Genomic DNA, 288358 nt, shown 5'->3' on the forward strand with positions numbered 1-288358 from the left:
CGGTACCGGTCTTGCTTTGAAAAACTTGGGAATTGCATTCTCTTCTATTTTTATCGAGGCGGTAACGCCTTTAAGAGTTCCCAGTTCTTGTTGAAATACCTCTTTGGCGTTAGCTAAGATTGTTGACAATCGTCCAGGTGTGACGTCGTCATCCTTTTTACCAGCCACAGTCAGTGCCTGAATGGAGTGCCAGTCTAAACTTATCTTTCTGATCCATTCACGTCCCAATAACGGTGGTCCACCATCTTGCAGTATGTACAGATACAATTTCTGTATTTCCTTGCCGTTGTATTCGACAGGCACCCTTATTTTCCCTCTGGGGTATACTTTCTGCCCCGTATACGTCTTCAACACAATGGATGTCTCTTTTAAGGGTATGTGTGAGAATAGCCGCTCGTAGTCTCGTCGATTCATGACGGTCAGGGCTGATCCTGTATCCAATTCCATTTTGACTTGGGACCCTGCTATCGTGAGGGTGACCCAAATGGTTCGGTGATCCTCTTTCGCGATTACGTTGTGAAGTTTGAGACAGCTTAGTCTCTTGTTCCTGGATTCACTATCGCTCTTCTGGTCTTCGGAACTACTGTCCGTCATCTTTTGTACTTTCCTGTACTGTTCCTTAGTAGCCTTTTTGTTGTCGTTAGTCTTCTTCCCAGACCTGCAAACTCGTGCAATGTGTCCCATCTTTCCGCATTGCCTGCATATTTTGTCCTTGGACCAGCAGTCCTTCTGGTCATGGGCTGTTCTGCCGCAGCGATAACATTTTTCAAATCCCCGTGTCATTTCATGGGTGCCGTATTCCTGTGGCTTTTGCAGTATTTCCGCAGCTCCCCTTGCTGCTGCTTCGTACGATACTGCCACGCTGAAAGCCTTATCTAGCGTCAGCTCTTTCTCTGAGAGTAACCTCTTCTGGGTTCCTTCACTCAGGAGTCCACAGACAAATTTGTCCCAAAGGGTGTCTGCCAGTCCTGCTCCGAACTGGCAGTGCTTTGATAGCTTGCGTAGTTCCGTAAGGTAATCAGCATTGCTCTCATCTTTATGCTGATTTCTCTTGTGGAATTTAAATCTTTCTGCTATCACCAGCGGTGTAGGATTTAAGTGTTCCTGTAGGATATCAACAATTTCGTTAAAACTCTTCGCCATCGGTTTGGCTGGAGTGATCAGGTTCCGCAATAGGCCGTACATTCTTGCGCCCATTAAGTTTAGTAGTACCGATGCCTTTTTCTCATCGGCTACTTCGTTTGCCTTGCAATATACTTCGACTCTTTCCACATACGTGGTCCAGTCTTCTATTGCATTATCGAAGGCAGTGATATTGCCAGTCTTCGGCATCTTGGAAATCTAAGATGGTGCCTTCCGTGCTTTGCCTTCTTCCCCGATTGAACAAAATGGCGCCTCCCGTGCTTTGCCTTCTTCCCCGCTGGATTAAGATGGCGCCTTCCACGCTTCCTGTCTTCTCTGCTGCTGCTAGCGCTGTTGCTGGCGTTTTTATGCCTTGATGGCGACGCCCTATGGTCTTCGCGCACTTCCCCCCCCCGTGCTGCTGCTAACGCCGCTCTCCGCGGTCCCCGTGGCAAACTGCAGCTCCTCGCGGCTTTCTGCGCTTCTAATTTCTTTTATTTTCTCGTCGTCAGAGCAAACCCTACGGGACACTTTCCTCCCTCTTCTCGGGTCTGTACGCTGCCCGGCTTCGTAGCACCGGCCGCGCCCTGTGTGCTCCACCCTCTCTCTCTCTCCTCTTCCCGACAACGCTGCTCGGCCCCGTTGAAAAGCCACCTGATCGAGCTCTAGCCCGTCGCAGCCCAAGAAGGATCAGTGTACTACCTGCCACCAGCCCGATTAGCTGGAACACCATAGACAGGATAACCAAGCCCCGCTCTCGACAGCCTCTCCTGCAAATCTTCAAATCCGATGAATCAGAGGCGGTTGCCCACCGTCGACGCCCGTTTCTTCTGTTTGTTTTTTTTTCTTTCTTCCTTCTGGCCTCGACCTCTAACAACTTCGCTTCAGGGATGGATCCCCATGAGGTGGTGCAGAACCGTAGGTAAGTTCGGATCTGCTCGTCGCCAGTATTATGTCCGTGTGTAATTGAGACACGGACTGCAGGAGTTGGTTACAACAGGTGTTTACTGAGTGGAGACAAAACTGAAACTACTATGCAAAGTTACTACACAGGCTTATATACAGGGGTGGTCACTACTGGTACTGCAGTATACAGGGGCTGCAGAATATAGTTCCTTCTGCAAAGTACATACACTACAGTAGTGCAGACTAATATATATCCATTTTAATTAAACCACCTTCTATTGTTGGGTGTATAAGGGCAAAGAACCAATCTGTTGGCAATCAAGCCCACTAAGGTCTGTCTAGGTGTTCTACCATTATCAATGAATGTATGAGAATCTATGTAACCCCAACTTAGGAGAGGCAGTTAAAGAAAGGATGAAAGAAAGAACTTGCATTTATGTAGCATCTTTCATGACTTTAGGACGCCCCAAAGTGTTTACAGCCAATGAAGTACTTTTGAAATGTAGTCACTGTTGTAATATAGGGAAGTAATGTAGATAGCATGGCAGACATCTGCCCTATACCATCTTGGTGGCCACTCATCACCCACCACTACTGGTACTCTTTCATCCCTAGCTAATTGTCACAAAATGTCTGTATCTGTCCTGATACAAGTGTGGGTGGTGATTATTGGTATTGTGGCAGCTTGGTTCTCCTTGTTCTGTGAAGAGCGCAGTTTGAACATTATGAATACAGAGTATGCTTATCCATATGGGCACGCTACTGTCATCACATTACATGCATTATTATATATTTATATATACAATCATTGCGTAAGTGCATATTGATGTAATATATTAAGAAAATCACAGAATATATGATTTATGAATATTTGTGTACACCCCACCAGCCTTTTTAAGCCCAATGCCTTTGAGAGCTTCCTCAAAATTAATCAACTATTCTCTTCTCATATTTTGTGCAAGGTTTCTACTGGCAGTGTATACCACCTGATCGGCTTTGATTATGAGATTTATCATTAAATATAAGAGCTGTGTGGATTGAGACAGGGTAGTTTAGTATGGAAATTCCTCCTTGCAGTATATTCTCTACAATCATGGTGTGCGTAAAGTAATTTCTATTTACACTTGTACTACTTGCCTTGTTCCATCTTATTAACATTTCTCTGTATGAGCGCAGCATTTTTGCTTGCCATTTTAACAGCTGCAATTTGTCAGTATTGTGGTTCCACTTTTATTAGCTATTTGATAGGAGGGAACAATGACATGAATTATGGTAAGTGTATTCATGTAACATGTACATTAATCAGTGAAGTACTCATTATTGTACATTAACTATAGACACAAGCCCTTCAATATAAATTGCTTACCAAAATGTTAGCAACAAGACTTAGCAGGGTTATTAGGAAGGTCATCCACCTCAACTAAGCTTATTCTGCTGACAATACATATTCAACAGAGAACGTATCGTGATTTTATTGCATCCAGATTGCAGTCTTGGCATCTCAGAAATGATTACATCCTTTCTCAGTATCTATACTTCGTCTTTAAACCTGCAATTCTAGCCTGTAAGATTAATTGAACAAAGGCAATATTTATTTCACTGTTCAAAATGCATTTCCAACCTGTGGGTAAGTCATTCACCCTTCAGATGGGTAACAGAAGCTGCACTAGAAGTATTTTTTTACACAAGCTGGTCTGTTATTGTCAGGTAGAACATAATTAGGGCACTGCCACAAATAAAAGAAAAGCTGAACAGATGGGTTTCCCTTGTGCTTCACATTGGGTCGAATTAGACAGCACTATGGAGTAGCCTGATGGATCAGAATGCCACTTGTGATTTCTCATGAGTGGCCAACCTCAACCATGTCATTGTAGGAAGCATTGAGGACAATGCCCCATAACGAGAAAAGGAAAACCAGAGGATTGGTTGCCCTGGCTGGCCTGTGCGCCTCCTAGCGACCAACTGTAGAGTCGTATTGAGCTTCCCTCAGGAAATGTGTGGTAATTGGAGACTGACAGAAAAAAATAAAATTACCAAAAAAAAATAATGTTCTGCTGGTGATATCACTGCATAAATCAGGTATTTTCCAAAACAACTCATTGTGTGATTTTAGAATTAGGGTTAGAAAGCATTCTGCAGTTCATAGAGTTCCTGGAAATGAATGTAAGGACAGTATGAATTTAAATTTCATATAAACAGGAGGTGGAACTAGCATGACTCTTTAATTACAAAAAAAAATTAAAAAAATTATCTGTTAAGTATTATTTTTCCATTTCCTCTCTTGCCATTAGGTCAGTTCTCAGGCTTTCTATCAATCCTGTTTTTTAACCAGCCACTAAGGTAAACAACATCAGTGACCAGTGCTCCAGTTTCCCCACCAGCCTTGCAAGGAGCTCCTAACTTGTGCTTGGTGCCGGCCCATGACAGCATTACTGAAATTGGGAACCTGTGCATGATCAACATGAACCAACATTCATTCAGTGGCGCAACAAATTGGATCTCTAATCTCTCACAAAAAATATTTTTAATTAATTAAGTAATGAGGAGTCATTAAATATGTACAGCAATGAATTCCTGTAGCCGCTATGAATTACATGGTCAGACATGAATTCTGAGAGACATAGGTTTCCAGTACTGAAAGTTATTACTGGACCTATGACCACACCAATGCATTTTATTAATGCTTGATCACTGCTGACAGTACACCTTAAAAGAACATAAGAACAGAAGAAATAGGAGCAGGAGTAGGCCATTCGGCCCCTTGAGCCTGCTCTGCCATTCAATAAGATCATGGCTGATCTTCTACCTCATCTCCACTTTCCTGCACTAGCCCCATATCTCTTGATTTCCTTAATATCCAAAAATCTATCGATCTCTGCCTTGAATATACTCAACAACTGAGCCTCCACAGAGAATTCCAAAGATTCACCACCCTCTGAGTGAAGAAACTTCTCCTCATCTCAGTCCTAAATGGCCGACCCCTTACTCTGAGACTGTGACCCCTGGTTCGAGACTCCCCAGCCAGGGGAAACATCCTCCCTGCATCTATCCTGTCAAGCCCTGTAAGAATTTTGTATGTTTCAATGAGATTACCTCTCATTCTTCTGAACTCTAGAGAATATAGGCCTAGTCTATATTCTCCCATCCCAGGAATCAGTCTGGTGAACCTTCGTTGCACTCCCTCTATGGTAAATATATCCGTCCTTAGCTAAGGAGACCAAAACTGTACACAATACTCCAGGTGTGGTCTCACCAGGGCCCTATATAATTGCAGTAAGACGTCTTTACTGTTATACTTAAATCCTCTTGTAATAAAGGCCAACATACCATTTGCTTTCCTAATTGCTTGCTGTACCTGCATGTTAACTTTCAGTGATTCATGCATAAGGACACCCAGGTCCCTCTGAACACCAACATTTCCCAATCTCTCACTATTTAAAAAATATTCTGCTTTTCTATTTTTCCTACCAAAGTGGATAATTTCACATTTCTCCACATTATACTCCATTTGCTGTGTTCTTGCCCACTCACTTAGCCTATCTATATCCCCTTGAAGCCCCTTTGCATGCTCCTCGCAACTTACATTCCCACCCAGCATTGTATCATCAGCAAATTTGGATATATTATGTTTGGTCCCCTCATCCAAATCATTGATGTAGATTGTGAATAGCTGAGACCCAAGCACTGATCCTTGCGGTACCCCACTAGTTACAGCCTGCCAACCCGAAAATGACCCATTTATTCCTACTCTCTGTTTTCTGTCCATTAACCAATCCTCAATCCATGCTAGTATATTACCCCCAATCCCATGAGCCCTAATTTTGTTTAATAACCTCTTGTGTGGCACCTTATCGAATGTCTGCTGAAAATCCAAATACACCACATCCACTGGTTCCCCACTTATCTATTCTGCTAGTTACAACCTCACAAAACTCTAACAGCTAAATGCTAATTATTTGTAGAAAGAAACTATTTTTAAAATTATCATTTTAATTGTTTTCCCTTCAATTTAGATCTTCTTAAGCCACGCACCATTGTCGAGGCAAGAAATCGGGCAAGTGCTTTACCACCAATGCTCTGCAACCACCATTCTTGACCTAGCTGTTATGTCCGTGTATCTTAATGTTGTGTCCTTCAATAATCAGACAACAGACTGCAGGGAACGATTCAACAGGTGTTTACTGAATGAGGGTTACTCTAGAACGAACTATACAGATCACTACTCAGGGTTTATATACAGGTGTGGTCACTGCCGGTACTACAGTATACAGGAGCTGTAAAAAGTAGTTCTCTCCCTTACATTACATACATTACAATTCCTCCCCTTTTAGATTAACAGTACCATAATACTCATTTAACAATTAACATTTTTAATATACAATGTTATATGAAAATAGTCCATTCATATATTCAGTCTCTGGGGAGGCTTCCTGATTCTTTCTGGATAACGCCTTTCCCGAGTGTCTCACTCTTGGTGCGGAGGCGATTCTAGCACCCTGTCGTCAGTTGAGTCATCAGCTTCCAATGCTATTGTTTCTGAGGTAGATGCGACCTGTACGTTGGGTTCCTCACCAGGTACGTATGGCCGAGACATGGGGTTGACTCGTTCCTGTGACTCTAGGATCTGGTCAGCATGGCGTCTCACAATGTTCTCCGCAACATCCACTGTGTACATTAGTGGCCCCTGCCGTGTGCCTATCGTTCCTGGTTGCCATTTCTCTGTTCGGTAGTCGCGGGCCAAGACTGGTTGCCCTACATTGAAGCTCCTTGTCGGCTTCTCATTGATGTGCTGGAATTGCTTACTCTCAACATCTCTTCGTACATTTGGTCTGAGCAAATCCAGACGAGGTCTCAACCTTCGGTTAAAGAACATCATGGCCGGGGCCTGGTTGGTGACTGCATGTGTCGCATTTCTGTAGGCTAACAGGAAATTGTCCACCTTATGCTGCAGTGGAATGTCGTCATCGCACATGGCCTTTACAACTTTTTTAAAGGTTTGTACAAACCTCTCAGCCAATCTATTTGTGGCTGGATGATACGGGGAGGATGTGTAATGCCTTACCCCATTCCTTTTCATAAATCTTCGAAACTCTTCAGACACAAACTGTGGTCCGTTATCAGAGCAAACCTGCTCTGGCAAGCCGTTCCTGGCAAAAATGGTCCGTAGGACTGCAATAGTTTTCTCCGTGGTGGTGGAGGACATTTTGATCACCTCAGGCCATTTCGAGTGCGCATCCACGGCTATTAAAAACATTGAGTCCATGAATGGACCAGCAAAACCAATATGCACCCGTTGCCATGGAGATGAGGGCCACTCCCATGGGTGTAGAGGGGCATGTGGTGGTGCATTTTGGACCTTCTGGCATCCTGAGCAGCTCTTTGTCAGGTCCTCGATTTGCTCATCGATCCCCGGCCACCACACATAAGCCCTAGCAAGGCTTTTCATTTTCACCCCTCCCAGATGACCTTCGTGAAGCTCATTGAGCACTCTCTCCCTTAATTTGGGTGGAATTACCACTCGGGACCCACACATCAAGGTCCCCTGGCATACTGACAGCTGTTCTCTTCTGGATGAGAATGCTGGCAACAGTGAGTCGCCATGGGCTGGCCATCCCTTCACCGTCAAATCATATACCCGAGACAGTGTCGGGTCATTTCGGGTCTCCTTCTCTATACCAGCGTTAGTTACTGGCAAGCATTCAATTATAGTCGAATGAAATATTTCGACAGGATCCACTGCTGGTGCTTCCTCCGCAGTAGGCAGTGGCAGGCGGGATAGCCCATCAGCGTTTCCATGCTGTTTCGTGCCCTTATACTCGATTTCATATTGGTGCGCCCCTAGAAAAAGGGACCATCTTTGTAGCCGTTGCGCAGTCATCACCGGAACGCCCTTCTTTGGATTAAAGATGGAGACAAGTGGTTGGTGGTCAGTCAGCAAGGTGAACTTCTGCCCATGCAGATAGTGATTGAACTTTTTCACTCCCCACACTAGGCTGAGGGCCTCCCTGTCAATCTGGGCGTAGTTACGCTCGGCTGAGGTTAGTGACCGAGACGCAAAGGCTACTGGCCTCTCCGAGCCGTCCAGGAATTTGTGCGACAGCACCGCTCCAATGCCATAGGGTGATGCATCACACGCCAACCGAATTGGTAGTGCTGGGTTGAAATGAGCCAACACCTCTTTTGATGTGATCAATGCTTTGCTCTTCTGGAAAGCTCGTTTACATTCATCACTCCACTTCCATGGTACCCCCATTTGCAGTAGGGTGTTCAGTGGGTGTAGTACGGTAGACAAATTCGGCAAGAACTTATGGTAGTAGTTCACCAGCCCGAGGAACGACCTCAGTTGTGACACATTTTCCGGTGCTGGAGCCTTGACTACTGCCTCAATCTTTTCAGGGGACTTATGTAACCCCTCTTTATCAATAACGTGACCACAATACGAGATCTGCTTCTGGAAAAACTCGCATTTGTGGCGATTAGCTCGGAGCCCATATTCCTTCAATCTAGTGAGCACCTGCTCCAGGTTGGCGAGGTGATCACTGTCATTTTCGACCGTGACCAGGATGTCGTCCAAATAACACTGGGTCCCTGGAATCCCTTGCAGGACTTGTTCCATTGCCCTTTGCCAAATAGCCGGAGCTGATGCTACCCCGAACACCAGCCGGTTGTATTGGTAGAGACCTTTATGAGTGTTGATCGTGAGGTACTGTTTCGAGGCTTCTTTTACCTCCATTTGCAGGTACGCCTGGGCCAGATCAATCTTAGTGAAGCGTTTCCCTCCAGATAGTGAGGCGAAAATATCTTCAATCCACGGAAGCAGATATTGTACAGTGTGAAGGACTGGGTTCACTGTCACCTTAAAGTCCCCACAGATGCGAACCTTCTTTGGTTCCCCAGGCGTATTACTCAACGACCTCTTCATTACAGGAGCGATGGGTGTAGCCCACTCGCTCCAGTCCACTTTGGACAGTACTCCTGAACGTTCCAAACCTTCCAGCTCTGCTTCGACGGCTGGGCGGATCGCATAAGGTACTGGTCTGGCCTTAAAAAACTTTGGGCTTGCATTTTCCTCTATTTTGATCATCGCTGTTATGCCTTTTAGTGTTCCGAGTCCCTGCTGGAACACTTCTTGTACGTCAGTTAGCATTTTTGACAGTCGTCCAGGTGTGACGTCGTCATCCTTTTTGGCATCTACAGTCAGTGCTTGTATGGAATGCCAATCTAGCTGTATCTTCTGGATCCATTCACGTCCTAGTAGTGGTGGTCCTCCATCTGGCAATACATATAGGTCCATTTTTGGTGTTTCCTTGCCGTTATATATAACGTTCACCCTTATTTTTCCTTTGGGGTAGACCTTTTGCCCCGTGTACGTCTTCAAGACAATCTTTGTATCTCTCAAGGGTATATGTGAGAATAGCCGCTTGTAGTCCCTTCGATTTATGACTGTTAGGGCTGATCCTGTGTCCAATTCCATTTTCACTTGGACTCCTGCTATCTTGAGCATGACCCAGATAGTTTGGTGATCCTCCGTTTTGATCACATTATGTAGTTTCAGACAACCCAGCTCCTTGCTTCCGGAGTCTGTATCACTCTTCTGTTCGTCTGAACTACTCTCCGTCACCTTATGTACCTTCTTGTACTTCTCCTGTGGAGATTTCTTGCTGCTGGTTTTTGTAGTGTATGTAACCTGTACCACCTTAAGAGGATACCTTAAGGTGATGGACTACTTTTTGATGGCTCCTGTACATTGTAGTACCGGTGGTGACCACACCGGTATATAAACCCTGCGGAGCAAAGTGTATCTCAGTTCAGCCCTGACCCTCAATCACTAAAGACCTGTTTACTTACTTCTGTAGTCTGTGTCCTGTTATTCAGTATAACTGCAATTGAAAACACAGACTCAACAGTGGCGACGAGTCTGATCTTACCTAGCGGCAGTTTTGCATCAAAGGAAGCTTCGTCCTCAGAAACGGGCGTCGAACAAGGGCATCCGCCCTCAACATTCTGCTGAGCACTGCATCGCACGGGAGGCCATCGGGAACCCGGGTTGGTTTCTGGCCACGAAGTCAAACATCAGTGAGCATCCCTTCAACGACAGCGGCGGGTAAGCCCGATCGAGCGGCACGGGGGAGAAGTCGGCCGAGTTGTCAGTGGGAGAAGGGGAGGGAAAACAATGAAAAGGGTGGAGAACACGACCGCAGCCAGTGTCAGGGGCCGGACTGCAATCGGGACAGAGACGCGCAGCAGCCAGAAAAGCGTTTGTGGCCACAAGGACCGCGGGAGCGGCGGGGAACAAGAGCGGCAGCGCAGGGGAAAATGAAGGACCGCTGGGAGGCGTGGAAGGCAACAGCGTGGGAATCGCCATTTTGAGTCAGCGGGGGAAGAAGACAAGCGCGGGAAAAGCCGCCAAGCGCGGGAAAAGCCGCCATCTTAAATAGAAAAAAATAAATAATAATAATATCCGAAGGGAAAGGTGAAACTCAGCAAGGATGCCAAAAACGGGAAACATCACCGCTTTTGATAACGATGTGGAAGATTGGGCCACTTATGTGGAATGCATCGAAGTTTACTGTACAACGAATGAGGTACCGGATGATAAGAAAGCACTAACCCTATTAAACTCAATGGGTGCGAAGACGTACGGGTTATTAAGGAACCTTGTAACACCAGACAAACCGGTAGGGAAGAGTTTCGCGGATATTGTTACTATCCTGCAGGAGCATTTAAACCCCACGCCGCTGCTGATAGCGGAACGATTTAAATTCTACAAAAGAATTCAACTTAAAGAAGAAAGCAACGCTGAATTCCTAACAGAACTGCGCAAGTTATCAAAGTACTGCCAGTTCGGAACAGGACTAGCAGATGCACTGAGAGATAAGTTTGTGTGTGGGCTCCTAAGGGAAGGAACCCAGAAGCGACTGCGAGAGGAAAAGGACCTTACGCTGGACAAAGCTTTCAGCATTGCAGCATCCCACGAGGCAGCAGCACGGGGCACTGCAGAGATACAGCAAAGGCCATTGGAATTCAGCACCAATGAAATGGCATTGGGCACAGTAAAGTGCTATCGTTGTGGAAGGACAACACATGACCAGAACCAGTGCTGGTTCAAAGATAAAGAATGCAGGCAATGTGGCAAACTTGGTCACATAGCAAGAGTATGCCGGTCAGGAAAGAAGACCAGCAGCAAAAAGTCACCGCTGGAGAAGTACAAAAAAGTATACAAGGTGACAGAGAACAGTTCGGATGAACAGAAGACGGATTCAGACTCCAGCAGTAAGCAACTGGGTTGTCTGAAAATACATAATGTGGGTAACACAGCAGACCACCAAACTATCTGGGTCATGCTTCGGATAGCAGGAGTCCAAGTAAAGATGGAATTGGACACTGGGCGGCATTAACGGTCATGAATAAGCAAGATTACAAAAGGTTATTCTCGCACATTCCCCTGAGGGATACGGAGATTGTATTGAAAACATACACGGGGCAAATAGTATACCCCAAAGGAAAGATAAAAGTAAACGTGGTCTACAATGGTAGAAAGTCAGAAAATGGACTTGTATGTGTTACCTGATGGAGGTCCGCCACTACTGGGACGGGAATGGGTTGCCGGAGCAAATATGTTCAGACAATGGACCACAGTTCGTGTCAGAAGAATTCCAGAAATTCATGAAAAAGAATGGGGTGAAACACCATACATCTGCCCCATATCATCCGGCTACAAATGGGTTGGCCGAGTGATTTGTACAAACGTTCAAAAAGGCGATAAAGGCCATGAGTGAAGACCATATTCCACTACAACACAAGGTGGACAATTTCCTGATGGCGTATCGAAACGCCACGCATGCAGTGACAAATCAAAGCCCTGCCATAATGTTCTATAACAGAAGGTTGCGGTCCTGGTTGGATTTGTTAAAACCCAATGTGCAATGGGAAGTCAAAAACAAGCAATTCCAGCATGTAAATAACAAGGCCACTCATAGTTTCGAAATAGGACAACCAGTGTTGGCCAGGGACTATAGGGATGATAAATGGCAACCTGGAACAATTCGTGCACGACAAGGACCTTTGATGTACACGGTAGACGTTGGAGAAAATGTAATACGACGCCATGCTGACCAACTTGTGGAATCGAGAACAAGGGTCGACCCCATGTCTACGGCAGAAACACCAGTTGAAGAATTTATTGAGCCTGTAGCATCTACCTCAGACTCGAACGTACATGATGATGTTCAATCCATAGGAGATCAAGTGGATGAGTCACCCCAGCAACGAGAACCAGAGACCCCTGAAAGGCGTTATCCGGGCCGGATCAGGAGGCCTCCTCAGAGACTGAACCGTTGAACAGTTTTGTGTGTAAATTGTATATATGTTATCCATGTAATGTTTAATTTGGGGTGTACACTGTTAAGCTAAAAGGGGAGGAATTGTAGTGTATGTAACCTGTACCACCTTAAGAGGATACCTTAAGGTGATGGACTACTTTTTGATGGCTCCTGTACATTGTAGTACCGGTGGTGACCACACCGGTATATAAACCCTGCGGAGCAAAGTGTATCTCAGTTCAGCCCTGACCCTCAATCACTAAAGACCTATTTACTTACTTCTGTAGTCTGTGTCCTGTTATTCAGTATAACTGCAATTGAAAACACAGACTCAACAGTTTTCTTTCCCGACCTGCAGACTCTTGCTATGTGTCCTACTTTTCCACACTGTCTGCACACTTTGTCCTTGAACCAGCAATCATTATGGTCGTGTGTTGTTCTGCCGCAGCGATAGCACTTCACTGTTCCGTATGACATTTCATTTGTGCCATATTCTTGCGGTCTCCGTTGTATCTCTGCAGCGCCCCGTGCTGCTGCTTCGTGTGATACTGTAATGCTGAAAGCCTTGTCCAGCGTAAGATCCTTTTCTGATAGAAGCCTTTTCTGGGTTCCTTCACTTTGAAGCCCACACACAAACTTGTCCCTTAAAGTATTTGCTAGTCCCATTCCAAACTGGCAGTGTTTCGATAGCTTGCGCAGTTCCGTTAAATACTCAGCATTACTTTCATCTTTATGCTGGTTCCTTTTGTGAAACTTAAATCTTTCTGCTATCAGCAGCGGTGTGGGGTTTAAGTGGTCCTGTAGGATTGACACTATGTTTTCAAAATCCTTTTCTACTGGCTTCTCTGGGGTTACTAGGTTTCGTAGTAAGCCATACGTTTTTGCACCCATTGAATTCAACAATACCAGCGCTTTCTTGTCATCTGGCACTTCATTCGCCTTGCAGTATACTTCTATGCGTTCGACATATGTCGTCCAATCTTCGACTTCATTGTCGAACGCTGTGATACTGCCACTCTTTGGCATTTTTGGGTGTGGTTAGACTGGCTTAAAATGGCATCTCCCGCGCTTTCCTTTCTTCCCTGCTGCGGCTTAAAATGGCGTCTCCCGCGCTGCTGCCAACGCCGCTCTTGGCGGTCCTCGTGGCAAATGGTGACGCCCTGTGGGTTTCGTGCGCTGCTCCTGCGCTGCTGCCAATGCCGCTCTCTGCGGTCCTCGTGGCAATGGCAGCGCCTCGCATTTTCCTGCGCGCCTCTCTCCCCCGTTGACGCTGCTCGGCCCTTGACCACTGGCTGCGCTCTGCTCTCTCTCGTCTCTCTCCCCCGTTGACGCCGCTCGGTCCTGAACACCGGCTGCGCCCTGTGCGCTCTGCCCTCTCTCTCTCCCCCGTCGACGCTGCTCGGCCTTTTTCTGTGCCGCTCGGTTGGGCTCTAGCCCGTCGCTGTCCGGGAAGGGTCTGCGCAGTACCTGTTGCCAGCCTGTTTCGCTGGACCACCGTGACTGGAAAGCCAAGCCTGGCTCTCGACAGCCTCCCCTGCGATGCTCAAATCTCCGCTGGATGACTGGGCGGTTGCCCGTGGTCGACCCCCGTGCTTCTGGACTCGACCTTCTTCCACTGTTCTCCAGGAGCGAATCCCTGGGAGGTGATGCAGAGTTGCAGGTAGGTTCGAACTTGCTCGTCGCCACTGTTACGTCCGTGTAATAATAAGAAAAGGACTGCAGAGAATGGTACAACAGGTGTTTACTCAACGTGGTTCAAACTGCAACTGAAACAACAGATTACTACTCAGCATTATATACAGGTGTGGTCACTGCCGGTACTACAGTATACATGAGCTGTAGAAAGTAGTTCCCCCCTTAAAGGTACATACATTACAGTTACAACCTCAAAAAACTCTAACAGCTAAATGCTAATTATTTGTAGAAAGAAACTATTTTTAAAATTATCATTTTAATTGTTTTCCCTTCAATTTAGATCTTGTTAAGCCATGCACCATTGTCGAGGCAAGAAATCGGGCAAGTGCTTTACCACCAATGCTCTGCAACCGCCATTCTTGATCTAGCCACTAGGAGTAAACAAGAGCAGCCTAGAATTGCCTTCTGAGTTCCTCTCTCCCCTACTTTCCCGGACACCATCTGGCTTCTGAATAGAAAACAGTGAACAGTAAAATAAAGCAGAAAACGATTGTATTAAATAAAATACAGTTAAGTTCTCAAAAGTGCCTTTACTATCAGGTATGCCAGTCATAACTGAGTTCCTGTCCCTGAAGCTGGGTGAGGATTAAAAGACAATTTAATTAGGAAAGCATGGAATGCTTTTGAGTTGTTTCTCTTGAATTTAGATGCAGACACAGAATTCCAAATGATGGCAGAAGACAGCGCATTTTAATTTATCTGCATTGTCATTTTAATTGTCAGTGACAGGTGAAAAGGAACACGTTGCAGATAAAAAGGAACAGGTTGCATAAAAAAGGAAGACGCTGCAGAAAAATCCTGAAGAAAATTTTTAGCACAAGGTAAGCACAAGGAATATTGTGCACTTGGCTCTACCTCAATATTCACACTTAAAAAAAAAAAATCACACATGGGACAGTACAAATCCTTTGTTTTCAGTTTATTTGGCCCTCTGATCATTCTCTGGTTCCTGGCCTGCCTACAGTCGAGAGTGCAAATAGATCGTAAACTTTATGAACCTACTATTAAAGTGACTTTGATGGAATATTGTGTGCAGTTTTGGTCACCTTATCTGAGGAAGGGTGTTCTTGCCATGGAAGGAGTTCAGCGAAGATTCACCAGGCTGATACCTGGGATGGCAGGAATGACGTATGAGGAGAGATTGGGTCGATTGGGCTTGTACTCGCTGGAGTTTAGAAGAATGAGAGGGGATCTTATTGAAACTTATAAAATTCTGACATGACTGGACAGACTAGATGTAGGAAGGATGTTCCCGATGACGGGGGAGTCCAGACCAGGGGTCACAGTCTAAGGATAAGGAGTAGGCCATTTAGGATAGAAATGAGGAGGAATTTCTTCACCCAGAGAGTGGTGAACCTGTGGAATTCTCTACCACAGAAGGCAGTAGAGGCCAATTCATTAAATATATTCAAGAAGGAGTTGGATATATTTCTTAAGGCTAAAGGGATCAAGGGGTATGGGGAGAAAGCAGGGACCGGGTACTGAAATTGGATGATCAGCCATGATCGCATTGAATGGCGGAGCAGGCTCGAGGGGCCGAATGGCCTATTCCTGCTCCTATCTTCTATGTTTCTATGTTTCTATGAATCTGCATGCCCTACCTACCTCCATACTGCCACGGACATCTATAATTGTGGTTATTTTTTTGGAATGGTAAGCATATCAACTGTGTTGTGATTTTACATGAAAGTTATTAGAGGTTGGCATCATAAATATAACATTAAGTTATGATCACAGTTTTGCCGCATCATAACGCATGAATTGCAGTGGCTAGTCTATTTCCATTTATATTGCCTGTGATCTGCAGCATTTGCAGGCTCCTTGTGTAACTCACACTAATTTCAGCGCCTCATGCAGTTTCTTGAATAGGAAATCCACTGTAAAGCTAATCAATGCTGCTAAATTACAAGGCTTGTATAAATCCAACTAGGACCTTTTTGTTCACTTCATTCTTTTTATACCTCAAGGTTACAGGACAATTTATTTTATACCATTGCATTGTCTGTGCCAGTTCAGATAGGTTTCAAGGGGATATTGGGTTCTCCCAATACAGACAATGGAAGCATATTTTAGATATCCTGAGGAGGATGATCAAGATATACTTGGATCTATTCATTCAATTAATTGAGTTTTGAAAACATATTACTCTGCTTTGGTCAGCAAAATGAATCTTTAATAAGCATAAAGCATAGCCTCTAAACTGGTCTGCTACCGATCGCTGTCTGACTTAGGCTGCTAAAAATGATTGCTCTGTTTTTGCAGCAGAGATCATAAATAATTCATTTGTCTAGTCATGGATCAGATGTACATACTCAATTTCTTAGCATGTCCCAGTCTTCTCATTCGAATGAAGTTCACCTGCATAAAGCTGACAGAATACTTTATTTTCTTACCTGAATGTTATCGGGTATCAGTCTACTCATGACGTTTCCCTCTACCTCAAGGTGCAAGGTTCAGGAGGAAATCCTAATCCGCGTGGGTAATGCACCATTTCACGCTCTCGAGCTGCTTTGCTTCTCTTGTGAGCTAACCCTGTTGGAGATTGTGCAACTGCGACCATGCCCTTCAGGATCTCTCTTCCTCCAGCTATGTAATCTCTTACAATTTGCTTCAACATTGCAATGTAACACTACCACAATTTATGCGGCACCACTGACGTAAAAGAACTTCTCAGAACAGTTTACAATGCAGAGAGGTAGCTGCCAACCAGGAAAATTATGATTTTAGAGACCAAAGATAGGGTGAAAGAGATGTGTTTTTTTGGACTAAAAACAGAAAATGCTGCAAATACTCAGCAGGTCAGGCGACATCTGAGGAGAGAGAAAGGGGTGACCTTTCATCAGAACCTCCGATCTGAAACATTGGGCTCGATTTTGCCAAGCCTGAGGAGGTGGGATTGGAGGCATGTGAATTGTTAAAATTGCCCAAAATAGCGGGCGGGCCCAATCCCATCTCCATCCCACCTCTGAGCAATTTCCTCAAATGTGTGTTTTCTGACCCCCTTGTAAGGGGTTTTCCTCTCTGAGATCACCGAGGTTTCTCTCGCCAGAGGCCTCTCTCTCTCTTTTGCACAGTAAAACCTTGAGTGGTTCGACCCACTCGCCCCTTAGATTCTAGACACTGGACTTAGGTGCAGGAACTACAATGCAGAGAAGACTCTGATAGACCAAGTTTAATGAATCAAAATGGAATTTTATTGCATATGGAAAAACAAATCAAATGCAAGCAAATGAGAGGGTACATAGGAGGGAAAAACAAATCATAACAATACAGTACTGACTAAAATAGATACAGGCATTTTGGCCTAGAAATTCAGTTGGCTGCGCCAGCCGTTAGCGCCTTAGGAGGAGTAGATGTCGGGCGCTAGGCGGGTTGCGCCCGGGCGCAGCGCGAACTGCGCCTCGCCCCAACTTCACTAGAGATTTAGCGCCGGCGCAAAGTCTTTGCGCGCGCTCAGCTGCGCGCGCAGATCATGACGTCATTTCCTCGTGCAACGCCCTTTGTGCGCCCCCAACCAGAACTTCAGTCGCGCCGCCCCATTGTGCGCCTGGCGCCCCAGCGACTGTGAAGTGGAACGGTGCTCAGCCGATGCGGGGCGCAAATTAAAGGGCACTCATCCTGCAATATAAAAGGCTGCCATTTTGCAGCACACCTTCTTGCGAAACGGATCTTTGGCGAGAGACCAAGGTAGATAGCTTTCTGCTTTGGCCCAACACTCGGACAAGTACTTCTAGGCTTCAGGCCACAGCTTTCAAAAAGTTTTTGCCTTCATTGACATCTCATTGTTTGCCAGCATATTATGGGGGCTGCAATGGGTGTCAACGCAGGCTTTCTCAATTACATCCAAAGGGCTCACAGACGCCGTGAGAGAGTGGCAGCTCTGGTTAGACGGAGAGGGGGCAACAGGCGTCGGCAAAGGAGGCCTTACCCACCCAGGGTATACCGCCAGCAGTTCTCCTATCTCCAGATGTCTGAGGAGCAGTGTGTTCGGAGGCTGCGATTCAGAAGGGAGGTGATCACAGAGATCTGCCAGCTGCTTGCCGTTGATCTGCAGCCACAGCTGAGGAGCAGGACGTCTCTGTCGGTGGCAGTGAAGGTGACGGTGGCTCTCAACTTTTATGCCACCGGCTCCTTCCAATCCGCTACTGGGGACATTGCCAACATCTCCCAGTTCGCCGTGCATTGCTGCATCCGCCAGGTGACCAATGCCCTTTTCAAAAGGAGACGTCAGTTCATCTCCTTCTCCATGGCCCTTGACAAGCAGCAACAGCGTGCAATGGGCTTTGCAGCATTCGCGAGCTTCCCCATGGTGCAGGGCGCCATTGACTGCACGCATGTGGCTTTGCAGGCACCTCTGGAGAATGCCGAGGATTACCGCAACCGGAAGGGCTACCATTCGCTGAATGTACAGCTGGTGTGTGACCACAGGCAGCTCATCCTAGCTGTCAATGCCCGCTTTCCAGGCAGCAGCCACGATGCCTTCATCCTGCGACAGACTTCTGTGGCAGACATGTTCCAGGCACAGCCTCGCCCACGAGGATGGCTTATCGGGGACAAAGGCTATCCTTTGTGTACCTGGCTGATGACCCCGCTCCGTGCGCCCAGCACCCCTGCTGAAGAGCGATACAACGAGAGCCATCAAGCGACCAGGAACATCATCGAACAAACAATCGGCGTCCTGAAGCAACGGTTCCGCTGTCTCGATCGTTCCGGTAGAGCCCTGCAGTATTCTCCGGAGCGAGTCTCCCATTTCGTGGTCGTTTGCTGCATGCTGCACAACCTGGCTATCCGCAGGACTCAGCCACTGCCACCACAGATTGGAGGACCACCTCAGGAGGAGGAGCAGGAGGAGGAGGAGGAGGACCAGCACAGGAGGGAGGCACAAAGTGCAAGGGCCGCCCGTCGCCGGCTTATTGAACGTCGGTTCTAGGCCCCCTCTCAGGGACTGGCTTGTGCCAATGTCAGCAGATGAATGTAGCCGCTCCACAAGCCCTCAGCCGAGCAGGGCAACCAGGACTTAACCAAAAAACCATGCACACTGCAATTTAACAACAAAAATTTATTGAACACCTCTGCCCTTCCCACATTACATGCTCATGTGGAGAAGCCCCCTCCAAAAACACAAAACTACCAGTCTCGGCCTTACACAAATAAAGAAAGACACCAGTCTCGGCCTTACACAAATAAAGAAAGACACCAGTCTCGGCCTTCATATATCAAAAAACACAACAGCCTCGGCCTTCATATATAAAAAAACCTTCTCGGCCTCATATATAAAAAAAACACATGGCCACACCTTCTACTTTTTCTCCTGCGAGGGTGATCCACCTCGCTTCCGCGAGTGGCCCCTTCCTGCCCTGCAGCTCCTCCTCAATGAGACCCCAGCGACTGCAGCAAGGCTGGGGGAAGGCTGCTGAGGGGCAGGTGGCGAGACGGCAGATGCCCTTGGGGGTCGGCCTGCACCAGCTCTGGCCTTGGAGTGGCCGGCTGCTGACTGCTCCAACTCTGGCTGGGCGGCAGCAGTGTGTCCAGCAGCTCCTGGCAGCTGCAATGGCGGAGTGGCAGTGTCGGCTGCAGGAATGGTGGCAACCTGGCAGATCGCAGGTGCTCGCTGGTCGCCTGACACATTGGCACTCGCACGGGCCAGCACTGCAGCATGCGCAGCAAATAGCTGAAGGACAGACTGCTGGGCTGCTGCTGCGCGGCGAGTGCCCTGGCGATGCCTGGCTGATCCAGCGAGGGTGGCAGCAGTTAGTGCCCATGTGGCCCTGGTCTGTGTCCGCATCACACCAGCCAGCGAATGGACGGCACGACTGAGCACTTGGCTAGAAGCCGACTGTGCTGCCGCGAAGTCCTGCAGACTCCTGGCCTGTGCTGCCGCGATGTCCTGCAGACTGCTGGCCTGTGCTGCATTGATATCCTGCAGACTCCTGGCCTGTGCTGCATTGAACTGTTCCAGACTCCTGGCCTGTGCTGCACTGAATTGTTGCAGACTCCTGGCCTGTGCTGCCCCGAATTCCTGGACACTCCTTGCCAGTGACTCTATGGAGTCAGGCATCCCTCCCACTGCAGCCATGAGCTCAGTGTGCCTGCGCTCAGCCTGGACGGCCATTTCCTCTAGGAGGCGCACCTCCTCTGCGCTCACCGTCGCAGGACTGGAGGCCGCACTCACCCTCTGGGGAGAAGTCCGCCGAGCTTCCCCACCCCTCCCGCGTTGCTGCAGGCCGCTGGGCTCCGGAGCTTCACTCTCCTCCGACCCTTCCCCCCGGCTCCCCTCCAGGGAAGACGTGTCCCCTACATCGCCATGGGCTGGCACGGCTGAGGGTGGCACTGATGGGCCGGCTTCCTCTTCCTCCTCCTCGTCTTCCGAAGGGCTGACAGTGGCAGCTTGAGGGCCCGCCTCCTCACCTGGCGATTCACCATCTGAAAGCAGGAAGGCACAAGAGTAGCTTTAGAGTGAGGACAGGGCAGCAGCGAGGGAGGCATGAGTGGTGCCATTCACCGCATTGGTCGGACAGTGGCAAAGGATGCTGATCTGATGCGCAAGTGGAACGAGAGAGGTCCAAAAGGTGATGCCCTTACCATTGGTGCCCAGAACAGGGTCGGCATCTCCAGTGGCGACGGGGCCAATCAGCCGGCCTCCCATAATGCGCTCCACACGCTGGTCGAGGCCGGAGAGCTCTTTGAGGTCAGGGCGGCCTCCCCCGGTCTCAGTTTGGTTGCGCCGGTTGTGCGCAACCTTGGCCTGCAAGAGAAAGGACGGCCTCTAAGTACAGTGTGTAGCCCTGATCTTGTCTGCACTGCCTCACATGGTCGAATAGCTTGGACAGTGTGTAGCCCTGATCTTGTCTGCAATGTCTCCCATGGTCGAATAGCTTGGACAGTGTGTAGCCCTGATCTTGTCTGCAATGCCTCCCATGGTCGAATAGCTTGGACAGTGTGTAAAGTGCTGAATGTGCAATTGATTTTCATGCCAGGCCCATAGCTGCTGGATGAGGGCTGGCCATTAGGGCTTTCAGGTCCCTTTGCCCATAATGTGAGGTGCACATGCAAGGATGAGGAGGACACTGGAAAGGGTACTCACCCTGACAATCCGAGTGAGGTCGTTGAACTTCTTCCGGCATTGTACAGGAGTCCTGGCAACCACGCTGTTGGAAGACACCCTGTTGGACACCTCCCTCCAGGCTTTCCGGTAGGCGCTGGGCAGCGGCCTTTTGCCTCCTTCTGGGTACAAAACATGGCGCCTGCGCTCCACTGCGCCAACCAGCAGCCTCAGGTCACCATCACTGAAGCGCTGCGCTCTCTCCCTGGCCTTCTCCATAGTCCTGGGCGTTGTACGGGTGAAGCTGAAGTGGTCAGGCCTAGGTTGAGGGCTTCAGTGTGCAGGGCGTGGCAGGCAAACAAATACACCCTCCCCCTTTAAGAGATGACCGGCGCCAGAGTGTCTGCCGTCAATCAAGAACTCGCCGCACCTGCGCTGTGCCCGGCCTCGGGGGTATCGCTCAGCACCGCCGGCTTAGCGTCTAAAGATAGTCATGCATCGCCTGTTTTTGCGCAGCAGCAACCTCTTGGGGCGATGCGACTGAATATCGGCGAACGGGGCGCGACTTTGCGCCGGGCGCAAACTTTAGCGGCCGCCCGACTTTACCGCCCCAAAAGTGGCTATACTGAATTTCTAGGCCCAAGTCACTGAATATATTTAAGAAGGAGACAGATAGATTTCTAGACACAAAAGGCATCAAGGGGTATGGGGAGAGAGCGGGAATATGGTATTAAGATAGAGAATCAGCCATGATCATGTTGAATGGCAGAGCAGGCTCGAAGGGCCGAATGGCATACTCCTGTTCCTATTTTTCTATGTTTCTATGAATAGTTCCATGGGCTCTTTTGCATCCACCTGAGAGAGCAGACAGAGCCTTGGTTTAACATCTCATCCAAAAGATGGCATCGCCGACAGTGCAGCATTCCCTCAGTACTACACTGAAGGGTCAACCTGGGGGTAGCAAGGTAGTAGTAAACTATTGTAATATTATAGTAATAAAGCTACTTAGATGTCAGGAGTGACCTTATTACAATAATATTAACCCAAACTAAAATAAATACTTAAAAGCAATTTTAGTTAAAATCAAGCATTTGAATGTGCTTTGCACAGACTTGTGGCATGGAGAAGTCCATTGAAATGTCCTGTGTAAACGAGTTCAATTACATCCTTCTCCTTTAGAAACACGGTGGCATAGTGGTTAGCACTGTTGCCTCACAGCGCCAGGGACCCGGGTTCAAATCTGGCTTTGGGCGACTGTCTGTGTGGAGTTTGCACATTCTCCCCGTGTCTGCGTGGGTTTCCTCCGGGTACTCCGGTTTCCTCCCACAGTCCAAAGATGTGCAGGTTAGGTTGATTTGGCTATGATAAATTGACCCTTAGTGTTAGGGGATTAAATACGTGGGGTTACGGGGATAGGGTGGGATATGTGTCGGTGCAGGCTCGATGGGCCGAAATGGCCTCTATCTGCACTGTAGATTCTGTGATTCTGTGAATAACTAAAGTTCACTCATTTCTGTTCACCATGATTGCCTGTCCTTCAAACTGACAGCTACGTTGGGGTTTCCTCAGGCTTTGAGGAAGGCCTCAGCTGGAGTATTGTGCACAATTCTGGACACCACACTTTAGGAAGGATGTCAAGGCCCTGGAGAGGGTACAGAGGAGGTTTACCAGGATGATGCCAGGGATGAGGGAATTCAGTTATGTGGAAAGATTGGAGAAGCTGGGATTGTTTTCCTTAGAACAGAGAAGGTTAAGGGAGACCTAATACTGTAGAAGTATTCAAAGTTATGCAGGGTTGTGATAGAGCAAGTAGGGAGAAACTATTTCCTTGACAAGGGGGTCAGTAACCAGAGGTCATAATTGGCAAAAGAGCTAGAGGGGAAATGAGGAGAAATTTCTTCACACAGAGGGTTGTTATGATCTGGAATGCACTACTTGAAAGGGTGGTGGAAGCAGATTCCATAGGAACTTGGCAATTGTACAAAGCAATTATACATGCACTTGAAAAGAACTCATTTGCAGGGTTATGGAGAAAAAGCTGGGAAGTGGGACTAAATTGGACAGCTCTTTCAAAGAGCCGGCACAGGCATGATGGCCTGAATGGCCTCCTTCTGTGCTGTATGAATCTATGATTCTATGACCGGAATCTTTACCTTGGAGCCAGATTTTGTACTCGCGGGGCGCGTAGTGGGTCGGAAACATGATGTCATGAGTGTTGTGTATGTACCTTTAAGAGAGAACTGATTTTATACTGTAGTACTGGCAGTGACCACACCTGTATATAAAGCCATAGCAGGCTTCTGTACTTTCAGTTTTCAGCATACACTCTGTTCAGTAAATACCTGTTATTATTGTTCTCCTGCAGTCCATGTGTTATTGATACGCGGACACTACACTGGCGACGAGCAGGTTCGAACTCACCTGCAGTACTGCATCACCTTACGGGGATCCTTCCCTGAAAAGAAGCTTCTTGGAGGTCGAGGTCAGAGCAAAGAGCGTCGACCGTGGGCAACTGCCCAGTGATCCATCGGAGTTCGGAGAATCGCAGGGGAGGCGCTGGAGAGCTGGGCTTGGTCAAGGTGTTCCAGCAAATCGTGCTGGTAGCAGGTAGTGCGCTGACCCTTCCGGACTGCGGCGGGCTAGAGCTCGATCGAGCGGCTCTGCAAAGGGGCCGTGCAGCGTCGTCAGGAGGAAAAGAGAGAGAGAGAGGGTTGAGCGCACAGGGCGCGGTTGGTGCTCAAGAACCGGGCATAGTAGAGAAAATAAAATGAGGGGAAGGAAAAGAGAGATGCGCCGAAGCCGCGGGGCACCGCCATTACTCTGTAGAATGCTAGGAGCAGCGTTGGCAGCAAGGGGAAGAAGGAAAAGCACGGGAGGCGCCATTTTATTCCATTGGGGAAGAAGGAAAAGCGCGGGAGGCGCCATTTTAATCCATTGGGGAAGAAGGAAAAGCGCGGGAGGCGCCATTTTAAACCACCCAAGATGCCGAAGAGTGGCAGTATCACTGCTTTCGACAACGAAATAGAAGACTGGACCACGTATGTGGAAAGAATTGAAGTGTACTGCAAGGCAAATGAGGTGGCCGATGGAAAGAAGGCGTCGGTATTATTAAATTTGATGGGCGCGAGAACGTACGGCCTATTGCGGAATTTAATTACCCCAGCTAAACCAATGGAGAAAAGTTTTGAAGAGATTGTTAATATCTTACAGGAACACCTAAACCCTACACCGCTGCTGATAGCAGAAAGATTCAAGTTCCATAAAAGAAACCAGCACAAAGATGAGAGCAATGCTGACTATCTTACGGAACTACGCAAGTTATCGAAGCACTGCCAGTTCGGAGCAGGACTGGCAGATACCTTAAGGGATAAGTTTGTCTGCGGGCTCCAGAGTGAAGGATCCCAGAAACGACTACTTTCGGAAAAGGACCTGATGCTAGAACAGGCTTTCAGCGTGGCAGTATCCTACGAAGCAGCAGCACGGGGAGCTGCGGAAATACAACAGAAACCACAAGAATATAGCGCTAACGAAATGGCATATGGAGCAGAAAAGTGCTATCGCTGCGGCAGAACAACCCATGACCAGAAGGACTGCTGGTTTAAGGACAAAGTATGCAGGCAATGTGGGAAAGTGGGACACATAGCAAGAGTCTGCAAGTTGGGAACGAAAACCAACACTAAAAGAACTACTAAGGAAAAGTACAAGAAAGTAAAAAAAATGACAGACAGTAGTTCAGAAGATCAGGAGAGTGATAATGACTCCGGGAGCAGGAGACTAAGTTGTCCAAAGTTACACAACGTGATCGCAAAGGAGGATCACCGAGCCATTTGGGTCACCCTCATGATAGCAGGGTCCCAAGTAAAGATGGAATTGGACACAGGATCAGCCCTAACTGTCATGAATCGACGAGACTATGAGCGGCTATTCTCACACATACCCTTGAAGGACACATCCATTGTATTGAAGACATACACGGGGCAAAAAGTCTACCCCAGAGGAAAAATAAGGGTGCCAGTTAAATACAACGGCAAGGAACCACAGAAACTGTATCTATATATACTACAAGATGGAGGACCACCATTATTGGGACGTGAATGGATCCGAAAAATACAATTGGATTGGCATTCCATTCAGGCACTAACTGTGGCTGACAAAAAGGATGACGATGTCACACCTGGACGACTGTCAAAAATTCTAACTGACGCAAAAGAGGTGTTCCAACAAGGACTTGGGACTCTAAAAGGAGTAACGGCAATGATAAAAATCGAAGATAATGCAAACCCAAAATTTTTTAAGGCCAGACCGGTACCGTACGCGATCTGCCCAGCCATTGAAGCAGAGCTGGAGAGTCTGGAGCATTCGGGTGTGCTGTCCAAGGTGGACTGGAGCGAGTGGGCCACACCCATCGTTCCTGTAATGAAGAAATCATTGAGCAGCACACCTGGGGAGCCGAAGAAGGTTCGCATCTGTGGGGACTTTAAGGTAACTGTGAACCCAGTCCTGCACACAGTACAATATCCACTTCCACGGATAGAAGATATTTTCACCTCACTATCTGGAGGGAAATGCTTTACGAAGATTGATCTGGCCCAGGCGTATCTACAAATGGAGGTGGAAGAAGCATCTAGGAAATACCTCACGATAAACACTCACAAAGGTCTTTACCAGTACAATCGACTGGTATTCGGGGTAGCATCAGCCCCGGCTATTTGGCAGAGGGCGATGGAACAAGTCCTGCAAGGGATCCCGGGGACCCAGTGTTATTTGGACGACATCCTGGTTACGGGCAAAAATGACAGTGAAACACCTTGCCAACCTGGAGCAGGTGCTCACTAGATTACAAGAATATGGGCTACGAGCCAACCGCCCCAAATGCGAGTTCTTCAGGAGACAAATCTCGTATTGTGGCCACATGATTGATGAGGAGGGGTTGCATAAGTCCCCAGACGAGATTGAGGCAGTAGTCAAGGCTCCAGCGCCGGAAAATGTGTCGCAACTGAGGTCGTTCCTCGGGTTGGTGAACTACTACCATAAGTTCTTGCCGAATTTATCTACAATTCTGCACCCACTGAACGCCCTGCTGCAAACTGGAGTAACATGGAAATGGAGTGATGAGTGTAAGCGTGCCTTTCAGAAATGTAAATGCCTAATCACTTCAAAAGAAGTATTGGCCCACTACAATCCAACACTACTGATTCGGTTGGCATGTAATACGCCTCCCTACGGCATTGGAGCGGTGCTGTCACACAAATTCCATGACGGTTCAGAGAGGCCAATAGCCTTTGCATCGCGCTTGTTAACCTCAGCCGAGCGTAACTATGCCCAGATTGACAGGGAGGCCCTCAGTCTGGTGTGGGGGGTGAAGAAGTTCAATCACTATCTGCATGGGCAGAAATTCACCCTACTGACTGATCATCAGCCTCTGGTCTCCATTTTTAACCCAAAGAAGGGTGTTCCGGTGATGACGGCGCAACGGCTGCAAAGATGGTCCCATTTTCTAGGGGCACAGCAATACGACATAGAGTACAAGGGCACGAAACAGCATGGAAATGCTGATGGGCTGTCGCACCTACCGTTGCCTACGGTGGAGGAAGCACCTGCAGTGGACCCTGTTGAGATATTCCATTCGACCATAGTCGAATGTCTACCTGTTACAAACTCAAGTATAGAGAAGGAAACCCGAAATGACCCGACACTCTCTCGGGTCTATGATTTGACAGTGAAGGGATGGCCAGCACATGGCGACTCACTGTTGCCAGCATTCTCGCCAAGGAGAGAACAGCTGTCAGTGTGCCGGGGGACCTTGATGTGTGGATCCCGAGTGGTAATTCCACCCAAGTTGAGAGATAGAGTGCTCAATGAGCTTCATGAGGGTCATCTGGGAGGGGTAAAAATGAAGAGCCTAGCCAGGGCGTTTGTGTGGTGGCTGGGAATCGATAAAGAAATCGAGGATATGACCAAGAGATGCACAGTATGCCAGAAGGTCCAAAACGCTCCACCACAGGCCCCGCTACACCCATGGGAGTGGCCCTCATCTCCATGGCAACGGGTACACATTGATTTTGCTGGTCCATTTATGGACTCAATGTTTTTAATCGCTGTGGATGCACATTCGAAATGGCCAGAGGTCATCAAAATGTCCTCCACCACCACGGAGAAAACTATTGCAGTCCTACGGACCATCTTCACCAGGAATGGCTTGCCAGAACAGATTTGCTCCGACAATGGACCACAGTTTGTGTCCGAGGATTTCCGGAGGTTTCTGAGGAATAATGGGGTAAAACATTACACATCTGCCCCATATCATCCAGCCACAAATGGATTGGCTGAGAGGTTTGTTTAGACCTTCAAAAAGGCAATAAAGGCGATGTATAACGACGACATACCACTACAACACAAGGTGGATAATTTCTTGTTTGCTTACCGGAATGCGACACATGCAGTCACCAACCAAGCTCCAGCCATAATGTTCTTCAACCGAAGGCTAAGATGTCGCCTGGATTTGCTCAAACCAAACATAAGACGGGGCACGGTGGCATAGTGGTTAGCACTGTTGCCTCACAGCGCCAGGGACCCGGGTTCAAATCCGGCCTCGGGCGACTGTCTGTGTGGAGTTTGCACATTCTCCCTGTGTCTGCGTGGGTTTTCTCCGGGTGCTCCGGTTTCCTCCCACAGTCCAAAGATGTGCAGGTTAGGTTGATTTGGCTATGATAAATTGACCCTTAGTGTTAGGGGGTTAAATACGTGGGGTTACGGGGATAGGGTGGGATATGTGTCGGTGCAGGCTCGATGGGCCGAAATGGCCTCTATCTGCACTGTAGATTCTGTGATTCTGTGATTCTGTGAGATGTTGAGGATAAGCAATTCCAGCACATCAATGAGAAGCCAACCAGGAGCTTCAAGATAGGGCAACCAGTCTTGGCCCGCGACTACCGAACAGAAAAATGGCAGCCAGGAACGATATGTACACAGCAGGGACCACTAATGTACACAGTGGACGTTGGAGAGAGCATCGTGAGACGCCATGCTGACCAGATTCTAGAGTCACAGGAACAAGCCAAACCCATACCACGAGCATGCGCACCTGGAAATGAACCTGAAGTACAGATTGCGTCTACCTCAGAATCAGTGGTGTTGGAAGCTGATGAACCAACCAATGACAATGAGCCAGAATCGACTCCACCGCAAGAACAGGATACTCGAGAAAGGCGCTATCCAGTCAGGATCAGGAAGCCTCCTCAAAGACTGAATTTATAAATGATTACTTCAGTTGATGTATATAGTACAGAGAAAATTGTAATTGTAATTAGTTATTATTTAATTGTTAAATGAATGTTATGTACTGTTTATCTAAAAGTGGAGGAATTGTTGTGTATGTACCTTTAAGAGAGAACTGATTTTATACTGTAGTACCGGCAGTGACCACACCTGTATATAAAGCCGTAGCAGGCTTCTGTACTTTCAGTTTTCAGCATACCCTCTGTTCAGTAAATACCTGTTATTATTGTTCTCCTGCAGTCCGTGTGTTATTGATACGCGGACACTACAATGAGCAGCTGGTTGTTCAGTGCGACTTTTACTTAATGGCCCCAATTAAATCAGTCATGCTCATTTCATGGCCCAATTAAAAAGAACGGATCTGATGACGTCATCCAGTGCCGATATTTAAAGCAGCCTTGCACACATCTCATTTGAAGGTTCATGAAGGAGTGTGCAAGGTCATTTCCAGAGCTTTGGCTACTATTACAAAGGTGATAAAAGTGCCGCTCACGGATACACCAAGGCAGAGGGTAACACCAAGATTTAATGATGCATCCCTCGATGTTTTGGTGCAGGCAGTGAGAGCACGCAGGGTGGTCCTCTTCCCTGCTGATAGGCGTAAAAGACCACCCAAAGACACCAAAAGAGCATAGTTGGAGATCGCAGAGGAGGTCAGTGTCAGGGATGTTGTCAGGAGGACATGGATCCAGTGCAGGAAAAGATTCAATGAACTCGTGAGGTCAGGAAAGGTGAATGCAAAGCCACACTCGCCTTCATCCTAATGTGCTGGTCACCACATCCCCATCACTCTGCATTCCCAAGCCTACTCCTGCACGTCACTCCTCACACCAACATACCTTGCACATCCACCCATCCCTCTCACCCTATGCACCTACTCACATCCCCATCTGACGAACCACCACTGACACTCACCCTCATTCTAATGCAAGTAACACCGCAGAAGGAGGTCATTGGCAATGTCATGCCACCCCCTCATAGTCACCCTCTACAGATGTAACCCATCCATTCCTTACACTCATTCCATCACTCTCACTCAAAGTTCTCTTCCTTCCCTCCTTGCAGGAGTAGAGAGCCCACAACAATAGGGAGAGACAGAGAACCGGAGGTGGCCCTCCAATATTCACTCAATTGACTCCAGCAGTGGAGGAGACCCTGGAGATATCTTGCATTGCAGAGCTGCTGGTGGTGGGAGATGGAGAGAGGGTGACATCCCTGCAACCTGGTGACAGAATTACATTTCATACAGCCACATGACATATAGCAGTCACTCATATGGTGACTGATGTCAGCAGCCAGTGAATTTTCGTGTGCATAATGGTAATGTTACCCATTCTCCCCCGTTGCCTCCTCCTCAGTCAGAGCCCCAGATGCTTCCTCAGATCCCAATGGCTGAGTCTGCCCCTGCACAGTTGCAGTAGGAGCAGTCTTTGGCGGGGTCCTCACAGGCTCCAAAACCCAGAGGATGTCCGCCAGAAGTGTCTAACCAGACGCAGCAGGGAAGTGAGCAGGGTGGCTCTAGCTCTGCTGAAGCCACAGGGGTTGCACCTCGTAGAAGCACTCAGAAAAGAAAAAAAACACGATCCTAGATGCAAACGGGTATGCACATGGGTGTATGAACAAGTGTTAGTGTTAAGTTTCAGTTATTTTTATGACACAGATAAATGTATTTCTTTGCACCACTTTCCGGTCTTGTCCATTTTTGCCTGCTACCCGGGAAGTGGCTTTGTCACTTGGAGTGAATGGTGAGACATTACATAACCTCGAGCAATGGGGGTTTGGGTGACAGGGATGGCTTGATCATTGTAGGGATGCTTTATGGTGTTGTTGAGGGGGTGGGGAAACTTAGTACAACATATGGCAACCATATGGGTGCATTGGAGCAAGTTAAGTAAATCTGGCCATGATGAGGCCATCCCTGGCCTCCTGGGCAGCAATGTGCGTCGCTGTTGGTGCCATCTCCACCTCAGGTTCCTTCTCCTCCTCATCATCACCTTCCACCTGCTCCTCTTTCTCCTCCTCTGAAGAGGCTGTGCGTGCTGCGCCTTGCTCCTCCTGCAGCTCCAATCCTCGCTGCTGCGCTCTGTCAAGGCATCTGAAGCGCCTCTTCAGCATGCCTATACTTGCTCTATAACACATCTGGTGGACATGTGGCTCTCATTATAATGCTCCTCGGCCTCAGTACTTGGTGTCCTCAAGGGTGTCATGAGCCATGTCGTCAGTGGATAGCCCTTGTCGCCAAGCAGTCAGTCAGTAAGTCTGTTTGAAGGTTCGAGGAGCTGAGGGAGGATGGACTGGCACAGAACGAAAGAGTCATGACAGCTGCCAAGGAATCTGGCGCACGCATGCATGATGATCTTTTTATGGTTGCAGGCGAGCTGTACATTAAGGGAGTGGAAGCCCTTGTGGTTCACAAACACTCCTGGGTGATGATGGGGTGCCTTGATGGCCACATGTGTACAGTCGATGACGCCCTGCACCTGTGGAAAGTCAGTCAGAGCCACAAAGCCGAGCGCCGCTCAGCAACACTGGCTTCATAAGTGGCAAAGTTGACATAAGTGACTGACTTGTGAAACATGGCATCGGTCACCTGGGTGATGCATCTGTGGGTGGCCGACTGCGAGATCCCGCAAATGTCTACTGCAGATCCCTGGATGGAGCCTGAGGTGAAGAATTTGAGGGCGGAGGTGACTTTGACAGCCACTGGTAAGGCATGTCCACCAGGTCCTCTGGGCAGCAGGTCTTGTTCCAGCGACGACCAGGTGCGATAGCCTGAGCCTCCTGAAGCACTGCTGCTCAGTCATGTCCAGGAAGCTCATCCTCTGCCTGTATACCCTGTGTTGGGGGGTATCACCTGTGGCGTGGTGCAGCCCGGTGCTGACCCCCTCTCTCCTGTGGAGCATCAGGTCGCTGAGGGGAAAGCTGCTGTTGTGGCTGCTGCTGCTGCTGGTGTGGCCGGTGCTATTGGTGCTGGGGCTCATCTTGGTCTGATTCTGAGGTCCAATGTGAGACAGCATAAGCGGCACCCATGCTGATCAAATAAATGGCATGTAAAGTAGAGGTCAGAGGCCCAATCCCTCAATGTTGTGTTAGTGACTAGCAATGTAGTGAGAGTGGCTTCCGAGGTTGCAGAAATGACCTGCAAACTGCTGACAACTAAATCTCTGCACAAAATGGAGTCAGCAAGATCCTTTCCATTAACCAAGTAATCAGGTTTAATGTGGGAGTACTTATGTGTTTTTCCCACCTGTCAATTAATGGACTCACACAATGGCCACTGAGCTTCCGCCTCCCCTTCACAGACGAGGTTCCCGGGCTGCATGATACCCGTGCTCCTGAAGTTAAAGCCAAAAGCTGCTGTTAAAAACCCTCTTAAGGGTCTCTCAACAAGCATTTAATTACTTGAATGAAGTCGCCCGCCTCTCCCGATCGGGTCCATGTAACACCCCCAAATGCGTCCGAGTTAAATGTGGGAGTCGGTGGGATGACGGCGGGTTCCCGACGCACTCACAATTTCGGCGATTTTTCTGCCGGCCCGCCCACAAACCCGCACACTCGGCAATGGGAAAATTCCAGCCTTCGATTCCTCTGAACAGGTTTACCTCTCATGAATTTGAGAATCTCGACCTGTCAAAACCAATCTGCATTGATAGTCATCTTTTTTGCTTCTTAAGCGTGTAACGATCCAATAAATTACTATTACTTAGGAACAGTTTGTAAGTACAGCCGTCCAGGGAGGATATCTGAATGTTGAAGCCAGGCTGCTCTCAGTATTGGAAAACCCAATTTTCCCACCATGATCTCCCTGTCCCTTTTGAACGGTTTCATGAAAAACATATTGGCCCAGAAATTCGGGTCTCCACGGGTGAGTACGCACGGGGTACTCACCCGTAGGCCCAATGGAAGTGCTGGTTTCCTGCATGCACTGCGCATGCGTGGGAAACCGGCACTTCCGTTCCCCTGAAAGAAGGGGTTCAGAGTGTTAGATCCATGATTCTGAGAGTATGATGTTTTTCAATAACTACACGGATGCTGTAACTTAACAATCAACAGGTGTTTACTGGAGTAGGGTAGTCTCAAGACTGGGGGTACAGAGGCATGCTCAAGGCTTATATACAGGTGTGGTCACTGCTGGTACTACAGTATACAGGAGCTGTAAAAGTAGTTCTCTCTTAAAGGTACATACAATACAATTCCTCCCCTTTTAGATTAGCAGTACCCATAATATTCAAATAACAATTAACACTTTAACATGCACATTAAACAACAATAGTCCATTTATAGATTCAGTCTTTGGGGCGGCTTCCTGATCCTTTCGGGATAGCGCCTTTCCTGAGGTTCTTGTTCTTGGTGCGGAGGCGATTCTGGCCCCTTTTCATCGGGTAGTTCATCAGTTTCCACTGCTATTGGTTCTGAGGTAGATGCTACCGGTATGTCGGGTTCATCCCCAGGTACGCGAGACATGGGGTTGACTCGTTCCTGTGACGCTAAGATCTGATCGACGTGGCATCTCACAATGTTCTCCCCGATATCCACTGTGTACATTAATGGCCCCTGCCTTGTGCATATCGTTCCGGGTTGCCATTTCTCTGTTCGGTAGTCACGGGCCAAGACTGGTTGTCCTACGTTGAAGCTCCTTGTCGGCTTCTCATTGATGTGCTGGAATTGTTTATCCTCAACATTTCTTCGCACATTTGGTCTGAGCAAATCCAGACGAGATCTCAACCTTCGGTTAAAGAACATCATGGCCGGGGTCTGGTTGGTAACTGCATGTGTCGCACTTCTGTAGGCTAATAAGAAATTGTCCACCTTATGCTGTAGTGGAATTTTATCGTCGCACATGGCCTTTATCGCCTTTTTAAAGGTTTGTACGAACCTCTCAGCCAATCCATTTGTGGCTGGATGATACGGGGCGGATGTGTAATGCCTTACCCCATTCCTTCTCATAAATTTCTGAAATTCTTCGGACACAAACTGTGGTCCATTATCAGAGCAAATCTGCTCTGGCAAGCCGTTCCTGGCAAATATGGTCCGTAGGACTGCAATAGTTTTCTCTGTAGTGGTTGAGGACATTTTTATCACCTCAGGCCATTTTGAGTGAGCATCCACTGCTATTAAGAACATTGAGTCCATGAATGGACCAGCAAAATCAATATGCACCCGTTGCCATGGAGAGGAGGGCCACTCCCATGGGTGTAGAGGGGCATGTGGTGGTGCATTTTGGACCTTCTGGCATCCTGAGCAGCTCTTGGTTAGGTCCTCGATTTGTTGATCGATTCCCGGTCACCACACATAAGCCCTAGCAAGGCTTTTCATTTTCACCCCTCCCAGATGACCTTCATGAAGCTCATTTAGCACTCTCTCCCTTAACTTGGGTGGAATCACCACTCTGGATCCACACATCACTGTCCCCTGGCATACTGACAGCTGTTCTCTTCTGGATGAGAATGCTGGCAACAGTGAGTCGCCATGTGTTGGCCATCCCCTCACCGTCAAATCATATACCCGAGACAGCGTCGGATCATTGCGGGTCTCCTTCTCTATATCCGCGTTAGTTACTGGCAATCGTTCAATTATTGACGAATAAAATATCTCGATAGGGTCCACTGCTGGTGCTTCCTCCACAGTAGGCAGTGGCAGGCGTGATAGCCCATCAGCGTTTCCATGCTGTTTCGTGCCTTTATATTCTATTTCATATTGATTCGCCCCTAGAAAAAGGGACCATCTTTGTAACCGTTGTGCAGTCATCACCGGAACGCCCTTCTTTGGATTAAGTGGTTGGTGGTCAGTCAGCAAGGTGAACTTCTGCCCATGCAGATAGTGGTTGAATTTTTTTACTCCCCATACTAGGCTGAGGGCCTCCCTGTCAATCTGGGCATAGTTGCGCTCGGCTGAGGTTAGTGACCGAGACGCAAAGGCTACTGGCCTCTCCAACCCGTCTGGGAATTTGTGCGACAGCAGCGCTCCAATACCATAGGGTGATGCATCACATGCCAAACGAATTGGTAGTGCTGGGTTGAAATGGGCCAACACCGCTTTTGATGTGATCAATTCTTTGCACTTCTGGAAAGCTCGTTTACGTTCGTCATTCCACTTCCATGGTACCCCTATTTGCAGTAGGGTGTTCAGTGGGTGTAATACTGTAGACAAATTTGGTAAGAACTTATGGTAGTAGTTCACCAGCCCGAGGAACGACCTCAGTTGTGACACATTTTCCGGTGCTGGAGCCTTGACTACTGCCTCAATCTTTTCAGGGGACTTATGTAACCCCTCTTCATCGATAACGTGGCCACAATACGAGATCTGCCTCTGGAAAAACTCACACTTGTGGCGATTAGCTCATGGCCCATATTCCTTTAATCTAGTGAGCACCTTCTCCAAGTTGGCGAGGTGATCACTGTCATTTTCGCCCGTGACCAGGATGTCGTCCAAATAACACTGGGTCCCTGGAATCCCTCGCAGGACTTGATCCATCGCCCTTTGCCAAATAGCCGGAGCTGATGCTACCCCAAACACCAGCCGGTTGTATTGGTAGAGACCTTTATAAGTGTTGATCGTGAGGTATTGTTTCGAGGCTTCTTCTACCTCCATTTGCAAGTACGCCTGGGCTAGATCAATTTTGGTGAAGCGTTTACCTCCAGATAGCAAGGCGAAAATATCCTCAATTCGTGGAAGCGGATATTATACCGTGTGAAGGACTGGGTTCACTGTCACCTTAAAATCCCCACAGATGCGGACCTTCTTTGGTTCCCCAGGCGTATTACTCAACGACCTCTTCATTACAGGAACGATGGGTGTAGCCCACTCGCTCCAGTCTACTTTGGACAGTACTCCTGCACATTCCAACCCTTCCTGCTCTGCTTCGACGGCTGGTCGGATCGCATAAGGCACTGGCCTGGCCTTAAGAAATTTTGGGCTTGCATTTTCCTCTATTTTAATCGTTGCTGTTATGCCTTTTAGTGTTCCGAGTCCCTCCTGGAGCACTTCTTTTGCGTCAGTTAGCATTTTTGACAGTCGTTCAGGTGTGACGTCGTCATCCTTTTTGGCCTCAACCTTCAGTGCCTGTGTGGAATGCCAATCTAATTGTATCTTCCGGATCCATTCACTTCCTAGTAGTGGTGGTCCTCCATCTGGCAATACATATAGGTCTATTTTAGGTATTTCCTGGCCTTTGTATATCACTTTCACCCTTATTTTTCCTTTGGGGTAGACTTTTTGCCCCGTGTACGTCTTCAAGACAATCTCTGTAGCTTTCAAGGGTATATGTGAAAATAGCCGCTTGTAGTCCCTTTGGTTTATGACTGTTAGGGCTGATCCTGTGTCCAATTCCATTTTCACTTGGACTCCGTCTATCTTGAGTGTAGCCCAGATAGTCTGGTGATCCTCCATTTTGGTTACCTTATGTAGTTTCAGACAACCCAGCTCCTTGCTTCCGGAGTCTGTATCACTTTTCTGTTCATCTGAACTACTGTCCATCACCTTATGTACCTTTTTGTACTTCCCCTGTGGAGATTTCTTGCTGTTGGTTTTCTTCCCAGACCTGCAGACTCTTGCTGTGTGTCCTGCTTTTCCACACTGTCTGCACACTTGGTCCTTGAACCAACAATCCTTCTGGTCGTGTGTTGTTCTGCCGCAGCGATAACACTTCCCTGTTCCATAGGACATTTCATTGGTGCCATATTCTTGCGGCCTCCGTTGTATCTCTGCAGCGCCCCTTGCGGCTGCTTCGTGTGATACTGCCATGCTGAAAGCCTTGTCCAGCGTAAGATCCTTTTCTGATAGAAGCCGTTTCTGGGTTCCTTCACTTTGAAGCCCACACACCAACTTGTCCCTTAACGTATCTGCTAGTCCCACTCCAAACTGGCAGTGTTTCGATAGCTTGCGCAGTTCCGTTAAGTACTCAGCATTGCTTTCGTCTTTATGTTGGTTCCTTTTGTGGAACTTAAATCTTTCTGCTATCAGCAGCGGCGTGGGGTTTAAGTGGTCCTGTAGGATTTCTACTATGCTTTCGGAATTCCTATTCACGGGCTTCTCTGGGGTTATTAGGTTTCGCAGTAACCCATAAGTTTTTGCACCCATGGAATTTAACAAAACCAGTGCTTTCCTAGCATCTGGCACTTCATTTGCCCTGCAGTACACCTCAATACGTTCCACATATGTCACCCAATCTTCGACTTCATTGTCGAACGTAGAGATACTGCCACTCTTCAGCACCCCTGGGTGTGATTTAACTGTCAAAAATGGCGTCTCCCGTGCTCTCCCTTCTTCTCCGCTGGCACAAAATGGCGTCTCCTGTGCTTTCCTTTCTTCCCGCGCTCGCCCTTCTTCTCCGCTGTGGCTTCTAAAAATGGCGTCTCCCGCACTCTTCCTTCTTCTCCGCGGCTCAATGGCGTCTCCCACGCTCTCCCTTCTTCTCCCTGCGGACACTGTTCAGCCCTTGAGCCCTGGCTGTGCTCTGTGCATTTTTTGTCTGTGCGCCTTTCCCATTTCCGCTGCTCGGTCCTGAACCCGGCTGCTGCTTTACCCTCTCTCTCTCCGTTTTGTTTTTCCTCGACGCCGCTCGGTTTTCAACCCCCGGCTGCACCCTGTGCGCTTCACCCTCTCTCTTACCCCGTCGACGCTGCTCGGCTTTTTCTCTGCTGTCGGTCGGCTCCAGCCGCCGCTGTCCGGGAACGGTCTGCGCTGTACCTGTTGTCAGTCTGTTGCTGATCATCGTGGCTGGGGAACCAAGCCCGGCTCTCCACAGCCTCCCCTGCGATGTTCACTCTCTGCCGGACGACTGGGCAGTTGCTCGTGGTCGACGCCCGTGCTTCTGGCCTCGACTTTCTTCCACCGCCCTCCCGGAGCGAATCCTCGAAGGGAAATGCAGAGTTGCAGGTAGATTCGAATCAACGCTCTTCACCACTGTTAGATCCGTGATTCTGAGAGTATGATGTTTTTCAGTAACTACACGGATGCTGTAACTTAACAATCAACAGGTGTTTACTGGAGTAGGGTAGTCTCAAGACTGGGGGTACAGAGGCATGCTCAAGGCTTATATACAGGTGTGGTCACTGCCGGTACTACAGTATACAGGAGCTGTAAAAGTAGTTCTCTCTTAAAGGTACATACACTACACAGAGGTCGAACGCGTGTGCAGGAGAGGCTGCGCGTGCGCATCGAACTTACATTTTTTTTGCAGGTTTTCCCGAGAGGGTAAGTCTCCAGAAGTTAGACATGTAAAAAGCAGTCGCAAGGCCTGCTTTTTACAAGGTAAGTGGTGAATTAATTAAAATTAAAACATTTTTTCCACAGGTTTATTATTTTTAAATACTTTAAATAAAGGTAAGTTTATTTTTAGCCCTGTTAGAAAATAAAATTATTTTTTTCAAAAATTTAAATTATTGTTTAAAATAGTTATTTCATGTAATTTATAGTTTATTTAAAAAATGTGATGTTTTTTTTAAATTTATTTGTAGATTTAGTGATGTTTTGGGGCTTATAGTATTTATAAGTTTGACAGCCCTTCCTGTCAAACTTATGAATGAAGCATTCCCTGCTCCGATTGGCTCCCCATGGCCCACGTGATCCCAGGGGACGCATCGAACTAACTGCGCCCCTGGGATACGCAAGCGCTGTGCGCCGGCAGTTGGAGGAAGTCCAGGATCAAAATTCCACGGGGCCCCACAGCACAACGGACGCGCGCAAGGTAAGTGCAGGTCGGGGGCTTACACCCGCAGGAAGCCCCCGACCCGAATTTCTGTGTTTTTATGGACCAGAGGTATTCCCCTGGATCTAGGCTGTCTGGAGACATTGTTGAGTGTCTGCAATAATACATGACTCAAGAAAACAAAAGGTCCTGGAAGGACGCTAGGAAGATAGCTACCAAGGTAATGCAAAAGATGGAACCACAAATGCTGCAGCTGATTATGTACCCTATGCAAATAGCACATATTTGAATGCGATAGCTAAAGCATTGTAACTGTTGTCATCGGAAGTGAAACCTAGCTTTGTATAGAGACAGATTTACGTGTGCAGGTGTGTCCTAATATGTGCAAATATGTGCTTTTTTAAAAAGGGTGTCATCACATTTGCACAGTGCATGCCAGGATAGTACATGAAATGTAATGCAATATTACTCTGAATGGACCATGTCAATAATGTTATTTTCACAGAGAATTTGACGATGGCAATGGAGGAATTGGTGGTCTGCAGTGAGAACCAGAGCAGCACGGTACCTAGAACACCCAGCCTTCAGCACTGACACTTACATTAAGCACCTGCCCAGAAATGGGCATTTTGAGATTCACAAAGAGTGAGGGGCATGAGAAAGCACTGGACATTGCACAGCACAGTAAGTGAGAAAAGGACAGAAGAGGGATAAACCCAGCAACTACAGGCTACTTAGCCTAAATGTGGTGGTGAGGAAACCTCTAGAGACAATAATCCGGGACTAAATGAATTATGACTTGGATAAACATGGGTTAATAAATGACAGCCAGCACGGATTTGTTAAAGGCAAATCATGTCTGACAAACTTGATTGAGTTCTTTGACGAAGTAACAGAGGGTTGATGAGGGTAGTGTGGTTGATGTTGTGTATATGGACTTTCAAAAGGTGTTTGATAAAGTGCCACATAATAGACTTGTTAGCAAAATTGGGGCCCATGGGATTAAAGGGGCAGTGGCAGCTGTCTTGTTTTGCACACTTTGTACAAAAATAATAAATTGCAGGACAACGGAGTATTACAGTTTAAACTATTTTACTGAAGCATCAGGTCTGTGATCTCAATCATACAGCACAGTACAGCACCGTGTGGACCAGATGGACGGACCCCCTGGGTCTTCCAAACAATAGCAGGCCTTACAGATGCCTGCAGGCCAATGATAAATCAATATGCAAATGTTACAGCAGCGTGGATATGAATTTGGCTAAGGGATAGAAAACAGAGAGTAGTGGTGAACGGTTGTTTTTCAGACTGGAGGGAAGTGTACAGTGGTGCCCCCCAAGGGTCAGGATTAGAACCACTGTTCTTTTTGATATATATTAATGACCTGGACTTGGGTATACATGGCATTATTTCAAAGTTTGCAGATGACACGAAACTCGGAAATGTAATAAACAGTGAATAGGATAGTAGCAGACATCAGGAGGACAGAGACAGATTGGTGAAATGTGCAGACACATTGCAGATGAAACTTAATCCAGAGAAGTGTGAAGTGATGGATCTTGGAAGAAATAATGAGGAGAGGCAATATAAATTAAATGGTACAATTTTAAAGGGAATGCCAGAACAGAGAGAAATGGGGGTTTATGTATACAAATCTTTGAAGGTGGCAGGACAAGTTGATATGGCTGTTAAAAAAGCACACGTGTTCCTTGGCTTTATAAATAGAGACGTAGGGCTCGATTTTGTCAATGGGGAACTTTTGGAGGCAGGACTCCCACTTTTTGGGTTATAATCCCGCCTCTATCGACTTGTGGCCAACCCACGCTATTTTCCCTTGATTGACCTTGTTAAGCCTGCCCAGCGGTTCTGCAGCACAAGGCCGCAGCTGGGGAGCAGGAGGGAGGGAGAGATGGTGGGGAGGGGGAGATTTTGAGGTTTAATGGGGGATCGTGGTTGGTGGGGAGAACATGGAGGTCGGGGGGGGGGATTGTGGTTGAGAGGGAGAGCGTGGAGGAGGGAGAGGTCGGGGGGGAGTCGGAGATCGTGGGCGGAGGGGGTCGGGGGAGATCCTAGGTGTTGGAGATCGTGGAGGTGGGGGGGTGAGGTCGGTGATCACGGAGGTGAGGGGGGGGTTCGATGATCACGGAGGTGGGGGGCGGAGGTTGGCTGATCACGGGGAGGGAAGCAGGTAGGCTTGTTAGACCTGGAGGAAACACTCCAGCCCACAAGCAGTGCTGTAAATGCACTTACTTTATGGGTCCGGCCCTTCACACCTCCTTTTACCTGCTGGGCTTCCAGAGGCTTGGGAAACCCAGTTGAAAAGGGTTAAAAGGTAAAAAGCCTGTTAAAATTGAGACACGCAGCCTCCTTAAAAGATTTTACCGACCGACCCGCCTCCTGAGAACAGATTGGTCACCTGACCCCTGACCCGCCTCTGTTAAAATTGGAAGTGGGCAGGTTAGGGTCGGGTAGGGGTCCAATTTGAGATTGAAAAAATTATTACTTCTCACCTGCCCCCAACCCACCCATTCTTGAGGTTAAAATTCCCCCTATTGACACTGTGGCGAAGTCTGTTAACTCCATTCCTGTGAGAATGGGAAGGGCGGATGGCTGATAGTATAAAGTTTACTATTGCTGAGGTCCCAGCACTATTTGCAATTGTATTGGCCACTTCAGTAATCCAAAGCATTGTGCCCGTCAAAGCGAAATTCAAGCATCAGCTGGGGAGGGATTAGAGATGTTCACTGTTCTGAGTCGACCTCTTGGGGGAGGCTATCCAGCCTCGGACTCTGTGCACAGACACAAGAACTGTTGAGTGACAGAGATGCCAGTGTGAATTCTGTGCTAGCACCACGCCTTTCATAGTGAACTAAAGCTTTTGCCAGTCTAATAGCTGAACTGTCTTAAGCACCGCACAGTCTTGACTGGATTCAATACAATGTACGAGATGGAGTCTGTGATTGAAGGCCAGACTGCAGTTAGGAGAGGTTTTACTGTTGTCAGTGTAAATCCACTCCACCTTCCCTTCAGGGGAAGCCCTGGAGATCTTGGAAAGACACAAAGGTGGTAGAGATCTAGCTTAATGGATCTCTGTACATTTCCCCCTGCTGAGCACCACAAAAATAAATGCATTTAGGGTACAGTTCAGAAAATCAGCCCCTGAATATCAACAGGCTATTTGTACTCTGGGGCACTGCAGCTGTGCCTCATCCTCTCTTCACCCAACATCCACATATATGCATTTTTAGCATGAGTCATTAGATATTGATCAAGAATAGTGGCTGATTTCCCCCTGCTCCCTTTCTAGCCCAGTAACGCCCTGCCTGAGATCAGCTGGCTCATCACTGGGCACGATTCGAACCCAGGACCCTTCTGCTTTACAACAACAACTTGCATTTATACAGCGCCTTTAACATAGTAAAACGTCCCAAGGTGCTTCACAGGAACGGTATCAATCAAAATTTGACAGCGAGCCGCATAAGGAGATATCGAGACAGGTAAATTTTAAAGAGCGCCTTCAAGGAGGAGAGCGAGGTAAAGAGACGGAGAGGTTTAGGGAGGGAGTTCCAGAGCTTCGGGCCTAGGCAGCCGAAGGCACGGCCACCAATGGTGGAGCGATGAAAATCGCGGCTGCTCAAGAGGGCAGAATTGGAGGAGCACAGAGATTTCAGAGGGTTGTGGAGCTGGAGGAGGTTACAGAGATAGATAGGGAGGGGCAAGGTTGTGGAGAGATTTGATCACAATGATGAGAATTTTCAAATCTAGGCATTTCTGGACTGGGAGCTCGGTGGTATGCTGAGCAACGCACCTGCCAACCGAGCCATCAGAAGCATGAAACATCGAAATCTTGATGCATTTAGGCTTTTAAATATTGAATCCATTGATGTTGTTCCTGATCAGCGTTTGAGCTTTCAGTACATAGGGCTAAAAATTCAGTTTGGGGCGCCAAGCTCGCCTGGGCGCCGGAATTACCGCTGCGCGCGGAGCCACTTGTGCCATCGGGATATTCAGTTTCTGCGCCCCAAATGGAAGCCGGCCGCTAAACGAGGCTTCCCGCGCCCCGCTTGGGGCGCTGAAACTGAATATCAGCGCGCAAAGTGCCGCAGCGCCACCCGCTGCGGCACGGCACGCTGCGGTACTGCAGGCCTTCCTCCCACTGTTAAGGGGGAGGTGCCTGCAACAGCGCGATCCCCGCTCGCAAGTGCCGGCAAATGAGCCCGGCACCAAGGAGAAGTGCCGGGCTCTCGGGAAACAGCCGGCAATGCCGCGGGGGGGTGGTGTAGGAGGCCGGGGATGGAGGTGCGGGCAGGCGGCCGCCGAAAAAGCGGCCGGCCGCACCTCCATCTTAACTCGCGCCACTACCGCCACAGGTTGGCCCCTGTGTACCGGTCGCTATTTGCGGCCGGCGCGGAAGAGGCGGGCGCGACCTAATATGGCGTTCGGGGCAGTAGTGGGGCGCTGCGCACACCGATGACGTCATCGGTGGCGGCGCAGCGCTACAGGCTAACGCCGCCATTAGCGCCCCGCTAAATATCGCGGTGGTTGTGGCCAGTGGCGCTAAAGCCTCTGAGTGGCCTCTTTGGGCGCAAACTGGTGGCGCAAGCAACTGAATTTCTAGGCCATAATCTCTAATTTGTAGCAGTTACACCCATAGCAGAATAAAAGCGGCTTCTTGTTATTTTCATGAGGCTTGAGAGGTGGTTTGGAAGTGAAACCCACTGGAAAATGATATGAATGTTAACTGAATAACATATGGGGCAGGAAGGGCTGGGAGCATTTAACTGAAGACCAACAGGACTTGGAGCAGCTGTGTATACACCACTGTTGTTTCACCCAGTCTCTGCATTAGACATGTTTCCTGTACAGTTAAATATAGGGAATAACTGTTCCTGCATAGTGTACAGCACTTTATATATAAGACTAAAGGCATGATTAAGCTACGGTCAATATAACTAAGAGTCTTGCTGCAGCGTGTTCCTGCAATTAAACTTGCTTGTGCATAAAACTATGGCTTGTGCACATTTCAAGGGGAACTGAATTAAGATTGACAAGCACCGCACTAGATAATGAAATCGAGAAGATTTAAAAATAATCTGATCAATCTTGTGCAGTTACTTTGAGATTTTAATTATTTCTCTCGCTGTGGTCCACCCTGCCAGACTGCTGCTGCCGCTCAGTCATTTACTGCAGCATAGGAAGCCCTTCCCTGCAAGTGCTGACACTGTGTATGAGCATATTCAGGAGGCGGAGCTCTGCAGAAACATGAGGAGCTAGAGTGCAAGCAGCTCATTTCTACCCTTACGTTTGGGCTAATTTCAACAAGAAAGTCTTTTTAGCATGGTGGAGGCGGGGGTCAAAGACTGAGGCTTCACTGGCCTATCTGTCGAAAAGACATTTGTGGGGAGAGAGAGAGAGAGAGGGGTTAAAAAGGAAAAGCTTGTTTTAGTAGATTAGAGACAAACTGCAATTCAGCCAGATTGCAATTATTCAATGGCAGAGGTTGCACAGTGAGCTAGAGCTTCTGCCAGCCTGATGGTTAAAAGGTTTTAGGCACTGCAGGTTTTGACTGGATTCACTACAATGTCTGAGAAGGAGTCTGTGACTGAAGGCCAGACTGCAGGTAGGAGCGATTTTACTGTTGTCGGCTTCAATCCATGCTGCAGTGGCCTGGTAATACTGTCAGGATCAGAGCAGCGCTCGCTGTCTTTTTCATTCACTGCTAGTTTTTTTTTATCTGTAGGATCCTGACTGGATGTAATATCCTGTTAAGTCTTTCTGGCTTCACTGCGGAGCCCAGCCATTGTAATAGTCACATGGATGTGGACTTGTGGGACTCGATGCAGCATAAAATTACAACAAACTGATTTGTTCCAGGTGAAGAAACCCTGTAGCATAATCTGTTTCATTTGGCTTTTCCTCTCTTAGTTGCTTACCCTGTGCCTCTAGTTCTCACTCCTAGTGTGAGAGCAATCTATTTTTGCCATGGCCTATGTTTTAATCTCAAAAATCTGATTTGCTTTTTTATTTCCTTTGGAAAATCTTTAACTGCAGTTGTCTTTACTAAAATGTGCTGGCTAAGCTTTCAGCATTGCTGACCGGCCTATCGTTAATAACAGGATATTACATCCAGTCAGTGACAGCGATGATGATAATGATTTCAATCAAGGTTACTTTAAAGTTATCCCTTAGATAAAACAAATTGAAATTTAGGACACCAAATATGAGGAGATTCAAATGATGGTTTCAGTCTTTTTCTTGCAGGACATGCTTTTAACTGCTATTAAATAATGTTGGTCTCCTGAATGACCTGATTAGAGCTGCAATGGAGTAAAGAAGTGGCTCACTGTCAAAAGGAAATTTATCAATAATTTGTGAAAATATGTTTAGAAAGTCCCAGGTGGATATTTTAACTTTGTCTTCTCGTTTACTGAGGCCCCATTAAGCACCCTTACAGTTTTGATATCGTTAATAGTCATCCGCATTAGATTGCGCCCAACTAAGAAGGCTTTCTGCAACATGCTTAGTCTCCAGAGATACCTAATGCTGCTTTACATCAATGTCTAGACGCCATGCCTTCTACCCCAGGGCCTCCTGAAAGAATGTAGCTGCACTCAAGGAGGAACAGTTACTTAGACTTTGATGGGTCTGCCTGCACCCTAGAGATCACAAAAAAATGCATCATGTTGACTCTTGATGCAGAAAGATAAAATCATCGTGTATATTCAGCGAGAAAGATAAAAAGAGACGGCACTGAGCAAAAATAGCTTAATAAACTTTAATTTGCTTTTCCCTTAACACTTCAAAGTAATTCCACGTTTGACTGAAAATTTAGAGGAATAATTATAGTACTATGGTGACTGAACAGTGGATTTAGTGGATTTTACACTTCATTTTATAGTATTCAGAAGGTCAAGTGCGTGTTCTTTCTGAATTATGTAATGGCTGATGGTGCTGTGATTTATTTTGTTACCTGACTAGCTTTATAGACTTGCATCATAATAATCAATGGACAAAATGCAGCAAGCACTGCCTATTCTGTTACTTCATGAGTAAAAGCTCACACTACCCCAGGCGTGAATACAGTAATACTGGTGCAGCAGATATCTTGCTGTAACATAGCAAGAATGACCACGGAAAAGTAAGTAGATAAATGGTATAATTCAATAGAAGGAAGAGTGTGAGATTCCCAAAGATTGTTAGGTGGGCCTTTCACTATACTTTTTCTGATATATTTTCACCCATGTGCAATGTCCATCAGATAGTGGACATCAAGTGAGCACAGGGTTGAGCTTTGGTGTGGTGGCCTCACAGCTGAGCAACACTCAAGGAGGAAAAGACTCAGGGGGAAAAATTCAGTATCGCCCCGTTTGGGGCGCCATTATCGGCCGTGCGCAAAGTTTAGCGCCTGCCGCTAATTATCGCCTCCGACGGCAAACTTGGCTTTTATCGCCCCTGGAGGTGATTGGAGCGCTAAATCAGGCACTTCATACCTGTCTTAAGGCGCAAAGGCCGAGGAGCGAGGCGCTACCTCAGAGTGCTGGCGAAGCAAGGAAGGGCAAATCAAAATGAACCTGCAAAATGCTGCTCAGTACTCAAAACTCCTTCACACAGCGTTGAATCTCTCCAGAAGTCTCTCTCTCTCTCTCTCAGAATGCGTGGTGCAAAAATGTCACCAACAAAAAAAGGCAGGAAGCAGTCGCCTTTAAATAGCGCTCCCCCAGTCCCTTTCTGACTGCAAAACTCTCCCCTCAACCTGTCGTTGCTAGCGGCAGGTGGTAAGGCAAGGGGCGCCACTCAATATCCAGTCTGGGGCGTTGCGCACTCAACTGACATCACGATCTGCCGGCGCAGGAGATCGTGGCAGTAGTGTTTAGCGCTGCCGCAAAATGTCTAGTTAATTTCGCGAGCGGCGCAAACAGCGCCGCGCCCGGGCGCTAGTTGCTTTGCGCCCCATTAGCGCCCTCTTAAGGCGTTAACGGGAGGCACAAACAACTGAGTTTTTCCCCCTCAGGGTGGGGGGGATGTAAAATTCCACTTTGGCAGGGGCACCTATTAGACACCCTGCCCAAATTTTCCTTTCCAAGTAAACCTATTTTGCGCCCCGACAAAGTTGGAATTGATCCTGTCACTGTCCAAAATCACACACGAAGAATGTCCACTAGGGTAAGGTACCAGGGACCACCTGGTACCCTTGGAACTACACCCTGACAAGGTGTCAGGATCTTCAGGAGAGAAGGAAGAGAATTAGAGGTTGAGAGTTTCAAAAAGCTAGTCACAGCAAATATTTTAACTTATTTGTATTTTGGTAAAATCTATTTCATACCTTCAGCTAAAAGGTTGTGTAACATTTATCTTGTGAAGCCTTATTCATGGGAGTGCAAACTGTTAAAATTGCCTGTCGGATGCACTTCGCATATGGATGGAAATGATTTTGTTGTTGAGAGCAAGAATTCCTTTTTTGTATGACATTTTCTCCTTTACCCTTTCATAGTGCATTCCACACCATGCAGTAACCCCCACCAAATAGATGGGCAGATGATTTGGTCCCAGTTATCTGCTAGTGCCCGTCAAACTGATTGCTACAAGCTTACAAAAGCAGTATGGGATAACTCTTGCCCTCTGATGTTTCTTGCTCTTTATGAGGAAGTGCTTCTCCACATGATGTAAGCAAGACTGGGCACGCGGAGCATTATGGCACAGACGTGTACCGATTATCGTGTGACGTAGTGGGCCGCAGTTTCCTCGATCCAACTTCATTCCGGTTTCTACGCCGATCTTTCTGATGGCAACTTGGCAACTTACACTGAAGTTTCCTGAGAATCTCACGAGCACATGGCGGAACGTAAAAACCAATGTAAAGCAAACGAAAATCAGCGGAAATAATCAGGGCCCAAGGAACGTACGCCATGTTCTCTCTTTACCTTATAGATGTTATGAAAATTAAAGATTGAAGCCATCAAACCATCATTTATGCACATTAAGCACAGCATGTTTAAGCAAATGCAATTGTGGAAGCTTTTCCCTTTTTAATGTAACAGATTCAGATGCCATGAGGAATAATTCAAAGATGCAGAGAATACAATGTGGGTCTCAGTATGGAGAAATTTAAAACCATTCGTTGAAAGATCACTACCAAATATCAGAAATAGTGACTTTGGGTCCTGCCGTGCCTAAAATTTTAGTTGTAAGCTTACGCCCATTTAGAACGGACGCAAGTGCAGGAAACTTGCGTTCTCTTGTCTTTTACATGGGGGAGGAACCATGTTAATCAGCTAAGTAGGGTTTTGGCAAATGTAACTTGGGAGCAACGCTAATGATCGAGGAAATTCGGGCATAGCAATGTTTCGGCGTAAAATTGGCTTAAGTCGCTTGCGTAAATTTTCTTGCAAGAAATGGAGCAACTTCGCTTTTATGCCGAAACATTCCAAGAAATTCCGAGCCAGTATATTGCAATCACAGTGTGTTCCACTGTGGTTCAGCTTGGATGGAAACAATTTTAAATAATGACATATTTTAGCAGAGAATGGTTTAGATCATCTATTGGTTGGTGCAGCCTTGCAATTGACTATGAAACTCGATTACTCTGTTACTCCCAGTGACAGCACACTGTATAAATTCAAGTAATGCCGCACTTGACTTTTGATGGGTGCATTTTTAATATAGCTTGTAATGTGCATAACACTCCTCATTTAAATTAAGACCAATGGTAAACTTAATGGGCTATAATGCCTATTCATGGATGCAATTAGTCAACAACAACTCATTTTGTTCACCTTGCACTTACGAACATATTGGCCCAGAAGTTCGGGTCGGGGGCTTCCCGCGAGTGCAAGCCCCCGACCTGCACTTACCTTGCGCGCTGGCCGTTGAGCTGTGGGCCCCCGTGGAATTCCGATCCGGGGCCTGGTGTAGCTGCCAGCGCGCAGTGCTTACGTATCCCAGGGGCGCAGTTAGTTCGATGCGTCCCCTGGGATCACGTGGGCCATGGGGAGCCAATTGGAGCAGGGAATGCTTCATTCATAAGTCTGACAGGAAGTGCTGTCAAACTTAGAAATACTACGGGCCCCTTCTTCTTACAAAACATCACTAAATCTTCAAATAAATTTTTTAAAAACCACATTTTTTAAATAAACTATAAATTACATGAAATAACTATTTTAAACAATAATTTAAATTTTTGAAAAAAATAATTTTATTTTCTAACAGGGCTAAAAATAAACTTACCTTGCTTTAAAGTATTTAAAAATAATAAACCTGTTGGAAAAATGTTTTAATTTTAATTAATTCACCACTTACCTTGTAAAAAGCAGGCCTTACGCCTGCTTTTTACATTTCTAACTTCTGCAGGTTTACCTTCCTGGGAAAACCTGTAAAAAAAAAATGAAGTTCGATGCGCACGCGCAGCCTCCCCCGCGCACGTGTTCGACCTCTGAACCCCTGCTTTCAGGGGAACGGAAGTGCCGGTTTCCCGCGCATGCGCAGTGCATGCAGGAAACCGGCACTTCCATTGGGCTTACGGGTGAGTACCCTGTGCGTACTCACCCGTGGAGACCCGAATTTCTGGGCCATTAATATTTTGACCTCAGAGGACCTCATTTAGGGAGAGGAAAGATCAGACAGATTTTTTTCTTAATTCATGTATGGGCATCAGGTAAGGATTGAACCAGACAGCCGACACTCACTATATAGCCTCAGACATGAAGAATGGTCAATTGGTTGAGATGCTAGACAGTCCCTGATGCTCACGGAACCATACCACAGTGAGGGGTCAGTACCCTCAAAAGAGGAAGGAAGAACATTAGAGGATGAATAACCTTGCTTTTAAAAAGCTACTGATATTAGCCAGTCTGCATTTGAATTCAGCTCCTCTGATATGAAGGTCACCTTCCAGTGGTGGTTAATAAGAGTCATCAGTCATGAACGTCACTATTCTGAGATCATTGTATTCCCCTGATGCAAAGCCAATTCAGCAATCTCAGCACTAACTCAGAGCACTTGGACTGAACGTGTTTAGAATGGAAATATCACCTGGTGCAGACCCAGTGCAGAAAGAACAATTTATTCTCTCGTGCTGTCAACATCAGGGAAATATTAAAATAATCAAAACAAAGGCCTAGTAAAAGTAATTAAAACAAATTTAACTCTTTGAGGCTGACCGATGAAGATTTTTATTATATTTTAAATTAATTTGTTTGTTTTCAATTTGTTTGCCAGAAGAATTTTTTTTCTTTTTACAAATGGGCAAGTCTTTGTTAAAAAGGAATAACTGGATCAATTCAGTTGCAAAAAGCACGAAAAACAAAACTGAAGGAGCTGTACACAACAGAAGTAACTTCTCCAGAGAAATCAGTGCTCGGAAGTGTTCAAAATGTTGAAGCAGTAGGCTTTGGCTTTCAGTGTTTTGTGGAAAACAGCCAGAGTTTATATGAGTGGAGTTATTAATCAAGCTTATAGGAGTTTAACCTTTCAATGAAATGTACACAGTTGTAGAACATGTACACTATAGTAGTGATCTTATCAGTCCATGCTGCTAGGGTGGGTCCTTGCCTGCTAGCAGGACCTATCAGAAATTCAGGCATGCACTGCGCCCATGATTTTTTGACTATTAACGGCTGAAAGATTGTGGGCAGCGTGCAACCAAAGTTCCGACATGGTGGGCGAGGCAGTGCGGACTTATACAATCACACTTGATATGAGGCTAAAAATTACTATTATTGTGTGAACGCTTAACACACTCGTATCAAATTCCCCTCTCTGCTATTTTCACAGAGGTGTTAGCCCATTTACAATGTTATGGTATAATATTGCTGAAGGTAATTTCCTGCATTTAGCATTTTAAAAAGCTGGTGATAGAGGCAGCAGGTGGCTCTAATAGTATAGTATTAGCATTTCATTCAAACACAGGTTTAAACCCCAGCCTTGACTCCCACTGCGTTTGATGGCCTTCAGCTGGTGGTGCGAGCCAATTCTTGAGCTGGCTTGCATGTGGAGCCCAGGGGAGGACAAGTCCTACACTTTGAAGCACAAATGCTGTGAGCAGACTGTGGCGTGCTGCTGTGAGCAGCAGTAGAGAAGTCAGCATTCTACTGCCCCACCCTTTTCACTGACGGAGAAAGCTATCAAAAAACAGTGGTGAGGCCCAACAGGAGATGAATTCTAATGAGAGACCGGAAGAAGGAGACAGTGACAAATTATACTTTGCTGTACATATCTCCCTGGTTCTTTGAGCAATCAAATCCATCATAGAAATTCCAATCCCCAATAGTTAAAAAAATCAATCGCAATCCATTTAATCCAAATGTTGATTTAGAGGAATGTGAAAGGTGCTGGCAATAATCCCACGTAATGTAGTGTCATGCTATAATATATGCTGCTCATATCTGGAACATAAATTTGCTTAAAAGCACTTATCTATTACCAAAAATCAATGACACTGAGAGTATGCGGCTGCATTCAGATGCTTTTGTGTGTTTCGTTTTGAAGCTATACTAAAGATCAGTAAACGTGGTGGATTGGACTATACTAGCGAGCAGTTTCCTTACTTGGTATTCCAGCCATTGAAAGAGGAATTAATAGAAGGGAGGAAAATAATTTAAAAGTGGAGTAAAGTTTTCTTCTGATAGATGTTCCATGCTGGGGAATGTAGAAGGAACACGCATCTTCTCAGTGCTATTTAATGAGATTTCAACCATTCAGTCAACACAGTATATACATAGAAAAACACCAAAGTTACAACACGGAAACAAGCCATTCGGTCCAACCAGTCCATGTTGGCATTTACCCTGAATATGAGTAAAAAATCCTAATCACATTTACCCACCCTGATCCCATATCACTTCCTCCCCTTTTCCTCCATCCACCTATCCAATCTAATATTGAATGTCTTCCACGAACCCTGGAAGTGAATTCCACAGCCTCGCAAAGAAGTTTATCTTACTTTCTGGTCTAAATCCCTTACATTTAATCTTGTATCTATGGCCCTTGTTCTAGACATCTCAACTACTGGAAACAGTCTACTTCTATCTACCCTGGCCCATCCTTTCATAATTTTAAATGCTTCCATCATATCACCCCATAATCTGAGTTGTTCTAATGTAAATAGGGACAGCAGTCAATGTGATAAAGTAGGGAGCAAGTGAGAGTTGTGAACTATTGCACTAGTCATAGTAATGCTTTCAAAAGAACCTTGTCCATAATTAGTGGTTGCTTGTTAGGAGTCCATTGGGTTGATATTGTTTTGTGATATTAGTAACAAAAGCACATGCATTTGTATGAACTTCCTTTGATATTTTAACAAAAGGTGTTAACGCATTTAGAATTTTTAAAAAACGCATCAAGGCTCTTTGTTAAAATAGCGGATGGAAGAATTTCACATGTTAATGCTTTTTTTTACTAATACTACACAACAGAATTCTATCCCATAGATATAAAAAACGACATATGACAAATAGCATGTTTCCTTCACAAGAACACCAGCTAACAGTAGGAAGAATCCAGTGCTGGGGCACAGTTTGCATCATCAAAGGGTGTTTCAGGTCACAAGGAAGTTGAAATGTTGAATGAAAACACAAATGCCAAATTTTGCTGTAGCAGGCCATCTAACAGCCGTTAGTTAGACGTGCCCTTGCACGTTTAGTTTTTTAAATGTTTTGCATGGCAAGTTGCTGAAAGTGCGAGTTGATAATGTCACAGCGAGGGAACCAGGCCACCAGGACCTGAGTGAACAGGTCAAGCAACTGCGTATCTCCATAACCAATCAGATTGAAGGATTGCGAAATAAACAGCGCAAGGACTGAGAAGGAAGTGTAAGTTAGAGAGGGTGAATTCAATGTCAAATCAGGCCGAGAAAGAGAAATAAAGAGGGAAAGTAGGATTGCATAAGAGTGAGAAAAAAAAGAAACGAAAAGTTAAACTAAAGTAAATATTTTTAAATTTTACGGCCTAGAAATTGGGTATAGCCCCGCTTGGGGCGGTAGAATTGGCGCAGCGCGAAGTTTATAGCCAGACGTAACTTATCGCCACCTGGCGCGATATTGGGTTGCATCGCCCCTAAAGGTGATTGAGGCGCGAATTCAGGCATTACACGGGACTCCTAAGGCGCTAAACTTCCGGCGCAACCCAATATCAGAGCGGACGGGCGCAGCGCAGGTGCTCTCAATTACCGATGACCACGAGACTTCCAGGCGCCGGCCAGCTCTTAAAGGGGTGGGTCAGTCAGCTTCAGCATCCACACTCTGCGCCTTGCAGGCCTCAGAATCAGCGCAGGCCCTTCTCTGGTGCTAAAATCTTGGACCAGATGGAGAAGGTGAGACAGAGAGCAGAGCGCTTCACCAATGAGGCTCTGGAGCAATTGGTGGCCGCAGTGGAGCGCCGGCGAGATGTTCTCTACCCAGACAATGGCAGGAGGCCGAATCATAAGGACTACCGACGAGCTTGGAGGGATGTATGCCAGAGGGTCAACTCCAGCAGCATGGTGACCAGGAGCTCTGTCCAATGCAGAAAGAAATTCAATGACCTCACTCGGGTCGTGAGGGTGGGTGTTGTTTCTGCAAACTTCTGCATCCCTTCATTTGCACCTGACTTTATGGCTATAGGGTGGCCTGTGCCCCATTGGCCATCTGCCAGCAAGCACCCATGGCCCTTTCTGGGCACACACATGCACATTTGACTCAAGGCGTCATGTAAGGGCTCTTGCACCATGGGGGGCATGAGATGATCACTCAGGGCATCAGGTAACATAACTTCCCCTCCTTTCCCCTGCAGTCCAAGCTGGCGAGGGTTGGCAAAGACCAGCTTCGCACCGGTGGAGGACCTCCACAAGTGGTCACCCTCACGGATCTCGAGGAGACAGTCCACCAGATTCTTGGAGGACGTCTGAGTGGTCCTGTAACCACTGCAGCTGCTGACCCCATTGTCGACAGCGATGGTAAGGTTCTCACCTTTTACAGCTGTCTCCTTCCACTTGTTCCCCCAGCCAGCATGCTTTCTCACTGTGGACCCATGTCATAGCCTTGCTGCAATCTGGCATCCCTTGCTGCCAAGCTGTCCTTTTGCTAAAGCCACTCTTCCACCTCCCTGCTTTCAGATGCTGCATCACCAGCTCGGGAGCCGGGCCCTCAAGCTGCCAGTGCCAGTGCCTCCAAAGGCTCAATGAGAAAAGTTCTGTCCAACAGAAGGTCAGCAACTCTCTCCAGCAACGATCAGAATGGCCAGCCCAAATGGCTGCAGCTTTTATACTAGTGCTGTCCCCTTTAAGTAGCGCTCCCCGAGTCCGAGAAGGGCCTGTCACTAATAGCGCCAGGCGGAAAGGTTGCGGGCGCTACCGAATATCCGGTCTGGGGCGCCAAAAAGGCGTTGCACACTGAAATGACGTCATGATCTGCCTGCGCCCGTGGGCGCGTGCAAAGAGTTAGCGCCGGCGCTAAAAGGATACTCAATATGGGAGGTGGCGCTATATTCACAGCGCCCGCCCGAAAATTGGGTAACGCTCCAATTCTCGGGCTCTTTAGGCGCTAATCGCTGGTGCTACCAACTGAATTTCTAGGCCTACATCTTTTAAATCTCCAATAATTAAAATCTGAAGGAATGAGACTCTGCACTTGTAATTTTCAGTGCCAGAGAGGTTGATTGGCAGTAATTAGCACTTAATACATCGTAAAAAGAGTACTTAGACTTGAAATGACTTGACTTAACTTTCTGTGCCGAGCTTAGTTTGTATCTACCGCGCAAATACAGCAACTTCACGTCATTCACTGCATTTCAATGGTGAGGCAGACGGCGCAATGCTGTTTTCGTGAAGCTAACAGCAGAGCAGCACTACTCGGGCAGCAACCTACCCGCGTTTAACGGTGCAACTGCCCCTCGCCTGAAGTTGCTGTAGCATATACGCATAAATAACGGCAACGCCGTTAGCCTCACCTTTACTTAGACAGCAAAATCTAGGCCACAACAAAAAAAAAGAAAATGAAGCCTCTTGACCAATGGATAGGAATGATTTAATATCAAGGGCAATATGCCATTATTTTTGTGGCATCAAATTTAATTAAACCTATTCCATACTCAGTGAATTGTGCTGCTGGATGTAATGTTCAGCCACCATAGAGGGAATGCGACAGTGAAACAATGAGTGACGTTGGCCGTGATTTTACCACAGGCGGCGGGTTGGAGTCGGGTTGGGTGGTCGGCGGGTTCCAGTCCCGCTGCTGGTTTCAGCCACTCTGAAATAACTATTTTGCCTTAACTGGGCCTATTAAGCCCACTGTGCGCGTTACCCGGCCCAATCAGTGGGTTCGGGTCTGCTGCTCGCCTCTGCTGACGTCTTCCATTCAGCTGCATTCAAGGGGCCCCTGCAGCGTTGTTTTGTTTCATTCACATTCTGCTGCTTCTCAGTGTTGCAGATAGTGAGATGACTGCTTCAAGAGCCAAGGCTTCTCCCAGATTCGATGATGACTCCCTCCATACTCTTGTAGAGGGAGTGAGAGGGCGCAAGGAGGTTCTGTTTCCCTCCAATGGACGGAGGAAGCCTCCTCAGCAAACCAAGACAGCCTGGCTGCAAATTGCTGAGGAGGTTAGCGCCAGGTCTTTGTGCTCACGCACCTGGGTTCAGTGCAGGAAAAGGTTCAATGACCTGCTACACTCAGCAAATGTGAGTATAACATCACACTTACCTTCAATCTGCTCCCCATCTCTTCTCATCGCCAGCACTCTGCATTGTCAACCTACTCCTGCACGTCCCAACTTACCCTTACATCCCTTGCACCCTTAACCATCCCTCTCTCTCTATGTACAGACTCACTCCACCATTCTACTATGCACCCCTCACACTCGCTATCACTGTTATGCAATGGCAACAACTAACAACGCACAGGGAGGGCCCTTGGTATTGGCACTTCACTCCATCTTTGTCTCCCTCTAAGCATCTATGCTATGGATTCTCTACATTCACTCCAACATTCTCACTCAAACTCCACTTGTGCCCCTCATTGCAGGAAAAGAGAGCCCACAATAAGAGGGAGAGGGGGCGGACAGGAGGAGGGCCACCTTCCATGGTGCACTTAACCACCGCTGAGGAGGCTGCTATCGACATTGTCGGAGGTGCAGAGGAGCCGGAAGTGGGGGACAGAGAGACGGGTGCAGTAGAGCAAGCTGGTGACAAAATAGATTTGCAACCCTCTCATTTAGATTTCATGAGTGACTGATATGGCATCTGATGTTTGTGATGAAATATGCCTTCATCAGACCTGCTTGTATTTTACCTGCTTGTATTGTGTGAACAACACCCTTTTGTTCCTATTGTGTGTATTGGCTACGCCCCTGTCTTTTGCCATATAAAGGTCTCAGGAGCTGTATGAGTCACTCACTACCAGATGAACCCGATGTGGGAAGACCTGCTATGCTGCTATGTTCTTAGTGATTAAAAGCCTTCAGTTGAATCCTTGTCTTTGAGTCATTGATGGCATATCAATTTTAATCACTAAAACACCAAGATGGATCGACTCCTGAAACCAGAGCGCTTGGATCTGGACCCCCATGCCTCAGACGCAGCCACACAGTTCGGACGCTGGTTCCAATGCTTCGAATTTTTCATTGCAAACTCATCCACTGCCATAGCCGCAGCCGAAACCGCTACTGGAGACATGAAACTGGGAATCCTGCGAAACTGGATGAGCCATCGGGTCTCCCCTCTCATCCAAGATGCCACCAGCTACGAGGAGGCCTGCACCATCCTGAAGGCCCACTACGCGCGGCCAATAAACGTGGTGTACGCCAGGCATCTTCTGACTACTCGCACGCAGCGGCATGGTGAGTCACTAGAGGACTTTATACTAAACCTAAAAGTACTGGGCAGAGACTGTAACTGTAAGGCCGTGTCTGCTATCGTGTACACGGAGGAGCTGATTCGAGACTCCCTTATTGCGGGCCTCAGTTCAAATTATATTCGGCAGAAACTGTTTGAAAAGGAGGGACTGGACTTAAAACAGGCTATAGATATAGCGCGATCGCTGGATATGGCCCAGAGGAACTCTGAATCCTGTTCCCCAGGCCACGCGGCCCACTCCGCCTCGTGCGCGCCGTGGGGGCCGCCATCTTGGAAGCCATCTTCACCTCCCAGGTCTCAGGCCAGCCCAGCACCATCGGAGCCCCAGCCTCCACCCAGGAGCCCCACTACTGCCGCAATGCATCGGGGCCCAAAATGCTACTTCTGCGGTCAGGACAAACACTCCAGGCATCTGTGCCCAGCGAAGGGCACCACCTGTTTTAAATGCGGGAAGAAAGGACATTTCAGCAAAGTCTGCAGAGGGAACCCCGCCTCCAACTCCACCACTGCCGCATGCGCGCCGTGGGAGCGGCCATCTTGGAAGCCATCTTGTCCACCCTCATGGAGTCCACCATCTTGCCCCGACTACACGGACCTCCAGGACCCACTGGTGGCCTCGATCACAGTGGATCAATCCAGGCCACATCCGTTGTCTAAATCGATGATGGACATAGAGGTAAACGGGAACAAGGTTAAATGCTTGATTGACTGCAGGAGCACCGAAAGCTTTATTCATCCTAGCCTGGTAAAACGACTTTCTCTAACGATAGTCCCCACACAGGGCAAAATCGCCATGGCCGATAAGACTCATACCTCAAAAATTACAGGTTTCTGCGCGGTTATGTTGTCGGTAAAAGGCAATGATTACAGAGATTTTAAACTACTGATAATGCCAGATCTCTGTGTGAGTGTGATCTTGGGTCTGGACTTCCAGTGCCACCACCAAAGTATCACGCTTACCTACGCTGGGTCCCAGCCGCCCCTCACAGTGTGCGGTCTGGCTACCCTGAAGGTCAAGCCGCCCTCTCTGTTCGCCAACCTCGCACCCAACTGTCGACCCATAGCGACCAAGAGTAGGCGGTACAGCTGGGAGGATAGACGGTTCATTGCGTCGGAAGTAGAAAGACTCAAGCGGGAGGGTATCATCGAATGCAGTACCAGCCCGTGGCGCACCCAGGTAGTAGTAGTTAAGGGTAGCGAAAAGAAGCGGATGGTGATAGATTATAGCCAGACGGTTAATCTATACACCCAGCTAGACGCCTACCCTCTGCCCCGCATAGCGGATATGGTTAACCAAATCGCGCAATACCAGGTGTTTTCCACCATCGACCTAAAATCAGCATACCACCAGCTCCCCATTAGGCCGGAGGACCGTCCATACACCGCCTTCGAGGCGAACGGACGTCTCTACCACTTCCTCAGAGTCCCCTTTGGGGTAACGAACGGGGTCTCGGTCTTCCAGCGGGAGATGGACCGCATGGTCGATGAGAACCAGTTAACAGCCACCTACCCATACCTAGACAACGTCACCATCTGCGGCCACGACCAGCAAGACCACGACTCGAACCTTGCGAGATTTCTGAAAACCGCCCTCAGACTCAATCTCACCTACAACGAGGATAAGTGTGTCTTTAGCACCACGCACCTCTGTATCCTGGGCTGCGTGGTGGAAAACGGGGAAATCGGTCCGGACCCCGACCGATTGCGCCCCCTACGGGAGCTACCCCTACCAAACACTCCCAAGGCCCTGAAAAGGTGCCTGGGGTTCTTCTCCTATTACGTCCAATGGGTCCCCAATTATTCCGACAAGGCCCGTCCCCTCCTGAAATCAACGTCCTTCCCGCTCACAGCCGAGGCCCACGCCGCCTTCAACAGCATTAAACACGACATTGAGAAGGCCGCGCTGCGGGCAGTGGACGAAAACATCCCTTTCCAGGTCGAAAGCGATGCGTCCGACTTCGCTTTAGCAGCTACCCTCAACCAGGATGGGCGGCCCGTAGCCTTTTTCTCAAGAACCCTCCAAGGGCCCGAGATCAGGCACTCCTCGGTAGAGAAGGAGGCCCAGGCCATAGTGGAGGCAGTGCGGCACTGGAGGCACTACCTAGCCGGCAAACGCTTCACCCTGCTTAGCGACCAGCGGTCGGTAGCCTTCATGTTTAACAACAAACAGAGGGGGAAGATCAAGAACGACAAAATTCTCAGGTGGCGGATCGAACTCTCCACGTTTGAGTACGACACAATATATAGGCCGGGGGCCCTCAACGAATCCCCCGACGCCCTATCACGAGGGATGTGTACCAGCATCCAGGGGGACAGGCTACAGGGCCTCCACAATGGCCTCTGCCACCCGGGGGTCACCCGGCTATTCCACTTTATAAAATCCCGTAACCTGCCCTATTCCATCGAGGAGGTCCGGTCTATGACCAGGGACTGCCGCACCTGTGCGGAATGCAAGCCCCGTTTTTTCAGACCCGACCGAGCCCACCTGATCAAAGCTACACGGCCATTCGAGTGCCTGAGCTTAGATTTCAAGGGACCACTCCCCTCCACCGACCGCAATGTGTACTTTCTCAACATTGTGGACAAGTACTCCCGCTTCCCATTCGCCTACCCCTGCCCAGATATGACCAGTGCCACGGTCATCAAGTGCCTCGGCAACCTGTTTTGCACGTTCGGCATGCCTAACTACATCCACACTGACGGGGGCGTCGTTCATGAGCGATGAACTGCGCCAATACCTGCTGTCAAAGGGGATAGCCACGAGTCGGACCACTAGTTATAACCCCCGGGGTAATGGGCAAGTGGAGAGGGAGAACGCGACAGTGTGGAAGGCGGTCACCTTAGCACTAAGGTCTAAAGGCCTCCCCACCTCCCGCTGGCAGGAGGTCCTCCCAGACGTACTCCACTCGATAAGGTCGCTACTGTGTACTGCTACTAACGCCACTCCTCATGAGAAGATGTTCGTTTTTCCCCGCATATCAACCTCAGGAGTATCCCTACCCTCGTGGCTTTCCACCCCAGGGACAGTCCGTTACGGAAGCATGTGAGGGGCCACAAAACGGATCCCCTCGTGGAAGCAGTACACCTACTCCACGCAAACCCACAGTACGCGTACGTCAAGCACGCCGACGGGCGTGAAGACACCGTGTCCATAAAGGACCTCGCCTCGGCAGGAAGCGACGACGACGACCCATCACCACCACTCCCAGAAGAACCTCCACCATCCCCAGAGGTATCCTCACCACCCCCAGAAGTACCTGCAACACCCCCGGCACACGGGTATGCCCAGGAGGGCACCATGGACTCCCGGTTGGAACCCGAGGTACTGTTGCGACGTTCAGGAAGGACTATCACACCCCCGGACAGACTAAATCTGTAGAAGGGGTGAATGTGATGAAATATGCCTTCATCAGACCTGCTTGTATTTTACCTGCTTGTATTGTGTGAACCACACCCTTTTGTTCCTATTGTGTGTATTGGCTACGCCCCTGTCTTTTGCCATATAAAGGTCTCAGGAGCTGTATGAGTCACTCACTACCAGATGAACCCGATGTGGGAAGACCTGCTATGCTGCTATGTTCTTAGTGATCAAAAGCCTTCAGTTGAATCCTTGTCTTTGAGTCATTGATGGCATATCAATGTTCATATAGATTGAGCTCTGATCATCTGCACAATGGGATGTGTCTGCTACGTTAATATCACACGTCTAACTCATGCCTTTACTCCCCCACAGGACCATCCAGAGCCCCCCTCCCCACTGTCCAGGAGGAAGAGCCGGAAGACTCCTCCGAGGAAGCTGCAGCCTCTGAGGGAGCAGTGTCAGCAGAATTGAGTGCACCCAGCACCAGATACGCACACCTCGGTAGGTTATTCACGAGATAGAGTAGTGTTGTCACCTGGTGTATCACAGCTAACAAGTGAGCATCAGCAGATGGCGACAGTGACAGCAGTGGAAAGTCATCATCAGAGGGCGCGGGATGCTCCTCGCTCTGCTCAGCTGCATGTGGACGCTGTGCCTCTGGGGCCATCTAGAAAGAGAGCGGTGCTGGAACTCCAGGAACAAGTGCAGGAGGCTCTGACAGGGTTTGCAACCACTGTAACTGTGAGTGTGCAGAGAATGGAGGAGTCCATCTCAAACATGAACAATGCCGTGGTGCACACAATGGCGAATGTAGGTGCCGCCATGGAAAGGATGGCAACCTCCATGGAGGACATAAATCGCCAGACTCAAATCAACATGGTGACTCTTCTAACTAGATGGTCTGCTATGGAGGATATATGGGCATCTATTGAGGAGAGGAACCAAAGGTACATGGACGTCCCCGTTATGTGGACTGTCAGTACAGAGATGGCCCCATTGATGTGCAGCAAGGCGCTCTCCAGCTACTTGCTAGCAGTGAAGCGCGGGCAACCCATGAGAGGGATGTTGGTGGTCGACAACAAGGAAGTGTGGGCTCCTCTCCAAGCTTTCACACTCCCATGCCACTGTGGAGCCCTTGGTCAGAGCCCCAGATTCCTCACGCAACTGAGATGGCCGTCTTAGCCCCTGTACAGCCGCAGGAGGAGCAGACTGTTGCGGAGCCCTCCCAGGCTCCCAAACCCAGGGGACGCCTGCCAAAGGCATCTAAGCAGGCGCAGCATAGAAATGAGCAAGGTGCCTCTACATCTGCTGGAGCCACAAGGGAAGCATCACATAGAAGCATGCGTAAGAGAAAGTTAACACACAAATAGTCACAAGGTTAGTCACTTGGGTGTTTTGATCTAATACTAAGTTACGTTTCTCATCGTTATTTCAATTATATTAAAGAAATGCGATGGCAAACATTCAAAGAGTTGGCCTATGTATGCTCAGAAATGGAAGTTGCACAGTGAGGGGTCAGGGCACCTTTCATCTGTAATGATGGTGGTGAGAGTGATAGGAAACCACAGTTTATTGTACAGATGCTGTATGGTGTGTTAAGAAGGTTGACCAGACACTCATTTCCATGGGCCAGACATTCATTTCCGTATGCCAGCCACATGTGTTTGCTGCGTAAACTTACGCGAATCTGGCATGGATAAGTGTATCACTTGCCTCACGGCCAGGAATGTGCTCACGAGCTGGTGAAACTGGCACATGCGCCTCCGCAAGGTCTTCCTCATCTGTCGCCTCCTCCTCTGAGGAGGAGGAGGAGGCTGTGCGCTGTGCCACTTGTTCCTCAGGCAGTGCTAAGCCACACTGCTGTGCGATGTTGTGCAGTGCACAGCATACCACGATGATTCTGGAGACCCTGGCTGGTGCGTATTGTAGGGCCCCACCAGATCTGCCGAGGCATCTGAAATGCATTTTGAGAAAGCTGATAGTTTGCTCTATGATGCTTCTGGTGGAAATGTGGCTCACATTGTAACACTCCACAGCTTTGTTTGATGGCCTTTTCATCGGTGTCATTAGTCAAGCCTTCAGGGGATAGCCCTCGTCTCCAAGTAGCCATCCGGAAAGTTGGGTTGGCGGATTGAACAGCTGAGGCACAGTGGACTGCTGCAGGCTGAACGAGTCATGGCAACTGCCAGGGAACTTGGCGCAAACATGCATAATGTTCTTCCTGTGGTTACATACCAGCTGGACGTTAAGGGAGTGGAAGCCCTTGCGGTTCACAACTGCAGCTGGGTTGTGATGGGCTGCCCTAATGGCCACATGTGTGCAGTCTATGACGCCCTGCACTCTTGTGAAGCCTGCCATATTTGCAAAGCCAACTGCACGCACGGTTACACTTGCTTCATCCGTGGAGAAGTGGATGTAATTGTATGACTTTACAAAGAGGGTATTTGTAACTTGCGTGATGCAAGTGTGTGCGGCCGACTGGGAGATGCTGTTGATGTCTGCTGCTGATCCCCGGAAGGACCCTGAAGCAAAGAAGTTGAGTGCGCTGGTGACTTTGACAGCCACTGGTAAGGAGTGTCCACCCGCTCCTCTGGGCTCCAGATGTTGGTGCAGTATTGCGCAGATGTCAGCCTCCTTTGGCACGGCTGCTCACTCATGTTGAGGAAGCTCATCATTTACCTGTAAACCCTGTGTTGGGGGTATCTCCTGCGGTGCGGTGCAGCCCTGCACTGACGCCCTCTGCCCTGTGCAGAATCAGATTATTGAGGATAAGGTTGGCGCTCTTGTTGTTGCTGCTGCTGGTGTGCCTGGTCCTGCTGCTGCCGCGGCTGCTCTTCCTCCGATTCTGAGGACCAGGATGAGAAGGTATAAATGGTTCCCATTCCACTGGTATATATCTCAGTTGAGGAAGAGATGTTATAAGCGCTCAATCAATGTGGGGAGAGGGTTTTCCAAGGAGGTCACAGTGCATATGGATCTCAGATTAAACACTTACAAGCTCAATAAACCTGCAAAATATGTTCCAAAACCTCAAAACACAAAGTCTGGCATCTGAAAGTGAACTAATGTTCAGATCCGCTTTTATGCTGCAGGAGCAGCTGTCAACTATTCAGTTCGTTGCTGAACCCGGCACAATCAGCTGGCGTGTTTGTCGCATGACATGGAACACGCTAAAAATATAGTAAAATGGGAAGAGCCTCGCAAAATAGGATTACCCAGGCAGTTAACAAGCTATTAACTGCCTTACGTGGCTCTCCCACCGCTTGGTGTCGGGTCTGATCGGGCCTCGCAGACCCGACACTTTGTAAAGTTGCGTGGAGGCGGGTTCGCAACCCGCCATCAATCATTTTGATGTTAGCTCCAGACCCGCCTGCCAACCCGCCCTCTGAGCGCCAGCAAAATCGCGGCCATTGTGTCAAGTAGTGGCACAATACTTGATTCAGAAATTGATGCTATACAGATCCTGCTCAATGGCAATCATCCAATATGCCACTGCTTTTCTTGTTGTTCCTTCGATAAAAAGGCAGTCAAAGAAGGATAACATTCCTGATGGATCACAGTCCAGAAAGATATCGGTTCAATTTTCAAAGAAGTCTTTGCTTTGAAAGAACGCCAACACCACAAATCCCTGATTTTAATCGCTCTACCATAGGCAGCCGTGCCTTCAGCTGCCAAGGACCTGAGCTCTGGAATTCCCTGCCTAAACCTCTCCGCCTCTCTACCTCTCTCTCCTCCTTTAAGATGCTCCTTAAAACCTACCTCTTTGACCAAGCTTTTGGTCACCTGCCCTAATATCTCCTTATGTGGCTCGGTGTGAAATTTTGTTTGATGACGCACCTGTGAAGCACCGTGGGATGTTTTACTGTGTTAAAGGCTCTATATAAATTAAAGTTGTTGTTGTTGGAGGAGAGGAGCTCAGGTTCAAGGGGGCACAAAACGCCCTGAAGATCAAAACCACATTTTATGAAAATAGCTGAGCAGAAGCCAATATTGCTGCTGCTGGCAGAGTGAGAGCAGGAGAGAGAGAGAGAGAGAGAGAGGCGGCCAAAACCAGATCCTCCCCCTCTATCACACGATTTGGCACTCTACCCGCCATCCGTCTTCCAGTAGGTCAGTGGTACTTTCAGTAGGAAGACAGGGAAATCAGATGGTTTCCCTAGCCCTGCCTCCTTGCTGTCACTTAAAAGTGAAGGGATGGACAAAGGTGGGGGGGGGGGCTGGGTTGGTGGGCGGTAGGTAGTGAAATCCCTATCCAGAGGGGCTGGGGTGAGAAACATTTCTATTGCTGGAACCATCAGTAGAGATTTGGTAGCAGTCCCTCCTTCCTATCTTCCCAACTGTACCCCCGCTATACTGCTTGAATTCAGACAGGATAGTGGAGGAAAATCTAGCCCTATGCGTCACAGTGAGTGAAAAGAGCTGAAAGTATTGAGGGGATGGGTAACATCCCTGAAAAATACTTAATGGTGCATCGTCTTCTTTTAAATCTGTTTCGTAACTTTTTTGGGCAGTTGGAATAAACTGGTTGCCAAATAGTTTCTCAAGATGAGAGTGGTAATTTTACAATTGAGCCCTTTCAAAAAATTGGCAGCTTCCAAAATCCACATCATCTTTCTTGCTTTCATCTAGCAGATTGAATTCAAGCATTCTTAAAAATGGAATGTTAAGAAACAGCATCAGAGAAATGCACAGCACCAAAGTAGAGTTCTTGATTCAAAATATTCTTAGAATAAATAAAACAAAAAATAAGCTTGGTGCCCTGTTTAATTTTGGTGTTTAGATGTTTCTGCAGTCCTTCAAAGTGTTACGAGGTACTATGAGAGAGGATAAGACTGGAGGGTCATTCGGTTTTATTATATTTTATATAAGTGATTACGTTTCTCAGAGAAAATAAGATTCATTGACTTTATTTTCCATTAAGGTTGCAATTCAATGTATTTAATGGCCCAGTATTAAATTAGCAGGATGAGATCAGCTCTTTTGGCAATTTTTCTCTTGGGATCAGCGAAACAGTTCTTCAATAAAATGAATAATGGTTGAATAACTCATTTTGTCACCTTGCAGCCATTGTTGGCTCATTAACTTGTTAGGAAAGTGCTTGGTACCACAGCCTTGTGAATACTACCTCCTCCTGCTTATTTGATCATTCCTGAAAGAAGCAAATAAATGTTTTTTACCCTGCAATTTTAATTGCATGTTGATGTAGCAGATCCTTTATCGTATATACAATGGGCTCCTGTTATGCACAAAGGTTGCAATGGACTAAAGATCTGCATATAACCAGACCTGTGTGTGACAAGACTGAGTACATCATTGCCAGATTATACCACTCCCTTCGCAAAATGTTTGTGTGAAAAGCTGCTTATATTTACACTTGCTGTTTTTATTTCCAGTGCTTGTTGTATCCTCCAATTCTGGCCTCTTGCGCATCTCCGATTTTCATCGCACCACCATTGGCGGTTGTGTCTTCAGCTCCATCCCTAAACCTCTCCGCCTCTCTACCTCTCTCTCCTCCGTTAAGACGCTCCTGAAAAACCTACAACTTTGACCAAGTTTTTGGTCACCTGTCCTAATATCTTTATCCGATGAGGCTCCTGTCAAGCTCCTTGGGATGTTTTACTATGTTAAAGGCACTACATAAATGCAAGTTGTTGTTGTTGTTTGAGAAGTACTCAGGAGTTCAGTTTAAATTCACAGTAAGCAAGGGTGGGTTGTTAAAGAGACGCAAAGTTTTTTTTAGCAACACTAACGAGACAGGGAATGCAACTCGACTGAATGGAGCTGTGAGTCCAGTATTTGCAGCTTCAATCATGAGCTTTTTAAGCTTGCACATTACAGGATCAAAATAAAATGATGACTAGGTTTTTCAGAACATTGGTTGCTCAGTTTTTTTTTCACATTTTCTTTTGAACATTTACTGTAGGGATTCTGAGTTTATGTTGTTCAATGTCTGTTTTCATTTAACAGATTAAATTGTAGACTTTGTCAGCAGTTGAGCAGTGATGTGAAATAATGAATGGAACACAAGCGGCCTACAACGCTAACCAGTACCACAAGTTTGGGATTTTTTTTTCTGCAAAAGTGGATGGAATCTTGAGAAATTATTCCAAAATATCAGTAAAAATCCTAGTAAATCAAAAATGCCATATAATAAAACCAGAATTTGTCTTACATCGATTCTACAGCACAGAAACAGGCCATTGGCCCTCTTATGTTCATTAATAAATAGACATTCTTATTATGAACACAGCTAGCTTTTGCTAGACACTTTTATTGAGCACATGTGGACTAGGTACTGTATCTGTAGAGGCATCCATCTTGACTGCTGCCTTGTGGGTAGCCTAGTGCCTCATGGGTAATGTAGTCTTAATATACATACAGCTGGGTAGTGTAGTCTTATACATACAGCTATATACAGCTCTACACAGCTCTACGGCTCCACCTAGTGTCCACTATAGAATGACATGTTATTGATCATTACATCCCCCTTTCTTTGAGGTTTAACAAAATCAATATCAATCAACTTTCAAGAAAACAATAAAGATAATATCAGTAACACTTTTGTTAGTGCTCTATAAACATAAACATTTTCAAAACAGTCAACACATTTTCAAAGCTTTACATTGTACTCAAAGATTAAGTCTATCAGGCTTTTTTACTTCACGTGTGGATCTTCTCAACACGGGTAAGTCTGATGTGTCTTCATGAGATTGTTCTGGCGGTGAATGACAAGATGCAGTTGCGGCATTGTCATCGATCTGCTCTTGTATAGATCGAGGTCTCCTTGCGACCTTTGCTTGGAGAGGGTTTCAGTGTTTCCTTCACTCTTCATGCCATAACTCTCAATGTAGTCAATGCACTCTCGAAAAACTGCTGGCAGCTGGATCCCATCATACAGCATAGTCCTCTCAGCAGCCTCGGCTAATGGAACACCAAAGATTGGCCTGAGGGAAGAAGGAGTATCCACCGGAACTGCTTCCTGCTCTGGTGCAGGCTTCTTCTTTTTCTTTTTCTCTTTCCACTGCTTAACAACATCTGCTGCGGTTATATCTTTGGACTTTTTCTCCTTGTGTTTTTCCTCTTTGTGCTTTTCTTCCTTTGGCTTCTCTTTGACCTTAAAGTCTTTTTCTTTCTTCTTGGAGAAACTAGGCTTTTTGAAGACATGGTTACCCTTTGGCCTTTTCATCCTTGATGGGCTCTCTGCTTCATCACCTGAGTCATCTGGTCTGCTTATGGCACAGTTTATACGGTAGACTCTCTTGACCAGTTCTAAGTCTTCACAAGCTTTGTCACCTAGTATCGAATCAAGTCTTTCAGCCACAACAGAAAACATGAGATGATGCACTTTGTCTTTGACTGTCACTTTAAGTCTGCATACACCTAAGCTATCTATTTTCTGTCCATTATAGCTCTTCAGTAGTACTGACTTTTTCTGTATTTTGGGCTTTTCTTTCATATTTTTTATGTCACTCATACTGATTAAGTTTGCTTTTGCCCCAGTGTCCAGTTTCAACGTAACTAATGCTCCATTTATCTGCAGTGGGATCATCCATTTGTCCACTTTTACTGCATTGACTTTATGTTCAGCATTGTCCATTTCTGAGGGCTGCACATTTTCTGTGTCTTTTTTGATATCGTCACATGACACCATTCCTACAAAAAATGTCTCACTTAAATCAGTGTCCTCAATTACATTAACTTGTTGCCCTTTCTTAGTTTTTACTTTTGAAAAGCATTGTTTGGCAAAGTGATTCTTTCCATTACACTTTGTGCACATTTTTCCAAATGCTGGGCATTGTCTTAACTGGTGTTTGTAACCACAGCGTTTACAATTAAATATTTCATCCTCCGATTGCTTTTCATTTCTGTTCTGCCCACATTTCTTCCCCTTGTAGGACACAGCACCGACAGCAGCATTATCACTCATTACAATCGCATCATTATTGATTTCACTGAAAGTCTTCGCGTGCTTTCGAGCTAACTCGCTGGCTTGGCATATTTTCACTGCTTTTTCCAAATTTAGTTCGGTTTCTCTCAACAGACGTTCCCTGACTTTTTTATCATGAATACCAAACACAATCTGGTCACGAATCATGGATGATTTCAGCTCAGAGAAATTACATGTCTGTGCTTTCAGTTTCAGATCAGTTATAAAGCTATCAAACGTCTCATTTTGTTGCTGTGTCCGAGAACGGAAGATGTATCTTTCATACGTCTCATTCTTTTTGGGAGAGCAATGTGCATCAAATTTTTTTAGCACAACTTCTAATTTTTCTCTGTTCTCCTCTGGATTAAATACAAATGTATTAAATACCTCTATTGCCTGTGGGCCTGCAACCGTAAGCAGCAACGCTATCTTCCTTGCGTCTGCCTTCGTACCGAATCCGATGGCTGCAATGTAGAGTTCGAATTGTTGTTTAAAAGTCTGCCAATTGTAGTCGATTTTTTCTGTGAGTTTCAAACGCTCTGGTGGCTTCAAATTCTCCATGTCGCTTTTCACAATTTTCAGCAGATCTTCACCATCCTGGTACCATCTTATGTTCATTAATAAATAGACATTCTTATTATGAACACAGCTAGCTTTTGCTAGTTACTTTATTGAGCACATGTGGACTCAGTACTGTATCTGTAGAGGCATCCATCTTGACTGCTGCCTTGTGGGTAGCCTAGTGCCTCATGGGTAATGTAGTCTTAATATACATACAACTGGGTAGTGTAGTCTTATACATACAGCTATATACAGCTCTACACAGCTCTACGGCTCCACCTAGTGTCCACTATAGAATGACATGTTATTGATCATTACAGGCCCAACTGGTCTATGCCAGCGTTGATGTTCCTTAAAGCCTCTTCTCACCCCTCTTCATTTAACCCTATCAGCATTTTGGTCCTTATTGTAAGCGGATGGAATTGTGTAATGAGATTCCCAAAACAGCAGTAAACATCCTGGAATCCTACGTGATAACAAAATATGACCTATTCAGTCATTGTAAACTAATAGCCCTGATAACAACTTGCACTTTATTTAGTGGCAGTGTGATGGATGGAGGGAAGACTCAGAGGTGTTTGAGAATGCATGTTGATGCAAAAAAAAGGGGGGGAGGAAGTGTGACACAAATGGAATTCGATACAAGAATTCCAGAAAAATGCAAATAATTTAGAATCGGGTCCAAGAGGCAGCAGGAATCTGTTCAGGTCAATGTTTTCTACAAATGAATTCCAATATTTCTCCTGTCAGTGTAAACCACTTCAGTTGGCACTATAGTTATTACCGAATTAAGAAAACAACAACAAAAAATTGATTCCTTTTCCTTTCATTCTGGAATATTCAGGAATATGCTGTAGGAGATTGTATAAAACAAACAGATGTACTTGGAAAGTTACGAGGAGCAGTCAGTATTTGGCACGTTAAAGAATGAATGAGAAATGAAACAGCTACTTTGGACACGAATTTAATGGAGGAGGCGGGATGGGGGCGGGATAGCTGGTTTCCAGGTTCTGGTCCCGCTCCCGGCTGCCTCCGCTCTGTAAATGTGATTTTCCCTTGATTGGCCTTGTTAAGCCCGCCCTGTGGGCTTCCCGGCCAATTAACAGGAAGCGGGTCTGATGATGTCATTTGATGAAGTGTCATCAGCCGGTTTCCTTAAAGGGACCACGGTCACATGGAGTTTAATAGTTGTTCTGTCAGTGTTTGACAGCATTGAGGTGCTGCAAACACTGACAATCGCTGCACAAAGGTGGACACTTTCACCCAGGCTCTCCAATGACTCTCTCCATATGCTTATGGAGGGAGTCACAGCACGCAGGGAGGTCTCTTCCCTTCCAAAGGTGGAAGAGACCTCCCCAGGACACCAACATAGCTTGCACCTCCACCCAACCCTCTCTATCTACTTTATCACTTCCCCATCTCACTAGCCATCCCTCACACTCACCCTCAACCTACTGCAAGCATACCAACTAACAATGCACAAGGGTAGGCACTTGAGAGGTTAGCCAATGTCCATGTGAAGTTTCTGGCAATGTGTTGTCATACGGTGAAATCTATTTTTCAAAAAGTGCCCCATATTGGACAGATCTGTGCGCACCTTGAGAAGTGTCTTCCTGAGTTCCAGTGAATGTTGAGACATAACTACCACCACCCCCCCCCCACCCCCCCTATAGTGACGAGTGTGCATGGAATGGCTTGGACATTAAAAGGATGCTACCCGGTGCTGGTGTGGGATGGTGCCAACCTGGCGCCTCATGTGGCAGCCAGGGTTTACAGCGTCAAGTGAAGAAAACCTGGCCATGGTGATGCCATCACTGGCCTCCCGGGTGGCAATGTTGTCAGGGGCTGATGCCCTGTGTCCTGTGAAGCATCAGGTGATGGCGGAGAAGGTTGGTGATGTTGTTAGTGATGTTGGTGTGCCTGGTGATGTTGGTGTTGAGGCTGATCGTGGAAGGATTCAGAGGACCAAGGTCTAATTGTTTCAATGGCTCCAATGTTGCTGGAATAGATGGCAGCTGCAGGTGAGATGACAGAAGCGATCTGTCAGTGGTGAGAGAGGTTTTCCCAATGAGGTGGCACTGGACATGCAGTTGGACCTGAAAACTTGTAAGCTAGAGAAATCTCTATATGTATTAAAAATGCAATAACCAACATTTTCTGCGCTCTGAAACTCACCATCTGCAATATAGCATCCTTGACACCACTTCTGCAGCTGTCAGCTTATCAGAAACATCAAAGCAGACTCAAATCACGGCTGCTTGAGCTGGCGTGTGCCCCGAACAGCGGGTAACCCATGGGGGGAACGTAAAATTTGAAGGAAGCCTCAAAATAGTCTTAAATAGGCTCTTAACAAGACATTTAACAAGCTGAAATATCTCCCCCGCTGCTTGGTGTCGGGTCAGTTCTCCGCTGACAGACCCGACACCTGGGAGACTTGAGTGGAGGCAGGTTAACAACGGTTTCCTACCCGCTGTCAACCTTTGCTATTTGGACAGCGGACCCACCTCCAAAACCGCCCTCTGAGCACAATTAAATTCGTGGCCTTTGTGTCTGTCTTCATGGAAGAAGATGCAAAAACTTCCCGGAAATAGTGGAGAACCAAGGCTCTAGTGAGAATGAGGAACTGAACAAAATTAGTATTAGTAAAAAAATAGCACTGGAGAAATGAATGGGACTGAAAGTCGATAAATCCCCTGGACCTGATGGCCTACATACCAGGGTTTTGAAAGAGGTAGCTATAGAGATAGTGGATGCATTGGTTGTCATCTTCCAAAATTCCATAGATTCTAGAACAGTTCCCGTGGATTGAAAGGTGACAAATGTAACCCCACTATTTAAGAAAGGAGGGAGAGAGAAAACAGGGAACTACAGACCAGTTAGCCTGACATCAGTAGTAGGGAAAATGCTAGAATCTATTATTAAGGATGTGGTAACAGGGCACTTAGAAAATAATAATAGGATTGGGCAGAGTCAACATGGATTTATGAAAGGGAAATCATGTTTGACAAATCTGTTAGTGCTTTTTGAGGTTGTAACTAGCAGAATAGATAAGGGGGAACCAGTGGATGTGGTGTATTTGGATTTTCAGAAGGCATTCGATAAGATGTAACACAAGAGGTTATTAAACAAAATTAGGGCTCATGGTAATTGGGGTAATATAATAGCATGGATTGAGAATTGGTTAACGGACAGAAAACAGAGAGTAGGAATAAACGGGTCATTTTCGGGTTGGCAGGCTGTAACTAGTGGGGTACCGCAAGGATCAGTGCTTGGGCCTCAGCTATTCACAATCTATATCAATGATTTGGATGAGGGGACCAAATGTAATATATCCAAGCTTGCTGATGATACAAAGATGGGTGGGAATGTAAGTTGTGAGGAGGATGCAAGGAGGCTTCAGGGGGATGTAGACAGGCTAAGTGAGTGGGCAAGAACATGGCAAATGGAATATAATGCGGAGAAATGTGAAGTTATCCACTTTAGTAGGAAAAATGGAAAAGCAGAGTATTTTTTAAATGGTGACAGATTGGAAATGTTGGTGTTCAGAGAGACCTGGGTGTCCTTGTCCACGAAACACTGAAAGTTAACATGCAGGTACAGCAAGCAATTAGGAAAGCAAATGGTATGTTGGCCTTTATTACAAGAGGATTTGAGTATAAGAGCAAAGACGTCTTACTGCAATTATATAGGGCCCTGGTGATACCACACCTGGAGTATTGTGTACAGTTTTGGTCTCCTTACCTAAGGAAGGATATACTTGCCATAGAGCGAGTGCAATGAAGGTTCACCAGACTGGGATGGGGGGATTGTCCTAAGGAGAGATTGAGTAGACTAGGCCTATATTCTCTGGAGTTTAGAAGAATGAGAGGTGATCTCATTGAAACATACAAAATTCTTACAGGGCTTGACAAGGTAGATACAGGGAGGATGTTTTCCCTGGCTGGGGTCACAGTCTCAGAATAAGGGGTCAGCCATTTAGGACTGAGATGAGGAGAAATTTCTTCACTCAGAGGGTGATGAATCTTTGGAATTCTCTACCCCAGAGGACTGTGGAGGCTCAGTTGTTGAGTATATTCAAGACAGAGATCGATAGATTTTTGAATATTAAGGGTATCAAGGGATATGGGGATAATGCAGGAAAGTGGAGATGAGGTAGGAGATCAGCCATGATCTTATTGGATGGCGGAGCAGGCTCGAGGGGCCAAATGGCTGACTCCTGCTCCTATTTCTTATGTTCTTATGTTCTTATGAATGCCCTTATCATAGCCTGAAGATTCACCAGTCTTAGCCAAGTTAATCTGTTTTAGATCTTGTATTGTGTAATGAGACAGGGTTAATTAGCAATCTCATAGTAAAGCATCCTCTGGGGCAGAGTGATCATAATATGATAGAATTTCACATTAAGTTTGAGAGTGACTTGCCTAAGTCCAAAACTAGAGTCTTAAACTTAAATAAAGCCAATTACATAGGTATGAGGGGTGAGTTGGCTAAGGTAGATTGAAAAAATAGATTAAAAGGTATGGCGGTAGATAAGCAGTGGCTAGCATTTAAAGAAATATTTCATAATTCTCATCAAAAATACATTCCATTGAGAAACAAAAACTCCACGGGAAAACTGATCCAACCGTGGCTAACTAATGAAGTTAAGGATAGCATTAGATTGAAAGTAAAAGCTTATAATGTTGCAAAGAATAATAGTAAGCCTGAGGATTGGGAGAGTTTCAGAAACCAGCAACGGTTGACCAAAAAATTGATAAAAAGGGAAAGAATAGAATATAAGAGAAAACTAGTAAGAAATATAAAAGCAGATTATAAGAGTTTCTACAAGTATGTAAAAAGGAAAAGAGTAGCAAAAGTAAACGTTGGTCTCTTAGAGACTGAGACAGGAGAAATTATTATGGGGAATAAAGAAATGGCAGAAATGTTAAACAAATATTTTGTATCTGTCTTCACACAAAAAGCATACCAAAAATGATGGGGAAGGGTCTAACGAGAATGAGGAACTTAACGTAATTAATATAAGTAGAGAAAAAGTACTAGAGAAATGAATGGGACTAAAAGCCGACAAATCCCCTGGACCTGATGACCTACATCCTAGGGTTCTAAAAGAGGTGACTGAAGAGATAGTGGATGCATTGGTTTTGATTTTCCAAAATTCCCTAGATTCTGGAATGGTCCCAGCAGATTGGAAGGTAGCAAATGTAACACCACTATTCAAGAAAGGAGGGAGAAAAAAGCCAGGGAACTACAGGCCAGTTAGCCTGACATCAGTCATCAGGAAAATGCTGGAATCCATTGTTAAGGAAGTGGTATCAAGTCATTTAGAAAATCATAACATGATTAGGCAGAGTCAACATGGTTTTATGAAAGGGAAATCGTGTTTAACAAATTTATTAGAGTTTTTTGAGGATCTAAGAAGCAGGGTAGATAAAGGGGAACCAGTGGATGTAGTATATTTGGATTTCCAAAGGGCATTCGATAAGGTGCCACATAAAAGATTATTACACAAGATTAGGGCTCATGGGGTTGGGGGTAATATAGTAGCATGGATAGAGGATTGGTTAACGGACAGAAAACAGAGACTAGGGATAAACGGATCTTTTTCAGGTTGGCAGGCTGTAACTAGTGGGGTGCCGCAAGGATCAGTGTTGGGGCCTCAACTATTTACAATCTATGTTAATGACCTAGATGAAGGGACCGAGTGTAATGTATCCAAGTTTGCTGATAATACAAAGCTAGGTGGGACCGTAACTTGTGAGGAGAACAGAAAGGGCTGGATTTTCCCAGTCCTGAGGAGGCGGGACTGCTGGGAAAATGGGAAAAATTGGGAGCGGGTCCCAACCCCGCTCCCAACCCACCTCCGAACCATCTTCCTAGGAGGCGGGTCCCCAACTCGTGCAGGGACCCGTCACCTAGCGGCGGGAAAGGGATTAGAGCCAATTAACTGCCTGTTAACAGATATTAACAGGCAGTTTAGGGGCTTTTCCCCATTTTCAGCCTGCTGATGTGGGCTTCCCAACGGCAGGAAACATCGCCAGGATCAGCGAGGCGAGCTGTCGGTCTGCTGCAGTGTAAGTGTGCAAATGACAGCTGCACAGGTAGTGTGATGGGTGCAATGGTGCACAGGTAAGTATGACAGGTGAGAGAATGTAGTGAGAAATATTTTTATTCTGTTTATATGTATCTGCAGGTGACAAGATTTGATGCTTCTCTGAAGCCTCATCTGATCGGGAGAATTGACAGATGGCTTCTGCAATCTCACATACAGCTGCCATCTGTTTTCTCCTAAGGAAAGAGTCATTGGTGAGCCTGGGGGCAATGGCTCACCTTTGGACAGTGATTGTCAGTGTTTGACAGCACCTCAATGCTGTCAAACACTGACAATTCATCTGTCAAAAAATTATGGTGCCTGTCCCTTTAAGAAAACCGGCAGATGAAACGTCATGCACTGACGTCATCTGACACCGGCTTTCCCTTAATTGACCGGCAAGCCCGCAGGGCAGACTTAACAAGGCCAATCAGGGCAAAATAGCATTTGTTCATCAGACGTCGCTGGGGGCGGGACTAGAACCCGGAAGGCAGCAGTCCCGCCTCAACTTGTCTCGGCTGGCAAAATCCAGCCCAAGGTAGTCTGCAAAGGGATATATAGACTAAGTGAGTGGGCAGTAAAGTGGCAGATGGAGTATAATGTAGGGAAATGTGAGGTTATTCACTTTGGTACGAAGAATAGAAAAACAGCATTTTTTAAATGGTGAGAAACTTTCAAATGTTGGTGTTCAGTGAGATTTGGGTGTCCTCGTGCAAGAAACATAGAAAGCTAACATGCAGGTACAGCAAGCAATAAGGAAGGCAAATGGCATGTTGGCCTTTATTGCAAGGGGGTTGGAGTATAAGAGAAAGGAAGTCTTGCTGCAATTGTACAGGGCCTTGGTGAGACCACACCTGGAGTACTGTGCACAGTTTTGTTCTTATCTAAGGAAGGTGGTGCAATGAAGGTTCACTAGATTGATTCCTGGGATGAGAGGGCTCTCCTATGATGAGAGATTGTGTAGAATGGGTCTATACTCTCTGGAGTTTAGAAGAATGAGAGGTGATCTCATTGAAACATACAAGATTCTGAAGGGGATTGACAGGGTAGATGCTGAGAGGTTGTTTCCCCTGGCTGGAGTGTCTAGAACTGGGGGGCATAGTCCCAGGATAAGGGCTAGGACATTTAAGACTGAGATGAGGAAGAATTTCTTCACTCAGAGGGTTGTGAATCTTTGGAATTCTCTGCCCCAGAGGGTTGTGAATGCTGAGTCTTTGAGTATATTCAAGGCTGAGATAGATAGATTTTTGGACTCTAGGGGAATCAAGGGATATGGAGACCGGGTGGGAAAGTGGAGTTGAGGTCAATGATCAGCCATGATCTTATTGAATGGCAGAACAGACTCGAGAGGCCTCATGGCCTACTCCTGCTCTTACTTCTTATGTTCTTATGTTCTAGACCAAAGTGATGAATAGAAACTTTGTATATTTGAATATTTCACAACAGAGGAACTTTTCCTCAGGCATAGATTCATTCCATGTACATTTGAATAGAAATAATGCTGCCATTATACTTGAGAACAGCTTAGATGATGGTTCATGATTTATAAGCAAGATATGTGATCATCACTGCAATTGTACAATTACTGCACTATTGGAAAAGAAAACCATTAAAAATTATTTTGTTAAGAAAAAATGTATTTTGTCACATAATATTTGAGGAAAAATACATTGGTACATGAGGATTATCAGCACAGGCAATGACGATCAATTGGTGATGATCTCTGGGCTTTGGCTGGGCTGGAATGATAGGCTTTTGGGATTGTGTCATTGCCCTTTGTGGAGCTTTGGGAACGTGAACAGTTGTTAACTTGCTCTCTTGATCTGAGTTGGCCTTCTCCTCTCTTCTCTGAGTTTGTCTGGCCTCACGGGAGAGGAGGAGACTTTCATCAAGTAGTCGTCCCGATTGCTTGTTATTTCCCAAACTCCAGAAGGAGTCAGTTTTTTACTTTTCTAGCTGCCATATATATCCCAAGGGGGAAAAATTCAGTGTCGCCCCATTTGGGGCACCATTATTGCCGTGCGCAAAGTTTAGCGCCTGGCGCTAATTATCGCCTCCAAAGGCAAACTTGGCTTTTATCACCCCGGGAGGTGATTGGAGCGCTAAATCAGGCGCTTCACACCTGTCTTAAGGTGCAAAGGCCAAGGAGAGAGGCGCTACCTCAGAGCGCTGGTGAAGCAAAGAAGGGCAAATCAAAATGAACCTGCAAAGTGCTGCTCAGTACCCAAAACTCCTTCACACAGCGTTGAATCTCCCCAGAAGTCTCTCTCTCTCTCTCTCAAAATGCGTGGTGCAAAAATGTCACCAACAAAAAAAGGCAGGAAACGGTCTCCTTTAAATAGCGCTCCCCCAGGCCCTTTCTGACTGCAAAACGCTCCCCTCAACCTGACGTTGCTAGCGGCAGGCGGTAAGGCAGGGGGCGCCACTCAATATCTGGTCTGGGGCACTACCGGGGCATTGCGCACTCGACTGACGTCACGATCTGCCAGCGCAGGAGATCGTGGCGGTAGTATTTAGTGCCACTGCAAAATGTCTAGTTAATTTCGCGAGCAGCGCAAACATCACCGCGCCCGGGCGCTAGTTGCTTTGCGCCCCATTAGCGCCCTCTTAAGGCGCTAACAGGAGGCGCAAACAATGGAATTTTCCCCCCATATGTTTTAACCACATTATGCAGGTATAACTTACACAGCTGTTCGTGTAGACATATATATAATACATATATATTTTTTACGGACCAGGCCTTATTACCATAATGTGGAGATGCCGGAGTTGGACTGGGGTGGACAAATGTAAGAAGTCACACAACACCAGGTTATAGTCAAATAAAGCTGTTGGACTATAACCTGGTGTTGTGTGACTTCTTACATTATTACCCTAAGAACATAAGAACATAAGAAATAGGAGCAGGAGTAGGCCATTTGGCCCTTCGAGCCTGCTCCGCCATTCAATGAGATCATGGCTGATCTTCTGCCTCAACTCCATTCACCGGCCCTATCACCATGTCCCTTGATGCCCTTATTAGTCAGAAATCTATCGACTTCTGTTTTGAATATACCCAATGACTGAGCCTCCACAGCCCTCTGGGGTAGAGAATTCCAAAGATCCACCACCCTCTGTGTGAAGAAATTTCTTCTCATCTCAGTCCTGCCAGCAGACTTGCGCCCTTCAACAGGCACCGAGCTGGTGCAATATCAGCCCATGCCCGCATGCAGCAAGACCTGGACAACATTCAGACTTGGGCTGATAAGTGGCAATTGACATTCGTCCCACACAAGTGCCATGCAATGACCATCTCCAACAAGAGAGAGTCTAACCACCGCCCCTTGACATTCAATGGCATTACAATCACCGAATCCCCCACCATCAATATCCTGGGGGTCACCATTGACCAGAAACGTAACTGGATCAGCCACATAAATACTGTGGTAACAAGAGCAGGTCAGAGGCTGGGTGTTCTGTGGCGAGTCTCTCACCTCCTGACTCCCCAAAGCTCTTCCACCATCTACACGGCACAAGTAAGGAGTGTGATGGAATACTCTCCACTTGCCTGGATGAGTGCAGCTCCAACAACACTCAAGAAGCTCAACACCATCCAGGACAAAGCAGCCCGCTTGATTGGCACCCCATCCACCACCTTAAGTATTCACTCCCTCCACCACCGGCGGACCGTGGCTGCAGTGTGTACCATCTACAAGATGCACTGCTGCAACTCGCCAAGGCTTCTTCGACAGCACCTCCCAAACCCACGACATATACCACCTAGAAGTACAAGGGCAGCAGGCGCATGGGAACACCATCACCTCCAAGTTCTCCTCCAAGTCACACACCATCCTAACTTGGGAATATATTGTAGTTCCTTCATAGCCGCCACAAACTTCGTTCCCTAGCCACTGACTCCATCCCTCTCCCTAACATCTGTCTGAGGCTGTTTGCAATCTTTGTGTCATATTTGACCCTGAAATGAGCTTCCGACCACATATCCGCAGCATAACAAAGAACGCTTACTTCCACCCCCATAACATCGCCTGTCTCTGCCCTTGCCTCAGCTCATCCGCTGCTGAAACCCTCACCCATGCCTTTGTTACCTCTAGACTTGACTATTCCAACTCACTCCTGGCTGGCCTTCCACATTCCACCCTATGTAAAATTGAGGTCATTCAAAACTCGGCTGCCCATGTCCTAACTCGCACCAAGTCACGTTCCCCCATCTCCCTTGTGCTCGCTGACCTACATTGGCTCCCGGTTAAGCAGCGCCTCGATTTCAAAATTATCATCCCCATTTTCAAATCCCTCCATGGCCTCACCCCTCCTTATATCTGTAATCTCCTTCAGCCCCACAACCCCCCGAGATATCTGCGCATGCTCTAATTCTGCCCTCTTGAGCATCCCTGATTATAATCACTCCACCTTTGGTGGCCGAGTCTTTTGTTGCCTAGGCCCTAAGTTCTGGAATTCCCTGCCTAAACCTGTCCGCCTCACTACCTCTCTTTTCTCCTTTAAAATGCTCCTTAAAACCTACCTCTTTGTCCAAGCTTTTGGTCACCTGCCCTAATTTATCTTTATGTGGATCGGTGTCAATTTTTTTGTCCTAAAATACTCCTGTGCAGTGCCTTGGGCTGTTTTACTACGTTAAAGGCGCTATATAAATACAAGTTGTTGTTGTTGTTGAATCAAAACTGTGGAACTCCCTCCCTAACAGCACTGTGGAAGTACCTTCACCATGCGGACTGCAGCGGTTCAAGAAGGCAGCCCACCACCACCTTCTCAAGGACAATTGGGGATGGGCAATAAATGCTGGCCTTGCCAGCGATGGCCACATCCCAGGAATGAATAAAAAAAATGGGTGGCCCAGAGGCCGACCTGGCCAGCAGCAAGGTAGGTCCGGAGGGATGATCATGGACAAGGGGAAGCCCAGGGTGGCAGGGGCCCACGTTATTCTTGTGGAGCCTGGAGGACCACTTCGGCTCTTCCTTGCCTCACAAAAATGATTTTAAACTTACCATTTTTTGGTCATCATCGGCTGTACCACTGCGTATAAACTGGGCAGAGTGTGCCCAGCATATGCTCCACCCAGTTGTCTCCCAAAATGACAGTTGCTGTCCTATTTACAGCATAGGACCCTTATTTGCATATAAAAAGGGCCTACTACCTGAAACAGGCAGGCTCTGTGGCTACTTCAGGATGGCGTTGGCCAGATCAGGAGAGGGATGTGGGGGGGGGGGAAGGGGCAGAGGGAGGGTTGGGCGGGGTGGGTGGTGTAGGTTTTTCCCAATTTCCATCTGGTGGAGCCAGTGAAAATCTCCCCCCAAAAGGGCTGGATTTTACCAGCCCTGAGGAAGCGGGTTTGGAGGTGGGACTGCTTGGAAAAAAAGAATGGGAGTGGGTCCTGAACCGGCTCCCAACCCACCTCCAAACAATCTTCCCGGGAGTCGGGTCCTCGATTTGCGCAAGGACCCGACTCCTAGCGGCAGGAAGAGGATTATAGCCACTTAACTGCTTGTTAACAGGCAGTTAAGAGGCTTTTCCCATTTTGAGACTTCTGCTGCGGGCTTCCCGATGTTGGGGAACCCTGCCATGGAAAGTGAGGCGTGCTGTGGGTCTGTTGTAATGTTTGTGTATAGATGACAGCTGCAGAAGTGGTGTGAGGGATCCAATGGGACACTGGTGAGTATCAGAGGTAAGGAGATGTTGGGAAAGTAATTTTTAATGTGTTTAGATTTTTCTGTAGGTGACAAGCTTTGAAGTGTTTGTATGGCCTCACCTCATTGGGAGAAGTGACAGATTGCTTCTGTAACCTCACTTGCAGCTGCCCTCTGTTTTATCCTAAGGACAAATGTAAGAAATCACACAACACCAGGTTATAGTCCAACAGCTTTATTTGAAATCACAAGCTTTCGGAGCGCTGCTCCTTCGTCAGGTGAAGTGGAGAGATGCATAAAAACACAGCTTATATAGTCAGAGAATAATGTCAGATGTTTACAGGTAATCTTTCTAACTGCCATTTATCACACCTTGGCAGAGAGATAATCACAGCAATCAAAGGTGTAAATGGTGTCCAAACAGGTCAGTCAGGAAAACATTACATCAAAGAACAATGAGGTGGGGTCACAAGGGGTCAAATGTTGCAGATGCTGGGGTCTGTATGAAAAACAAAAGAACAGACAAAAAACATTTTTTTTGCTGGAAATCACAGCAGGTCCGGCCGCATCTGTGTGGAGAGAACAAGCCAACAACGACTCGAGTCTGGATGACCCTACGTCAGGTGGGGTTACATGTAGCGTGACATGAACCCAAGATCCCGGTTGAGGCCGTCCTCATGGGTGCGGAACTTAGCTATCAGTTTCTGCTCGACGATTTTGCGTTGTCGTGTGTCTCGAAGGCCGCCTTGGAGAATGCTTACCCAAAGATCGGAGGCTGAATGTCCTTGACTGCTGAAGTGTTCCCCGACTGGGAGGGAACACTCCTGCCTGCCGATTGTTGCGCGGTGTCCGTTCATCCGTTGTCGCAGTGTCTGCATGGTCTCGCCAATGTACCATGCTCCGGGGCATCCTTTCCTGCAACGTATGAGGTAGACAACGTTGGCCGAGTCACATGAGTATGTACCATGTACCTGGTGGGTGGTGCCCTCACGTGTGATGATGGTATCTGTGTTGATGATCTGGCATGTCTTGCAGAAGTTGCTGTGGCAGGGTTGTGTGGTGTCGTGGTCGCTGTTCTCCTGAAAGCTGGGTAATTTGCTGCGAACGATGGTCTGTTTGAGGTTAGGTGGCTGTTTGAAGGCGAGTAGTGGAGGCATGGGGATGGCCTTAGCGAGGTGTTCGTCATCATCGATGACATGTTGAAGGCTGCGAAGAACATGGCGTAGTTTCTCCGCTCCGGGGAAGTACTGGATGACGAAGGGTACTCTGTTGGTTGTGTCCCGTGTTTGTCTTCTGAGAAGGTCTATGCAATTTTTCGCTGTGGCCCGTCAGAACTGTTGGTCGACGAGTCAAGCGTCATATCCTGTTCTTACGAGGGCATCTTTCAGCGTTTGTGGGTGTCCATCGCGTTCCTCCTCGTCTGAGCAAATCCTGTGTATTCGCAGGGCTTGTCCATAGGGGATGGCTTCTTTAACGTGGTTAGGGTGGAAGCTGGAGAAGTGGAGCATCGTGAGGTTGTCTGTGGGCTTGCGGTAGAGTGAAGTGCTGAGGTGTCCGTCTTTGATGGAGATTCGTGTGTCCAAGAATGAAACCGATTCTGAGGAGTAGTCCATGGTGAGTTTGATGGTGGGATGGAACTTGTTGATGTTATCGTGTAGTCTTTTCCGTGATTCTTCACCGTGGGTCCATAGGAAGAAAATGTCGTCGATGTATCTGGTGTATGGCGTTGGTTGGAGGTCCTGTGCAGCGAAGAAGTCTTGCTCGAACTTGTGCATGAAGATGTTGGCGTATTGGGGTGCGAATTTGGTCCCCATGGCTGTTCCGTGTGTTTGGGTAAAGAACTGGTTGTCGAAGGTGAAGACATTGTGGTCAAGGACTTGAATTTTCATACAGACCCCAGCATCTGCAACATTTGACCCCTTGTGACCCCACCTCATTGTTCTTTGATGTAATGTTTTCCTGACTGACCTGTTTGGACACCATTTACACCTTTGATTGCTGTGATTATCTCTCTGCCGAGGTGTGATAAATGGCAGTTAGAAAGATTACCTGTAAACATCTGACATTATTCTCTGACTATATAAGCTGTGTTTTTATGCATCTCTCCACTTCACCTGACGAAGGAGCAGCGCTCCGAAAGCTTGTGATTTCAAATAAAGCTATTGGACTATAACCTGGTGTTGTGTGATTTCCTACATTTGTCCACCCCAGTCCAACACTGGCATCTCCACACCATGGCCATTATCCTAAGGAGAGAGTCATTGGAGAGCCTGGGTGCAAGGGCTCACCTTTGTACAGTGATTGTCAGTGTTTGACAGCACCTCAACATTGTCAAACACTGACAAATCATCAGTCAAAAATAAATGCTACATGTCCCTCCACCCTGTAACCAAGTTTCACCTGAAGACCATATTTGTTCTTGACTTGAATTTTCATAGGCATTCTTTCACTTGTCCACTGTAACTTCAGCAGAAGATTCGCAGAAACTTTGAAACACCGATGTAAACGGCCAAAATCACGGTGGATGAGCAGGACAACCCTTGTGGAAAGTCACATGTAGCCCACCCCGTGTGCAATGTTTTGAGCAGAAATCCATTCATCTAGCCTACCCTTCAAAATCTGCCTTCAGTTTTCTTACAATGATTCTGAAATTTCCGATTTCCTAAAAGGAATTCATCCAGTTCTTTTTTAAAACATGTCATGGTTTCTATCCACCACCCAACTTGTGATTTCTTCCGTTGTTCTAACACCCTCTTACTAAAATATTTTGGCCTAAATTTCCAATTTTCTTTTTACGTCCTTATCTTTAAACTGTGTCCCCTAGACTTTGGAGGTGGAAATTGATCATCATTTTGCCCATTTTGGGGGCCACTGTGCCATATTGGGCACAGACGATTTTCAGGCATCTGCATTGGCCATCTAAAACAGATGTTGGGCCCTTTGCCTATGCTAATTATCTCTGTAACCTCCTCCAGCCCTACAACCCACCGAGATTTCTGCATTCCTCCAATTCTGGCCTCTTGCACATCCCCTAGTTTAATCACTGCACCATTGGCGGCCCTGCTTTCAGCTGCCTTGGCCCTAAACTCTGGCATTCCCTCCCTAAACCTCTCACTCCTCCTTGAACATGCTCCTTAAAACCTACCTCTTTGACCAAGGTTTTGGTCATCTGCCCTAACACCTCCTTAAGTGGCTCGGTGTCAAATTTTGTTTGATAATCGCTCCTGTGAAGCGCCGTGGGACGTTTTACTACATTAAAAGTGCTATATAAATACAAGTTGTTGTTAGCAAGCACCTCCGCCAAAATGGTGGGTAATCTTTTTTTAAGGTGGATGTGGAGCCAGGAAGAGCAGGAGTGAGCAAGAGCCATCCTGCTCCATTCTGACCTACAAAGAATCCTCAGAAAAGTCCAATAAAGAGACTTACCATGGCCTCCTCTGGCCACTTAGCTGTCTGCTGCCAGGTCTGCCTGTCAAGTTTGGCTCCATGCGGGCCTCCCAAATATTTGAGTTAAAATGCATTGCAGAGCTGTGTCGCAACTTTTGAATGTTTTGATGTGAGTTAAGTTGCGGGGGTGGGGGGTTTGGTTGTTGAGAATATCCCACTAAGAGTGTCACTATGGGAGATTCCCCAGTAACACCATGCATTATAATAGACCCAGTCCTATGGAGCTCTGAGGGTCAGTTTCACAGCATCTTGTAACCTAATACAAACCTGCTGTTATAGCTTATTGACTTATTACATAACAGCCTAAGTACTTATTTAATTAATATAGTCTGACTCCATCATTATTGCAACATGTTCCTTGGGAATCACACATCTTGCTTGTTATAATGAGGTCTGAATGTTTCATACGACAGTGTAAATGTAACATGAAATATTCAGGAGCCATGATTCAGTAACAACACAGCAAATATATTGGCATAATAATGAAGCATCTCATACTGAGTATTTCTTCAAGAGGCTGATGATATTTGGCAATGTAAAGACATTTCTGTATTCTTTTACTTATTTATTGGTTCTTGGTTCCTATCTGTTTTGCACTGTCTTCATCTTGAGCTTAGCAGAGTTATCTATTCATTCATTGTATATGTTTTGTATGTTAAAGGCAAGTTTGCGATTTGGCTTTCTAAATAAGAACAGACCCATTACACATGTTTACTATAGAGCCTGTAAAGAAATTATTAGCTGCCTTGATGGATATCTGAAAACAATGAGCTTTGAAAACAAACAATTATAGGCAATTAGTTTCTAACCCTCAATATTTTTAGAGTTTGCTGAAGCAGTAAGAATGTTTGCCTTTCTGGTTCCTTTAACACTCTACTGACAGATAACAAGATTAGCAAGCCAACAGGAACAAATTAAATTGAATTCTGGTGTCTGCCCTGTTCTCAAGAGAAGAGCTACAATTAATAATGGTCCAGGGTGTTAAAGGCTATCTGAAAGTGCAGCACTGGGAATCTACAAGTTCTGAAGTCAGCTTTAACTAGCATTGGACTGCCACCTATCAGGGCAGCGACCAATTGTGATATCATTGTGTTTCCATGGAAAAGAGCTCAATCCTATAGATCGCAAACTTCCCATGTAATCCAAAGAAAAGGAAGTAGTATTTGCATACACTTTACAACCGGACACAAGTCTGTTTTAACTATTTAGTCTACAGTAGTATCTCTCACCATAGGCAAATGGCATTGCACTAAGTCAACATATTCTACTGACAGCTATTAACCAAATTCGTCATAATGTATGTTGATCGGAGTTGAAGTGGACAGCGCATTTTTTTGTTTACAGCTACACTAATCTTCAAAGGAGGAATTATGCTCCAATTAGCTCAGCCTAATGCCTAACATTCCCTGATGATACCTTCTGGACTGCCTGGAAACAGGGAACTGGCCAGCTCACCTACTTTAGTTAATTAGGTAGTCTCACATTGCTTCAACTTTGTACTGGTTGCAATTAACTGTAACCCAGTGTGAAGCTAAGTTCCAAAATTCCCCATTGGACTACCTGGCAAGTTTAAACATTTTTTTTAACCTTTTAATGCTGAGCTTCACACCAAAATTACATCACACAGTTTACATAGATATGAGGCTGAAGCCACTTTCCATTGAAGTAAACTGCAATGCAGCGAGCCCCTTAGATTCTCCGAATTCAAACTTCTGGGTTTTCAGAGAGTGCAGCTTCTGTTGAGCAAATGAGTGGATGCCTTTTGTGGAATATTCAGGCCTGTGACGTGACTGCAGATCTTTGCCAAAGCACTTGCATCACAAGACCGTATGCACAATAACAGTTACAACAACATATCATTCAAAAGATGTCAATGAAACATAAATGGAAAATAGTGAAAAGTAAATTTAGAACAATATCAGGAAGAACCGCTATAGTCAATGGCTGCTAAATGTTTGGAGTAATGTTCCAGACACAAACATTGGTCGTGTCCAAAATACAATTGGGCGTTTCTCACCTTTCAAGTATTATTGACCATTTTTCCACCGAAAAGATTTGGAAAAAGTGTTACTTTTGTTGTTGGGTTTTTTGACAGCAGGTTGTACTCTCATGAGTTTTAAAAAGAAATGCCACCTAGATGACGGGCGGCTAATATTACTGCATCGCTACCTCTGGAGTCTTCTAACCTTGGCCCCCTCCTATTTCTCAGCTACATACGAGCCCTCGGCGACCTTATCTAATGAAATAACATCAACAACAACAACTTGTATTTATATAGCGCCTTTAACGTAGTAAAACGTCCCAAGGTGCTGCACATGAGTATTGTAAGACAAAAAATTTGACACCGAGCCAGATAAGGATAAAGTAGGGCAGGTGACCAAAAGCTTGGTCAAAGAGGTAGGTTTTAAGGAGTGTCTTAAAGGAGGAAAGAGAGGTAGCGAGGTGGAGAGGTTTAGGCAGGGAATTCCAGAGCTTAGGGCCTAGGCAACAGAAGGCAAGGCCACCAAAGGTTGAGCGATTATAAACAGGGATGCTCAAGAGGGCAGAATTAGAGGAGCGTAGATATCTCGGGGGGTTGTGCGGCTGAAGGAGATTACAGAGATAGGAAGGGGCGAGGCCACGGAGGGATTTGAGATCAAGGACGAGAATTTTGAAATCGAGGCGTTGCTTAACCGGGAGCCAATGTAGGTCAGCGAGCACAGGGGTGATGGGTGAACGGGACTTGGTGCGAGTTAGGACTCGGGCAGCCGAGTTTTGGATGACCTCAAGTTTACGTAGGGTGGAATGTGGGAGGCCAGTCAGGAGTGCGTTGGAATAGTCAAGTCTAGAGGTAACAAAGGCATGGATGAGGGTTTCAGCAGCAGATGAGCTGAGGCAAGGGCGGAGACGGGTGATGTTACAGAGGTGGAAGTAGGCGGCCTTTGTTATGCTGCGGATATGTGGTCGGAAGCTCATTTTAGGGTCAAATATGACACTATGGTTGCGAACAGTGTGGTTCAGCCTCAGACAGATGTTAGGGGGAGGGATGGAGTTAGTGACTAGAGAACAGGGTTTGTGGCAGGGACCGAAAACAATGGGGTCGATTTTCCCGAAGCTGTCGGGAAGAAGGCGGGACGACAACTTTCGGGTTTTAGACCCGCCTACATCGATGTCCGGCCAATCCACGCGATTTTCCCTTGATTGACCTTGTTGAGCCCGCCCAGCAGGCTCAGCAGGCCAATTAAGGGCCACCCAGCAACAGGTGACGTCACAGACTGCAATTTCATCTGTCAAGAGTTCTTGACAGATGAAATATCAGTGTTTCACAGCTGTTTGAAGCTGCTAAACACTGACAGTCTGAGTTCTAACATGAGTCCTTCTACGCAGACTCAGTTAGAACTCTCAGCAGCACTCAAAGCTGAAGGCTGTCACTTTTCACAGATCGCAACCATTCAGCTTTAAGTGTCGGCTGAGTGATGTGCTCCCGACGCCTACAGGACGAAAGGCTGTTAAGGTAAATACAGGTAAGTAAAAGTTCTTTACACACTTTAGACACACCAAACACACTTACCTTTGCACTCATGCACCCATCACTCACCTGAACACCGACATCGCGACCCCTCCAACTCCTTCAACCCGACGGCCCGCATGCTCTAACCTGGCGTGGTTTGGAGCCATCGGGAATCCCACACGACACCCCTCAAAATAGGGATTAGGCTAAAAACTGCCTGTTAACTACCTGTTAACAGGCAGTTAATTGGCACGAATCCCTTCCCGCCTGGGGTCGGCGGGTCCCAGTGCGGGGCGGTTACCCGCCGCCTCTGAAACTTGCGTGGAGTGAGGTTTTGGGCGGGATGGTGTCAGGACCCCCGAATTCGGGATTTCCCCCCCCCCACACGCCTGAAACCCTGCCTGACGGCTCCAGGAAAATCGACCCCAATGTATTCGGTCTTCCCAATATTTAATTGTAGAAAATTTTTGCTCATCCAGAATTGTATGTCGGACAAGCCGTCTGACAATTTAGAGATCGTGGAGGGGTCAAGAGAAGAGGTAGTGAGGTAGAGCTGGGTGTCGTCAGCGTGCAAGTGGAAACTGATGCTGTGTTTTCGGATGATGTCGCCAAGGGGCAACACGTAGATGAGAAATAGGAGGGGGCCACAGATAGATCCTTGGGGGACACCAGAGGTAATGATGTAGGAGTGGGAAGAGAAGCCATTGCAGGTGATTCTCTGGCTACGATTAGATAGATAAGAATGGAACCAGGCGAGTGCAGTCCCACCCAGCTGGACGACGGTGGAGAGGCGTTGGAGAAGGATGGAGTGGTCAACCGTGTCACAGGCTGCAGACAAGTCAAGAAGGATGAGGAGGGATAGTTTACCTTTGTCATAGTCACAAAGGATGTCATTTATGAGAGCCGTTTTGGTACTGTGGCAAGGACGGAAACCTGATTGGAGGGATTCAAACATGGAATTGCAGGAAAGATGGGCACGGATTCGGGAGGCGACAATACGTTCAAGGACTTTGGAGAGGAAAGGGAGGTTGGAGATGGGGCAGTAGTTTGCAAGGACGGAGGGATCAAGGGTTGGTTTTTTGAGGAGAGGGGTAATGACGGCAGATTTGAGAGAGAGGGGCACAGTACCTGAGGAGAGAGAACTGTTAACAATATCAGCTAACATGGGAGCCAGAAAAGAAAATTGGGTGGTCAGCAGTTTGGTGGGAATAGGGTCGAGGGAGCAGGAAGTGGGACCTCATGGACAAGATGAGCGCAGAGAGGTCATGAGGGTCATGTGAGTTCAGGGCTAGGGCATAGAAACATAGAAGATAGGAGCAGGAGTAGGCCATTCGGCCCTTCGAGCCTGCTCCGCCATTCAATGCGATCATGGCTGATCATCCAAATTCAGTACCCGGTCCCTGCTTTCTCCCCATACCCCTTGATCCCTTTAGCCTTAAGAAATAGATCCAACTTCTTCTTGAATGTATTTAATGTATTGGCCTCTACTGCCTTCTGTGGTAGAGAATTCCACAGGTTCACCACTCTCTGGGTGAAGAAATTCCTCCTCATTTCTGTCCTAAATGGCCTACCCCTTATCCTTAAACTGTGACCCCTGGTTCTGGACTCCCCGACCATCGGGAACATCCTTCCTGCAACTAGTCTGTCCAGTCCTGTTAGAATTTTATAAGTTTCAATGAGATCCCCTCTCATTCTTCTAAACTCCAGCGAGTACAAGCCCAATCGACCCAATCTCTCCTCATACGTCATTCCTGCCAACCCAGGTATCAGCCTGGTGAATCTTCGCTGAACTCCTTCCATGGCAAGAACATCCTTCCTCAGATAAGGCGACCAAAACTGCACACAATACTCAAGATGTGGTCTCACCAAGGCCCTGTATAACTGCAGCAAGACATCCTTGTTCCTGTAGTCAAACCCTCTCGCTACAAAGGCCAATAGGCCACTTGCCTTCTTAACCGCCTGCTGCACCTGCATGCTTACCTTCAGCGACTGGTGCACAAGGACACCCAGGTTTCGTTGCACTTCCCCTTCTCCCAATCTATTGCCATTCAGATAATAATCTGCCTTCCTGTTTTTGCCACCAAAGTGGATAACCTCACATTTATCCACGTTATATTGCATCTGCCATGCTTTTGCCCAATCACCCAACCTGTCCAAATCATCCTGGAGTTTCTCGGCATCCTCCTCACAGCACACACGCCCACCCAGCTTTGTGCCGTCTGCAAATTTGGAGATAGTACATCTAGTTCCCTTGTCTAGATCATTAATATATATTGTGAATAGCTGGGGTTCAAGGACCGATCCCTGTGGTACCCCACTAGCCACTGCCTGCCACTCGGAAAAAGACCCATTTATTCCAACTCTTTGCTTTCTGTCTGCCAACCAGTTCTCTATCCAAGTCGATACCTTGCCCCCAATCCCATGTGCCTTAACTTTACACGCTAATCTCTTATGCGGGACCTTATCAAAAGCCTTCTGAAAGTCCAAATACACCACATCCACTGGTTCTCCCTTACCTATTTTTCCAGTTACATCCTCAAAAAATTCCAGTAGATTAGTCAAGCATGATTTACCTTTTGTAAATCCATGTTGACGTTGTCTGATCCTGTCACTGTTTTCCAAGTGCTCTGCTATTACATCTTTTATAATGGACTCTAGCATTTTCCCCACTACCGATGTCAGGCTTACCGGTCTGTAATTCCCCATTTTCTCTCTACCACCTTTTTTGAATAGTGGGGTAACATTAGCTACCCTCCAATCCATGGGTACTGTTCCAGATTCCATCGAATGCTGGAAGATGATCAGCAATGCATCTACTATTTCTAGGGCCACTTCCTTAAGTACCCTAGGATGTAGATTATCAAGCCCTGGGGATTTATCGGCCTTCAACCCCATCAATTTCCCTAACACCATTTCCCTACAAATACTGATTTCTTTCAGTTCCTCCCTTTCATCAGACCCTATGTTCCCCGACATCACTGGGAGGTTATTTGTGTCCTCCTTTGTGAAGACAGAACCAAAATATGCATTTAATTGTTCCCCATTATAAATTCCCCTGATTCTGACTGCAAGGGACCTACGCTTGACTTCACCTATCTTTTTCTCTTCACATATCTATAAAAGCTTTTACAGTCAGTTTTTATGTTCCCAGCAAGCTTACTCTCATATTCTATTTTCCCTTTCTTAATTAATCCCTTTGTCCTCCTTTGTTGAATCCTAAACTGCTCCCAATCCTCAGGTTTACTGCTTTTTCTGGCCAATTTATATGTCCTCTCCTTGGATCTTATGCTATCCCTAATTTCCCTTGTTAGCCATGGTTGAGTCATCTTTTTTGTTTTATTTTTATGCCAGGGGGAACCTTAGAGGAAGTTTGGCCCAGTGGGCTAGGGGACGGAAGGGAAGTGGCAGAGGCAGCTGAATGGATGGTGTCAATCTTAGAGACAAAGAAGTCCATGAGTTCTTCACACTTATCGGAGATGAGGGTGGAGGAGACAGGGGAGAGGGGTTTAAGAAGATGGTTAGCAGTATAGAATAGGAGCCGGGCTTTATCTTTGCATTCCAGAATGATTCTGGAATAGTGAGCAATTTTGGCAGACGAGAGCAGGACCCAATAATGCTTTATGTGGTCCAGCCAGATCTAGCAGTGAATGGCCAAACCAGTTGTCCGCCATACCCGTTCAAGTCTGCGTCCCTTGGACTTACGGGAGCAAAGATGAGAGCCGTACCAGGGGAGCGGCCAGGGTGAGAGAGAGTAATTGTTTTAGTAGGGACATCAGGTTCCACATGTACGCCGAAGACACCCAGTTCTACCTCACCGCCACCTCTCTCGCCCTCTCCACTGGCTCTATGTTGTCAGAACATAAGAACATAAGAACATAAGAAATAGGAGCAGGAGTAGGCCAATCGGCCCCTCGAGCCTGCTCCGCCTTTCAATAAGATCATGGCTGATCTGATCCTAACCGCCAATCTACTATCACAGAACCATCTCCTGAATCTAACAGAATTAGACACACGAAATAGGAGCAGGATCAGGCTACACGGCCCCTGGGCCCGCTCCGCTACCCACAGGGCCATGTCCGATCCGAACCTAGACTCAGGTCCAAATTCCTGCCCGCTCCCCGTAACCCTTAATTCCCTTTACTTCTAGGAAACTGTCTATTTCTGTTTTAAATTTATGTAATGATGTAGCTTCTACAGCTTTTTGGGGCAGCATATTCCATGGACCTACCACCCTCTGAGTGAAGTAGTTCCTCCTCATCTCAGTTTTGAAAGAGCAGCCCCTTATTCTAAGACTATGCCCCCTAGTTCTAGTTTCACCCATCATCGGGAACATCCTCCCCGCATCCACCCGATCCAACCCCTTCACAATCTTATATGTTTCAATAAGATCGCCTCTCATTCTTCTGAACTCCAATGAGTAGAGTCCCAATCTACTCAACCTCTCCTCATATGTCCATCCCCTCATCCCCGGGATTAACCGAGTGAACCTTCTTTGTACTGACTCGAGAGCAAGTATGTCTTTTCTTAAGTATGGACACCAAAACTGTATGCAGTATTCCAGGTGCGGTCTCACCAATACCTTGTACAACTGAAGCAATACCTCCCTATTTTTATATTCTATCCCCCTAGCAATGAAAGCCAACATTCCATTGGCCTTCTTAATCATTTGCTGCACCTGCATACTAACCTTTTGAGTTTCGTGCACCAGGACCCCCAGATCCCTTTGTACTTCAGTACTTTCCAGTTTCTTGCCATTAAGATAATAACTTGCTCTCTGATTTTTCCTGCCAAAGTGCATAACCTCACACTTTCCAGTATTGTATTCCATCTGCCAAATCTCTGCCCACTTACTTAGCCTGTCTATGTCCCCTTGCAGGTTTTTTATGTCCTCCTCACTCACTATTTTCCCTCCCATCTTAGTATCATCTGCAAACTTTGATATGTTACACTCGGTCCCCTCCTCCAAATCGTTAATATAGATTGTAAAGAGTTGGGGACCCAGCACTGACCCCTGCGGAACACCACTAGTTACTGATTGCCAGTCTGAGAATGAACCATTTATCCCAACTCTCTGCCTTCTGTTAGATAGCCAATCCTCTATCCATGCCAGAATATTACCCCCAATCCCGTGATTTTTTTTATCTTAAGCAATAATCTTTTGTGTGGCACCTTGTCAAATGCCTTTTGGAAGTCTAAATACACTACGTCCACTGGTTCCCCTTTATCCACCCTATATGTTACTTCCTCAAAGAACTCCAGCAAATTTGTCAAACATGACTTCCCCTTCATAAAACCATGCTGACTTTGTCCTATTAAATTATGATTATCCAAATGTCCTGTCACTGTCTCCTTAATAATGGACTCCAAAATTTTACCTACCACAGATGTTAGGCTAACTGGTCTATAGTTTCCAGCCTTCTGCCTACTGCCCTTTTTAAATAAGGGTGTTACATTAGCAGTTTTCCAGTCTGCCGGGACCTTTGCTGAGTCCAGGAAGTTTTGGAAAATTATTACCAATGCATCCACAATCCCTACCGCCACTTCCCTCAAGACCCTAGGATGTAAGCCATCAGGTCCAGGTGATTTATCCGTCTTGAGTCCCATTATTTTACCGAGTACCACTTCCTTAGTGATTTTGATCGTGTTTAGCTCCTCCTCCCCTATAGCCCCCTGTTTGTCCAGTGTTGGGATATTCTTAGTGTCCTCTACTGTAAAGACTGATACAAAATATTCATTCAGTGTTTTTGCCATCTCCATATTTCCCACCATTAATTTCCCGGTCTCATCCTCTAAGGGACCAACATTTACTTTAGCCACCCTTTTTCTTTTTATATAACTATAAAAACTCTTACTATCTGTTTTTATATTTTTTGCTCATTTACTTTCATAATCTATCTTCCCTTTCTTAATCAATCTTTTTGTTACTTTTTGCTGTCTTTTAAGGTTTTCCCAATCCTCTATCCTCCCACTAGATTTGGCTACCTTATATGCCCTTGTTTTTAGTCGAATACTATCCTTAATTTCTTTACTTAGCCATGGATGGCTGTCTTTTCTTTTACACCCTTTTCTTCTCAGTGGAATATATATTTTTTGGAAGTTGTAAAATAACTCCTTAAATGTACACCACTGATCATGTATCGTCTTACCCTTTAATCTATTTTCCCCATCCACTCTACTGAATTCCGCTCTCATACCTTCATAGTTTCCTTTATTCAAGCTTAGCACGCTTGTTTAAGATCCAACCTTCTCACCCTCTAATTGAATATGGAATTCAACCATGTTATGGTCACTCATTCCAAGGGGATCCTTTACTAGGACATTTTTAATTAATCCTGCCTCGTTACACTGGACCAGATCTAAGGTTGCTTGCCCCCTGGTCGGTTCAGTTACATACTGCCCAAGAAACCCATCCCTAATACACTCAATGAACTCATCCTCAAGGCAGCCCTGCCCAATTTGATTTGTCCAATTAATATGATAGTTAAAATCCCCCATAATTATAGATGTTCCCTTATTACAAGCCTCAACTATTTCCTGATTGATACTCCGTCCAACAGAGTTGCAAATGTTCGGAGGCCTATAGACTACGCCCACTAGTGTTTTTTTCCCCTTATTATTCCTTACCTCCACCGAAACTGTTTCATTATCCTGATCTTTTGACCCAATATCATTTCTCTGTATTACAGTGATTCCTTCCTTTATTAACATAGCCACCCCACCTCCCCTTCCTTCCTGCCTGTCCTTCCTGATCGATAAATAACCTGGTATGTTTAATTCCCAGGCATTGTCACCCTGCAGCCATGTTTCTGTAATGGCCACAAGATCATACCCATATGTAGTTATTTGTGCCATTAACTCATCTATTTTGTTACGAATGCTACGTGCATTCAGATAGAGAACTTTCAAATATGTTTTGTGGCACTTAGTTCCTGCTTTTGCCCTTTTTATTAGTTTACCTTTTACTCCATACCTTCTGCCCCTTCCTGACACGCTCTGGTTTTTAATTTCCCCACTGCTACCTACGTCTATGACCTTCTCTGTTGTCATTTTTATTATTTGCTCTCTAGGAACCTCCCCCCCACTAATTAGTTTAAAGCCCTCTCTACAGCCCTAGTTATATGATCCGCCAGGACTCTAGTCCCAGCACTGGCCAAGTGAAGCCCATCCCAACGGAACAGCTCCCTCCTGCCCCAGTACTGGTGCCAGTGTCCCAGGAAGCAAAACCCATTTCTCCCACACCAGTCTTTGAGCCACGCATTTAACTCTCTAATTTTATTTGTCCTAGCCAAGTTCACTCGTGGCTCAGGTAATAATCCAGAGATTATTACCCTTGAGGTTCTGTTTTTTAATTTGACCCCTAGCTGCTCATACTCCTTTAACAGAACCGGCTTCCTAGTCCTATCTACGTTGTTTGTACCAACATGGACCACGACAACTGGATCCACCCCCTCCCACTGCAAGTTTCTTTCCAGCCCAGAGGAGATGTCCTTAACCCTTAAGCCTTCGGGACTCTCGCTCTCGGCTGCAGAGAACTCTATCTATCCCCCTAATAATACTATCCCCTACCACTACAACATTTCTATTTACTCCCCCCTCTTGAATGGCCCCCCGTTCCACGGTACTGTGGCCAGGTTGCTCATCCTCCCTGCAGTCCCTGCTCCTGTCCCCACAGGGAGTAAGAACCTCGAACCTGTTGGACAAGAGCAAGGGCTGCGGCTCCTCCAGCTCTACCTCCTGGATCCCCGTACCTGCCTCACTCGTAGTCACACCGTCCTGTCCCTGACCATGGGCTACATCTGAAAAAATGACTATAAATTACATAAATTAACTATTTTAAACAAAAATTTAAATTTTTGAACAAAATAATTAAAGTTTTTAACAGGGCTAAAAATAAACTTACCTTTCGTTAAAGTATTTTAAAATGATAAATCAGTGGAAATTTTTTTTTTACTTTCTTCACCTCTTAGCCTGGTATTCGCAGGCCTTGCGCCTGCTTTTCTAGGCGCAGCTGTTTCAGACTTACCTGGACTGAAGCAACTGTTGAAAAAAACGGAAGTTTCAGCCGTACGCGCTGCCACAGGCGTTTGACCTGTGAAGCCCTTTCTTCAAAGAACGGAAGTTCCGGTTTCCAGCGCATGCGCAGTGCCTGCCTAAAACCGGCACTTCCGTTGGCCCTACGGGTGAGTACACAATATGTACACACCCGTAGGGAACGGAATTTATGGGTCAGTATTACGCCAAGCTAAGTTGCATTGATTGAAATAAGTAATTGACCCCACTGAATAGGAGAGCGTCTCTACAGCAGATGCAAGTTTCAAGCAGTGCTATAAAGAGAGATTAGGGTATAGAAAGAGCTTGGCATCCCCTTGTCAGGTCACATTTCTCAGGTTGTCCTATAGCATTTCACAAATAAAAGTACATGTTCTTGGGTATAGGCAGAATAACTGGAAAAATTGGGCAGGTTCCTTTTCAGGTATGCACTTCAATCCATATGATTTTTAGATATTCGCTGTGCTCAGGTGAGTCAGAAAATTCTCCCATTATGCAGTCACTGTTTCTATGTAGGAAAATATGGCAAGAGCAGTGTAGTGACCAATAACATGTCATTCTGTGGTGGACACTAGGTGGAGCAGTAGAGCTGTATATAGCTGTATGTATAAGACTACACTACCCAGCTATACATACATTAAGACTACATTACCCATGAGGCTAGGCTACCCACAAGGCAACAGTCAAGATGGCAGCCTGCACACAGGAGCACAATGCTGCATCTCTACAGATACTGTACCAAGTCCACATGGCTCAATAAAGTAACTAGCAAAAGCTAGCTGTGTTCATAATAAGAATGTCTATGTATTAATGAACATAACAAGCAGCAGCCATTTTGCACACAGCAAGATCACATTAACAGCAACAAGGTAAATGACCAGTTAATTTGCTTTTGGTGGCATTGGTTAAGGAAGAAATGTTTGCCAGGACAAGATGGCTCTCCACTCTAAAGGATAGCACCTCCGGCAATGTAGTACACCCTCAGTACTGAAGTTAAACGTCAGTCTAGATTAGGAGTTCAAATCGAGTGGAACTTATCTTCCTCTGAAGTTAAGGCGGACGAGTCAGGGAGCCTTCACAGAAATCCACCCCCATGGGTCAGATTGAGGACCTTATTGTCTATATGGTTTACAATCAGGCCATGCCTTTCATTTTCTCACTATGCCATCAGAGGTGATGTGCTCATTTAGACAATAGATAGCTTCCTGCGTTGCCATTAAAAATACTTTTAGATGAACATACAAACTGTTAGCAATTTTTAGCAATGATTCAGCCACGACTAAGAGTGATTACATTTTGTTGACCCTACATGTTGGCTTTAAAGGGGCAGATTAAGTGAATTGTCAACATTAAACAAAACAGTTGCAGTTCAACAGCTGGTGAAATATTTCTGGCAGTTCAGAGCTGTGGTTATGTGTTTGGAATCTCAGCAATGTCCATGTGTTCATTAGGTCAGAAAAGTAGCATAATTCTTGTTGGGAAAAGAAAATGATCTCGGTAAACAATGTGGAATAATTGAGTTCCCTTTAGTCAGGAACATAAGATGAGAAATAGAAGCAGGAGTGGGCCATTTGGCCCCTCGAGTCTGCTCCGCCATTCAGTAAGATCATGGCTGATCTTCTACCTCAACTCCACCTTCCTGCACTATCCCCTTATCCCTTGATCTATCGAACTCTGTCTTGAATATACTCAACAACTGAGCCTCCACAGCTCTCTGGGGTAGAGAATTCCAAAGAAATGTCTCCTCATCTCAGTCCTAAATGGCTGACCCCTTATTCTGAGACTGTGACCCCCGGTTCTAGACTCCCCAGCCAAGCCCTGTAAGAATTTTGTATGTTTCAATGAGATCACCTCTCATTCTTCTAAACTCTAGAGAATATAGGCCTAGTCTACTCAATCTCTCCTCATAGGACAATCCCCCCATCCCAGGAATCAGCCTGGTGAACCTTCGTTGCACTCCCTCTGTGGCAAGTATATCCTTCCTTTGGTAAGGAGACCAAAACTGTACACAATACCCCAGGTGTGGTCTCACCAGGGTCCTATATAATTGCAGTAAGACGTCTCTACTCTTATACTCAAATCTTCTTGTAATAAAGGCCACTTGGGAGGTGCAAAACAATGAGCAAGCATGAAAGTTATCAGTTGGAAAGCAGTCTTTCAGCTAGCACTGTTTAACCATTTTCACTATAAGCAAAAAGTTGCAGATGCTGGAAATCTGAAACAAAACTGGAAAATACTGGGAACAGTCAGCTGGTCAGACAGCAGCTGTGGCATGAACAGAAAGGAAAGCTTTTCGGGCGTGGACCCTTTGGCAAAGGATCTTCATTCAAAACGTCAACTCCTCTGATCCCGCCACAGTCGCTGCCTGACCAGCTAAGTGTTTCTACGATTCTCTGATTTTGTTTTTGCCAATAGTTTACTGTTGGCTTATTTCCAATTAGTCGTGGTTGGATGAGGCTCAAAAAGTACAAACAAAATCCAGTTTTTCCGATGTCACTGCGTGTTGTCCACTGACATGTCCCTCTGTAGTACAAACTGAACAAAAACATCTATTACTAACTTTGCCGTCTCACTGGTGGCAGTCTAGGGCAGTGTCAAGGGGAAGCCAGAAAACTTCATACTGAGAGAGTCAGACTGCTTCTCTTGCTATACAATAGCAATAGTTCTCTTGCACACTGCCTGGCAGTGGCTTTATTGTTGGAGGTCTTGGAGCTGCTTATTTACCCATTGTTTTGGCTGAGGATAGTGTACCATGTAGTACACCCAAAACAAAGGAAGAGGCAAAAGTACCCTTCGAGCAGAAATAAAAGATTCTCACGCTCAATTAAAATTGAAGATATAAGTGAGTGTTTGGCCCAAATGATTCTGCAATTACAAGTAATCTGATCTACTTAGTTTCATGCACATGTCGGCCCTGAATTTGCGATTGGTATGACGGCGAACTGTCAGAGTACACCGTCATACCGCCTTTGAAACTGACCGCAACTCCGGGATTTGGCGCATGTGCAAAAGTGCACAAGGAAATCCTGAAGTTGCGGTCTGTCAATGACAGCTGCGAAACTGGCTGTGCTGCTCCCCCTCACCCAACAGAGCTGGCATTCAGTGAAATCTCGTAAATCATTGAAACTGACAAACACTTCGGCTCTTCTGCAGTAATTACACTGTTAAATTCCCCACTAATAGTTCGACCCGAAGGGATTAGGTGTAACTGGGGTTTCAACAGTGTATTGACTGAAAACAAAGGTTAAGGGCCTGGAAAACTAATTTAAATTTTGTGCAGTGTGAAGGTTTCCCATTTTAATAAAAATTTACATTTTTAAGAAACTTTTCAAATTAAAATGTTTTTTAAGTTTGTGCATCTTTATTTTAGGTTTGCCTTTTCTCCATGTGAGAACCCCAATCTTTCTTTTGCTCTCTCTAACTATTTAAAAAAGTTAGAATTTTAAGGGCTTACTCACTTCCTTGTTCGCTCTGTGAGAATTCTGCCTTTTGATTGGCTGCTTAGACAGCCGGTTGATGTCACAGCAGTGCGAACCAGGGGATTCCCATTAAGTTCAGTTGAATTGAATTCAGTGTCGGAAAACCCGAAGTTCTTGACACAGGGATTGCGAGATCCTTGTGCGGAGCGTACTTCGGAGGCAGCAACGAATGCCTTCGCTTTGCTGCTGACTGCAAATTCAGGGCCATTTTGTCATTCAGCATGTGCTCATTTATATCTGCATTATTATGTCATTAGTGTCTTTGTTGATTCTTACTTCTTCAGGAGTTTAGCATTTGAGGATAAAATAGTGTAGGATGCACAGTAGAGCTGATATTAGTATCGGCACTGACAATATTTTGGTATGATCGATATCTGACATGATCTCCTTGATTAGGATTGGCAGGTGATATGCAGATTGAACAGTACAATTACTATATGTTAAATTCTCTGTAAAATCCACTTCAGAAACTAATTCTTCCAACATATATCGTGTCCAACATCCAACAAATGTGATTACCTTGATTGACTGATTGGCAAGGCAGCTGGAAAGGAAATCAATCTGGTTGAGTAAGGGAGGGCATAGTTCCATGGACCATCAGATCAAACAATCATTTCCTTCCAAGGACTTTACTATTGACTGCTTTGATTTTCAATGCTGGGAGGCTGCCTGATCCAATAGCCAATTTCTTAGTTGCTAGGGTGGGAAGAGGGCTGGGGCCAAGAGTTCAGTGTTGGGCCTGGAATGGAATTTCCTGTCTGGCACATCTGCCAAAGTCATCCAAGTTCAAACTAAAGAACGGGAATCCATCCATTGATAATAACAATAAGTCTAATTCTAACTTTAACCAGTCAACAAGATTAAAGGAATTGTATAGAGATTCCTGCTTAAGTTCTGTCATTGTTTATCAACATCCAGGAAAATTGCCAATGGAGGAAATTCAAAAAGTTACACTTTAATAACTTGATTGCATGTTCGATATTAAATGAACATAGGTATAAAAGTTTGTTTCTCCATAACTTTAGAATACAACATTTACTGAGTCTATGCCTATACAGAAACAGTCACGAAATACTGAAATCCTTTAAATAGATAAATGATAATAATACTAATAATGTTTTGTATGAAATGCTAGTTATCTAGTTCAGAGAACCCCTGAGTTGAAGGGGTTGTCTTATGAGGAAAGGTTGAGCAGGTTGGGCCTATACTCATTGGAGTTTAGAAGAATGAGAGGTAATTTTATTGAAACATATAAGATTCTGAGGGGGCTCGACAGGGTAAATGCAGGGAGGATGTTTCCCCTCGTGGGGGAATCTAGAACTAGGGGGCTGTGGCGACATGCCACCATTGGACATAATCCGCTCACGGCGGCACGGACAGTTTACGCAGGCGCACTGCCGGCAGCAGCCGCCCCTAGCCGTGGGCCCTTTCCTCCGGCAGCTTGTTTCCCGCAGGGACAGGCTGCCGGGAGCACTTCCTGTCTGGGGAGTATTTAAGTGGTTGCGCGGGCTTTTTAAGCACTTGTTTTTGCCATGATGTAAATTAAAGCAGTTGTGTTCCATCAACTCTGGTCTCGACTCCCACATTTGCCGCGGTATCTCAACAGGGCACTGTTTCAGGATAAGGGGTCGCCCATTTAAAACGGAGATGAGGAGGAATTTCTTCTCTCAGAGGGTCGTGAATCTTTGGAATTCTCTACCCCAGAGAACTGTGGAGGCGGAGTCATTGAATATATTCAAGGCGGAGATTGACAGACATTTGAAAAATGGGATTCAAGGGTTATGGGGAGCGGGCAGGAAAGTGGAGTTGAGGCCAAGATCAGCCATGATCTTATTGAATGGCGGAGTAGGCTCGAGGGGCCAAAAGGCCTACTCCTGCTCCTATTTCTTATGTTCTTATGTTCTTATCTCTTACGGTATTGCAAACTGAAAAATGCAATTTGTGTCTTTCTCTTCCCGTTACTGTCTCTCTGTTTGTCTCTCACTCTCTAATTACATCTTTCAATCTTTCTCTTTGTCTTTCACACATTATCTTTACCCTTTCTGTAAGTCTGTCCTTCCCTGTGTCTCTTCTGCATGTCCCCCACACATAGAAACATAGAAACATAGAAGATAGGAGCAGGAGTAGGCCATTCGGCCCTTCGAGCCTGCTCCGCCATTCAATGAGATCATGGCTGATCATCCAAATTCAGTACCCTGTCCCTGCCTTCTCCCCATATCCCTTGATCCCTTTAGCTTCAAGAAATATATCCAATTCTTTCTTGAATATATTTAATGAACTGGCCTCCACCGCCCTCTGTGGCAGAGAATTCCACAGGTTCACCACTCTCTGGGTGAAGAAATTCCTTCTCATTTCAGTCCTAAATGGCTTACGCCTTATCCTTAGACTATGACCCCTGGTTCTGGACTCCCTGGCCATCGGAAATATCCTTCCTGCATCTAGTCTGTCCAGACCTGACAGAATTTTATAGGTTTCGATGAGATCCCCTCTCAATCTTCTAAACTCCAGTGAGTATAAGCCTAATCGACACAATCTCTCCTCATACGTCTTTCCTGCCATCCCAGGTATCAGCCTAGTGAATCTTCACTGCACTCCCTCCATGGCAAGAACGTCCTTCCTCAGGTAAGGTGACCAAAACTGCACACAATACTCAAGGTGCGGTCTCACCAAGGCCCTGTACAACTGTAGCAAGACATCCTTGTTCCTGTACTCGAACCCTCTTGCTACGAAGGCCAACATACCATTTGCCTTCTTAACCGCCTGCTGCACCTGCATGCTTACCTTCAGCGACTGGTGCACAAGGACACCCAGGTCTCTTTGCACTTCCCCTTCTCCCAATCTATTGCCATTCAAATAATAATCTGCCTTCCTGTTTTTGCCACCAAAGTGGATAACCTCACATTTATCCACATTATAGTGCATTTGCCATGTTTCTGCCCAATCACCCAACTTGTCCAAATCGTACTGGAGTTTCACGACATCCTCCTCACAGCTTACCCTCCCACCCAGCTTTGTGTCGTCTGCAAATTTGGAGATATTACATCCAATTCCCTCGTCCAGATCATTAATATATATTGTGAACAGCTGGGGTCCTAGGACCGATCCTTGCGGTACCCCACTAGTCACTGCCTGCCACGCGGAAAATGACCCGTTTATTCCAACTCTTTGCTTTCTGTCCGCCAACTAGTTCTCTATCCAAGTCAATACCTTGCCCCCAATCCCATGTGCCTTAATTTTGCACGCTAATCTCTTATGTGGGACCTTATCGAAAGCCTTCTGAAAGTCCAAATACACCACATCCACTGGTTCTCCCTTATCTATTTTACCAGTTACATCCTCAAAAAATTCCAGTAGATTCCACGCTCTGCATACCTCTCTTTCTTTCTTTCTTTCCATCTGTCTTGTAATCTTTATCCTCACACCTCCCATGGGGACTTGGAGGCAGACTTAAGACTTAAAAGCTCTGGAAGCCACACAATCTAATCTTTCCCGGGTATGAAGCCATGGCTCTCCCCTTGGGCATCTGTGTAATCCTTTTAGAACAATCTGACCACCACCAAAACATTTTAGTCAAATTATAGAGCAGGCGATTGTTCCCATCAATGTCCTTTTTGCCATCTCCCAATCCTTTACCAACAACACTAGGCTCGTCCATTTGTTCACATTTTCTTTTGGAAAGTTGGGCTTTGAGTTTACTAGAGGTTGGGAGAGAGCTGGTGTACATCGCAGTCCTGGTCTTGATGTTTCCTTTGTTGAATCGATCCAAGAAAATCTGCAATGTTAGATAGCTTTGCTGCAACATGCATGGGTAAGAGAAAGCTAGGGTCTTAGGGCTTGGGCCAGGAGTCCAGTGTTGGGCCTGGGATGCAATGGGTGACACAAGCCAGGAGGTAATGGAGCTGGTGGCTACGGGGCGCTATGGCCTTGGACATAATGGGTGGAACAGATGGGGGTGTATGTGATTTGGGAATGATACAGGTGAATGATTGGGCCTGGGAATGGAGATGGCAGACCTGGGCTCTGGGATTACTAGGGTGAGGCTGAAGACACTGAGAATGAGCCAGGTAGCATGAAGGAAGTACATGGAGCTGGAAAGCACTTGGGGCAGACTTGGGACCTGAAAATGTTTGTGATGAGTTGGGGAATGCTTGGAGCAAACCTGGGCCTTAAGGACACCAGTGTGGCATGTGTTCTCAAAGTACTTGGATGGCTGATATAGGAGAACTTAGAATGGACGGGGGTGGAGGGGGGCGGGGGGAGGTGCTCTGAGACACAACAGATATGGGGTGATGGGAATTCTTATTAGGGGACTGCAAGCACTTGGGGAAGGGTCTGAGTGCACACATGTCAGACCTGGGAGTGAAATGCCAGAATGTGGGGCAGGAGAGCTGCCAACAGATACTGAATCCCACGTCAAATTGATCCAAATAAGCCTAGCAACACCTAGTCAGACAATGATCACTCAGAACTTATATTTAATGGTCACATAGGACCTATGGACCAATCCGATTTCAGAAAACATTCATTGAATGATGAATAAGAATAGACACAGTTTTTTAGGAGATTACAGTAATGTGCTTCAAATTGTTTTCTGGTAAACCCGTAATAAGAATATCATAAAGGAGTTTAGGGCTCTTGTGAGAATCTTCCTCAGCACAAAACTGATGCCAGTGCACTCCCAGAATCAACAGGAAACTATGCACCATTTATAGAAATCTGATATTTGAACCAATTTTCCATATGCACTAAAATAATGGGTAAATAATTTAAATTTTTGAAATTTTTTTTAATTTTCTAACGGGGCTAAAAATAAACTTACCTTTCTTTAAAATATTTAAAAATAATAAACCTGTGGAAAAAATGTTTTAATTTTAACTAATTCACCACTTACCTTGTAAAAAGCAGGCCTTGTGACTGCTTTTTACACTTCTGGAGACTTACCCTCCCAGGAAAACCTGCAAAAAAACGTAAGTTCAATGTGCACGCGCAGCCTCTCCTGCGCACGCGTTCGACCTCTGAACCCCTTCTTTCAGGGGAACGGAAGTGCCGGTTTCCCGCCCATGCGCAGTGCATGCACGAAACCGGCACTTCCATTGGGCTTACGGGTGAGTACCCCGTGCGTACTCACCCGTGGAGACCCGAATTTCTGGGCCAATGAAGAGATGTTAAATATTATAAAAATGAAAGTGCTTTCTAATCATGGATTGGCGAAAATCACAAATCAGCATACTTGAAGAGATCTTGCCAGTCTTTCACGCTATTAAAGCATAGGGACTCGAGAATTTCATTCAGCCTGTCTGACTTGCTGTTCATTCGCTGATCTGACTATTTTTTGGCCTGGATTTTGTGGCCAGCGGTGAATTCAATGCCAAATCATGTACAGAAAGTGAAGAGGGAAAGAGAGATGGGATTAAGAGAGAGATAAAAGAGGCAGAAAGAAAAAGTTAAAAAAAAGTTATTTAAATTTTTTAGTTTTCGAAAATCTCCAACATTAATTCAAATCTGAAAGAATGAAACTCCGCCCTCTTAAAAGTAAATTTTTAGTGCCAGAGTGGTTGTTTGGCAGTAATTAAGACTTCACACCATCAAGAATTCGCTTACACTTGAATGTACAAGCCCTAACATTTTCTGGCGAGTTTAGTGGGTATCTAGCCAGTAAATACCACAACATCACATCTTCCATGTAGGTGAATGCCGAGTCTTTGGGCGAGGTACTGGTGTAGCGAAGATTCAAGAGGAGCAGGACATCTTGGACAGCAGCTTCCTGATTTTGTGTTCAACTGCCCATGTGCAGATGCCAGAAGTTGCTGTCCGATTTACTCCTGAATAACGGTGAGCACTGATAACCTCGCCATTTTATTTCTGCTGCAAAATCTGGACCCTTATCTTTTTCCTACTGTTAACCCATACCCATGTACCATTTGCCAAAACAGGAATTGATCCATTGCCTTTTTTTTATTGCATCAGCTGAACCAGTATGGGGGTTAAATTGGATAATCCCCAAAAACGAGCATGGGGATTGCGGTACGCGATTAACCCACACCCATTCATTGTGTTGCAGGCAGCATGTTAAATTGGTGCTGCCTGCTGTTTTGCATGATTGCTGTGTGCATCCAACGCTACCCGCACTGTTCATTGGCTGCACGCATCAGCAGAGGGCCTGATATTGCGGATTGCTCGCACTACTTAAAGGCAGCCTGCACCTCTTAAAGGGGAGGTGCTTTGTGGCTAGAAGAAGTGGTGGGAGTTTTTTGTGAGTTGAATCTGTGCTGTAAAAAATGGAAGAATAGGTGAACATGCAAGTGAGCCTGCACCAAGGTTTTTCGATAATATAGTGGAAGAGGTGGAGAGAAAGTGAGAAACCCTCTATCCGTAGGGGGGCAGAAAGCCCTTGAGACTTCTGCTCAGAAGGCAGTGGAAAGAAATAGTGGTGGAGTTCAATGCCAGGAGTGTTGGTCCAAGAACATGGATGCAGTGCAGGAAGAAGCTTAACGATCTGACACGAGTTGTCAAGGTGAGTGATTTCAATCTTCAATGGCATATCCTACCAATTAGCCTCATCCACTGTTCAATTCACTACGCCCCCATCCCCCACCTACCAACAATCTCTATCAATCAGTACTCAACCCTTCAGTTCATATGGTTTAACTCACCCTCACACTTAGCACTGTTGCAAGCCTTGCACTCACAGCATGCACACACTGGCACATTCAACCATGACAGTCACATCATCCACACATATTGCAGGACACTCACTGACACGCTTCCCTCTTTCTTGCAGGAGAAGGTGGCGCATAACAGGAGGCAGCAGGAAAGAATTGAAGGAGGACAAGCGTGCCTCCTCAGATGAGGATCTTGATGGCCCCATGGAGAAGACAGTGTTGGCCATCATGGAAAAGGGCATTGCTGAGGCCATGGCCACTGGTGGGGCTGGAGGGATCGATGATGAGGGTATCTTGAGGGTGCCCTATGAGGAGAGATTGAGTAGACTAGGCCTATATTCTCTGGAGTTTAGAAGAATGAGAGGCGATCTCATTGAAACATACAAAATTCTTACAGGGCTTGACAAGGTAGATGCAGGGAGGATGTTTCCCCTGGCTGGGGAGTCTAGAACCAGGGGTCACAGTCTCAGAGTAAGGGGTCGGCCATTTAGGACTGAGATGAGGAGAAATTTCTTCACTCAGAGGGTGATGAATCTTTGGAATTCTCTACCCCAGAGGGCCGTGGAGCCTCACTCATTGAGTATATTCAAGACAGAGATTGATAGATTTTTGGATATTAAGTGAATCAAGGGATATGGGGATAGTGCAGGAAAGTGGAGTTGAGGTAGAAGATCAGCCATGATCTTGTTGAATGGTGGAGCAGGCTCGAGGGGCCAAATGGCCGACTCCTACTCCTATTTCTTATGTTCTTATTTCTTATGTTCTTATACCTAATCCTCCTTCTCTCTTCCTACTTCTCCCTCATCCCACAATCTCTCCCAACTTGCAAGCGGCAGATGGTGTAAGTATGCACTTCTTACTTTCTCCTCTCCCCTCAACACAACCCAGCCCTTGTCCCGTTTTCATTTCAAATACCCAAGAACTGGAACCTTCCCAATCAGAGGTGGGAGAGAAAGAAGACAGTGAAGGTGAAGAGTCACCGTCGCTCGATTTTACACTCGCAGCCACCAGCTCAGAGACTGACACTGCACGTATTTTAGAGGCTAGGCTAGAGGGTGCAGAGGAGATTCACCAGGATGTTACCTGGGCTGGAGCGCTTCAGCTATGAAGAGAGACTGGACAGGCTGGGGTTGTTTTCCTTAGAGCAGAGAAGGCTGAGGGGGGACCTGATTGAGGTGTACAAAATTATGAGGGGCATAATCTTTGTGCTGGAAAATGGGATTAGAATAGACAGGGCTTGATGGCCAGCACGGACACGATGGGCCGAAGGGCCTCTTTCGGTGCTGTATAAATCTATGACTCTATGACACTAGGAGGGATCTGCACGTGGTGAGACACCGGGCACAAGTGCGCAGGAGGCAGGGCAAGGGGAAAGCTTAGGTGCTAGCTCGCCAGCAGGCGAGGTCGCACACTAGTTCTGCTGCAGAGGAATCAGATGAGGACGTTGATGGCCCAGGCTACAGAAGAAGGCTGATATGTCTACATACCCAAATGCTTGGTGCACTGGAAAGCCTGCCAGAAAGCCTGTGCACAATGTCAAGGAGCATGGAGGAGTCCAGCTCCAACTTGGTACATAGCTTAAGGCACTGTTTAAAAAGCTCCAATAAACATAGCATGTTATTTTAGGACATACTGGGGTAGATTTTCAAATACCCGCCTCGATGTAAAACTGGCATTGTGAATCGGTCATCCTTTATAAAGACAGCCCGATTTTCATTCCTGTGATTTAAATTAAAATTTAAATTGGGCGGTTTCTATAATGGGTGGTCGGTCCACGTCAGTTGAAAATCTACCCCACCGCACATCCGATGAAGTTATGGCAGCAGATCAGGAACAGCTCTGAGGAAAGTTAGGGCATTTTTCACTTTAAGTTGGGAATTTTTCATGTGTATATTAAATAACATGGGGCTGTAATGCTGATGGCTCTGCTTCACTGGTGGAAGTACGGTGGTGGGGGGCCCAAGTCCACCAACTCAGAACAATGCCGAGCATGTCCCAAATCACACCGCACCTGTAAAGGTACATCAGTGGCATCATGTTGCCCCGACAGAGCATAGGCAACCTAGGCGGGGCCTAACAGAAATGAATCTGTACAACACTTCAGCACCTAAAGGTGGCTCTTTAAGGTAATCGCTTGCCCCAGGTTCAATTATGTTTTTCCTGAGGCATCTTGGCACCTTAGGAAGGCCCATAATGGAGCGTTTTCCTGCTCCCATCAGGCGTAGGTTCATTTGGGCCTAACAGGTGGCACACTGCGTGGAATTGCCTGGGGGCCTCCCAAATAAATCCCCCTGATGCAGTGGGGTGGGCAGGTGGAATATTCGCCCTTCCCCGCCACCAGAATTTCCAAGCCTCCTATCCAGAATTCTGGCAGAACCGGGTTCTGACCGAGTTTCCAATTCCCCTTCCGGAGATGCACCCAGGGCCCGAGTGGAATTTTGGATTCTATATATACTTTTACAGTGCATTCACAGTGCAAGTTCAGTGTCAGTGTGAAGTGGCTTTGACTTCACACTGACACTAAATTCGTGTAGTGTAAATTGAGCGTTAAGGCCCAATCAGACTCTAAGCCAAAGCTGAGCGTGTCTCCTGCCCCTAGGAAATCTCACTCTGCTGTGCTGTGGTGTCAGGTTGGGTCTTACTCTGGTTTCAAGCTGCATTCACACTATAACTGGCACAACAGTTGTAATAATGGCAAACAGATACATTTTTATTGTTCCAATTATGTTAGATGAAAATTTTCTCCCATTCATTTCTATTGCAGTAGGAAAGCTAATTTTAGCATTTGGCTTGGCCCCACATCCAGTGAGGGCAAAACCAGTCCCAGGTCAGAGATCTGCTAAATAAGAAAGGCAGTCAAATCTCACTGGATGTGGAGCCAAGCCAAATGCTAAAATTAGCTTTCCTACTGCAATAGAAATGAATGGGAGAAAATTTTCATCTAACATAATTGGAACAATAAAAATGTATCTGTTTGCCATTATTACATCTATATTACTGAATTTAGTGAGCTTTTGCTAATGATATTGGCCATTTATTTTTCCTTCCTGCACTTGAGTCAAAGTTTTGCAGCAATTGCACTGGGAGAGAGGGAAATCTGAAAGCACCAGCATATCAAGTAGAATGCGGAGCTCTGAAATGTACCACTTGAAAGCGTAATTCTGTCCCGGCACTGATAAAAGGCGATGAATGAAAGGGGACAAAGATTGTCTTTGAAGAATTATTTTGGCAATATTTACAAGTTGGAATGTGCCATTAAAACTTCACAAAGTATGCGTCTTGGGAACCTCCCTCCCCGCATCTGCAGATACATACAACCAAGTCACTTCCTCACAAAAAAATGGCTGCTGCTTGTGATTTTCTAAAGTACGTTGGTTGTTATGAATGAATGTGCGGCATTGCAATCTTTTGGAGCGAGTCAGTGTGTGAATATTGAAAGCCGCACTATTTTCTACGGTCATAATGGTTCTTGAAGGACAGGCAATGGTCTACAAAGTGAGGTGCCGATGACCATTGATATTACTGTGATCTGTATTCCGCCAGTAAATATCCCTCATAAAATATCTCTCTTTTCCTTCTCAAACAAAATAGTGAAGTAGTGACTTTTTTGAAGCTATCATTTTCATGAATAGTTCAATCAAATTATATGAACATGAGCATGACTGTGACTATTAGTTTCTCAGGCTTAAAAAAATTATAATTGTATTGTAGTATGACATAGATGTAATAAAATAAAGTGACTTGTGCTTCTATTACAAAGTGTGTCCTGTCAAGTCCTTAATGTTCCTAAGGTGAATAAAGGTTCAATTGGTAAATCCAATTTGTGCAGCAGTGTCATAATCTGAATTTTTCCCTGGGATTTATTATGTAGTATTAAAGTTTCTTTTGTATAGGGACAGCTTGAAAGCCAAGAATTTTAACTAAGCAGTGTTCTCGACATAGGGGTTGAATTTCCATCATTTCTCCAGGGTGTCTGTGGATCTTTCACAGAAGTTAGAGCAATAAGGGGAGAACTCCCGCAGGAATTCACCCCCATATTTGTATGTCAGTTGTTTACACAGGGTACTTCTATATTTCTTTGATATAATCAGCAGAGTAGTGGCTGTACTGGCACTGTTCAGATACCCTTGTTGTCCTACAAAGCTAGCACTACGGCACTTTGTGAGGGGTGGACGGCCTCACATTGGGGTGAGGCTATGCTTTCAGCCTGTGCTGTATAATTTTCCCTTCTCACTAAAGAAGAACTTGCGTTTGATATAGCTCTTTTCACATTCCTCAGGTCATCCCAAAACATTTCACAGCCTGTAAGTGTAGTCACTGTGGTTTGTAAGGGACAGTAGATAGCACCCCCACCTCCTCAAAAGCAAAGGTGCCATCAAATCACACCAGCTGGGCCCAGAATTTCCTCAGATGTGCTCTCGCCCCGCTGCCATAACTCTGCTGCAAAGTGCGCTGGAAACCCCACTTAAGCGCATAAATGAGATTCGTGCCACACTTCCGGCAAAGTTACGGCGATGGAGCTCCGAGGAAATTTCCTTTCAGTTGGTATTTGTACAAGCCCAAATGTCTACACTTAAATTCAATCATTGATCTACTGTCCCATGCGGTGCTAACTGGATACAACCATACCAGAATGTGTGTCTGTGCATAATAGTAGAATGCACACCATATAGTAAGCACTACCTTCAAACTATGACAAGATTGATTGTCCTATGAGGACAGATTGAGTAGACTAGGCCTATATTCCCTAGAGTTTAGAAGAATGAGAGGTGATCTATTTGAAACATATAAAATTCTTACAGGGCTTGACAGGGTAGATGCAGGGAGGATGTTTCCCCTGGCTGGGAAGTCTAGAACCAGGGGCCACAGTCTCAGAATAAGGGGTCAACCATTTAGGACTGAGGTGAGGAGAAATTTCCTCACTCAGAGGGTTCCGAATCTTTGGAATTCTCTACCTCCAGAGAGCTGTGGATACTCAGTCATTGAGTATATTCAAGACAAAGTTTGATAGATTTTTGGATAATAAGGGAATCAAGGGATTCGGGGATAGTGTGGGAAAGTGGAGTGGAGGTCGATGATCAGCCATGATCTCATTGAATGGCGGCGCAGGCTCGAAGGGCCGAATGGCCTACTCCTGCTCCTATTTCCTATGTTCTTATGATTGAAATTCCTTGATTTATCACTTTTTGCTACACTTTCCCTGGAATAATTTCTGGCTTGTGTGTATGTCCTTGTCGTGACAGTAAAAATTTGAATGCCTGTGTATTTATTTTCCTTGTCGATTATATGAGATATTTCTAGAATCTAAAAGAGCTCTTTAATCAAATTATTCATAACATTTTTACAGTATTTTATTTAGTTAATTAAAAATACACCCGATGAATAGAAAGTAATTTCACAGCTTGCTCGGGTTACTAAAAAGCAATCTTCACTTGATTGCATTGAATGAAAATAATTGCTATTTGTGATCAAAAGAATTACATTTAAATAGGTATTTGTTTTGGTCAATTAGTTAACATTCTTTTGAGAAACAAAAGGTATTAACTGACTGCTTGTATTGCAAGTAATTAGTTTTTAATTTACTATTCATGAATGATGTGTGAAGTGCGATAATCATTAAAGTGCAACTGGAAACTGAAAGAAATCATTTAACAAAACACCTTTTCGGTAAAATTGCTGAAATCACATGGATTTGTGGAACTATCAGGAGTGACAAAAACAGAATGCATTTTAGAAAGGCTAAGCCTTCTATACAGTATTCTACCCTTTTGTGAGTTTTGTTTTATCTGGTTAATTGGAAACCCAAAAGAAACGACTACATTCTTAAATCAGTTAATCGGCTTTTAATTTGGGAGCTTTTGATCTACACAGGCCTCAAATGTCAATGTCAGCACATCCCAGAGACTGAATGTCAAGCGGGAGTATTATACCTTAGATCAGTCAATAACAGAATTTTGTCTTTGTTTTACTGTGAATTATCACTATGTACTAACTAATGGACCTCCTGTGCTGTTCCCAGCAAGTTCTGTAAGGCGGAACGTAGGGCCAGGAATGGAGCACATGGGTGAAGTGGGAAGCTGAAGGATGGGTGGGCACAAAGTCCAAGTGGAAGCAGGGATGGAGTGGGCTCAGTCTCCTGTTATCTGGTAACTTGGAGTGGCAACATTTGGTGCTTAAGGAGGGCGAAGGTATTCCTGGGGCTGCTGGTGATCGCACAGGTATTCCTGGGATTGCCCCTGATAGCACAGGTATTCCTGGGATTGCCCTGATAGCACAGGTATTCCTGGGATTGCCCTGATAGCACAGGTATTCCTGGGATTGGCCCTGATAGCACAGGTATTCCTGGGATTGCCCTGATAGCACAGGTATTCCTGGGATTGCCCTGATAGCACAGGTATTCCTGGGATTGGCCCTGATAGCACAGGTATTCCTGGGATTGGCCCTGATAGCACAGGTATTCCTGGGCTGATGCTGATAGCACAGGTATTCCTGGGATTGGCCCTGATAGCACAGGTATCCCTGGGATTGGCCCTGATAGCACAGGTATTCCTGGGCTGGTGCTGATAGCACAGATGTTCCTGGGATTGGCCGTGATAGCACAGGTATTCCTGGGATTGCCCTGATAGCACAGGTATTCCTGGGATTGCCCTGATAGCACAGGTATTCCTGGGATTGGCCCTGATAGCACAGGTATTCCTGGGATTGGCCCTGATAGCACAGGTATTCCTGGGATTGCCCTGATAGCACAGGTATTCCTGGGATTAGCCCTGATAGCACAGGTATTCCTGGGATTGGCCCTGATAGCACAGGTATTCCTGGGATTGGCCCTGATAGCACAGGTATTCCTGGGATTAGCCCTGATAGCACAGGTATTCCTGGGATTGGCCCTGATAGCACAGGTATTCCTGGGATTGGCCCTGATAGCACAGGTATTCCTGGGATTAGCCCTGATAGCACAGGTATTCCTGGGATTGGCCCTGATAGCACAGGTATTCCTGGGATTGGCCCTGATAGCACAGGTATTCCTGGGATTGGCCCTGATAGCACAGGTATTCCTGGGATTGGCCCTGATAGCACAGGTATTCCTGGAATTGGCACTGATAGCACAGGTGTTCCTGGGATTGGCCCTGATAGCACAGGTATTCCTGGAATTGGCACTGATAGCAAGGTATTCCTGGGATTGGCCCTGATAGCAGGTATTCCTGGAATTGGCACTGATAGCACAGGTATTCCTGGAATTGGCCCTGATAGCACAGGTATTCCTGGGATTGGCCCTGATAGCACAGGTATTCCTGGAATTGGCCCTGATAGCACAGGTATTCCTGGAATTGGCACTGATAGCACAGGTATTCCTGGAATTGGCACTGATAGCAAGGTATTCCTGGGATTGGCCCTGATAGCACAGGTATTCCTGGGATTGGCCCTGATAGCAGGTATTCCTGGGATTGGCCCTGATAGCACAGGTATTCCTGGGATTGGCCCTGATAGCACAGGTGTTCCTGGGATTAGCCCTGATAGCACAGGTATTCCTGGGATTGGCCCTGATAGCACAGGTGTTCCTGGGATTGGCCCTGATAGCACAGGTATTCCCAGGATTGGCCCTGATAGCACAGGTATTCCTGGGATTGGCCCTGATAGCACAGGTATTCCTGGGATTGCCCTGATAGCACAGGTATTCCTGGGATTGCCCTGATAGCACAGGTATTCCTGCGATTGCCCTGATAGCACAGGTATTCCTGGGATTGCCCTGATAGCACAGGTATTCCTGGGATTGGCCCTGATAGCACAGGTATTCCTGGGATTGCCCCTGATAGCACAGGTATTCCTGGGATTGCCCTGATAGCACAGGTATTCCTGCGATTGCCCTGATAGCACAGGTATTCCTGGGATTGCCCTGATAGCACAGGTATTCCTGGGATTGGCCCTGATAGCACAGGTATTCCTGGGATTGGCCCTGATAGCACAGGTATTCCTTGGATTGCCCTGATAGCACAGGTATTCCTGGGCTGATGCTGATAGCACAGGTATTCCTGGGATTGCCCTGATAGCACAGGTATTCCTGGGCTGATGCTGATAGCACAGGTATTCCTGGGATTGGCCCTGATAGCACAGGTATTCCTGGGATTGGCCCTGATAGCACAGGTATTCCTGCGATTGCCCTGATAGCACAGGTATTCCTGGGATTGGCCCTGATAGCACAGGTATTCCTGGGATTGGCCCTGATAGCACAGGTATTCCTGGGATTGGCCCTGATAGCACAGGTATTCCTGGGATTGGCCCAGATAGCACAGGTATTCCTTGGATTGCCCCTGATAGCACAGGTGTTCCTCGGATTGCCCCTGATAGCACAGGTATTCCTGGGATTGCCTCTGATAGCACAGGTATTCCTGGGATTGCCCTGATAGCACAGGTATTCCTTGGATTGGCACTGATAGCACAGGTGTTCCTCGGATTGCCCCTGATAGCACAAGTATTCCTGGGATTGCCCTGATAGCACAGGTATTCCTGGGATTGCCCTGACAGCACAGGTATTCCTGGGATTGCCTCTGATAGCACAGGTATTCCTGGGATTGCCCTGATAGCACAGGTATTCCTGGGATTAGCCCTGATAGCACAGGTATTCCTGGGATTGGCCCTGATAGCACAGGTATTCCTGGGATTGGCCCTGATAGCACAGGTATTCCTGGGATTAGCCCTGATAGCACAGGTATTCCTGGGATTGGCCCTGATAGCACAGGTATTCCTGGGATTGGCCCTGATAGCACAGGTATTCCTGGGATTAGCCCTGATAGCACAGGTATTCCTGGGATTGGCCCTGATAGCACAGGTATTCCTGGGATTGGCCCTGATAGCACAGGTATTCCTGGGATTGGCCCTGATAGCACAGGTATTCCTGGGATTGGCCCTGATAGCACAGGTATTCCTGGAATTGGCACTGATAGCACAGGTGTTCCTGGGATTGGCCCTGATAGCACAGGTATTCCTGGAATTGGCACTGATAGCAAGGTATTCCTGGGATTGGCCCTGATAGCAGGTATTCCTGGAATTGGCACTGATAGCACAGGTATTCCTGGAATTGGCCCTGATAGCACAGGTATTCCTGGAATTGGCACTGATAGCACAGGTATTCCTGGAATTGGCACTGATAGCACAGGTATTCCTGGGATTGCCCTGATAGCACAGGTATTCCTGGAATTGGCACTGATAGCACAGGTATTCCTGGAATTGGCACTGATAGCAAGGTATTCCTGGGATTGGCCCTGATAGCACAGGTATTCCTGGGATTGGCCCTGATAGCAGGTACTCCTGGGATTGGCCCTGATAGCACAGGTATTCCTGGGATTGGCCCTGATAGCACAGGTGTTCCTGGGATTAGCCCTGATAGCACAGGTATTCCTGGGATTGGCCCTGATAGCACAGGTGTTCCTGGGATTGGCCCTGATAGCACAGGTATTCCTAGGATTGGCCCTGATAGCACAGGTATTCCTGGGATTGGCCCTGATAGCACAGGTATTCCTGGGATTGCCCTGATAGCACAGGTATTCCTGGGATTGCCCTGATAGCACAGGTATTCCTGGGATTGCCCTGATAGCACAGGTATTCCTGGGATTGGCCCTGATAGCACAGGTGTTCCTGGGATTGCCTCTGATAGCACAGGTATTCCTGGGATTGCCCTGATAGCACAGGTATTCCTGGGATTGCCCTGATAGCACAGGTATTCCTAGGATTGGCCCTGATAGCACAGGTATTCCTGGGATTGCCCTGATAGCACAGGTATTCCTGCGATTGCCCTGATAGCACAGGTATTCCTGGGATTGCCCTGATAGCACAGGTATTCCTGGGATTGGCCCTGATAGCACAGGTATTCCTGGGATTGCCCTGATAGCACAGGTATTCCTGCGATTGCCCTGATAGCACAGGTATTCCTGGGATTGCCCTGATAGCACAGGTATTCCTGGGATTGGCCCTGATAGCACAGGTATTCCTGGGATTGGCCCTGATAGCACAGGTATTCCTGGGATTGCCCTGATAGCACAGGTATTCCTGGGATTGGCCCTGATAGCACAGGTATTCCTGCGATTGCCCTGATAGCACAGGTATTCCTGGGATTGGCCCTGATAGCACAGGTATTCCTGGGATTGGCCCTGATAGCACAGGTATTCCTGGGATTGGCCCTGATAGCACAGGTATTCCTGCGATTGCCCTGATAGCACAGGTATTCCTGGGATTGGCCCTGATAGCACAGGTATTCCTGGGATTGGCCCTGATAGCACAGGTATTCCTGGGATTGGCCCTGATAGCACAGGTATTCCTGGGATTGGCCCAGATAGCACAGGTATTCCTTGGATTGCCCCTGATAGCACAGGTGTTCCTCGGATTGCCCCTGATAGCACAGGTATTCCTGGGATTGCCTCTGATAGCACAGGTATTCCTGGGATTGCCCTGATAGCACAGGTATTCCTTGGATTGGCACTGATAGCACAGGTGTTCCTCGGATTGCCCCTGATAGCACAGGTATTCCTGGGATTGCCCTGATAGCACAGGTATTCCTGGGATTGCCCTGATAGCACAGGTATTCCTGGGATTGCCTCTGATAGCACAGGTATTCCTGGGATTGCCCTGATAGCACAGGTATTCCTGGGATTGCCCTGATAGCACAGGTATTCCTGGGATTGCCTCTGATAGCACAGGTATTCCTGGGATTGCCTCTGATAGCACAGGTATTCCTGGGATTGCCCTGATAGCACAGGTATTCCTGGGATTGCCCTGATAGCACAGGTATTCCTGGGAGCATAGGCTGACAAAAGCAGCAGAACAGCATGGCTAGTTCTGCATTGCAAATAGCGTGTTTATTTTTATATATGTGTTACAAATCTACCTATCTGTTGCTACATATATAGATCTATACACGCACACATTTGTGCTATTTATCAGTTAATCATTAAATTGCAGCTGGAAACTGATCAAGATTATGTAACAAAACACCAATGGACAACTCTCGGAAATCTGTGGCTTTGTGTAATTTAACTACTGGCAAAACAGAAAGCATATCAGCAAAACCAGAATCGTCTATACAGTGTCTATTTGTGAATTTTAACCACCTGTCACACTACAGGTGTCAAAATAATTTTTAAAAAGTCATTCCTAACCTTGATAACCTGACCTCTCTCCCCCACGACGTAAGCTTTTTAAAATTCAATCTTGGGATATGGGCATCACTGGCAAGGCCAACATTTATTGTCCATCCCTAATTGCCCTCAAGAAGGTGGTGGTGAGTCTTGTTCTTGAACCACTGCAGTCCATGTGGTGAAGGTACTCCCACAATGTTGTTAAGTAGGGAGCTCCAAGTTTTTGACCCAGCGGCGATGAAGGAACGGCGGTGATATATGTCCAAGTCGGGACTTGGTGTTTGACTTGGAGGGGAACTTGAAGGTGATGGTGTTCCCATTCACCTGCTGTCCTTATCCGAGGTGGCGGTTTGGGAGGTGCTGCCGAAGAAGCCTTGGCGACTTGCGGCAGTGCATCCTGTAGATAGTACACACTGCAGCTATGGTACGCTGGTGGTGAAGGGAGTGGATGTTTAAGGTGGTGGATGGGATGCTGATCAAGCAAACTGCTTTGTCCTGGATGGTATCGAGCTTCTTGAGTGTTGTTGCAGCTGCTCCCATCCGGGCAAGTGGAGAGTATTCCATCACACTCCTGACTTGCGCCTTGTAGATGTTACTTGTGCTGCGCAAATGTTAATTGTCACTTATCAGCCTAAGCTTGGAGCTGAGTGGTTCTGGCAGAACCCAGACTGAGCACTGGTGAGCAGGTTATTGGCTAACACTATTGATGACTCCTTCCATTACTTCGCTGATGATTGGGAATAGGCTGATGGGGTGGTAATTGGCCAGCTTGGATTTGTTTCTGCTTTTTCTGGACAGAACATACCTGGACAATTTTCCACATTGTCGCATAGATGCCAGTGTTGTAGCTATACTGGAACAGCTTGGTTAGAGGCACGGCTAGTTCTGGAGCACAAGTCTTTAGTGCTACAGCCGGAATGTTGTCAGGGCCCGTAGCCTTTGCTGTGTCCAGTGCACTCAGCTGTTTCTTGATATCATGTGGAGTGAATCGAATTGACAAGGCATTTATAAATATTTGCTACCCTACAGAAACATCTCTCAACAAATGGCATCTAATTGACCAGATTCCATGACACAAAGTGTTGCTCATCAACTTTTGTTGCTTGCTCCTGCCTAGCTATCATACAACCTTACAGCTCTTTCATTGCATCTCATGTGTGCCCATACCTAAGCATGGCATACAGCCGAGCAGTACCTTACAATTGAACCTTGCCATACTCATCTCCCAAGCGCTTCACATGTCAAATGGCTTAATAAAATATAGTCACTTACGAACAGCCAGGTTGGCACATGACAGCCATCAATGACACCATGTATATTGGGAAATTCAGCAGTGTGGTGACATTGGACAGTCACGTTATTCTATTAAGTGGGAAAGAAAATGAAAGTACTGGCCATGCTGACTAACATACCAGTCACTTGTTTGATGTTATATGGACAACAACACACTAGCTGATATTGGGCCAGTATTTACGGTCCCAACACGTGAGTACGGACGGGGTACTCACGCGTGGGCCTGTTGGAAGTGCCGGATTTCAGCATGCACAGCGCATGCGCGGGAAACCGGCATTTCCTCCAAGGGGTTCAGAGGTCCAACGCGTGCGCGCAGGACTCTGCGCGCACGCGTTGAACTTCCTTCTTTTTGACAGGTTTGCCCGTGTGCAAGGGCCTGAACTTTTTAGACATATAAAAAGGAGACGTAAGGACTTGATTCTTTAAGGTAAGTGGTCTATTATTTAAAATTATAATATTTTTTCCACAGCTTTATTGTTTTTAAGGACTTTACAGTAAGGTAAGTGTAGTTTTAGACCCGATTTCTTAAAAAATTATTTTTTTCAAAAATTTGATTAATTGTTTAAAATAGTTTTTTAAAGTTATTTATAGTTTATTTAATTATTGGGATGTTTTTTAAAATTTTATTTAAAGTTAAACTAGTCTTTTGGGCGCCCGTACTTTTCATGAGTTTGACAGTTCTTACTATCAAACTCATGAATGAAGTTTCCCCTCCCCTGGTTGGCTGCACAGTGCTCACCTGATCCCAGCCGGCACATCGCACTAACTACGCCGCTGGGTCAGGTAAGCACATCGCGCCGACATCTGAACCGGGCCAGTGACAGGAATTCCAAGCAGGCCCAGGCTTCAGATGTCGGCGCACCGGGTGAGTGCACATCGGGGGCTTGCACGCGCGGCAAGCCCCCGAACCTAATTTCTGGGCCATTGTAGTGCTACTGGGAATGAACCAGAACCGTAAATGTTGTGGGCAGTGGCAATCTTGAAAGCCAATTGCAGAGCTATCAATATATTGTAACTTGACTGTAGGTGTCCTTGCTGCAGATGGCAAAACTCTGCAACTGGCTCCCTACTGAACTGGAGCAAGCTGTGGCAGCTGTCCTAGGTCATTAGCATATAGGTGTGCCAAGGTCTGCAGATATGGCCTGGTGCCTGCTGATCTCCCTGGCATACCTTCTTTCATCTTGCACCACTTCAGTCATGAGATACCGTATTTGAGATACTTTTAAAAACAAACTTGCCATAAGGAGTAAGAAAATTGGCCCCAAAAATTGTTGCAAAATATATTAACAATAAAAATAGCAGAAGTATATAAAATAATCTTCTAAACACTGCAACATAAACAAAAGTCTGAGGCGCTTTAAGGACTATTTTTCACATGCAGCTTCCCTTACTCTCATTCCAAATAGATGCACAAGGTAAAACGAACAAACCTGGTGGAAAAAGCCACCTAATTGAACTAGACATTTCCTTAAATAGTTATGCATCAAATCTGCGGCCTTAATGGAGCTAAGGTACAAAATAGGAAGATGCACCTCAGCTCACTAAATGAAGCAGACTGCAGAACAGCAGCTCAGGGAGCAAGGCCTGCTCGCCAAATTCTGCAGCCCTCTGCACCCAATGCCTGCCTGCTCAACTAAGCACTGCATGGCAGAATCTATCTGATAATAAATGCAGTACAGGTTAACTTGAACCATTATTAGCAACAGCGTCTTGTTCCAGTTTTGTTTATTATGTTGATGAACATTGAGCCAGTTCTAGAGTGAAGCAGGGCATATATCCAGGCTCATTTGGGGTGATAGACATTTATTAGGTCAGCCCAAGGATGATTGACAATTAAAATCCTCCTTTTATCACAGTTATAGTGCTTCTGACTGTTCAGGAACAGTTGATCTAAAGGTATTTTTTACGCTTGCATTTCGTTATATTAGAACTCATTTCTGCATGTGATTTTAAAAATAGTTTTTACTGTAATTGTTTGTTATAATATGTTGACATACATTACATTCATAGTCTATAATATATACAATTTGGAGCTGATTCCAGGCAGTGCATCCAAATGATATTTAGTCAAAATATTCTAATTTATGCTAACAATAGTGCACTGCACCACTACACTGCCAGCTCTTTGTTAGCAAGCAGGCTGATCTTTTATCTCGTGGAACAATCAATACCAAAGAGCTTCTGCTTTTTCAAAGGACCTTTTTTTCTTTGATTTTCTCCCTTCCTGTCACCCTTCTGAGGGCGCACTGGCTCCAGTGCTACAGAAGCCGCCAGCCTCCGTTACCTCCCCAGGACGTCATTCTTCGTACGTGTTCCTTTACTGTCACTGGCAGTAGACTATTTGGCTAGAGAAAGCTTCACAGCTGAGAACATGCCCGGTGGCATAGTGGTTAGCACTGTTGCCTCACAGCGCCAGGGACCCGGGTTCGAATCCGGCCTCGGGCGACTGTCTGTGTGGAGTTTGCACATTCTCCCCGTGTTTGCGTGGGTTTCCTCCGGGTGCTCCGGTTTCCTCCCACAGTCCAAAGATGTGCAGGTTAGGTTGATTGGCTATGATAAATTGACCCTTAGTGTTAGGGGGATTAAATACTTGGGGTTACGGGGATAAGGTGGGATATGTGTTGGTGTAGGAGTTACGGGGATCAGGTGGGATATGTGTCGGTGCAGGCTCGATGGGCCGAAATGGCCTCTATCTGCACTGTGTGATTTCTGTGAACTTCTGTGAACATCTACACATGGGCGTTTTGCAGCAGGGCCATCAGACAGCAATCATCCTACTTGTTTTATAAGCTTAGCTTTTACAAACAAAAACCTCAATTTCTTTGTAACCAATTTTATAATTAAAAAAAAAAATTGGCATTCAACATTTTCACAAGTACAAAGAGGCATTGTGGGGGGTGGGGCAAATGCTCTGTGTAGACTGTGACACTATCAATTTTCTTTTGGGAAGCATGCTTTGGAAAGTAAACGATTGTAGTTTGTTCAGCTTTGGAAACTGGCAGCTACAGATGGTCCCTTTGTTACTAACAGAAAAATATAATTGCTTTAGATGGCTGTAAATTTATACAACTGAATGATACATCTTGAAATGTTCAAAAAGCTCATCAGAAAAATCACTGCTTTTCATTCCGAAACACTGTACTTGTGAAGGCCTCAGTCGAGAGGAAGCTGACAGGAAGTATACGATTATATTTCTCTAGCTACAAAGACATCAAAATGAAACAGGGATCCACATGCAGGAAGCATTTGCTCCTGTTAATCCATTAGTCACAGTTTATAGCACTGAGCCCTCTCACTAAACTAACAACTCTGGTGAGGTTGAAGAGTAGATTTTTTTTTTAACTTTTGGGCAATTTACTTTCATTGTTGCTAAATTCACACACCGGAAAAGGATGTGCAAAGGTGGTTTTACCTTCACAATATGTTGTGGGCAGTATCCATGCTGTGCTCTGCCACTGTTGCCAGCAGTTGTCAATAGAAAGGATACAAACTCCTTGACTCCAACTATGCCCGCAGTTCAAATGTTCTTAGTGCTTAAGAGCTGCAGCTGAAGGCAGCGCACAAACATGGGCCTCCATTTTTATTGGGCCTCTAATCAGCCCATGGCTGGAATAAGGACATAAGAACATAGGAATAGCAGCGCACAACATGGAAAAACCAGGAGGGCAGCATTTTCAAGTATTTGTGGCTATCCACTTGGGCACTGGTCTACTGCAGCCCTAACAATAGCATAAAATGTCATAAAACTTACTGGATCACTAAGAAATCAGTGATCCTGGGCTCTTTGCTGCCTTGTTATGAGCAGTTCTGAGTCAGATTTTTGAATACTTATGGGGGTAATTTTGACTTTGGATGATAGTGTAAAACGGGCGATATCGATTCAGTTATTCATCTCTCCTGATTCTCATTTCCACGATTGGCCCATTTGAATGATTCTACCTTGGTCACTTTTAGCAGCATCTCTGCTTGTTCCAGGCAAGCACAGCGACACTGCTGTGACGGTCACTATGTGAACCTGCTTGTCAGAACAAATGTTTTCTACTTAAAAAAAAACGGAATTCAATTTCAGATTCAGGTCTCTGAGTAATTGAGATCAGAACCAAATCTGAATCAAAGTTCAAAATTCAGAAGACTTAGAACATCATTCAAATAGCATATAAAACTGAAATAAAAAGATAAAATGATGGAAATACACAGCGGGTCCATCAGCATCTATAAAGAGAAAAGAGAAGTTAGCATTTCAGTTGCAGAGCCTTTATCCAAACAGCATTTGCAGTGTTTTTCCCCTTAAAATTTTAACTTATAAATCTAATAAAAACTGATTATTTCTCAGATGTCAATAAGTAAATCAGAATAATTTACTTCCAATTTTGTTTTCTAATACTGTGTTCTCTTTGCAATTTTTTTGAAAGATTAAACCATGACCTAATGATACTTATCTCTCTCTACAGAAAATGTCTCTTCAAATTACTCATCGCCAGCTAAAAGCCTGGGAGACCCTGGTATCACCCCACTTAGCCCTTCAATATCTCCGGTAAGAGCAGGCTTCCTTTCTCGACAAACTGCTCACATTTCTTTTGATATATTATTGCTGTTTGAGGTCTCAGTCAGAGCATAATTAATAGTTGTCAGTAACGGTCTTATTAATGATGTTAATAACAATCAGGGCATCTACTTTATGGTATTTTGTCCTGATGTAATGGTGTAGAATTGTTCCAAGTTTGGATATATTTATAAGTGTAATGTTTATTATTAATATGTTTTTTTATTCGTTCATGAGATTTGGGCATCGCTGGCAAAGCCAGCATTTATTGCCCATCCCTAGTTGCCCTTGAGAAGGTGGTGGTGAGCTGCCTTCTTTAATAGGTATTGTTCAATATATAATCAATTGTAGAAGCCAGTAACTCCTTATGATATTTATGACTGGTTAGAGGCAACTTGAGGAAACTGAGACCTAAGCTCTGAACATTTGAGGCTTTGTCAATGATGCAGAGCCTCATCAGTGACAGACATGTGGCACGCTCAATTTTATAATGTGAGACTTTTAGGAGTCTGAATGAGAATGTGCTATAGGTGTGAACCGACCTTATTTAAAATAGTAGGGGGAAAAATTGAGCCGCGCCCCCTTTGGGGCGCTAACTTCGCGGAAAAATTAGCACCCCCACGGCCAAAATTGAGTGGTAGCACCCCAAGAGGGAAGTGGGGCACTACTGAAAGTGCCCTGCCTCCCTCTTGGGGCACTGCAAGGAAATATCGCGGCGCTACGTGGTGCTGCGGTACATCGCGCCGCGGTATTGCAGGCCTTCCTCCCCTTCTTAAAGGGGAGGGGCCTTGCGCAGCGCGACCCGGGGCCCAGCTGGGCCACCGGGGATCGGAGTGCCAGCAAAAGAGCCCGGCACTCAAGAGAAGTGCCGGGCTCACGGAGTGCAGCCGGCACTCCCCAGGGGGGAGGCGGGCCAGGAGGCCGGCAATGGCAGCGGAGGCAGGTGCTGGCAGGCGACCAGCAACAAAAATGGCCGCCCGGCACCTCGGCTTTAAATAGCGCCTCCCCGGCCGCAGGTAAGTCCCCCTGACCCCGTCGGACATAGCGTCCGGCGGTAAGTCAGGGGGTGCTACCGAAGATCGCGGTCGCGGTGTGAGCGGGGCGCTGCAGACGGCGATGACGTCATCGCAGGCAGCGGGGCACTAACAGTTAGCGCTGCCGCTAACCGCCTGCTGAATTTCGCAGGAGGTGTTGGCGGCGCCGCGCCCGGGCGCTAGTTGCTTTGCGCCCAGTTAGCGCCAGGCGCTAACAGGAGGTGCAAAGCAACTGAATTTCCCCCCTATATTTATGAAAACAAGGTCCCATGCTGGATTTCATGACTTTGGACAAAAGGCCTTGCACCTTGCCCATAGAAAATAGTTGCATTACAAGGAAACGGGAATAAAGAAAAAGGAAGACTTGCATTTATATAGCACCTTTCACGTCCTCAGGATGTCCCAAAAAGCTTTACAGCCAATGAAGTACTTTTGAAGTGTAGTCACTGTTGTAAGGTAGGAAACGCCACATCCGATTTGCGCACAGCAAGATTTCACAAACAGCAATGAAGTAAATGAGCAGATAATCTATTTTAGGTTATAATCTGCTTCTGATATGCCTTCCTTTTTCTTCAACCGAGGATTCCCCTCTACCATGGTTCACATGGCCCTCGACCGTGTCCGTTCCATTTCCCGCACTTCTGCGCTCACCCCTTCTCCTCCTTCCCAGAACCACAATAGGATTCCACATGTCCTCACCTTTCCCCCTACCAGCCTCCACGTTCAACAGATCATCCGCCACCTCCAGCGTGATCCCACCACCAAACACATATTCCCCTCATCTCCCCTTTCAGCATTCCAAAGGGACCGCTCCCTCCGCGACATCCTGGTCCACTCCTCAATCACCCCCAACTGCCCCTCCCCTCCCCACGGCACCTTCCCGTGCAAGCGCAGGAGATGCAACACATGCCCTTTTATCTCCTCCCTTCCCACTGTCCAGGGCCCCAAACACTCCTTCCAGGTGAAACAGCGATTTACTTGTATTTCTTGCAATTTAATATACTGTATTCGCTGCTCATGATGCGGTCTCCTCTACATTGGGGAGACCAAACGCAGATTGGGTGACCACTTTGCGGAACACCTCCGTTCAGTCCGTAAGGGTGACCCTGAGCTTCAGGTCGCCTGTCACTTTAATTCACCGCTCCACTCCCACTCTGACCTCTCGGTCCGCGGCCTCTTACACTGCTCCAATGGAGCTCAACGTAAGCGCCAGGAACAGCACCTCATCTTTCCATTAGGCACTTTACAGCCTTCTGGACTCAACATTGAGTTCAACAATTTCAGACTATAACCTCTGCCCCTATTTTTTCAGGTGGCAGCTGTTGGTGATTCTGCCATCCACATTTACAAGATTTAATCACTCCTGCCTTCCACCCTATCCCAGACCGTCCCTTTTGTTCTTTCCTCCCCCCCAACCTTTCCCTGCCTCTGCACCTGCTTAATATCTGTTACATCTCTAACTTTTTCCAGTTCTGATGAAGGGTCACAGACCTGAAACGTTAACTCTGTTTCTCTCTCCACGGCTGCTGCCTGACCTGCTGAGTGTTTCCAGCATTCTCTGTTGTTATCTATTTTAGGTGTTGGTTGAGTGATAAATGTTGGCCAAGACACTGGGAGAACTCCCTTGTTCTTCTTCGAATAGTGCCCTGGGATTTTTTACGACCACTTGAGAGGGCAGACTATGCCAGCTGCTACAGGCTGATTTACCACCAACTTCCAGCACTGGGACAGCTCTTTCCATAGCTGTGAAAGTCACTATGACATTAAGCTTCTATCCAACATGTTCCTTCCAGACCACTGCAGGCGACTGTAACAAAAATGACGTAAATTTGCTAAGATTGAGTTTGGAGTTGACTTGTTCAGTTCTGTCAAGGTTAAAAACCAGCTGCACTCACAGAAATCATAATCCATCTTAACTTGATACAATGCAGCAATACACTGTTTGTCTGAAGACAAGTATCTGAGTGAATAGCCAAGCCGTTCAATTTAAATACAGACACCTTATGAAATATGTGATTGGTAGTTTTTTTTTTAAATGAACAATGATTTAGTTTTGCGCCGTCTGATTTTTTTTTGAAAGTATTTATTAGCCTGCCTTTTACTATTCAGTGGGGTAGAAATTGTAATGCGTTGCGCCCGTATTTCGGGGGCAAAACAGGCGCAAAGCATACCAATTTAGCAGTGGGGCAGCCTACGCCCAATCTGCACAGACATTAATCCCACTGTTAAATTTATGGGGCCCTTTTTTTAGACGTCTCGAGCGGAACCCTAAAGCAGACGTTGGGCCCCTTTAATAAGTACATTAGGGGCCTGACGCCAGCTGACGGAACTCCGTCTGGAAATTAGTCGGTAATGAGTGGGGCCTACCCTGCTTAGGCTTCTTCAACGGTCCCGTGGCCTCCAAGGAAAGGTAAGTTCATTTTTTTTCATGAGGAAACCGTTTCTGTGGAGCCAGGAGGAGCAGGAGTGCTCCTTTGACTTTACAGGAGTCGCGATTGCCTCCCTCCCCCTTAGCCCGCTCCAATCCCCTTGTTTGAGGGCTGCTGCCATGAGGCAGGTGGCCCAACATTGATCTCTTCACCTGGACAAGCTACCTGTGGAGGCGTGGCCAGCGTAGGTGGTAAGGAAAGAACTGTTACGTAAGAATATTACTTACAATAGTTTAGCACAGCAGATGCAAATGATTTATTTTCTACTGCATGAGGAGCCAGCCAAGCTTAATAACTACTGTTAAATATATATGTTCCGTTACCGTTACTGTAAAGTGTCAGCTGTGGCTCAGTTGGTAGCGCACTCGCCTCTGACTCAGAGGGCTGTGAGTTCAAGTCCCATTCCAGAGACTTGAGCACATAATTTAGGCTGACAAGCCAGTGCAGTACCGAGGGAGTGCTGCACTGTTGGAGGTGCCGTCTTTCTCATGATACATTAGACCGAGGCCCCGTCTGCCCTCAGGTGGACGCAAAAGATCCCATGGCACTATTTCCACTATGTCCTGGCCAATATTTATCTCTCAATCAACACCTAAAAACAGATTATCTGGCCATTCTCACATTGCTGTTTGTGGGATCTTGCTGTGCGCAAATTGGCTGCCGGGTTTCCTACATTACAAAATGTACTACAAAAAAGTACTTGATTGGCTGTAAAGCGCTTTGGGACATCCTGAGGTTGTCAAAGATGCTATATGAATGCAAGATCTTTCTGTCTATTCCCTTGTTCTTTTAGTGCTTGGAAGTTAATACCTAAATTAAATTCTAGTGTAGTGTTATTTTACTGCCTTCCAAAGACAAGGACGATCATATGACCATAAACTGAAGAGGGTTCTCTGCTTAATCCCTTAATTTGTCATGTTACAAATTTACTTAGATATCTGGTCAAGTGAAAACACTCTCTGGGACATAGGGAGCTAAGGCTTGTCTACGACAGTAGTCTGGGACATAGAAGCCAAAGTTAAATACACTAAAAAAGAGCAAAGAAACTTCATAAATGTAGCATTGTAATCTGCCAAATAAGTCAGTCTGCAGTTTATTCCTGTATAAGACAAGTGATTGAAGTCAGGTTTGCCGAGAGATATACCTTTATCAATGATCTAGTGGAACGAAAATACCAACTGGAGAAAGCACAGAACTTTTACTTACTGGCAGGCACCCCAACCCCAATGCACATATCAACAGGAAGGGTACCACTCCATAAATGTGTAGGTATGGGATTCAGACCACAGAAATGTGATCTTGCACGTTGATGCCCTTTATTCAGCGAGCAGCCGTGATGCTATCATTACGATTCATTCCACCTTACCTGCATTATTTGATGGCCCTGAAAATCATGAACAGACGGCTATTGGGAGACCAGGGCTACCCTTTACAGCCATGGTTGAAGATCCCAATTAGAAGCTACCACGTAGCAGCAGAGTTTTTTTATTAAATTTTTTTTTTTTTAATTCATTGATGGGATGCGGGCGTCGCTGGCTGGCTAGGCCTGCATTTAGTGCCCATCCCTAATTGCCCTTGAGAAGATGGCGGTGAGCCGCCTTCTTGAACCGCTGCAGTCCATATGGTGTAGGTACACCCACAATGCTGTTAGGAAGGGAGTTCCAGGATTTTGGCCCAGCGACAGTGAAGGAATGGCGATACAGGTCCAAGTCAGGATGGTGTGTGGCTTGGAGGGGAACTTGTAGGTGGTGATGTTCCCATGCATCTGCTGCCCTTGTCCTTCTAAGTGGTAGAGGTCCCGGGTTTGGAAGGTGCTGTTGAAGGAGCTTTGGCGAATTGCTGCAGTGCATCTTGTAGATGGTACACACTGCAGCCACAGTGCGCTGGTGGTGGAGGGAGTGAATGTTGAAGGTGGTGGATGGAGTGCCAATCAAGCGGGCTGCTTTATCCTGAATGGTATCGAGCTTCTTGAGTGTTGTTGGAGCTGTACTCATCCAGGCAAGTGGAGAGTATGCCATCACACTCCTGACTTGTGCCTTGTAGATGGTGGAAAGGCTTTGGGGAGTCAGGAGGCGAGACACTCGCTGCAGAATTCCCAGCCTCTGGCCTGCTCTTGTAGCCACAGTATTTATATGGCTGGTCCAGTTCAGTTTCTGATCAATGGTAACCCCCAGGATGTTGATAGTGGGCGATTCAGCGATGGTAATGCCATTGAATGTCAAGGGGAGATGGTTAGAGTCTCGCTTGTTGGAGATGGTCATTGCCTGGTACTTGTGTGGCACGAATGTCACTTGCCACTTGTCAGCCCAAGTCTGAATGTTGTCCAGGTCTTGCTGCATATGGGCACGGACTGCGTCAGTATCTGACGAGTCTCGAATGGTGCTGAACAGTGTGCAATCATCAGCGAACATCCCCACTTCTGACCTTATGATGGAGGGAAGGTCATTGATGAAACAGCTGAAGATGGTTGGGCCTAGGACACTGCCCTGAGGAACTCCTGCAGTGATGTCATGTGATTGAGATGAATGACCTCCAACAATCACAGCCAACTTCCTTTGTGCTAGGTATGATTCCAACCAATGGAGAGTTTTCCCCTTGATTCCCATTGACTTCAGTTTTGCTAGGACTCCTTGATGCCACACTCGATCAGTTAGCAGGTTATTGCTGAGTAAGTGCCGCTTGATAGCAAATACCATGAGATCTATGCTACCATTGAACTACTGTAGAGTATGACATGGGTATACTAAATCAACATGCCCTGATTTTAACTCAGGGTGGGAATTGTTGGGTGCGGGAGCCAAAGCGGGTGGTGAACCATCCGTTCCCCCCCCCCGCCCTCTTTCGTAGACCTTAGAGCTGTATTCTGCTCTACTTTTAGAGCCTTGATCCTTATTGCTTTTCAATGTTTTCCATATCTCCATGAACGGAAAACCTGAGAAATCATTACACCTTTATACTGTTTTTTTTCCATCCTCAGCAGCATATACAAGTGCAATCATGTTTCTCTAGCCAATATTTTTACAGTTTTCCATCTGCTCTCAAGTTTGGCTTCTCTTCTGCTTCTCTGCTGTATTCCATGAAGCCTTCTACCTGTTCTCAATCACTACTACCCCATGCTCTGCTCCATAGAAATCTCACATATTCTTGGCGGCTACTCTCACCTCGCATTCAACTGGCATTTGGAAGCTGATGAGCACAGCTCTGCGTGTGAGTGCAAGGGCACGTGCAGCAAGCTCCATTGCCGCAATCTAACAGCAATGCAAGAACTGACAGTATAACTGGGTGTGCTGACCCCATGTTGTAGTCTGTAAGTACCAGTACCTGGATTACCAGTCCCCCTTAAATAGCTACTGTCTCTCAAAGTTGAAAGCGTTGCCAGAGTCGCTATAATAAAAACGTGACTTTCTTTCATACATTTAAAACATGAAGACTGTGAAACATTTTGAGAATCCTTTAGTATATCAAACTAATTCAGGGAAACTGGTTGGAAATGTCATGGGATGATTGTGAAAGGCATTATTCTGCTACTGTCACAGTGGCCTGAAAAGTGGCCCCTCTTTCCATTGCTTCTAGTCTGTCCTTAACATATGATCTTCTTCCGACATTAATGTATCTGGCCAGCAGAAGATAGCTGGATAAACTTGACTCAGAGCTGCATCAGCTACAAAAATAACTAAAAAGAAAATGATTCCATTTTGAGGGTAATTAGTTTGAGGTAAATCATTTTACTAAAGCTTGAACAGCTTCTAATAATAACAAAGATGAAAACCATCTGTATTAAAAATGATTTTCTCACAAAGATGTTTCTTCTTACAGAGAGACTCTGAACAAGCTGTGTCCTTGCACCAGTCATTTGTTGTGGTGGTAGCTATTGATTTTGGCACTACTTCCAGTGGATATGCTTACAGCTTCGCTAGGGACCCTGAATGCATTCACATAATGAGGTAAGTACTGCAATGCAGAGGCACTGCTGATTTTCCGGCTGTTTCTTAGATGATAGCAGTAAGACCTCAGAGACTGGGGAGTGTGGTAGGTAATGGAAAACTTCCAGGAAGAGCAGGGATTCCACTCATTTAAATGCTTAGCAGGATGTTAATGCAGTGTTTCTGCTTTCCAAAAAGACAATTACATCTTGTTGAAATGGATCCTTAAGCATGTTGATGGTTATCTGCACATATCAGACACCACAAGACCACAGAAAAATATTTTTTAAAGCTACATGTCCTTCTCTGTTTTCTTTTAACATTTTAAATTTATAAAATCTACAAAATTAAAACAGTACTGTCTGCAAATCTTTTTTTTTTACAGTGCCTTACACTGAAATGCTGCAATGTGATGTGAGGGAATGAATGAGTGAGTAAACAAAGAGATAAGCAAAGGCTGTGTGCTTGAGCGACACTCCAAATTTATCCTTCCCCATTCCCTGTGTTGTTGGATGAAATTCTCCTCATAAATCAAAGGTTGTAGCTTTGGTGCCCACCCTGCCCCTTTCATATCTGCAAGTGCTGACACTGTAATGTGCAGTCTTCTTCCACAAACAGATATGAAAGAGAGATAGACAACAAGGGAGTTTGGCATTGCTAAATGGTATATGGTTCAACGCAAGGAGCCTAGGGAATAAAGCAGATGAGCTGAGGGCACAGACAGACACGTGGGAGTATGATATTATAGCTATTATTACTGAGACACGGCTGAAAGAAGGGCAGGAATGGCAGCTCAACATTTCTGGTTACAGGGTTTTCAGACGAGATAGAGAGGGGGATAAAAAAGGACGGGGGGTCGCAATATTGATTAAAGAATCAATTACAGCTGTGCGGAGCGAGCATATCTTAGAAGAATCATCAAATGAGGCCATATGGGTTGAACTGAAAAACAAAAAAGTGGCAGTCACACTGCTGGGAGTGTGCTATAGACCTCCGAATAGTCATAGGGAGATAGAAGAGCAAATATGTATGCAAATTTCTGAGAAGTGCAAGAATAGGGCAGTAATAGTATGGGATTTCAACTTCCCTAATATTAACTGGGATAAAATTAGTGTGAAAGATATAGAGGGAGCAGAATTCTTAAAATGCATTCAGGAGAACCTTTTTAGCCAGTACGTAGCAAGCCCAACAAGAGCGGGAGTGGTTCTGGGCCTAGTTTTAGGGAATGAAGCTGGGCAGGTGGAAAGGGTATCAGTGGGAGAGCATATTGGTGGTAGTGATCCTAATTCAGTTAGATTTAGGGTAGTTATGGAAAAGGACAAGGACAGACCAGGAATAACAGTTCTCAATTGGGAAAAAACCAATTTTGCTAAGCTAAGAGGTGATTTAGCCAAAGTGGACTGGAGACAGAAACTTGAAGGTAAATCAGTGTCAGAGCAGTGGGAGGCATTCAAGGAGGAGATAGTGAGGATTCAGAGCAAGTATTTTCCCTTAAAGAAAAAGGGTGGGACTAACAAATCTAGAGCTCCCTGGATGTCAAGGGACATACAGGGTAGAATAAAGAAAAAAGGGAAGCTTATGACCGATGCCGAGGACTCAATACTGCAGAAAGCCTGGAGGAGTATAGAAATGCAGGGGTGAAATTAAAAAGGAAACTAGGAAAGCAAAGAGTGGGCATGAAAGAATATTGGCAAGTAAAATCAAGGAAAACCAAAAGATGCTTTATAAATACATTAAGAACAAGAGGATAACTAAAGTAAGAGTAGGGCCTATTAGGGACCATAAAGGTAACCTGTGTGTGGAAGCGGAAGACATGGGTATGGTTCTTAATGAATACTTTGCGTCTGTTTTCACAAAAGAGAGGAACGATGCAGACATTGCAATCAGGGAGGAGGAGTGTGAAATATTAGATGAAATAAACATAGTGAAAGAGGAAGTATTAAGGGGTTTAGCATCTTTGAAAATAGATAAATCCCCAGGCCCGGATGAAATGTATCCCAGACTGTTAAGAGAAGTAAGAGAGGAAATAGCAGAGGCTCTGACCATCATTTTCCAATCCTCTCTCGCCAGAGGACCGGAGGACTGCTAACGTGGTACCATTGTTTAAAAAGGGAGAAAGGGATAGACCGAGTAATTACAGGCCAGTCAGTCTAACCTCGGTGGTGGGAAAATTATTGGAAAAAATTCTGAGGGACAGGATAAATCTTCATTTAGAAAGACACGGATTAATCAGGGACAGTCAGCATGGATTTGTTAAGGGAAGGTCATGTCTGACTAACTTGATTGAATCTTTTGAGGAGGTAACAAGGAGGGGCGATGAGGGTAGTGCATTTGATGTAGTCTATATAGATTTTAGCAAGGCTTTTGATAAGATTCCGCATGGCAGACTGGTCATGAAAGTAAAAGCCCATGGGATCCAAGGCAAAGTGGCAAGTTGGATCCAAAATTGGCTCAGAGGCAAGAAACAAAGGGTAATGGTCGAAGGGTGTTTTTGTGACTGGAAGGTTGTTTCCAGTGGGGTTCCACAGGGCTCAGTACTGGGTCCTTTTTGTGGTATATATCAATAATTTGGACTTGAATGTAGGAAGTATGATTAAGAAGTTTGCAGGCTGTGTATGCTTAGAGTGGATAAGTCACCTGGTCCAGATGGCTTGCATCCCAGGTTGCTAAGGGAATTGGGGGAGGAGATAGCGGAAGCACTTGCCATAATCATAATTTTCCAATCTTCCCTAGACGCAGGGGAGGTGCCTGAGGATTGGAAAGTGGCAAATGTGACACCATTGTTCAAGAAAGGGTGTAAGGACAATCCTAGTAACTGCAGGCCGGTCAGTTTAACATCAGTGGTGGGTAAAGTTTTAGAAACAATAATCAAGGAAAAAGTTAATGGGCACTTGGAGAGGTTTAAGCTAATAAAGGAGAGCCAACATGGATTTGTAAAAGGCAGATTGTGTTTGACTAATCTAAATGAATTTTTTGATGATGTAACAGGGAGAATTGATGAAGGGAATGCAATGGATGTTGTCTACATGGATTTTAGGAAGGCATTTGACAAAGTACCACATAGAAGGCTGGTTAACAAAATTGAGGCTCATGGAATAGGTGGGTCAGTGGCAGCTTGGATAAGAAATTGGCTTAAGGATAGAAAACAGCGAGTTGTGGTAAATGGCTGTTTTTCAGACTGGAGGATGGTAGACAGTGGTGTTCCCCATGGGTCAGTGCTGGGGCCACTGCTCTTTTTGATATATATAAATGACCTGGATATTGGAATACAGAGTAGAATTTCTAAATTTGCTGATGACACCAAACCTGGGGGTGTGGCAAACAGTGAGGATGATACTAATCGACTGCAACAGGACATAGAAAGGCTAGCAGAATGGGCAGACAAGTGGTAGATGGAATGTAATACAGAGAAGTGTGAGGTGATGCATTTTGGCAGAAGGAACTGGGAGAGGCAATATACACTTAATGGCACAGTTTTAAAGAGTGTGCAGGGACAGAGGGACCTGGGAGTTAATGTGCATAGGTCCCTGAAGGTGGCAGGACATATTGAGAGAGTGGTTAGCAAAGCATATGGGATCTTGGGCTTAATAAATATAGGTATTGAGTACAAAAGTAGAGAAGTTATGCTGAACCTTTATAAAGCGCTGGTTAGGCCACAACTGGAGTATTGTGTCCAGTTCTGGTCACCACACTTTAGGAAGGATGTGAAGGCCCTTGAGAGGGTAGAGAGGAGATTTACCAGAATGGTTCAGGGGATGGGGGATCTTAGCTATAAGAACAGATTGGAGAAGCTGGATTTGTTTTCATTAGAGCAAAGGAGATTGAGGGGTGATTTGATAGAGGTGTAAAAGATTGTGACAGGTTTGGAAATGCTAGATGGGGAAAGGCTGTTTCGACTAGTTGATGGTACAAGGACTAGGGACACAGATTTAAGGTTTTGGACAAGAGATACAGGGGGGATGTGAGGAAAAACTTTTTTACGCAGCGAGTGGTGAGAACCAGGAACTCGCTGCCGATGGAAGTGGTGGAAGCGGAGACACTCAATGTTTTCAAGGGGAGACTGGATAGGCACTTGAGAGAAATAAACTTGCAGGGCTACGGGGATTGGGCGGGGGAATGGGACTGACTGGATTGCTCTACAGAGAGCCGGCACGGACTCAATGGGCCGAATGGCCTCCTTCTGTGCTGTTATGACTCTATGGGGATGATTTTCTCAGCCCCGAGGAGGAGGGTATAGAGGCAGAACTGCCGGGAAAATGGCAGAATCTTCATTTCCTTGGAGGCGGGAAGAGATTAAAGCCTATTAACTGCCTGTTAACAGGTAGTTAAGAGGCAGAAAATAGGATTATCCAGTTTTTGCCCTCACAAGTGCGGGCTTCCCGACGGCACCAAAACCCGCCAGGGTCACCGAGGCAAGTACTGGGTCTGCTGGGGTCGGGGGGTGCAAAAGTGTGGCGTGAAGGTAAGTGTTGGTGCTAGAGTGTAGAGGTGAGTATCTGAGGTAAGTGTCCTAAGTGTTTTTAAAAGTGTACTTACCTTTGTTTCTTCCTGCAGGCTTCAGTCGACTTCTATATGGAGAGTCTCGCACCCTCCGTGTTGCAGATGAGAGATGTCCGTTGCATTCTCAGATGCAACAAACATCTCAATTCTGTAAAAGAAAGAAGTTTGATAAGGTCTTGTATGCACAAGACTTTCCTTTAATTGGCCTGCTAAACTCGTTGGGCGGGGCTTAACAAGGTCAATCAAGGGAAAATAGCATGGGTTGGCCACAACTCGATGGAGGCAGGACTGAAACCCGACAAGCAGCAGGCCCGCCTCCATTCACAAAATCACTCCCTATGATACAAAAATTGGCCGTGTGGTTGATAATGAGGAAGAAAGCTGCAGACTGCAAGAAGATATCAATGGACTGGTCTGGTGGGCAGAACAGTGGCAAATGGAGTTCAATCTGGAGAAGTGTGAGGTAATGCATTTGGGGAGGGCTAACAAGGCAAGGGAATACACTATAAATGGTAGGACACTGAGAAGTGCAGAAGATCAGAGGGACCTTGGAGTGCATGTCCACAGATCACTGAAGGTAGCTGGACAGGTAGATAAGGTGGTTAAGAAGGCATACGGGATACTTGCCTTTATTAGCTGAGGCATAGAATACAAGAGCAGGGAGGTTATGTTTGAACTGTATAAAACACTAGTTAGGCCGCAGCTAGAATACTGCGTGCAGTTCTGGTCACCACATTACAGGAAGGATGTGATTGCACTAGAGAGGGTACAGAGGAGATTTACGAGGATGTTGCCTGAGCTGGGGAATTTTAGCTATGAGGAAAGATTGGATAGGCTGGGGTTGTTTTCTTTGGAACAGAGGAGGCTGAGGGGGGACCTAGTTGAGGTGTATAAAGTTATGAGGGGCCGAGATAGAGTGGATAGGAAGGATCTATTTCCCTTAGCAGAAGGGTCAATAACTAGGGGGCATAGATTTATAGTAATTATTGGTCGGAGGTGTAAGGAGAGCAGCAGAAATCCACTTCGCCCTCCTGTCCCTCTCTCTCTTGCAGCTGGTGCTGCTCTGCCTGGCCTCATGTCCTCCTCCCATTCCTCCTGCAGACCAAGGGGACCCAAGCAAGATGCTGATGACCAAGCACTCCCTTTCTCCTGGTGACTCCTATAAGGTGTTCAATAAGGTGGACTAACATAGAAACATAGAAGATAGGAGCAGGAGTAGGCCATTCGGCCCCTCGAGCCTGCTCCGCCATTCAATGCGATCATGGCTGATCATCCAAATTCAGTACCCGGTCCCTGCTTTCTCCCCATACGCCTTGATCCCTTTAGCCTTGAGAAATATATCCAACTTCTTCTTGAATATATTTAATGAATTGGCCTCTACTGCCTTCTGCTGTGGTAGAGAATTCCACAGGTTCACCACTCTCTGGGTGAAGAAATTCCCCCTCATTTCTGTCCTAAATGGCCTACCCCATATCCTTCGACTGTGACCCCTGGTTCTGGACTCCCCGACCATCGGGAACATCCTTCCTGCATCTAGTCTGTCTAGTCCTGTTAGAATTTTATAAGTTTCAATGAGATCCCCTCTCATTCTTCCAATCTCTCCTCATACGTCATTCCTGCCATCCCAGGTATCAGCCTGGTGAATCTTCGCTGAACTCCTTCCATGGCAAGAACATCCTTCCTCAGATAAGGCGACCAAAACTGCACACAATACTCAAGATGTGGTCTCACCAAGGCCCTGTACAACTGCAGCAAGACATCCTTGTTCCTGTACTCAAACCCTCTTGCTACGAAGGCCAACATACCATTTGCCTTCTTAACTGCCTGCTGCACCTGCATGCTTACCTTCAGCGACTGGTGCACAAGGACACCCAGGTCTCGTTGCACTTTCCCTTCTCCCAATCTATTACCATTCAGATAATAATCTGCCTTCCTGTTTTTGCTACCAAAGCGGATAACCTCACATTTATCCACGTTATATTGCATCTGCCATGCTTCTGCCCAATCACCCAACCTGTCCAAATCATCCTGGAGTTTCTCGGCATCCTCCTCACAGCACACATGCCCACCACAGCTTTGTGTCGTCTGCAAATTTGGAGATATTACATCTAGTTCCCTTGTCTAGATCATTAATATATATTGTGAATAGCTGGGGTCCAAGGACCGATCCCTGCGGTACCCCACTAGTCACTGCCTGCCACTTGGAAAAAGACCCGTTTATTCCAACTCTTTGCTTTCTGTCTGCCAACCAGTTCTCTATCCAAGTCAGTACCTTGCCCCCAATCCCATGTGCCTTAACTTTACACACTAATCTCTTATGCGGGACCTTATCGAAAGCCTTCTGAATGTCCAAATACACCACATCCACTGGTTCTCCCTTATCTATTTTACCAGTTACATCCTCAAAAAATTCCAGTAGATTAGTTAAGCACGATTTACCCTTTGTAAATCGATGTTGACTTTGTCCGATCCTGTCACTGTTTTCCAAGTGCTCTGCTATTACATCTTTTATAATGGACTCTAGCATTTTCCGCACTACCGATGTCAGGCTTACCGGTCTGTAATTCCCCGTTTTCGCTCTACCACCTTTTTTGAATAGTGGGGTAACATTAGCTACCCTCCAATCCATGGGTACTGTTCCAGATTCCATCGAATGTTGGAAGATGATCAGCAATGCATCTAATATTTCTAGGGCCATGATGTGCCAAATAACTGCCTGAATCCAAGAGGTTAAAGCTTAAAACTAAAGGCTTTTATTAAGTAAAGAACATGGCATCAAGTTAACACAGGGCAACCATCATTCATCACCGACCCAGCCCTTATGAGTAAGACTCACACCAATCCGGAGGATCCAGAGGGGCGGGGCTAGGGAGGAGCATTGGTGGTTACATCTGTAGAACATTCCAGACATTAACAAGTACAACAACAACAAACAATCCAAATGCCAGAACACAGAGTTATTTCATCACATTCACCCCCTGCTATAGATTCAGTCTGTCAGGTGGTCTGATAATCCTCTGGGAACGACGTAACTCTTGCTGAGGCTCCTCCCGGAGTACTAACTCCGGTTCATTCGAATTCCCAGAATCATCAGTATTTTCCACACTGAGGGTTTGTGTCTCTGAAGGTCCAATACCACGACTGAAAACTCTACTCTCAGAGTCGAACTCTTTTCGAGCTCCAGCAGGTGCAAGACCTTTAATAGAGACCGTATCCTCTCGCCCATCCGGATATTGAATGTACGTATACTGGGGATTAGCATGGAGGAGTTGTACTTCCTCCACCAGTGGATCAGTCTTGTGGCCTCTCACATGTCTGTGCAACAGCACAGGGCCCGTGGTCGTCAACCATGTGGGTAACAATACTCCATTAGTAGCTTTTCTTGGAAAACTAAACATCCCTTCATGAGGGGTGGCATTCGTCGCTGTACACAAAAGAGACCTTATGGAATGCAGCACGTCTGGCAGGACATCCTGCCAGCGAGAGGTCGGCAGGCCTCGCGACTTCAGAGACAGTACGATAGCCTTCCACACTGTCACATTTTCTTTCTCGACCTGCCCATTACCACAAGGGTTATAGCTGGTAGTTCTACTCGTTGCAATCCCTTTCGATTGCAAAAACTGTCGCAATTCTTCACTCATAAAGGAAGAACCCCTATCACTATGTATATAGTTAGGCATGCCAAACAAGGAAAACATTTAATTACAACAGCACTAGTCACATCCGAACAGGGGATAACAAAAGGGAACCGAGAGTACTCGTCTATAATATTAAGAAAATAGACATTTCGGTCGCTCGATGGAAGGGGACCTTTAAAATCGAGACTCAAATGCTCAAATGGTCGATTTGCTTTAATAAGATGAGCTGGCTCAGACGGCTTATAGAAGTGGGGTTTGCATTCAGCACAAACACGACAGGTTCTGGTCATTGTCCGGACCTCCTCAATAGAGTAGGGTAGATTGTGGGACTTAATGAAGTGGTTCATTCTGGTAACCCCAGGGTGGCAGAGTGCGTCGTGGAGACTTTGAAGCTTATCTATACCTAGACTAGCACATACTCCTCGTGACAAAGCATCCGATGGCTCATTGAATACTCCAGGCCTGTACTGAATATCATAGTCATATGTTGACAGTTCTATTTGCCATCTTAAAATCTTATCATTTTTGATCTTGCCTCTCTGCTTAGTATTGAACATAAAGGCCACAGATCGCTGGTCAGTAATGAGCGTAAAACGTTGACCAGCGAGATAATGTCTCCAATACCTGACTGCTTCGATAATCGCCTGTGCCTCCTTTTCCACTGAAGAATGTCAAACTTCTGGTCCTTGCAATGTACGAGAGAAGAAAGCTACTGGTCTACCAGCTTGATTAAGAGTTGCTGCCAACGCAAAATCAGATGCATCACTTTGCACTTGAAAAGGGATCTTCTCATCCACGGCACATACCACTGCCTTCTCAATGTCCCGTTTGATATTAAAGAAAGCCTCCTGAGCTTCCGCCGATAGTGGAAAAGACATCGACTTAATAAAAGGTCGGACTTTATCTGAGTAGCTAGCCACCCACTGGGCATAGTACGAGAAGAATCCCAGACACCTTCTTAAAGCTTTTACAGTGTGAGGTAAAGGTAATTCCTTAAGCGGGTGTAATCTTTCAGGATCTGGCCCGATTACCCCATTCTCCACAACGCAACCAAGAATACACAAACGTGTAGTATTGAAGGTACACTTGTTTTCGTTGTAGGTCAGGTTTAACCTCTTTGCAGTCTCTAGGAACTTCGCGAGATTTTGATCATGCTCCCGTTGGTCGCGCCCACAGATAGTAACATTGTCCAGGTATGGCAATGTTGCTTCCAATGCGTATTCATCCACAATACGATCCATCTCCCGTTGGAAGACGGATACCCCATTCGTCACTCCAAAGGGCACCCTAAGGAATTGGTACAGGCGCCCATTAGCTTTGAAGGCCGTATAAGGTCAGTCTTCTATTTTAATGGGGAGTTGATGATAGGCAGACTTTAAATCAATGGTGGAGAACACGCGGTACTGAGCTATCTGGTTCACCATCTCAGAAATACGAGGCAAAGGATAGGCGTCTAATTGGGTATACAAGCTTATAGTCTGGCTATAATCGACCACAAGTCTTTTCTTTTCATTAGTTTTAACCACCACCACCTGGGCACGCCACGGGCTATTACTGTGTTCGATGATTCCTTCCCGTTGAAGCCTTCCCACTCCCTCTTTTATAAATTTTTTATCTTCTGAACTATACCGTCGACTCTTAGCCGCTATAGGTCTACAATTAGGAGCAAGGTTCACGAACAATGAAGGCGGACTTACTTTTAAAAATTGATGTGCCAAATAACTACCTGAATCCAAGAGGTTAAAGCTTAAAACTAAAGGCTTTTATTAAATAAGAACATGGCATCAAGTTAACATAGGGCAACCATCATTCATCACCGACCCAGCCCTTATGAGTAAGACTCACACCAATCCGGAGGATCCAGAGGGGCGGGGCTAGGGAGGAGCATTAGTGGTTACATCTGTAGAACATTCCAGACATTAACAAGTACAGCAACAACAGACAATCCAAATGACAGAACACAGAGTTATTTCATCACAGGCCACTTCCTTAAGTATCCTAGGATGTAGATTATTAGGCCCTGGGGATTTATCGGCCTTCAATCCCATCAATTTCCTTAACACCATTTCCCTAGAAATACTGATTTCTTTCAGTAGCACAGCACTCACTCTTTTTAGGTGAAGTCCTCAGAGAATTTCCAGAATAAATGTTGATCGAGTGTTGGTGAAGCCTTGACAAAGTCCCAGAAACTCTCCCGATGTGTTTCAAAAGTCCTCTTCAAACCTCCAGCAGCAGGTGAACAATAAAAGGTGATATACCTTTACGTAGTGCTCGAAATCCTCAGCAACGACTAGCTTACTCCCAAGTAGCTGGTCACTGTTAGGGGAGGGCGTTAGTTCAAGAGCTAGCCGCCACAATGCCACGCAGCCTCGTTAATGTGTGCCAGCAGACAACTTAAGTGGCAATCAGGCCCTTAGCAATTCTCAGGGCGGCCATTCCAAGCGCAAGCTTCAACTCCTTTACCAAAATGGTGTCTTGCACTAAACATGGGTTAAACCGACGTTTCAGCTCAAGACCTCATCTTGACCACCTCAGAGGCTCTTTAGCACCAAAAGGAGCCATCAAAAATCGCCCCCTCAATGTTGTAATTAGGCTGATTGTTAGTGTTAAATGGATATTGGATTTATACCAGTTGTGAGATAAGTCTGACCTTCATATGTCATTATAAAGTGGACAGTATCTTTTTGTCCTACGACACCCAGATGTTCAGCAAAGCCTATAAGTACATGGTGTACTTGTTAAGAATTCTGAAAAGGGTTGGATTTTGACAGGAGGTATTTCAGAAGTATTTGCTGCAGATATTTTATTTGACCTTACTCCCTTTGTTGGGGTTATTGTGACCTTGTTGCAAGATTGATTTGCGGTTTTATTGGAAAAATAAAACAAATTGCTGAATGTTATCCTCAAAACACCTGTAAAGATTCTGGAGAATCCCCAGAATTCCACAGCAAAGACAAAATTTGACCTCTTCCATCGCCGTGAGCCAGTCGCTCTAATTATAGTTCAGAGTTCAGCAAAATATAAAAGTTAAAAAGCCCAGAATCCAATGTAATAAAACAGAATCTGATATATTCAGTCAATCGTAAACCACTGGCCATAACTGTTATTTGTTTATTTTCATTGTACACTTTTGTAGCTTTCATTTTTGACTTGAAAGAGGTTCAACTGCAATACAGTCCCCAAAATGGACATCTTACAATAGCAGTAGCCTTTGTATTATAAATGTAATCACATCCTCTGCACACGGGACACATTTGGGTTTATTTTGGGGAAAGGGTGAAGGCTGGCACTGAATGGGTGCTGTGCTAATGAGACACTCCTGTTTGAAAGTCCGGTTTTAGCACTAATTGCTGATTACCATATTTTGAACTTGCCTGGAGGTGCTAAATCAGACACTTGGGCACAGAAATTAATCTCGGGTAGTGGCGCAAAGCGTGCAGTATCGGACCAGTCGCCCGTTATACGCAGCGTCTGATAGTCAGTTCCATTGCAGTCACTGGAAGTTTTAACACCACATTGTGCGCGTGACATCACGGACAGGTTCCCCCACCCGGATGTCGGCCTGATTGACAGGCTGGCTTCCAGTCAGGCCGGGAATGCTGGAGAGGAGGCAGCAACCACAGGTAGGTGTGGTCCCTGACCCCGGGGAGGGGGGGGGGTTCCGATGCCTGACCCCGGGGGTGGGGGGCGTCCGTTCCCCGAAGAGGGGGTCTGAGTGCCGATCCCGGGGGCGGGGTTTGTATCCGGGTGGGTCTGATGGTGGGGCAGCTTGGGGGGCCGGGGGGAAGCACTTCTAATCCTCTCAGCCCACAATGATTGCTCCACGAGGCTGTCCTCTCCTTGCTCCAGTTGCCGGGAATCCATAGGCCCAGGATCTCTGCGCAGCAGGCTCAATTCAAGGCTTCCACCCTCATTATCATATTTAAAGTGCCACCCCATCTCTTGGAAGCGGGTTGGCTGCCCGACCCTCGTCCCGCCTCCGTTAAACCCGGAAGTAGGCGGATTGGGGTCGGTATTCTCATTTTTAACACTTTAACCTCCCACTCCACCCCAACCCACCTGATTTTGGGGGTCAAAATTCCCCCCATTATGTTTGATAACGCTCCTGTGAAGCACCTTGGTATGCTTTACTCCTTTAAAGGTGCTATATAAATGCATGTTGTTGTTGTTGTTGTGGCACAAACCCGGTGATCTGCCTCTGAATGCCCATTTGGGCCGGGCAGCTTGCCGGCTCCCTTTAAATGATGCTAGGCTGTTAAAATAGACTGCGGCCTCCCGCTACGTCTCCTGGGCGGTCTGCTTGCCTGTTCTGCCAGCCAACCGCCCGGGAGCTAAAATTTCCCCCTTAACTTTAAGGTGGCCAATCTGCTACCACATGTTTTCTGCCTGGCGGTGAAAGTTCAAATCCACTCCTTAATACTTATACGAGCTTGCAGTGATCAGTTTGCATGAACTCACAGGAAATGCAACTTTGAATATTAAAAATGTGTTAATCATTTCTGAGCAATCTTATAAGGAGCTTATGATATTGTAATGTTTAAAAGCCAGTTGTTTAAATATTTATGCATGTTTAGATGTGAGGGGCCATAATGTTAATGTAGTTTACAAAATCGTTTATTTGTTTAGATAAAATTGGCCAAAGTTGAATTCTTTCTTATCTAATGTATGATTCTATTGAGTATACTTGTGCATCTAACATGGGTCTGCTTGATAGTGCAAATAGACACATGAATGAATCACAGTGACAAAGCTGGATCATGATCTGTTATCTGTATTGCTTTTTCGCAGAGAAGGAAGTCAATAAGGAATGTGATGCGTACAATAAACCTGGAATCTTAGTCACAAATAATGCCAATGGGATGTCAGCAAAATCCAGATTACATTTAAGTAACCTATAACCATAGTGAGACAGTATGGTGCAGTCGTCAGAGACATCTGTCTGTGCTGCAGCCATCTCTTTCATCTCTGATTTCTGCAGAGTGTGGGGCCTAAAGCTGAGTCGATTTATTATAAGTAAGCTGGAAAATAAAAACTTCATTTCACATTAAACAAACCGGACAGCAAAGGGCTACAATTATGAGAAGGGGAAAAATCTGCAACAAGTCATTGAGAGTTCAAACAGGAAAGGGTGGGAATGGATCCTGGGGGAAATGAGTCATAACTAGAATGTTCATTTTCTTTCACTTTGAGAATTTCCAAATGATTGTTCCTTTTTTGAAATGCAAAATGTATTTGAAGTGCTGTATTTTAAAGAGAGTGTCTCATTATTAGTGTGCTTTTAAAAGTCAAACATTTGCGGTTCATGCCAACTGACTTTCAGATCACTGCAAACTCAATGTAAATATTAAGTATTTTATTCAACTTGGTCATTACAGTATCTTTATGCCCTGTCCCAAACAAAACTGTGCCTGAGACACAGAATGAGCTGGAGCTACATGGGTTTATCGCCAGCAGTTTTCTTTAGAATTCCCTAGTGTAATATCTTATAATCGGGAAGGAGTGATGGAGGTAGTTAATAGCCGTACTGTGGCAATGGTTATACTGAACTTATGATCCTCAGTTATGTCATTAAAGTTATATAGTGTCCATAAAGGCTGAAGAATCCAGCTTGCTTTGACCTTTGTATAAGCCTATCTATGATGAGCATCATGATGTATCAGGCATGCAGTGGTGCTTCACAAATCTGAGTGAGAGCTAGAGCACTTAATATGTGTGGTCAGCACCACTGGGTCCATTTCTGAACGCACAGCTGCAAGGTTGGTGCAGGGAGGAAGGGTTTACAGTTTTGGAGCATTTAAGTGAGCTCTAGAATAAGCAGAGGAATAACCAAAGGTTATACTGAAGGGACAACCTTCACCTGACCCAAAGGGCCACCAATGCCCTTGTGAAAAGAATAAATAGAGCAGTTTGGGAGGATTTAGACTAATATTGTCGGAGGAGAAAGGGAAAGATAGAGGTAATAGAAAGATAGCAGGATAGATGGTAACACTTCTACACTTGATTTTTAGTGCAACATTTGCCATTACAGTAACATGAAGGGAGCATTAAAAAAATCTAGTGCAGGATCTATTCTGTATCTTATATTTAGTCAACATTTATCCCTCAACCACCATCATTATCTGGTCATTTTTCTCATTGCTTTTTGTAGAGACATTTATTTGTGCAAATTGACTCACATTTCCCTAAATTACAACAGTGGCTATACTTCAAAAGTACTTTCCTGTCTGTGAAGTGCTTTGAGACATCCTAAAAACGTGAAAGGTGCTATATAAATGCAAGTTTTCTTGTTTTTTTGCTTTCCGTCTTTCTTTCTTTCTTCCTTTCCTTCGTTCCTCCTTTCATTCTTTCACTTTTAGTAAGCAGAATGTCTAGCTTCCAAAGTTGCTCTTTCCATTTCCATTTCTACATAGAGCACACTGGCTTGACCCTAAAATAAAAGCACATTGTTCAGTGGATTCATTCAAAGTATATTGAAAAAATATTCATACGATAGCAAAATACTGCAGATGCTGGAAATCCAAAATAACAACAGAGAATGCTGGAAAAACTCAGCAGGTCAGGCAACATCCGTGGAGAGAAATTTGAGTTGACGTTTCGGGTTGAAACCCTTCTTCAAAACTGTTTTGAAGAAGTGTTTCAACCCAAAACGTCAACTCAAATTTCTCTCCACGGATGTTGCCTGACCTGCTGAGTTTTTCCAGCATTCTCTGTTGTTATTTTGAAAAAATATTCCTCCACTTGACTGCTTAGACAACAATATGAACATAAATAGATGAGAAAAATTAATCTTACCCAGATATACTCCTATTGTTTTGAAAGTACAAATTCAGAATTAACTAGCCAATAAAATAACTAATCTGCAGAGAACATTTTTGGAGCTGACAACTAAAATGTACAAATAATTTACCTCACTATCAACATTCAAATTAATTGTTTCAACTATTTACTGAGATGCTTTTTGAGAATTTGGGTAAATTACATAAAAGCCTCTCTGTGCTTCATCTTTAGATCCAGAATTCACCCCGGTCCCAAAACTGACATGTCAATTTGTAGCCTTTATCCTGTACTGGTTGTGTGCCAATGTGGACATCTCATTTCCACATTATGAACTGGTTCCTAGTAAGCATGAATTCACCTCATTTATAGGGCAGACGGGTGGATTTAGCAAACTGGCCATGCGTGTAACATTTGTTGCGCGTATGCAGTTGGTGCATAGTCTGATTTATGATGTTGCCATTCTGGCTGCAGACCTTTCTCAACCTCATTGGGGAGGCCATGCAGTGCAGGCATGTTAAAATCTCATTGTTGATCTGTACAGGTGACCATTTACTTTTGGTGGCAAGGACTCTTTGCCTCTGGAGGCAGGGATTGACACCAGGAGGGGGGCGGTGGGTGTAAGTGTATATTCTGTGTGCGATACTAACTGAGGTTATTTGCTACGAAGAGAGCAGCTACAATCTCATTGAACTGTTTTCTTTTTTAGGCGATGGGAAGGTGGTGATCCTGGTGTATCCAATCAGAAGACTCCTACGACTATCCTGCTGACACCTGATGGAAAGTACCACAGCTTTGGCTATGCAGCCAGGGACTTTTATCATGATCTGGATCCAAATGAGTCAAAACAGTGGCTCTATTTTGAGAAGTTCAAAATGGAGCTCCATACAACCAGTGTAAGTTCCTTATGTTCATTTTACCAGGCTCGTTTACTTAAGATAACAACTTGCACAATAGTGATTGTCAATTAAACATAAAAAACAAAATGGCCGCATGTAGAATTCAAACCTGTGAAGGCAAAGGGGAAAAAATTCAGTTGATTAGCACCTCCCGTTAGCACCCTAAGAGGGCGCTAACGGGGCATAAAGCAACTAGCGCCCGAGCGCGGTGCTGTTTGCGCCGCTCACGAAATTGACCAGAAATTTTGCGGCGGTGCTAAACACTACCGCCACGATCTCTTGCGCCCGCAGATTGTGACGTCAGTCGAGCGTGTAATGCCACGGTAGTGCCCTGGACCGGATATTGAGTGGCGTCCCCTGCCTTTCCACCTGCCGCTAGCAACGTCAGGTTGAGGGGAACGTTTTGCAGTCGGGAAGGGACTGGGGGAGCGCTATTTAAAGGCAGCCGCTTCCTGCCTTTTTTTGTCGGCGACATTTTTGCACCACGCATTCTGAGCGAGAGAGAGACTTCTGGAGAGATTCAATGCTGTGTGAAGGAGTTTTGGGTACTGAGCAGCACTTTGCAGGTTCATTTTGATTTGACCTTCCTTGCATCGATTTAGAAGAGACTATGGGGGCTGCACTCTGAGCTCTTTCCCTGGGTCTCTCCATTGTTCTTTCCAGCAGAATTGATGTACAGGTCTCTCCAGGCCGAGGTTCAAGGCTGCAATGAGCATGGTGTGGATGGAGAGCAATATCGACCCTGGCCGGCGCCAGTGTGTCTGTGTTCCATTGCAGACTGACATCACGTGAGCGTCGCCTGCGCTATGAGGTAGCACCTCGCTCCTCGGCGTCAGCGCCTTAAGAGAGGTGTGTAGCGCCTGATTTAGCGCTCCAATCACCTCCAGGGGCAATAGAGGCCAAGTTTGCAGTCAGAGGCGATAATTAGCGCCAGGTGCTAAACTTTGCACCCGGCCGATAATTGCGCCCCAAACAGGGCGATACCGAATTTCTCCCCCAAACGCTTTTATTCATTGGATGATGAACATCTATCTGGCACAGAAATGAAGCCATTCTATTAATTAAAATGGCCCCTCTGGATAGCTCATGAATTTGCTCCTTCATTTGTATACAGCCATTGTCAGCTGCAGATTCTACCTTCAACTACTAGAGACTGGTCTGACATCATTAAAGGGCACAACATTGCTGCTATTTCCTATTTAACATACAAAACCCATCAACCCATAATTACTCAGAACTCAAGGTGCAAACTCAGATGGATTCAAGTTTGCTTTTATTGCAAGGGGGATGGAGTATAAAAACAGGGAAGTCTTGCTGCAGTTGTACAGGGTATTGGTGAGGCCACACCTGGAATACTGCGTGCAGTTTTGGTTTCCATATTTAAGAAAAGATATACTTGCTCTCGAGGTGGTTCAGAGAAGGTTCACTCGGTTGATTCCGGAGATGAGGGGGTTGACGTATGAGGAAAGGTTGAGTAGGTTGGGACTCTATGTGGTAAACCACTGTTTGTATTCCTGTTTGTCCTGTTTGTATTCCACTGTGTACATGCCTGGACATGCCTCGGCTGACTCCTCCCACAGGTCCTAGTATAAAGGTGACTGCTCCCCAGCCCTTGTATCCTGGACCGGTCGACCACTCGAGGCAGACCTCCATTCTGTTGTTAATAAAAGCCTTTGGTTACTCTTCTAACTCTCAGTCTTTTATGAGTAATTGATAGCGCATCACTCTACTCATTGGAGTTCAGAAGAATGAGAGGCGATCTTATCGAAACATATAAGATTGTGAGGAGGCTTGATCGGGTGGATGCGGTGAGGATGTTTCCACTGATGGGTGAGACTAGAACTAGGGGGCATAATCTTAGAATAAGGGGCTGCCCTTTCAAAACTGAGATGAGGAGAAACTTCTTCACTCAGAGGGTAGTAAATCTATGGAATTTGCTACCCCAGAGAGCTGTGGAAGCTGCAACATTAAATAAATTTAAAATGGAGATAGACATTTTCCTAGCAGATAAGGGAATTAGGGGTTACGGGGAGAGGGCAGGGAAGTGGACGTGAGTCTGGATTTGGATCAGCCATGATCCTATTGAATGGCAGAGCAGGCCCGAGGGGCCGTATGGCCTACTCCTGCTCCTACTTCTTATGTTCTTATGTTCTTATGTTGATGCCGCTGCTAGGAGAGGAAGATTGTGTGCAAGACAAATTTAAAGGGATGGGAATAATTAAAGGGGTCACAAGGAGTGGGGCAAAGATTCAGAAAGCTTCTGTAAAGCCTCAAAGGCACCAATGTTCCCTCTAAGCTCTCTGCCAGTCCCAATAGGCCCGGGACCAGCTTTTTTAATGTTAAATTTTGCGCATGCGCGAAACTGTGAATGGGCTGCGCAGGCCCTTTAAAGCGGCCGTGCACTCAAAAACAAATTAGGAGGTACATTGAAAGTCACTTCAACCCATCTGCAACCATTGCCAAGGCTGAGGGAGCAAGGGATTAAGGATTGGTTTCTCAGTGCAGGAATGAGTTTGCAGACAAGTGACAGTGTAGCCTAGCGCCCAACCTCCTCTTTGATGGCTGTTCAAATCAAGGTGATGCTGCATGAGATGCTTGCATGGTAAGATGCCATCTGCGCCGCTCTGCAGCGCCAGCCCATAGGTCAGCAAGGCAGCATGTCTGCAACTAAGCTTCGTGCCACACCTGACTACTATTGTTCCTGAGCATACGTCAAGCTTTATGCTGCATGATAGCTGCAGGTCTCCTTTCAGCAGCTGGCACTGCTCGCCAACTGCCCCTCTGCTGGCCCAGACCCTGAGAAAGCAGGTTCCCGTGGCTATTCCCAGGTAAGTTTGATAGGACCTGCAGAAGTGGTTGGTGGCATCTTGCCATGTGCAGTCAAACAGGCAACACCCTGGCATGCCTTCTTTCATGCAGTACCATGTAAAACAGGGCATGTTGCGATTGGGGTGCTTTGGAAGAACCTTCCAGCAGAATCGCTAGTCCGGCTCTCACTTCTCATAGTGATGCCACTGGGGGCTGTGCTGGCACAGCTGCCTTTGGTAGAGGAACCTACAGCAGGCAGATGCAAGAGGGTGGGTGCCATTAAAAAGGAATGGCACAGCACTTGGTGAGTGACTAGCATGGCATCCCTTTGCAGCTTCTCCTCTTCCTGTGAGCAAAACAACTTGGAAAATCCCTATTGGATAACCAACCGTTATGTCTTCTAGCGCTCGTAGTGCTTTGTAAAGACGACTCTGGACTCGGTAGTTTGTAATTATAAACTACTGTTTTATTTGAGTTGTAATCCTTGCCTGCCGCATGGTGCGGGGTGATATTTTCAAGAGCCTTGTGCGGCGCCTGCGCACTACTTTCCCAGCATCGTAGTGCTGCTACACTTGATTTGAGTGTTAGTACACTTGTACAATGTAATCCCAACATAACTATGTAACATCCCTCTTTCCCAACAAAACTAACTACATCAATTTTCTATTTTACAATGTTTCCAGTTGAATAACGTTAACAAAATACAGAACGTGAGCTTTCTTTGCTCAATTTATATACAGATATTTGTCCATGTTGTTTTACTGTTCTGTGCGAATTACAATTGTCTTTATAATTATTCACGATACCGCTCAGGTGGTTGTATGTTACTCCTCCATCTTGTGGACTTGGCTGTAATTATTCTTTTCTGCGGTGTTTTGGTGTGTTCTTTTCTTGTTGCCGGTGCAGTCGTGTTTGGCTCTGTTGTATTTGAGGTGTTTGTTTCTGGCGTTATATTGTTTTCCGTGTCTGGTACCGTAACTGCTGTTAATGTTGTCCGCTGTTTGACAGCTTCAGGTGAGGGTCTGATATGGATCCTGTTTCGCCTGTATTGGTTTCCAGGTTCTGTCTCTACCAAGTAAGATCTTGGAGTATCAGCTTTTCCAATAACCTTGGCTGGACTCCATGTTCTCAACAACGGATCTTGTATATGCACTGATTGCCCATTTAGCAGCTCCGGTAGTGGTTTTGCATGCTTGTTATATTGTGTGCTCCCCGTAGCTTGTGTTTCCATCAGCTTCTGCCGAACGTCCTCTTGGTCCTGGGGAGGATATACCTTTGCTGGTAGAGTTGTTTTGTATTTTCTACCGTTTAGTAGTTCTGCTGGTGATTTCGAGTCTGCTCTCAAAGGTGTTGATCTGATTGCCAAAAGGGCGAGGTCTTGGTCTTCTCCCATCTCCTTGCTTTTAATGAGCTCTTTTGACTGTTTGGACCTGTCTTTCAATAAATCCGTGTCCCCTTGGGTAATGTGGGGATGAGGTAATTATTTTAAATCCGTATTTTCCAGCCAGTGCTCTGAATTCGCTGGAGGTGAATTGTGTCCCATTGTCACAGATGACCTTCTCTGGGATGCCCTGTTCTGCGAATAAGCTTTTCGCAATTTTTGTGATTTTTGTGGCTCTCATGTCATTTATCCTTCTGACAAAAGGAAATTTTGAGTAGTAGTCTGCTACTATGATGTACCACTCCTGGTTGCACAGGAACAGATCTGTTCCTACCGTGTGCCATGGTCTTGGGGGTACTTCCATTTGAATCATCTCCTCCTTCTGCTGTGTGTTTCGGTATTTCTGGCATATGCAGCATGTGGAGACCATTTGTTCTATGCTTTTGTACATGCCTATCCAGTACACAGCTGATCTGGCTCTTAGTTTACATTTCTCCATCCCCATATGGCCTTGGTGTATTAAGCGGAGAAGTTCCGTTTGCATCGTTTTTGGTATTATGATTCTTAAGCCAGCAAGGAGAACACCGTCCTCCGCCGAGATGTCGTCTCTGATTGTCCAGTACTGTCGGATTTGGTTTTGGACCTGCTGGATCTTCTCCGGCCACCCCTGTATTACCTGTTGCATGAGTAGTCGCAACTCCTCTTCTTTACCAGTCTCCTCTTGAATTTGGCTAAGCTTTGTGGGAGTAACATTTACGAGGTGGTGTATTTTTACTGTCAGGCCCTTCATCTCGTGTTTTTCGTGTGGTGACAATCGAGACAATGCATCTGCCAGTGCCATTTCTTTTCCTGGCCGGTATTTTAATTCGAAGTCGTAACTTTGGAGTCTTAACAGTAACCTTTGCAGTCTTGCTGGGGCCTTGCTTAGGTTTTTCTTGTAAATTTGTTCGAGTGGACGATGGTCACTCTCTACCTCGAATTTTCTTCCGTATAAGTAGGTGTGGAACTTTTCGCATCCGTATACTACTGCAAATAACTCTCTTTCGATGTTTGCGTATCTTGTCTCTGCTGATGTCATTGCCTTCGATGCGAAAGCTATTGGTTTTCCTTCCTGCACGAGGGCTGCCCCTAGCCCCCTGGTAGAGGCATCTACCTGTAGGGTGACAGTTTTTTTTCTATCATAATAAGACAGGCTGGTTTCTTTACATAATAATTCCTTTAGGTGTTTGAAGTTCCTCTCATGGGATTCTGACCATTGGTATTCGGTGTCTTCTTTTAGTAATTCTCTTAGGTTCGCTGTGTAGTCTGACATGTTCGGGACGAAAGAGCTCATATACTGGACCAAGCCGAGGTAGCTTCTCAGCTCCTTCTTGTCGTTTGGAGGTTTCATCTCCGCTATCGCCTCGACTTTTTCGGGATTAGGCTTGACACCCTCCGGTGTGTAGATCATGCCAAAAAATTTGCATTTCATACTTTTAACGATGCACTTCTCGGCGTTCAGCTTGATGCCAGCCGTTCTGGTGCGCTCCATGGTCTCGTGCAAGTGCACGTCGTGGTCTCTTTCATTTGATCCGTAAACTTGGATGTCATCAGCGATTCCAATGACTCCTACACAGCCTTTGTATGTTTCATCGATCTTTTGTTGAAAGATGTCTTGGCTGACTTTCAACCCGAATGGCAGCCGCAGGAATTTATAACGCCCCAATGATGTATTAAAAGTCGTCAGGTTAGTTGATTCTTCGTCCAGTTTTACGTTCCAGTAGCCGTTTCTGGCATCGAGTTTGGAGAAGACTTTGGCTCCTGCCAGTGCTGGTGTGATTTCTTCTAATGTTGGTGTGGGGTAGTGGTCCCGCTTTATTGCCTGGTTTAAGTCTTTGGGGTCCAGACAGATTCTGAGCCGCCCGTTCGGCTTTTCCCGTACCACAATCGAGTTTACCCATTCTGTGGGTTCAGTGACCTTTGCGATTATTTCTTTCTCTTCCATTTCTTTTAGTTCGGTGTATAATTTTTCATTTAGCTCGATGGGTATTTTTCTTGGAGCGTGGATGACGGGTTTTACCTCTGGATCTATTGTTATATGGTACTTGAACTCCCCGAAGCATCCTACAGTGTCATCAAAACACTCTGGATACATGTCCATCAAATGTTTCGTGTCCATGATTTGTGGACGATTTTCCAGTGGGGTGTTGCTGTCGACTTTCAGCGATGTTTTTGTTAGTTCGTGGTTTACCGAGATTAACCCCAGCTTCTCGCAGCTGTTTAATCCCAGGATCGCCGGTCCCTCGGAGTCGATCACATAGAACATGCAGTTGATGTTTCTGCTTTTGTGTGTTCCTTTTATATAGGTTGTTCCGAGTTGTCTGATCTCGCTCCCCCCATACGCTGTCAGTGTGACGTTGTTTGCTTTTAAAGTTTTCGGGGAAGATCCTCTGGTATAGCCTCAGTGGAAGGATGTTGCTCTGAGCCCCTGTGTCGAACTTTACTTTTAGGTTGACGGTTGTGGGCTGTCCTTCGATTCTCTTTTTAATCTGGATGATAGTGTGCCATTCTTTCTTTGGGGTGCTTTCCGCTCTGGACGTTTCGTGTAAGAGAACCTTTATGGTTTCAATGTTCAGAGCTTTGTCGTACCCGCAGTCTTCGTCATCTTGCTCACCCATGGTATGGATTTTGTTTTTCTTTTGTTGGTTCTGCTGTCCACCTCTGCTTTTGGTGTGTAGCCCCTCTCTTTTAGCTCTGCACATCTTTTGCCAGTGGTTTGCTTTACCATACGTGTTGCAGCTTGTTCCATACGCTGGGCATTTTCTTCTGTCTGTGTAGTCGTGTTGTCTTCCGCAGTTTCTACACGTACTCTTCCCACTGTCATATACTTGTTTTTGTGTGCAGTGCTTTTCGCGCACTGCATCTACTCTGTGATCCGGTTCGGGAGTTGTCCGCACGTCAGCCGTATGAGTATTCAGCGTTTTCATCTGTTGTTTTGTGGCTTCGTGAGCCCTCGCTGTATCTATGGCTTCTGATATTCTGAGTTTTTCTTTTCCTATTAGTTCTTTTTGCACTTCTGTATGTGCTGATCCCCATATTAATTGGTCTACCAGCCTTTCTTCTAGTTCCGTAAACTTGCATTTGCTGGCTTCATTTTTTAATCTCGTCAGGAAATTGTCAGCCGTTTCACCAGGTTCCTGTCTTAAGCTTTGGAATTTATACCTGTGTATGCGGTGGTTTGATTTAGGCTCGAGATGGTTACTGAACTTTTCATAAATCTCCGTAGGGTTCGTTTTATCCTCTTCGGATAAACTCCAGCTGTTATAGAGATCTAAGCCTTTTTCTCCCGCCCACAGTAGAATGTAGCTGACTTTTTCCTCATCGGAGGAGCCTTTCAGGAAACTTTTAAATGTAAGCTCGCATTTTTGCTTAAATTTCCGGAAAGCTTCCACAATATCGTCAGCTTCCCAGTTCATGATGGGGAGCATATTCGCGGTCAGTGCATTGGACGCCGCCATTTTAGCTGCCCGTACGATTCGCGGTTAAAACGCTGCAGAGTTTACTTTTAAATTTCTTTCTTCAATCTGATATCGTTTTTATTTGCGTAAGTTTTACTCACTTATACCGCTGCCACCATGTTATGTCTTCTAGCGCTCGTAGTGCTTTGTAAAGACGACTCTGGACTCGGTAGTTTGTAATTATAAACTACTGTTTTATTTGAGTTGTAATCCTTGCCTGCCGCATGGTGCGGGGTGATATTTCCAAGTGCCTTGTGCGGCGCCTGCGCACTACTTTCCCAGCATCGTAGTACTGCTACACTTGATTTGAGTGTTAGTACACTTGTACAATGTAGTCCCAACATAACTATGTAACACCAACTAAAGCCAATAAAGGGAACAGATGGCATGAAAATAAATAAATAATTCAAAGCCGAAGCAACAGCAGCAATAAACATTTAAAAATATTACAAGAAGGACCTTTAAAAGGCCTGAAACACATATACTGTTGAAATCTGTGAACCTTTTAAAGACTCTGTGGCCTGCAGGCCTGCCAGAGTCTCCTTCCTGCCAGCTTTCCATGGGCATGCTGGAGACTTGGTGCCCAGGGGCCTGAAAATAGTGTGGTGCCCTTCCCTGCCCTCTTTACATTTGTTAATAAGACGGGACCTCCCTGTGTCTGTAAAGTTCCCTGCTAAAAATTTGGATGATCTTGGAAACCGTTGCTAAGTGGGTGGGACCAGATTCTGCTCCATTACCTGACCACTGTTTTTGGGTGTAAATGGGGTGGTGAAGGAACAAAAACCAATCCCTGCCTGTATAGTTCATGGAGGAATGTTGTCGCGTTCCAGCTAACTCAATAGGGCTCTTCTACGATCCTGTACTCCCAACGCAGAACTGGATTGAAGAAAGATGTTGCAGTTTTATCCCTGACCAGTGCTTCTTTCAAGAGCAGCTTCTCCGCTGGGAGCACGGAAGCAGAGAATTAACCCTTATTTTTAACAGAACATAATTTCAAAGTCCCTTTTTTTTTACATTGATTTCCTTGCAGTTATTAAGTATGTGTTCTGATTGTTACTGACAGTAATAAGTGAAAGTTGAAGAAAAAGTTCACCTAATCTCTCAAAAGGTGTCTATATGTTACAGCACCAGAAATAGAATATGTGCTTTCTCCTATTAAAGGAGTGAGGGTTGTCGCTGCCTATTTGCGTATGAATTCGTGCCATTTTTCGATTTCTCTCTTGTAATTGTTTCCTCCTTTCCCTCTGGAATGTAATCTATATTTTCACATTATAAATGGCTGAGTGGAGTGGATTTTTGTCGTCAGTCATACTGATAAATCAGTGTAACCTGGATAGATGGAGAGGAGAAATTGTGCGGGGAAGTTGTTCTGCCATCTACCCACCACCTAATACAACTCCTGTCTTCTTCTTAGGCAGTCCCTTGGAACCGAGGATGACTTGCTTCCACATTAAAAATGAGTTCTCAGGTGACTGATGAGTCCAATGCGGGACCTACAGTCTCTGTCACGGGTGGGGCAGACGGTGGTTGAAGGGGCGGGTGGGTGGGGTGCTTGGGTTGACGTGCGCTCCTTGCGCTGCCTGCGCTTGGCTTCCACTTGCTGCCGGCGAAGAGACTTGAGGTGTTCGGTGCCTTCCCGGATGCTTCTCCTCCACTTTGTGCGGTCTTGGGCCAGGGATTCCCAGGTGTCGGTGGGGACGTTACACTTTTTCAAGGAGGCTTTGAGGGTGTCCTTGAAGTGTTTCCTCTGCCCACCTGGGGCTCTCTTGCCGTGCCGGAGCTCCGAGTAGAGCGCTTGTTTTGGGAGTCTCGTATCGGGCATGCGGACAATGTGACCCGTCCATCGGAGCTGATCGAGCGTGGTCTGTAATTCCTCTGTACCAACTGCTGTAATTTTATACTGTAACTATAGACCCGCATACTGATTTTTCACTGAATGTCCATATGGCAGCCAGAAAATGCAGTCACAAGCCAAGCTTCAACCCTGCAGTTACTTTTCTGTTGCTCTGCTGCTGTGGAATCAGCTCCGTAATATATATCCATTATTATTATTGGACCTATAACATCACTAGTCCACAGGGAAAGCAGACAGAATATCATTCCTACCCTCAGTCAGCCAGAGCTCAGTATATTCCCCGCCCCTCATTAAAAAATGATGATTATTACTTCAAATCAACAACTAGCTTTGTGACTCCACGCACGTTGGTAATTGGAATCTCAGCAGTGCTTAAAAAAAACCTTTAAATCTAAACAACATTCTGCAGCTTGTGTTGTGGGGTTGTAACATGTGCTTTAAGTCTGCAATATGGAATGCACCATACAGATCTACATAGTCTGTCATTTGCACTGAATCAGCTTTAAGTTAAAAAGCAACGCATATGTTTTGATGACGATTAATTGGCCTCTTTATTCAAGCCTTATTACTGGGCTATTCAGAAGCAAGCTGGACTCAATGGAAAAGTTGAGTCCTTGACTGATTTAAAAATGACCTCTTTTTACCAACACAGTCAGCCTCCCAGCTCTATGCTGAGGTCTTAACTATCATGGTAGGTGACCTTTCGTCTATTCCACAGTTATAATTAGGGTGGAGATGACCTTTCAGATCAAAGATGGTGCTCCAGTGGTTTGGCTGATCTAGGTTATTTTCCCAAATTACTGCAAGCTGAAATTATTTGCTTTGAAAGATGTCTATTCAAGTATTAGGAGTTTATTTTTTGTTTTGCATTATAAGGAACAGGCCACGTCGGCCTTTTGAAATAGCTGTTAGCATACGCCAACCCCATGCAAAACAGTGTCAAAGGTGTCACAGTCTCAAATGTAATTTTTATGCACTCATTTAAATCATATTAGAAAGCTAATAAAGTGTGGTATGGTATGCACGGGACACAAAGGGGCCTTGATCCAGGGCGGGGGCAATCTTTTCCATTCAGGTAAAGGCGGTGCAACTTAAGGCAAAAAAAAAAATCTTCATTTTATTTGATATCGTTCAGGGATTTTCAGGAGACAGCTTTATAGTTTTACTTATTTCATTGTGATTGTGTAACCCAGATGCCACAGCAACAGTGCACGCATCTCATATTTCTTTGATTATAGAGGTGACCACATCCACTTCCTACCCCATTCGTAACAATTTTCAGCCAGTTGCCGATGTGAAGTATCATCCAAAACAAGTGGAGAGGACTGATGTATAAGCTGAGCATTTGGAATGGACTTCAGTTCCAAATGATATCCTGTTCCAAAGCCAAGGCTGATATGAGTTCATGGCCAGGGGGGAGGGCGAGCACGGCCCGTCGCAGGGACCATGTGAAATTGGTGAAGGTAGCTCATTACCATGACGCTGGCATGCAAACAGTGCCACCCATGCTATTCATTGGCTGTGTGCTTGTATGGGGGGGGGGGGTCGGGATTTCAGGCTTGACTGATGCCATCTAAAGGCAGCCAGCACCTCTTAAAAGGGTGAGGTGTACTCTGGCTGCAGATAGCAGGGAAACATCACAAGTGGAAAAATGTCTGCAAGCGGTCCAGAGAGGCCACCCAGGTTCCCTAATGCCGTGTTGGAGGCCTTAGTTCAGGTGATAGATGGGAGGAAGGCGATCCTGTTCTCCCCAGGGGGCACAAAGTCCTCCAGGCAACACCTTCACCAACGGTGGGAACTAGTCACTGAGGAGGTTAAGGCCAAGAACTTAGCTCCCAGGACATGGCTGCAATGCAGAAAAAAGTTAAATGAGATCACCAGAGTTGTTAAGATAAGAATGCTGCCCTCTTACTCTCTGCTCACTCCTGCAGCATCCGCGGCTGCATTACTCACAAGACTCCCCTCCCCTGCTTCCCTTCATTCTCCTACAATCACCGCACCACACTTCACTCCACCTCCTTCTCCATCTGCTCACATTCTGCACTTCCTACTCTCATCACTATTGCAACGCTCACTTTTCACACCTCACATCTTGAGCACTACATCTGAACTGTTCAACAATGACAGACACCTTCTCGAAACACCTCACTAACACACTGCCGTCTTTCTTCAAGGAGAAGGTTGTGCACAACTTACGGCAGGGGGCCGGGACTGGAGGAGGCCGAGCCCACCTGCACATCCTCTCCCCTGTGGAAGGAAAAGTGCTGGCTATCATGGGCAGGGGAAGAGTCATGGCTGTGGAGAGTGGCAACGCTGGAGGAGACGTCGCCCAGGGTTACTTCACAACTTATCCTCTTTTTTCCTTCTTTCTTCTATCTCTCCCTACACACTCTGCATGACAAACTTCAGCTACTTTCACCAATGACTCATCTCTCTCTGCTCTCCCTTCACACTAAAAGCTAACCTTTGTCCCTCACTTTCATTTCAAGTGCTGAAAATGCGGACACCCCTCTGCTGCTTCAGGAAGGGGAGGCCAGCCTTCCTGAAGATGCAGCATAATTCGATTTGACCCTCGCAAGCGCCAGCTCAGAGACTGGCACCACGTGCACTTTAGAGGGTAGGCTCAAGGAATGGCCTTCATGCGTTGAATCACTGGACACTAGGGGCTGGATTTTCTGGCCGGATGCGGGATGGTGGCGGGTTCGGTCTTCAACAGGTTCCGGTCCCGCTCCCTGTTGCAGCCGCCCTCCATTAACGATTTTCCATTGATTGGCCTCATTAGGTCCGACGTGTGCGCCAGCTGGCCCAATCAGTGGGTGCGGGTCAGCTCCCCGCGCTTGATGACATGCCCGGAGCCTGGATATTTAAGGGGGCCATGTCCCCAATGCCATTCTTCTGCATTTGAATGTCCACACAACACTCCAAGGCTGCTCCACATTTCAACGATGGCTCCCTCAATGCTCTTGTGGAGGGAGTAAGAGGACGAAAGGAGGTCCTCTTTCCCTCCGATGGACGGAGGAAGCCTTCTCAGCATACAAAGGCAGCCTGGCTGCAAATTGCTGAGGGTGCCAGGTCTGTGTGTACACACACCTGGGTGCAGTGCAGAAAAAGGTTCAATGATCTGATGTGATCAGCAAAAGTGAGTATTACACTCACCTTCAGTCAGCTTCCCATCTCTTCTCATCCCCATCACTCTGCATTGGCAACCTACTCCTGCACATCCCAACTGACCCTAACATCCCTTGCACCCTCACCCATCCCTCTCTCTCTATGTACAGAATCACTTCACCATCCTACTATGCACCTCTCACACTCGATCTCACTCTTATGCAATGACAACAACTAACAACGCACAGGAAGGGACCTTGGTATTGGCACCTCACTCCATCTTTGTCTCCCTCTAAACATTTATGTTATCCATTCTTAACACTGACTCCATCAATCTCACTGAAACTCCACTTGTGTCCCTCATTGCAGGAAAAGACAGCCCACAATAAGAGGGAGAGAGGGAGGACAGGAGGAGGCGCACCATCCCTGGCACATATAACCACCGCTGAGGAGGCAGCTCTGGAGATCGTGGGAGGTGCAGAGGAGCTGGAAGTGGGGGACGGAGAGACGGGCAAAGTACAGCAAGCTGGTGACAGAATTGATTTGCAAACCTATCATTTTGTTTTCATGAGTGACTGATAGAGCATCTGATGCTCATAGAAATATAGTTATGATCATCTGCACAATGGGATGTGTCTGCTACCTACATATAACATGACTAACTCATGCCTTTACGCCCCCACAGGACCATCGCGAGCACCCCCTCCCCACTGTTCAGGAAGAAGAGCCGGAGGAAACTGCAGCCTCTGAGGGAACAGTGTCAGCAGAAATGAGCACATCCAGCACCAGTGCAGAGATACATACCTCAGCGGTTAGTTTGCGAGATAGAGGAGTATTGTCACCTGGTGTATCACAGCTCACAAGTGAGCATGAGCAGATGGTGGAGACAGGGACAGCAGTGGAGAGTCCTCCTCAGAGGCCGCAGGGCGCTCCTAGCTCTGCTCAGCTGCATGTAGACGCTGTGCTTTGGGGGCCATCCAGAAAGAGAGCTTCAGGAACAAGTGCAGGAGGCTCTGGGTTTGCATCCATGGTAACTGCAAGTGTGCAGAGAATGGAGGAGTCCATGTCAAACATGAGCAATGCCGTGGTGCATGCAATGGCGAATGTAGGTACCGCCAGGAAAAGGATGCCAACCTCCATGGAGGACATAAATCGCCAGACTCAGGAGAACATGGTAACACTTTTAAATAGATGGTCATCTATGGAGGATAGATGGGCATCTATTGAGGAGCGAAACCAAAGATTCATGGACGTCCCCATTATGAGGACTGTCAGCACAGAAATGGGTCCTCATGGCCTCACTGATGTGCAGCAAGGTGCTCTCCAGCTACTTGCTAGCAGTGAAATGCGAGTGACCCATGAGAGGGATGTTGGTGGTTGACAACAAGGAAGTGGGGGCTCTTCTCCAAGCGCTTACACTCCCATGCCACTACGGAGCCCTCGGTCAGAGCCCCAGATGCCTCACCCAACTGATATAGCTGTCTCTACCCCTGCACATACACAGGAGGAGCAGAGTGTTGCGGAGTCCTCCAAGGCTTCTAAACCCAGGGGACGCCCGCCAAAGGCATCTAAGCAGGTGCAGCAGGGAAGTGAGCAAGCTGCCTCTACATCTGCTGAAGCCACAGGGGAAGCACCTCGTAGAAGCACGCGTAAGAGAAAGCTAAAGCACAAATAGTCACAAGGTTAGTCACTTGGGTGATTTAATAATATACCATTTTACGTTTGTCATGTTTATTTCTAGTGTTTTAAAGTTATGCAATGTGAATGATTCAATGTGTTGACCTATGTATGCTCAGAATTGGAAGTGTCACGTGAAGGTTGAGGGCACCTTTCATCTGCAATATTAGTGGGGAGAGTGATAGGAATGCATAGTTCATTGTTCAGATGCTGTATTGTGTGGAATGAAGGTCCTGCCAACCCTCATGTGCATGTGCCAGCCTCATGTATGTACAGCGTAAAGTTAGGCGAATCTGGCATGGATTAGTCCATCCCTTGCCTGACGGCCAGCAATGAGGTCGCGCACTGGTAGCACTGGGATAGCCGTGACCGCCAGGTGTTCCTCATCTGCAACATCATTCGCCTCTTCCTCGTCCTCCTCCTCCTCCTCCTCTGCGATGTTGTGCAGGGCACAGCAGACCACGATGATTCTGGAGACCCTGGCTGATGCATACTATAGGGCTCCACCAGATCTGTCCGGGCATCGGAAGCGCATTTTGAGCAATCCTATGGTCTGCCCTATGATGATTCTGGTGGAAATGTGGCTCTCATTGTAGCGCTCCTCAGCTTCACTTCATGGCCTCCTCATCGGTGTCATTAGCCACGTCTTTAGGGGATAGCCCTTGTCTCCAAGTAGCCATCCGGAAAGTTGGGTTGGCAGATTGAAGAGCTGAGGCACAGTGGACTGGCACAGGATGTACGAGTCATGGCAGCTGCCAGGGAACTTTGCTTACACATGCATAATGTTCTTTCTGTGGTTACACACCAGCTTCACGTTAAGGGAGTGGAAGCCCTTGCGGTTCACAAATACAGCTGGGTTGTGATGGGGTGCCCTGATGGCCACATGTGTGCAGTCGATGATACCCTGCACCCTTGGGAAGTCTGCCATATTGGCAAACCCAAACGCCCGCGCCGTTACATTTGCTTCATCCGTTGAAAAGTGGATGTAATTGGCCAACTTGCCAAACAGGGCATTGGTAACCTGCGTTATGTATCTGTGTGCGGCTGACTGGGAGATGCCGCTGATGTATGCAGATGATCCCTGGAAGGACCCTGATGCAAAGAAGTTGAAGGCGGTGGTGACTTTGACAGCCACTGGTAAGGCATGTCCACCCGCTCCTCTAGGATGCAGGTCTTGGTGCAGCACTGTGCAAATGTCTGCAACCACCTCTTGCGAAAGCCTCAGCCTCCTTTGGCACTGCTGCTCAGTCATGTTGAGGAAGCTCATCCTCTGCCTGTAAACCCTGTGTTGGGGGTATCTCCTGCGGCACGGTGCAGCCCTGCGCTGATGCCCTCTGCCCTGTGCACCATCAGGTGGCTGAGGAGAAGGTTGACGCTCCTGCTGTTGCTGCTGCTGTTGTGCCTGGTTCTGCTGCTGCCGCGGTTGCTCGTCCTCAGAATCTGGGGACCACGATGAGAGAATATAAATGGTCCCCATTATGCTGCTGAAAATGTCACTTGAGGATGAAATGGTATAAGTGCCCAGTCAAAGTGGAGAACTCCCCAGTTCTGACGAAGGGCCATCGACCTGAAACGTTAATTCTGTTTCTCTCTCCACAGATGCTGCTTGACCTGCTGAGTATTTCCAGCATCCGCAGTGTTTTGCTTTTGCTTAAATGTGACTAGATAGAGTTACAACTCTGTGAAAGCTTGGACAGTTGTCATTTTATGGAACTATCATCATGTGTGATGCATTTATTTCTTTTTCTGTCGTCTAGAATCTCACAATTGAAACAGAACTGGAGGCTGCCAATGGGAAAAAGGTCGAGGCTATCGAAATCTTTGCCTGTGCTCTAATGTTCTTTAAAGATCATGCATTACAGGTGCGTCAGATACAACAGAGAACTTGTATATAATGAGGTTTCCTTTTAAAATGCTATGTTCATCAGACAGTTTTGACGGAAAATTGCAAATCGTGTTTATGTTGAAATTTATGCTGCCGAGTGTTTTACTTTATAAAGCACTGTGACCGGACTGTTCTGTGTCTTGTATTGCAATTGATCACAGCAGTTTTAAATCTTGCTGCTGCAGACCAAAATAATCAGTAGCACTTAAAACTGCTTTGGGCTTTTAAGAAATGTGATACCTCCTGCCAGAAAAATTCTCCCTTTCAAACTTCTGCAGTAATTTTCAGTAATGAAAAGATTTTGGGGCGGCTCTTGGTAATGTAATTCTTGTTAGTAAGAGTGTAGTGCAGATTTCATGGTTCCAGCAGACTCATTGACCGCCACAAAAAGCTATTCCTTTACTCTTTCATCTTCATAATTCTACGTCCTAGTAATCACCCTCCGCACAGTCGCTTGCCAAAGGAAATGGATCCAAAAATAGATGGCAATAACAGTGTTCCGAATTTCTAGAGTTGCTCGTTCGTTAATAAACAGATGCATCCAGTAAAAGGTTATTGGATGCTAATTAGTAAAAGTTCCAACATTCTGTACCTCTTCACAAATGGAAGATTTCTTTTAGATCATACTTGGCGTGTGCAAACTATAAACACAGTTAACTTATGGTGTAACTTAAAACAGCCAGGACGTTGCTGTAAAATTTCAAGCAAAAAAACAGGAAAGCTGTCACTGACATAATTCTATTTTTAGGAGCTGAGTGATCAGGCTGGCTCACAATTTGGGAACCCGGATGTTAGATGGGTCATTACTGTGCCGGCTATATGGAAGCAACCGGCAAAGCAATTCATGAGGCATGCGGCCTACAAGGTAGGTTATAAGCACTGTAAACCACATGGCACAACATCACAGGCGATCTAATTAAGGCAACAAGTAAATGTAACCCAGAAGTAGACTACTTCTCTTGATCCAGCAGTGACTCTAACCCATCGGTAGAATCATTATTATCAGCAGTACCACATGTAAAAAAAGCAGCGTGCTAGGACAACCCCCAGTTTCTGTTTAAGGTACGATTGCTACGCGAGGCTGTATGCGTATCAGAAGGAATATTCTACAGCATTACATAAAATTCACGGTTTAAGTTTACATGTCCATCACAAATTGTATTACAGAAATGAGTACTGTACTATTACACTGTGGACACTGAAATATTGCAAGTCAAAGATTCCATTCGAAGTTGCAGGGTGCATATATGATGACACACACGGGTCAAGCAGTTGCAATACAGTGGTGGCTTCTCCATATACTCCCAGAATTAACAGAAGCTGAAGGTCTTTGTTGTTGGCATGTTTTATAATTGCCCCGCCCCCGATCCTGGCGACCCCCCCCCCCCACCCGCTCCTCCCCCCACCTGCTCCTCTGGTCACTCCCCCCCCCCCCGACCCTAGCGATCTCCCCCCCACACCCCCCGCTCCTCTGGTCACTCCCCGCCCCCGACCCTGGCGATCACCCCCCCACACCCCCCGCTCCTCTGGTCACTCCCCGCCCCCGACCCTGGCGATCTCCCCCCCACACACCCCGCTCCTCTGGTCACTCCCCCCCCCCCCCCCCACCAATCCTGACGATCTCCCCCCCACACCCCCCGCTCCTCTGGTCAATCCCTGCCCCCGACCCTGGCGATCTACCCCCCCCACCCCCCGCTCCTCTGGTCACTCCCCGCCCCCGATCCTGGCGACCCCCCCCACCCGCTCCTCTGGACACTCCCCGGCCCCCACACGATCCCTCCCTCCCTGCCTCCTCTCTCCTTGGTGGAATGACTGTATTTCCAAAGAGATCCACAGAGTGATTAGCTATGTACTGAAACTAATGAAAAACTCATGTATTTCTTGATATTGAGTAATGCTAAAAACAACTTTACCTACACGGCCATCTTGAATATCATGACAAGAAATTGCATTTTGAAAAGAATCTATGCAATGAAGTGGTACTGTCCGTCTCTGAAGCAATTACAGAGCTTTCAATCGTTTTCAGTTGTCATTTGGATAACTTGCTTTCATAGATTTGTATCAATGTAATGATAATTAATCAGTGTGGAGAATTGTTATGCAGTATTGGTTGTTCACTCGCCTCCATTTATAATACAAGATCTATTAAATGAAGACCTATCCTCAGTATCCATAATATACTTACAGGTGTTCACTGTTAATTATAATGGATGTTAGTATAAAGTTCAAAAAATAATTTAAATTAACTGTACAGTACAAAATAATTTATATTGACAATGTTCCAGAGGCAAACTGAAAAATTCTAATTTTTTCCTAAAATGTTATGGTACAATATTAAGGTCAGTTCTACCAATTTTTTGTCCAGTCTTGGAGTAAGTTTTAAAACCAGTAATAAAAATGAGTCAGAATTGACATCTTTTTTAATATTGTTACAAAACTCAAATGAACAGAAGTAGTGATTTTTTTGGAAAAGTAATTTTAAAATAATGTTACTGTTTGACATTGCATCCAAGTTTTCATTTAAAGCACATTCTCCATTCTCCAAAGCACATTCTAAAGGGTATATTTTGCCTGGTAAAACTGCTATCATATCAGTAAAAATGGCTGTGATTTATAAACCTTTTTTTAAAACTGTAAAAGTATTACTTTGGCTGGAATTTTCTGGGGTGGTAGCGGGCGCGATCGGTGGCGGGTCGGGTGGGAAAGTTGTTATTTTTGGGAGCAGGTCAGGAACCCGCTGTCAACCTGCACCCATGCGCCTTTCCCCCTGGCGTGTCTATCACCGTGGAGCCAACCCAACCGGCAGCGGCAGGCGACCCAATTGAGATGATTAACAGCTAGTTGTCAGACCCTTAACAGGTTTTTTTCACTTACTTTTTAAATTTAACTGGATGGCCACGGGATTCACACAGCTCGGGAAGCATGTCTGTCAACCTGAGGCGGGAGTTCAGTGGCCATTGCTCCAGCTGATTCCTTGACAGCATCAAATGTACAGTAAAAGCTCCCTCCTGACAGATGGTCACTTTCCTCAGTCCATTTCCAGCACGGATTCTGCAGGCTGCAAGTGTTTCCAGCAAAGTCTCCATCCAGTGTCAACTCATTGGAAGAACTCTCTCACCATTGACAGACCTGCCATATCTTCCATCAATTTGCGTGTTATTTATACTGTCTCACCTTGGTCCAAAGATTCTGACCATGATCAGCCCCAACACCAGCAACACCAGGCACACCAGCAGCACCAACAACAACACTAACCTTCTCCGCAATCACCTGATGCCGCATAGGACACAGGGCATCAGGACATAGAAACATAGAAGATAGGAGCAGGAGTAGGCCATTCGGCCCCTCGAGCCTGCTCCGCCATTCAATGCGATCATGGCTGATCATCCAAATTCAGTACCCGGTCCCTGCTTTCTCCCCATACCCCTTGATCCCTTTAGCCTTGAGAAATATATCCAACTCCTTCTTGAATATATTTAATGAATATTGCTACCCGGGAGGCCAGGGATGGCCTCACCATGGCCAGATTTAGTTAACTTTATGCTGTACACCCATATGGCTGCCACATGATGCACCAGGTTGGCACCACCCCACACCAACACCTTAAAGCATCTCTACAATATCCAAGCCATTCCTTTCACACACATCACCATTGGGGGAGGTACCGTTATGTCTCACCATTCACTAAGCCACTTCCAAAGGTGCACACAAATCTGTCCAAGACCGGAAAGTGTTGAAAATAAAGATTTTTATGTTTGACACCGCATTAACAGAAACTTTACATAAACATTGGATAAAAACACCCAAGTGGCTACCCTTGTATGTTGTTAGTTGGTATGATTGCACTAGGATGAGGGTGAGTGTGAGGGGTGGCTAGTGAGATGGGGAAGTGATAATGTAAATAGAGAGGGTGGGTGGAGGTGCAAGGTAAGTTGGTGTGGGTAAGGATGTGCAGGAGTAGGGTAGGGAAGGCAGAGTGATGGGGATGCAATGAAAGGCACAGTAGGATGAAGTTGAGTGTGGCTTTGTACTAACATTTCCTGATCTAATTAGATAATTGAAATGTTTGCGGCACTGCACCCAGGTCCTCCTGACCACATCCCTGCTTGTGATCTCCTCTGCAATCTGCAACCAGGCTGTGTTGGTCTCCTGGGAGGACTCTTCCACCCATCGGAAGAGAAAATGACCTCCCTGCATGCTCTGACTCGCGCCAGAAGCATATGGAGGGAGTCATCGGAGAACCTGGGTGCAGCCCTCTGCCTCTGAGCAGCCATTGTCAGTGTTTGCAGCACTCCAATGCTGTAGTGCACTGACAGCACTATGTTAGATTAAATGTCAAATCTAATGTGGTCATGGTCCCTTTAAAGATCCCGGCTGAGAACGCGTCATGAATGACGTCACCAGACTTGCTCTGGGCTGGGTAACGCGTTGGGCGGGCTTAATAGGCCCCGTTAAGGTAAGTTCGTTTTCAGCAGTGGGATGGAGCCAGCAGCGTGGTCGCGACCCACCATGGTCACTGCCCGCATCGACCTGCCCAGGTAGGCAAAATTCCGGTCTTTGTCTCTGACCAAAGCAACTGTAGTACTGAAAATAGCATTGTGCTTCAGTGATTTCATTACACTATCAAGCTACAGTGTAAATAATAATGGAGAGCAAAGCTCGTGGTCAAGCACATTCCCAGGTGCTGGTCATGAAGATCTCCTAACAAGTTAGACCTGAACCTATTTGGGATAACCACACTTGCTCCCCACATGATACAATCTTTATCCACTGACAATTCATTCCTACGAACGAAGTATGGATGGATACCTTCCTCTGATACCTGGTTTGGCCATCCATTTGCTGTGTAATCATACACCTTTGACATAATTGGGTCACGTTTGGTTGCCCTACCAATCTCTTCAACTGTGACTGGCAGCTCATCAATGTATGAGAAATAGAACACTTCTTCCTTCTTGGGTGTAACTTGTGATAGGGATGGCAACCTGGACATAGCATCAGCATTACTGTTATCAGCTGATCATCTGTACTCAATATATACGCTGACAAAATCAAAGCCCATCTCTGCATTCGGGCTGCAGCTAAGGTTGAAACTGAGGATTGCTGTCAGAGGCTTATGGTAAATAACTAAGGTAAACTAACGACCAAACAAGTATTTGTGAAACTTCTTGACCCCAAAAATCAATGACAAAGCTTCCCTTTCGATCTGCACATAATTCCGCTCACTGGCACTGAGAGTGCATGAAGCAAAAGCAATTGGTCTCTCCTCCCCACTATCTAGTACATGAGAGATCACTGCCCTAACTCCGTATCACATGCTAGCTTGATCTCCTCAGATGCATCATAGTGAACTAACATGGTACTCTCTACTAACTGGTTTTTACACTCTTTGAATGCTGTGTCGCATGCTTTTGCCCACTTCCAAGGGACCTGTTTTCTAAACAGCTCATTCAGTGGATATAACAAAGTAGCCAAGTTTGGGAGGAACTTTCTGTAATAATTCAAAAGAGCCAAAAATGATTGAAGTTCAGAGACATTCTTGGCAGTGGTTGCATTTCTGATTGCAACCATCTTTTTCTTGGTTGGATGTAAACCATATCTGTCTACTCTGTGCTCTAAGTACTCCACTGAGTTTTGAAACAACTCACACTTGTGAGCTGTCACTCGTACTCTGTGCTTCTCTAGCCATTTGAGCACTTCATTCAACACCTCATCATGGATTTGCCTGTTTGGTGCTGAAATGAGTATATAGAAACATCCAAATAACACATTACCCCTTCAATCCCTTGCAAAATTTGGTTCATCACCCCCTGGAATATGTCGGGGACAGAAGACACTCCAAATAGTAGCCTATTGAACTGATATAGGCCTCGGTGAGTATTTATAGTCAAGCATGACTTGGACTCTTCATCTAACTCAAGTTGTAGGTAGGCGTTTGTTAGACTACTTCAAAAAGATCTGGCCACCTGTCAGAGTTGTGAACAAATCTTCCACATTTGGCAATGTATTGGGTAGATTACACTCTAGAACCTGGTTTACGGTTATCTTATAATCACCACACAACCTTACCTTACCATCTGACTTAGGTACAACAACAATGGGTGTAGCCCAATTACTCAGATCTACCTTAGAGATAACGTTCTCAGTTTCTAGTCTTTTGAGTTCTTGCTCAACTTTCTCCTCGAGTGTGCATGGTATGGGATGTGGCTTGCAGTAAACTGGTCTTGCGTCTTTCTGCACTTTGACACTCACCTTGAAGTCTTGGATCGGACTGCCCGTTTCACTGAACACCTTCGGATACTGCTCGATGACATCATCTTTCGATGCAAATTTTGCTTCCACATGAAAAATCTCCTTCCAATCTAGCTTCAGTGATTCCAACCAATTTCTACCTATCAAGGCAGGCTTGTCTCCTGCCACTACTATGAGAGGCAAGCCCTGACACTGATCCTTGTATTTCACTGATATGGCGACACTTCCTACTGGAGGGATTTTCTCTCCTGAGTAGCGTCGCAGCTCGACCTTCGATTTCTCTAGTCGATAATCACGCAACTTGCCGCGATATAGTGATTCCGGTACTACGCTCACGGATGCACCAGTGTCGATTTCCTTGGATATCCTGGTTCCTGCAACATCTACTTGGATGACGATACCTCGCGAATCGCTGTTAGATACCTTCGTGCTCTTGATGACATGAATCTCCAGAAACTCCTCGTCCCGCTGCTTCTCTTCAATGGTACGTAGTGTTTGGTGATTTCTACTTCTAGCATTGCCAGTCGGTTTACTCTTCTGTCGGCACACCTTCACAAGATGCCCAGTTTTCTTGCAGTAGAACCACTCTGCCTTCAGCTATGGACAACTTTGAGCGATGTGTTGTCCCAGGCACCGATAGCAAGGCATCAATGCACTGTTACCTTGGCCAGTTGCTGAGGTCTTGGGGCCCAACTGCCTTTTACTTTTAGTCTGCAGCTGATTCGCCCCGGTTGTCTGACGATTGGAAATGGCGCAGAACTCTCGGGAGTATCGGTCGGCCATATCCTTCGACATAGCTGTCTGACAAGCTAAGTCAAAAGTCAAGTTAGGGGTTGTCAACAATTTACTTCTTTCAACCCACAAACAAAGCGGTCACGCAAAGCTTGGCCCTGAAAGTTTCCGAAATGACAGTGAATGGATAGCTTTTTTAAAGTTACAATACCCTCATCTTTTAATTGATCACGTGCTTCAAAACGATAACTTTCAGCAATTTCCAGAGGCTCAGGAAGTTGTACTGCTCTAACTTGGTTAGGATCTCCTTCAGCAGCATGTCCTTCGACTTGGCGGGAACAAGCACATTTTTCAGGGTTTCATACACCTCAGGGCCTGCTGCAGTCAAGAAAATAGCCTGTTTCAGTTCTAAAACCGCCCAGTTACGGTTTACATCATTGGGGACTTCGACAATACTATTTGCTGTGAAAAACATTTCTAGCCGCTCCACATACGCTCCGAAGGTTTCTCGGTCATGATGGAAATCACCCAAACGCCCTATTATTCCCATAGGCGCGGCCATCTAGACTCTGGCAACGTTGACAGTTCAGCCACGTGTGCTCGAAATTTACCTCGAATTTTTAAGTTTTTCTGCAAAACGAAGAACCTCTAACAGTCCCTCCGTTGGTTGGCAGGATTATCCTCCAACAAAAATTTCAGCTAGAGAATCCGCAATCGCATCCTCATCGCCAATTCTGTGATATCTTGAGACACAGCATATATGTACAACAGCACAACAGCTAAGAACTGTACTGCACATGGCTTTATTATTCTATACATCAGTAGTCCACCAGGTGGCTCTATTACAATTGGCTGTACCATTGTGGATATCCACAGCCCAAACCACATCAGCTTTCAGGTTATATGAGGATGAAGGACAGAATAGCGTGAGAAGATGGGAAGCAAAAATTAATCCTAACAATTCTCAAATCTTAAATCAGACTAATCCTTGAATATATGTAACATGGAATGAACTGGCAAGGAAGGTAATTTGTTTAACCATGAGAAGGTAATGAGTTATGTGTAGACTAAATTTCAATAGAATGGACAGCATTCTGAACAACTTCTGGAGGGTTCATTTTTCTCAAGCCATTTATGTGACAGATAGAAAATTGATCGGAATAATTTAGTAAAATATATCAACAGGGGCTCGATACAAAAATAGTTTAATAACTAACATCGGAACGTAAAAATGTATAGAAACATAGAAGATAGGAGCAGGAGTAGGCCATTCGGCCCCTCGAGCCTGCTCCGCCATTCAATGCGATCATGGCTGATCATCCAAATTCAGTACCCGGTCCCTGCTTTCTCCCCATACCCCTTGATCCCTTTAACCTTGAGAAATATATCCAACTCCGCCACTCAACGAGATCATGGCTGACCAACCAAACCCAGCACCCTGTCCCTGCCTTCCCCCCACACCCCCGATCCCGCCAGCCCCAAGAAACACATCGAACTCCCTCCCGAACACACCCAATGAACTGGCCTCCACCGCCCCCCGCGGCAGAGAACTCCACAGGCCCACCACTCCCCGGGCGAAGAAACTCCCCCCCCCATCCCAGTCCCAAATGGCCCACCCCCCATCCCCAGACCACCACGACCCCTAGTTCTGGACTCCCCGGCCATCAGGAACACCCCCCCCCACCGCATCTAGTCCGTCCAGGCCCGACAGAACTCCATAGGTTTCGATGAGATCCCCTCCCAACCCTCCAAACTCCAGTGAGTATAAGCCCAATCGACACAATCTCTCCTCATACGTCATTCCTGCCATCCCAGACCAGAAAGGACCATCGTGGTCCATCTGGCTGGTCCCAGTGTCTGGGAAATACATCCCAGGCTACCCCTTACATCTTAATCAAACTTTTCACCAGGTACTTATCCAAGTCTCTCTTCAGGAATTTGCTGATACATTGAGCCCCCCCCCCCATTGCCCTCCTAGGCAGTTCATTTCATGTTACACATATTCAGAACTTAGCTTGATTAAAGTTTCTTCTGATATTTTTGGCTGCTCTGATTTAAAATGCTGTTGTGGTGTTAAAAAAAAATCAGCTTCCTTAGACTAGTTCTAAACCAGCGATGGAGTAAATTGATTTTAAGGGGCCGACAATGAATATCTGCTTCAAACCTATACTTGTTTTCTGTCCTGCTGTACAACACAGCACATACATTGGATTGCAATCTGATATTAAGTGGCACATCTGCAGGTTTCTAGAGGAAGGGGCAAAGTAAATACTAGAGAGATCGAATTCAGTTTAAATCAATTTAATCCAAATTGAATCTGATCCCCAATATAAATGGGTATCAGCAAAATGTCGCATCAACTCCAAGTTTGGCAAATTGGAGCCATAATGTCAATTTCGGCTCTAAGTGATATCCACATTAGATCCAAGAGCATAACAGTGGATTAAAAAATGTCATGAGAGACACTTAAATGCAAATCTAGAAATCAGGCACTTGTTCACTTCTGAGTATCCAATCTATATTATTGCAAGGTAGCGCATCAGAATAGGAAATTGGAAAGATAGGTACACAATGAATGGGTTTCTTTAGCAAATGTGGGAAGATAGAAGGATTTGGATCTGATTAATGACCACTCGGTGAAAGTATCTAATCAACATGAAGTTGTAATCAACTGAGCTAATTAAGTACCATAATATATATTAATATATTTCAAGGGCTTTTGATGTTAAGTCAAAACATCTAAAGATACAGAAATTGTTTCTTTCAATACTGAACCCAAAATCTGTACTAATAACACATTTTGAAATTAATGGAGTTTCAACAAGTCATTTCACTTAATTCATCAAAGAAAATATTCCAACACACAAGAAAATCTCTCCAAGGGGTGAGTAATTGGATTTAAAATGGCTGCTTCTGGCAGTTAGTAAAAGTAGGATTCTCTGTTCCTCCCCCCAAACTTTATTTCAAAAAATACTTTTTGAGAATGTTCTGCCCAGTATTTTATTGGTGGGTTTTGATTTAAACCATGATCTGTGTGTAAATCTTCAGATAATTGTGACTGATTTTGACTTCAGTTTGTTGCTGAAGTGCAGCTAGTATTTTGAACTTTCATTTACTATTGCAAAGTTCAAGTAGCAAAGCTTACTTATGAGACAGAAATGATCTGAATGGTAACATTACCATGAAAGTTCGAGAATCACTTCTACACCTCAGTATTAGGTTACTCTCTATATAGCTGGCTAGAGAGATAGGAACAACTGAGAGAGATTTATAGATGTACTGTAATACCATTATAGGTTTAATCCTGTCCCGGTGGAATCCTTACATGTTTTGAGTTCATTTGACATTGTAACCAAGATTACCTTATCAATGTGTTACAGGCCTCTTATTTAGCCATTTTGGCAAACCCTTTACATTAGTTTACAAACCCACAACACAGTGATGCAAGTTGTCCTGAAGCACGTCATCAAGTCATTTGTGTATATGTCACTGTGGTTCTTGTCCCTCTTCAAACAAAAAGATTTGCCTAACACTTTGTAAAGACAGTGGGGGAGAAATTCGGTGGGCTGCGCCACCAGTTAGCGCCTAAAGAGGGCACTCAGTGGCTTTAGCGCCACTGGCCACGCCTCCCGCGATATTTAGCTGGGGCGCTAATGGCAGCGTTAGCCTGTTGCGCTGCGCCGCCACCGATGATGTCATCGGTGTGCGCAGTGCCTTGCTACCGCCCCGATCGCGATATTTGGCAGCGACCGCCTCTGTAGTGCCGCTTGCTAATCACGCCCGGTTCACGGGGCCTACCTGTGGCGGCAGTGGCGCAAATTAAGGTGGCGGTGCGGGGCGGCCGTTTTTTCGGCGGCCGCCTGCCAGCACCTCCGTCCCCGGCCTCCTGTTCTCCCCCCGCGGCATTGCCGGCTGTTTTCCGAGAGCCCGGCACTTCTCCTCAGTGCCGGGCTCTTTTGCCGGCACTCGCGATCGCTCATCGCGCTGGTACAGGCCCCTCCCCCTTAAGAATGGGAGGAAGGCCTGCAGTACCGCAGCACGCCGTGCCGCAGTGTGTGGCGCTGCGGCACGTTGCGCTGCGATATTCAGTTTCAGCGCCCTAAGAGGGACGCGGAGCGCCTCGAGCCTCGCCCCGTGTCCCTCTTGGGGCGCTCAAGCTGAATTTCTGACAATCGCTGCTGCTCCGATCGCAGCGCAAAACCTGGCGCCCAGGCGAGCTTGGCGCCCCGTTTGCGGCTCCACCCAATTTCTCTCCTTATTTGTATATTTATATATATCTGTATGATATCTCCAAATGAATCACTTTATGGATATGGTTTGTGTGCAGTTAATTTGTACAGGGACAATATTGTTGGTCATTTTAGGAAATCTTTCAACAAAGACAAAATAAGCGTAGGAATGGTAGGATGGTGGAGTATGAGATAGATACTGAGGACTCAGCTTTGACTTGCAGCCTCGATTTATACTTGAACTTGAGTATCTTCACTGGACAAGTTTTGCTGGTTTTAACTACGTCACCAAATAAGGGAAAAGTCACTAGGATGACCTTTCCCAACTTTACAAAGAGTTGCATGAATATCTATGTAGGAGGAGATTGAGGGCTGTAAGGATAAGTGCAAATAGAAATGATTGCATGTTGTGCAGAACATAATAGTCACTGTGCTGCTGGTACCATGCAAATGTCACAGCATGGAAGGCAGCTGATCAAGAGTGAGTAATGCAAGGGTGTAAGATTAGATGGGTATTCTGGAGTTTTACCTGATTTGTCTTTGAGAGAAGACAAAAAGAAACTTTGCAGACCCTTTTCTCCGGAGATAGGTTAGACAGAGCAGATTATACACAATCTGAGGAACGGATGGGCTTTTCTTAATTCCTGCTTTCTTAGATACTTAAATCAACATCTGCTTAAACCACAAATCGTGCCTCCCGTTGTTCAATGTGGAATGGTGGTTGGGAGAAATCTAGTATGTAGCCTATACTTATCTAGTTATGAAGACAGAAAATAGCAAGCATGAGGACAGGGAATGTATGAGATCGATTTTAAAAGTTCACGCAACAATGCACCTACACATCCTGCAGATCATGAAATTTTCAAGAATGCATGTGATGTTGCTGTAGCAATTTCACCTGGATTTAGGAATAGAGGAAAATATACTCAAGTCCGAAGGTGATGCTAAGCTAGGAGATATAGGAGTAAGTTTTAATCTTTGCCATACGGGCGGCAATCTAGCAGAGTGGAGCACCTGCCGTTATAGAACCTGCCCAATTGTCATTCTGTTGATTTCAATGAAATGGAAATCAGTTGGGTTCTAGAACAGGTGGGCAATTCGTTCTCCCAGATTAATGCCCATATGGTGAAGACAAACGTTTTTCCTACAGTGAATTATGAAGCAAAGTGGAAAATTGTAAAAGGACTCTGATGAAAGCAAGTGTTGCAGCTGCAGTTTAATATAACAAAGTGTGAGGTGGTTGTATGGATGTAAGAATGGCAGAAGAGAGAATAATCTAAATAGGGAACCATGACAGGGGACAGGGCAGATGAAGAAAAGGATTTAGGGGTCCTAATACAGAAGTCATTAAAAGTTGGCTCGCAGGTGCCAAAAGTGACAAATAGGAGCTCAACTTCAGCACAGGAGATATGGAATATCAAAGCAATGAAGCATGACTGCAGTTATGCAGACTGCAATTGGTCAGACCTCATTTGGAATATTGGGTTTAGTTTTGGGAATGCACTGTAGGAAGGATACATTATACACCATAGAAAGCCCAGCACTAACTCACCAGGATGCTAACTAGGATGAAGGGACTATGCTATAATGAGAGACTGGATAATATTCCTTTGACGTGAGGAAGTTAAGGGGCGATCTGATTAAGGTGCTTAAAATAATGAAGGAAATTGACAGGGTAGGCAATGAACAACTCTCCCCTACAGTAAGAGAATCCAGAATAAAAGGACTTAATCTCAAAAGTCAAGGTAAACCAGTTAAAACCAAAGGATAAACCAGGAGAAAGCGCTGCACACAAACGATTATGAGAATGTAGAGCACACTGCTCCAGAAGGCCACAGATGCAAAATCAATTAAGGTATTTAAAAGTGAGATTAAAAGTGAGATAGATACTTCGGAAGTAAGGGTATTAAGAGAAATGAAGGGTGATTTATAATCCAGTGCACCTGGCAAGGAACAGCACTCACAGGGAGCCCATCTCGGAAAAACATGCATGCCAGATTGTGTAATCACCATTAGGGAATTGGGGTTAAGAAGGCAGAACTGCCACGGCTAATAACATAGCAGAGCAGGCTCGATGGGCCGAATGGTCTCCCCTTGTTCCTGGGTTCCTCTTCCATAGGACTAATTTTTCTCTTTCATTCACTTCCACAGGCAGGCCTGGCGTCTCCAGATTGTCCAGAGCAGCTGATAATTGCACTTGAGCCTGAAGCTGCCTCCATCTACTGCCGGAAGCTCCGTCTACATCAGATGATTGACCTCAGTGCCAAGGAGGCTGTCAATGGTTATAGCCCCACTGAAACACTTGCATCTGGAATAACACATGGTATCTTTGCCTGTTTCGTTACTTTGAGTCATCAAATACCAAAGTATTCCTTAATAGGAATGATGCAATATCACTCTCGATGGTATATAGCATTCTCCTTACACCCAACATTAGCAAAATAGATTTTTCCTTTCTTTTAAAACCACTCTTAAAGCCAACCTAAGATTACAGCTGCAGCCATGAAAAAATGTTGAATCTTCTTTCCATGTTAAACTCACTCTGGAATGCTGTATTTTCTTAAAACATCCACGAAGCAATACTCAAGAATAGCACCATTTCATTGGCTTAGCCTGTGGAATTTCCTGAACATTGCTCTAATGAAAATTATTACTCTGGATATTGGACTTTATTAAAATGTTAGCGACATTTCCCCAAGTTCTAAGCGATCCTTTAGCAATTTCTTTTGGAAGCAGCCAATGACTTTCACAGGTAAAGATGTTAAATGATTTACATACCTGGGATGACAGGAATGATGTATGAGGAGAGATTGGGACGATTGGGCTTGTACTCGCTGGAGTTTAGAAGAATGAGAGGGGATCTCATTGAAACTTATAAAATTCTGACAGGACTGGACAGACTAGATGCAGGAAGGATGTTCCCGATGGTCGGGGAGTCCAGAACCAGAGGTCACAGTCTAAGGATAAGGGGTAGGCCATTTAGGACAGAAATGAGGAGGAATTTCTTCACCCAGAGAGTGGTGAACCTGTGGAATTCTCTACCACAGAAGGCAGTAGAGGCCAATACATTAAATATATTCAAGAAGGAGTTAAGGCTAAAGGGATCAAGGGGTATGGGGAGAAAGCAGGGACCAGGTACTGAATTTGGATGATCAGCCATGATCGCATTGAATGGCAGAGCAGGCTCGAGGGGCCGAATGGCCTACTCCTGCTCCTATCTTCTATGTTTCTATGTTTCTATAGTGAAGATGACATGTTTCCATTAAATTGACTTCAGATGCCTTGCAAGTTTTGGCAAAAGTAGTGAATATAATAATTTATCATGCCAAAAAAATAGTGTTTCTTTTAAAATGCAGGTGGTAGCAGGATTAACTCATTCTATTGAGTACCATTTTAAAAGTTATGAATAAAAGCATTCTTAGTAATCAATCAGCAACTAAAAGTCACCATTGAGTCTAGATTTGAATTCTTTTCCTGATATTTAAAAGTTTGTTTGTGTATAACATTTCACCAGTGTAGTATAAATCTGTCATGCAGATTGTATCAATTGGTATTTAAAACAAACTGGATTGGATCTGGTGATAAATTATTGATGCAATCAAAGCTTCCTCTCTATCTGATGTGAGTGCGGTGGAAGAGGAAGGCTCTATTCCAAGGCAATAGCCTAAATTGTAACGTTCCACAAATTAAAACTCTCTCATAATGTAATGTTGCAGAAATGAAAATCTCTCAAATTCCCTCAGCCAGTTCTGAATTAACTGATCCCATCTGAGATGATGGTTTAGGTACAACAATTAACCTCAGCACTCCTGGGCTTCTGAAGGAAAAATCAGTTCATATTCCACTAGCTATTGCTGGAATGCATGTGTGTGTGTCTGTGTGTGTGTCTGTGTGTGTGTCTGTGTGTGTGTGCATGTGTGTGTGTGTCTGTGTGTGTCTGTGTGTGTGTCTGTGTGTGTGTGCATGTGTGTGTGTGTCTGTGTGTGCATGTGTGTGTCTGTGTGTGCATGTGTGTGTCTCTGCATGTGTGCATCTGTGTGTGTATCTGTGTGTGTGTGTCTGTGTGTGCGTGTGTGTCTGTGTGTGCATGTGTGTGTCTGTGTGTGCATGTGTCTGTGTGTGTGTGTGTTTGTGTGTGTGTGTGTCTGTGTGCATGTGTGTGTGTCTGTGTGCGTGTGTCTGTGTGTGCATGTGTGTGTCTGTGTGTGTGTGTGTGTCTGTGTGTGTGTCTGTGTGTGTGTGTCTGTGTGCGTGTGTCTGTGTGCATGTGTCTGTGTGTGCGTGTGTCTGTGTGTGTCTGTGTGTCTGTGTGTGCATGTGTCTGTGTGTATGTCTGTGTGCATGTGTGTGTGTGTCTGTATGTGTGTGTATGTGTGTCTGTGTTTGTGTGTCTGCATGTGTCTGTGCATGTGTCTGTGTGTGTCTGTGCGTGTATGTGGCTGTGTGTGTGTGTCTGTGTGTGTTTATGTATGTGTGTCTGTTCATGTGTCTGTGAGTGTCTGTGCTTGTGTTTCTGTGCGTGTGTCTGTGTGTGCGTGTGTCTGTGCATGTGTGTCTGAGTCTGTGTGTGTGTGTGCGTGTGTGGACATTGAGTGAGGTCAGGATCATGCTTGACTTTGGTGTCTCCCACAGTTGAATAGCTTGCTGACATTCACTATCTGGGCTCACAGATGAAGAATACCCACTTGGGTGAGGTATTGAAGTGAAGTAAATGCCAATGGAATTGGACCCCATTGTTAGTTCAGGAGAACGGGGAAAAAAATATTTTTAAATTCATCAATCCAAAAAGTTATATATAAACTGCGACAATTCCAGTTAACTGTGATCAAATCAGCATCATTACAATAGGTAACCTCTTAAAGTTTAATGTCAAACAACAAAGTTTAATGTTTAAATATTTAATCACATGGAGACAATTTTACAAGCCTGCACTGGCAGCAGACAGTCTCACCAACCGACTGCGCATACTGGAAATTCTGGTTTTCTGACCACTAGTGTGAAGATCGTGGCACAGTGTGCACCTGAACAATGTTCCCTTTAAGCTGTGCGGCCGTGCAGTGCTCTGAAGATCCCGCAGCCGGTGAGCCGGCTTGTAAACAGAAAAACTGCGCATGCGCGGGATTTTCAATGGCCCGTGCAGCCCATTAAAGGGGCCGCCCAGGGCAAAAAAAAATTATAGGGAACATTGCACCTGAATATCTGAAATACATTGACCGCCAGCGAGGTAGTTACTGTGGCAGTACAGGCTCATCAAATCAGCCCGTATCCCAGCGATGGGGCACTATTCATTTTAGCTGCAGTACTGGGAATATTCAAATGACGTTTCAATTCTTTTATGTGATTTTGTACATTAAGTATTTAATTTATTTTACAAAAGCAAAATATTGCAGATGCTGGAAATCTGAAGTAAAAGCAGAACATGCTAGAAACACTCAGCAGGTGGAGAGAGAAACAGAGTTAACGTTTCAGGTTGATGACCTTTCATCATCGACCTGAAATGTTGGGCTGGATTTTGCCGGGTCCCCCTCGCACAGTGCGGGGGGACCCGGGAGATGGCCCGATAGGTCGGGTTTCCCGGCACATTGTGGCGTTTTTAACTCCGCAGTGTGCGTGTGAAGTGAAGGACGGGGTCCCCGCCTGGAAATCAGCCTGATTGACAGGCTGGCGTCCATTCGTGCAGGGAGTGTGGAGAAGGAGGCCACAGCAGCAGCTAAGTGCTGGGCCCAGGATGGTGGTGGTGGGGGGGGTCCGATTCCTGGGTGGGGGGTCCGATCGAAGTCGCAATCCCTGGGGGGTGGCTCCGATCCCCGACCCTGGGGCCGAATCGTGATCCCGGGGCCAGGTGGGTGGGCGGGGGGGTGTTCCAGGCCTGGGGGGGGGGATCCGATCCTGGGGGGGGTGCTCGAACCCCAACCCTGGGGGATGCGGGCTGATGGTGGGGGAGCTCGGGGGGGCTGGGTGGAAGCACTCCTGCTCCTCCCAGCCCACAAGGATTGCTCCCCGAGGCTGAAGCCACCTCATTGCAGCCACTGGGAGTCCCCGAGCCCCGGATCCCGGGATCCCCGACCGTCTACAGTAAAACCTGCACAGCAGATTACAGTCGAGGCTTCAGGCCATATTATCATATGTAAATTGCCAAGCCGCCTCCTGGCAGCGGGTTGGCAGCCTGCCCCCCCCCCCCCCCACACCATCCCGCCTGAGTGAAAGGTGAAAGTGGGCAGGTTGGAGGTGGGCTGGGGGTTGAGGGTTGACATAAATCATGCCATTCAAGTAGAAATGACGTATGAAATATACTGGGTGGCCTGCTGGTGGCACTGTCCAGGTTCGGGCACGGGCCCAGCTTGCTCAGGGACATTTTGTAAACAGGAACTAGTGAAGGATAACTAGACCTCCATGTTGTGAAACAGTCGATTAAAGCCTTGTTTAATACTCTGACCAAGTGCCTAGTAGTTTTCTTACATCAGGGTTCACATTTGCACAACTTTCACTTCCCTCCCCCCGACACCTTCAACCCACCCGCTCTTACTTCAGAAAATTCCGGCCATTAACTCTATTTCTCTCTCCACAGATACTGCCTGACCTGCTGAGTGCTTCTGGCATTTTCTGTTTTTATTATAAGTATTTAATTTTCATTGGCTTAATTGAGTATGGAAGTGTAAAATAAAGTGATTTGGGCACCTTTACTTAACAGGTATGGTTTTCCCCCTTAGGAAATGATCCTTGGAAGGGATCTGGAATTAGTGCCTGGCACACAATCTTCTTCGCTGCATTGCTGACCCCTTTGCTAATTCCTCGTTGGCATGTACTCTGCCATGGCTTTGCCATCCTAATTATTGAGATACCTCCAGGGGGCTTTTTTCAGATGCGTGTCATGAGCATTATTTCTTAAAGGCAAAACCACACCTGTCAAGTAACGACACCCAAACCACTTTGTCCTATACTTTTATGCTTAATTCCTCAAATACCTTCTATTACCATTCATGCTGGGCTCCTGCCAAAGTCAAGTGCAGGGCATTTATTTCCTTTATTGCGAATGTATGAATGTTGGCAACTGGAGTTAATATGGCACTGCCCCTTGGTGCTTATCCTTTGTTTCAGAGGTCTGACATCTAATCTATCATTACTAATTAATTAAGAGCAAGTCTGTTGCGTGCCAACAGGGTTTCACTGACATCTGTCCACGATACTGGTGGCCCTAGACCTCCCTGGGCTGTGCATTGTGATGGCCCTTTATGTGAGTTAACTACATCTGAGGCTGTGGTGGCTGACTGGTGTTACTTGCTTAAGCTACCTCTTCCCATGCCTGTTGCAGCAGGACCTTCTGAGGAAATAGCTCACAGCCCCTTTAAGCAGGTGCCTTCTCTACCAAGTCCTTGCAGACAGGTTTGCAGTTCTTGGTGAATTAAAATGGCTTTTCTCAGTCAGTAACACCCATATTTACAGCAGGTTGGTGAGTGATCGGCTCGCCTTGTCTTCCCAATGCTCGTTCAATTGCTGAACTCTTTATAATTGCAGCTCACTGCTGCTTTAGGGGATCCGGTGCTGCTCTCTGTTCAATAGCTGACCCACTCTGCAGGAAAGACATCCCAAATTTTAGTCCATAGACTGAAAATAAGAAAATCATGGGTAAAGCAACATGGGAGACCTACCCAAAAACTTTTAATAATCCACATTTAATGCAGGAATTTTCAGACTATGGTGTTTTATTTTTTGAACTTCTGAGGATATTATTTCTGAATTATTGTTACCTCAGGCACTGCTGAACAGCAAGAAGTATGAAAAGTCCAATGAAAGTGTGGCATGTTGGCTATGGTGAAAATTGACTTTGCAGCAGATGTTGTTAGGCAGTGAGATTTTTTAACGTGCATTTTAAAATATATATTTGGTTGAAGTTCAATTTTAAATGGAATGTCATCTTGTTATTGATTATTGCACATTTGTCTGTTTACAAATCTGGCAAGGTGTCCTGTGAGATATTTTCCTCTTTAATGCTTAATAACTCTTTCAGACATTAAAGAAGCATTAATACAATAGCAAAATACTGCGGATGCTGGAAATCTGAAACAACAACAGAAAATGCTGGAAACTCTCAGCAGGTCAGGCCGCATCGTGGAGAGAGAAACCGAGCTTATGTTTCAGAACGAAGGATTATCGACCTGAAACGTTAACTCTGTTTCTCTCTCTACAATGCTGTCTGACCTGCTGAGCGTTTCCAGCATTTTCTGTTGTTATTAAAGAAGCATTGTCTTCATGAAAAAGTGTTTAACAGAACAATTTCCATGTGGGACAACCCAAAATAGTCAACTATGATTTTCAGCGCAATGAGGTTACATGCAAGTGGCAAGCAAGTCTTTGATGCGATTTATGCCATTACATTGTGTGTTTAACAACAAATGAGAAAACAGGGACAAAAATCCCTGGCTGTTCCATTGGTTGCTTCCCATTGGAATGGTTGGAAAATGGGTAGGGACCAAATAAGGCGGGTCCTGGCTTTATGATGCGGTTTCCGTGATGGTCTTGAGGATGCAGAGCCCCAAACATGGCAGCCAACATAAAGGGTTGAGGGAGCCATGGCTAGGGACATGTACTCCCAGGAGTGGAAGTTCCTGTATCCCTCAGTGCGATCCAGAATATGGTTGGTGGAGGTACATCTGGTCAGAGCAGATGTACCTCCCCAACAACCAGCAATTGTGTGGTGAACCTAGGGGTTCAGGCCAGGATTGTAGCCTCGACCCCCGCAGTTTTAGGAGGCTAATTTGTTTTGAATTTTTACAGTACCTTTTGTGACATGGGCACCTACCAATGGCAGGCTACATAAGGAACCTCCCCCTGACCCTGAGAAGTCCACTGAGGGCTGACACGAACCTGACATAGTTTCCGGCATTGCTGGCCATGGATGTTTGGATCCAGTGTACCTTTAAAGATTTCACTTCTTCTATTATATAATGTTTGTAAAAATGATTTTCGTTCACTTTCAGCGCATAATTTCAAACAGTATTCAGGAATTGTATGGAACAATGGACTATTGCTCAGTTCCTACCAGCCTTGGACTAAATTAAAACGAATGTGACCCTGTTATATTTAATTTGGGCAGAGAAATGCTTCTGTTGTCCTGCATGCTTTGTTATTTGTGTTTGCCAAAGCATTCTGAAAATATTTCATTCATTGCTTAGCACATTCATTGGGCAAAGAAAATTCTTGCAAATAATCAAGATTAAAAGTCTGAGAAGTTAATTTTGTCAAAAGACACTACCAATGTATTTAGTGCTTACACTGAAAGAATTTCGCAGATAAAAGAATGAGACAAGCAATTCTGCACAAATCAGATTCATTGAAAAATATATCAAATGCAGGATCATCTGTGTTAATAGAAGAAAAGGTTTGTAATACTCTTTCTTCGTAAGTCAGACGTTGCATTTGTAAAGCTGTGTTACATTGTGCATGCACTCCTTTGAATTGAATCACTTTCTGCTAAATGTAGCACAACCTCCTGCTCGATTTGTGCATCCCCATTTTGCATGCTAGAGATTTGTCTTGTTTGTGTTGTTCTGAAGTAAGCGAATTATGGGACCCAAAGCTGGGGTCTACACTAATGTACAAACATCGGTTGCATTTATTGCCAGCCAAAAAGCAGCAAAAGCAAATTAACAGTTTGAGCTGATCCAATAGCCCTCCTTCACTTTGTAGTGTTCTATGAACCGGCATTCAGAATCATCGCAGGGACTAACGGCATGAGTTTCAGCAACATTTCCGGTAGGAAAGAATAAGGAAAGTCTAAACAGGGGAAAGCAGTGTATTCCGAGAGTGCTTGGGTTGTGCATCTTCTGAACAGTATGTGGTGCAGTAGGGGAAATATCAGTGAAGTCCTCCATTTTTCTGTTCACAATGAAAATGAGTAATCAACTTATCAGTTTAACATTCAGTTTTTCTTTTTCTTTATCCATTTAATATCCTCTTAATGTCCTTTGCACAACAACATTCACTGAATGTGGGCAGAAGTGGCGGTCTCCCAGTGCTTCTCTGTATCACGGAGTGACATAGGATGACTAACTTCTGACTGCCCTTCCCTTCCCCTCAGTGTCACCTTAATGTCTGCTTCTGATGGGACAGCCAACCTCTGGCACTCACTGTGGGAGCAAACCTCCATGATACCTAAAACCTGATGCACCACTGACCATTGAATAAAATCTGCATTGTTCATTAGCTGTAAGCTCTGTATAATTCAAAAACCAAGTATGGAATCTGACACTCTCCGCTAAACCTCCCCCAAGATGGGTACAGATGCTAAAATGGACACTGAATCATCTGCTCCACAATACTATAACTTTCCGACAATCAGTGCAGAAGCAAACATGAGACGTTGCTCGTATGCTGATTTGCACAGTGTGATCAAAGTATGATCAAAGAATCCAGCCCTTTGTGAAAAGGAAACATTTTGAAATCAGTTTGGGGTTTAAAATTGGGAGTTCTATCTTAACTTGGTGTTAAGAACTTGGTGTTAAGTGTCCACTTAGCAAGTAATAACTGTTACTTAAAGAACAAAAGAAGGGATCTCTTTGGAGCTGTTTTCATTAGAATGGAGGAGATTACAGGCAATTTGATACAGGTATTTAAAATGATGTAGGGATGGGACAAATTAAACAGAAACAGACTGTTTCCAGTGGTTAAAGGATCTTGAACAAGGGGACATACACAATCATAGAATCTTAAACTATTACATATATATAAAATTCATTAGAAGAGGGAGTAGTTCCAGAGGACTGGCAGACAGCTAATGTGATTCTTACATATAAAAAGGGAGATAGAACAAGTCCAGGGAACTATAGACCAATTAGCTTAACGTCGGCATGGGCCTGTTTCTGTGCTGTAAATACTTTGTAATATGTTGTACAGCACAGAAGGAGGCCATTCAGCCCTTCATGCCTGTGCTGGCTCATAAAAAGAGCTGTCCAATTTAGTCCCACGTCCCAGCTTTTCCCCCATAACCCTGCAGGTTAGTCCTCTTCAAGGACCTTTTGAATTGCCTTTTGAAATTTCCTGTGGAACCTGATTCCACCAACCTTTCAGGCAGTGCGTTCCACATCATAGCAACCCTCTGTGTGAAAAAAATTCTCTCATTTATCCTCTGGTTCTTTTGCCAATTATTTTTAATCGATGACCTTTGGTTACTGACCCACTTGCCAGAGGAAACAGTTTCTCTCCACTTGCTCGATCAAAACCCTTCATCATTTTGAATACCTCTCATCAGGTCTCCCCTTAACCTTCTCTGCTCTAAGGAGAACAATCCCAGCATCTCAAATCTCTCCACATAACTGAAGTCCCTCATCCCTGGTATCATCCTGGTAAACCTCCTCCTCTGTACCCTCTCTAGGGCCTTGGCATCCTTCCTAAAGTGTGGTGCCCAGAATTGTACAGTACACAATACTCCAGTGATTTGTAAAGTTTTAGAGCAATTTACTTGTTTTTGTCCCTATTTACAAAGCCAGGTACCCCATATGCTTTCTTAACTGCCTTATCAACTTGCCCTGCCCCCTTCAAGGATTTGTGAATATACGTTTGCAACCCTTCAGTCCTCTGGCACCACTCCCATATCCAAGGATGATTGAAAGATTGTGGTCAGGGCTTCTGCTATCTCCACCCTAGCTTCCCTCAGCAACCTAGGATGCATCCCATCTGGACCGGGTGATTTGTTAACTTTGAGTGATGCCAACTTATTTTGCACCTCCTTTCTGTCTATTTTTATCCTATCCAATATCTCTACTCACTCCTCTACTGCGACATTAACGTCAACCTCTTTTGTGAAGACAGATGCAAAGTACTCATTCAGTTCCTCAGTCGTGCCCTCTGCCTCCAGAAGAAGATTTCCTTTTTGTCCCTGATCGGCCCCACCATTCCTTTAACTATCCTTTTACTTTTTATATGTTTATAAAAGATTTGTGGGTTCTCATTTATATTACCCACTAATCTTTTCTCATATTCTCTCTTTGTCCTTCTTACATCCTTTTTCAATTTCACTCTGCACTCTCTATATTCTGCCTGGTTTTTGACTGTATTCTGTTCTGTATTGTCATAAACCTCCTCTTTATGTTTTATTTTAACCACTATACCCTTTGTCATCCAGGGAGCTCTAGCTATGAATGCCCTATCTTTCCTCCTTATGGGAATATGCTTGGTTTGTACCCAAACTATCTCCGCCTTGAAGGCCTGCCGTTGCTCGTTTAATGTTTTCCTGTTTTAATGTTTCCAGTCCACCTGTGCTAGATCCCTTCTCAAATCTCTGAAATTGGCTCCCTTCCAGTTGGGTATTTTCATCTTTGATTTTTCTGTGTCACTTTCCATAACTACTGTAAACCTAATTATATTATGCTCACTATTACCCAGCTGTTCTCCCACTGCAACACACTCCACTTGCCCTACTTCATTCACCAGAGCTAGATCCTGCACTGCTTCCTTCCTCGACATAAATATAAGAATAATTGTAAGAGATTTAGGACTGAGAGCAGAACATTTTTTTGCACAGAGGGTTGTGAGACTTGGAATGCACTACCAGAGTTAATGGTAGAAGCAGAGACTATGTCAACATTTAAGAATAGGTTAGAGAGATGGTTGAAGGACAGAACAGGGGAAAAAAGGGAAATGGGAATTGAGTGGGCACTGCTTATGTGAAGGATAAATGCCAACATAGACTGGTTGGGCTAAGTAGATTGTTTCTGTGTTGTAATTTCTATGTAATTGTCTATGAGTAATATTTGACCCAAAACAAGCCTTTCAGTGCCTTTAGTTTGTCCTTGGCTGACAGGAAAAAGTAGTATAGAGGATCTCAAACAAAACAGGGAAACTACAGGAAAAGTTCTGATATCCGGCACCGACGGGACCGGTGTGTTGCCAATATATCAAAACTGCTGGACATGCAAAGTTAACGTTGAAGCATACGGAGATGAAAATCTCCATATTTGACAACAAACACTGTTGCTCAGCAACAGCTTGTAAACACTCGGCCCGTACCTTAGAAGCATCTCTGAAGCTGTTGCTAAGCTACAAAGACGCTTTCCAGAGCCTGCCTGTTAAAAGAATGCTAGGAGAAGAAAAAAAACCTAACCAAAACGGCTGCTGATTTCTGCCATTAGAGCGAGGTTTCCGGCCATACAACCTCCGGATAAACCAAAGTTTCCTGTATAACTGTAACCAGTGCAGCTTACATAACTTGGATGACTGTGTTTGTCAGAGAGAGTAAGAATATATGAAAACAAGTACAATTTTGCAATTGCTTTAAGTACAAGCCAAATTTGTTCGCTCAAATTACATCCAGGTGACAGTTTAACTTGTTAAGTTACTGAAGCAAGTCAGTGGAGCAGTCTTATTCTCAAAGTTTGACCCCTGTGCAAGGCTACAGTTATTCTGCAACTAAAGTCTCGCACCGGTATCTGTGGAGCGCAGCGTGCTGTCAGCAGACCAGATTTATACTGCTGACTGTGTGTCACTGTAGGCCACGCTGAGATTAGCTACAGAGGAGCACTGTTGGGATGCACCTGATTTTGCCTTGGCAGCTAAATTTTAATCTCATACTCATGTATTTCTTTCTGTGGGGTTCATTTTTCAGTGCAGACTGAAAAGTCCTACTTCAAAATATATGAGGGGAAAAGCAGTCCACGACCGAGAACATTCTTGGTGATGAGTATTCACGTTAGCTTGTGGATTTTGCTTGAATAATAGTTAAACTAAGGTTATAAGGATCATTTTCTGACTTCATGCTCCTGGGGATAGCCTTGGCCACTGGGAGCTCATGTTGGAAATTCTTCCACGAATGAACATGATTTTCTGACCATTTATATCAATAGATGGAAAATTGTGCGTGTTGGTGGCTGAATTTCCGTTAAGTGCCCAGGTAGGTGAAACTCCCCACCAGGAGTGTAAAGTCAAACAATGATCCCTTGTATTGGACACTTTTGAATGCATGCAAACTTGATTTTAGCCTGCAGACTAACAATTCCTTTAGTTTGGCTTGCTTGTGTTGATTTGATGTTTTCACTTTATTTGTTTCACCTGAAAGTGAGGTCAAACATTTGTCAATTTTCTTTATAAATCGTGCAAACCCTTGTTCCTGTGTATCAGCCAGGGTGATACTGAGGCCTACTGAACAGGAAGTTCCCAGCTTTGACCCCTGGCCTCAGCAAGGGCAGCAGTGGGGGAATTGTAGTTAATCGCAGTGTCCTTGGCATAGAGACTGGAAAAATCAGCTACTACCAGCTCTTGATCATTAATCAGTGACCCCTACTGTAAAGTGCGGGTGCAGATGTGTGTGGACGTTGGTTGAAGACATGGCCAGGCCCACTAAGATGCTCCCCTCCCGTTTTCAAATAGCCTGCCGACAGTGTCCAGGCTCAAACATAAAGATTGGAATATAAAGGGCTGTCGGTTGCCAGTGCAGGTAAGATCTTACACCAAGATAAGTTAGCATCTTCAGGAGAAAATTGGAGAAAAAAAGATGGAAGAAGAAAGGAGATTGCATTTATATAATGCCTTATCATGTCCTCAGGATGTCCCAAAGCACGTTATAAAAAAGAGTAACTTCCTGATATTTCTTTGCTGAGAAATAGTTAAAATAATGAACACATTTTAAGATGACTAGATTGAAGATGATATCAACCATAAGAAATATTGCAGCCACATTTCTTCATCATCATCTTCTGCATGCTGCATTTTGCTATTGTTATTTCTCTATTTCTTGCAACCAGGCAGGTTTCATATAATGCCTGTACATGGTTTTCACTTGCAATCAGCTAGGATGATCTGCCCCAAATAAAACCTTTCTAAAGGCAGTTCCCGTGATATTTAAAATATTTCTTTTTTTTTGTGATTTCCTTTACAAAATTAGGCCAAGCAAAGAAAGAAAACAGTAACAGTGTGTTTTAGAAATTGTGTTTGCAGAGAGGAGAAAGCACCTCTTGGTGGCCCAGATTATAGGGACATAAGGAATAAAGTACAAACTGAACTCGGATCTTCCAGCACTTTTAATAGAAACAGAACTCAAATTCTTCAGCATTATTAACGTAAATAAAAGAGGTTATTCAAGAGTAATGCAAACTGAGCTGCTAGTCAAGGGATTTAATTTACTCTGTTAGTGCACTGGTTAGCGCATTCACCTAAAATTCCTTTGCGCCCCTCTATAATTGTTAACCTATTTATTTTCAGAGTTAGCGACTAGATTTAAATTTTACGGGATTACAGTGAGCAGTGCACTGCCAGAGAAAATTAAACACAGAAAATATTACAAACTGAATCCACAAGGGATAGTTCAACCTTATCTCCTAGTAAAAACATATTCTTGACTGATATTGTTATAGGATATGATGGAATTTCTTTCCGCACCTTTAAATCATCTGGGGGGGAAATTAATTTTTTTAAATGCAGTTGTCAAATTTGTCTCAGGTAGATTTGATTTGAAGTAATGCTTTGTTCATTTTAGAAAAAAAGTATGATTTTTTTTTAATGAATTTGTATTATCTCAGATTTTCTGTTAGAATTTTATGCCAAATTAATTTTTGTTTAAATGTGGACCAAGGACAAAATATAAGCCCAGAAAGTCCTGTTTGTAATATTAAGATACTAACTTTTAACACATTTATATGATATTCCTCGGTCCACTATTTTAACAGAGGTGCTAATCTATTTAAAATAAATGAGTAAACAACTCCATTAAAATAATGGCAAAGGAATTTCATATAAATGCTAAGTGTTTGTATATTAATATTTGGAGAGCCTTATTACAAATATCAATACGTATATCCCAACTCCTCAAAACTTACCCACTCAAAATTTTATCTGATGATAAAGAAAGCATTTTTTAAAAATTCCACGCAAAGCCAGGTTTCTTTTTTTTTCATTAAATTCTGAACAAACCCTTCTTCAGTAACTGAATTGTTGCAGGTTGACAACATTTCTGTTTCTTTCTATGTTATGCTCAGTTATTTTCTCTCTATCAACAACTAGCTAAAGAATACACACGACGTAATCGGCAGAGTCGCACCTTTTTGGTGGAAAATGTCACAGGAGAAATCTGGTCAGAATTGGAGCAAGGTAGTGTCTTCTTTCCTGGCATTCTTTGCTCTTGCTGATTTTCATGTTGCTGGCAAATGGTGCCATTTCTTGTTAACACTGCATACTCTGTTTCTGTGGTACATTGACATACATATCAGAAAGGCTGCTTTCACTTAACCACAATTACTCTACTTGGCTGTGCTGCTTTTGCATCCTGCCTCAATGCATCTCTATTATTTATATTTAACAATAATAATCCTTTAAATGGAAGCTCACATTTCCAGCAATAACCTTGCATAAATGAGTTTCAAATGTTTGCCATACAATATCCTCTTCTTAATAAGACTATACATTCATATACCTAATATCTTTGGTACAGTAGCATCTATTAAATTAATAGTTTGTTTAGTTAGCTAAGAATGTTTCTCAAACTGCTGGCACACTGAATTACAGCCTCGACAAAAGTATATAGGGAAGGAAAGGCAAAACACAATTTAGATAATATGACACTACAACATGTTTAAATTAATTACTTCACATACCTAACATACTCTGAACGGTAATGCTATGGGACTTGAATTTGTCTGTGCGTGTGTGTGTGTGTGTGTTTTTTTTTGTACATTAGTTAATGTGTTTATATCAAATTCCTTTGTGTGCTATTTTAGCAAGATTGTAAAATAAACAGTTCATTTAAATAATGCTGCCAGGAATTTGGCATGAAGTCATTAACCAAAGGTAGCTCAGAGGCATTTGAACCCCAATGTGTCTTATACTAGGGATTGATGCAGATCTTGGTGATTCTCTAAGGCAAATATTGCTATTTAATTTGTTCGTGATTTTAGATGCACAATGACAAGTGTTTGTGGTCTTTTTGAACGACGACAGTTAAAGAATCTTTGTTGAAATGCACTGCTCAGTTCAAATAAACATATGCATCACTGCAATGTACATTTAAGTGGCTATTTTTGAAAGACGCGTTTAGCAATGTTATTACAATCCATAAGTATATTATGAATTTCAGTTTCAGAAACGTTTTTTAGGAGTGTATTTAAAAGTGCTATTTGTTTCATTAGGTGATCGCTATATTGTGGTTGACTGTGGAGGGGGTACTGTAGATCTCACTGTCCATGAAGTTAAACTACCGGAAGGACACCTGAAAGAACTCTATAAAGCTTCAGGTAAAAGTAGGGCCTTTGTACCAATTGGCATTACTTAATATGCCAGATATTCTAGTGGAACATTACATGTGCCGAGATAAACCACTTTAACTAACCACAACACAGGTAAATTTAATAGAAGTACACTTGAGCCTTTTACACCTAGTCTCAATGTGTCACAGCTCTTCTGATAGCTCAGTGGATGAATATACCACCTTGTGTACTGCTGACATACAGTCCAGGAAGATCTCAGCTTGGTAACTTGGGGGTGAATTTCCGCGATGGTTCTCCCAATATGGTGCCATAACATTGATGGAAGATCTGCAGAAAACTGTGTTTCTCCAGTGTTTCTGTAAATCTTTTGCCACATTTATGGCAGCTAATCAGGGGAACCCTCCTGGGAGTTCACCTCCATTGTGTTTACTGAGTTATCTGACTGTGACTGTGAGGGGGGTTATTATACAGATGCTCAGATGCTTAACACATTCATATCAAACTCTTGATAGAGGTGCTAACCCTTTTAAACTAAAACTCTATTAAATGTTTGGACAATAGCATTGATCTATTTCCAGGACATATTAAGCATTTTTGAACCCCTCCAATCAGGTTTCCGCCATTGCCAAAGCACTGAAACGGCCCTTTTCAAAGTCACAAATGACATCCTATGTGATGGTGACCATTGTAATCTATCCCTCCTCATCCTTCTCGACCTGTCTGCAGCCTTTGACAATGTTGACTACATCATCATCCTCCTCCAGCGCCTCTCTGTCGCCAGCTTGGTGGTACTGCCTTTGCCTTGTTCTATTTTTATCTGTCTAATCGTAACCAGAGAATCACCTGTAATGGCTTCTCTTCCTGCTCCCAAACTGTTACCTCTGGTGTCCCCCAAGGGTCTATCCTTGACCCCTTCCTATTTCTCATCTACATGCTGCCCCTCGGTGACATCATCTGATAACACATCAGGTTTAACATGTACGCTGACAACACCCAGCTCTACCTCACCACCACCTGTCTCGAACCCTCCACTGTCTCTGATTTGTCACGTTGCTTGTCCGACATCAAGCATGGATGAGCAGAAATTTCCTCCAACTAAATATTGGGAAGACTGAAGCCACTGTCTTCGGTCCCCGCCACAAACTCCGTTCCCTAGCCACCAACTCCGTCCCTCTCCCTGGCCACTGTCTGAAGCTGAACCAGACCGCAACTTTGGCGTCCTATTTGACCCTGAGGTGAGCTTTCCGACCATATATCCACTCCATCACCAAAACCACCTACTTCAACCTCTGTAACATCACCTGTCTCTGCCCTTGCCTAAGCTCATCTGCAATTGAAACCCTCATCCATGCCTTTGTTACTTCTAGACCAATAATCCAACGTTCTCCTGGCCCGCCTCCCATTTTCCACCCTCCATAAACTTGAGCTCATCCAAAACTCTGTTGCCCGTGTCCTAACTCGCACCAAGTCCCGTTCACCCATCACCCTTCTGCCCGCTGACCTACATTGGCTCTTGGTCCGACAATGCCTCAATTATAGAAGTCTCATCCTTGTTTTCAAATTCCTCCATGAGCTCGCCCCTCCCTATCTCTGTAATCACCTCCAGCCTTACAACCCTCCGAGATCTCTGCATTCTTCCAATTCTGGCCTCTTGCGCTTTCCCGATTTTAATCATTCCACCATTGGCGGCCGTGCCTTCAGCTGCCAAGGCCCTAAGCTCTGGAATTCCCTCCCTAAACCTCTCCACCTCTCTAGCTTTCTCTCCTCCTTTAAGACGCTCCTTAAAACCTACCTTGCCTGTCCTAATATCTCCTTATGTGACTCGGTGTCAAATTTTGTTTGATAACGCCACCGTGAAGCACCGTGGGACGTTTTACTACATTAAATGCACTATATAAATGCAAGTTGTTGTTGTTTTTGACTCACATCTTTTTGAATTGCAGGTGGTCCTTACGGCTCTATAGGGGTGGACTATGAATTTGAAAAGCTTCTCTGTAAAATTTTTGGGGAGGATTTCATTGAACAGTTTAAAATCAAACGTCCAGCAGCTTGGGTAGATTTGATGATAGCTTTCGAGTCACGTAAAAGGGCTGCTGCTCCTGGACGAACCAATCCACTCAATATCAACTTGCCTTTTTCATTCATCGATTACTATAAGAAGTTCAGAGGTCACAGTGTGGAGCATGCCCTTAGAAAAAGCAGGTACGTCAGAATGAGCACAAGTACCTTATGCTTTAATTTGTACAGCATTGGTTTGCCATGCTGGTAAATGTAAGTATCTCAGTATACCTGAGTCTTCCCTATCAGGACAGTGATGCAAGGTAATACATGCAAAATAATGGATACTTGGGGATTATCGCAAAGCAGCAATCTAACTAATGGTGCCATAAATCCCGAGCTCTGTGATTAGTTTACTGCTTGTAATTTGCTCTCTATTATTTATAGCGTATTAATTGACCCCATAAGTCACTGTTCATGAACAAAAATTCTTTGGATTTACATCAATCTTTCTGTTTGCCTTAAACTCTCTGGGTCTGAAATTCCATGAGTTTCTTTGAGCAAAGGTGGTGTAGGGAGCCAGGGTTTGAGGCCCGAGTTATTCCATTCAATTCTGGTGGGACAAGATGTCGAGCGCCTGTCCCAGAGTGGTACATGAACGCAGGTGACAGGATAATGAGGGCCAAACCTGCTGGCCCAGAAATTGAATCCTGTATACCAGCATTGCTTTTTAACCCAAGTCTGTAGAAAATAGGGGGAACTTATTGGCATGATTTTTGAAAGAAGTAGGTGGCTGAGTTCACAGGATTTGATGATCCACAATCTTTGTCTGAAATATCAACGTTGGCTGGAGTGAGCAGAGAAATCTTTTCTCAGCTGGATTCCGCAATCTGTCTTTCAGCACTTTCAGGCAGTGAGTGTGGGAGATCAGGGGTCGGGGCCAGTGGTGGTGGGGGTGTGGAGATCGGGAGTCGGGGGGTGGGGGGACCAGGAGTGTGGGCGATCAGGAGTTCGGAGAGGAGGCCATGGGATCCACGAATGGGGACTAGCAGAGGAGGCAATGGGGGGAGGGAATTGGCGGCACTCGGGGGGGGGGGGGTGGTTAAATGTGGGGTAAAATTCAGATAAGCTACCTAACCTTCTTTGTTGCAGGCAATCCCATGGGCTGGTTTCCCTGAATGCTGCCTGCGATCGAGCTGGCTGCCTCAGGGCATGCCAAACTTGGAGTGGGGACCACGAGCAGGTGTTATGCCCCTTATTTGCAGATGCAAAGAGACTAACACCTGCTTCAAGCGTGGGTAAAGGACGCCTTTTGTTTGTCCTTACCCAATATGGTGGGCAGCACACCTCAGGCCGGCAGTGTACGTGCGCTTCCTGCCTGCTATTTTGGAAGCTCGCGATAAATGGGTGCCGCGCGATGACATTTCCAACTCTCTGGGCTGGATTTTCATTGAGGAGGCGGGACTACAACTTTTGGGGTTGTAGTCCCGCCTTCATCGAGTTGTGGCCAACCCACGTGATTTTGACTTGATAGACCTTGTTGAGCCCACCCAGCGGGCTCAGCAGGCCAATTAAGGGACACCCGGCAACAGGTGACGTCACAGATTGACATTTCATCTGTCAAGACCTTTTGACAGATGGAATATCAGCGTTCAACAGCTGTTTGAAGCTGTCAAAGACTGACAATCTGTACTCTAAGTTAATTCGTTCCTCTCAGGATGATTTAGAGATCTCTCCGGAACAGAAAGCTGAATGCTGCAATTTTTGACAGATCGCGGCCATTCTGCTTTCTGTGCCGGTGAGATGAGGGACTCTCAAGACCTTAAGGAAAGAAGGCTGTAAAGGTAAGTAAAACTTCTTTAAACACACCAAACACACTTACCTCTTCACTCATGCACCCATCACTCACCTGAACACCGGACATCTCGAACCCTCCAAGTCCTTCAGCCCGACGGCCCGCCTCGCTGACTTGGCGTGGTTTGGAGCCGTCGGGAATCCCACACTTCAAGAATGAAAATAGGGATTAGGCTAAAAACTGCCTGTTAACTACCTGTTAACAGGCAGTTCATTGGCACTAATCCCCTTTGAAACTGGCATGGAGGTGGGTTGGGGGTGGGATGGGTTCGTGCCCCCCGATTTCGGGATTTTAACCCCCACACGCCTCCAATCCCGCCTCCACGGCCCAATGAAAATCCTGCCCTCTGTGTCTCATTGTAAACTGACCTCTAATTTCCCTCTCAAACATAGAAAAACAAAGAACAGGCATTACCCAGAACACTGGACTTCTTATTGTAAAGAGGTTTTACTCTGCGCACATATATTTACAACAGGTGTTTCGTTTTACCATATGCCTAACCCTGGTGTCTCTGAGTGCTGTTGTTAAACTGGTGCTCTGCTGAGGGGCCACCTGAAGGCCAAGGCCCCCAGTGGTGCTTGGCTGTGCTGTAGTAGCAGGAGCCTCTTAGGACTGACCTGACGCTCATCTCAGGGCTTCTGAGTTCTGGGAAGAGTTTTCATAGGTTGCGTGGGCAGCCTGGTTCTGTACCATGCCAACGTGATAGCAGGCATCTGAGGGGCCTGGTTGGAAAAGTCGCCTAAGCTGTCATCAGGAGGGAGGGCAGCCATGTGAAGGTGACTCTAGCCAAATGATCTGTGCACTGGATCTGACCACTGGGAGGGCAGACCTGATGTCACCTGAACCTCTCAGAAGCTGGTTGCCATTGTTGTCTCCAAAACGTTCCCCAAGGCCAGTGGTCAAAGCATCCATGTGCAATGCACTGACTGGTCTGTAGGCCTCTCTGTTAGAGGGAACAGGTGCAGTTGTTCTTGGTGCCACCATTCACTCCAGGTAATGTTGCATTGTGTCTAATCCTTCTTGAATATTGACACTGTGGATGGAATTGGACTCCCGAGATGATCCTCAGTGCCTCCACATATGTGTGGTGCTCATCCAGCATCCTTTTTAAAGCAAGACCTCTGAGACTGCAGGCTCTAAAGGCAGGGGGTTGACTTCAGTGTAGGTTCACCAGAATTATGCCAGGGATGGGAATCTATAGCTATGAGGAGAGAGTTGAGATACTGGGACTATTTCCATTGGAGCAGAGAAGGCTAAGAGGAGATTTAATAGAGGCTTTGAAAATTATAGCGAGTCCTGATAGAGCGGATTTGGAAAGACTAAGGGGGAGAAATTCATTGGAGCCCCGTTTGGGGCGCTAAATTTTAAAAGTTGAGAAAATTAGCACCAGGCGCTAATGTTTCTTAACTTTTTAAAAATTCAGTTTAGCGCTCCAGGAAGTAAGTGGAGCGCTAAATCAGGGGCTCCACTTCCTTCTTGGACTGCAATCGGCAGCAGGCGGGGCGGAGACTTCAGCAGCGCTGCACACTGGGCCGTGCAGCACCGCCGCGTTCAAAGGCTCCTTCCCTCCCTTAAAGGGAAAGGCTCTGCAGTTTAAAAAGCACCGACCTGGACCGCCAAGGCAGCCGCGATCCCGCGCGATCAGCCCGGCGCTCAAGCAGAGTGCCTGGCTGATTGCTCACGGGCAGGAACCGGCGAAAAAAACTGCAACAAGAAAGGTAAGTTTTATTTTTACTTACGTCGGCCACCTCGCCTTTAATCATCGCCACCGAAGCGGCCGAGCGCCCGATACACGCCTCCTGCAGCTGTCGGTGTTTGCGACCGGCGCTGCTGCAGGGGACGGAAGTCAATTTCGGGTCCAGGGCGCTACTGGGGCGATGCGCACGGCAATGACGTCACGAACTCAGGGCGAAGGAGATCGGGGCGCAATGCTGTAGCGCCGCCGCAAAACTCCCGCCAAATATGGTGGGAGTGGATGTCAGTGCTGCGCCCCCGGGAGCTGCAAAGGCACCCAATTTCACCCCTAAATCTTCTGTTTGAGGAGTTGGTGATGAGGCATCATCAATTTAACATTATCAATAAGAGAGTGAGGAGTTAAGTTTAGAGAAATTTCTTTACACAAAGAGTCATTGAATGCTTTGTCATAGGGAATGGACGAGACAGAGGCAATTTCTTTTAGGAGAAAATTTGATAAATATTTGAAGCAGAGAAAGATACTGTACAAGACTATAGCAAGAGAGTGGAGCAGTGGGATAGTTTTGGATTTATCTAGCAATGGGCAGACACAATGGGCTTAATGGCCTCCTTCTGTGCTGTAAACTTCTATGTTCTATGTTTCTGCTTCCTATTGTCAGATCTCATTTGTACTTGACTTCTGCAGCACCCTTATGTGCTGTGTCTCACCCAGTGGAAAAAAATCTCTTTGGCACTATCTACACCTCCTTAGGGTGCATTTGTCTGAGCTGTTGAGTGAAAGAGAAAGGGTAATTGACAGTGTAGGTGTGAATGCAGCTGGTTGGACAGAGACGGAATTCTGCTTGCCTCTTTCTTCCTCCTACTCCTTCTCAGTGGCATTTTGCGTTGGTATATCCAAACAAAAAGAACATGAAAATATGTTAGGTAGCTATCGTGACTTACTGTTTTTGGACTCTCAAACTATTATACAAGCAAGCTGCAGATGAACCAGACCAAGCCTAGCCCTTCTGCATCTCCGCCCCCCCCCCAATAGATTTAGCCACATGGCTCCTAGGATTTCAAGGCTTTGCTCTCATGAAGGATCAGAGGTCTATTTCCAGGAGGGACAAACCCCCTGTGGCCTGAGATTCCCAACAGTTATGGTTCACCCTCTCTCGTGAGCGAGAAGACATGAGAATAGCAGCGAAGGCTGGGCGGAGGCTTTTGTTAGAACAATTTGACACACAGGGTTGCATTTCCCTCTTTCCGGCAGGGTAGCAACAGGGTGAGATTTCCATCCATCCTTCTGACCCTGCTGTAATCCTGACCTATATTCTTTGTCGCAGTTAATCTTCCAGTTCGCAATTATTGGTACGTAGCAACTGATGACTGGATTAAGAGTCTCTCGTCCTCATATTGTGCCTTGTCTCAATGGTTATCCTATGTTCTCCTGCAGTGTGAATTTTGTAAAGTGGTCGTCCCAAGGGATGCTAAGGATGAACCCAGATGCTATGAATGCTCTATTTAAACCCACTGTTGACAATATCATCCAACATCTCCGTAAGTACAATGTTGGGATGAAAAAAGCAGAGTTATTAGTTGTGATTAAATATTGACTTGGTTAGTTTAGAGAGCAATTAATGTACAAATATATACTATTTATAAATTATCCAGAGTAAACAATTATCCAATTTGCAAAGATTTAGTAACATGAAAATGGGTCACAAATGTCATAATCTACAGCAAAAAGGCTGAGGTTTGTTGTTCCAAGCTCTTTAGAAACACATGTCATGGTTAAAGTGGCTGTATTTTGAGCTGCTTTATCACATTGTTTATTGAGATCTCGGACGCAAAGGACTAGAAATTCACCTTGGGCGGTGACACAAAATGGACGGTTATGGATCATCTGCCCATTATACACAGCGCCTGATACTCAGTTCCATTGCAGTCAATTTACAACTGAAGTTAAAATGAGGAGCAAGGTAGTGATTCAGGCCAAGCACAGTCTTTCACTTTAGAGGTGTTAATATTGAAATATTGAACATCTTCCTCTCAAACATTCCCTTACAGGTTCAGCCATGAGGGATAATGAATTTGTCTATTCTCCTGGCTCTGTAGCTTCACACACATGAACATTTCAAAGAGAGAATTCCTCCCTCATTCAGTAATCTTTGACCTAATTAATTTCTAGGCAATGACACCAACAAAGACCAAACAAATCCTCATTGAATATATGGATAAATCTAGTCAATTATCTGTATTACCCCATCCCATCACAGGGACAATCGGATTCCTTTACAGATACAGCTAGCTGAAACCAAATTATAAATCATGTTTACCCTAAGGTAATACAGAAATCTCCCATTTTGCAACACCAGCATCATTGACAGAGGGGCTTATGTTATGAGGCGCTCATCTGTGTTTAATAAGAAAATATTTCTGACACCTTATTTTTTCTCTCCAGTTAATCTTTTCCAGAAACCCGAAGTTTCAGGTTTGAAGTTCCTGTTCTTGGTGGGTGGATTCGCTGAGTCACCTTTACTTCAGCAGGCCATCCAATCAAATCTTGCTGACAAGTGCCGTGTCATAATTCCTCATGATGTGGGACTGACTATTCTAAAAGGGGCAGTGCTATTTGGACTGGACCCCACTATCATTAAAGTACGGCGCTCGCCACTGACCTATGGAGTTGGGGTGTTGAATCGATTTGTGGAAGGGAAGCACCCTATTGAAAAGCTACTGGTTAAAGATGGTACTCGCTGGTGTACTGATGTGTTTGACAAGTTCATCACAACTGACCAGTCTGTGGCTCTTGGAGAGACTGTCAAACGCAGTTACACTCCAGCAAAGCCATCACAAATGGTTATAGTGATCAATATATACTGCTCAGAAAATGATGATGTTAACTTCATCACTGATACCAGTGTGAAGAAGTGTGGCACTCTTCGTCTTGATCTAACGGGAACTGATAGTCCATCACTGCCAGCGCGAAGAGAGATTCAAACATTAATGCAGTTTGGAGATACTGAGATAAAAGCCATGGCTGTTGACATTGCCACTTCCAAATGTGTCAAAGCTGGCATCGATTTCCTCAATTACTAAAATGTCACCAGTCATCCAAAAGCCCTCGTGCCCTAATTCAGAATTATTGATTATGTCTAAAACTGGAAGTTATCATTATAGCTCAGATTGGGAGTTTACTGTAAGCGGAAAGAGAGTCCAGCAATGCCAATCATTTCACCATACCACTGGAATGCCAAGAAATCTTACCTTAAATGCCACATGTATACAAATATCTGATCAAGTATCTATACTTCCTGAATGTAAACTAAGAATTTGCTCTTGTTTCAATGAAAAAAAGAGAAACAGTATAAAGCTACCTGAAGAATGCTACTATATATTACAGCCTGCTTGCTAGTACTTACTTCCTTAGTGTTTACTGTGCTGAAATGAAGCACTGATGTGGTCATGCAGTAATTTAAAACATGTTACACTTGCTCTTGACAATTAAAATGGACAAAACTTAGAATGTTCAGGATTTTTTCCCGAAATAATCAAACCAATAGTTATTTTTATTTTTGTATATACAATATTTAAAGTATTGTACATACTTTTATTTCGAGTATTAAAAATATATCTGTAAAATATTTGCTTATGTTAAATTTATTGTAACAGCGCTGAGCTGGAAAGAAAGCAAATGCCTAATGGTTGATGCTAGATCTGGAACTGCAGACTTATGTTTCATGTATAATCACCTGTATCCTCCAACATTAAAAGCTGTTCCATTTACCCAGAGATTTTATTCTTCCTAGAATATTCTTCCTGACATTGGCTTGATTTGACGAGAGTTGCTTTTTCAACTGAGGGAGAAATCATCAATTAATGTTAGTATGAATTGCTGAATTTCACAAGCACAGGCGAATGTCAGTGCACCAGTGGTGGCCTCATCTTTTGGCACTTCCTAATGTATAAACTCAATAAAAGTAACACATTCTTGACATCTCTGTCGATTTTATTCCTCCATTGAATAATATTTACTCTTTCGGGCAGTAAATAGCTCCCAGTACCTCAGCTAAATGGCACTTCTTCATCTGTGAAACAAAGAATTGGGGTCGATTTTAACTTGTCGACATCGGCATTCATGGGATGGTAACAATTCCTCTCAATTGTTGATGGTGCTGATTATTTAGTAACTAATTGCATGATCCCTATTCAGGTGTTGCCTCATCATTGTGATACATATTTTGAAATGTCTTGAGCAAGTCGATCCTTCACTTCTTTCTAAGAAGTTCAACAGCACCATCATCTGGAAGGTCTACTGTTCAACAGCAGAATTTCCTGGAAAATAGAAAACATCTACAATAATAAAATCTCAAATGGATATAATCAACATACCCATGACGTATTCATTTAAAGTATATGTTACTGATGGTTGTTTCATATATACTGAGTTCAAGCTGTCTGTTAAGATCAAATATTTGTGGTTAATGCATGTTCAAAGGTTAAAGTATTTCATGTTCAACGAGTGTGAGAAGAAACTAGATGTTTGACACATTTTTCCCTTATAAATTCCTAATATGTTCCAGGAGTTGATTCTCAGCTCCCTTAGTTCCCTCTTCTATTTGTTTTATGATCCCGTATTTCTTTGTATACATATGCTATTGATAACCTTCAGATGCAGTTATAAGTGAGTTGTTATAAACCGAGGCCCCGTCTGCTCTCAGGCGGACGTAAAAGATCCCACGCCACTATTTCGAAGAAGAGCAGGGGAATTATCCCCGGTGCCCTGGCCAATATTTATCCCTCAACCAACATAACCAAAAAAAACAGATTATCTGGTCATTATCACATTGCTGTTTGTGGGAGCTTGCTGTGCGCAAATTGGCTGCCGCGTTTCCTACATTACAACAGTGACTACACTCCAAAAGTATTTAATTGGCTGTAAAGCGCTTTGAGATGTCTGGTGATCGTGAAAGGCGCGATATAAATGCAAGTCTTTTTTTTTCTTTTTGTCAGTGCCAGTTATACTGACAACAGCTCTTCATTTTTAGACAATAAACTTATTCCAAGCAGCCACAAGTGACTTCAGTCATAGTTTGATTGGCACAGATGTGCTGTTCAACAACAACGACAAAAACAGCTTTCATTTATATAGCACCTTTAACATAGGAAAACCTCCCAAGCCACTTCACAGAAATGTAGTCAGATAAAAATGGGCCAAAGAAGGAGATATTAGGAGGGACATCACGAGGTATGTTTTAGAGAGCTGTTAAAAGGACGAGAGAGAGGTGAAGAGGTTTGGGGAGGGAATTCCTGAGCTTAAGACCTAGGCGGCTGAAGGCAAGACCACCAGTGGAGGAGCGAAAGGAGTGGGGGATACACAAGTTGCAGCAATGCAAAGTTAGCGGAGGATTGTAGGACTGGAGGAGGTTACAGAGATTGGGAGATGCAAGGGACTTGAACACAAGGTTGAGAACTTTAAATTTGAGGCATTGATGGACCAGGAGCCATTGTAGATCAGTGAGCACGGGGTGATGTGTGAGTGGGACTTGGCCTGGGTTAGGATACGGATGAGCTCAAGTTTATGGAGGATAGGTGGCTAGCAAGGAGAGCATTGGGATAGTTGAGCCCAGAGGTAAAAAAAAAGCATAGATAAGGGTTTCAGCAACAGATGACCTTATGCAGAGATGGGTGATGTTATGGAGGTGGGAGTCGGCAGTCTGTGATGGAGAGGATATCTGTACAATCGAGCTTCTCAGTTTATATCCTTCCCCATGAACTCAGCAGAGTAGCGAGCATGCACTCAACTTTTTATGAGGTTTCATATTATTTCCCTCGGTCCAGGGTATCATTGATGACCCTCATGTGACATTAAAGGTTCCCTTTGATCACCCTCTCAACAGAGAGGGTCATAAAGTGTAGCTTGTGCATGATGCCAAGCACCTAGTCCCACATGTGAGTGCATGCTACCCTGGAGGCTGCCGTGGTGCTTTCATTTGACACCAATCCACTACATCTGCATTATTCAGCCAGTGTAATCTATCCAGATGGTTGCTTGGAGGCCAGGGATTTCCCTTGTATCCATGGCTGAATACCTCACTACAGGTCTGCTGCAAACAGATTTAACACAGCCCTGGGAACTACATGCATACATAATGAGCAGACAGTTGGCATTCTGAAGTTTCATTTGAGGTGCCTCAATATCCCTGGGAGGGCCCTGCAGTACATCCCAACAGAACTATAGTGGCTGCTTGCATGCGGCACATTTTTACAATGCAGTAAACATTAGTCCTTCTATCTGCAGATGACTGGGAAGGAGATGTGGGTGGCTTTCTATCTCTGGAACATGAAGTCATTGCCTGTGAGACAAAGGAAGTGCCACCCGGCAACCCCTTGCTCGCAGCCCGAGAGATGAGGCAGCAAATGTTCAACAAGCGCTTCTACTAGATTGTAGACAGTTCTTCAGCACAAACTATCATTCTGAGGATGACCCTTTGCAATGTCCACTGCTGATGCGTAACCAATAAGTCAAAAAAACTCCCAGGGTAAAGTTTATTCCAAGCTGGATCGTTGAATTAAGAGATCTGGTGAGCTCAACATAAAAATGCACAAGCACATCGGTATACAAATAAAATCAAATTTTACAAATTTCCACATCATTCCTTCCTATTTTTTAACACAGTGTCTACCCCTCGTGCCTAAACCTTGCTTGCTTGAGAACCTAACCTCTTACTCCTACATAGTGCTCCCTGACTGTCAGGGGTTTGTGGGGAAGGTCGCTGGGACTTTTCCGCTAGAACCTTCAAGGACTTGGGTGACACCCGTCTCAGTGAAGCTGATGTCGGAGAAGGGCCTGATTACGGCTGATTCTCTCTTGCATTTGCAAGGGTGCCCTGTCCCTGGCAGAAAGTTCCCTCACTTGCAGGTATCAAGGAAGAGAAATGAGAAAGTGAACAAAGGAATTTGCATTCCAAGACTGTGGTATAACTCACCAGTGCTCTAATACACTGCATCAGTGGTTTCAAAATTATTATGTTAAACAGATTTACATTGGAATAGTCCAAATTTCAAAGAAATCCAATCCAAACTCCAAATTAATCCAAGCATTTATCTCTAACATTCCTAGTATATATCTTGTTGTCAGGAAACTTTGGACAAGCTATGCTGACATCATTAGGTTCTTCATTTTTACTGACCACACATGTTCATAATAAAATTAAGCATCTCAGGATGAAATGTTGGGGATCATAGAATCATAGAATGGTTACAGCACGAAAGAAGGCCATTCAGCCCGTCTAGCTCGTGCCGGCTCTCTGCAAGAGCTCTTCAGCTAGTCCCACTCCGCCCGCCCTTTCCCCGTAGCCCTGCAAATTTCTTTCCTTCAGATACTTATCCAACTCCCTTTTGAAAGTCATGATTGAATCTGCCTCCACCTTGGGTTGACGTGCGCTCCTTGCGCTGCCTGTGCTTGGCTTCCGCTTGCTCCCGGCGAAGAGACTCGAGGTGTTCGGCGCCATCCCGGATGCTTCTCCTCCACTTTGTGCGGTCTTGGGCCAGGGATTCCCAGGTGTCAGTGGGGATGTTACACTTTTTCAAGGAGGTTTTGAGGGTGTCCTTCAAGTGTTTCCTCTGCCCACCTGGGGCTCTCTTGCCGTGCCGGAGCTCCGAGTAGAGCGCTTGTTTTGGGAGTCTCGTATCGGGCATGCAGACAATGTGACCCGTCCATCGGAGCTGATCGAGCGTGGTCAAAGCTTCGATGCTGGGGATGTTGGCCTGAGCAAGAACACTGACGTTGGTGTTACATACTTCAGAGTCAGTGTGTTATAGATATGAAACCTCATTAAAATTTATCAGGTCTCGCTAATTAGATTATTAAGGACTGTGTTCACCCCTGATATTATTCTGCTGTGGTTCCATATGTGATTTTCATATGACATGAACAATTTTCTATAGGATTCATAGCATTACATTACATTTGCTACTTTTGACTCACCTTCCTAAATTATAGACTGCATTAAAGAAGGAAAGTACTTGCATTTATATGGCACTTTTCACATCCTCAGGACATCCAAAAGCTCTTTACAGTCAATAAATTGATTTTTAAATGCAGTTTTGGAGTAAAAATTGGCTGCCAATTGTGCACAGCAAAGTCTCACAAACAGTGATGAGATGAATGACCCGTGAACTTGTTTGTTGCTAAAAAGGACACCAGGAGAAGTCTCCTGCTCTTCTTCAAATAGTGCCGTGTGATCTTTTGCATCCACTTGATTTCAATATCTGATCCAAGGGAGCAGACCTGACAATGCAGTGCTCCTCGGGAGTATCCACATAGCTCATGTGATAAAGTGGAGGCGTGAACCGGCAACCTTCTGACTCAGAGGCAAGGATGTTACCAAAGATGACACTAAAGCATTACCATGAAGTCAGAGGAACTGAAAAATATTGGGCACCAGAAGGTTAACATAAGAGCATAAGAAACAGGAGCAGGAGTTGGCCATTTGGCCCATCGGGCCTGCTCCGCCATTCAATAAGATCATGGCTGATCTTCTACCTCAACTCCACTTTCCTGCACTATCCCCATATCCCTTGATTCCCTTAATATTCAAAAATCGATCTCTGTCTTGAATATACTCAACGACTGAGCCTCCACAGCCCTCTGGGATAGAGAACTCCAAAGATTCACCACCCTCCGAGTGAAGAAATTTCTCCTCATCTCAATACTAAATGGCCGACCCCTTATTCTGAGACTGCGACCCCTGGTTCTAGACTCCCCAGTCAGGGGAAACATCCTCCCTGCATCTACCCTGTCAAGCCCTGTAAGAATTTTGTATGTTTTAATGAGATCACCTCTCATTCTTCTAAACTCTAGAGAATATAGGCCTAGTCTACTCAATCTCTCCTCATAGGACAATCCCACAAACCAGTCTGGTGAACCTTCGTTGCACTCCCTCTATAGCAAGTATATCCTTCCTTAGGTAAGGTTCTATGCCTTTCTTCTCTTTGGTTTCCAAGCTACACAATAATAGATTTAAAAAGGCATCCCTCGCAATTAATCACCACTGCCCCACTCTGAATGATCTCCTGTAGTGACGGACCAAAAACAAAAGGAACTTACATCAGCAAACAAGTGGTTTAGCTAAACAAGATTTGACTTTAATTAGATTCAGATCCAGTATTTGTGTATTTTTTTCCTTTTTGAATTAGAAGCCACTAACTTCCTTTTAAAATAGTTAGCTGGCATAGTTCCATTTTAAATGCCTTAGTCCAATTAAAAATTCACTTGAACAGATAAAATATGGCAATATTTTATGATAAGCCACAACAAGACTGCACCTTGCGCCAATCACAACCCTATTATTTTGTAAATTTCTAAACACCATTGCTAACATTGTAAAAGGATTACACTATACATTTGCTGAGTTTTAAAATATTGTATAATAATTATAAACCAGCCAACGAAGAAGGCTATATTAGAATAATATTCCATTTTGATTCAAATAATCAGTTTCAAATTTAAGTCTACGTGGGAGAAGATTGTGTGAATAAATTGCACCGTTTTCCGACAGAAGAATTACAGTTATCATCTTTTGTTTTCCAATACTTGAAGTCAGCCATTTAATATTAAATTATCGAAATGACACAACATGACATCGACTGATGAGCAGCAGTGCCGGCTAAAGCAAGCAATTTTCATCTGGAAAAATGACTTTGGTTACAACCTCCAACGTTAATCTTCAGAGATACAAGTCTTTACACAGCATAACATGTAACCTTCATAAAATAGCAAATCTGTGACAAACATGACAATATCAGCTGTCAGATGCATAGCAACTTAAGTTATGTTGCTGGCATAATAAAACACAGCATCAGATCTTTTAATGACCATTTGGAAGATTGTGATGATAGGGTGTGAATGGGAAGAAAACACACCAAAAACAATGCGCCACAATCACTTCAACCATTATGCATCTGACACCTCAGAAAGATGAATAAAAAAGTGCTGAATGCAAGTCTATTACATGAGAAATGAACAGTTGGGTTGAATCCAGCTGTTACCCATTCCAACTTAGAAATGAAATCATGTCATTTAGTGTAAACATTTACGCTGTCAAAAGTGAAATGCATCAGTAGAGAAGCATTATGAAAACAAATGCCAGTGCTTTGAGAGGTTATTTACAAAAACAGGGCTATTGTGGTGCTGGAAACAGCAGAAATGCCTTTCTATAACAACACAGTGGGATGTTAGTACATCTCCTACAACTACAGTTAATTCCCCAGTTTAAGCATTAGAATATCTCCTATTAACTGCTAGCATTGTCAATAACTCACATTCAGTCTTAGAATCATAGGGGGGGAAATTGGGTTGTTTTGCACCTCCTGTTAGCGCCCCCGGGTGGTACTAACAGGGCGCAAAGCCCCTAGCGCCCGGGCGCGGCCCCGCTAACACCTCCCGTGAAATTCAGCGATGACGTCATTGCCATGCGCAGCGCCCCACTCATGCCTCGGCCACAAACTTGGGTTGCGCCCCCTGACCTATCGCCGGATGATATGTCCGACAGGGTCGGAGCGGCGTTTTTGCAGCCGCGGCAGCACTAGTTAAACGGCAGGTGTCGGACGGCCTTTTTTTTTGGCTGACCGCCTCCTGCTTGGGGCGCTACTACTGAATTTACGGCGCAGGGGCAGTAACTTTTTTGGGGCACTACAATTAGCGCCCGGGTGACGTTACCGCCCCAAAGGGGGCGCCACCGAATTTTTCCCCCATAGAATCATAAAATGGTTACAGCACAGAAGAAGGCCATTTGGCCCATCAAGCCCATGCCGGCTCTCTGCAAGAGCACTTCAGCTAGTCCCACTCCCCCGCCCTTTCCCTGTAGCCCTGCAAAATGTCTTTCCTTCAGGTACTTATCCAACTCCCTTTTGAAAGCCGCGATTGGATCTGCTTCCACCACCCTTTCAGGCAGTGCATTCCAGATCTTAACCACTCGCTGCGTAAAAAAGTTTTTTCTTACTTCGCCTTTGGTTCTTTTGCCAATCACCTTAAATCTGTGTCCTCTGGTTCTCGACCCTTCTGCCAATGGGAACAGTTTCCCTCTATCTACTCTGTCCAGACCCCTCATGATTTTGAAATGGCAATATTTTTATCATTATCGCTTTGTTTGGAGACAATGAACAATCATAGGCCACTTCATGGTGCGAAGAAGAGGCTCTCAAAGTGCTAAAAGTCCGTGGGTTTATAACAATTGTTTTAAAGGCATCTGTAATTATTTTTAGTCTTGTTCATCATTCGCACAGCAAATAAGGAAAATAATTTGCAGCGTGAACACACAGAGGAAACACAACATTTCAAGACATTTCTCCTCTGGAAAGAGCATGAATCGTCTTCCAAGGGGTTTAGATTACTACCGAGATGAATGCAAAGTGAAATCTGAAATGTGATACTTATTCTTCATAGAAGCTCCATCCACTCCATGTCCCCCTCTCCACCCGCCTCTCTAGGAATGTGGAAGAAAGTAAATGATTGTGAAATACAATAATTCATAACACCTCTGACCGTTTAACTTAATAGTAATCATAATATAGACAAGCACATTTGGAACCCAATTCCTCTCCACCCAATGCTCGACTGAGCAACTGCACATTTTAAATCAAAGGCTTAAGGTGTGGGCACCGACCCACGTCTTATCATTCTGTGGTGCAATGAGTTTGATCATTACCAAGACAGCCTGTTGCTCAGAATTCTAAAGGTGTTCTTACTTTATTATATATATAAATTTGATTCAATGCCTTAAAGATTTTTTTTAGCTCTTTTTGGAACAAGCAGGTAAGTATCGGTCAATTTTCCACATTTATGATCTTTAAACAGTTACTGACAGAGGGTCACAGTGAACCTGTACACAGCCACATCTTAAAAACTGTTGTGCATTGTTGCATGCATGCGCTGCATTGAAACCATCGTGCGTTGAAGAAACGTACAATGCTCACAACAGGAAGCGCCAGTGAAGGGACTGCCACTACTAACTTGCAACAGTGCAATTTAAAAAGTAGCTTCTGAAGATTAATACAATGTTTTTGAGAAGATGTTGTGTGTGATATAAATTGCAATATCAGAGATGAATATTTAAATTATTATTTTGCCAGATTCCCCAACTGTGGGCAAGATTTTACATGTATCTTGTTGCTTCCCCATTGAACTGAACACGTGGGGAGTTTTAGTTGTTTTTTGTTGCAGGTAATTTTTTTTGATGTTTTCAATGACATGTTGTTCCATGCAGTAGTTGACTTTGCTTGGCAGTCCTCCTTTTTTGTTTCCAACCCTTTGCTTAATTAGTTTTGGTTGCTCCTCCCATTAATATTAAGAGGTGAGGTTTGATATTCATTGGTGGGCGGGGGGGAACGCGGAGTTGAATGTCCTGTATAATTGAGATCAGTCTGTGACAGGCCAACAAGTGCAGGTGTAACAACACTTGAGGTCTTTTGGCCACATACAGGGACCTGTATTTATAGACACTTGGACACAGAAGAGACACCTGTCTTCACTCCTCCTGCTTCACAACACAGAGTTGGGCCATCTGCTGTACAATGACTTGCAGACAACTCTGGAATAAGGGTGGCTCTTTATATAGAAGTAATGGTTTCCAGCGCATGTTCATTCAAATTTCCTAGTATTTATTAATTGAAAATCACTTAACAGATCAGAGAGAGGAAACAGAGATCTTAAATGTGATGTACCAAAGGCCTTAAACTGTCAGCTGTGGCTCAGTGGGTAGCACCCTTGCCTCTGGGTCAGAAGGTTGTGGGTTCAGAGTCCCACTCCAGAGACTTGAGCACAAAAATCTAGGCTGGCACTCCAGTGCTGTGCTGAGGGAGTGCTGCACTGTCAGAGGTGCTGTCTTTTGGATGAGACGTTAAACCTCTTTGCCCTCTCAGGTGGATGTAAAACATCCAATGGCACTATTTTGAAGAAGAGCAGGGGAGTTATCTCTGGTGTCCTGGCCAATATTTATCCCTCAACCAATGTCACTAAAAAACATCGCACTGCTGTTTGTGGGACCTTGCTGTGCACGAGTTGGCTGTTGGCTACTGCGCTTCCTACATTACAACACTGACTGCCCTTCAAAGCTACTTCATTGGCTGCGAAGCACTTTGGAGCGTCCAGTGGTTGTGAAAGGTGCTATATAAATGCAAGTCTTTCTTTCTTTATCCAAATGCAAAACTTCTCATCCTCATTGGAAAGTGGATGGCAAAGGGAGCAGTACATAGTTTTAACTTTCTATTACAAGTCTCTTTACCTTAAATAATCCCAATGATCATTTTAAAATCTAGATGCTACTCTTAATTTTCATGGCTCAGCAACAACTTCCTCTGCAAATTACAAATGAGACTAAACCTGCATCAATAAACAAAAATACAACAGAATGTTGAAAATCTTTCTCCGAGTGTTTCCCTTTATTTTTCTGGAGCCACCGCACCCCCCAACCCCTGCCACCGCCGAGCCTCCTCCTTAGTCCACAGGATCAGGTGGGTCAGGAGCGTGAGTGTGTCTGAGATTGCTGGCAATGCTACCTTATGACTCACTGATGGCAAAACATATCCAAGACAATAAATTTCAGTGTTGATTTCCTCCATAAGATGAAGCATTCCATCATAACTTGTGCTCCATCTAGTGACCTGCTTGTGGATTGACGAGATCTGATCCCAACTGTGGAGACTCGAGTGAAATAAAGCCCTGAGACTTGAGCCAACAATCTCAGGGTGGCAGTAGATGCCATGTTGCCTGTACAAGCTGGTCCTTGTATTTGGACAATATTATGATTGACTTTCTAATTATATTTTTAAAACTCAGCTGGAAAGCTTAGTGTAAATTATGCAATAGCTTCTGGGCTACAATCGCCGAATCCCCCACCATCAACATCCTGGGGGTCACCATTGACCAGAAAATTAACTGGACCAGCCACATAAATACTGTGGCAACAAGAGCAGGTCAGAGGCTGGGTATTCTGCGGCGAGTGTCTCACCTCCTGACTCCCCAAAGCCTTTCCACCATCTACAAGGCACAAGTAAGGAGTGTGAGGAATACTCTCCATTTGCCTGGATGAGTGCAGCTCCAACAACACTCAAGAAGCTCAACACCATCCAGGACAAAGCAGCCTGCTTGATTGGCACCCCATCCAGCACCTTAAACCTTCACTCCCTCCACCACCGGCGTACCGTGGCTGCAGTGTGTACCATCTACAAGATGCACTGCAGCAACTCGCCAAGGCTTCTTCGGCAGCACCTCCCAAACCCGCGACCTCTTCCACCTAGAAGGACAAGGGCAGCAGGTGCATGGGAACACCACCACCTCCAAATTCCCCTCCAAGTCACACACCATCCTGCTGTAGAAGTATATCACCGATCCTTCATCGTCACTGGGTCAAAATCCTGGAAATCCCTCCCTAACAGCACTGTGGGAGTACCTTCACCACACGGACTGCAGCGGTTCAAGAAGGCAGCTCACCACCACCTTCTCAAGGGCAACTAGGGGTGGGCAATAAATGCTGGCCTTGCCAGTGATGCCCACATCCCATAAACAAATAAAAAAAAACCTTAATACTTTGAGAATTCAAAATCAATACAGGCCTAATAATTTAGGCTGGTAAATTTCATAATGTTTCTGTGACACTGAAAATGTAATTGATCTGACTGCATTCTAATGCTGACACATAAGCAATGTGCTCCCACTCAACCCTTGTCCAATCTTATTCAGGACAATAACAGTAAGTTATATAAATTCCAGGACACATCCCATAAAAGCTTAAGTTGATACGCATGTCAAAGATGCATTATATAGGAGCTGTACAGAAGATATACACTCTGAAACACTTTGGATTAGCATTGAACCGAAGCCTTATTCTGGTGGTTCCATAAATGTAAAAGATACTATTAGACTATTTGAAGGCGAGCAGGGAATCTTCCTGATATCTTGGGCAACATTGCTCCCTCGAACAATAAGACCAAAAACACGTTAAGTAGTCATTCATTTTATTGCTATTAGACGGATCTTCCTGTGCTCAAAATGGCTGCCATGTTTGCGCACATAATAAGTCACGAGGCTTCAAGGTAATTCATTGTACATGAAGTGTTTTGAGATATTTCTCAGAGATATGGCAATGACTGATTTAAATGTAACTGAACTTTTAAGATGAGAAACATGTCGCATTTATACAGCTGCTGTACATCGCTGGGTTAATAGACAAATTAATAAACCAGCAGCACAGTTGGACCTGTTCTCAGATATCACCTGCTCTGTTGGCATGGCTTTATACTGTAGAGGGCTTGAAACTGATAGCACATGACTTGTAAACTAAATGGCCTAGAAATTGGATAGCATTTAAATATGATCAGCGAGCTGCAGATACATTCTGGACATCCCCAGGCATCTCACCAGCGAGTCGGCCTTGGATTTTGGGTGGCTGCCTCACTGGCAGCAACCTTCAAGTGGATCCTGGAGCGGGGGGGGTGGTGGGAGGCGATCGGAAGAGGGGTGAAAAGTGATCAGGTGGGAGGGGGCGATCGGGAGTGAGGAGGCGATCAATAGGGAAGCAGCGGTTGAAAGAGGGGTAGAGATTTGGGCGGGGGTGAAGATATCTGGGGGGGGGCGGGGGGTCAAGAAGGAGCCGGCAACTGAGTGTTCAGGTAAGTACTTTGTATTTTTTAACAAACGGACCCTTTAAGGACCATTAGTTGGGCCACATGTAGACTGCGTTTTCCGAAACGCAGCTGGCCTGTGACTGTGTTCAGGGTAGACCAGTTTTGCAAAGGGGGCCTGAAGCAGGCATTATGCCTTCATTTGCACCGGCATAGGACCTGATGCCTGTTTCAGGCACAGGCACCTGCACCGGACGCCTCTTTTCCTGCCTTTACTTTGGGTACGGAATGTGCGTGCGTATGCTGCCTGTCAATGAAACATAGAAACTAGGAGCAGGCCATTCGGCCCCTCGAGCCTGCGCCGCCATTCAACGAGATCATGGCTGATCATCCAAACCCTAGCACCCGGTCCCTACACCGACAGCCATCCCACCCAAGCCCTATCCCCGTACCCCCACATATTTAATCCCCCCTAACACTAAGGGCCAATTTTTATCATGGCCAATGCAACCTAACCCGCACATCTTTGGACTGTGGGAGGAAACCGGAGCACCCGGAGGAAACCCACGCAAACACGGGGAGAATGTGCAAACTCCACACAGACAGTCACCCGAGGCCGGATTTGAACCCGGGTCCCTGGCGCTGTGAGGCAACAGTGCTAACCACTATGCCACCGTGCTGCCTATGACTTTATGATGACTCTCTGTGGAAAGAAGTTTCTCCTGGATTCCTTATTGGCTTTATTAGTGACTGACTGCCTTATATTTATGGCCCTTAGTTTTGGACTATGATCTCCTATGATGGCTTTTAAGATAAATTGCTAGTTCTGCTCAGCTGCTTCTCCTGGGAATGTTCGTGGCCACACAACTTTAACACCAGCGCTTTGAGACTCGCTTTTTGTAGCAAAGATAAGAAAAACACTATTGAATGCGGTATGAATATTCCTTTTTGTTAAATATTAATGAATTGGCCCAGCGGCATTACCCGCTGCTGTACTGGCGTGATGTGCCAAGAGGTATTCTGACCCGGGCACATGCCCGCAGTTCTCCATGTGGATAATTTCCTAGTCTTCAGGCCAGTGATGTGTTAAGCAGGCGCCCACCATTTCAGCACACAAAGAGGGGGAAAATGAATAGTGCACAAACTAACAGAGGCCAGCGGCAGAGCAGAATTAGCAGTGGTCTGAGTGAAGATTGGGATTCCATGATCCCACCTTCTTGCTTGGGAAATGTTTTCGTGCTTGGAGTCGTGTAAACAAGGGAAGCAATAATTAAGATTTTAAAAAAAATTCGTTTATGGGATGTGGGCGTCGCTGGCAACGCCAGCATTTATTGCCCATCCCTAGTTGCCCTTGAGAAGGTGGTGGTGAGCCGCCCCTTGAACCGCTGCAGTCCGTGTGGTGAAGGTCTTCCCACAGTGCTGTTAGGGAGGGAGTTCCAGGACCTTGACCCAGCGACGATGAAGGATCGGCGATACACTTCTAAGTCAGGGTGGTGTGTGACGTGGAGGGGGTGTTGGAGGTGGTGGTGTTCCCATGCACCTGCTGCCCTTGTCCTTCTTGGTGGAAGAGGCCGAGGGTTTGGGCGGTGCTGCCGAAGAAGCCTTGGCGAGTTGCTGCAGTGCATCTTGTAGATGGTACACACTGCAGCCACGGTATCATTAAGATATGTAATAGTAATATTGCTATTAAATGTACAGAATAATGCACCACAGGTTTAGCATAGGCTTTGTATGTGTGGATTTCTCATATTTTGCTTCATGATTTTCAATTTACTTAAGAGATTTTGCAATTTTCTATCGACAGGTCGTCAAAGTGTGATTATGTTAAAAGAGAGTAAACTGCCCTCTGGTGGAAAGAAATAGTAATGGAAAAAAGTATTATCTTTTAATCTTTTAAAAACCTTTCTTAAATGGGACATTGGATTACATATTGATGTAGTTGTCACACATTTTGTTTACATGGCATTTGAACGAGCACCAATTAATACAATGAGCCTGTTGACATAGTTGTGTATCTGGGCATACTGCAGTGTACACACAACTTCAGGATTTCAGTGGCCTTTTGGGGGGAGTGGGTGGTAGCTGGCTGAGTTTATACAGGGATTATCCGACCGTGTCTGGGGCATTGTTAGGATGGGACACTATTTATGTAACTGGAGCAGATGTGGGCATGCTCCTGCCTTGTATCTGTCTGTCTCTCTCCCCACTGGGATGTGTTGCCAAGTTGCTGTACAGGCCTCCAGGAAGGGGTCCAGCTTGTTTGATGCTCTCCTGGCCTTAGGTGAGGCCATGTATCACCCGCTTTGATTGGCGTATGTCCCATGGGTGCTTAATTCGCATGTTTGTGCGAGGCGGTGGGTTTTCCTCAGGGCCGGCGATGCACCTTCTCACCACCAGCAGCGGGTTGTGTCAGTTTGTACATCACCGGTTGCATATATGCCAACCTAGAAAACTAGTAAAAGTTGACCAACAGCCTCCAAAGAGCTGACAGTTCAAAAACCACCCTGAATGTAGGCCTGTGACATGCAGTTACACTAAGAAAGATTTGCATTTATATAGCTCCTTTCACAACCACCGGACATCTCAAAGCACTTTACAGCCAATGAAGTGGAGTCACTTTTGTAATGTGGGAAATGCACAGCAAGCTCCCATGAACAGCAATGTGATAATGACCAGATAATCTGTTTTTGTGATGTTGATTGCGGGATAAATATTGGCCAGGACACCAGGGATAACTCCCCTGCTCTTCTTTGAAATAGTGCCATGGGATCTTTACATCCACCTGAGAGAGGAGACGGGGCCTCGGTTTAATATTTCATCCGAAAGTCAGCACCCACTCAGTACTGCACTGGAGCGTCAGCCTAGCTTTATGTGCCCAAGTCCCGTGGAGTGAGACTTGAACCCACAACCTTCTACGACTCAGAGGCGAGTGTGCTACCCACTGAGCCACAGCTGACACTGACGTAAGAGCGCACTGGGAGTGAAGGGATGAGGGGAAGCATCAATGACGCGAGGAGGGAATGGGAGGGGAGACTCTGACCGCCGCAGGTCACGTTTTCTCCCCAGCCGCCAGCAGAAAGTGCAACATGCTGCTTCAGTGAATCTTTTCCTTGCCACACGACCTAGCACTTGCCGCTCAAAAGGAAAGAAGAAAAGAAAAAGATGGGGAAAGAAGCAGAAAAAGATAGAGAGCAAAGCAAAAAGAAGAGTTAGGAAGAGAGAAAGAGTGAGACAAAAGCAGAAGAGGAAACAGAGAGAGTGAGAGACAAAAACAGAAAGACAACAGTGATAAGTAGGAGAGAGATCATAGTCTCTGATGTCACATGAGCATCGCCATGGGAGATCCACTGGTTTATTTATAATTTTTTTCTTCTCGCTTAGATTACATCCATATTTATTTACCTTGAAGTCCTCTATAAAATATTGCTGCACTACTGGTTCGAATGTTGTTTGCAGGCTGGGGAATAAATACATTCTGAATCACCTCTCAGTTCACAGATACATTGTTCACATCAGCTATCAAACTACACACAGTGTTTTCACGGCTTCCTGACAAGGCAATTATTAATAGTTGGTACAATGAATATAAAATGTTAATGGAATGATGCCTCGGTTTGGAATTAAATAGAGATCCAAGATTAGAACGAACAGTAGCAGAGCAGACTCTTCCAGCAATTCCCCTGTATAACGATATCTATACAATAATCCTAGCAGAATTTCAAAAATCCTTTAATAGAGCTGTAACAATTGTTAACCCGCGACATGAAAATGTTCATCACATTGTCAACCTGATGCAATTCATGAAGATGTATATTCCCCCCTTTTGAATGGATTGCCGTTGGCTGCAAAAGGATTTAGTGCAAGAAAGAGTTGGTCGGGAAAGGATGAATTGAAGAGGATGAAGAATGTAGCTGCATAATTGGCACTTGCTGGAGACATATAGGAAAAATAGCCTTGCCATTTTGTGTTTTACAGAAACGATGAATTTAACGAGTAAAGAATGAAGTTGTGTAATTCAAGCACACTGAGGCAATCCGAGAGAATTACTGAAGTCACTATGTGTTGGTACAGTAACGCTGAATTGATGTTACTGAGGAATAGAAAGTGCAATTATGATCCGTTAGTGTCAGTGACTCATAGGACTGCAGCGCTCATATTTGGGATCGCCCCGCCAGCAGGACAACCAGGGAGCCATAACCAAAATAATTTCTCAAATCAGCATTGCTCCCAATGCTGTTCATTATTCCTCCTGCTTTAATCAAGGAGAGTTCCTCTGTATGATGCCTCACTAGAACATAAGAACATAAGAATTAGGAGCAGGAGTAGGCCATTAGGCCCCTCGAGCCTGCTCCGCCATTCAGTAAGATCATGGCTAAGCTTCGACCTCAACTCTACTTTCCCGCCCGATCCCCATATCCCGAGAGTCAAAAAAAATCTATCTATCGCAGTCTTGAATATACTAAACGGCTGAGCATCCACAGAGCTTTGGGGCGGAGAATTCCAAAGATTCACAACTCTCTGAGTGAAGAAATTCCTCCTCATCTCAGTCCTAAATGGCCTAAGACTATGCCCCCTAGTTCTAGACTCTCCAGCCAGGGGAAACAACCTCTCAGCATCTATCCCGTCCACCCCCTCAGCGTGCCATCGTCTCTGCAGCGGAAAATTACTTTTTCCATGATTGCACTTGATCGTGTCCCAGGGTCACTAAGTTGGAGTCATAAACCTTGTATCTCTAAAAGAAATTCACATCCAACGCAAGAGCCATTCAAATGGCGGGCAGGAGGTGCCAAGAGTATTACCATAAGCCTGGTCATTTCCTTGGCCATGTGTGGCTTATTTGTTATTGCCAATCTGCAGGCTGTGTGAGGTTTCTGGTCGGAGAATTGACTGGTGAATAGCTGATAGATAAAGTGGCTCTCAGGCCTCCGGACTAGCGGAACCCAGGTTTTTCGCCGCGGGCAGCTTTTGGGCGGGGGCGGTTGGGTCGCACGCCCAGTGTCATCAGTCTGAGGTTGTGCCTCATTCACATTTGATTATTGTCAGTTGTGGCTCAGTGGGTAGCACACTTGCTTCTGAGTTAGAAGGTTGTGGGTTCACAGTCCCACTCCAGAGACTTAAGCACAAAAACCTAGGCTAACACTCCAGTGCAGTGCTGCACTGTCGGAGGTGCCGTCTTTCAGATGAGATGTTAAACCGAGGCCCTATCTGCCCTCTCAGGTGGACGTAAAAGATCCCATGGCACTATTTTGAAGAAGAGCAGGGGAGTTATCCCTGGTGTCCTGGCCAATACTTATCCCTCAACCAACATAACAAAAAAACAGATTATCTGGTCATGATCACATTGCTGTTTGTGGGAGCTTGCTGTGTGCAAATTGGCTGCCGCGTTTCCCACATTACAACAGTGACTACACTTCAAAAGTACTTCATTGACTGTAAAACACTTTGAGACGTCCAGTGGTCGTGGAAGGCGCTATATAAATGTAAGTCTTTCTTTCTTTTATTGGCCATCCGCATGTTTCCAGTGGTGAAGAGCAGCTCGTCCATTTGGAGGCGTATGAAAGGAAAATTGCCTGGTATCATTCACCTCTGTGGGGTCGATTGTAACTCTCCCTTACCCCTGGCGGAAGAAGATTTCAATTTTGGGCCGCTGCATCGCCAGCAGTGGCCCTCAGGTAATCCTGGGAGAGAGGGGAAGCAACCGGTTGGGAAACAAACACCCTGTTTCAACATGACAATTGTCAGGCGTGATAATACTAATCTGGGTTTACAAATCTGAATGATTTTGATGTATGTAACTCTTTTAAAAAAAGCACTCCCATGTATTTAAATGTGTCTGGAATCTCTGTCATTCCTATTGATTGCAATGTCACTTTTCATACTTCCCAGATTGTTACAGCTCAGCTCGACCTATAATTCAGCTGAAGCCTCCTTCAGCATCATAACTTTGCCACTGCTCAGATTCTCAAGTCTCCATTGTTGGTAACTGTCCATCTGCCAACATAAAATATATTAAATATTATCTCATTTTCTTCACCACTAAAACAGATTATCTGGTCATTATCCAATTGCTGTTTGTGGGAGCTTGCTGTGCGCAAGTTGGCAGCTGTGTTTCCTACATTATAACAGTGACTGCACATCAAAAGTATTCATTGCCTGTAAAACACTTTGGGACATCCGGAGGTCGTAAAAGGCGCTCTATGAATGCAAGTCTATCAAGTCTTTATTTCTTTGGGCCAATAACACTTATGTAATATACAATTTTTCCAGCAGGTGGCACTGTAGACCTACATTTCTGGACCGAAAACATGATGGAAATGAAATGATGAAATCACCTGGAGTACTGTGCACAGTTCTGGTCTGCTTATCTAAGGAAGGATATACTTGCCTTGGAGGCGGTGCAACAAAGGTTCACTAGATTGATTCCTGGGATGAGAGGGCTGTCCTATGATGAGAGATTGTGTAGAATGGGTCTATACTCTCTGGAGTTTAGAAGAATGAGAGGTGATCTCATTGAAACATACAAGATTCTGAGTGGGAATGACAGGGTAGATGCTGAGAGGTTGTTTCCTCTGGCTGGAGTGTCTCGAACTAGGGGGCACAGTCTCAGGATAAGGGATCGGCCATTTAAGACTGAGATGAAGAATTTCTTCACTCAGAGGGTTGTGAATCTTTGGAATTCTCTACCCCAGAGGGCTGTGGATGCTGAGTCTTTGAGTATATTCAAGGCTGAGAGAGATAGATTTTTGGACTCTAGGGGAATCAAGGGGATATGGAGATCGGGCGGGAAAGTGGAGTTGAGGTCTATGATCAGCCATGATCTTATTGAATGGCGGAGCAGGCTCGAGGGGCCGTATGGCTGACTCCTGCTCCTAATTCTTATATTCTTATGTAACAGCAAGTTTGTCTGAAAAGGGAGTAGATGGATTGGTGGGGATGGAGGCCCTTCCACTACCGTGAAACAAAGGCCCGGATTGTGCGGGGCTGATGACGGTGTACGGAGTTGTAAGCCCTCAGAACGGCCCCGCAAGTTCTGGGTTTCCGCAGGTGCTGCATATGTGTGAAAACCCGATCTGTCAATTTCCTCCTTGCAGGCCCAGGACCCGAAGACTCCGAAGCTCCGGAGACACCGGGTACTTTGGATTGTTTCTGGGTCGGAGGAGTACTCCGGAGGTTCACCTCCCACCGCAAATTTCGGCCCTGTGTCTTGAATGTAGCGATCTGGGAGAAAGGTAAAGTAAAAAAAAAAAGTACAACTTTGGAAGGAAATATTTAAAAGCCTTAAATGAGAGGTCAAAATAATGCAAGAATGTGGGAGATAAAGAAATAGAAAAGCAAATTAATGGAAGGGAGCGAAAGAGAGAACAAAAAGATAAAAGTGGAAGGAAAAAAAGACGTAAGGAAACATACAGAGAAAATTATATCAGTGATCTAGACATATGTTTTGATTATACAGATCAGTGGTTTTGCTGCCAAGTCCAGTAGACACTGAGCTCATTACTGACATGTGTTGGTTCGGCCTCTGCAATCCAATCTGGCTCTGGTCTGTGTATTTTGTATCCTGAACTCTCAGGTAAGCTGTTGTGTGCAGTGTGCACTGGTCTGTTCTCTTTCTCTAATGCGTGCTGTGAGCCTGCATAAAACAAACATCAGTTTGCTGTGGTCTCCCGATAGCCACAGTTGGCAGGAACTAGCTGCACACCTTTAGAAAATTGACCTTTAGAGAGCGACAGCTTTTAGCGAGTTGTATTATTTACTTTCAACTGTTACCTTTAAGAGAATTCCGGCTCCCCACATTTAAAAGTTATATGATGTTGTGAATTTCCAGTTTGTTAATAATTTTATTCATTTTTTACCATCAGACAAACCAACCTAGAATGTCAAAGAATATTAACAGAAATATAATTTTGTTGAGGCCCTAGCAATAAAGATGTTTTTGTGGGGAATGAGATGGGCATTGAGTTAGCAGACTGTCTTTTTACCTCAGGGGCCTGATTCTAAATCCAGTCCAACTAATGGGATGAGGGTTTCCTCTCTACAGGCTGTACATGAATTCAGTCTCAATCCAGTTCCTAGTGAGCTAGGACCCACAACATAATACTGCTCATAATGATACTGAAAACTCGTAAACTCACAAAGAGGCTTTAATGAGGTATGGGAAATGGAAAAATTAACATATGACCACGCTTAAACATTATGGATTAAATGCAATTCAGATACATTTTATTTACCACCAATGTTTTTTATGCAGTTTCTAATAAAGAATAGCTGTGTTCCATTTGTAAATAAGCTGGTGTCAAAAAGATCAACTCTCGGCAAATAGGGCCCCTTGTGGCATTGATACTTGACGCCTTGGAGAAAATGGCTAGAACTGGATTTGGTAGCCTGGAGATATAAGAGACAATGTTCAATATTGCACACTGAACTATACATGAACTACTGTTTTTTTTACCATTAGACCACGCCAGAAGAGAGAATAGCACTAAATAATTTATTTATGTGAAGCGCAGCGAAAGGATATGGACACAGGGTGATGCGCTATCAATTACTCATAAAAGACTGAGGCCCAGAAATTCAGTAGGCTTAGCGCCCCATTTGGGGCGCTGGAGGGCCTAGCGCCGGAGTTATGGCCAGTTGGCAAATTCAGTGGGGCCCTTCCGTCGGCGTTACACCGGTTGCGCTGCGCCGGCACCGATGACGTCATCGGTGTGCACAGCGTCCCGGTTGCCGTGGTGACGGGCCCCAGCGCCGAAATTGAGTTGCGGCCGCCTCGCCCGTGGCAGCCGCAACTAAGACTTTGGCAACCGAGTCTTGCAGGAGTTAGCGCCGGCGCATTAAGGTCGCGCGGCGGCTGGCCGCTTTCCCGCCGGCCGCCTGCCCGCACCTCCCTCCCCGGACTCCTCCACCGCCCCCCCGCGGAACAGATGCGTCTGGCCTGCAAGCCCAGCACTTGTCCGAGGTGCCGGGCTCATTTTTCTGAACATTTGAACGGCCAGCGGGCGGGTGCAGGCAGCTCCTCCTTAACTGAAGGAGGAGGCCTGCACTTCCCCAGCCTGCCGCACCGCATCGGGTGCCGCAGCGCCGGAATTGCGCCGCAATGCGGCACTCAGCGCCCATTTCGAGGCGCTGACACCCTCTAGTAGCGCCGGCAGCCATTTGGGCACGGCGCTACTGAATTTTTGGCGCGTGCAGGGGGATTTAGCGCCGGCGCTAAATTTCCGGCGCTAAAGCCCTGGCGAACCCACAACCGAATTTCTAGGCCTGAGAGTTAAGAGAGTAACTAAAGGCTTTTATTAACAAAAGAATGAAGGTCTGCCTCGAGTGGTCGACCGGTCCAGAGTACAAAGGGGCTGGGGAGCAGTCACCTTTATACTAGGACTTGTGGGAGGAGTCAGCCGAGGCATGTCCAGGCATGTACACAGTGGAATACAAACAGTGGTTTACCACATTCACCCCTTGTTTAAAATTGAGTCCGGCGGGGTGAAGTGTATTAAAAGTTAGTGTATTGGAGTCTCTCCGGAGGTCTTGTCTGCCGCTGTGATCGGCGTGGCGACGGCAGGGGTAGTGGAGCTTCCGGCGTCGAGTCCCGCGTAGGCTGTGGCACAGGCGTGTCGTCCTCGTAGATGTCGAGCGGGTCGCTGGGCCCAGGCCTGCCGTCTGCCGGGGCTGGATATCGGATCGTTGGGGGGGGTGGTAGTGAGTAGTGGGTTACTGCGGCCCCCGAGGGTGCAAGGTCTCTTATGGAGACTGTGTCCTCCCGCCCGTCCGGGTATGCAATGTAAGCATACTGGGGGTTGGCGTGGAGGAGGTCGACCCTCTCGACCAGGGGGTCCGTTTTATGGGTCCTCACGTGCCTTCTCAGTAGGACCAGCCCTGGGGACGTCAGCCATGGTGGTAGCGATGTCCCCGATGTGGACTTCCTTGGGAAGACAAACATTTTCTCATGAGGGGTGGCGTTAGTGGCAGTGCAGAGCAGTGACCGAATAGAGTGGAGCGCATCGGGGAGCACATCCTGCCAGCGGGAGGTTGGAAGGCCCCTAGACTTTAAGGCTAGCAGGGCGGCCTTCCAAACTGTCGCATTTTCTCTTTCCACCTGTCCGTTCCCCCGGGGGTTGTAACTGGTGGTCCTGCTTGTGGCAATACCCCTAGTTAGCAGGTACTGACGGAGTTCGTCACTCATAAACGATGAGCCCCGGTCGCTATGGATATAGCTGGGGAAACCGAACAGGGTGAAGAGGTCGTTCAGACATTTAATGACCGTGGCACTGGTCATGTCCGGGCAGGGGATGGCGAACGGGAAACGGGAGTACTCATCAATAATATTGAGGAAGTACACATTGCGGTCGGAGGAGGGGAGAGGCCCTTTAAAATCAACACTCAGGCGCTCGAAGGGGCGAGTGGCTTTTATCAGGTGGGCCCTGTCTGGTCTATAAAAGTGCGGTTTGCACTCAGCGCAGACTTGGCAGTTCCTGGTCATGGTCCTGACCTCCTCAATAGAGTAAGGCAGGTTGCGGGCCTTGATGAAGTGGAAGAACCTGGTGACCCCCGGGTGGCAGAGGTCATTGTGGAGGGCCCGCAGTCTATCGATCTGCGCGCTGGCGCAGGTGCCACGCGATAGCGCATCCGGGGGTTCATTGAGCTTCCCGGGCCGGTACAAGATCTCGTAATTGTAGGTGGAAAGTTCGATTCTCCACCTCAAGATCTTGTCATTTTTGATTTTGCCCCTCTGCTTGTTGTTAAACATGAAAGCAACTGAACGTTGGTCAGTGAGCAGGGTAAATCGTTTTCCGGCCAGGTAGTGCCTCCAATGACGCACAGCCTCCACAATCGCCTGGGCCTCCTTCTCAACGGCGGAGTGTCTGGTCTCCGGGCCTTGGAGGGTTCGTGAAAAGAAGGCCACGGGTCTCCCCGCCTGATTGAGGGTAGCGGCCAGGGCAAAGTCGGACGCGTCGCTTTCCACCTGGAAGGGGATGGATTCGTCCACTGCGTGCATGGTGGCTTTGGCAATGTCTTCCTTGATACGGTGGAAGGCTAAGCGGGCCTCTGCCGTCAAGGGAAAAGAGGTGGACTTGATCAGCGGATGGGCCTTGTCCGCATAGTAGGGGATCCACTGGGCATAATAGGAGACAAACCCTAGGCACCTCTTCAGGGCCTTGAGGCAGTGGGGCAGTGGGAGTTCCATAAGGGGACGCATCCGGTCGGGGTCGGGGCCGATGACTCCGTGTTCCACAACACAGCCAAGGATGGCGAGGCGGTTTGTGCGGAATATGCACTTCTCCTTGTTATATGTCAGGTTCAGGAGTTGGGCGGTGCGGAGGAATTTTTCGAGGTTTGCGTCATGGTCCTGCAAGTCACGGCCGCAGATGGTCACATTGTCCAGATATGGGAAAGTGGCCTGCAACGCATTTTGATCTGCCATCCGGTCCATCTCCCTTTGGAAGACGGAGACCCCGTTGGTGACGCCAAAGGGAACCCTAAGGAAGTGATAGAGGCGGCCGTTTGCCTCAAAGGCAGTATACTGGCGGTCCTCAGGGCGGATAGGGAGCTGGTGGTACGCTGAATTCAGGTCAATGGTCGAGAAGACGCGGTACTGCGCGATCTGGTTGACCATATCAGCTATGCGGGGGAGTGGGTAGGCGTCCAGCAGGGTGTAGCGATTTATTGTCTGGCTGTAGTCGATGACCAGGCGCTGCTTCTCGCCGGTCTTAACGACCACAACCTGGGCTCGCCAGGGGCTGGTGCTGCCCTCAATAATCCCTTCCTTCAGGAGCCGCTCCACTTCGGTTTTAATGAAAACCCTGTCCCCGGCACTGTATCGCCTGCTCTTTGTGGCGATGGGCTTACAGTCGGGGGTGAGGTTAGCAAACAGTGGGGGGGGGGGTGACTCTGAGTGTGGAGAGGTTGCACCTGGTGCGCGGCGGGCAATTTGGGAGCTGCTGGCTGCGGACTGTGAGTGGGGGTAGCGGTCCACCGTACGCCATCGTAACACTTTTAAGGTGGCACTGAAAATCTAACCCCAGCAGGACGGCAGCGCAGAGGTCGGGCAGGACCAGAAGTTTAAAATGATCGTACACGGTCCCGTCTACTACGAGTGTCACTACGCAGTAGCCGCCGATGTCCGCCGACTGGGACTCGGAGGCCATAGAAATCCGCTGGTGCGCAGGCAGGACTGGGAGAGAGCAACGCCGCACCGTGTCGGGGTGGATGAAGCTCTCCGTGCTCCCAGAGTCAAAAAGGCAGATTGTATCGTGGCCATTTACCTTAATGTCCATTGTGAAACTGGCCAGCTGGTGCGGTCTCGCTTGGTCCAGTGTAACGGATGCCAGCGTAGGGGTCGGTGTGTCGCTGCGGGTATCAGATGAGGCGGTGTTGGGGGCCTGCTGCGTTCCGGCTGTCGTCCAAGATGACGGCGTCCATGATCCCCATGTGGCTGGAGGCGTCCAAAATGGCTGCTGTACCGGTGGTTCGCACATGGCCGGGGAGGCCCAAGATGGCGGCCCGCATGGCCCACACGCGGCGCTGCTGGGGTTCGGGGTGGCTTTGGCCCTGCAGACGTTAGCGTAGTGTCCCTTCTTCCCGCAGCCCGAGCAGATCGCGTTTTTCGCCGGGCAGCGCGCTCTGGGGTGTTTTGCCTGGCCACAGAAGTAGCATTTCTGGCCTTGGGGCACTGCTGTCTGGCCTTGGGACACTGCTGCGGTAGTTGGGCCATTGCTGGGGTGTGGCTGGGGTGGCACGGCGCTATGAGGCGGTCCTACCGTGTCCCAGGCTGTCATTCCCCGCGGCGTCCACGGTGCAGAGGAGTAGGCATCCATGCCCCGGTAGGCTGCATCCAATGATAGTGCGAGTTCAGAGGCCTTGTTGAGGTCGAGGTCACTCTGCTCCAACAGTCGCTGTCGGGTGTAATTGGATCTGTGGCCCGCTACAAAAGCGTCCCGGATAAGTTCCTCTGTGTACACGGCGGCCTTTACATCCTTACAACCACAGGCCCGGCCAAGCATAGACAGTGCCTGAAGGTATTCCACGGTCGATTCCCCAGGCTGTTGTTTACGACTCCCCAGAAGGTGCCTGGCGTACACTTCGTTCACTGGGTGCGTGTACTGGTCCTTGAGGAGCTTGATAGCGTCCGCGTACGAGGTCGCGTCTTGGATGACCGAGTACACTCGGTGGTTCACTTTGGAGGTCAGGACATCCAGTTTGTCCTCGTCCGATTTGATTGCTGCGGAGGCGGTCAGGAATTTTTCGAAACACTTAAGCCAGTGAGTAAACTTGGTGGATGAGTCCGCCTCCCGATGATCTAAGTCCAGGCATGCTGGTGTGAGGATCTTCTCCATTATAAAAATTTTGTTAATAAAATTGATGTGCTATCAATTACTCATAAAAGACTGAGAGTTAAGAGAGTAACTAAAGGCTTTTATTAACAAAAGAATGAAGGTCTGCCTCGAGTGGTCGACCGGTCCAGAATACAAAGGGGCTGGGGAGCAGTCACCTTTATACTAGGACTTGTGGGAGGAGTCAGCCGAGGCATGTCCAGGCATGTACACAGTGGAATAGAAACAGTGGTTTACCACACAGGGTATTATATATGAGGATTTACAAGCTATCACTGATATTTGTTAGCATGTGCATTATGGAAGAGCTTATGGGCATTGATGTAATGATATTTATTTATGGCTAAAACAGACAACAAACATTATTGTATCACTTACCAACTTCAATAACAGATTCTGTCAGCATGGAGCTACCTTCCTTACCCTGGAGATGAAATACTTGAGTTATCAGCTTCACAGGCCACGGATGATATTTCTACGTATTCTGTCACTTCCCTCTGCAGTTGATTTGCATTTTATTTGTGTAATGTGTTAATAATTGCCGTTCTTTTGAAGTTATTAAACCATTTCTGCAATCTTCCACATCTCTGGAACTTCACAGTAACTTTATTAACAACTAATGAATCGTCCATGATGAGACTCAGAATAAAAGACCTCAGGACCTCAGTTTTTGTTTGAAGTGCAGTCGCTGTTATAATGTGGGAAATGCAGCAGCCAATTTGCGCACAGCAAGCTCCCACAAACAGCAATGTGATAATGAACAGATAATCTGTTTTTAGTGATGTTGGTTGAGCGATAAATATTGGCCAGGACACCGGGGAGATCGCCCCTGATCTTCTTCTAATAGTGCCTTTTATGCCTATCTGACAGAGCAGACAGGGCCTTGGTTCAACATCTAGTTAAGAGGTGGCACCTCGGACAGTGCAGCACTCCCTCGGGACTGCACTGGAGTGTCCGCCTAGATTTTGTGCTCAAGTCTTTAGAATGGGACTTGAACCCGCAACCCTCTGCGCAGGGGCCAGAGTGCTATCACTGAGCTACAACTGACACAGTTGGAGGATAAGCTGTTTTATAAGAACAGGGGCATTATATTTGTAATAAATAACGTAACCTTCTGCTTCTAAAGGAGAGATGGGTGTATCTGGCCTGTCCCTTTAAAGCTACATGGTCTTGGAGTGGGTTTCTGTATGGAAAATGCTCCGGCAAGTTCATTTCCTGCCTGGCAGAGGCAGCAAGCGGCAATGGCGATTTTAACCCCGGGGAATCCTTAACATGCCGTTAGCCCACGTCTTTCCCAGAATGGGCTTGCAGAGCGAACAGAGTGGCTGACAGCAGGTGTAGTGCAAATGGTCGGAAGGGGATTTCAAGAAGGGTCTTGCGGGAGGTAAAGAGTGTGGGGATGGGGGGGTGTGGGGAAGAGTCCAGGGTTGGGGTGGCCATGACTTTCCTTGTGGGGCTCGGCCTCCGTGAACTCAAGCCTCAGGCTTCTCAAAGAGGCCTATGACAGAAAACATTATTAGAGAAATTCAAAGGACACAAAAAGCAGCTGTTTCATCAAGCGTAATAATTGTCTTAAGAATTTTGTAACTTTTAATGATAAAGTTAAAAACCACTATTTCCAGTGCTAAATCCTCACCTTAGTGAGAAAACAAGATGGCGGCTAAAAGCATTTACAAAAAGTATTTGAAGCAGTTTTATTGGCTCCCATTCTGCCCCCTGCTGTTGGTAGCTGTTTGCTGATTGGCCATTTTTAATTGATAGTTTTTGTACTTTCTGATTGGTACATTTTTCTTCTCACTTGTTACTTGTTCGTTGATAGCTCCTCATTTGTGATTTATTCTTATTTATGAACATGAAATTTAAGACAATCGGGTGCAATGCAGAAATTTGCATGTATTCAAGTTTGACGTTGGATGGACAACATGGTAAACTTCATTTAAATAGATGGGAGGCCATGCCCTTAGCTGTCCCTGCATTGTAGGTAACACAAATGGTCCAAAGAATTCATTGTCGGCTCTCTGTACTATGTAACTAATAAAAAACAGGTGCATCTCAGTGAAGTGTGATGATCTGTGTATAGTCTATGCTGCCATTATCGCCACTAGTGTAATAAGTCTTATCATTTGGATTGGTCGAGTGGATCATTTTTTTCTGATTAAAACAATTTATTTGAATAATTTCAGTGAACATGCAACGGCATAACTTTCTACACCAAGGGGGTTAAAAAGTGGGTTATAAAGAGATCAGAGACTGTAACGGGTAATGTGATAGTAGTTGTTTCTTTTTCAAGTGCATCTCTCTTCAGTTACATAATTTCACAACAAGATACTTGTTTAAAACACCAGTGACCTGCACAAACATCTTTAGAGATTTATGTGGGATTATTTATCCCTGTGTTTGTGAATAATTACTTGGTGCTGTCTCCACTTATTTGCTGCTGTGGCACTGCACACTATGATTGAAGACTTTAAATAAATGTCCAACCAGCTTTAGAATTGTTTAAAGCTTAACTAATGCTGCAGTTATTGAACTGCACTAAGACAGAAAGAAAATCATCTTGAAGAGTTCTCAGTATAAACTGTACTGGAGATTTTTTCTAGAGCTACAACTCTTGAATTTAAAATTCTCATTGTTGCTTTCATGTCCCTCCATGGCCTCGCCCCTCCCTATCTCTGTAATCTCCCCCAGCCCCACAACACTCCGAGATAGCTGCGCTCCTCTAATTCTGGCCTCCTGAGCATCCCTGATTTTAATGGCTGCACCATTGGCGGCCGTGCTTTCAGCTGCCGAGGCCCTATGCTCTGGAATTCTCTCCCTAAACCCCTCCGCCTCGCTACCTCTTTTTCCTCCTTTAAGACGCTCCTTAAAACCTATCTCTTTTGGTCACCTGCCCGAATATCTCCTTATGCGGCTCGATGTCAAATTTTGTTTGATAACCCTACTGTGAAGCGCCTTGGGACGTTTGACTCCATTAAAGGCGCTATATAAATACAAGTTGTTGTTGTTGTTGGTCATAAAGGTGAGAAACGTTAGTCTGAGGTCTATTTAAACACTAGTTTTTTTCTAAAATGTTTATGAGTTTTAAGCACACTAGCAAATAGACCAGTTACCTACACAGTTTGCAACAATACAAAATGGTTTTGCAAATTGTGTAATATAATTTGGCTGTTGTAAGGGGGGGCTTCTTTTAACTGGTTTATGGTAATTTAGCTGGCCAGCAGACTTTGCCTCTGAGCTCTGACCAATTCCAACCTTTTACCTGGTTTACGGTAATTCACCTGGTCAGCAGTCTTTTTGCTGCTGCACTCTAAACCAATTTACAAACAGTGGTTTCGAATCGCTACCCCTCCTTCAGTTCTGAGTGGAGGAACTTATAATTAATGATATTAAAATGGACAAGTGGTTTGGGTGAGAGAAAAATCAAGTTTTATGACCTAAATAAACTACAATCAAAAGAATAAACTATGCCACACGAACACAGTAATTACAGTAAAACTATATAACAGGGGGTTGCAGACGGCGAAAACGAGGGATACAATGGCTACAATGTTATTTAAACAATCTTAGCAATATTACCTAAATAAACTACAATCAAAAGAATAAACTATATCACACGAACACAGTAATTAGAGTAAAACTATATAACAGGGGGTTGCAGATGGCAAAAACAAGGGATAAAATGGCTCCAATGTTACTTAAACAATCTTAGCAATTACCCTCAAATCACCACCCCCTAACTCCTGCTAGGTTGCCTTGCCGAGGAGTCAGAACACCCTGCTCACCTGTGGTCCAGTGAAGTAAAGAGAGAGATAGCTTCTCAGCAGCTATCTTTACACCTGGTGAGGTCCTGCCGTTCTGCCCTGCAAGGGCTGTGTGCAAAATTCCCCGCCCAAAGGGTCCAATACACAAGAGAAAGCTGTGATTGGCTAACTCAGAGTGGTTAGACTGGGCTAATGTGTCTTCCGGAGCTCCCTGGGCTGAAACAAAAGGGAAATACAACTGCTCTATTGTCCAGTGCTGGGTGATTTAAAAACCCATTCAATTCTTAAACGGATCCCATTCAAGATACAAAAGTCTCTTCTGCAGTTTAGATGTATCCACTCGATATACAAACAAATGCTAATAGCATTCAATTGCTTTGTAAACAAAGCATTGTCCTTTGTCTTTGGCCATGTGGTGACAGCCATTTTTATCCCTGGAAATTTAAAAGCACAACGCCCAGGGATTCTTTAATCAAAAAAATTAATCTTCAGAACTGTAAATTATTGCGAATTCTTACAGTCCGCCCTTGGATACTTCCAGCTTGCTTGTAGTATCCTCTTGAAGAAATGAGCAATAATTTCTGACCCCTCACAAACAACCATCCCCTGTATTTACCTAATAGCTATCTGCCACTGATCCCCGTCCCGTCTATTCCCCTTAAATTCAAGAAAAAAAACCATGGTACGGTAGGCATCTTACAGATACTTCAGTTCTCAATAAGGGGTCTCATACCCCTACACGCTTGTAAAATTATACAGTGTAAACCAAATTTACAATCACTTTTTTACATCATAAGTTATTACAAAATGTTGTAATCTTAGTTACACAATGTAATCAAAATGATCCCAAGCACGAAGAGGGTCCTACGCCTCTGCTCAACTTGAAGTTGTCACAAACTGGTCCCAAGCACGGAGAGGATCCTACGCCTCTGCTCAACATGGAGCTGCAACACAAAATACAAAAAATCATTAAACAACATGCTTAAATGAACCCCGATCATCACGTGCCGATGATGGGTCGCGAAATTCGAGTGGGCATTGCTCCTCCCACTCGGGCAGTAAAAGTACCTTCCACCCCCCTTTAATCATCTTAAACTTTAAAACAGGCAGAATGGATTTACAGACCAGTCTGCTCCGCCAACCCCGAGCTGTTCCCTTGTCCTTTTGTGGAGGCGGGGTACCCCTCCTGTTTAAAATATACCTTAGCACAGACCGAGACCGGGGAGCATGGGGTCTCGACTCCCAGTCTTTCCCCCTCCCGTCTACCCTCGACTGGCTGTAGAAAATGATGGGTGCCTGTGTGGCGGCTCTCCCTGGCCCCACACTGATCCGGCCACCCACTCATCCTTCCCAGCCACACTTACCCTCACTTTGCCCGTGGGCCCCCGGGTGAGTTCCTCCCTTCCCCGAACGCACCCACGCGACTCTTGGGTCTCCCCCTCCTCTATATGATCTTTCCCGGGCCATCACCACCCACCCCCGAGGAATGCGTCCCTATCACAAGGCGCCCGCGCTTCCCCATCGTGACTCCTCAACAGCGAGGTCTCCCGCAAGTGAACTTCGGTCAGGATAGTGCTGGGTTGGGGGCCGTGCCCCACCCAGCTGGGGCCATCTCCTCCCCGTAGGAGGAGTAGGCAAGTTCCTCCGGACCCTGTCTGGTTTTTCCCGAAGATCGCTGCGGGGTTTCCCTCTGGATTCGTCCAGTGGCGAGGTGATCCCCAACATTCTGACTCCATATCTTCATTCAATGCCCAGCTCGGGCTGGGCGAACATGGCTGCTTCATTTTCCAGTCTCCTGCAAAAACTTAAAAGGGACATGCAGCCAGGTCTCACTGACCTGCTGCCTTAGGTGGAGACATGGTCGGGTCCCTCGACCTCGGACCAAAACACAAACATTCGGCACACATGTAAACTTAAACTTAAAACTAGTTATATCAACAAAACTTAAAATACACCTTAAAGCAAGCTATATACACACACATAGCTATAATACAAATGCCGCCCATCTCCGGACGGCCAGGCTAATCTCTGGCACTGTTGCAGATTGCTGCTGGCTGCAGCGAAGCTGGACTGCCTCCTGTCCCTGGTCCCTCGCAGCTTATGGCTGTTGAGTGGGGGCCTCTGTTCTCTGGCTTCTCCCTGGCTCGGGAGACCGCCCTACTCCACTGTAAAGTGGGTGACCATGCTTTCTTAGGCTGGGGCACCCGCCGAGACCTTCTGAGGGGTGTCTCTGTGGGGGAAACTTTGGCTGGCGGACCCTGAGCTTGGGTCGCAGCCCTAGCTGGCTGGGAACCTTCTCCCCCAGGTGCCAACAGCCTGCACTGTATAAGATACCTGGCAGCCTGCCGGTGCAAATCTCTCTCTGGGTTTGTCTGCTCTTCCCTGCCCACTCCTGTGCTGGGGGCAGGTATACTCTCACCACCCGCTGCTGGTGGCTGGAAATTTTCCTCCCCATGTTTAAAACCTGGTGTCAACTCCCTCCCTATGTCTCCTGCAAGAGGGATTGTTATCCCTGCCCCCCCAAGGTCCCACATCATTGGGGGGGACCACTCTAGAAGCTGGCTGAGAAGCTGGTCCCTTTAAACAGGCCACAGTGCCTGTCTTTACAGGCGGTGAACTTGAACTTGCATGGACAGCAAACTCATGTTCCCTCACCCAGGTGGCTTTAACTGGGGAATTTTGGACCTGCCTTTTTTCTGGGGCCAAAACTATCCCCTGTGTGCCTCCCTTGTCCCGGATTTCTGCTACTGGACCTGCTCTACAGGGGTCCCAGAACTCTCCTTCCCTGTTCCCTGGCTTAAACAGCTTACTCTGAACATGAATGGCTCCTCCCCCCACACAAGCCACAGTGCTTGCCTGTGAACTCGAACTTGCTGTGGGCTGAGGATTCCTATTCTCAGGCTCACTCCTCACGGGCGGTCCGTACCTCCATTGTTGGAGGGGGTACACTGGTCCTGGTCCCCGCCTGCCTAGCGGGACCTGCTGGTGTTCTCCTACCACCCCATTGTCCACCCCTCCTCGCTGCCAGAGCTCCTCAAGACTTGGAGCTGTGGGCTGCGGTCTTGGGGTCTCTAATTCCCAATCCAGCACCATTCTGGGTGCTGCCTGTCGGGCGGTTTGATTTGGGCTGCCAGTAAAATCCAGCTGACCTGCCTTCGGGCTGATCAGACAAATCATCCCCCTTGCTACCTTTAAAGCCATGTTAAGGCTTTCTATCTCTGCCCTACAGGGGCCATGATCTGCTTCCTCAAACCTTAGGGCGCAGGCCAGCTTATAAGTTGCCTTTACTTCCCTAAACTTCTCCTCTGAGGTGAGGCGGGCATTCTCTTCCCGCAGTCTCATCTCACTCCTCTTTGCTTCTATGATTTGATACCTTAGGAACTCTGTCTTGTTTCTCGCATGGCTCTCTCCCTCGCTAGCTTCTTGGGTGAGGTGTGCATTCTCCTCTTGTAGCCTCATCTCACTGTCCCTAGCCTCTGCTACTTCCTGCACAAGGCGCTCTATAAATGCCTGGCCTTTTTTCTTGACCTCTAGTGTGAGGCGTGCATTCTCTTCCCGCACCCTCATTCCACTAGCTCTGGCCTCATACACCTCTCTGAGGCGTTCTACCTCCGCCTGGCATTTTTCAAGCTGGGACTCCCGATTCTTGGCCTCTTTAACCTCCTCCTGCACGCTCATCTCACCCTTCCTAAACCAGCCATCTATACCCTGATAGGTCAGCCTACACGCTGCTGCTAACATCCGCAGGGCTACACACATACTGAAAATGAGAGAAACAAGAGCTGGTACTTTCTCCAGATCCAGACCACTTATTAAATCAATAACTGCCTCCACTCCTACCTGGCTCGCCATTTGTAAGGGGGGGCTTCTTTTAACTGGTTTATGGTAATTTAGCTGGCCAGCAGACTTTGCCTCTGAGCTCTGACGAATTCCAACCTTTTACCTGGTTTACGGTAATTCACCTGGTCAGCAGTCTTTTTGCTGCAGCACTCTAAACCAATTTACAAACAGTGGTTTTGAATCGCTACCCCTCCTTCAGTTCTGAGTGGAGGAACTTATAATTAATGATATTAAAATGGACAAGTGGTTTGGGTGAGAGAAAAATCAAGTTTTATTACCTAAATCAACTACAATCAAAAGAATAAACTATGCCACACGAACACATTAGTTACAGTAAAACTATATAACAGGGGGTTGCAGACGGCGAAAACGAGGGATAAAATGGCTCCAATGTTACTTAAACAATCTTAGCAATTACCCTCAAATCACCACCCCCTAACTCCTGCTAGGTTGCCTTGCCGAGGAGTCAGAACACCCTGCTCACCTGTGGTCCAGCGAAGTAAAGAGAGAGATAGCTTCTCAGCAGCTATCTTTATACCTGGTGAGCCCCCTGCCGTTCTGCCCTGCAAGGGCTGTGTGCAAAATTCCCCGCCCAAAGGGTCCAATACACAAGAGAAAGCTGTGATTGGCTAACTCAGAGTGGTTAGACTGGGTTAATGTGTCTTCCAGAGCTCCCTGGGCTGAAACAAAAGGGAAATACAACTGCTCTATTGTCCAGTGCTGGGTGATTTAAAAACCCATTCAATTCTTAAACGGATCCCATTCAAGATACAAAAGTCTCTTCTGCAGTTTAGATGTATCCACTCGATATACAAACAAATGCTAATAGCATTCAATTGCTTTGTAAACAAAGCATTGTCCTTTGTCTTTGGCCATGTGGTGACAGCCATTTTTATCCCTGGAAATTTAAAAGCACAACGCCCAGGGATTCTTTAATCAAAAAAATTAATCTTCAGAACTGTAAATTATTGCGAATTCTTACAGTGTGAAGTCACCTGGGTCACATTTAACAGGAGGGATCTGTAGTGTATGTACTTTGAAGAAGGAACTATATTCTGCAGCCCCTGTATACTGCAGTACCAGTAGTGACCACCCCGGTATATAAGCCTGTGTAGTAACTTTGTATAGTAGTTCCAGTTTTGTCTCCATTCAGTAAACACCTGTTATAACCAACTCCTGCAGTCCGTGTCTCAATTACACACGGACATTACATTGGCGACGAACAGATCCGAACTTACCTACAGTTCTGCACCACCTCACGGGGATCCATCCCTGAAGCGAAGTTGTTGGAGGTCGAGGCCAGAAGGAAGAAATCCAAAAAGAAAAAAAAACAAACAGAAGAAACGGGCATCGACCGTGGGCAACCGCCCTCTGATTCATCGAATTCGAAGATTTGCAGGAGAGGCTGTCGAGAGCTGGGCTTGGTTATCCAGTCTATGGTGTTCCAGCTAATCGGGCTGGTGGCAGGTAGTACACTGATCCTTCCTGGGCTGCGGCGGGCTAGAGCTCGATCGGGTGGCTTTTCAACAGGGCCAAGCAGCGTTGTCGGGAAGAGAAGAGAGAGAGAGAGGGTGGAGCAAACAGGGCGCGGCCGGTGCTACGAAGCCGGGCAGCGTACAGACCCGAGAAGAGGGAGGAAAGTGTCCCATTGGGTCTGCTCTGACGACGGGAACAGTAATTAAAATAAAAGAAATTAGAAGCGCAGAAAGCCGCGAGGAGCTGCAGTTTGCCACGGGGACCGCGGAGAGCGGCGTTGGCAGCAGCGCGGGGGGGAAGTGCGCGAAGACCATAGGGCGTCGCCATCAAGGCATAAAAATGCCAGCAACAGCGCTAGCAGCAGTGGAAAAGACAGAAAGCGCGGCAGGCGCCATCTTAATCCAGCGGGGAAGAAGGCAAAGCGCGGGAGGCGCCATTTTGTTCAATCGGGGAAGAAGGCAAAGCGCGGGAGGCGCCATTTAAGATCTCCAAGATGCCGAAGACTGGCAATATCACTGCCTTCGATAATGCAATAGAAGACTGGACCATGTATGTGGAAAGAGTCGAAGTATATTGCAAGGCAAATGAAGTAGCCGATGAGAAAAAGGCATCGGTACTACTAAACTTAATGGGCACAAGAACGTATGGCCTATTGCGGAACCTGATCACTCTAGTCAAACCGATGGCGAAGAGTTTTAACGAAATTGTTGATATCCTACAGGAACACCTAAATCCTACACCGCTGCTGATAGCAGAAAGATTTAAATTCCACAAGAGAAATCAGCATAAAGATGAGAACAATGCTGATTACCTTACAGAACTACGCAAGCTATCAAAGCACTGCCAGTTCGGAGCAGGACTGGCAGATACCCTACGGGACAAATTTGTCTGTGGACTCCTGAGTGAAGGAACCCAGAAGAGGTTACTCTCAGAGAAAGAGCTGACGCTAGATAAGGCTTTCAGCGTGGCAGTATCGTACGAAGCAGCAGCAAGGGGAGCTGCGGAAATACAGCAAAAGCCACAGGAATACAGCACCCATGAAATGACACGGGGATTTGAAAAATGTTATCGCTGCGGCAGAACAGCCCATGACCAGAAGGACTGCTGGTCCAAGGACAAAACATGCAGGCAATGCGGAAAGATGGGACACATTGCACGAGTTTGCAGGTCCGGGAAGAAGACTAACGACAACAAAAAGACTACTAAGGAAAAGTACAGGAAAGTACAAAAGGTGACGGACAGTAGTTCCGAAGACCAGAAGAGCGATAGTGAATCCGGGAACAAGAGACTAAGCTGTCTCAAACTACACAACGTAATCACAAAAGAGGATCACCGAGCCATTTGGGTCACCCTCACAATAGCAGGGTCCCAAGTCAAAATGGAATTGGATACAGGATCAGCCCTGACCGTCATGAATCGACGAGACTACGAGCGGCTATTCTCACACATACCCTTGAAAGACACATCCATTGTCTTGAAGACGTATACGGGGCAGAAAGTATACCCCAGAGGGAAAATAAGGGTGCCTGTCGAATACAACGGCAAGGAAATACAGAAATTGTATCTGTACATACTGCAAGATGGTGGACCACTGTTATTGGGACGTGAATGGATCAGAAAGATAAGTTTAGACTGGCATTCCATTCAGGCACTGACGGTGGCTGGTAAAAAGGATGACGATGTCACACCTGGACGATTGTCAAAATATTGGCTAACGCTAAAGAGGTATTTCAACAAGAACTGGGAACTCTTAAAGGTGTAACCGCCTTGATAAAAATAGAAGAGAATGCAATTCCCAAGTTTTTCAAAGCAAGACCGGTACCGTATGCAATTCGCCCAGCCGTCGAGGCAGAGCTGGAGAATCTGGAGAATGCAGGCGTGCTAACTAAGGTAGACTGGAGCGAGTGGGCGACACCCATCGTTCCTGTCATGAAGAAAATGTTAAACAATAAGTCTGAGGAGCCAAGGAAGGTTCGCATCTGTGGGGACTTCACGGTGACTGTGAACCCAGTCCTTCACACAGTACAGTATCCTCTTCCGAGGATAGAAGATATTTTCGCCTCACTATCTGGAGGGAAACGTTTTACAAAAATTGACCTAACGCAAGCATATTTGCAGATGGAGGTTGAAGAATCCTCTAGGAAATATCTCAGGATAAACACTCACAAAGGTCTTTACCAGTATAATCGACTGGTATTCAGAGTAGCATCAGCTCCGGCGATATGGCAAAGAGCAATGGAACAAGTCCTGCAAGGGATTCCGGGGACTCAGTGTTACTTGGACGACATCCTAGTGACAGGTGAAAATGACAGTGAACACTTTGCCAACCAAGAGCAGGTGCTCACTAGACTAAGAGAACATGGGCTACGAGCCAATCGCCCCAAGTGCGAGTTTTTTAAGAAACAAATATCGTATTGTGGCCACGTGATTGATGAAGAGGGGTTACATAAGTCCCCAGACAAAATTGAAGCGGTAGTTAAGGCTCCAGCGCCTGAAAATGTGTCGCAACTGAGGTCATTCCTCGGATTGGTGAATTACTACCATAAGTTTTTGCCGAATTTGTCCACAATTCTGCACCCACTGAACGCCCTGCTACAAACTGGAGTAGCATGGAAATGGAGCGATGAATGTAAGCGGGCTTTTCAGAAGTGTAAAGGCCTGATCACTTCAAGAGAAGTATTGGCTCACTACAACCCATCACTACCGATTAGGCTGGCGTGTGATGCGTCTCCCTACGGCGTTGGAGCGGTACTGTCACATAAATCCCTTGATGGTTCCGAGAGGCCGATAGCTTTTGCGTCACGCTCGTTAACGGCAGCCGAGCGTAACTACGCCCAGATTGACAGAGAGGCCCTCAGCCTGGTGTGGGGGGTGAAGAAGTTCAATCACTACCTGCACGGACAGAAATTTACTCTACTAACTGATCATCAACCTCTTGTCTCCATTTTCAACCCTAAGAAGGGCGTCCCGATAATGACAGCACAACGGCTACAGAGGTGGTCCCTTTTGCTAGGGGCACACCAATATGACATCGAGTACAAAGGAACTAAACAGCATGGGAATGCTAATGGTTGTCGCGCCTACCGTTGCCGATGGTGGAAGAAGCACCTGCAGTGGATCCTGTGGAGATATTCCACTCGACCATAGTCGAATGTCTACCTGTGACGAATGCAAACATAGAAAAGGAAACACGAAATGACCCGACACTCTCCAGGGTCTATGATTTAACGGTGAAGGGATGGCCAGCACATGGCGAACCACTGTTGCCAGCATTCTCGCCGAGAAGAGAACAGCTGTCAGTGTGCCGAGGAACCTTGATGTGTGGATCCAGAGTAGTAATTCCACCCAAATTGAAGGATAGAGTGCTCAATGAGCTTCATGAGGGTCATCTGGGAGGGGTAAAAATGAAGAACTTAGCCAGAGCGTTTGTGTGGTGGCCGGGAATCGATAGAGAAATCGAAGAGATGACCAAGAGCTGTACAGGATGCCAGAAGGTCCAAAACGCACCCCCCACAAGCCCCTCTACATCCATGGGAGTGGCCCTCATCTCCATGGCAAAGGGTACACATTGATTTTGCTGGTCCATTTATGGACTCGATGTTTTTAATTGCGGTGGATGCACAGTCAAAGTGGCCAGAGGTAATAAAAATGTCCTCAACCACCACAGAAAAAACCATCACATCTTACGAACCATATTCGCCAGAAATGGGCTGCCTGAACAGATTTGCTCCGACAATGGACCACAGTTTGTGTCTGAAGAGTTCCGGAGGTTCTTAAAGAACAATGGTGTTAAGCATTACACATCCGCCCCATATCATCCAGCCACCAATGGATTGGCTGAGAGGTTCGTTCAAACATTCAAGAAGGCTATCAAGGCAATGTGTAATGAAGACATACCCCTACAACACAAGGTGGATAACTTCTTGTTTGGTAACCGCATGTGTCGCATTCTGGTAGGCAATCAAACTCCAGCCATGATGTTCTTCAATCGAAGACTAAGATGCCGCTTGGATTTGGTTAAGCCAAACATCAGAAGAGATGTGGAGAACAGGCAATTTCAGAATATGAATGAAAGGCCGACCAGGAGTTTTAAGATAGGTCAACCAGTTTTGGCCTGGGACTACCGCACAGAGAAATGGCAGCCAGGAACGATCTGCACACGGCAAGGACCTCTAATGTATACCGTGGACGTTGGAGAGAGTATTGTAAGACGCCATGCTGACCAGATTCTAGAGTCACTGGAAAACGTCAAATCCACACCACAATCCGATACACCTGGTGATGAAGCCAAAGTACCAATTGCATCTACCTCAGAATCGGTGATATTGGAAGCAGACAAACCAAACAACGACATTGATCCCGAATCAACTTTGCCAGAAGAACCTGATACCCCAAAGAGGCGTTATCCGGACAGAATCAGGAAGCCTCCTCAAAGACTGAATTTATAATTGCTTAACTTCAGTTAATGTATATAGCAACTGTAATTGTAAATATGTTATTTAATTATTAATCGAATGTTATGTACTGTTTAGCTAAAAGGGGAGGAATTGTAGTGTATGTACTTTGCAGAAGGAACTATATTTTGCAGCCCCTGTATACTGCAGTACCAGTAGTGACCACCCCGGTATATAAGCCTGTGCAGTAACTTTGTATAGTAGTTCCAGTTTTGTCTCCATTCAGTAAACACCTGTTATAACCAACTCCTGCAGTCCGTGTCTCAATTACACATGGACGTTACAGGATCGACCAACCCAAGTGGGTAGTCTCACGTTGTGCAGTTTAACAGTGGTTCCAATAAACTGCAATGTAAAATTCAAAAAGTAATCATCGGTCCCGGGCAATGATAGTCTTTCCAATGTGACCAAAGAGTAATTTCTCTGAATAGAAAGTGATGTGGAGCTGGTAGTATAACTCGGGTCTGCCAGCACCACATTGCTCTTAGCAGGTACTGTTACCCGTAGTATAATGACACCCAAAGGTTGCAGGGACACATAGGTTTGTATTTTTTTCATAATGCCAAGATCATTCTCTAAGATAGTGAGTGTTAAGAAATGCTGACCAAATCATTTATTGTTGTGCTTAAAATTTGATAAGTCTCCTATCTTGTCTTGATGATTTTATACCTTAGGCAAGGCCAGACTCCAGCTTATACCCTGCCAAACATTCCCTACGCACATTCCCTTTGTTTTAATCCACTCCTCTTTCTTTGTCTCCTTCTAGGCATGTTGTATTCCTGTCCCATGGGGAGAGTGTGCGAGAATGGCAAGCAGGGCTATGATTCTTATTTACCACATCCCTTTTGCACCACCTCCATCTTACCATCCATTGAACAGGGGTTCGGAGTGTTGTGTCCCTCCATCACTTAGCCACAGGCTTGACCTCCTGCTTTTATTATGCCGGTAACTGATTTTGCAATAACTTCCTGCACCTTCTCTGGCAAGTTCCCAATGCCAAGCCCAATATGGGCCAGGACCTCACCACACCATGTAAATGAAGCTGGCCCTGCAAAATCAGGTAGGGTAAGGACACTAATAACACACTACACTGTTAGGTTGGACCCGAACAACAGATGCAGGCCCCATTTACACTGTAACTGCAATGTTGCTTTGAAGCAAGGCCACATTGCACAGATGCTACAGTTGTAGTGTGTCCTAAGATTTTATTTGCTATGGAGCATTATATGCATTAGAAGTTTATTTTAATACCTGATAAATTTCCCATACTCCATGAAACGTTTCAGTATCAATATAACTTAAAGTGCTGATTCCCATTTCTGGTTATTGTTTACAAGCCAAAGTTTTAAGCTAAGACACTGTGGTATTACATTCTACCAGTGTTTCACAAGTGTTTTATAGGATAGAGTGAAACTGCAAACACTTTTACAAAATGATACCATTAACAACATGACCTGCTAAAGGTAGATTTTCTGATCTGGCCTAGTATCAGGCATTAGTCAGGCAGTGTGTTATTATAAGACTGCCTGGAGACTTCACTACTCTTCACTTTCAGTTCAGGCTTTGACACCTGATTTACACCCTGAATTTAGCACCAGTGTGAAACTGTTGCAGCTTTTCATCGATTCTAAGCTCGTGTGAATGTATGAATGCTCCCTAAAAATCAAATCAAACACTAAGAAGTATATCCGAAACCAGAATAACTCACGGCAGGCACAGGTTTGGTTTCTTAATATTCTTCCTTGCGATCGGAATAGTTACTGAGATGACTCCTCCATCTGTATGTACACACACACACACACACACACACACACACACACACACCACCACCATCCTCATCATTGTGATTCCAGCGATAGTATTTGGATATTGTCAGCTTGATTTGTCCTGATGTTTGTTAAGTTTACGCAGAAATACATTTTTTTGTTACGGCTGAGTTCTTCCTCGCAAAGTTACTTTAGCTCAACTTTCAATGAGTTGATTACAGCACTGAGAGAGAACATTCAAAAGGCAGCAGTGCACACAAACCTCTACGATCTTTGATATTTATGCGAGGCCTACTTCCTGCTGGTTGCAATGGCCAGGATGTGGTCTCCAGAAAACATAGCAGCAGCAATATTAAATCAACTGGCTGATATGGCTTGTCTTGGTTCTCTTTCAGGGGAATTTATTTATTGTGAGAGGTTCACAATTTGTGGCAAACCATTCAAGCCCATTCGAAAGCTTACAGCGGAGAGAGTGGCCAACTGAGATAGAGAATTTTTATTTTTTTCAATATTATCCTGCTTTCTAAATATTCACATCGAAACTGCATTTCTATTTTTTCAGTATTTAACTGTAAATGTCATGTTGAGACATTCTTATAATAAATTTGCAGTACAGGAAACTTCGCGATATCCAGCACCGACGGGACCGAGCTGGTGCCGTTAGATCAAAACTTCCGGATAGACCAGCGCTAATGTTGAAGGATACGGAGGTTTTCATCTCCGTATCTGACAACAAACACTGTTGCTTAGCAACAGCTTGTAAACACTCGGCCCGTACCTTGGAAGCGTCTCTGAAGCTGTTGCGAAGCTACAGAGACGCTTTCCACAGCCTGACTGTTTAAAAAAATGCTAGGGGAAGAAAAATACCTAACAAAATGGCTGCTGATTTCTGCCGTTAGATCGAGGTTTCCGGACATACAACCTCTGGATAAACCAAAGCTTCCTGTATTATAGAAAGGGTTTATCGCCCCACGTTATAATGAAATGGAAAATTCAATTTCCTGCCACGGAAATTTCTATTCCCCAGTGAGACGCGAGGAAATTCTGGGAATCTAGCAGCGGAAAAGTGCCATTTTCTGGGTGGGGTGGAATTTGTGGCAGGACTTGATTCTCCCACCTCCTTGTCCCTTATTCCATCTGTCAACATTTAAACTGGGAGTAAGCTTGTTATGACATACTTCCCATCATTTTTGCCTTAGCAGCACTAGATGCAAGAGAACCAGGTGCATCCCTGGGGGGCGAAATTCGGTTGGTTAGCGCTGTCCGGAAGCGCCTCCGTGGGGCTAATGACTTGCCGCCCCTATGCGCTGATTGTAGTGCCGCTAAACGGTAGCGCCACGATCTCCTGCGCCCAGAGATCGTGACATCATCTACGAGAAATTGGGTCGCGTCCCCTGCTCCAGCGCCTGCCGGCAGGAATGACAGCTACAAGGGGACGGTGCACAGTCAGCTGGGAGCTGGAGGAGCGCTATTAAAAGGCGCGCACTTCCTGTGTTCTCCTTTTTGAAAACGATTCTGCCTACACACGCTCAGAGAGGGAGAGACACGTTTGGAGGGACTTCACGCTTCCACACTTGAGGGACTGTTGGTCGGCAGAGAAACTTATCAGCTTCCCATTTCTGTTACCCTTGCTGCAGCAATCCTTTGGAGATTTAATGGAGGCTGTAATGGCACGGGGTCGTGATCTCCAGCTTCACCATCGGAGGCAGCGGAGGCGGAGAGAGATAGTGCAAAACGTGGGCAGAGGGAGGAGGGCCAACAGGCCTCTCCACACAAGACCTTACCCTCCCAGGATATTCAGAGAACAATTCTCATATATCCATCTCTCAGAGGAGCAGTGTTTCAGGAGGCTGCGATTCAGCAAGGAGCTCGGCCACCTCTTGCAGCCAGAGCTTGAGCCTCGGCTCAGGACCAGGACGTCTCTGTCGGTGGCAGTGAAAGTGGCAGTGGCCCTCAATTCCTATGCCAGCAGCTCCTTCTAGGTGTCGACAGGGGAAATTGCGAACATCTCCCAGTTCGCAGTCCATTGCTGCATCCGGGAGATCATTGATGCTCTGTACAGATGGAGAAGGGAGTACATCGCATTCCCCATGAGACAAGAGAAACAGCACGAATGTGCATGTGGCTTTGCTAGGATAGTAGGCTTCCCCATGGTTCAGGGCACCATTGACTGCACCCACGTGGCACTGCGGACACCTCATGAACATGCAGAGGTGTTCCGTAACCGGAAAGGCTACCACTCCCTGAATGTGCAGTTGGTGTGTGACCACTGACAGTGCTTCCTCGCCGTGAATGCCCGCTATCCTGGCAGCAGTCATGATGCCTTCATCCTGTGCCAGACTGGTGTCCCAGCACTGTTTGAATTCGCACATCAAGCTCGCAGCTGGCTCCTCGGGGACAAGGGATATCCACTCTACACCTGGCCGATGACACCGCTCTGTAACCCCAACACTCCTGGTGAGCTCGCCTACAATGAAAGCCATAGCGCCACCAGGAACCTCATCGAGCAGACCGTTGGCCTGCTGAAACAACGGTTCCGGTGTCTTGACCACTCTGGAGGAGCCCTGCAGTACTCCCCTGATCGAGTGTTGCTGTTTATCGTCGTCTGCTGCATGCTGCACAACCTCACCATTCTCCGCACCCAGCCATTACCACCAGGGATAGCTGGACCTCCTCAGGAGGAGGAGAAGAGGAGGCAGAGGAGGGGGAGGAAGAGGAGGAGGAAGAGGAGGTGGAGGAGGAGGATGAGGAGGGAGAGGAGGAGGAGGATGAGGAGGGGGAGGAGGAGGAAGAGGACGAGGAGGTGGAGGAGGAGGATGAGGAGGGAGAGGAGGAGGAGGAGGACGAGGAGGTGGAGGAGGAGGAGGACGAGGAGGTGGCGGAAGAGGAGGAAGAGGAGGTGGAGGAGGAGGAGGACGAGGAGGTGGAGGAGGAGGTGGAGGATGAGGAGGAGGGGGAGGAGGAGGAGGAGGAGGAAGAGGAGGTGGAGGAGGAGAAGGAGGACGAGGAGGTGGAGGAGGAGGAGGTGGAGGAGGAGGAGGACGAGGAGGTGGAGGAGGAGGAGGAGGAAGAGGAGGTGGAGGAGGAGGAAGAGGAGGTGGAGGAGGAGGAGGAGGATGAGGAGGCGGAGGAGGAAGAGGGGGTGGAGGAGGAGGAGGAGGAAGAGGAACTGGAGGAGGAGGAAGAGGAGCTGGAGGAGGAGGAGGAGGAAGAGGAGCTGGAGGAGGAGGAGGAGGAAGAGGAGGTGGAGGAGGAGGAGGAGGAAGAGGAGCTGGAGGAGGAGGAAGAGGAGGTGGAGGAGGAGGAGGAGGAGGAAGAGGAGGTGGAGGAGGAGGAGTGTGGTGTATGTAACCTGTTCCACCTTAAGAGAACTACTTTAAGAGATGTACTCCTTTCTCTTGGCTGCTGTATACTGTAATACCGGTGGTGACCACACCGGTATATAAGTGTTGTGTAAGGATTTGCTGGGCAGTTCAGCCCTGACCTCCGAATAGTAAAGACCTGTTAAAAGTTATTCTTGTTGTCTGTGTCCAGTGATTGATCCTAAACATAACTGGGACACACAGACTCAACAAGGAGGAAGAGGAGGTGGAGGAGGAGGAAGAGGAGGTGGAGGAGGAGGAAGAGGAGGTGGAGGAGGAGGAAGAGGAGGTGGAGGAGGAAGGGGAGCTGCAACAATGTGGGAGGGGGCTGCGTAACATTGCCTCTGCAAAGGCCGTCCGTGAACGCTTGATTGGACAGCTTCTGATGAGTGAGGCAGCACATGGCCTGGGGGTCCACAGCCACATCATCGCAGCCACTTCTCAGCCCCTATCAGCAGTCAAGGTTGCAATGACAAAGATGATCAGATTTGTAACATGGAGACAAACACTTTTATTAATGTGAACAACTGTATCTTATTAACCACAACTGGGAACAGACAAACAATACAATTTATTAACAAACAGAACTGGTGCTTAGTACATGCGAGAACTTCTAACAGATTGAACAACGTATTTACAAACATAATCAAATGTCTGAGACACATTCTCCACATTTAGTGCAAACATTTCAGTTATTGGGCCTTCCTCGGTGATCTCCATCCCCTCCGCACTTCACCCCTACCAACCCTACTGCTCCTCCGTAACGTGGCCCCAGTGGCTGCAGCAAGGCTGGTGGAAGCCTGCTGAGAGGCCATTCCCATGCTCCCCTCGAGTGACCGCCTGGTCCCGGTGTCCGCTGTCTCGGGCTCGGGAGATGCAGACGCTGAGGCTTTGTGGTCGTCTTGCTCCTCGTCTCCGGCCTCGCTGACACTGGCAGGCTGAGGGACAGGCTGGCCAGACGCTGGCTCACTGTCTGAAAACAGGAAGGCACAAGAGTGGGTTTAACACGAGGGGAGGGGGGGGCAGGGAGGGAGCGAGGAATGGAGACAGTATAGTTAGATGGAAAGTGGGAAAGGCTTGTGTTGTGAGGGGAAAATGGTATGAGGGAAGAGAGAGAGGTGATGAACATACCGTTGCCGTCTCCAAGGGGGTCGACCTCTCCAATCGCCACAGCACCCACGACATGGCTCGCGATGATACTCCGTACTCATTCCTCGAGCTGTGTGAGCGGCCGCCGCTCCGCCTGCCTGCCTCCCGTGCGCTGCTACTTCCTCCTGTTGTGGGCCAGCTTGGCCTACAAGAAAAAGGACAGCGTGTGAGTGATTCTGCAGCCATGTGTTTGCCACATTTGCCCACCATAGTTGAAGAGCCGCTAATGTCTGCAGGATGTGAGGTGTGGATGTGACATTTAGTAGGTGGGCATAGTTGGTGGTTGTGCTTTGGGGATGTGGCAGTGTATATAGTCTGTGCACACAGTGGGGTTGGGATGGTGGGATGGAGGAATGAAGAGGTTTTTGAAGCATGTACACACCCTGACCACCCGAGCGAGGTCGTTGAACTTCTTCCGACACTGGGTGTGCGTCCTTCCCACCACACTTCTGGAGGAGACATACTGGGCCACCTCCCTCCACAGCCTTGAAAATTCCCGGGGCAATGGCCTCCTGCCAGTGTGTGGGAACAGGAGTGCCCATCGCTGTTCGACTGCCATGACCTGAGCCTCCAATGCCTGGTCACTGAAGCGGTGGGCTCTCTCCCTGGGCCTCCAGTGTCTGGTCACTGAATCGATGGGCTCTCTCCCTGGGTCTCCAGTGTCTGGTCACTGAATCGATGGGCTCTCTCCCTGGGCCTCCAGTGTCTGGTCACTGAATCGATGGGCTCTCTCCCTGGGCCTCTAATGTCTGGTCACTGAATCGATGGGCTCTCTCCCTGGGTCTCCAGTGTCTGGTCACTGAAGCGGTGGGCTCTCTCCCTGGGCCTCCAGTGTCTGGTCACTGAATCGATGGGCTCTCTCCCTGGGCCCCCAGTGTCTGGTCACTGAATCGATGGGCTCTCTCCCTGGGCCTCCGGTGTCTGGTCACTGAATCGATGGGCTCTCTCCCTGAGCCTCCAGTGTCTGGTCACTGAATCGATGGGCTCTCTCCCTGGGTCTCCAGTGTCTGGTCACTGAATCGATGGGCTCTCTCCCTGGGTCCCCAGTGTCTGGTCACTGAATCGATGGGCTCTCTCCCTGGGTCTCCAGTGTCTGGTCACTGAATCGATGGGCTCTCTCCCTGACCCTCCAGTGTCTGGTCACTGAATCGATGGGCTCTCTCCCTGGGTCCCCAGTGTCTGGTCACTGAATCGATGGGCTCTCTCCCTGGGTCCCCAGTGTCTGGTCACTGAATCGATGGGCTCTCTCCCTGGGTCCCCAATGTCTGGTCACTGAGTCGATGGGCTCTCTCGCTGGGCCTCCGGTGTCTGGTCACTGAATCGATGGGCTCTCTCCCTGGGCCCCCAGTGTCTGGTCACTGAATCGATGGGCTCTCTCCCTGGCCCTCCAGTGTCTGGTCACTGAATCGATGGGCTCTCTCCCTGGGTCTCCAGTGTCTGGTCACTGAATCGATGGGCTCTCTCCCTGACCCTCCAGTGTCTGGTCACTGAATCGATGGGCTCTCTCCCTGGCCTTCCAGTGTCTGGTCACTGAATCGATGGGCTCTCTCCCTGGGTCTCCAGTGTCTGGTCACTGAAGCGATGGGCTCTCTCCCTGGGCCTCCAGTGTCTGGTCACTGAATCGATGGGCTCTCTCCCTGGGCCTCCGGTGTCTGGTCACTGAATCGATGGGCTCTCTCCCTGGGCCTCCAGTGTCTGGTCACTGAATCGATGGGCTCTCTCCCTGGGTCTCCAGTGTCTGGTCACTGAATCGATGGGCTCTCTCCCTGGGCCTCCAGTGTCTGGTCACTGAATCGATGGGCTCTCTCCCTGGGTCTCCAATGTCTGGTCGGTGAAGCGGTGGGCTCTCTCCCTGGGCCTCTGCAATGCCATCACTGTCTCAGTGCAAGGTTTGAGGCGCTCCCTCCAGGACCAGGTCACAAGCAGCAATGAGAAGGATGCGGCTGTGCGGGATGCTTGAACCTCCCCGTTAAGAACTGGAAGGCGCTGGTATGTCTGATTAGGTGCGATTCACATTGCCTAGCCTTGGGTAGCGCTGTGAGGTAGCGCCCCGCTCCCGACATTAGCGCCCTAAGAGGGGTGTGTGGTGCTTGATTTAGCGCTGCAATCACCTCCAGGGACGTTGGAGGCGAATATCGCGGTGTCCGGCGATAATTATTGCCAGCCGCTAAATGTTGCATCGGCCGATGTTAGCGCCCCAAAATGGGCGATAACGAATTTCTCCCCCCTGGTGTTCTAAAGAGCTGGTGAGGGGTTCAATTTTTAATGGCTGGATTTCCTTACTGCAACAACAACAACTTGTATTTATATAGCGCCTTTAACATAGCAAAACATCCCAAGTTGCTTCATGGGAGCGTTATCAAACAAAATCTGACACCGGTTCCAATAGTGATACTGCCAAATTGAAAACCTGGCAGCATTTTAAAAAACATTTCAGCAGGCGGAGCTATCCAACGACAATGCTGTCAGCAAGTTTCCTCCTCGCCATCTGAGGCAGGCAGCCCAACTACACCATAAATACACGCGTGGCCGCCCAAAATATTTCAATGTCTCTGACCCCCCCCCGGAAGTGGGCCGGGATCAGGAGCGCGACCAAAGGGTGGGCTGAAGTCCAGCGATTCAGCACTTGCACGGGAGGAACGGGACAAGGGTAAATTCGGCCCTTCTGTCTTTTACTGAACTCTGCAACTTAAGTTTTATTTCTCTGCGTGGTGCAACTTCTTGATAAATGTGTAAATAGTCCTTGAAAATTGTAGAGCTGCCCTACCTTTGAGAGAGAACATCTGTCAACTTCAACCCAATTTTTTGATAGCATCAACCATTAATCATTTACAAAATTGATATGTCAAAACTCCAGGAATCGAATCCTGTACTGTTTCATCTCCCATGGTTTTGCTTACTGAAAAAAAGAGTGTCTTCCTGTAACTGTGGGGTGTCTTTCTGTTTATCTTTCACTCTGTCTGCCTCAATATGGTTCTCACACACTTATGTTGTCATCACTGCTTTTGTGTCTCCTATTTTCTATGTCCCCTCAATTTTAAACTTCATATCCTCGTGTTCAAATCCCTCCATGGCCTCACCCCTCCCTATCTCTGTAACCTCCTTCAGCCCTACAACCCTGCAAGAACTCAGCATTCCTCCAACTCTGGACTCTTGTGCCTTCCCCGTTCCCTTTGCCCCACCATTGATGGCCGTGCCTTCAACCGTGTATTCAACCGTGTAGGCCCTAAGCGCAGGAATTCCCTCCTATAACCACTTCGCCTCTCCACTTCTCTCTCCTCCTTTAAGACGCTGCTTAAAACCTACCTCTTTGACCAAGCCTTTGGTCACCTGTCCTAATATCTTCTTCTTTGGCTTGGTGTCAGTTTTTAACTGCTATTGCTCCTGTGAAGCGCTGTGGGTTGTTTTACTGCCTTAAAGGTGCCATATAAATCCAAGTTGCTGTTGTTTCTCAGTTTTGTGACTCTCTTTCTCGCTATTTCGGTAAGTCTGCCCTTCCTTCTGCTGAATGGAGCCATTCTTTTCCCAACCATTTTCCAATCAAAAATGAAACTCACCTTTGAGGGCAGCCTGCAGCACTTTAAGAACAACTGGTTCCAGAAATCCCATCCCATGCCATTGACATGCGATGAGCTATTTGCTGAGGGCACCTGAGCTGATGTAAATGAGCTGATCTTGCATTTGTACCTCCAATCTGGAAGCAGTGCCGTATGAGCAGTATTGCTGTGTTGAGACTAAAATATTGGCTCCTGTGTCTGTTGCTTCATTGACTTTGTCTCTTTTACTTCATTCTGTAAAATGTGAGAAATTACAGCACCAACCCCATAAGGTGTTGCAATACATGCCAAACAAGGTAGTAAGTCAAGGACATAAAACACTGACGGCCTAGTTGTTGTTTAGTCTATTCAAAACAGATGACGGGTTAATTTGTGAGCCATTATTCTTTGAAACATGGCAGAAGTCATTCAATAGGGCAGTACATTGTAACGGTACATCTCCTTGCATGTATTAATAATTAGGTATAGTTAAGAGATGTGATCTAACGTGGTCTGTTGATTTGCCTACAGGTTTGGTAAATAAGAACTACTGAGGTAGATTTTGACCGTGGACAGGTTTTGGGAGGCCGACCAGCCGAGTACGCTGGCTGGCGCCACATTGGGAGGCCTGGTCCATTTTGAGGACCCAGCCTCATTGGCATAGGCTGGTAGGCCGCGGATTAAAATGAGTGCCCCAGGGCAGCCCGCCAGCTCCGAGCCACCACAATAACAGGGGGCCTGGCTGGCAGAAGGTAGGTTCATTGTGGGTGGGGGGGAGAGTTCAATCTTAGGGAGGGGTGGATCTGGAACGGCAGTGGCCCAGGCTGATATTGTGGAGCCCAGAGAAGCACTCCTGCTCCTCCTAGCCCTAAAACAGTAATTAAAAACTTACCTGCTGGGCCCTTCTTCGGCGGAACTCTTGGAGGGCATTGATTGTGTTTCCCAAGAGGCTTGCTTGCCCCACTGGGAGCAGAAGATTCAGAGGAGTGGATTGCCTTTGGCCTCTTGTCGGGCCTCCTCTCCGTTGTCAGAGCAGCATGGTGCCACTTTGACATGCAGCTGGTGGTTCACTGAGGGCATTGCTGAAGTACCCTTGCTGGCATGATGCACCCTCCCCAGCCATGTAACTAACCCCATCCCAGCAATTTGGAATAGGGTCTGTGGCTGCGTGGCCAGGTGGGAGATCCAGTGAAGCAGACCGACAGGAAATTCAGGGCCTAAGACTCATGTCGCCTCTGGTTCTTTTGTTGTTGACCTTAAATCTGTGTGCTCTGGTTACCGACCCTTTTGCCACTGGGAACAGTTTCTCCCTACTTACTCCATATATCAAAAAGAGCAGTGGTCCCAACACCGACCCCTGGGGGACACCACTGCACACTTCCCTCCAGTCTGAAAAGCAACCGCTCACCGCTACTCCGACGATAACAAAATACTGCAGATGCTGGAAATCCGAAATAACAACAGAAAATGCTGGAAAAACTCAGCAGGCCAGGCAACATCCGTGGAGAGAAATTAGGGTCAACGTTTCGGGTCAAAACCCTTTATCAAGACTAAAGAGGCACAGGGAATGAAATAGATTAAGAGGCCAGGCTGGGAGAGAACAAAAGAGAAGAAGAGACATTAAGAGGTATTCAAAACGAGACGAGATGGTGATAGGACTAGTGGAGACAAAAGACAGCTCTAGATTAGGTGTGAAATCCGCTGGCAGAATGGGAGACAGCTGCCATGTGGGAGAGAGAAAAAAAAAGGAAAGGGGGGAGGGAAAGGCCAAAACAAAGGTGTGGATAAAAAATATAAGTAAAAATGTAATAGGGGCCGAGGTTATGATCTGAAATTGTTGAACTCGATATTGAGTCCGGAAGGCTGTAAAGTGCCTAATCGGAAGATGAGGTGCTGTTCCTCGAGTTTACGTTGAGCTTCCGTGGAACAATGCAAGAGGCCAAGGACGATGAGGACCGAGTGGGAATGGGGCGGTGAATTAAAATGACAGGCGACCGGAAGCTCGGGGTCACCCTTATAAACTGAACGGAGGTGTTCCGCAAAGCGGTCGCCCAATCTGCGTTTGGTCTCCCCAATGTAGAGGTGAGCAGCGAATACAGTATACTCACCGCTACTCTCTGTTTTCTGTCCCTTAGCTGATTTCATATCCACACAGTCACTGCCCCTTTAATCCCTTCAATACTTTCTTCTAATAGCATTAAAATAATTACTGTTCTACTCATGTGATTTATCTATCTCTCGTGGTCTGAATCAAGATATTGATCCAATTTCAATTTATTTTCAAAACAAAAGGGGGAAAAAACCAACTAGATGCACTCATCAGGATTTTATGAAGCAGTAAATGACTCCTGTGTTGATTAAACATTGAAGCTGGAGGCTACACTATTCAATCAAAGCACAGAAGCCACTTACTGGTAAAGACACTTGTGATAAAATGAAATGTTACTGCTATTATAACTATATTTTAGGACTTTTACAAGATTTAACTTTACAATTGCGAATTTAAAGACTATTTTGTGAAATAGTGCCCCAATCTATTGCACCGCGTGGTGCTGGGATGTGGCCTCGAATCTGGAATTTCCAAGGCACCAAATTTCTGTCCTCGGCCACGAAGTTCGGAGGAGGTGCCAAGCAGAGATTGTCATCCTCGGTCAGCTCACCCCCTTTAAACTCTACTGGTAGTGATTATATCACAATGCTATCTGGCAAATATAACATCATTCACATACTGTGACAGAATGTTGGTCAAGCACTCCGAGTAATATCACAAAGTCCCAGATTCTTGGATAAAAATTCACCTGGCAGTGTTTTCATCTGGCCAGCTACATTAAGGTGCACTGGGCCCTCGGGCATTGCGAAGACTGCAAGGCTTCCACACCTGATACTGCAGGAAACGGACACCCACTTTAGTGCACCAGGTGCCTGCCATCAGTTTCTCAAGCCCCATATATGAACAGAATTTTAGTAGAACAACATGTAAATTGGTACAGTAGTTAAGTGCAATTAAACACATGTTTTATCTAATGTAATTCTGATATAAATACACCCTTCAATGTTGTACAACTTCAACGCATTAAATACAGTAAATCAGGAGCCAAATTCCATTTGGAGCCAACAGCACAATTTAGAATACAAAATGTATGACGATTGATTTTTTGAATAAAATAGGAAATGAGCCGGGATTCAAAGATTTGCAAAGTACTTATTTTATCTGTAGTTTGCAGAAATCCAGCTTGTAAGTGTAACGTTTCTTGCCAAGCTACTTAATTGGACACAAGTTAACTATATTATGCTTTATACACAGGAAATCAGATGAAAGAGTTCAATTAGTCGTGGTAGGTGACTTTATATAAACCTAGGATGTGTTCTGCATATAAATGGCCGAATATTGTTAAGCACTATATCCAAAATATAAATGTGCTGCTAATGGTAATTTGGTTGATGGATCTGAAGATGAAATTTTATATTTTGACTGTATCATATATCATAGGTCGAGGAAATATTTATATATTAGACTGAGGCAATGATATATAACAACAGTTAAGCCAGATTTGGTGGGATGGCTGTCGGTGTAGGGACCGGGTGCTAGGGTTTGGATGATCAGCCATGATCTCGTTGAATGGCGGAGCAGGCTCGAAGGGCTGAATGGCCTACTCCTGCTCCTATCTTCTATGTTTCTATGTTTCTGTATTAATAAATGGAAAGCTGGGTTAACAATGCCATTAAGATTCTTGCTTTACAACTGTACAGGACACATGCCTGCCTGTTGATAATTCAAATTACCTGGTTTAGTTTTCAGCTAGATCAGGGAAAAGATGATCTGAAGCCTAGCACATTCATACACGGCCCTTTCTCTGATCTGTCTAATGAATCGTGATGGAGAGATGAAGAGAAAAAAGTTAACACGGCGGAAAAAGTAAAAAAGAAATGCTCCAAATTTACAGCTGCAGAGACTCAAACGTATCTCAGTTGCAGCGTCTATCATTCCTCATACAGCTTCCCAGAAATACCCTCACATGGTTCGACAACCAGTGCACAATGTGCATTCATTATTACCTTTCACCTTCCTTCCTTCAAAGGGGTAGATTTTCACTTTTGGTGGTGGTGGAAACCAGGCTTTAGTGAATCAGCTGCCCATTGTTCATTGAATGAAAAGGAAGAACGTGCAGGTCGATGCGCTCCCACTTCTTTCCCGACATCGCTGAATGTGAAAATCTACCCCAAACAATGCATAATTTATAATAATTATGAATATTTATCTGAGAAAAAGACTTCAATTTGATACCGTTTAGGGACACAGACCTATTTCTATTTCTCTCAAATGACAAAAATCTGGATGGCAACCTTGTATTGGACATTATAAATATTTATTCGTACTTAGTATTTATACAGTATTTACTTACAACTAAGTTGACAGGCTAGGACACTGAGGCAGTCGAATTTTCAAAAGCAAAATACTGCAGCTGCTGGAAATCTGAAATAAAAACAAAAAATGCTGGAAATACTCAGCAGGTCAGGCAGCATCTGTGGAGAGAGAAACAGAGTTAATGTTTCAGGTCGATGACCCTTCATCAGAACTGGAAAAAGTTAGAGATGTAACAAATTTTAAGCAAGTGCAGGGGCAAGGAAAGGGGGGAGGGGAGGAAAGAACAAAAGGGAAGGTCTGTGATAGGGTGGAAGGCAGGAGTGATTAGATGACAAAAGGGATGATTGTACAAAGCAAAAGGAGATGGTAATGGGACAGGTAAAGAAACAAAAATCTGAGTCGAGAAGAGGTGTAAATGGAAATGGCAGAATCATCAACAGTTGTCATCTGTAAAAATAGGGGCAGTCGTTATGGTTTAAAATTGTTGAACTCGATGTTGAGTCCAGAAGTGCCTAATCGAAAGATGAGGTGCTGTTCATCGAGCTTATGTTGATCTTCGTTGGAACAGTGGTGGAGGCCGAGGACCGAGAGGTCAGAGTAGGAGTGGAGTGGAGAATTAAAGCGACAGGCAACCGAAAGCTCGGGGTCACCCTTACGGACTGAACGGAGGTGTTCCACAAAGCAGTCACCCAATCTGCATTTGGTCTCCCCAATGTAGAGGAGACCGCATTGTGAACAGCGAATACAGTATACTAAATTGCAAGAAGTACAAGTAAATCGCTGTTTCACCTGGAAGGAGTGTTTGGGGCCCTGGACAGTGGGAAATGAGGAGGTAAAATGGCAGGTGTTGCATCTCCTATGCTTGTGCGGAAAGGTGCCGTGGGAAGGGGAGTGGGAGTTGGGGGTGATAGAGGAGCGGACCAGGATGTTGCGGAGGGAGCGGTCCCTTCGGAATGCTGAAAGGGGAGGGGAGGGGAAGATGCGTTTGGTGGTGGGATCACGCTGGAGGTGGCGGAAATGGCGGAGGATGATCCGTTGAATGTGGAGGCTGGTGGGGTGGAAGGTGAGGACAAGAGGAACCCTATCATGGTTCTGGGAGGGAGGGGAAGGGGTGAGAGCAGAAGTGCAGGAAATGGAATGGACACGGTCGAGGGCCGTGTGAACCACGGTAGAGGGGAATCTTCGGTTGAGGAAAAAGGAAGACATATCAGAAGCACTAGTATGGAAGGTGGCGTCACCAGAACAAATGATTCAATAACTATTAACTTCACCAAATAATTTGATCACAGTGTGGATTTTGGAGGGAAAGTCATTTTGTGGGGAAATGTCCACCTCTGGCTCCCCCAACCACAGTAGCAGGGTGTTGCCCGATGTCCCAGCATTTCTTCAGGGCAGGCATCCTTGGCGCATCTCTACAGGTGGGGTCACCTGTCCCAACTGTTTCAACGAACCTGCCCCTGGAAGTTAGGATAGGCTCAACATCTTTTGCCGCCATACTTTCTCAGATAGAGAAGGGAGCCCGACATTCGAGGTCAATGTGTATTTCTGAAGACATCAACATGATTTATATGTAAAGTAATAAGTGATCAGGGTGTGAGTTCCAGCTCTGTTAAGTCAAAATTCATCTTGGGTCAGCATATGTGCCACTCACGTAGATGGAAGCACTAAATAGACATGGACTCCTCACTTGTGTAATTCATATACATATGGGGTATGTTTGCTTCACTCCACCATGAAAAATAACTGATGGTGCATCAGAATAAGTTGAAAACATAGGTAATATTATGTCCGTGTGTAATTGAGACACGGACTGAAGAAGTTGGTTATAACAGGTCTTTACTGAGTGGAGACAAACTGGAACTACTATGCAAAAGTTACTACACAGGCTTATATACAGGGGTGGTCACTACTGGTACTGCAGTATACAGGGGCTGCAGAATATAGTTCCTTCTGCAAAGTACATACACTACAATTCCTCCCCTTTTAGCTAAACAGTACATAACATTCGATTAATAATTAAATAACATATTTACAATTACAGTTGCTAGATACATTAGTTGAAGTTAAGTAATTATAAGTTCAGTCTTTGAGGAGGCTTCCTGATTCTGTCTGGATAACACCTCTTTGGGGTATCAGGTTCTTCTGGCAAAGTTGATTCGGGATCAACGTCGTTGTTTGGTTCGTCTGCTTCCAATATCACCGATTCTGAGGTAGATGCAATTGGTACTGCGGTTTCATCACCAGGTGTATCGGATCGTGGTGTGGAATTGACGTTTTCCAGTGACTCTAGAATCTGGTCAGCATGGCGTCGTACAATGCTCTCTCCAATGTCCACGGTATACATTAGAGGTCCTTGCCGTGTACAGATCGTTCCTGGCTGCCATTTCTCTGTGCGGTAGTCCCGGGCCAAAACTGGTTGACCTATCTTAAAACTCCTGGTCAGCCTTTCATTCATATTCTGAAACTGCCTGTTCTCCACATCTCTTCTGATGTTTGGCTTAACCAAATCCAAGCGGCATCGTAGTCTTCGATTGAAGAACATCATGGCTGGAGTTTGGTTGGTAACCGCATGTGTCGCATGTAGGCAAACAAGAAGTTATCCACCTTGTGTTGTAGGGGTATGTCTTCATTACACATTGCCTTGATAGCCTTCTTGAATGTTTGAACGAACCTCTCAGCCAATCCATTGGTGGCTGGATGATATGGGGCGGATGTGTAATGCTTAACACCATTGTTCTTTAAGAACCTCCGGAACTCTTCAGACACAAACTGTGGTCCATTGTCGGAGCAAATCTGTTCAGGCAGCCCATTTCTGGCGAATATGGTTTGTAAGACTGTGATAGTTTTTTCTGTGGTGGTTGAGGACATTTTTATTACCTCTGGCCACTTTGAATGTGCATCCACCGCAATTAAAAACCTTGGGCTAGATTTTCAGTTGCTTGCGCGAGCAATTAGCGCCTTAAGAGAAGTGATTTTCGGGCGCTATGCGTGTAGCGCCCGGGCGCAGCGCAGTTTGCGCTCCGCCCCAAATTAAGTTGCCCGTTAGTGCCGGTGCAAAGTTTAGCGGCCGCCCGGATGCGCGCGCAGAAAATGACGTCACATCCTCGTGCAACGCCCTTTGGCCGCCCCGAATCCAAACTTCAGTCGGACCGCCCCATTGTGCGGCTGGCGTCCAGAGCGTTCGTAAAATGGAACGCAACACACCCTGGGGAGCGCAAATTAAAGGGCGCTCCTCCTGCACTATAACAGGCACTCTGCATGTGTTGTGTGGAAGGCTCCAGTGTGTTGTTGTGAACGGTGTATTTATGTTTCCGTCCTCCTCCTCCTCCTCCTCCTCCTCCTCCTCCTCCTCCCTCTCTCTCGACCTTTCCCCCCCAGACTCTGCCTTTGAAAAAAACACATGCACCCTTCCCCTTTAAGAGCTCACTGGCACCAGAGTGTCTGCCGTGCGCTGCGCCCGAGCTCGGGCGCTGCGCTCTGCACCGCCGGCTTAGCGCCTAAAGATAGTAGTGGAACGCCTCTTTTAGCGCTCCACCAACCTCTTAGGGCGAAGCCACTGAATTTCCGGCAACGGGGCGCTACTTTGGGGCGGGCGCTAACTGCGGGCGGGCGCTAAGGTTAGCGCCCCAAAACTGTCTATACTGAAAATCTAGGCCCTTGAGTCCATAAATGGACCAGCAAAATCAATGTGGATGTAGAGGGGCTTGTGGTGGGGCGTTTTGGACCTTCTGGCATCCTGTACAGCTCTTGGTCATCTCTTCGATTTCCGGCCACCACACAAACGCTCTGGCTAAGTTCTTCATTTTTACCCCACCCAGATGACCCTCATGAAGCTCATTGAGCACTCTATCCTTCAATTTGGGTGGAATTACTACTCTGGATCCACACATCAAGGTTCCTCTGCACACTGACAGCTGCTCTCTTCTCGGCGAGAATGCTGGCAGCAGTGGTCGCCATGTGCTGGCCATCCCTTCACCGTTAAATCATAGACCCAGGAGAGTGTCAGGTCATTTCGTGTTTCCTTTTCTATGTTTGCATTTGTCACAGGGAGACATTCGACTATGGTCGAGTGGAATATCTCCACTGGATCCACTGCAGGTGCTTCTTCCACCATCGGCAACGGTAGGCGCGACAATCCATCAGCATTCCCATGCTGTTTAGTTCCTTTGTACTCGATGTCATATTGGTGTGCCCCTAGGAAAAGGGACCACCTCTGTAGCCGTTGTGCTGTCATTATCGGTACGCCCTTCTGATGGTTGAAAATGGAGACAAGAGGTTGATGATCAGTTAGTAGAGTAAATTTCTGACCGTGCAGGTAGTGATTGAACTTCTTCACCCCCCACACCAGGCTGAGGGCCTCTCTGTCAATCTGGGCGTAGTTACGCTCGGCTGAAGTTAACGAGCGTGACGCAAAAGCTATCGGCCTCTCTGAACCATCAAGGAATTTATGTGACAGTACCGCTCCAATGCCATAGGGAGATGCATCACACGCCAGTCTTATCGGTAGTGATGGGTTGTAGTGAGCCAATACTTCTCTTGAAGTGATTAAGTCCTTACTCTTCTGAAAGGCCCGCTGACATTCATCGCTCCATTTCCATGCTACTCCAGTTTGTAGTACGGCGTTCAGTGGGTGCAGAATTGTGGACAAATTCGGCAAAAACTTATGGTAGTAATTCACCAATCCGAGGAATGACCTCAGTTGCGACAAATTTTCAGACGCTGGAGTCTTAACTACTGCTTCAATTTTGTCAGGGGACTTATGTAACCCCTCTTCATCAATCACGTGGCCACAATACGATATCTGTTTCTTAAAAAACTCGCACTTGGGGCGATTGGCTCGTAGCCCATGTTCTCTTAGTCTAGTGAGCACCTGCTCTAGGTTGGCAAGGTGTTCACTGTCATCTTCACCTGTCACTAGGATGTCGCCCAAGTAACACTGAGTCCCCGGAATCCCTTGCAGGACTTGTTCCATCGCTCTTTGCCATATCGCCGGAGCTGATGCTACTCCGAATATCAGTCGATTATACTGGTAAAAACCTGTGGTAAACCACTGTTTGTATTCCACTGTGTACATGCCTGGACATGCCTCGGCTGACTCCTCCCACAAGTCCTAGTATAAAGGTGACTGCTCCCCAGCCCTTTGTATTTCTGGACCGGTCGACCACTCGAGGCAGACCTTCATTCTTTTGTTAATAAAAGCCTTTAGTTACTCTCTTAACTCTCAGTCTTTTATGAGTAATTGATAGCGCATCAATTTTATTAACAAAATTTTTATAATGGAGGAGATCCTCACACCAGCATGCCTGGACTTAGATCATCGGGAGGCGGACTCATCCACCAAGTTTACTCACTGGCTCAAGTGTTTCGAAAAATTCCTGACCGCCTCCGCAGCAATCAAATTGGACGAGGACAAACTGGATGTCCTGACCTCCAAAGTGAACCACCGAGTGTACTCGGTCATCCAAGACACGACCTCGTACGCGGACGCTATCAAGCTTCTCAAGGACCAGTACTCGCGCCCAGTGAACGAAGTGTACGCCAGGCACCTTCTGGGGAGTCGTAAACAACAACCTGGGGAATCGACCGTGGAATACCTTCAGGCACTGTCTGTGCTTGGCCGGGCCTGTGGTTGTAAGGATGTAAAGGCCGCCGTGTACACAGAGGAACTTATCCGGGACGCTTTTGTAGCGGGCCACAGATCCAATTACACCCGACAGCGACTGTTGGAGCAGAGTGACCTCGACCTCAACAAGGCCTCTGAACTCGCACTATCATTGGATGCAGCCTACCGGGGCATGGATGCCTACTCCTCTGCACCGTGGACGCCGCGGGGAATGACAGCCTGGGACACGGTAGGACCGCCTCATAGCGCCGTGCCACCCCAGCCACACCCCAGCAACGGCCCAACTACCGCAGCAGTGTCCCAAGGCCAGACAGCAGTGCCCCAAGGCCAGAAATGCTACTTCTGTGGCCAGGCAAAACACCCCAGAGCGCGCTGCCCGGCGAAAAACGCGATCTGCTCGGGCTGCGGGAAGAAGGGACACTACACTAGCATCTGCAGGGCCAAAGCCACCCCGAACCCCAGCAGCGCCGCGTGTGGGCCATGCGGGCCGCCATCTTGGGCCTCCCCGGCCATGTGCGAACCACCGGTACAGCAGCCATTTTGGACGCCTCCAGCCACATGGGGATCATGGACGCCGCCATCTTGGACGACAGCCGGAACGCAGCAGGCCCCCAACACCGCCTCATCTGATACCCGCAGCGACACACCGACCCCTACGCTGGCATCCGTTACACTGGACCAAGCGAGACCGCACCAGCTGGCCAGTTCCACAATGGACATTAAGGTAAATGGTCACGATACAATCTGCCTTTTTGACTCTGGGAGCACGGAGAGCTTCATCCACCCTGACACAGTGCAGCGTTGCTCTCTCCCAGTCCTGCCTGCGCACCAGCGGATTTCTATGGCCTCCGAGTCCCAGTCGGCGGACATCGGCGGCTACTGCATGGTGACACTCGTAGTAGACGGGACTGTGTACGATCATTTTAAACTTCTGGTCCTGCCCGACCTCTGCGCTGCCGTCCTGCTGGGGTTAGATTTTCAGTGCCACCTTAAAAGCGTTACGATGGCGTACGGTGGACCCCTACCCCCACTCACAGTCCGCAGCCAGCAGCTTCCAAATTCCCCGCCGCGCACCAGGTGCAACCTCTCCACACTCGGAGTCACCCCCCCCCCCACTGTTTGCTAACCTCACCCCCGACTGTAAGCCCATCGCCACAAAGAGCAGGCGATACAGTGCCGGGGACAGGGTTTTCATTAAAACCGAAGTGGAGCGGCTCCTGAAGGAAGGGATTATTGAGGGCAGCACCAGCCCCTGGCAAGCCCAGGTTGTGGTCGTTAAGACCGGCGAGAAGCAGCGCCTGGTCATCGACTACAGCCAGACAATAAATCGCTACACCCTGCTGGACGCCTACCCACTCCCCCGCATAGCTGATATGGTCAACCAGATCGCGCAGTACCGCGTCTTCTCGACCATTGACCTGAAATCAGCGTATCACCAGCTCCCTATCCGCCCTGAGGACCGCCAGTATACTGCCTTTGAGGCAAACAGCCGCCTCTATCACTTCCTTAGGGTTCCCTTTGGCGTCACCAACGGGGTCTCCGTCTTCCAAAGGGAGATGGACCGGATGGTAGATCAAAATGCGTTGCAGGCCACTTTCCCATATCTGGACAATGTGACCATCTGCGGCCGTGACTTGCAGGACCATGACGCAAACCTCGAAAAATTCCTCCGCACCGCCCAACTCCTGAACCTGACATATAACAAGGAGAAGTGCATATTCCGCACAAACCGCCTCGCCATCCTTGGCTGTGTTGTGGAACACGGAGTCATCGGCCCCGACCCCGACCGGATGCGTCCCCTTATGGAACTCCCACTGCCCCACTGCCTCAAGGCCCTGAAGAGGTGCCTAGGGTTTTTCTCCTATTACGCCCAGTGGGTCCCCTACTATGCGGACAAGGCCCGTCCGCTGATCAAGTCCACCTCTTTTCCCTTGACGGCAGAGGCCCGCTTAGCCTTCCACCGTATCAAGGAGGACATTGCCAAAGCCACCATGCACGCAGTGGACGAATCCATCCCCTTCCAGGTGGAAAGCGACGCGTCCGACTTTGCCCTGGCCGCTACCCTCAATCAGGCGGGGAGACCCGTGGCCTTCTTTTCACGAACCCTCCAAGGCCCGGAGACCAGACACTCCGCCGTTGAGAAGGAGGCCCAGGCGATTGTGGAGGCTGTGCGTCATTGGAGGCACTACCTGGCCGGAAAACGATTTACCCTGCTCACTGACCAACGTTCAGTTGCTTTCATGTTTAACAACAAGCAGAGGGGCAAAATCAAAAATGACAAGATCTTGAGGTGGAGAATCGAACTTTCCACCTACAATTACGAGATCTTGTACCGGCCCGGGAAGCTCAATGAACCCCCGGATGCGCTATCGCGTGGCACCTGCGCCAGCGCGCAGATCGATAGACTGCGGGCCCTCCACAATGACCTCTGCCACCCGGGGGTCACCAGGTTCTTCCACTTCATCAAGGCCCGCAACCTGCCTTACTCTATTGAGGAGGTCAGGACCATGACCAGGAACTGCTAAGTCTGCGCTGAGTGCAAACCGCACTTTTATAGACCAGACAGGGCCCACCTGATAAAAGCCACTCGCCCCTTCGAGCGCCTGAGCGTTGATTTTAAAGGGCCTCTCCCCTCCTCCGACCGCAATGTGTACTTCCTCAATATTATTGATGAGTACTCCCGTTTCCCGTTCGCCATCCCCTGCCCGGACATGACCAGTGCCACGGTCATTAAATGTCTGAACGACCTCTTCACCCTGTTCGGTTTCCCCAGCTATATCCATAGCGACCGGGGCTCATCGTTTATGAGCAACGAACTCCGTCAGTACCTGCTAACTAGGGGTATTGCCACAAGCAGGACCACCAGTTACAACCCCCGGGGGAACGGACAGGTGGAAAGAGAAAATGCGACAGTTTGGAAGGCCGCCCTGCTAGCCTTAAAGTCTAGGGGCCTTCCAACCTCCCGCTGGCAGGATGTGCTCCCCGATGCGCTCCACTCTATTCGGTCACTGCTCTGCACTGCCACTAACGCCACCCCTCATGAGAAAATGTTTGTCTTCCCAAGGAAGTCCACATCGGGGACATCGCTACCGCCATGGCTGACGTCCCCAGGGCCGGTCCTACTGAGAAGGCACGTGAGGACCCATAAAACGGACCCCCTGGTCGAGAGGGTCGACCTCCTCCACGCCAACCCCCAGTATGCTTACATTGCATACCCGGACGGGCGGGAGGACACAGTCTCCATAAGAGACCTTGCACCCTCGGGGGCCGCAGTAACCCACTACTCACTACCACCCCCGCCCATGATCCGATATCCAGCCCCAGCAGACGGCAGGCCTGGGCCCCGCGACCCGCTCGACATCTACGAGGATGACACGCCTGTGCCACAGCCCACGCAGGACTCGACGCCGGAAGCTCCACTACCCCTGCCGTCGCCACGCCGATCACAGCGGCAGACAAGACCTCCGGAGAGAGTCCAATACACTAACTTTTAATACACTTCACCCCGCCGGACTCAATTTTAAACAAGGGGTGAATGTGGTAAACCACTGTTTGTATTCCACTGTGTACATGCCTCGGCTGACTCCTCCCACAAGTCCTAGTATAAAGGTGACTGCTCCCCAGCCCTTTGTATTTCTGGACCGGTCGACCACTCGAGGCAGACCTTCATTCTTTTGTTAATAAAAGCCTTTAGTTACTCTCTTAACTCTCAGTCTTTTATGAGTAATTGATAGCGCATCGATAGCGCATCAAAACCTTTGTGAGTGTTTATCGTGAGATACTTCCTAGAGGATTCTTCAACCTCCATCTGCAAATATGCTTGTGCTAGGTCAGTTTTTGTAAAACGCTTCCCTCCAGATAGTGAGACGAAAATATCTTCTATCCTCGGAAGAAGATATTGTACTGTGTGAAGGACTGGGTTCACCGTCACCTTGAAGTCCCCACAGATGCGAACCTTCCTTGGCTCCTCAGACTTATTGTTTAACGTTTTCTTCATGACAGGAACGATGGGTGTTGCCCACTCGCTCCAGTCTACCTTAGATAACACGCCTGCATTCTCCAGATTCTCCAGCTCTGCCTCGATGGCTGGGCGAATTGCATATGGTACCGGTCTTGCTTTGAAAAACTTGCGAATTGCATTCTCTTCTATTTTTATCGAGGCGGTTATGCCTTTAAGAGTTCCCAGTTCTTGTTGAAATACCTCTTTGGCGTTAGCTAAGATTGTTGACAATCGCCCAGGAGTGACGTCGTCATCCTTTTTACAAGCCACCGTCAGTGCCTGAGTGGAGTGCCAGTCTAAACTTATCTTTCTGATCCATTCACGTCCCAATAACGGTGGTCCACCATCCTGCAGTATGTACAGATACATTTTCTGTATTTCCTTGCCGTTGTATTCGACAGGCACCTTTATTTTTCCTCTGGGGTATACTTTTTGCCCCGTATACGTCTTCAAGACAATGGATGTCTCAAGGGTATGTGTGAGAATAGCCGCTCATAGTCTCATCGATTCATGACAGTCAGAGCTGATCCTGTATCCAATTCCATTTTGACTTGGGACCCTGCTATCGTGAGGGTGACCCAAATGGTTTGGTGATCCTCTTTTGCGATTACGTTATGAAGTTTGAGACAGCTTAGTCTCTTGTTCCCGGATTCACTATCGCTCATCTGGTCTTCGGAACTACTGTCCGTCATCTTTTGTACTTTCCTGTACTGTTCCTTAGTAGCCTTTTTGTTGTCGTTAGTCTTCTTCCCAGACCTGCAAACTCGTGCAATGTGTCCCATCTTTCCGCATTGCCTGCATATTTTGTCCTTGGACCAGCAGTCCTTCTGGTCATGGGTTGTTCTGCCGCATCGATAACATTTTCCAAATCCCCGTGTCATTTCGTGGGTGCCGTATTCCTGTGGCTTTTGCTGTATTTCCGCAGCTCCCCTTGCTGCTGCTTTGTACGATACTGCCACGCTGAAAGCCTTATCTAGCATCAGCTCTTTCTCTGAGAGTAACCTCTTCTGGGTTCCTTCACTCAGGAGTCCACAGACAAATTTGTCCCGTAGGGTATCTGCCAGTCCTGCTCCGAACTGGCAGTGCTTTGATAGCTTGCGTAGTTCCGTAAGGTAATCAGCATTGCTCTCATCTTTATGCTGATTTCTCCTGTGGAATTTAAATCTTTCTGCTATCAGCAGCGGTGTAGGATTTAGGTGTTCCTGTAGGATATCAACAATTTCGTTAAAACTCTTCGCCATCGGTTTGGCTGGAGTAATCAGGTTCCGCAATAGGCCGTACGTTCTTGCGCCCATTAAGTTTAGTAGTACCGATGCCTTTTTCTCATCGGCTACTTCGTTTGCCTCGCAATATACCTCGACTCTTTCCACATACATGGTCCAGTCTTCTATTGCATTATCGAAGGCAGTGATATTGCCAGTCTTCGGCATCTTGGAAATCTAAGATGGCGCCTCCCGCGCTTTGCCTTCTTCCCTGATTTAACAAAATGGCGCCTCCCGCGCTTTGCCTTCTTCCCTGCTGGATTAAGATGGCGCCTCCCGCGCTTTCTGTCTTCTCCGCTGCTGCTAGCGCTGTTGCTGGCGTTTTATGCCTTGATGGCAACGCCCTATGGTCTTCGCGCAATTCCCCCCCACGCTGCTGCTAACGCCGCTCTCCGCAGTTCCCGTGGCAAACTGCAGCTCCTCGCGGCTTTCTGCGCTTCTAATTTTTATTATTTCCCCGTCGTCGGAGCAACCCTGCGGGACACTTGCCTCCTTCTTCTCGGGTCTGTACGCTGCCCGGCTTCGTAGCACCGGCCGCGCCCTGTGTGCTCCAACCTCTCTCTCTCTCCTCTTCCCAACAACGCTGCTCGGCCCCGTTGAAAAGCCACCCGATCGAGCTCTAGACCGCCGCAGCCCAGGAAGGATCAGTGTACTACCTGCCACCTGTAATGATATCAGCAAATAGTGATGGTATTTGCCTGTTTGATTATGATGCCTTACCAGCATATTTGCCTGATTGATTATTTATGCCTGACCAGCAGAGGGCATGTGACAGAGGCAGAGTTTAGTTTTGGTTTCGTTTTAGAAGGATCTCTAAGATGGTGTCTCCTGTAATGCTGTTAACAGAGTTGAACAGACTTTAGATTAAAAGACATTCTCTTTCATGAATGTGTCGTCATTGAACCCACATACAAATCAATACATGGTGTCAGAAGTGATTGAAAGAGATGAAGAAGAAAAATCTGAAGTTAAATCAGCTCTCCACATATTAGCAAGCCAAAAGAGAACATCGTTATTTACCATTGGAGAATAGCTAACGAAGTGAAAAAATGGTAGGATTACACCCACCGGCGAAGCTTCAGTTGACAGGTAATGTGGCTGAAAATTGGAGGAGGTTCAAACAACGTTTGGAGTTGTATTTAGCGGCAATCGGAGCTGACGAGAAAAGTGATAAAATGAAAGCGTCAGTGTTCTTACATGTCGTGGGTGATGAAGCGCTGGAGGTGTATAATAACTTCACATTCGCTGCTGAGGGAGACAAAATGAAGCTGGATAAAATAATGGAACAGTTTGAGGCCTACTGCATACCTAAACGTAACGTGACATTTGAGAGGCACAGATTTTTCACATGTGTACAGAAAACGGGAGAGACTATTGATCAGTATGTGACTGAACTGAGAAACCGAAGCAAAACATGTGAATTTGGGGGACTGACAGACTCGCTGATAAAAGACAGACTGTGTGTGGTATTCCAGATAATGGTCTAAGGGAACGACTGCTAAGAGAGCAAAATCTAGACCTGGGAAAAGCCATAGCACTGTGTAGGGCTACAGAGACTGTGAAGTCGCAGGCAAAGGAGCTGTTCAGTGACAATAGCTGCAACGTGGATGCAGTGAGAAAGAACGGACACAAACCGTTTAACAAAAAGAGCGCCAATGTGAAAAAAGAGGCGTGGCCAGCAAACAAAAATGAAAGGGGCAATCGAAAGTCATGTAGTCGATGCGGTACACAGCATCCACCAAAAAAGTGTCCAGCATATGGTGAAACATGCAATAGTTGCAACAAAAACAACCATTATGCCCGTTGCTGTAAGAACCAAGCACAACAAAGCAGGGTCCATGCAGTAGATGAAAGCGAGATAGAGGAGTTCTATGTAGATGTTGTGTCTGAAAACAAAAAAGAAAAAAGAGACTGGATGTTGACACTAAAAGTGAATGACACACATTACATTTAAATTGGATACCGGAGCACAAGTTAATGTGATATCAGAGACTGATTTTAAGAAAATTAGACCCAGACCAAAGATACATGGAATAAAAGTGAAAGTGACAGGATACTCAGGTACTGATATACCAGTGAAAGGAAGATGCATTGTCAAAGTGACACACAAGGACAGAGAGCACACGCTAGCATTAATCGTGGTGCCAAAGGATGTGCAAGCCATACTAGGTTTAATAGCCTGTGAGAGACTGAACCTGGTAAAGAGAGTCCTCGTTGTGGAAAGCGAAGGAGTGACAGTCTATGATGAACTCATGAAAGAGTACAACGACCTATTTCAGGGTCTAGGCTGCCTTCCAGGAGAACACACGATCAGAGTAGATAAAAGTATGCCAACGGTCATACATCCATGCAGAAAAGTTCCGTTTGCTCTTCAAAAGCAACTGAAGGCAGAGTTGGACAGGATGGAAAGCCTGAACGTGATTCAGAAGATAGATCAGCCAACTGAGTGGGTGAGTTCCCTCATTGTTGTAGACAAAAAGAATGGAAAGCTCAGAATTTGCCTGGATCCAAGAGATCTAAACAGAGCAATAAAGAGAGAGCACTTCAAGCTTCCTACACGTGAGGAAATCATGTCACAGTTTGCAAATGCAAAGTATTTCAGCAAGTTAGATGCATCATCAGGATTTTGGCAGATGAAACTGGACGAGGCAAGTTCAAGACTGTGCACGTTCAATAGTCCATTTGGCAGATACAGATTCCTAAGGTTACCATTTGGCATTGCCTCAGCTCCTGAAGTGTATCACAAAACTATCCATATGATCTATGAGCACCTGGAGGGAGTTGATACATCAATGGATGACATCATAGTATGGGGAACCACGAGAACTGAGCATGACGAGAGACTGAAAAAAGTGCTGGAAGCAACAAGGAAAACAAACCTGAAGCTGAATAGAGAGAAATGCCAGCTCGGGGTGACAGAACTGACATTCGTGGGAGATATCCTTAGCGGTGAGGGCATCAGCCCAGATCCCAGAAAGGTGTCCGCCATTGAGAATATGCCAAAGCCACAATGCAAAAAGGACATGCAGAGGTTTAATGGAATGATCAACTACATGGGTAAATTCATATCCAACCTCTCAGAAAAGATGGTGCCACTGAGAAGACTAACTGAAAAGAACATAGAATGGGAATGGAATCATGAGCATGAGAAGTCATGGAGCGATCTAAAGAAACTGCTCACAGAGGAACCAGTTCTGGGGTTTTATGACCCAGCGAGACCCATCAAGATATCATCAGATGCATCACAGAGTGGGCTCGGTGCCGTTCTTCTGCAAAAATATGACTACTGGCAACCTATTGCATATGCATCGTGCTCAATGACAGGCGTGGAGACGCGATATGCTCAAATAGAAAAGGAGCTGCTCAGCATCACATACGCCTGTGAAAGATTTCACCAGTTTGTGGCAGGACAAGCAATCAGTGTAGAGACTGACCATAAGCCCTTGATTACATTGTTCCAAAAGCCACTAAATAGCTGTCCGCTTAGAATACAAAGAATGATGATCAGGCTGCAACGCTATACACTGAATGTTGCGTACACACCGGGTAAGCTGATGTATACAGCAGACACGTTGTCCAGAGCTGTAGACCCAAGTGAGCCCGCAAACACCAAAATGGATGAAAAAGTGAACGCCTACGTGGACATGATCACAAGTGCACTGCCCATAGCAGATGCAAAAATGGAGCTCATAAAGACTGAGACAAACTGATATACCTATCAATTCATCCAATGAAAAGCGACGAGTTAAGAAAGTAACTATAGGTTTTTATTGGCTAAATAACAGAGCCCACCCTCGTGGGTGATCGGATCCAACAAGGAGGAATACCAGCCAGTCGACCACCTTTATACCTGGGCAGGTAGGTGGAGCCATGGGCGGAGTCAGCAGTGGTCAGCCCAGGTATAACAGCGTGACAAGAGGCGACCTCGTATAGTGATACAACAGTGTGAACAGTGATAACGATATAACAGTGATAACTGTAGTGTAACGATAGTGAACGATAAAAGTGGTTTACCACATTCACCCCTTGTTTAGATTTGAGTCCGGCGGGGTGAAGTGTACTACCAGTTCTGGTAAGTCAGTCTGTCCGGAGGCCTCGTAAGCCTTTCTGATCGTCGCAGCGGCGGTGTTGCATTCTCCGGTGTTGATGTTGGTGTCTGCGTGGTCGGCGAAGGCTCGTGGGGTTCCGGCATGCCGTCTACCTGAGCTGGAATTGGGGGGGGGGGTGGTGGGGGGTAAAGGTGGTGTCTCCGGAATGCCCGAGGTCTCGCAAGGAGACTGTGTCCTCCCGCCCGTCCGGGTAAGCCACATAGGCGTACTGGGGGTTGGCGTGCAGGAGGTTCACCTTCTCGACCAGGGGGTCCGTTTTATGGGTCCTCACGTGCTTTTGCAGCAGGACGGGCCCCGGGGAGGTCAGCCAGGTTGGTAGTGTGGTTCCCGTAGTCGACTTCCTGGGGAAAACAAACATTCGTTCATGGGGGGTGGCGTTAATGGCAGTGCAAAGTAGTGACCGGATGGAGTGCAGGGCTGCCGGGAGGACTTCCTGCCAGCGGGAGGTTGGGAGGCCCTTAGACTTTAAGGCTAAGAGGACGGCCTTCCATACCGTCGCGTTCTCTCTTTCTACCTGGCCGTTCCCTCAGGGGTTGTAGCTGGTGGTCCTGCTTGCAGCAATACCTCTCGTTAGTAGGAACTGACGGAGTTCCTCGCTCATGAAGGAGGAGCCCCGGTCACTATGTATATAGTTTGGGAACCCGAACAAGGCGAAGAGGTCGTTCAGGCATTTGATGACCGTGGTACTGGTCATGTCTGGGCAGGGGAAGGCAAAGGGGAAACGGGAGTACTCATCAACGATGTTGAGGAAGTACACATTACGGTCAGAGGACGGGAGGGGCCCCTTAAAGTCGATGCTCAGGCGCTCGAAGGGGCGGGTGGCCTTGATCAGGCTTGCTCTGTCCGGCCTAAAGAAGTGCGGTTTGCACTTGGCACAGGTCTGGCAGTTCCTGGTCATGGTCCTGACCTCCTCGATGGAGTATGGCAGGTTGCGGGCCTTAATGAAGTGGTAAAGTCTGGTGACCCCGGGGTGGCAGAGGTCGTTGTGGAGGGTCTGAAGTCTATCACTTTGCGCGCTGGCGCATGTAATTCGTGACAGAGCATCAGGGGGATCGTTCAGCTTACCTGGCCGGTACAAGATATCATAATCATAGGTGGATAGTTCGATTCTCCACCTCAATATCTTGTCATTCTTGATTTTGCCCCTCAGCTTGTTATTAAACATAAAAGCGACCGAACGCTGGTCGGTGAGGAGGGTAAATCGTTTGCCTGCCAGGTAATGCCTCCAGCGTCGTACCGCCTCCACAATCGCTTGGGCCTCCTTCTCGACCGACGAGTGTCGGATCTCAGGGCCCTGTAGGGTCCTTGAGAAGAAGGCCACTGGTCATCCCTCCTGGTTAAGGGTAGCGGCTAGGGCGAAGTCGGATGCATCGCTCTCCACTTGGAAGGGGATGGACTCGTCCACTGCGTGCATTGTGGCCTTGGCGATGTCTCCCTTAATGAGGGAGAAGGCTGCGCACGCTTCCTCCGTAAGGGGGAAAGATGTGGACTTCATGAGGGGTCTGGCTTTGTCTGCATAATTGGGCACCCATTGGGCATAGTAGGCGAAGAGCCCCAGGGTTCTCTTCAGTGCCTTTGGACAGTGGGGGAGGGGTAGCTCCATGAGGGGGCGCATTCTTTCGGGGTCGGGGCCGATGACTCCGTTCTCTACTACACAGCCGAGGATGGCAAGGCGCGAGGTGTTAAACACACATTTCTCCTTATTGTAGGTGAGGTTCAGCCGTTGGGCCGTACGGTGCAATCTCTCCAGATTAACGTCATGGTCCTGCCGGTCGCGGCCGCAGATGGTGACGTTATCTAGGTAGGGGAACGTGGCATGCAGCCCGTTCTGGTCAACCATCCGGTCCATCTCCCTTTGGAAGACCGAAACCCCGTTGGTGACGCCGAAGGGAACCCTAAGGAAGTGGTAGAGGCGGCCGTTCGCCTCGAAGGCTGTATGCTGGCGGTCCTCAGGGCGGATGGGGAGTTGGTGATAGGCCGACTTAAGGTCGATGGTGGAGAATACCCGGTACTGCGCAATCTGATTGACCATATCAGATATGCGGGGAAGGGGGTATGCGTCCAGCTGGGTGTACCTGTTTATGGTCTGGCTGTAGTCGATGACCAGGCGGTTTTTATTGCCGGTCTTAACGACCACGACCTGGGCACGCCAGGGGCTGGTGCTCCCCTCGATGATGCCCTCCTTCAGGAGACGCTGCACCTCAGAGCTAATGAAAGCTCTGTCCCCGGCGCTGTACCGCCTGCTCTTGGTCGCGACGGGTTTGCAGTCGGGGGTGAGGTTAGCAAACAGGGAAGGTGGCGGGACCTTGAGGGTGGATAGGCCGCAGGTGTTACGCAGTGGGCGGTTTAAAATCTGTTGGTTGTCGACTGTGAGTGGGGGGAGGGGTCTGCCGTATGCTAGCGTGATGCTCTGGAGGTGGGACTGGAAGTCTAGCCCTAGTAGGACGGCGGCGCATAGCTGGGGAAGGACGAGGAGTTTAAAATTTTTATACTCCGTACCCTTAACCGATAGGGTCACAACACAATAGCCGCTGATGTCTGTGGCGTGGGATCTCGATGCCATCGAGATCCGGTTGCGCGTTGGCAGGACAGGGAGGGAGTAGTGGCTCACCGTGTCTGGGTGGATGAAACTCTCCGTGCTTCCGCTGTCGAACAGGCAGGTCGTGGCGTGGCCGTTTACTCTGATGTCCATCATTGACTTGGACAGGTGATGCGGGCGGGCTTGGTCCAGTGAGACGGAGGCTAGTGTATAGCTGAGCGAGTCATTGTAGTCTGCGGGTGAGGCGGTGGTCGGGTCTAGAGGCACGGTGGCGGTCGAGCGTGGTGGGTAAAATGGCATCTCCCACGAGGTTGGACAAAATGGCGGAGAAGATGGCTGCCCCCGTAACTCACATGAGGCACTGCTGGTGTCGGTTGCCTGTATCAAAGATGGCCGCCCCCATGAGTCACATGTGGGGATGCTGGCCTCTGTTGCCTTGAAGGAAGATGGCCGCCCCCACAGCTCGCATGAGGCACTGCTGGCCTCTGATGATCCACCTCTGCAGGCCTTAGCGAAGTGGCCTTTCTTCATACAGTTTGAGCAGGTAGAGTTCCTGGCTGGGCAGCGCGACCTCGGGTGTTTCGCCTGGCCACAGAAGAAGCAGCCGGCGGCCCGATCGCGGGGGTCCGATGTCGGAGCCGGTACCGGGGGTGGCGGTCTCGATCGGGTCCGGGACGCCGACGCTGAGGTAGGTCCCAGGGGGGGTGCTGCGGGGGGTATCGCGGTCGGGGTCGGTCCCAAGTCCCAGGGTCGCGAGTTACAGTACCTTGAGTAGGCCTCGAGGTCCCGATGGGCCACTTCTAGAGAGAGAGCGAGGGCTGCAGCTTTGTCCAGGTCGAGGTCCCTTGCTTCCAGTAGTCTTTGCCGTGAGTAGTCGGACCGCAGGCCTTTCACGAAGGCGTCGCGGACATTGTCTTCAGTATTTTCTGCCGCCGTTACCGCTTTAAAGTTACAGTCTCTGCTGAGTGCTTGTAGCACCCGTAAAAATTCCTCCACGGGCTCTCCTGGCTGTTGCGGGCGGGATCTTAGGAGGTGTCTGGCATACATGGAATTTACCGGGGTTTGGTACTGTCTTTTCAGCCGGTTGATGGCGTCCTCGTATGTTTTGAGGTCCCGGATGAGTGCGAATACTTTAGGGCTCACTTGGGCGTTCAGAACTCTTAGCATGGATTTCTGAGGCACGCCGGATTCTCCCAGGTAGGCTTCGAAGCAGCTCAGCCAGTGTTCAAAGTCGAGGGCTGAGTTTGCTGCCTGTGGATTTAGATCCAGGTACGGTGGTCTGAGGGCTCGCAGCCAGGCCGGCTGCTGTGGCTGTTGTAGCTGGGCGTCTGACTGGTCTGACTGGTCGTTAGACATTTTAAAACTTAGCCAATAAAATTGATATACCTATCAATTCATCCAATGAAAAGCGACGAGTTAAGAAAGTAACTATAGGTTTTTATTGGCTAAATAACAGAGCCCACCCTCGTGGGTGATCGGATCCAACAAGGAGGAATACCAGCCAGTCGACCACCTTTATACCTGGGCAGGTAGGTGGAGCCATGGGCGGAGTCAGCAGTGGTCAGCCCAGGTATAACAGCGTGACAAGAGGCGACCTCGTATAGTGATACAACAGTGTGAACAGTGATAACGATATAACAGTGATAACTATAGTGTAACGATAGTGAACGATAAAAGTGGTTTACCACACAAACAAAGATGAAACAATGAGACGACTGAGGAAAAGCATCTTGGATGGATGGCCCAATATGAAGCAAGACTGCTCACCTGACATGGCAGAGTACTGGAACTGCAGGGCGGAACTGTCAGTGGTCGAAGACATCATCTACAAAGGAAGTAAAATAGTTATCCCAAAGAGTCTGAGAAAAGAGATGCTAAAAAGGATCCATGGAGGACATCTGGGAATCGAAAAGTGTAAGAAAAGAGCACGAGAGGTGATGTACTGGCCACGAATCAACCAAGATGTGACAAATGAGGTGTCAAACTGCACAATATGCCTGAAATATCGAGCAAGCAATCCAGTAGAACCACTAAAGCCACACCCAGCGCCAGACAGACCTTACCAGAAGGTAGGCGCTGACCTATTCGTATGTCAAGGGAAGGACTATCTTGTAGTCACAGACTATTACTCCCTGTATCCAGAGGTTGGTAGGCTGTACACCACCACTGCAGATGCTGTGATAACATGTATGAAAGCCATATTCTCCAGACATGGCGTGGCAAGCGAGGTCTTCACAGACAACGGACCCCAGTTTTACAATGCAAGTTTCCGACACTTTGCCAAAGAGTGGGACTTTGTCCACACAACGTCAAGTCCTCACTTTCCACAGTCCAATGGACTAGTGGAAAAATCGGTCCAGACAGTGAAAAGACTGATGTACAAGGCAAAAGACAGTGGAACTGACTTCTACCAGAGCATGCTTGTATACCGCACAACGCCGCTCGAGTGTGGTATGTCACCAGCCCAACTCCTTATGGGACGTCTGCTAAGGTCAAACCTACCCATACCGGAGAACCTCCTGAAAACAAAAGAGGGGAGAAAGCGAGGAAGTTCAAAGAACAACAGAAAGAAAAGCAAAAGTACTACTATGACAGAGGAACACAAAACCTACCTGAACTCCACACTGGTGACCAAGTAAGGTTCAAAGACAAAACAAACATATGGACTCAGAAGGGAACTGTCCTGAGTGAAGTTCAACCAAGATCATACACCATTCAGACAGATGAGGGTGCTGTTCTGAGAAGAAATCGTCGGGATCTTCTCATGGGACCAGCCACAGCAAGTCAAAAGACTGATACTGTTGAACAACCTGATCACACAGCAGGTCAAAAGACTGATACTGTTGAACAACCTGATCACACAGCTGAGAAACAATCATCTGAGGCAACAACTCAGATTCAAGGACAATCAATCAGAAAATCCTCAAGACATGTGAAGCCTCCTGAGAGACTCATTGAGCAAATTTAAGGACTATTGTTATAGAAGGAAGTAATGTTATCTTATTCTTTCTTCAAGTTCTAGGTATTTACATATTTCATGTGAACACACAAAACAAGGTTAAGAAACCTTGATCATGATAATGTAAGTTCATTAAGTGTTACAGTTAAAATGCAGAGTAATACAAAGAAAACATGTTGTTAGATAAAAGTAAAATACTTTTGTTTTAAGAAAGGGAGATGTAATGATATCAGCAAATAGTGATGGTATTTGCCTGTTTGATTATGATGCCTTACCAGCATATTTGCCTGATTGATTATTTATGCCTGACCAGCAGAGGGCATGTGACAGAGGCAGAGTTTAGTTTTGGTTTCGTTTTAGAAGGACCTCTAAGATGGTGTCTCCTGTAATGCTATTAACAGAGTTGAACAGACTTTAGATTAAAAGACATTCTCTTTCATGAATGTGTCGTCATTGAACCCACATACAAATCAATACACCACCAGCCCGATTAGCTGACACACCATCGACAGGATAACCAAGCCCTGCTCTCGACAGCCTCTCCTACAAATCTTCAACTCCGATGAATCAGAGGCGGATGCCCACGGTCGACGCCCATTTCTTCTGTTCGTTTATTTTTTATTTATTTTTTATTCCTTCTGGCCTCGACCTCTGATAACTTCGCTTCAGGGATGGATCCCCATGAGGTGGTGCAGACTGTAGGTAAGTTCGGATCTGCTCGTCGCCAGTATTATGTCCGTGTGTAATTGAGACACGGACTGCAGGAGTTGGTTATAACAGGTCTTTACTGAGTGGAGACAAACTGGAACTACTATGCAAAAGTTACTACACAGGCTTATATACAGGGGTGGTCACTACTGGTACTGCAGTATACAGGGGCTGCAGAATATAGTTCCTTCTGCAAAGTACATACACTACAGGTGAGGTCATTGATAATGAAGTGTGGGATGTCACAAACATAAGAGAGCAATGGATATTGGAGACACAAAATTGAACAAAGTAATTTATGTGTTCTGACATGCAAATGTGCAGTTTTACAAGGATACAATTTTTTTTAATTTCCAATCTTTTTGGTTATGATGAAAGCTAATCAAATATAAAAGATGGAAATGCAGAGACGCTAAACTTTAAACCTTTTAAGTACTGACAAATTTTATCACGACGTTCATGTTTCATGAGTGACATACCCATATGAATAATAGTTTGAAGTCCTAAAAATAAATATATGTAGCTGCTTAGCTGTCAGCTAAGTATAACTGAAGGTCCTTTCTCTATCTCAGTTAATGTTTAAATTATTACCAGTACTCAGTCTTCTTGCCTAATCGCTTAAAAAAAATACTATTGCCAGCAAGGATTTCAAACATCTGTTGGGAAGTGTGTTGCAATAAGCTTGTTTTTTGAATTCTTTAATATGCATTGTGTACTTAATGTTCAAAATTATTTTGTGTTCATCAAGAGATCGATGTCACCATTGGGAAGAGAACATGACATCATGCACGATCATGTCAGGTATAGCATGGGTGAGATGGAGACGACATTGTATCAGCACTCTGGCTTAACTTCAGCCCCACAAAAGCACCTCCTCCAGCAGCAGTGTGACATTTCCATTTCCCACACTAATTTTCTATATAATCAGTCAAAGCAGGATTGGTCAATTTGTATTGAGTTATGGGTAGTTTTGTAATCCACTAGGATCTGGAATGAGATTGTCAACATTTTGAAGATTCTCCTCTTATCTGGGTGGATTCATAAGAACATAAGAAATAGGAGCAGGAGTAGGCCAATCGGCCCCTCGAGCCTGCTCCGCCATTCAATAAGATCATGGCTGATCTGATCCTAACCGCCAATCTACTATCACAGAACCATCTCCTGAATCTAACAGAATTAGACACACGAAATAGGAGCAGGATCAGGCTACACGGCCCCTGGGCCCGCTCCGCTACCCACAGGGCCATGACCGATCCGAACCTAGACTCATGTCCAAATTCCTGCCCGTTCCCCGTAACCCTTAATTCCCTTTACTTCTAGGAAACTGTCTATCTCTGTTTTAAATTTATGTAATGATGTAGCTTCTACAGCTTTTTGGGGCAGCATATTCCATGGACCTACCACCCTCTGAGTGAATAGTAGCCATGGTGTGGAGATGCCGGAGTAATTCCTCCTCATCTCAGTTTTGAAAGAGCAGCCCCTTATTCTAAGACTATGCCCCCTAGTTCTAGTTTCACCCATCATCGGGAACATCCTCCCCGCATCCACCCGATCCAACCCCTTCACAATCTTATATGTTTCAATAAGATCGCCTCTCATTCTTCTGAACTCCAATAAGTAGAGTCCCAATCTACTCAACCTCTCCTCATATGTCCATCCCCTCATCCCCAGGATTAACCGAGTGAACCTTCTTTGTACTGACTCGAGAGCAAGTATGTCCTTTCTTAAGTATGGACACCAAAACTGTACGCAGTATTCCAGGTGCGGTCTCACCAATACCTTGTACAACTGAAGCAATACCTCCCTATTTTTATATTCTATCTCCCTAGCAATGAAAGCCAACATTCCATTGGCCTTCTTAATCACTTGCTGCACCTGCATACTAACCTTTTGAGTTTCGTGCACCAGGACCCCCAGATCTCTTTGTACTTCAGTACTTTCCAGTTTCTTGCCATTAAGATAATAACTTGCTCTACGATTTTTCCTGCCAAAGTGCATAACCTCACACTTTCCAGTATTGTATTCCATCTGCCAAATCTCTGCCCACTTACTTAGCCTGTCTATGTCCCCTTGCAGGTTTTTTATGTCCTCCTCACTCACTACTTTCCCTCCCATCTTAGTATCATCTGCAAACTTTGATATGTTACACTCGGTCCCCTCCTCCAAATCATTAATATAGATTGTAAAGAGTTGGGGACCCAGCACTGACCCCTGCGGAACACCACTAGTTACTGATTGCCAGTCTGAGAATGAACTATTTATCCCAACTCTCTGCCTTCTGTTAGATAGCCAATCCTCTATCCATGCCAGAATATTACCCCCAATCCCGTGATTTTTTATCTTAAGCAATAATCTTTTGTGTGGCACCTTGTCAAATGCCTTTTGGAAGTCTAAATACACTACGTCCACTGGTTCCCCTTTATCCACCCTATATGTTACTTCCTCAAGCCCAGTTATTATTATCCACTACACCACCACATCCAAGGAACTAAATTTTCAAACCCACATATTATAATTCATTGCACCACCATATCTAAGCATCTAAGGCCTATCTAAACATGCCCGAAAACCATTGCAGGAACCATGTGAAATTGATGCTGGCAGCTCATTATCATGATTCAGACGCACAGCCAGCACTACCATTGGCTGAGCACTTGTTTGGGGGTGGGAAATTGGGCTTCACTGACACCACTCAAAGGCAGTCAGCACCTCTCAAAGGGGAGGTGCACTCTAGCTGCAGTCAGCAGGGAAACTGTGCAAGTGGAGCAGTGGCTGAAAGAAGTTCAGAGAGGGTACCCAGGTTCTCTGACGCAGCGTTGGAGGCCCTGGTCCAGATGGTGGACAGGAGGAGGGAGATCCTGTTTCTCCCAGGGGCAACACTTTTGCTGAGGAGGTTAATGCCAGGAGCTTAGATCCCAGACATGGTTGCAATGCCAAAAGATGTTCAATGACCTCACCATAGTTGTCAAGGTAAGAATCTTACCTCTCAGCTCAACTACTCTCTCCTCACACCTGCAGCCTCACTACTCACAATACTCCCCTCCACTCTCCTGCAATCACTACACTACACGTCACCCCATCTCCTTCTCCTTCTCCTTCTATTCATACACTCTGCACTTCCTACTCTCACCACTTTTACAACCCTCACTTCCCCACGCCTCACATCTTGCACACAACATACAAACTATTCTGCCATGACAGGCACACTCTCTAAACACCTCACAAGGATGTCGCTAATACACTTCTGTCTTTATTGCAGGAAAAGGTTGTGCACAACTTGCAGCAGGAGGCCATGACCAGAGGAGGCCGAGCCCACTTGCACATCCTCTCTCCTGGGGAAGATAACGTGCAGGCCATCACAGACAGGGGGAGAGTCATACTGGGGCGAGTGGGAACATTGGAGGAGACGTCACCCAGGGTTTCTTCACACCTTATCCTCTCTTACTCATCTTTTTTCTATCTTTCCCTAAACACTCTGTATAACCAACTACAGCTGCTTTCACCAACTACTCCTCTCTCTTTGCTCTCCCTCCACACCACAAGCTAACGCTTGTCCCTCTCTTTCATTTCAGGTGCTGAGAATGTGGGATACCCTCTGCAACTTCAGGAAGAGGGGGCCAGCCTTCCTAAAGATGTAGTGCCAGTTGATCTGACCCTAGAAAGCACCATCTCAGAGACTGGCACCATAGGTACTTAAGAGGGTAAGTTAGAGGCGGGGTCTACATGTGGTGAATCACCAGCTGCAGGTGTGCAGGAGCTAGGGCGCCACAAGTTTTAGCTCACCGGAGAGCAAGATCACATACCAGCTCTGCTGTAGAGGACTCAGATATGGACGTTGAGGGCCCAAGCTATAGAAGAACGTTGATGGACATACACCAGGAAATGCTAGGTGCTCTGGGCAGCCTGCCAGCCAGCTTGAACGCAATGGCTCAGAACATGGAGGAGCCTAGCTCCAACTTGTGTTGGGGCTTCGCACAGAGCATGGAGACCATTCTGTTCAACATGGAGTGAGTGGTCAGATCCATTAAGAGTGGCACACACCATGATGGAGCCTCTGCTGACAGCTCTGACAACTTCTCCGGCAGTTCATACTGCTACCATGGAAGCTCCAATGGCTGCCATCTTAGTTCCGAGGGCCAGTGTTGAGAGGAGCTTCCAGAGCATCACATCACTCCTACACAGAGACATAGGAATGCGGAGGTGCAGTCCCAGGAGTGTGGCCTTGGTTCCTTGGGAGAAGCACCTGCTGTCCTCTCTCAGGATGACAACACGCCTGCTCCCCCGCCACCCACTCAACCAGTACCTTTGTTAGTGCCACACAGTCAACTGGGCCAGACTGCCCCAGCCCATTCCCAAATGGTGCAGTCTGCAGCCAGGCCTTTAAGACCCAGAACTGCTCGAGGTCGCCCACCACAGCCATCTGAAGTGTCCTCAATGGAAGCTCAGTAGCCTTCCACCTCCCAAGCTGTAGTCACTTGGGTAACACTTTGTAGGAGCACTAGGATAGGTAAACGAGCACACAAAACAGGCACTAAGGGATTTCACAAGGTTGATTCTTAATTATTCCTGTTAAATATTATACACAGATGGAAATGAGTTGTTAGATTTTTAGTCTGCATTTCGTGTTGATGTTAATATTTCTAGTGAAGTGAGGGCAAGATCCACAAGGCTGGACTGAAGGAAGGCAATTGGATGGTGGTAGTAAGGATGGTGGTGATAAGGATTGCGGGACTGATGGTGTATGGGGGCTCTTATTTAAACATTTTAATGAGGTTTTTAATACTTCTGTTGCACCCTCTGGACGCCTATGGAGGAGCCCAATCCGATGTGGTGGTTGACACACTTCCATCATGGAATATGTGCGCGCCTCCTGCCATACTGGACCCTTAAGCCACCGTCTGACCTGGTCATTTCAGTGATGTGGTCAGATCAAATTACAATGTTCAGTTTCCTGATCAGTTTAAAAAAACTGACCTTTTGAAACTGGTTTTCAGGAACCAAACTTTATTGACACAGCTCCCAGGTTGATCGTTAGTAGCAGGGCAATGGAAAGACAGGTTGTGTAGCAGCAGCTGCAAAATACAAGCGGGGAGAAACCAGCAGAAACACAAATAAAGAAAAATATAATAAAAAATAGTAACATCATATTATGTACAGAATATCAATACTGCAACAATAATGAGTGTGAGGAAATTGCATAACTGTCAAGCTCATAAGGCGAGGTTAAGCTAAATACAGTAATGTCGAGAGATCATATAAACTAAAGCAAGAGGCATTAAGGTGTGAGCCTCAGCAAGCACAGAGCGGAGCTGAAGCAGAAGAAACCTATTCAAGCCTGATACCGGCAGATTTGGTTGGGAACAGATCAGCTAGTCAGAGAATTTACACTGGGGATGTAATTAGACACAACTATCAGGACTCCAAAGGATCAGACTAACATGAGGGAACAAGTGTTTGAGGCAGACGAGTGAACCTCAAGCCTGTGAGAGAATAAAAGTCAGAGAAAAATGGCCAAAAGATAATCGTGGATAGGGGGTGGGGAAGGAAAAAATACCAGTCAGGGCAGCACTTGGTGTAGCACTCCCTCCCACAGAACAATGAGATGGAGGGAAGATCACAGAAGATTCTTATATAACATCAAAATAATTATAAGGGCGATGGGTAATTGCATAACAAAATTTACAATAGTTTATTATTAGATGATAATTAGCAAGGTAAAATAAAAATTAAATAGCAAGTATTAGCAGGGGGAGGGGAACCAGGAAGTAGCAGCAGAGAGGAGAGGCAAGGTGCATAGAAAACTAGGAGGGGAAAACAGCAACAGAATAAAGAATAGTGTAGAAAGAGCAGGAATTAGATGGAGGAAAAAACAAAGCCGATTAGCATGGTGTTGGAATGCATGTGTGTTAATGCGAGGTGTGTTACAAATAAGGTTGGTGAGCTACAGGCACAAGTTGCCACATGGGGTAATGATATAGTGGCTATAACAGAGACCTGGCTTAAACATGGGCAGGAATGGGAACTAAACATTCCTGGCTACAATGTATTCAGGAGGGGTAGGGAAGGAAAAAAAGAAAAGAGGGAGTGTGGCAGTATTGATCAAGGATAGTATTACAGTTCTACAGTGGGACGGTATTGTTAAGTCTGTGTGTTCTATTTATTGCTAATAAGAATCACTGCACACAGGCCACAAGAATAAATTCAACAGGTCTTTACTAGTCGAAGGTCAGGCTGAACTGCCCAATAAATCATTACACGGCACTTATATACCGGTGTGGTCACCACCGGTATTACAGTATACAGCAGCCAAGATAAAGTAGTGCATCTCTTAAAATAGTTCTGTTAAAGGTGGAACGGTTACATACACCACAATCCTCCCTTTTTAGCTTAACAGTATATATTCCCCATTTAACATAACATAATAACATATATACACAACTTCATGTAAAAACAGTTTACAGATTCAGTCTCTGAGGAGGCCTCCTGATCCGAGACGGATAATGCCTTTCAGGGGTCTCTGGTTCTCGTTGCTGGGGTGACTCATCTAGTTGATCCCCTATGGATAGGACATCATCATCAGGTATATTCACTTCTGAGGTAGATGCTTCAGGTTCACTAACTTCCTCCACGGTTGTCTCTGTCGTAACCATGGGCTCGACCCTTGTTCTCGATCCCACCAGTTGGTCAGCATGACGTCGCATTACGTTTTCACCAACATCTACCGTGTACATCAGGGGTTCTTGTCTGGCCCGAATTGTTCCAGATTGCCATTTCTCGTTTTTATAGTCCCTGGCTAACACCGGTTGTCCTATTTCAAAACTCCGAGTGGGCTTGTTATTGATATGCTGGAACTGTTTGTTTTCGACTTCCCTCCGCACATTTGGTTTTAACAAGTCCAACCTGGACCGCAACCTCCTGTTATAGAACATCATGGCAGGACTTTGGTTTGTTGTTGCATGGGTGGCGTTTCGATATGCCAGTAGGAAATTGTCCACCTTGTGTTGCAGTAGAATCTGATCTTCACTCATGGCCTTTATTGCCTTTTTGAACGTCTGTACAAACCTCTCGGCCAGCCCATTCGTAGCTGGATGATATGGGGCAGAGGTATAATGTTTCACCCCATTCTTCTTCAGGAATTTCTGGAATTCCTCTGACACGAACTGTGGTCCGTTGACTGAACATATTTGCTCTGGCAATCCATTTCTTGCAAATATCGTTCTTAGCACCGCGATCGTCTTCTCCGAGGTAGTGGTAGTCATTTTAATCACTTCTGGCCATTTAGAATGTGCGTCCACCGCAATTAAAAACATGGAGTCCATGAATGGACCAGCAAAGTCAATATGTACACGTTGCCATGGGGTTGAAGGCCATTCCCATGGATGCAGCGGTGCAATTGGAGGTGCATTTTGGACTTTTTGGCACCCTGAGCAGCTTTTCGTCAGATCCTCTATCTGTTGGTCGATACCCGGCCACCACACATAAGCCCTAGCAAGGCTTTTCATCTTGACTCCCCCCAGATGACCTTCATGTAGTTCTTTTAGAACTCTCTCTCTTAACTTAGGAGGGATAATCACCCTTGTTCCATACATCAATGTTCCCTGACAGATGGACAGCTGTTCTCGTCTTGCTGAGAATGCCGGTAACAGTGGATCACCATGGGCTGGCCATCCCTTTACTGTCAATTCGTAGACCCGGGACAGTGTCGGGTCATTCCTAGTCTCCCTTTCAATATTTGCATTGGTGACAGGTAAACATTCGATGATGGTCGAGTGAAATAACTCCACCGGGTCAACCGTCGGTGCCTCCTCCTCAGTAGGTAGTGGCAGGCGTGACAGCCCATCAGCATTACCATGCTGCTTTGTACCTTTGAATTCTATCTGATATTGATGTGCCCCTAGGAAAAGGGACCATCTCTGGAGCCTCTGTGCTGTCATCACCGAAACACCCTTCTTAGGGTTAAAAATGGATACCAACGGCTGGTGGTCTGTCAGCAGTGTAAACTTCTGGCCCTGCAGGTAATGATTAAACTTCTTTACTCCCCACACAAGGCTGAGAGCCTCCCTATCTATCTGAGCATAGTTGCGCTCAGCGGAGGTCAATGATCTGGATGCAAATGCGACTGGCCTTTCCAAGCCATTTGGCAACTTGTGTGAGAGTACTGCTCCAATACCATAAGGAGAAGCATCACAAGCTAAACGAATAGGTAGCGTTGGGTTGAAGTGAGCCAACACTTCCTCTGAGGTGATCAATGCCTTGCTTTTGCGAAAGGCCTTCTTACAGTCCTCGCTCCACTTCCATGGTACTTCTTTCTGCAAAAGAGCGTTCAGCGGGTGCAGCACCGTGGATAGATTTGGCAGAAACTTATGGTAATAGTTAATCAACCCTAGGAACGACCTCAACTGGGATACATTTTCCGGAGCGGGAGCCTTCACAACAGCTTCGATCTTGTCAGGTGACTTGTGCAGCCCCTCCTGGTCAATGACATGACCACAGTACGAGATCCGTTTCTGAAAGAACTCACATTTCTGGCGATTAACTCGAAGTCCATATTCCTTCAATCTGGTGAGCACCAGTTTCAAATTTGCAAGGTGTTCCTCATCGTCATCTCCTGTAATCAGGATATCGTCCAAGTAACATTGAGTGCTTGGAATTCCCTGTAATACCTGCTCCATGGCCCTCTGCCAAATTGCTGGAGCCGAAGCCACTCCAAAAACCAGTCTATTATATCGATACAAGCCTCTGTGCGTGTTGATTGTGAGATACTGGCGCGACTCTTCCTCAACTTCCATCTGTAAGTACGCTTGCGCCAGGTCTATCTTGGTGAAGTGTTTCCCGCCAGACAATGAAGCAAAGATATCCTCAATCCGCGGAAGCGGATATTGCACCGTGTGAAGCACCGGATTAACCGTGATCTTGAAGTCTCCACAGATGCGGACCTTCCCCGGTTCCCCTGGCTTGTTACTCGATGAACGCTTCATGACGGGAACAATGGGCGTGGCCCACTCACTCCAGTCCACCTTAGACAGTACTCCTGAACGTTCTAGCCCTTCCAGCTCAGCTTCCACAGCAGGTCGTATCGCATAAGGTACCGGTCTGGCTTTGAAAAATTTTGGGTTTGCATGTTCTGCAATCTTGATTTTTGCCGTAATGCCTCTCAGTGTTCCCAGTCCCTGTTGGAACACCTCTTTAGCCTCATCCAATATTCTGGACAATCGTTCAGGTTTGACATCTTTTTTTCCGGAATCTACCGTTATTGTTTTTAGGGAGTGCCAGTCCATATTTATTTTCCTGATCCACTCCCGTCCCAGAAGTGGTGGACCTCCCTCAGGTAGTACATATAAGTCCATTCCTTGGTGTTCTTTGCCCTTGTGTACCACCTTGACTTTTATCTTTCCGTTGGGGTATACTCTTTGCCCCGTGTATGTCTGCAATACTATCTCCGTATCCCGTAGGGGAATATGTGTGAATAACCTTTTGTAATCTTGCTTATTCATGACCGTCAACGCCGATCCGGTGTCCAATTCCATCTTCACTTGGACTCCTGCTATCTGAAGTGTGACCCAGATAGTTTGTAGGTCAGCTTCCTTACTCACATTGTGAATTCTCAGACTACCCAGTTCCTTGCTGTTGGAGTCTGAATCCGAATTCTGTTCATCCGAACTCTTCTCAGCCACCTTATGTACCTTTCTGCACTTTTCCTGCGGTGACTTTTTGTTGCTGGTCTTCTTTCCTGACCGGCATACTTTAGCTATGTGACCAAGCTTGCCACATTTTCTACATTCCTGATTTTTAAACCAGCATTGGTTCTGATCGTGTGTTGTCTTTCCACAACGATAACATTTCGCTGTACCCAAAGCCATTTGATCTACGCTGAGTACCGCTGCCTTCAGCTGCATTTCCGCAGTGCCTCTCGCTGTGGCTTCGTGCGATGCTGCAATAGCGACAGCCTTATCAAGTGTAAGATCATTCTCTTCAAGCAGCCGCTTTTGTGTTCCTTCTTTCGACAATCCACACACGAATTTGTCTCTCAGTGCCTCTGTCAGTCTTTCCCCAAACTGACAGTATTTCGCTAGCTTACGCAGTTCAATTAAATACTCCGCGTTGCTTTCCTCTTTCAGTTGCGTTCTCGCATAAAATTTAAATCGTTCCGCTAACATCAGCGGTGTGGGTTTCAAATGATTTCTCAGGACAGCAACAATATTAGCGAAAGCCTGATCCGCCGGTTTAGCTGGTGATAGAAGATGCTTCAATAGCCCATATGTCTTCGCACCCATTGAGTTTAGTAAGGTTAGTGCTTTATCTTCATCTGATATTTTATTTGCCTTACAATAAATCTCTATGCGTTCTACATACGTGGCCCAATCTTCAACATCGGCATCGAAATCGTTGATGTTACCACGCTTAGGCATCCTCGCCATCTTCTTGAGAAACAAAAAGAAATTTTTCTTTTTTTTTTTCAAAATGGTGGTTTCCCGCGCTTGTCTTCTTCCCCCGCCTACGAAAATGGCAGCTTCCCGCGTTTGCCTTTCTCCCCCGCTGGCTGTAATGGCGATTGCCGTATTGCTGCGTTCGCCCTCCCCAGCGGTTCTCAAATCGTGCCTCCTAGCCCCTCTTGCAGTCCGGTCCTTTCCCCCGGCTGCGGCTGAGTTCTCCGCGGTTTTTTAAAAAAATTTAAATTATTTTCTCCCGCACCTCGCGGCCTCGGTAGCTGCCCGGCCTTTTTCCCCGGTCGCGGTCGAGCTCTCTCTCGACGCTGTTGCGTCTCCCAGCCCGCTTGCAGCCCGGTCTTTTACACCGGCTGCGTTTGCATTCACCGTGGCTCCCGTGCCTTACGCTGCCCCAGTCTCAGCGCCTCTGGCCCCGACTTCTGTCCGGCTCTTTTCCCCGGCCGTGGTCGAGTTCTCCGCCCTTATATCCTCCGTTTTTCCCCTCCCCTACTTCACAGCCAACGTGGCCGACTTGCTGCTCGTCGCTGATCGGCTTACCCACCACCGTGGTAGAAGGGATGATCACTGCCTGTTGCTGATGGAAGGCTTCATGTCAGGATTCTTCCTTGCTCTTCAGACCCGAGTCTTTTCTCAGCAGGATGATGAGGGCAGATGCCTCTTCTCGACGCCCGTTAAACTGCCTTGGATATATCTCTGCCGCAGGGTAAGATCGTCATCGTCGCCACTGTTAAGTCTGTGTGTTCTAGTTATTGTTAATAAGAATCACTGCACACAGACCACAAGAATAAATTCAACAGGTCTTTACTAGTCGAAGGTCAGGCTGAACTGCCCAATAAATCATTACACAGCACTTATATACCGGTGTGGTCACCACCGGTATTACAGTATACAGCAGCCAAGATAAAGTAGTGCATCTCTTAAAATAGTTCTCTTAAAGGTGGAACGGTTACATACACCACAGGTATACTAGAGGTTCAAAGACTGAATCTATCTGGTTAGAGGTAAGGTACAGGAAAAGAGTTGATACATTGCTGAGAAGAGCAAATCTGTAGGCAAATTTCATAAAAATGTTAAAAAAAAGAGCAGTATTAGAAGGGGACTTCAGTTACCCTAATACAACAACAACTGTGAGAATAAAAGTCAGAAAAATGGGCAGAAAATAATCGTGATGGGTGGGGGGGGAAGGAAAAAATACAGTCATGTAGACTGGGGGGAAAAAACAATGTAAAGAGCAAGGAGGGTGTAGAATTCCTAAAATGTGTACAGGAGAACTTCCTTAATCAGAGTGGGCCGGATATTCCGATCCCTACGGGTGGGTACGTGCTGTGTAAACACCCGTAGGGACATCGGAAATGCCAGTTTCAGCCATGCAAAGCACATGCGCTGAAAACCGGCATTTCCGATCTGTCAAGAATGCTCTTGACAGATTGGACGCCTGCCCCGGAGAAGGGCCTCTGCGGGCAGATAGTTCCGCTTTCTGGAGAACCTCCGCCCGCAGAAAACCCTTAGAAATCTTACGCCTGGTAAAAGCTTTTACCAGCGTAAGCTTTTACCAGCATAAGAGTTGAAAAAAAGTTTTAAAAAATAAAATTTTTTCACTCATTTATCATTTAAAAATACTTCTAAAAAACGGTAAGTTTATGTTTAGCCCTGTAAAAAACTTTAATTATTTTTTTCAAAAAATTTAATTTTTGTTTAAAATATATAATTTATTGTAATTTAAACTCAGTTTAAAAATGTGATTTAAAAAATATATTTAATGTTTTACAGTGTTTTTGGGGTGATCTCCATTCATATATTTGACAGGTCTATCTGTCAAGTGTATGAAGGGAGATTCCCCCTTCTCCTATTGGCTCCCCATGGCCCACGTGATCCCAGGGAGACTTGCGAACCGCATGCACCCCTGGGATACGTGAGCCCTGCGTATTTCGAGTTGGAGAGGCCCAGGAACGGAAATATACGTACCTCGGGAGCCCTCAGGTAAGTCCATAGATATTTTCCAGATCAGAGGCCTCCACACGCAGGAAGCCTCTGATCAGAAAATACGGGCCTATGTTTCTAGCCCAACAAGGAAGGAAGCAGTGTTGGATTGAGTTCTGGTGAATGAAGTAGGGCACGTGGAGGGTGGTTCATTGGGGTAACATCTGGGTAATAGTGGCCCAGAAATTCGGGTCCCCACGCATGAGTACGCACTGGGTACTCACACATAGGCCCAACGAAAGTGCTGGTTTCATGCATGCACTGTGCATGCGCGGGAAACCGGAACTTCCGTTCCCTTGAAAGAAGGGGTTGACAGGTGGAACGCGTGCGCTGGAGAGGCAACGCATGCGCATTGAACTTATGTTTTTTTTGCAGGGTTTTTTGGAGGGTAAGTCTCCAACAGTTACACTTTTAAAAAGCAAGCGCAAGGCCTGCTTTTAACAAGGTAAGTGGTGAATTAATTAAAATTAAAACATTTTTTCCACAGGTTTATTATTTTTAAATACTTTAAAGAAAGGTAAGTTTATTTTTAGCCCCGTTAGAAAATGTAATTAATTTTTTCAAAAATTTAAATTATTGTTTAAAATAGTTACTTCATGTAATTTATAGTTACTTTAAAAATGTGATTTAAAAAAAAATTATTTGAAGTTTTAGTTATGTTTTGGGGCTTATAGTATTTATAGGTTTGACAGTTCTTCCTGTCAAATTTATGAATGAAGCATTCCCTGCTACCATTGGCTCCCCATGGCCCACGTGATCCCAGGGGACGCTTTGAACTAACTGCGCCCCTGGGATACGCAAGCACTGCGCGCCGGCAGTTGGAGGAGGCCCAGGATCGGAATCCCACGGGGGCCCACAGCTCAACGACCGGTGCGCTAGGTAAGTGCAGGTCGGAGGCTTGCACCCGCGGGAAGCCTCCGACCCGAATTTCTGGGCCAATATAATTAGCTTTAAAGTCGTTATGCAAAAAGACAAAGAAAACTCAAAGGTGAAAATACCCAACTGGAAGAGAGCCAATTTTAGTGATTTGTGAAGGGATCTAGCACAGGTGGACTGGAAACAAAGATTGACCAGGAAAACAGTAAATGAGCAATGGCAGGCCTTCAAGGCAGAGATAGTTCAGATACCAACCAAGCATATTCCCATAAGGAAGAAAGATGGAGCATCCATAGCTAGAGCTCCCTGGATGGCAAAGGAAATAGAAGATAAAATAAAACAGAAAAAGGAGGTTTATGACAAATGTCAGGTACAGAATACATTCGGCAAACAGGCAAAATACAGGGAGTGCAGGGGGAAATTGAAAAAGGATATAAGAAGAGCAAAGAGAGAATATGAGAAAAGATTAGCAGGTAACATAAAAGGGAAACAGAAATCTTTTACAAACATATTAGGAGCACTGCTCTTTTTGATTTATATTAATGATCTGGACTTGGGTATACAAGGCATAATTTCAAAGTTTGCAGGTGACATGAAACTTAGAAATGTAGTAAACAGTGAGGAGGATAGTTACAGACTTCAGGAGGACATAGACAGCCTGATGAAATGGGCAGACATATGGCAGACGCAATTTAACGCAGAGAAGTGTGAAGTGATACATTTTGGTAGGAAGAATGAGAAGAAGCCATATAAACTAAATGGTACAATTTTACAGAGGGTGCAGGAACAGAGAGGGCACACATCTTTGAAGGTGTCAGGACAAGTTGAGAAGGCTCTTAAAGAGGTATACGGGATCCTTGGCTTTATTAATAGAGGAATAGAATACAAAAGCAAGGAGGTTATGCTAAACCTTTATAAAACACTGGTTAAGCCCAGCTGGAGTATTGTGTTCAATTCTGGGCACCACACTTTAGGAAGGATGTTAAGTCCTTAGAGAGGGTAAGATACTTACTTAGAATGGTACCAGGGATGAAATACTTCAGTTATGTGGAGAGACTGGAGAAGTGGGTTTGTTCTCCTTAGAGCAGGAGAAGGTTAAGAGGAGATTTGATAGAGGTGTTCAAAATCATGAACAATTTTGATAGAGTAAATATGGAGAAACTGTTTCCAGTGTCAGAAGGGTAGGTAACCAGTGGACACAGATTTAAATTGATTGGCAAAAGAACCAGCGGTAACGTGAGGATTTTTTTTTTTTTTACACAGCGAGTTGTTGTGATCTGGAATGCAGTGCCTGAAAACGGATGGAAGCAGATTCAATAGTAACTTTCAAAAGGGAATTGGATAAATCCTTGAAGGGAAAAAAATTGCAGGGCTATGGGGAAAGAACAGGGGAGTGGGACTAATTGGACAGCTCTAAAAAGAGCAGGCACAGGCACGATGGGCTAAATGGCCTTCTTCTGTGGTGTACCATTCTATGATTCTATGATATGAAAAGTAAAAGGACAGTTAAAGGAATGGTGGAGAAGAAGAAGAAGAAGAAGAAGGGGCCAATTAGGAACAAAAAGGAAATCTTCTTATGGAGGCAGAGAGCATGACTGAGGTACTGAATGAGTACTTTTCATCTGTCTTCACAACAGAAGAGGATGAAGTTAATGTCGCAGTAGAGGAGGTGGAGTAGAGATATTGGATAGGATAAAAATAGATAGAAAGGAGGTGAAAAATAGGTTGGCATCACTCAAAGATAACAAGTCATCCGGTCCAGATAGGATGCATCCTAGGTTGCTGAGGGAAGCTAAGATGGCGATAGCAGAAGCTCTGACCACAACCTTTCAATCCTCCCTGGATATGGGAGTTGTGCCAGAGGACTGTCAGCATGGATTTGTTAAAGGCAAATCATGTCTGACTAACCTGATTGAGTTCTTTGATGAAATAACAGAGAGCATCGATGAAGGTGGTGCAGTAGATGTATCTATGGACTTACAAAAGGCATTTGATAAAGTACCACATAACACACTTATTCAGAACATAGAAGCACATGACATTAAAGGGAAGGTGATAACTTGGGTACGTAATTGGCTATGGGATAGGAGGCAGAGAGTGGTGGTGAATGGATGATTTTCTGACTGGACAGAAGTATTCAGTGGGGTCCCCCCAGGGCTCGTTATTATGACCATTGCTTTTCTTATATATAAATGACCTGGACTTGGTTATAGGAAGTACAATTTAGAAGTTTGCAGATGATACAAAACTTTGCAACGTTGTTAATAGAGAGCAGGATAGTAGCAGACTTCAGGAGGACATAGACAGACTGGTGACATGGGCAGACACATGGCAGATACAATTTAATGCGGCTAA

General features: G+C 46.2%; 1 protein-coding gene across 3 annotated transcripts; it reads left to right on the plus strand.

The window, feature by feature from the left end:
- Window positions 1–43246: 43246 nt before the first annotated feature.
- On the plus strand, window positions 43247–198837 carry hspa12a (heat shock protein family A (Hsp70) member 12A). Of its 3 annotated transcripts, XM_085994411.1 has the most exons (12): window positions 43247–43634; window positions 121409–121491; window positions 128780–128907; window positions 144508–144694; window positions 160781–160885; window positions 161657–161773; window positions 174273–174444; window positions 188112–188198; window positions 189233–189337; window positions 191254–191512; window positions 196294–196397; window positions 197302–198837. In XM_085994411.1, the coding sequence occupies exons 1-12, from the start codon at window positions 43595–43597 to the stop codon at window positions 197937–197939; spliced, it is 2025 nt and encodes a 674-aa protein (XP_085850537.1). In that variant the 5' UTR covers window positions 43247–43594; the 3' UTR covers window positions 197940–198837. The 3 variants fall into 3 exon arrangements, with proteins under 3 accessions (XP_085850537.1, XP_085850539.1, XP_085850540.1); XM_085994413.1 differs by lacking the exon at window positions 188112–188198; XM_085994414.1 differs by lacking the exon at window positions 128780–128907.
- Window positions 198838–288358: the final 89521 nt, after the last annotated feature.

The sequence above is a fragment of the Somniosus microcephalus genome, chromosome 8 (assembly GCF_052327205.1).
Source record: "Somniosus microcephalus isolate GS21.2 chromosome 8, FLI_Smic_1.0, whole genome shotgun sequence".
In the NCBI taxonomy this organism is placed as follows: Eukaryota; Metazoa; Chordata; class Chondrichthyes; order Squaliformes; family Somniosidae; genus Somniosus; species Somniosus microcephalus.

Bases quoted from the DNA above. Each gene is read 5' to 3' on its own strand.
- hspa12a (XM_085994411.1), top strand. From the start codon at position 43,595: ATGTCTGAGAAGGAGTCTGTGACTGAAGGCCAGACTGCAG. The intron at 188,199-189,232 runs GTAGTGTCTTCT...TTGTTTCATTAG, and splicing joins CTGGTCAGAATTGGAGCAAG to GTGATCGCTATATTGTGGTT. The intron at 191,513-196,293 runs GTACGTCAGAAT...GTTCTCCTGCAG, and splicing joins CATGCCCTTAGAAAAAGCAG to TGTGAATTTTGTAAAGTGGT.